Here is a 266149-nt window from a genome sequence, read left to right on the forward strand (position 1 = left end):
CTAAAAGTCTGACAAACAATATTTATTTTGGTATTGCTTTGAGTTAACAGACTATGAAGCTGCCATGGAGCAATAAAATGGTGCTCTTGCAGTTTCTTTTGTTTTGCAAACAGTTTTCACACCTTCCTTCATCTCATACAATGTTCAAGCAATTCTTATGTTTAAATGAAGATACTGTCAAACACTGTGTAAATGAACTTATTCTAATGTTACTCCTATGGAATGCAGTTAATCCACAATACATTATATTTGTTTCATATCACAAAAATTTGCAGTCAAACATTTATTCTAATCTCTGTTGAGACTTTTCTAATATATCCTAATTTTTCCTAATGAGAAATACAATGTTATTTGGAGACCTTCAAGAAACGTGTGTAAAAAATTTGTCTAAATGTGTTGCACTAGTATTCATTAAATGGCAAATGATAGATTGGTTTTTAACTACAGTCACAAATTACTTTAAATTTAGAACAAGTAAGTCAGGCATGGGGCTTTTTACAGCCAAAAAAAATGAACACACACATATATGTACCTGCTTATTATCTGCTTTTCTGAACTCAAATATGGAATTAATTTCTGTTAGAAAAATTTGTAATATTTTATCAGGAAGTGAGATTATAAATCTAAAAGCTCTAAATATTTATAGTCTATTTTCCCAAATCTCTTGCCTATATTTTTTGTCTATTACTCCTAAGACACAAAGAGCTTATTCTACATTGTTTTCTTCTCGCTTCCCTTATTATAGAGAACATCCAGAAAAACTTACCTTGAGGGATATTATCCCAAAGCAGCTGGATGGAAGACAAATGAACATCAGCAAAGCCAGTACTAACTTATTTATACCCACTTGGATATAGACCTCACCCATGTGATCCCTTCCTTTATCAAACCCACTTCAACATTTATTAATTAATTCTTCCATGAGATTCCTTGGAGCCTTTATGCCCAGTGTATCTGTAATATGGCTCCAGCCATGTAAAGGATCTATACTGAGGAGTCTGTTCTGCAGGTGCCTTCACCATATCATAACTTTCCCTAATACTCTTGGCTGTAATTAAATAACAGTCATCCCATTGTTATTAATCACTCCCAAAATCTCTTGGGCATGTGAATGTGGCTTTAATGGCTTAGCAAGAGGTAATGTTTGGTGATGAAAGATGAGTGAGAGTTTACACAGCCTTAAACAGTGGCATTCCTCAGGGCTAGGAAGTCTTTAATCTATCCATGGTGGCTCTGATCCAAGGCTGAGTGAAATGCAGGAGAAGGTTGGTTCGGTGAGCTTTGAGCAGGCTGATTTCATCAGGGAGGTGTGCTTTGTGCCAGGGCCAGGCACAGCTACCCTTTGAGGAGTCCATCAACAGAGACAAACTGTCCACTGAATTGCAGAATGGAGAAGTGAGAAGTCTGACAATTGGGAATTGTAAAAATACTTACATGAGCAAAGGCCCTTTGAGTCTGTGACCTACAAGGTTTTCAGGAAGGCTTTCATGGTCACCTGTAAGATCTTCAGGGAGAAGCTGTTGATACCTGAGCTGGATGTGCCTGGGGAGATGGTTGGAAATGGGCTGGTGGGGCCCCAAGGGTGGTGGCCAGTGGCACAAAGTCTATTTGGAAGCCAGGGCCAGGTGGTACATTCCAGCAGCCAGTGCTGGACCCAGCCCTGCTTAGCATCTCCACGAATGAAGGACCTGGATGCTGGGGCAGAATGGACCCTCAGAGGGCTGGCAGGTGACACTGAACTGGGATGAGTGATTGGGATTTCAAAGGGTCATGCTGCCATCCAGAAGGACCTCGACAGGAACTCCATGAAGTTCAACAAGAAGTGCCAAGTGCTGCACCTGGAGAGGTGCAGCCTCATGCACCAATATGTGCTGGTGGCCACCTATCTGGGAAGCAGGTTGCTAGGAAAGGACCTGGGGTCCTGCTGGACACAGGGTTGAACAGGAGTGAGAGGTGTGCCCTTGCAGCAGAGAAGGCTCAGCATGTCCTGCACTGGGCAAAGTGCTGCCTGCAGGTTGAAGGAGGGGGTCCTGCCCCTCTGCTCTGCACTGCTGAGGCACACCTGCAGGGCTGTGTCCAGTTCTGGGCTCCCCAGTACAGGACAGACATGGAAAAACTTGGGACAGTTCAGAGAAGGGGCACAGAGATGATGAAGGGACTAGAACATCTCTCATGAGGAGGGGACAAGAGAGCTGTGACTCTTCACTAGAGGAGTCTTGGGGGGATCACATCCATCCAGCAAACACCCGAGGGAGGGTGCAAAGGGGACAGAGCCAGTCTCTGTCCAGTGGTGCTCAGTGACACGGCAAGAGGCAGTGGGCACAGACTGAGGGCTGCTGCAACAAGGTGAGACCTCCCACAGCATGGCAGTGCCATGGCTATGTTACAGCACCTCTTCTTGAACTTCAGTAATTTCTCATTGGCCCATTTCTCCAGCAGTTGAGGTCCTTCTGTTCCGCAGCACATCGTATATTCCCAGCACATGCTCACTGTATCAACATTCCTGTTTACTCCATTGGCCTAAATTTCAATATCTACTGAAATTGGTACCATCCAATCTATCCTGCTCCTTGACATGGCAGAAGTTCTTCTCTCACACTATTGAGCACAACAGTGAAATGTATTTTGGAAGAGAACCACTGCATCCCACCTCTCCCTGGAGTCAGCATTGCTCATATTGCCACTTTCCTCCTTGGCTTTGCCTTTGAGCATCTTTCTCCAGTGAAACATCAATGTGCAGCAGCTATAGTGCAAAAAACTTCTTATTTAAAAAGAGTATTAATGGCTTGATGATGTACTCTGGGCAGATGGTAGCATAATGTTGCTGCAGCATAGAAAAATATGGGACATGCAATTGATTTGGCTATTCTTTCATTTTTTTAGAACTGGTTTTTAGTTCACCAGACTTGCATATCAAGGAAATGAAAGCTGGGTTGGAAGAGCCCTGAGAAACCTGACCTGGTGAGGTTGGAAGTAGATAATCTTTAAGATCCCTTCCAACCCATTCTGTAATTCCATGTTTCTATGAATCCTGGTGAGCTCACACAAATACATCTCAAAGTACAAAAGATCCTGTCACTCCTTGGGTTGACACTGCACAACAGGAATTGCTAAAGTAATGGAAGATTTGATTTTGAAGATAATCTGCATGTGTTTAACACCAGAGAGTCCTGCTTGTCTTCAGTATTTCAGGTTGCTTTTAAATGACTTTGCATTTGTTAATTTTGATTACTAAGTCTCAAATGTCAATAAAATAAATAGAAACTATTTGCATTTATTAACCAGCCAGATATGTAAATATCCTTTTTAAAACAAGATTTTTTAAAGACTTTCAATGTTTTTATTGCAGTTACATCACTTGTATAAAATATCTGTTTTTTAGACATTATTTTTACAATGACTTGGAGGAGGAGACATTTCTAGGTTAACATCGGGTTAATAGCTGGTCTGATTTCAAATATTTAAAAATAACATGTTGCTTTCTGATTTTTACACTGAGAAATCAAAAAGAAAACTAAAACTGCCACCAGTCTTCCAACTTGCAGCAAAATTTCTCAGTGCTCTAAACTGATGTACAGATGTTTTTAAGGCATTTTTGCTTTAATGCTGGAAAAACACAAGAAAATATTAGTTAGAAGAGGTTCTACAAGAAAATATTAAAACATGCATGAAGGTAAAATAATTTGTTTAATCCTTTAAAAATCATTATCAGATAAAATAGCTATCTGATGAAAGACAGCAAATATTCTGTGGATATGCAAAAATCTTTGTTATATCTTCATAACAAGGTATGTAGAGATATAGAGATATAAAGTGAAAATGTACTTACTGTGGGAGTAAGCAACTCTTTTGGCTCTTTCACAGACATAACTTGCATTTTTCACAAACCAGGAATAGTATTCAACACAGTATCTGAAGATGGAGTTACAGATAGGAGATGCAGTTAAGGATAAGAGGCTTGTTATCTTTCATAAGGAGAGGGACTTTGCACAAGGGCATGGAGTGATAAGACGAGGAGGAATGGCTTCAGGCTGAAAGAGGGCAGGTTCAGACCAAATATTAGGCAGAAATTCTTTACTGTGAGCGTGGTGAGACAGTGGCACAGGTTGCCCAGAGAAGCTGTGGATGCCCCATCCCTGGAAGTGTTCAAGGTCAGGTTGGATTGGGCTTGGAACAACCTGGTCCAGTGGAAGGTGTCCCTGACCATGGCAGCAGAGTTGAAATAAATGGTCTTTAGATCTCTTCCACCTCAAACCAATCTATGATTCTATCATAAGCACAGTATATCATGCTGCTATTCCTAAATATGGACATAAAAAGCTAGATTCCAGCCTCAATGATGTCATCAGATGTTTGGAAAGATGCAGCTGGGCTTTTTTCCCTTAGCTGGAATACTGAAGCCAGATCAGGTACTGATCAGTGCACTGGGACACATCTGGGTCTCAGCCAGTGGCCACAGGCCCTCCAAAATAATCATTGGTGATAAAAACTTGCCCTTTGGGAACAAAAAGCCCAGAGGAGTATTTTAAGCAGACAAGGAAAAAACAGTACCAGGTTTTACCTCATGGCTTCCTTTCTGGAATATCTTCTCTGACCAACACAGAGGCACAGCTGAAAGAACCTGCAGAGCTCCATCACACAGGGGTTGATCTTCTGCACTACGAGGGTGACAGGAGGGGAGGTGACACGGGGCTCTCTGAGCATCGCCTGGGGGCACCCTGGGGACAAAACACAACTCTGAGCCAGCCCAAAGGATTGTACCACCACATTTCTTCCTCTGCCTGGGCTGGCTATGACCTCCAAAGCAACGGCCTCCCTACTCCAACAAATAAGGGATGGCCCTGAAAATGCCATTCCAGGGAGGGAGGGAGGGATGGAGGGAGGGGGGAAGGAAGTGGCGGAAGGAAGGAAGGAAGTGGCGGAAGGAAGTGGCGGAAGGAAGGAAGTGGCGGAAGGAAGGAAGTGGCGGAAGGAAGGAAGTGGCGGAAGGAAGTGGCGGAAGGAAGGAAGTGGCGGAAGGAAGGAAGTGGCGGAAGGAAGTGGCGGAAGGAAGTGGCGGAAGGAAGTGGCGGAAGGAAGAAGAAAGGAGAAAGGAAGGAGAAGAAAGGAAGAAAGAAGAAAGAAGAAAGGAAGAAAGAAGAAAAGAAAGAAGAAAGGAAGAAAGGAAGAAAGGAAGAAAGGAAGAAAGAAAGAAAGAAAGAAAGAAAGAAAGAAAGAACGAAAGAAGAAAGAAAGAAGAAAGAAAGAAAGAAAGAAAGAAGAAGAAAGAAAGAAGAAGAAAGAAAGAAAGAAAGAAAGAAAGAAGAAGAAGAAGAAAGAAGAAAGTAGTGAGGGCAGCAGCCATAGTGTGATTGTCAACTATTTTTTTCTATTTTTGTGTAGGTAGCAGCAGGCTTTGGCCATGTGTGGATAAACTACCTTACCTGCTGAGTATAATCCCCTTAGACAGTGTAATTGCATTTCCAGGTTCACATGTCACACACTTTATAGCTCTGGGCAATGCCATGTTATGTGATAGCAGAGGTTATGAAGGTTAAATTTGGACTAATGAAGTTCTGTTGAAATAAGCTTGAGTCATCTAGTGCTGACAAGAAATTTAATATAAAATGGCATTCTTGGGCAGGAGGAAAATCAAGGCTCTACCAACCTGAAAGAGAAACTATTTTCATTGCTAGGAAACTATTTCTCTCCTGGCAGTGCTTGACCAAGATAGCAGGAGAATGTGAGGAGTAGGGCACGGACACTGGCAGCTCCCAAACTCACAGGCTGCTCTGAAAACCAGCTGTGTCAAAGGCACTGCACAAACACCAGGTGAAATTAGCCAGAGATGGGCAAGAGGGAGAGCCATTTCTCTTACTCCAATGCCATTAGGCTTTGTCCACTTAATAGCATTTGACACACCTTGATATTCTCCTACATGGAGTAAATCAGAAATTAATGATTCCTTGCTTAAGTGAACACACTTCTTGTTAATAACAAATATCAGAGCGTGGGACAATGAGGTTTTAATATAAGTTGTCTCTGAAAAGTAATGTTAAAATTGATGAGAAATAATAAAGTTGATAAATAATTAAAACTTGCTGAAGGTCACCCTCCTATGAATTTCAGCCTCCACAGAAGTGGGTCCTCCTGTCCTGCTAACCAGGTATTAAATGCTTTACTCAAGCATTTTGCCAGCAGAAATTCAGCTTTATCTAGCTGCAAATTGAACATTGGCAATTTCAATTTGAAGTCATCTGTGTGGGAAAGAGAAGTCAAACAAAAATGCTGGAAGCTAAGGAAATCAATTTGGTTTTCATTTTTTGGCAATAACTTTAAATTAACACTGTTTGCATAATACTGTATTTGTTTAAGGACGAAATAATTTTTCAATTAATTTTCTATTTAATTTTTTTGATTGCCTAGTATATTCAATCATATCATTGAAATTTAAATTTTCACCCATTCATAGTAATACCTCTTCTGTAATAAATTTCTACTGTGAAATGTATTTTTTTGCATTCAGTACATAAGTTCATAAAGATAAGTAAAAGTAGGAATTTATTTCAGAACTTTCTCTTCTAAAAATTCTCTTTCTTAAGTAATTGAATTGGTCAAGAGACCAGAAAAGGCAAGGACCACAGGTCCTGTGCAGAGATTTCCTCCTGTGTGTTTCAAATTGCCACATTATTGTCAGGGGCAGTGAAGTCTCCAACTGTTGCAATAAACAGACAGCTCTTTTATTAATTCAATATCACATCCTGTGACACTGAGATTAAATTTTGCTGCCAGTGAAGACCAACGTTATGGTTATTGTGAATGATTCAGACTCAAAATAGACCCTCCCTGCACACTGTAACGTGCACATTTACATGTTTTATTAGGTGGCACCCACTTCTGGGATTTAAGGAATGAATTATTGGAATCATGAGTCACCCCTTGGAACAATGTGGATGCCCTTTCTCACTTAGGGATCCCACTGCTGGATTTATTCCCCCAAATGTGTGATTGCTAGAACCAGGCAGGCAGCCTGTGCCTCCATGGCTCCTCACAGAGAGCCATCTGGGGACTCCAATTCACCCATCTCATTCAAATCCAGGTTTCCCAGCCTTTTCAAAGCATCCTAGGTTCTCCAGAGTCAATGGTGTGGCACAACAGAGGAGGATTCTGGTATGTGGAGCTCTTTAAACAGAAGTAAGATGAGAGAAAATGAAATCTGGTTTCAGAATTGAATAGCATTATAAGAGCTAAAAAGATGACAATGAAAACAAAAGTCATTTGCCAGCATTTTACTTCCTTAGACTCTTCTGGTTTTATCTAAAATATCAAGCCTAAAGGATATTGAAGAGCCCTGGAGTTCAGGCTGATATGTTATCTTTGCACTACCCAGCATCCATGCGGTCACAGAAACACAAGCAGATGAGAACTGAGCTTCCATGAAAATCTAGCTGATGATGATCCTGTTTAGCTGAGGAAGTAGTTTGCAGTATTGTAATATCAGAACAATTCTGGGAGTTTCATGTGGCATCAGCTGGTTTCATCATTTTATTTATGATGGGATTTAAAGTGTGCAATTTTATTTTGGAATGACTTTTAAGAATGAATTCTCTGATAACCAATCAATGCTAAAATTGCCACACAGAGAACACATGTTAATTCTAACACCACAATATAATATTTGTTTTGAATTTGCAGCTGTGTACAATTCACAAGCAAATGGGAAAAGCAGTCCCTTGGACATTTGGGGTGGTTTACACACATAAACCATCACAAGGTAATTAACATGTATGTTTTTTTCTGCATGGGAATGTTTCTATCTTGCATGACTTGCAAACACCCTGCTATTTCTGTGCATGAGGTGCATTTACTTACTGGTAGCTGAGTAAAGTTTCAGTGTCACACCAGGTCTGTAGGAAGGTGGCAGAGACAATACTGTGGAAGGCAAATCTGAGGGGAGGGAAAAGAATAGAACTTGCTTTGGCACCTTAAAACAAAAGGGCAGGTTGATTGAAGGAGCAGCAGGAAAGAATTAAAAAAACCAACCCTGAACTCAGAGTTCATTAGTAACACTTAGATAGACAGTGATGTATAAACACATCATCAGCCATCTATTTCTATATATTACTTTCTATTTCATAAATGGGCCAACTGACCCACTTGGTTGCTATCCCAGATCAGTCTCACCTGGCTCTGTTTGCATCAGTTTGCTGGCTTCTGTCGGCACCCAAAACATGGACGTGTCAGCTGTGGGAACAGAGAGACACACCCTTCCTTTTATTCATTATTCATCTGTCTAATGAGAAGAATTGCTAGGTGTGAGACAGCTCAACAGCCAGAGTCCCTCACCCAGTACTGCAGTGACATAAAAAAAGGCCAGGATGAAACAGGAAGGACAAAAGCTGTCCTTGGCTAGGACTTCAATAGCTGTGGACTAGGGAGAAGGGCAGGGTTTCAAAGAGGAATCAGGAAGGCAAAAGAAGCATTTCTATATTGCTTTTTCATAGGTCTGCTCACCAAATTTGGAGCTAAATGTAAGGAAAGATCCAAGTGGCAGAGGTGTTTGTGGGAAGGAAGATCAGGATTTTCCCCTAAAGATAAGAAACTACAGGATGGAATTTATAGCTGATTTTGGCATTTCTACAACAATCAACTCCCTGGCAACCCAGAGTGGGTGTCCCTGAAGGGCTCTCCAGCCTCCACCCAGAGACACTTGGCCAAAGCCCACAGCAGTGGGGTAGGGCAGGTTCCAGGGCTCCTGGCCATACTCACTGGGGCTGGGCTGCAGGGCTGCTGATGGGGCCAAGCTCCCCCCAGGGCTCAGGGGGGGTCTGGCCATGCCCTGGGGCCTGGGAGCATCCACGTGGGGTGATGGAAACCACGAGCCCTTGGCTCCAGCCGTCCTTGGCCACAGCGGGAACTTCGTGGTGGGGATTCCCCCTCCTTTCTGAGCCAGAGGGATCCTGGTAGCTGGAGAAGCAAAAGAGGCAGAGAAAGGGCACCAGCAATGCAGCACACTGGGGGAGAATAATATCCAAAATACATCCAGAAAATGCCATCTACCCCTTGAGTGCTTCTCTGGCACTTGAGCGGGCACTTCTCCACTTCATTTTAAATATGGACACACAGGGAGCTCAAATAATGTTTGAAATTTTAACTGAGAACATTTTAATGTGTGAGCTTTCATAAACAAAGAAAGAAACTGAAATGTTCCTGCAGGGTTTTGGTTTTTCCTTGACATAATCTGTGCCTAATTTCCTGTACTGCTTCACTCCAGCACAAAGAGAGAAAGGTCTTGTCTGTCTGCAAGGTGAGCAGGCAGGTACTGGAGGGCAGATGCTGCAGTTTGAGAAGAGACACTCATGGCTATGTGAGATAACAAAGGTGGGCATGTGCTTTAGGAAATTAAAAAAAATTATAAAGGACAGCAGACTGCCTAGAGGAAATGCAGGGATTTTGTAGGAGAGAGCTGCAGCTGCAATGACAAGGAGGTGTGAAGTCAAGGTTGGAATTTCTATTGATTTCTACTACAAGCCAGCAGGTGCCAAGCCTTGCTTTTTAGCTTCCAAAATGGGGCAGAGCAGCACTTTTCTATCTTGTAGCCCTGTAGCAAAGTTAAATGTACTAAAGTTTATGAAATGATCAAGTACAACTGAATGCCATATAAATAAATAGAGAATAATACAGAAAAAAAACCCCATAGAAAATAAGAGGAAATAGTTTAAATAATCTTATTTTTTGGTTTGAAACCGAAAACCAGTTTTTCTTTTCTTCCCTGCCTCTTTAGAAAACTTATTTTTTCTAGTAAAATGGCTTTTCACAAGAGTTTCTCCATCTTCCAGCTCTTCAATGCATTTCTGGCATCATTTGCTGATTCAGAGACATTTTATGCTACACTTTATTGGGAGTTAACATCACAGTTAACTGTGCAGCAAGCATACATAATCACTTGTCAAGACATTAATGAAAGGGAACACAAATTTAGGTCTGACAATATTTGCTCACATTTAAATGTCCACACATATTCTGCTGATGAATCCAGGGTCTTGTTTGGGTCTTCCTGCAACTTCACAAAACTTGAGAAAATTGAATCTAGGTCTTGGAGGTATGAGAAAACAAGGTTAGAGCACTCACTATCCACTGTATATTGTGTGAGAAAAAGGAAAGAAATCAGATTCTGCTAGCATAGTAGCAGCTGTTGTTACTAATTAAAAGGGGTTTTGGCCAAGTGTCATCTTTTTCTTTGGTTTTTAAAGGAGAACTACCCCAAAGCTTTCAGCACACACAACTTGCCACTGATTTCAGTCTGCCTGCATTAATCTGTCTTTGAAAATGGAAGATAGTGATGGGCAACAGAGAAAGGTGAGCACCTGAAGTGCAGCTCAAACTGCAAAGCAGTTTTGGGTGGAGGAGTCACACAGGGCAATGACTGAAGGTATTCACCTCCACTCTGAATGTAACTCATGCAAAAGTAGGAGGTCATTTGTGCTGAGAGCTATGGAAGGCACCCAGTGAGATTTAAGAGCACTAGAGACCCTCCCCAGCCCAATGCTGAATTCTCTAAAAGCTCTCATCCCAGCAGGTTTTGTTTGTTCCTCCACCAGAAGACCTTGTAACAAATCATGTAAAGATTTGAAAAATTTACTTACATTTATGATAGAATTATAGTATTAAATTTTCAACAATATAAAATATAATTCTAACTATAATTAAATACATCATAGTATGCAAATATATAAGCAATAACAAAAAATAAAATAATATTTCTAGTAGTGGAAGTGAGGATGGAGTGCTCATTGCAGGAGCAATCTGGACATGATTTTCACTCTGGCTCCTGTTTCCTTTTATTCCCCAGGATGTACTCACCCAAGTCAGATGATGTGTTACTGGAAAATGTGTAATTAAGAACAGGAGACTTATCTAGTATTTCCAAAAAATCAGATAGATCTTTCCCTGCAAACAGAAATGCTTACAAATATCAAGAAAGGCTTGTTTCCAGTATAAATCATCACTGAGGAAAACTAGGGCAATATTTTTGGGTGGAATAATTTGAACTTTTACCTGTCTGCCCTGCCATCACACAGATGTAGATACAATCAGAGTCATTGCTCTGAGGCACTGAAAAGCAAAAAACATAAAAGAGATCATTGGTACCAGTTTTCCTTACATGGAATTATCTTAAACAGTTGAAAACACAAACAGAAAATGGCATGTGGCTCTGGCAGCTGACCAAGTATGTTCCTTCTGATCTGTTTTTTGACAAAAATCTCAAACCAGCATCAAATCCAAATGTTAGTATCTTCAGGGAAAAACTTTCTATCTAATTAAAATTCTAAATTACAAGTATTTTTATATGGAAAAAAATCTTCAGCTAAAATAGCCCATACTTATTCTCTGTGAATCAGAATTGATCAAAATATCAGTAAGTAATAATAATTCTCAGACCCACCAATCTTTAGTAGTTAATTATGAAACATTCAAACAACACAACATAGAAACATGTACATCTCTATTTTGCACACATACATAATATATATGGATCTTGTTCCATGTGTTGCAAGAAAAATGCTGTTGAGTAGGAGCCATAGGCTTTTATCCACATTTTTATGGTTGTTTTCATGCCAGGAGTAAATGATAAGACAATGATGAATGTTCAAAGGAAATGCAAACCTGAGAGAATAGAAGTGGATTTGAAAATTTCTGTGAGATAACTGGTGGAGTTTCCAATGATATCAACAAGTAGAGCTGTAAAATCTAGAAAACAAATAGAGAAAGTTTATTATTGAAAACACATATTCTATCATGTATTTAAAAATTCACTCTTATATGTGATGATATTTTAGATATATGCTCATACATGACAAAATTTAAAGTATTTTAAAGGTTAAAATATTTTGCTAGAGTGGACTGAAGAAACCACAAGAATAATTTCAGAAGTATATTTCAAAGATGATATCCAAAATGACATTTGTGTGTCTAAAAGCAACTTAAATGGAATTTGTCAGTTCAAGAGAACTTTTTAAAGCAATGCTCTACTTAGTGTGTTTAAAAGTAGAGGAGATGTAAAGCCTGCAGGCCTTCCCTGCTGTAATTGCCTGTCTGCTGTGCAGGACCTTCCAGCTGGATTCTTTCCTCTGGGGTCTGTTTCAGACATACTGTTGATTCAGATGTCAGCCCAAGAAATGCCTGGTGGTGTTCTAGGGGTACTTCCTAGCAGTAACAGGTCACTGTTCTCACTCATGGGATGGACCTGAGCCCTGAGTTTTTACTGCTTTGGAGAATGCTCCAACCCCCAAGATATTCTGGAACTGCAGCACAAAGATTAAAGTTTCTCTGTTATTCTCCAAGGCAAACTGGGTAATTATCCATAAAGGCTTGTGAGATGTGGGGGTCCAGAGAAAGCCACTGTGGCTTGTGCAGGGCCACCACGTGTGGCATGGAGAGTGTGGAGTCTGGTCTGTAGCTGCTGGTCAATTCTTGATGCCCTACATTAACCAGCTAAAGAATCCAAACCCTCAGATACATCCTGAAATGTTAAATTCAGTGAAATTGGGGTGTGAATGAGGATTTCAGGTGAAGGGTTTGCCCAACAGTATTTTGTAATCCATTCAAGAGTTCTATGACGATGTTAGTGCTTGCTTTTCACTTCTCTTGGGCTCACTGAGGGTACTGAAAGTTTCTCTGTTGGTGCAGAGACGCCCTTGTTCATCCCCTCTGGGTTATCTCAGGAGAGGAAAAGTGGCCCAGGTGAGGTATCACATATTGCTGGCTGTCTCTCCTGTGCTGCAATTTGTATTCCCAGGAGGAAAGGGAGGCCTTTTGCCAGTGAAACAACAGCAGTCACTTGACTGGTGCCTCCATCCCAGACTGCCTGGCAGCCACCTGAGGCTGAGGTCGTGACTTAGAGCAGCCACTTGTGAGTTATGGCTGTTGGCCTCAGTGTGGTGGTGGAAATCATAAGGATGAACTCTGCAGAATTCACACTACAGCCTTCAGCTCCAAAGGAAATAATTCATCTTCAGCACATGCAATTGCCAACCTCTTTTGTGTACCCACCTGTCAAGTCATTTGTCACATTACTCAAACAGTAGCAGTAGTGCATAGGGAACTTGCCAGGGTCAATATTTTTTGCATTAGAGACTGGAGGGAGAGACAGAGAAAAAAAAATCAGTGTGTTGTGGCACAGGCTGTGGGAGAGAAACTGCTCCAGAGCTGAGCAAAGCCAACACTCACTGTTGTAAATGGTGACTGACACTTTGTGGAAGGCAAACGAGCTGTAAGAGGTGATGCTCAGCAAAGAGAAGAGTTTCTTGGTACCTGCAGAAACACAGGTCCATGCTATCAGTGCTGGGAACAAATAGTGAGAACAGCATGTTTTAACTCTGCTCATTTAGTACCTAGAGGATTCCCAAGGTGCCAGTATGATACAGCTGCCTCACACTCAGTCCATCCTCATTTCCACTGAAGGCAGGATTATTTGTATTGCTTCTTCCTTTTTATTTTGTTTTTCTTCTAATTGAAATGTACACTGGATTAGAAAGTGCTTTTGAAAGGTGTCCCACAAGTAATTAGATTGTGTCTATATATAAACCCACACTAATTTCCGAGTTCTCTGGGGTAGACAGCCATCTGCATGATAAATGCACAGAGGTAACATGCTCCTAGAAGCAACTCTGGAGGCTGACAGCACATGTTTACAGTTTCTCCTGCCAGCACTTGCAGTGCCTTTTCTCCTGCTCTGCTGGGCTGGCAGCTGTGACCTGCCCAGCTGTGTCCCATTACCTCTGAGGGCAGTGCTCAGCATCCCGTTCACCAGCTCTGTCAGGTTAATAGCAGCCAGGTCCAGGGACTTTGCAGGCAGCTCTGAAAGAAAAGGGTGCATGAAGGCACAAGGGAACAGCTGTGCATCCACTGCTCACATGTGCTAGAAATCTGCCAGAACAGGAAAACCAAAAGGAGCCCAGTATGTACATTGGGGGGGGTACCAAAAAACACTGATGGGAAAGTAAAATTCCACCATGGAGATGAGTCTTGGAAAGAGCAAGATGCAGCAAGAGTGGAGTGGTGGGCCAAAATTCAGGCCTGCCAGCTGTGCCCTTGGCCATGCCCTTGAGCAGCTGCAGGACCCTGCCAGCCCTGGCACGCTGGTGCCCTCTCCTGCTGGGCAATGGGCGTTTGCTGCCAGCAGAGCAGCAGATCTTGCCATGCAGGTCACAAAAGGCAGAGAAAGTGCCTAGGAAATGTTCCACCTTCCCCAACCCTGCATGAAAATATAGATTTTGTTTTTCAGCTACTTTGATGGCTATACTGCTTGCTACAAAAGGAAATTTTTGCTGTAGCTAAATCATTCTTTTTATCTTAACATGTTTTATTTCTGTTGTTGCTGCTTATTTGTTTTTCCCAAGTCTTTTCAAGGGTTTTTTTTGCTTTCCTCCCACAAAGTCATGCAGAAGCAGGGCAGTGCAGTGTCACTGTGAGGGAGGAAGGTGTGTGTGAGCATGACAGAGGGAGGAAGAACAGAGCACGACAGAAAAAGAAGCACAGAAAGCTGAGATGAGAGCAAAATTGAATTTGGGGAGAAATGCAATTTTCCAATGACATCAGTACTATTTATAACGAGCTTGAAGCCAAGCTCCACCTCAGGGCTGAAAGCAGCACTTGTCCACAGCATAGAAGAGAGAAAAGGAAAAACAAAAGGGAATGAAGAGCTGGGAAGGAGAGAAAGGAAAAAGAGAAGAGTAGATTCAGGGAAGAACAGTTGTTTACCTTGCCAGGGACTGGACTGGGTGGGGTGGCCTTACAGCAGGGGTGGGCTGGGGCTCCCAGGCTCTGCAGGAGCAGGACCCATCTGCTGCCACCTCCATGCCCAGCACAGCACCTCCCACTCCCATTACACCCTGAATCTGGGGCTCCTGATGTGCTGCCTGTTACCTGCAGTAGCCAGCACTGCCAATTGCTTCTCTTTCTTATTTTCTCTTCTTTGGCACGAAGCTGAAAAGCGAAGAAAGAGACTGAGAAACAGTTTTCCCTGTTGAATTTGCCCATCAATAATCAAAATAAAAATATAATAGTAAATATTTGTAGAGATCTTCATTAGGTTTGCACCAAGAATTTGCTGCAAGGTAAAGAGTAAAATAAGGCCAAATCCAAACAAATCTTCCCTTCTCTGTGCATCTTTGTAAATCAAGGCAATCATGCAGTTGAGGACTGTCCTCAAGAGCTGTGTTGCAGGAGGAATGGGCTGAAAATGGGCTCAGGAGATTGGACTGGGTTTCTGGGACTCACTTGATAACTAGCTGAGGTGCACAGCAGTAAATGAGAGATCGCAGGACAAGTTGAAGAGATGTGTTTGAGATTTAGGTTTCCTGTCCCACCAGAAGAGAGCTGAGTGCCTCCTAAGAGTAATCCAAAAGGCTCTCCAAAGGAGTCAGTGCTAGAACATGCTAATCTGCCATGTTCCTATGAAGCTTCAGCTTCTCAGCCCATCCAAGTTCCCCTTTGTGTGTGTTTATAATGGAGAAATACCCAGCAGGCAGTGTATAATCCAAGGCTTATAAATTGTGATGAATTAACTGTATTTACAACCCTCAGTTAGTCAGAGTCAAATCTGGATTGACAATCTAGGTGGTAGGAGCTCTTCTATAACCCTTCTCTCTCTTTCCTTATAAACCTTCCTGTTTCCAGATTCTCAGCATGGGATCCAGGAGCAGGCATCACCTGGTCTGCTCTGCTGAGTGACACCAGCCCTGGAGCTCCAGCTCTTCGGTGTTGGCTGCACAGCGGGAAAGAACCAAGCCTGCCACAGATGTGGGAATGGGGCTGTGGGAGCAGCTGGGAAGGAGGCACTGGGGCATTCCCTGGGGAGCACCAGACCATTGTCCTTACCTGTGCTGAAAACCAGAAAGAGACACAGAAATCCCAGGCTCATCTTCACTGCCACATGCCAGCAGAGCCCCTGCATTATGGATGCTGACTTCCAGCAGGTTTGGCTGGTCTAGGAGAGAGAAATGCTCTTTTGGTGGTGGTAAAATGGTTAGCATTGAGCAATTTTGTCCAGCCCTTGTCCCACAATGATTTGACCACAGGAGAAATATTTGATTTCTGTGATACAGAGAAAGATTGGGTTGGAAATGGCAAAGGAGCAGAATCCCACAATCAGTATTTCCTCTGTGCCTCTGGGTGCTGTTTGCACATGCCTCTTGATTTTTGAGTCCTACCTAGCTGGCTTTTCTGGGGGATTGGTAAGATTGTCAGCACAACCCTCTTCTCTGGCAGGATGAGCTGTGCCTAAAAGGCACCTGACATATCAATGCCTAAAGCCATTCTGTTAAAAACAAAATTTTCTTATGTTTAGTTTCAGACCAGAAATGTCAACTGAAGATCTCTTCCACAGAAATGCTGCTATTCTGATCATCCCTGGTTTTGTATTTCTGTAGTTGTGTCCTGTGCTGCTTTGCCTACCTGCTTGGTGAGGATTAACAGTGTTCTGCCTTTCAGACCATGAGCTGCTTTCCAGGTTTCAAAGATTTAATTAGAGGGTTAGGGAGGGAAAAAAAAAAAGGTTTCTTTTCATGCTTCCCCCGTGTTTGCAATATCAGAACATGTCAAATAACTGTACTTGTCAGAAAATGAAGGATGATATGAAAATCAGAAAAAAAAAAGCCCAAAATTTTTTAATATCCTCTTGGAGCAGCTAACCTTGCAAGTATGAAGAAAAACATTATCTTGAAGGTAATACTGTTTGATTAGAAAAATATCATCATCATATTTAAAATATTTTTCATCTTAAAGTCACTAGAGAATTGACACATTCAAAAAATGGCTTATTTGTATTTAGTGGCTCTAAAGAGACTCTTCCTTGGGATGGTGGAACAATACTAAATATTTCTGTGTTGGAAATGTCTGTGTTTGCTGGTCTGATGAGTCAAACATGTGTAAATGCCAGCTCTGCTAATTCAAGCAAAGCTCTGAGAGCTTTCAAGCAGTTCATCCTACCTATTCAGCCCATCTGAACAATCCTTTTTACTCAGACCCAAGCCTGGAGTCATCCACAGTTTCTGCACAGCATGTGCAGAAGAAAAGAACTGAGGCAGAAAGTGTTGGCCAGATGTCATTCCCAGACTTCATACTCCATCACCTTTCTATGGAGGAATTATGCATGGACAGAGTCCAGTATCCCATGGACAAGTCTAGCACCAAAAATCCTAAACCTGGCTTTTCTTACAACAATATTTGGAATCTGGCAAACTGCTAAACTACAGACCATGAAAATGTTGCTGTCATGAAAATCCCAGGGCCTGACTCCCTGGCAAGGCTATCCCTGCTGCCACTCTCTGGTGTTGGAAGCTTCCTGGGATTTGTAACAGCTTTTTTTTTATGGATCTGTGGACTCTGTAATTAGGGGAGAGCAGTAGGTTAGTTCAAGCCTGCTCACAAGCTGATGTGGTGGAAGCAGTGGAGGTGTAGTCTGCATGGAGAGAGCTATAAAACCCACCCACGTCTCTGGATTCTGATAATTTTTTGTTGTCTTTGGTTTGGCTCAATGAACTAGAGAGGAGTTAGTGAGAGATGGTCCTCTGTGGAGCTGAGTATGAGGAAATGGTGCTTTGCAAAGCAGCAGGGAGGTGGCTGCTGGGGAGAGCAGGCTTTGGCAGATGGAGAGTTGGGTGATCATGTAAGGGAGGTTTGTAACTGCATGTGATTTGGAGCAGCAGTCTGTGGTGGCTGGTGCATCTAGATAACAAGTCTCCCCTTAAAGGGGAACTATTGGATTGTGTCTTTATTCAAGGTGAGAAGTGGGGTGATTTGCTGCTTATAATAGAACAATTTTGTACTCAGAGAAGTGTCACCCTAACTCTGCAAAATCTGCATTAGAATGAGTTGTTCTTTGTGATGATGGTTCAGTGTTTGTGGGCCACAGCCCCTGTGAGCAGGACCCCATGCCCTGTTCCATGCACACAGGAGTGAGCAGGCTGCAGAGCCAGTGCTGTCCCTGAGCACACCAGCCCAAGGGACATCAGCAGGAAACACAGACAACAGAAATGCTGCCCCTGAGCTGTGGCAAGGCTGGCCAGCCTGAGGGTCTCTGCAACCCTGACTGGTGAATGACCCCACACCTCTGCCCTTCACAAGGATTTTGGCTGCATGGCAAGTGAAAGACCCAGAGCTAGGAGGTGGGAGAAGAGGGCATGCCCTGCCCCATTTTCAGTCTGTCCTACAGATCAAGGCCAGTGTTCATCCACCATGAGGAAACTTGATTCCAGGACCTGCTTTGAGGAATATGGGCTCTCCTGGGCCACCAGTGAATCACACTGGCACTGAAATCCTTGGTAAGAGCATTTCACAGACTGATGTGAAAGCACAACTGTTTTACAAAGGTTCATAAGTAAAAGGGTAGATAGCAGATAATTTCCTATCAGAGATCCAACTTAGTGCTGATTTATTTAAACTGGCCAGAGTTGTTCATGGCAGCAGGACAGGGGAAAATCATTTGACAGAGGACTTGGTGTAGCAAGTAAGAGCAGGGTCTAGAGAGACCACATTTCTAAAAGACAGAGAAGAGGCAAGAGGATTGACACATGAAGGGATCATCTGTTTTAGGAGAGAGAGAGCAAAGCTGTAAAAATACAAACAGAATAGAGCAAGACAAATTGTGCTTGGAAGCATCCCTCACACACTGGGTGAAGCTTTCTTGCTCACCTGAATTCTCAGCTCCCTGCTGTCCCCCCACTGAGCTGCTCCTCTGTGCCAGTCAACACACACAATTTTCTGATTTCCAGCAGGAATTTAGAGAAGGCATTAACCTTGCCATATCACACTAGAGACTCAGCCAAGAAAAACATCTAATGATAGGGACAGCAGGCAAACAAAACCTGGAAGTATGGATCACAGTAAGACAAATCCTGTTCTAGCAAAGAAATATTGAGTATTTTTGCTACAAAATTATGGACAATCCTCCATTCATGAGAGTGCTTGTTCTACTTGAATGCCATTTTTAGCACGGGCATGTTCTCTGACCAGCACAAAATGCTTAAAACGAAATTGCAGATAAATGTTAATACTAAGGATATCACTCCAAAAGGGACTACCCTTGCTCCTTTTTTGGTAGAGACTTGATTTAAATTTGAAGCATTAGCTTTTAGTTGCTTCCCAAAATCTTTTTCCAGCATTAACTCTCTGAAATTTATGCTATCCAACCAAATTTCAAAACCATGTGTGACAGCTATTCCTAGAACTGTTGCCTGAAATAGCTTATCTCTCAGCAATGTGGCTATCAGGAATATTAACTCTTGCAATACACGTCACATTTACGTTACTCTGGTTATTCAATATCCAATTTTTATTTATCAGGGACAAGCCTTTATGACTTTGCAACTGTATCTCTCTTGAAGTGACTCCACTGCCATGACTGAAATACATGTCCAGGTTGCAAATATGAAACCCTCATTGTCCTCCAGACCAAAATCACATTTCCATTCCAGACTATACTGAGATTCACAGGCACTGGAGGCACAGGTGCCTCACAGCCCCAGTCAGGCAGACAGATCCCATAAACTGACTCAGGGAAAGTTTTCCTTCCAAACATTTGTCTGATAAAGACTGAGGATCAAGCCTTTGGTTACAAATTTTCCTTCACCTCTGCTGGATATAACAATCCTCCTTTGTTTATTTTAAGCTGAATGATATTAGAAGAATCTATTTTATTTAGAACTGTTGATCCAGAGTTCCCTGAACTGCTAAATTGGAGATTTTAATCCAGTTCAAATTACTTTTATACACTCATGAAGACCTCTTATTAAATCCCTCTCTGTTACTCTGGGTTAACAGCAATCTTAAACCAATGTGTTTATTAGCTATGCTTCAGTAGAACTCCTTTTAATGTGTCAGGTAACCATGAAGTTTGAATAGTTTTCATTTTTCCTGTACCAATGTACTGCACTCCAATACCAAGCAGTTTCCTCACGTCTTCACACTTAACAGAGCAGAACAGAAATCAAGAGAACAAAGAAATAAAAGAGGAAAGTCCTTGAGTACAAATTTCCTTACCTTCATTCAGTTGCAACATCTAAAGGTCATGTCTCATTTTAAACACACCATCATCCACCAAGTCTAAAGAAATATTTCAAGTTAATGTGAAAATATGTTCATGTTACAACTGCACGCTTCATTACATTGATACAATTACTTTTTAAGTTCAGATTTATATGTGTGAGAATGCAATAAAATGCAATAAATATACATTTAATTAAAAATCATTTATTTTGCTACATTTCCACTGAGCATTAATAGCACAGCTGAAATGATTTCCTCCAAGTACAAGCAAAACCACCAATATCTGGAATAGTTAATATCAACTTACCTGATTTCTCATGGCGAAAATTATTATCTTCAGAGCCTATATAACACTGGAAGTTATTGCCAGTTGTTAATAAACAGTTTGTGAAAAACTTTGAGTAGACAGGCTTGATAATCTTTCCTTAAAATCCTGTGAAAATTGTTATCCTAATCCCTGAAGGACTAACCAGAGGTAACACAATCATAAGCACACAAAGTGCCTGTTGAATCCTGCATGGAAAGGCTCTGTGGCAGGTCAGGTGGGGATTGGAAGCTCCTTTTGGCAGTAGAATTGAATTGTGGAGGATTTTTTTCCCTTTTAAAGGAACAGCTCTGCTTACTGCAATTAGACCCATGCCACCTTTGATGGTGAGAAGTAGGCAAGGGTGAGCCCCTCTGGTAAAGCTTTAGCCACTCTTCAGGTCAAACAAGGGACATTGTCAAAGGGCAGAGATGGCACCTGAGGAATATCTTAAGTGTGGAATCACAAAAGGAATAAAATGTGAGTTACAACAGGAAAAATTGCCTGGAGTCCTGGTTAGGTGATGAGGAAGGGAGAGGTCTGGTCAGAGCAATGGCACAAGGCAATTTCAGTGCTGCTGAGTGATGTTCAGTAGTGACCAAGGGAAGATCACTGCTGGAAACAGTCAGCAAAATTCTGCTACTATTTACTCCAGTGGGCTGGAAATAATTCCTCTGAAATCAGTGAATTTAGATGCAGCAATGGTTAAAAGCCAACCATCAATTCAGTAATTTTATCACAATCCACCAAATGTTTCAACTTGTGAAACCACTCAAAATGTGGTAGCAATTAATAAAGGAACTCTAAGTGGGTTCACAGTCAGCTTATGAAACAAAAAGTGCTTTAGCAACTGTGTGTGGTTGAGCTGTGTCTCTGCCTGTCCAACAATCCTGCCTTTACCAAGAACTTCAGATGCTGCAAGGCAACTGCAGCCACATTTAACAGAGCTGGAGCTGGTCTATAAGATGCCCACCCATTTGTGCACATGCATGCACAATTTTTCCTTGTTTTCATTCACTCTGGTTTTCACAAAAAAACATTATGTGGTGGGGTGTCACTACATCTAGTATTATTTAATTCTATATGGAATTTACTGCTGTGAAAAAAGGAAAATTTTTGAGACTTGTGACTGAGTGCTGCAGCTGGAGGAATATGGAAGCACCTTTTCTTTGACAAGACTTACTTTTACTGACTTAATTACCAGTTGCTCAATAGCACATCAAGGAGGCTGGGATGAAAGTCCTCTCTGTAACAGCTGACAAAACCAGGTATAGCCAGGAAAATGTGTGTGCTGGGATCAGTTCCAGCCCTTTGATGTTGCCTGTGAGGATAATTAGACTTTCAGCAGGTTTTGCCTCATGCTGTGTTTTACCCTGGGACTCTGTAATTTTAACTTTCCTCAGCTGCTGAGCAATGCTCAGGTGACCTGGGAGGGGGCTTTTGTTCAGCCCCAACTTTGACTCTTGGGGACAATGCTGTGTTCTCACTCAGAACATCCCTGTGGGCAAGTAGCTTTCTCAGGAGTATAGTCTTTACATGCCTCCTTTGTCCAGCATCCCTTTGTGTGGCAGCACTGTGTCCATAACCAGCATCCCAAAATCCAGAACAGGAAAAAAAGACATTTTTAGCGTCTCTTAGAAACACAGTATAGACACAATTCATATAAATTACCTACTGAATGCATCCATTTGCTGAAGGTTGCACGGGGTAAGGCCCTGCTAATGCAATTTAAACAGAAATTCAAGGAATTGCCTGTGGTTTATCTGTAAGACACAGTCTGATCTGATGTTCTGTGGTTTATCTGTAAGAGACAGTCTGGTCTGATGTTCTGGTAGGGAGGGAGAAAATGAACTCTGGCTGTTGGAGCTCCATCTCTCTGGGGGCTGAGAGCACAGAGTGAAAGCAATGCACTATTTCTTCCTTCTGGCTTTTTCTTAGGCCTTTAGACTTGGTTAAAAGCACACATTTCTCTGTAGAAATTGCAATATTAAGTGTAAGTGACTGCAAGAGCTGCAGCCATACGTTCCTGTGACCTCAGCCAGTGACATGAACAAGTGTCCCCTCCCACCTGCTCTGTCCTGGTGTGGCAGTGTCCTCAGGTCTGGCTGCCCTCCAGCCTGGCTGGGCTATGAACCATCTCTGCCCTAAAGATGAGCAGTGGCACCTGGAGCACTGTAGCACCTAAAGCACCTCACAAAACTGCCTGATTTACCTGGCTGGAAAACACAAATCCAGCTGTGCCCCTCTCTCACCAGATGCTGCTATGCAAGAGAGAAGGAAATGCTGGTGTCAAATAGAGTGCAAAGAAACAAACTTAACCCAAGTTTACTCCAGAGCACTGAAGTTTTATTTTCAGTTACACTTCATTTTACTGTGGCAAATATTTCCATGAAAGCATCTTTGAGTGGCTGTTAAATAAATTTTGTTTAGAAAAGTATTGATTGAGTAAATATCATTTGTTCTGAAAAAACTGATTGCAGTTCAACACTTCTCTGTTAGTCCTCTACCATTACAATTTTAAGATATTTACTTCATTTTATTAAGAAATGTACTATCTCTAGAAAGTTTTAACTTCAGTTTTACCAATATCCTTCTATTTTGCCAATAGATTTCACCAATATCCTTCTGTTATATTTACCAATAATATTTACAGATTTTACCAATATCCTTCTATTATATTTACTTTTGGCACAAGTTGTATTAGGGACAACTCTCTAAATGTATTACTGTTTCTTTGTCAATCTTTTTTTAGAAGAATAACATTTCATCTCCTAAAAGAAAAATTATATAAAGAAACTCAGAATTACTACATGTGGGAAAGACCTCTAAGGTCATTGAGTCCAACCATTAACCCAGCACTGCCAAGTCCACCACTAAACCCCATCCCCAAGTGCCACATCTACACATTTTTTACAAACCTCTAGGGATGGTTATTCCCTGGACCCTTCCTGGACAGCCTGTTCCAGTGCTTGACATCCCTTCAATGGAAGAAATTGTTCCTAATATCCAATCTAAACCTCCCCAGGCACAACTGGAGGCCGTTTCCTCTTGTCCTGTCTCTTGTTACCTGGGAGAGGAGACCGACCCCCACCTGGCTGCAGCCTCCTGTCAGGCAGTTGTGGAGAGGGATAAGGTTCTCTCTGAGCCTCCTTTTCTCCAGGCTGAGCACCCCCAGCTCCCTCAGCTGCTCCTCTCTCTGGACTTGTGCTCCAGCCCCTTCACCAGCTCTGTTGTTCTCTGAACACACTCCAGCCCCTCAGTGCCTTTCCTGTGTCCCAGAACTGGACACAGGATCTGAGGTGTGGCCTCACCAGTGCCCAGCCCAGGGGGACAATCCCTGCCCTGGCCCTGCTGGCTCCATTGTTGCTGATCCAGGCCAGCTGCCATTGGCTTTCTTGGTCCCCTGGGCTCACTCTGGGCTCACTCTGGCTCATGTTCAGCTGCTGTCAGCCTGCACCCCAGGGCCTTTCCCACTGGGAGCTTTCCAGTCACTCAGCCCCCTGGAGCACTGCAGGGGGGTGTTTTGACTCAAGTGCAGAACCAAGCACTTTGCTTTGTAGAACCCCAAATATATAGTTATATATATATATAAATGAATTTGTTCCCATTCATAGAATTTCTTTCCCATTTTAGAACATGTATTTAGAACTGAAAATACTTTCTGTCCTTTATGTAACTTTTTCTTTGATTTTTATTATCAATGTTTTGCTAAGATTGGTACTAACACCACAAAACTTCCTGAACAGAATGTGCATTAAACTCTACAAACTATTTTCAATAAGAGTGTTTTGTGTATTTACTAAAGTTGGAAACACTCTCTTTTGAAGTGTCTGATATTGTCAAACTTTTTTTGAATTCAAGTATGCTCTTGAGGGAGTAAAAGAAGAGAAAATAAAAAAAAGGGGTCATGGAGATCATGAAAATGTGTAGTGGTGAGAGGCATGGAGTCCTAGTGGTTTTCTTATCTGTGTGAGAGTTACAATACATGAGATTTTTACACAATACTCTGCACTGCTCCTTGAGGGTTTCCAAAGAAGTTGCTGGTGATCAAGCACTTGGCATTTCTAAACATAAAACCTCATAAAACCTTGATTAGAAACCAAGAAATTTCAACAGTCCAGAACTTACAAAAATGTTTAATGACTTATCCAATGATTTTATTTCTGATAGGATGTGTGTCAGAGAAGTAACTGACCCCATCAAATCTGCCAAAACATTCATAGCACATATTGCACCTTTTTTCATGATCTCTGCTCTGTGTTCTGCTGTCCATCTGCACCTGACACAAAGAAGCAGAAGTAAAGCTGTGGTGCTGTCCCAAACCCACGGGGCTGACAGCCATTATCTTAGAGGACAATTTCTTTAAATAATAGCAGCTCCCCTGCTGCTCTCTGCCATGGGACTTGGCTTTCCTCATTCCATCCCTTCTCTGTGTTCCAAGAGGATGCTCTCTGTTAGTCAAGCCACTGTTTTACCCCAGCAAGTCTTAAAAATCAAAGCATCCTGCAAATAAACAGAAGGGTACACTGAGAAAATTCCACTCCTGAAGCTGTTTCTTGATGGACACTGTTTCAATTTTTACCCTTTCTAAACTGCTGACCCTAAGTCTTATTCTGCTTAGGTGGGGGACAATTGTATAGGATCCCCAAAGTCCCATATAGAGGTAAGCACAGGCTGCACCCCTGGATACAAGCAGGCCTGAGAAAAGGTATCACACCTTCTTCCCTTTTTGGAGTCCATTTCTTAAAGGATAAGACCTAATGGATTACTGAAATCCAGTGATTTGTCAGGTTCTGGTATTGGGGTGACAGCCAAGGGGAAATTGTAATGCAACACCTTTCAGTGCAGGTGAACCAAAGCTGAGTGGTTCACCTGTTGTGTCTGTGAAGTGCTCAGGGAGATGCCATTGCTGTGCCTGGCAGCTGCAGGGCTCAGCCCAAGCCCTTCAGCTCAGTCTGGGACATTCAGTGCTGAGGCAGTGATGAAAATGCAGGGTAGAGTTGTCTATAAAACTGGAGACACTTGAAAAAACCCTGAGCCTCAAAAGGTTCAGAATTCCACACTCTGGTGTATTAGTTTGGAAAAACAAAAACTGTCAATCTTTGGAAAAAATAGAACTTGGTTGTAAGAGCCTGACATTCACCCTATTTCTTTTTTTGTTATTACGTTTATTTAAATTGAATCATTTAAAACAAACAAATAGACTCAAAAGCACTAGAACTTAATGTTGCAGTACTAAAGGATCTTTTAATTATTCCCACTTTACAGTGGTTTAGAAGTGGGATAAGACATGGCATAAACGTTGGATATTTTTTTACCTACCACAAAAAGTTAAAAACCCTTATTTTAGGTTGTATTTCCAGTGTTCAGCAGAGCTCATTCCTTGGTGATAGCCATGAAACTGAAGCCACAGAGAATGCCTTAAAATGCCTCTCTGTGTCCAGCTATATTTTTGGGAAGAGTTGATGTTTCACGTGTTTCTCTTCATGTCTCATTCAGACACAGAACCACACAGAAATGCAGCAACAGAACCAGGGGCAGAATTCAAGCAAATTCCCTGCAGGGGATATTCTGATCTTGCTTGTACCATTACTGAGTTCTCTCTATATTTTGTTTGCAATTTCATTATATTTGAGCACGTTATGTTTCCAATATGAATGCATTTCCCCCCACTTTTCATTTTCCCCTTCACATATGCTCAAAGCCATATAAATTACATGGCCACTAAATCAAAAGATGTCACAAATAATAGGATCCCCTGTGTGTTGACAGGGCTGGCTGTGGAAGCCACATAAAACCTGCTTGTAGCTGAGTTTAGTCCTGCCTAGATGAAGTCAAAAGGATCTTTGCCAATGTCTCTGCTGGGGATGCATTTGACAATATATTCTTTGAATATGTGTGAAGATATCAAGATTTAAATGAAAATAAATCCATCCACATCATAATTGAAATTTCTATTTATTAATAAGTGGTGCAGTTTTTAAAGACAGAACATAAAAAAATCAGTTAAGAAGTATTGTTTGCATAATATATTGAAATAAACATATTAAATTTGTTCAAATATTGGACAGTGCCAGAATAGAAATTACACATACAGTTTAAAAATTACAATAAATAATATTATAAAGAGCACTAAAGGCCACTTGTATAAAAGTTGTGTTCCCTTGTCAGCCAGAATCTGAAAAGCATCTTTGTAGCATGGAGATTTCAGTGAGCAAGGCACAAATACTAGTAATAATAAGATGCCATAACTAGAAAACAAAATGCAGTTGGCTATGTAACCTTCAGTCTCCGTGTTCTTCATGATGGAAATAGGAGCCCATTTTCACTATTTTGCTTCAGTTAACTTCAGAGGGAAGCTACTCAAAGCTGAATTGGGAAAAATCAAATCTTACAGCCTAAAAATCCAGACGGAAAAGTGATACCCAGGGTCTTCATTCCCAGAGTGCCCAGCTAAAAACACTTGAAAATGCCCCTTTTTCCTCTGCACCTCTTAAAATAATCTTCAAATGGAGCACTCACATCCAGCTGTGCTCCTGAAAAAGTGACATCCCACCAAATTCATGAGGTGCTGTAGGAAATTTAGGTTTGCAGCCCTTAGACACCTAGAGCTTAGTTGTGGAGGCTGTGGGGTGCAAAGAATCCAGACCCAGCTCTTCCCTCACATGCTCTGCAGTAACCAGGATGGATTCAGTTCTTGCCTAACAGATGTGACACCTCTGCAGCAGCTGGGCTCCCAGCAGGGGTGAGGGTGCTCCTCACTCAGCATTTTCTGATTGCTTTAGGCTGTGATCTTGCAAACTGGTTGGACCCTGGTGCTCTCCTGAAGGCCACAAGGCCCCACCACCCCCGGGTTCAGGTGGGCTTTAGTTCGAAAGACTCATGGGCCACCATTTGAAGCAGAAAAAATTTAAACTATTTCCACTCTGGACCATAATAATGCAGCAATGTTACAGATAAAAACAGAGCAAATATAGCCAAAGGACAATTTAGGGAATTTTTAATCAATCTCTCCATGGGTTGAATTCCCTTTTATTTCGATAGGAGCCAGAGTGATAAATTCAGGGCAAGGAAAAGCCAAGGTAAGGACAACAGTCATTACCTGACTAGATTTTTTTTTTAAGTGCCAACTCTCTAAGTAGAGCATAAAGCACATTTATCATACCTTCCTACTTCAACAAAGCATTCACTTTTGTCTTAATCAAATAGTCCCAGTTTGCATCTAAAATGAGGAAGCTTAATTGATAGTAATGCTGCAAAGAGAGGCACACAATGTAAACACAGATTCACCTTTTTGAAAACTTCCAGACATCTGGCATTTGTTAGGGACTGAAAATCACTCTCAAAATGTAACCAAGAAAAAGGTCTCCAGATCACTGCTGTCCTTCACAAGGAAATCTATAAATAATGGCAGATTAGAACCCAGCCCTGCTCCCAGTGCATCACTGTGAGAAGGTTTCTAACTTACTTGAAGGAGAGCAGAGAAAAGCTCCACAGATCAAATTACAAAAAATATTTCAAGGCCTGAAATGAGATGAGAGTCATCAAAGTCATTATTATTTTTTAATGTTAAGTACATGCAAACAAAGTGCTTGTGTCAGTCAAGATGCTAGAAAGGTCTGACCCAAAGAGAATTGATAACTCTTTAACTGAAACATCATGCAGAAGAAGGCATAAATCTAATTAATTCCTATTAATTAGAGACTATTCCTATTAAAGACAATTATTGACCCAGATGCTTTTCTCAAATGAAATTGTGAATAGAGATTCCTTGTGCGTGGAAACAGGTCTTGACATTTTTAATGTTACTGGGATCATAGATGGTTTATTTTGCTTTGTCCAGTACCTATGGCTGGCACATCAACCACAGTTCCAGGGTGGATGCACTCTCTGCACTCAGCCTGGTTGGAGTCTGATGAACTTGTGTGCAAATCCCAGATCTGGGATAGTCTCCAGATCTCACCTTGCTGGTGACACCTTGACACCTATCTGTTGTCATCACAGACAGCAGAACTGATGGATGCCCTGTTTTTAACCCCAATGATGTAAATGGCAGAGAGCTGCTAAGAACAGCACCCTTATGAACAGAGCAGTGACAGGTTTCAGTGCTAAGAAAGAAAAATAAATGTTGAAATAAGCTAATCAGATCTGTCTGTCTCATTTCTTGGATCTCCTTCACAGGACCCACAGATGTCTACTGCAGAGGATCTTGCTGAGTTTATCACCAGTGCTTTTTAAGAGGAGGCAGAGATCTTATCATTAAACATCATTAAATATTTCATTATGTGGCAGAAAATAGCTGACCTGACACCTTAAAGATGCATATTGCAATTGGTGAGTGCAGGCCAGAGAAAACACTAACTTCAAGACAGTTCATCTGCTAAGTATGCAGAGTGCAGGGCAGCCCAAATCCTTTCTCTGGGGCTGTACCCTGTGTGCAGGTGAAGATTCATCCAAGTCTCTGCCCTTGCTTGGATTTTCTCTTGGAAAGAACATAACTTTATAAGGAGGCTATTTATGGATTTTCAACCAAGTTTAATACTGTGAAAAGATTCTTTTTATATGTCCTGTCATGGAAAGGAACAGAAACCTGAACTGAAGAATTTCAGTGGGAATTGGACAGGGAACTGCATGGCATAGCCACTGTCAAAGACAGTCACAACAAACAAATTGATCAGACTGCACCTGCTTTTTGGCTGCCTTGATTTTTGATTGTTTAGCTCTAGGAAGGATTTAAAGAAAGGTGAAATTCAGATTAAATCAGTAGGAACAACAGGCCCTTTATATACAAGAAAACTGAAGAAGGCTTGTCTAGCACATATTTGCATACACTTCAGAAGTGTAGCAATGTTAATTTTTTTTTTCATTCTTTTCCATTCTTTTGTCTTGTGAGGGTTAAATCTCACAAGTTGCCACATACATCTATTATTATTTCAGAAAGCCTGCAACAGGTACAATGAAGGTATTTCCAAGAATCCCAAGGGCCAAAGAATTCTCAATAAGCCAAATTATAATGAATTACACTTTGGTAATTTAGTTTTATTCTTTGCAAATTTAGCCACAAAACTGTGCCAAACACAGATTATCTTTCAGGTCAATGCTATTTTGTCAATTAAGTAATTACCAAAATTGTGCCTCATACCATCATAGTTACTGGCTTCAGAACAGCTCCGTGGACTCAGCCCAGTTTTCAAAGGCTGTAACTGGTCTGCAGTATTTAATCCAGTAACAACAGCAATTTGTTCTTCCTGAAGATCCATCCCAGAAAGATGAAACATGATTTAGCTGAAGAATCAGATGAAGTAAGAAGATCCTAATCCTTTAGATGTCTCTTCCAATAGAGAACAAACAATGAAGATGAGGGCAATGCCCACATCTGAGAAAGAACAGGATTCCTGGACGGAACTTCTGCAATGAGATGTCAGCAATGCTGAGGAATTAAACCAAAAGTTTACTATGGTCAGAAAACCCCAACAAAATATTGTCCATTTCCATCCAGGGCTGTGCAATTCCCAGTAAGCACTGGGAAACCCAGTAACATGTTCTTGGCTCAGACTGGATGTGCCAAAGATGTTCAGTTGTGCAGCTGCAGTGTAATACAAGCAGTCTCTACAGAAAGTCCCTTTTGTAACACCTTATTTGGGCCAAATCCTTGCATCTTTGTTGGTCAGTGCCCTGGCCACTGGGGAAATCATTGTGTGGAGTGATAGGGATTGTTCTGGACATGAAGTGAGGATGAGCCATGGCAGAGAGGCTGCACCTTGGATCAGTGGGGGACAGGTGAGACAATTAACACTGATTGTGTGGTCTCTGATCATCTGACATCTAAGCAAGCCACCTTCTCCTCTCTTTGAAGTTGGTAGACATTTGGTCATTGTAGATAACTGAGTTAAAGGTGAGATTAATCTCATACTGAATTTGATGTGTGCCTTTGTTGCTGTACCCTGTGCTCACTGACTGTACTCCTTCATTTCCCACCAGCTGTAAAGAGTGTACAGCCACCAAGCTGGACATCACATGGATGCTATTTCATGGACACATTGACTGACACCAGGTAAGACCTGTATAGGATATTTGGATATGCTAGTTTCACTAGCTTTATAGGTACTACATTCCCACTGTAGTGGTGAGATCTTTGATTCATTTCCTTCCAGTGATCCAGTGATTTTTCTGGTCTCCTTCTCAATAATTTCCAGCTTCCATTAAAAAATATTTAGCTGAGTCCTAGGGAGCATATTTATCTCTCTGTTGCTCAGGGACACATGACAAAAATGGTGATTATTTATTCATACATCAACCCTAAATATAGCACACATTCATGGATTTGGAGCACTCCATTTCCAAGAGAAAAGGTAAACAGAGAGAAACAGATCCTGGCAGCATCTCACACTGTAGAACTTACAGGGAAGAGAATAGCAATTTACTGCACATCTGAGGAGCTCAAAGCACTTGACAAATATTAGAGAATTGAGCCTTTCAACCTGTGAGCATGTGTGGAAGTGTAACACCAATAAGATTGGGAAACTGAGGCTGAGTTACATTATGCTTCTTACTTAGCAGCACCTAAGTCAATAGAAGAGTCGAGTGTATAAACCTGGAGCTGTCTATGCTGAACAACCTTATTTTTGTAACAAAGAAAATTTGGCCCCATAAGTAGCAAATAGACTTAGCAAAAGATTTTTTTAAAAAAAGCATTATAATCCTACTTTGAGCAATTTTATAAATACTAGTGAAGATTTTCAAAGTATTTTGAGGGATTTCTATTTACATTTTACAATAAATAAATACCTATGATCAATCCCAGGAAGTGGCTTGGATGACATAAAATTCTACCCGTTATTTCATTTCAACATTGTATTTCAGGGGTAATTATGTAAGAGATCACATGAGAAACATTTAGTTCACAAAAACATTTCAATAAGGTCATAGTTCAACTCAGCTTTTCCCCTGCTTTTGGTTGATTAGAGATTGATTTGCTTGGTTGATCGGCTTGGTTGATTAGAGATTGATTTACTTATAATGGAAAAAGATTTAGACGTTATGTTTCCACAAAGGGATATTGTTCCTGAAAATCTTTTTATTTTGCTGCTCTGTTTACAAAATGTAGCAAGGACCACTGTATCTTGTCTGTTATCAATTCACCATTGTTATATTGAAGAGTACCAGACAGATATGTATCATGGAAGAAATCAGCTGTACCATTTATATAGGGCAAAGTCATGCAAACCATGCTCAAAACTAAGCTCCTTAGTTTTGATAGCATGAAAAAAACTGCATCAGTAAATTGTATGAAATGGTGCAGAATGACTACCACTAATATCACATGCATCTTATGCAGCCATTGGTGTTTTGAACTAGTAAGCTTTGGGTGTAGAGTAAGTGAGATATACAAAGTATGCTTACATTACAAGGAGAAGTCAGCCAGTGACTGCCCCCACACGCACTTTTAAACTGGCTTGTTTGACGGGGTCCATATTGAGTCTGAAATCCCATCTCCCGTAGAGGACAAAGGCATGGAGCCACTGGGTGTGAAGGGGTCTGTGTCTGTGTCTGTCTCCCCCTCTGCTAGGTAGCGTTTCTCCCTCATCCACGCCGAGCCCCCGCTGGGGCCGAAGGGGAAGTCGTCTCTCTCCTGGGAGATGCTGAAGCCGCTCGGGGAGCGCTCGAGCTCCTCGTGGTTGACGGAGAGAAGGGACAACGGGGTGTCGCTGTCTCTCGTTAGGCTCCTTCTCTGCCTCGGGGACACCTTGTCTGAGTAAGGGCTTTGAAGGTCCCCGTGGGAGTGGTAGCTAACCTGGGAGTCCATTAATGTAAATATAGGCAGAACTGTTGGCCTCTCTGCATATGAAGTTGAGGAAGGTGTGGCTTGCAGTTTGCCAGAGTTTTGCCCACCTATTGATAAAGGTTGTGAGTGAGGCATGTGACCCCGTGCTGAGAAACCATAGGGGCTGACCTTGTTGACTGGAACCTGCTGGAAGTTGTAAGGAGTTTCACGAGAACACTGCTCAGTGTATTTATATATTATTGTTTTTAATTCAGAATATTTGTTTTCTTCTCTCTTCTGCCTTGCAGGAGAAGCCGTTTCTTTCAATGGACTTATCTCAGCAACTTGTATCTGCAGCTGTTCCATATGATGCATATGCATATCAACAAGAAAATCCAGTTTCTTCCCCATGTCATTTACCTGAAAAATACCAATGTCATGATATTGCCTCAAGTCAGTTGTTTAAAAAGAGTCCATGATTCCATGGTGTGCTACCATGTTTATTGGTCATGGAGGTTCATAGGATAACTGTGACCTTCCCTCTGGGTCATGGAAGCTGGGCTGAAATGGATAACAGCTGATCCTCTAACTGCCTCAGAATAAGAAGACCCATCCCTATGAACTGTGCCAAAAAAATTATTAGTCTTGCTGGATATTTAACAGCACAGTATCCAACAGGACTCTATAATGTTATGACAAAGTTTTGATACCACTGGTAAATAGCTATTGCCAAAATACAGTGTATAAATTGCCTTTGAATACAGAGGCAATTCTCTATTCTCTAACTGATAATTACAGAATCATCTGGGTTGGAAAAGACCTCTGAGATCATTGAGTCCAACCTATGACCTAATGCCACCTAATAGCCCCACAACATCAGGACTAAATATCAGGACTAGTTTCCTTTCTCTTTTGGATAGGGCCCAAGAGTGGACAATCATTCTGAGTCCAGACCCTAGAGGAAAAGGCCTTGCTCACACCAAACAACAGGTCTGATGAGTACTGAAGCTAGAGGAATGAAAATGTCCCACTTCAATATCATGGTTAGGATCTTATGCATACACAGTGACATTGGTTCAACAAGTTTCAAAATGCTTACTTCCCAGGTAAGCAAATTCTTTCATGAAAAACTAACAACATAGTTTTTGTGATGATTAAAAGAAAATCTCTGTGAGTCTTCACCACCAGCAGCACAATTCTGCCCGGGTCAGCCAGAGTCATGCAGAATTTATATCAGCTCATCATTTCTGAACAAGCACCTCAGACCCTGTCATTGTCATAAAATTACTTACCTGCCTCTCAACTTTAACAAATTTTCCCATCATACTTTGGTCTTCAGTATCAGCTGTAGATGCTTTGGCTACATATGGTTCATTTCTGCAAAGAATTAATAACTCTATTAGTGTTCAATATTTCTTTGCATCACAATAAGTAATTTATATCAGAAAACAGAATTGCCATCTTGTTGATTTATTCATATAGATCCTTGGAGCCCCTTTAGCTGTTTATACAAAGAGCACTAAAACTCTATTCTATGTGATGTCAATGCATTCCTAAAAAATATAATCTTGATTTTTAATTTTTTAGGGTTTTGTTTGTCAAGTTTAAAATAAAGACTAAAAAGCACCAGAAGTTCAAAAGAAAATTAAAATTAATCTCCAGCTTGTTGGAGTAATTTCAGGTTTGTGAAAATTATTGAGATAGTGCAGTTGGTGGGTCTACAGATGGCCATGTGTTTTTAAATCTAATTCTTTATAATTAGTGTCTTTGGAGACTGAATCTGAGTTTCAAGGATGAGTGTGGTTTTTTCTCAATTTCATTATATCAAATCGTAAGTGTCAGAGATTGGAAATGCTGAAAAGAGACAGTCTGGTCTGGAGATTTAAAGCTGATTCCAGAATAGGTTTTCATCTATGCAATTTCCTCTTGCCTGTCCATAAGATGGACCAAACTCATTACGTAAAAAGACAATCTCTAACTAAAGAGCTTGATTTACAACTTCATGGAATTTTTGATTCTCATGATCAAGTTAAACTTTTATCAAACAGTTTCCAAACTGATGTCAAAGGAATCAATATCTTCCCATAACCTATGCCTAAGTCTAGAAAAACAATTTCTGAGCACTTGCTCTTAAACATGATTTGGAACAAATATACTCTAAGACTTTTAACTTGGCCAGTTCTTCTCCTTCCTGACAAAATTCAAAATACAGCTGTGAATAAATGGTACGGGAGCAAAATCTAGTACAATTATTTATTTGTCAGATTTTCCACATTGGGTTACTGGTGATATGGGCTCATAGAGTTTTTGCAACCTGCTTTCCTCCCCAAATGATCACTGCCTCTTCCATATACTTAGGTCTCTTTCTTCACATTTGCGTGGTTTGGGATTTTTCCCTTTGTGGGATAGTTTATTTTCTGTAAGATTGCTTTTGTTCTGAGCAACCACGACAGCTTTAGGGACAGATTGTTGATGGTCTTGTGTGGTTCTTGATGGATATTTATTGACAGATTGATAGTTGTAAACAACAGAAGAAATGTCATTTATTATTGATTTTTTTCTATGTGGAATGCAGCAATACAATAATATGGTGCAACTTTCACACCCAGAAATCTGCTATTTCAATTTGTTTTGCATATCTCTCACCAAGCACTGATTTAAAAGCTGCAGCATTAAAAATCTCTGCTTGCCATTTGGTGGGCACTTCGGGAAGAGAACTAATTTACTTTCAAACTGTTAGTGGCTTTTTATTGAGCTTTTAAGTGGGTTTACAAGTTAAATGTTAGAAAATTAGCACATCAGCAATCACATGCATGCATTTAATTTAAAACCATATTTTCAAACTGTGGAGAAGCTGAGCTGGACAATTAAGAAGCCATTGTTCAGATTTTTCATCGCACATTGCTCTTCTGACTTTCTGGCTCAATGTTTATCCACATGTATCCCATAGCAACATATCCTCTCAGTATCATTACTTTAACAGTGGATGAAGAAAGATCATGCTTATTGGAATGAATTGACTTTTTATTTCTGTGCTGGGCTGTGCTAAATACTAGGTATGAAAGAATTCACCTGGGAGACTGTTGTGAAGGGTAAGAAAAAGCTCCTCCCTTCTGGGATTTCTTATGCTTGGGAGTAGATGGAGGTCCAGGTGTAAAAATCATATCTACTCTGAAAAAAAGAAAAGTGCAACTGTGTAAGTCCATCTCCAAATGCTAACACATGACAGAATATGCTGTGCAGCTCTGAAGCAAAGATTCAAAAAGGAAACACATGTTGATTTGGTAATATATTGATGTTCATGATATGTCTCCTCTCTTTTGGGTCACAATCAATGCACTGAATTGCAATTACCTGGTAATTTATTAGTAATTAAGTAATGCTTTAGCTCACTGTTTCCAAACTTCAACATTTGAAACACAACTTCTTTTCCTTCAAAGGAACCAAACAGCATGATTGTCAAAAAATATCCAATAGCAACTGCTCTTAAAAATGTCAGGAGACCCATCAGGTTTTGTGCAGGGTAATGAAAATCAGAACTTGGCAAAAGGTAGAATTGCTGACATTCCTAACAAACCAATAACATTCTGTCAGTTGTTGTTTCTAATTGTCAGCAATATTTTAGTCTTTACTAATTATTCTTTTGGCTTGAAAAACATAACTTTAAATTAAGTTGCATAAGGAAGTCTACTCGATTTTTTATTTGGCACAAAAGGAGAAAGATTGTTTGGAATGTTCCACCACATGTAATTATACTCTTTTGCTACGTCAAATATTCTTTCATTTGTCATTTCCAACTGCTCAGGTGCAAGTTAGTCTCTGTTTATTCAGCTCACCCCCCAAAATGGCCACATATCAATCAGCACTAGTCCACAGACCAGTTATCTGTATTATTGGACAATCCATGCAGATACCTTGCATGGCTTCACAGTGCCCCATAGAGTTTTGAAAATGGAACTTGGAAAAGCTCCAGGCAAGCCTCACAAAGCTAGCTAGATATTGGCTTGAATCCCCAGGCATTGCTGACAGACATGCTAAATACTTGAAAAAGAGATAGCCCAGTGCATGGAAAATCACTTTGAAATACAAAATTACAAAGTTCAGCAGAAAGATCAGAGCAGCCTTTCAAAGCCAAGGTAAGTCCAGACAAGGCCCAAACGTGCAGCAAGGGTTGCACTCCCTCAGCCCACTCTTGGGAGAAATGAAGGTGACTGTGTGGAATTTTGATGTTCAGAGTCACTGAGAGCCTCAGGCAATGTGCTATGCAGAGACTGAGCACACACATCTGCACACACATCTGGACACATGTGCACTCAGGCCCACATGGATTTCCAGACCCAAGATCTGATCTGGGCTCATGGATCAGGGGATGAGAAGCACAAATTTTTGTGGCTATGCCTCAAAATCACATGGCAATGAACCCCTTCTGGGAGGAGACAGCTGTGGATGCAGATTGCTCCTGAACAATCACAGAGGTCTGAAATTCCACCTTTTTTTGGGATAGGTCAATTACACCTGAGTGAAATCTTCTGTGTTGATGTATTTTGGCACTTTTATGTGATGTTTCACTTGGCACACATCATCAGAGAATCCAGCCCAAAGAAAAGTTCATGGAGAGCAGCTATTGCTTTTATTTATCGTCTGTAAAAAGGGGAGAGGAGAGAAATTTGATCCTGATCAAATGGTCAGGAAAATTCACAGGATTTTTAAACTGATATTCTTGTTCTATATGTGAGCTTGTGGTCTCTCCCTGCAGTTATCCCTGCTACCTCTCACCTGCCTTTTGTTTTTGGGAAATGGTTTTCTCATGGACCAGCTACACTGTGCAAAGGTTTGGCTTCTGGGTGGCCTTGTACACAAATAGGCTAATGTTTTCATTTTGCCAGCAAAGCTATACATTTCCCTCAAATACCAGAAGGTTCTTACCTTGCCTGAAGGTATTTTATTCTGGAAAGCATATCAAGATGCCCTGCTGAGTATTGCTCTATCACATCCTTTACATCATAAGGCCTCAAAGTCTCCTTGAATTTTTTTTTATAGAGACGAAACTGTAGTATTCTGCATAATAAACAGAAAAAAACCATTAATTTCTTACATAAATTCCATGATGAAAATTTCCAGATTTTTTAAAATATGGATGAAATGTGTTTGGGTGTTTGAGCATAAATTGAGCATGGTTATTTTTAAACAAGGCAATAAAATATAAACAAAGAATCTATAACATCATGCTATATTTGAAAATTTATAATAGTTGGCTTTGCATAACTAATAGTCTTAAAAATGGTTTAAAGCTTCAGAATCACAGTTGGAGCTTGAATTTGAACAACACAAGTCACAGGAGATTTTGAAGCTGTGAAGTTGAAGCTGCTTGTTCTATTCTTCAGTCTATTATAAAGCAAATTTATAGTATATGCATTGCTGAATCATTTTCATCTTGGTTTTAATTTTGCACCTGGGAAAGTTTTGGATAGAAAATGCTAATTAGATATAAATTTGGAAGTTAAGAAGTTAGCAGCAGTTCAGGTTGTGAAGAAGGGAAAACTATAGAACTGCCTGAACTGTCCTTGAAGACAACAGCATTATCACATTAATATTGTTGTTGTAATGATAATAATATGATTGCTCTTACTATTGCTATAAAATGAGCTAGTAATTAGTAACAGAATTCTTGTACCAAGGAACACTGCTGGACAGAGCACTTGAGAAATGTTTGGCACTCTTTTTTCATCCTTTTCTGTTTATGGATTACTTTAAATATATATATCTTGGTAGATTAAACGAATAGAAGAAATATGTTTAAACAATGAAAGCTTTATCTTCATCTGGTTTAGACTTGGGTTCTGAATGTTTGCTTTCTCAGTAGAGTCTCCAGGTACTTGTTGGTCTGAACTGGGATATTGCTGTCATCTCTTAAGATTTTAACTTTTATTTTATTTAAGGTTGGTGGATTTTTTAATGCTTTTTAAGTCTGTATAAACTTTAATTTAGCAAAGATAATTTTATTACAACTTTTTAAGGGCTACTGATTCTTTAACTCTGCTGCTTATAAATATTTCAAGGTTTCAAAATTATACCTGTGCCTATTTTTGCCAAATTAGATTTGGTAACAGCAAAACTACACATTCAAAGATGTTAAGGAAAAATAGGGATCACAAAGCTAGCAATTCTAATTTAAAATCTCCTTGATCATGACCCTGAAATCCATTAAGTGGCTTTGTCTGAAAGAATTACTCTCAATTAATGTTCGGGATCTGGGTACACTACACAAGAAAAAAAAGTCTTGGCTCCTGATTGAGTTTAAATGGAAATTGTATGAATCAATTAGATTTGGACAGGATGTGGGGAAGGAGTTTTTCAAAAGTAACAATAACATATTTGAAAGCAATCAGGAATCAGGGAAAGAGAGGGAAAGCTATGGAGGACAGGGATGAAGAAGATTCCAGTGGGAGGGAAGAAGTCATGGGTAACATGAACAAAGCCTGTGTCACTTGGCTTTCAGCAGACTTTAGAAAACTTGGAATTTTTAGAAACTGATTCTTCTGCACCCAATTCAAAAAGAGCCAGAAGGGTATACATCATGATTATATGCATATAAATATATGGTTATATTTTTATTATCATCTTCCCTGAAGTTTTTCTAAGATAAATCTGAGACACTCCAGGCTTGCAGTATTTCACCTGAAAGGTGGTAAATACCTGGCCCAAAAATTATCAACTTTTGGAAGAAACAGCAATTGCAATGAAAGCAGAGTATTTTTCCATGGGAGCATTTACATCTCCAAGGGAGGAGAGTAAAAAGTACTGCATTGAGGAGTAAAAGAGCATCAGTGAATGAATTCTATTGGCTTGATGTGCTGAACCCATGACCAAGGCTTACTGGGAGTTTTCTAACCCTAGGGAATATCTCTTGTGCTGTGAAAATAGAGGTGACATGTCACAAGCCTAAAACTGCTGAAATGGAGACCTCAGCATGTATTAAAATATGACAGCTGAAAAGTAGGCTGTACACTCATATAATTGTGAATAAAGAGTTGACTCAGCTCAGAGACTTTTGTTAAGCAAAAGTTACAGTTTCATATAAATACTAATCACTAAATTGAGAAAGATATATTTATATAGCATTTTAACAAGGAACAGTACAAAATATTATTTTACAATAAAAACACTGTGGAGTATCTTGCAAAATGACATAGTCAATGTTACTGAAAACTTTCTCCTTTCTGCATACTTTCAACAGACTGAATAGGGTCTGTCTCATGGTTTTGAAAACACTAGAATTATCTCATCTATTGCATCTAAAAAAAGCAATTTCAGAAACAGTGAATCAACATGTAGCAACATGGTAATGTTATTTCCTATCATCCTTCAAAAAGACATTTACCTGACAGCTCGGATGGCTGTCTTGAATGTGGGGATCATATCTTCCATAGGGAAATCACTACTGTCACCTCTGTCTTCTGCCATGGGTTCCCCTGTTCCTGCATCTGCAAAGGAGGTCAAAAAACCAGATGTGTGAACATCTCACCACACAATATTTAGAGGGATGTCTGGCTGAATAAAGCACTACATAAAGTAAGTGGAATTTAATAAAGAAATCTCTCTTACAGTTTCTTTCACTGGCCAGGTCTTGGAAGGGATTAATTTATTTTGGGACATCTGTAAGACACATTATTGAAGGATCTCCTCTCAGATTCCAGCATTTTTGAAACACTTGGAACTTGTTCCTTTCCAATAGATCTTTGCCCAAATTATTTTACATAAAGGCTAAAACAGGTTGTAGAAGCCACAGGCCAAGTTCTCCTCTCACTGGCACTGCCTGGAGCTCATAGACCTTCATGAAGGAGAAAATCAAGTTCCTGGTGTGGACACTCAGGCTACATCCATGGCAGCATGTCCAGTATGCACGGGTGCCAGCTGGCACAAGAAAGGGGAACCTATTATTTAAAGACCATTTTGATGTTATGGGCAAGAAGAGGAAAATGTGTGCTCAGGGAAGCTGAGAGGAAAATTGCCCTACAATGTTGCATGGAAACCCAACAGAAACCTCTGAGGGGCAGCAGGCCTGGGGAGAGAGGGGGAGGGAAGAAGACATCGACTCTATAAACGAGGTTTAATGAGATGGCAGTGAGGGTATATTGGAGATGCCTGGACAAAGGCTCTTGCAGGGCTGGATACAGTCCAGGAGGGAGCTGTCTTAGCTTAGCATCCTTGCTCATAAACCAAGCTGTGATGGTGTGTGCTTTTTGGGGGATACAGATTGACTGCCCAGTGTGCCCACTTTTTCCAGGCCAAATAGGCTGAATCCAGCACTGGCTTTATCCCATATCAATTGCTGGTTTTGAGAAGGGCTGGTATTTGATTTCAAGCACCATGTTGCCTGGACTCCAGGACTCCTCTTCTTGGGCTTCCCCAAACGTACTACACGAAACCAGGTACCAGACATGCTTGTCCCAGAAAGTCACAAACCTTCAACAGAATACGCAGAAGAGCAAAGTAAAATGAGAACAGGGGATGCACAGAAAGAAATCAACACAGATGGGCTACCTTCCGAGCTTTGCCAAAAGGCGTATGCTTTCATTCGGAATGCAGTGCGAAAACGCTCCTTATTATTCAAGACAACATTCTTAGGCTCTTTTGAAGGACTTTCTTCAATGGCATCTACATTCAGAGGGGTAAATAGCTTTCCTTTAGTATTGGTACCACGAACCCGATCCAAGAGACCCAGCTTTTGGCTACAAAATAAGCAAAAGTAATCATTTTCCTCCTTTGTACACGATTAACTTGTTTTCATGATGCTTTAAGTATATAATGGGCTAAATAATTGTTTTGTATACAAGGACACTGCTGGGGCTACCATAATTATCAATGTCTTTGCAAGCAACAGTTAAGGTCCACAGATAATTAACTGCTTTTTATGTGCATTTTTTGGTATCAATGTAGAAAATGTTACCAGAGGGTCATGCTATCCTCTCCATGCAAGGTGTCACAGTGCTTCAGCTCACGTAGCACACCTGAAGCTGTAGTTTTATTACTAAGACATGAAACAACACTACTGCCATGGACAGGGATGTCATTTACTAGACTGAGTTGCTCAGAGCCCTGTTCAGCTTGGCCTTAAAACACTTCCAAGGCTGGAACATCCACAATGTCTCTGGGCAACCTGTTCCAGCGGTTCCAGTGAGGAATTTCTTCCTAATTTCTAATCTAAACCTTCACTCTTTCAGTTTGAGGCCATTCCTCTTCTTCCTGTCACTACACACCTTTTTTAAAAACAGCTCTCCTGTTTTCTTGCAGTCTCCCTTTAGGTACTGGAAGGTGCCTTAAAGTCTCCTCAGAGCCATCTCTTATCCAAACATAGTAACCTCAACTCTCCTGTTTTATTACTCAGCTCTCAGGAATAAAATAAAGTCAGATGTGCTGCGAACCAGATATCACCAGCAAAACTCTGGCAAGGCTTTGCCAAGCACTGATTAGGGATGTGGTAGGGCAGGATACCCTGTTTTCTCTCCACCATGGCCTACAGGTGTTGTAGAGAAGTGACAAATTTTATTCCTCTGATGATTCCTTGCACTGTCTGTCCTCTTAGAGATTTAATGTCCAAATACATTTGTCCTTCAGTGACAACACAGAGATAGAATTTCATCTACCTGCCATTTTACCAACACCACTCACCCTCCTGACAGCCTGATGACTGCAATCATCTTAAAGGTAATCACTAATACCACTAAAACAGAAACAGGAATAGGAATTCGACAGGGAGTTTATCAGCTTATATATGTTCTGAACACTTTTTAGGTGATAGACGGTATAAATATTTGATTTGCAAGTTCACTTTGCTGCTCAAATATTTGTTAATTGCATATTTGTTAAAAACAAGCAAACAAAAAACCACCAAAAACCCAAACAAACAAACCAGGGCTAAGCCATGGGAAGGAAGCTTTTTAACACATTCCTGGGACAGCTCTAGGGAGAGGTGGATTGTGCACACATGAGCAAGCGGCAGTTTTTTGTAGGACACCAGATCAAGTAAGTTAAGTGTGGGGAGGGAAGAGGCTGTTATAGCTGGCAGGTTTCTGAGAGCCACAGATGAGAGCAGAGCTGAAGGATCAACAGCCATGGTTACCAGAAGAAGGAGTTAACAGGTGAGGTATCATTGCAGGATGCTCAGCTGCAGCCACTAAACCTGCTGGCAGGAGAGGCAAGCGTGGGGAGGGTCCTCTGTGCAAGGACATTGTGGCCAAAGACGGAGATGTGTGTGCAGACCTTGCAAGGGTGACAGAAAGACCCATTTCTATCTCAGAGCTCTGCCTGTTGCAGTATTCCACCACAATGGATGTTACCTGAGCATTGAGTATCACAGCTGTTGCAAGTTTTTATGCTGTTTTTGGTTTGTTTTTTTTTTGGGGGGGGGGGTTTACATGAATTACTGGGGTTCTTAGCACTACTGTCTGTTTCTCATGAATATATCTTTGACCCAGGGAGTAATGAAATATGGGATTCCCTATCAGAAAAGTTGCAAGCACTAAATCTTTGGGTGTAGGAAGTTTTTCCAACCCTTCTGAATTTTCTTTTTGATATGAAAATACTTGTGAATGTAATTTCTGCAGCCTAAGAAGTCCAGACCCTTGCTCTGTCACTGCATGGATGAAGTGCACCTGGGTATGTGAGTACCGAAGCGGCATGTTGAGGAGTTAGGTAAGGGGACACTGATTTAGTCCTGATATATCAGCATTTCCAGGAGATAAAAGCATGGATTTGAGTGAAGAATTAGAACAGTCTAAATGAATCATATCTATGTTACTCAGACTTTGCTCTAATTTAATTTCCTGAAGAATTCATGGCATGGGGGAAAGATGCACAAAGTACAGACATGTATGAAGTAAAAACTGGGGATTACTTCTTTCTTTGTAGACAAAGATGAGATGTTGCTTGTTGACATTTGTGACAAATTACATTTTGGAAAATCTCACATTTGAGCTTAAGAACTCTCTAAAAATTAAATATTATTTAAAAAGTAAGATGGCTTTAAAATATTTTAATGTAATTCAAAATATAAAATAGCTTTAAAAATTATTTCCATAGTTCTTGCTTTTGGGGTGGAATCTTGATCTGCTTTGCCCACCAAGGTTCTGTCAACACTGAAGCAATGGTGAGTGCAGAGCCCCAGCAAGTGACTTGTGTTCTACTAACTTAGGCAGGTCCTCCACCCTCTTTTCTGCACCACTTTCCCTTCTCTGTTTGACCACTTTTGAGAGCAGTACTGCTTTACAAGACAGATATTTCAATTCTCTGTGAAATTTGGATTTTTCAAGCACTCAGCTGCCATAGGGCAAATATATACAGGAGAAGAAAACTAATGAGCAAGTTTGAAAAGGGCATGAAATATAAAGGTGAGGAAGTAAAAGTCAACAGAATGGTTTGCATGTGGGATTTTTGGGCAGGTAAAGTAGGGAAAATAAATTCTCATGTCTCATTAATAAATCAAAGTCTGAAGGAGGAATTAATTTTGAGAAGTATGGTCAAGAAGAGTATAGAATCATGGCCCATCACTGATAATAATTTTAATCCAAAGAAATGCACCAAAAACTAGTTAAGTGATAACAGAGTCAGTGAGGCAATTTAAACTGATGGGCCTGAAGGTGTTAGAGAGAGTGAGCTTGTGAGAGAGAATTTCTTTAACATAAAGGAAAAAAAGCAATGAGGCATGGACACCCTGGTGGTGATCTGTGCAGACTGAAGGAGACTGTGGAATAAGGTAGAAGAAAGGAGATGAGGAGATCTGTTCCATGATAATACATAATGACAAAGTTTGCTTCTGGGCCTGAAAAAACTGTGCAACAGGCTTGTTGTGGAGATCAGCTTTCTCCAGGAGGGGGGATAGCAGGTCAATGACAATCCATGATTGATAGATGAATCTCAAATGAAAGGAAGAGTCAAGTGGTCACATACTACACACTGGCTTTGAGCAACGTACTAAATGTCACAAGATCTGAGTTAGTAACAGTACGGAGAAACTCTCAAAAGAAAAACATCTTTAAGGAACAGAACCCAAAAGGCAAAGAAGCAGAAAAATAGGTGAGGCAAAAGACTGCTGCTGTTTATAAAAAGCTGTTTAGTACTACATTAAGATAATTCAGTTGTCATTACATGTGGCTGCTAACTCCCTCTCCAAAAACTTGCTTAGTTCTTCAAAATACATATCCAGCTGCCCAGAGTTTGGCCCTTAAAGTTCCTGTGATAACTGCCTTGCATACCAGAAAAAAATGGAGGCATAAAGTGAGGTGAGGACCTGTAGGGATCAGACCAGAAGGAAAAGGGTCAGTAGATGATGCGAAGTATCCAAAATATTAATCTAGTGACAATTTTTAAGTATATAACAGCAATATAAGCAAGATATGCATAAATCTGTCATAGAGCTATGCAAGACTGGGACTGAACAAGATTTTATATCCTCCTCATAGATAAAATCAGAACAAAAAATTCCTCTGCATTCAGCACAAAACCCTACTTATTTGCAGCAACATTTTCCACTGCATATGTTGGCATGCTCATTTGTGGGGTGGGGTTTTTTGGTGTTTTTTTCAGTGTGGTGGGACTTAGGTAATACAAACTGAAAACATTCCCAGATTTTCTTTTCAGAGTTCTGCAGCTATCCTTGCTTATAAGAGTCAGTTTAGGAAGAAAATATTCTCCAAAGACTGTTGCTTGAGTATCTTAGGTTTATTAGCTAGAACTCATCTGATCTTTTTTAAGTTGTTAAAGAAGTTAAACTTCCTATCTAAGACTACTCTTTAGACCCATTTCTATAATCAGTGGGAAGTCAGCAACTCTAACCAGTGAGTGGGGAGAGTGTGGTTCAATTTAGGATGACTTTATGCTTGGGGAACTTGGCTCTTGTTATTGACTACAGAAAGATCTAGATGAGAAGTCATCCAAAAAAGCAGGTCTCTAGTCTAAGTTAAGGTTACCTGAGCTGAAGCCTTCCTCATTAATTGAATCCTGAAGGTTAACCCTTGAAGTAACATTCAGATTTATAACAGTATGTTTATGCAACAAATATAGACAATTGTGTTCTGTCTGGCAGCCAGAGCAGTAAAATCATCAGACAATAATTCATCAGCTTCACATCAAAATATTCAACCATGTGTTGTATACAAAAGAACCCCAAACAAAACCCAAGCTTCTTTCCAGATAACAACTGTCATCAGGAAAAAAAATGGACATTATTGTCATTTCCAAGGAATGAAATCTGGGTCTGCTGGGGTTTTAGTTTCCATTGATCTTTTTAAAAGTGCTGAGGAAACGTTTGTTCTCATGACATGATCTCCTCATTAAAGCAGCATGCGCATGGCTCAGTCCCGGGGCGTGAAGCATGCGCCGACCACACCATCCTTCGTGAGAGGGGCTAGGACAGTGGTTCCCACCCACAGGCTCATGCACTGCTGCTCCTCTTTCAGACTCCCCCTTCTGATGTTAGTTACTCTTCTTCCCATTCAGTGGAAGAAGCAGTGGTCCCACTTCATTTGGCTTCCTTATGTTCAATAAAATATCATTCTCAACTTCCAGCACAGTTCCAGAAACTGGGAAGATACAAATCCATCCCAAGCATGCTGACAAAAATACCGGGTAGTTTCTCTTACTAGCTTGGATAAATCACCATTTCTTGTCTTGCATGCTATTAAATCCTCTCTCTTGTGGGTTCCAAACCCTGTGTCTTTGAAATGGGACCCAGGATGAGAATTCCTTAACTTTGTGGTAGATACAGATCACCAGAAAGGGAGGAAGGTGAGAGCAGTGCAGTTTCTTTCTACCTCAAGAAAAATTCAGCTCTTAAATTTTTGTTCCCCAAGAGCAGTGGGAATTATTTTGGACCACCTGAGAGATTATTTTTGTGGCTTGATATACAAGATATGACTGGCTTCTGCAGCACATGTTTTACTCTTGCTCAGAATAAAGAGTGGGAACCACTGAACTAGATATATTTTCCAGAAACAGTCATGCAAAGAAATAATGCATTTACATCTCATCATGCAAACCAGATACTCTCCTCTCTATCCTTTTCCTAATATTGGAGTTTCATAAACAAATGGTATGTGTGTGAGGAGAAAAACAGTGAATTAGTTCTAAGAGTGAACCAAAGAGCCCTCTGCCATGGATTTACCACTTTCACCTACAAGGACAAATGATAATCAGGAGATTTTTTCCATATTTTTTTACAATTTAAAATCGCTAGATGTACTTAGTCTCAGGTAACTGGAAGCAGTAGGAAGTCTTGTTTACTCCAGCATTCTTTGTACCTTATCAGATGAACTTATATGGGTGAACTTAGCTTTGGAAAGTCAAACATTCTGAATGAGGTTTCCAGAAGTATTCCATATTCTGCTTTGAACACTTCCTAATAGAAATTAACACCAAACTAATGTTATGACAAACATGAATTCTGCAGTGAACCTGTTCAACTGATCTCAGACAGTCCATGACATTTCTTAAAAAAAAGAACATTTCATACTTCCAAGGTGGAATAAACTTTAGCCAATCAACTTTCCCGTTTATTGAGTAGCATTCTTTCCTTCAGAGAGGATCTCACAAAAATGTTCTGTCCCAAAATAGTTGACTACAGCTTCCTAGAAACTAAAGACTTCACTTTGCACCCTGAATCTTGAGGTCTAAATCTGCAAGTTTCTAATGTGTGAGGAGGAAACATCCCTTCTAAGTCAACAAATTTCCACACTCCTTGGTGGTGTACATCCTCTCCGGTATTTAAGGGTGGGCATGACTTGAAAGCCAGACTCACCAACCATCCAGATTATCTGCCCATAAACATGAGCACAAATTAAAACTTCAGCTCAACTTTGATGCCCTTCAGAAAAAGAAAGAGCTTTTACATACACTAAAGGCCTTTGCTTAGCCCCTTCTCTCATCCACACTTTCTAAAGGGATTGGAGATGGATAAAAATAAATGATGTCACATAAATCTATGGGAAGAATAATCCAAATCCAATTCACCGTGGAACCAGGATGGATATTTTTCACCAATGGGTGCAGCCATTGTAGGTAGAAACCATATGGATGCTGCCTCACTTTTTGCTTCAAAGTGAACATATAATGTATCAAGCACTAGAAAGCAAATCAAACGGCTAAATCAAAGTCTCTTGACTCTTTTGCATGGGCCAGTCATCAAATAAAAAAAATGGAGCACTTTACTTGCTGATCTCCAAAAGCTGAAGAGCTCCAGCTAGAAAAGCTGAATTGCAGGTTGATGGTTTCATGTTTGTGGAATGAAGTTGGAAGGAGAACAACCAGATAAAGTTGAATGACAGCAAGGTGTGGGATAGAGTAAAATACTTTACAATTCAGTCAAAATATTATTTCTAATGATGTGTCTTTTATATTCCTGAAGTGCCACAAGCTATGTCTACGTCTCTTTGCAGGAAGGTAAAATTCTTGCCCCACATCTTAGGTCACAGTTCAGCAAGATATTTAAGCATGTCGCTAACTTTAATCAGGTGGTCAAAAGATCCACTTGTTTTCCATTTGCTGAACCAGAACCTGCAAATACACATGCAAAGATGTTGTTCCACTGAACTCAAATTCAAAGTAACTTGCATGAATTTTGTTGGCAGGGTTGGGACACATAAGGAACAGTGTTTAGCTCTTACAGTATATTTTTCTCACTGTAAATTTCAAAATTCTTTGCAGACTAAGCTGGTTTAATTTCCATTCAATAGAAACAGAGAAAAAGGTCTGTTTCTAAGCAGATTCTTGGGAGAGCTAGGATAATATCCCATGTTTTCTGAACAGTAGAACAATTAAATATTTGCAAGGTCATGCAATTTTCTTTTTATACTTAATAACTTTTCAGTCCTATTGTCCCTTACTTCTGATGGTGGTTAGGTGAACTACTGTAGTAAAAACAGAAAGTGCAGGCAGAGAATGGCATGCAAGAAATATGAAAAGAATAAGGCTGAACTGTTACTTGAACATATACCTAAGTTTTCTTGTGAGGCTTGATCCAAAGAATGACTCCCTACTAATCATGACATTACTGTAAAGTGAAGAAAAGTTATTAAGATGAGACATTATTGATTACCCATGAAAAGCTCTATTAAAAGGAATGGGAGCCTTTCATTTGTAGTTAATGTAGTGTGCTGATCAGAGTGGCTTTTTTTCCCTTCCTGTTTTGGGCAGATGTATTAGGATGAATAATTTACAACAAAATTTTACACCTTGCAAAGTAGGGTTTTATTTTCATTTTGTTGTCAGCATTGGCAATACAAAAATGTACCACATTTCATTAATTCTTTCATACTCATGTAATAGGAAGGACAGGTACTCATTTTGCCACTTTAAAAAATCAAATCACCTTTCCATTATCTAGGAATGACCATGCTCTCCTGATGTCTAGTTCTAAAGCTGGACAATGAAGATCAGGAGTAAGACCCTAGAAGAAAGGGTCTTAATTCTTTACTAAAGTGCCTGTACATGCAAGTTTAAACTCTGGTCAAAGTCAGTGGAACAGCTGCTAGCAACAGCTCTGAAAAATCAGGCCCCAATATTAATTCCTGAAACATAGACATGAAAAGTTGCTCAGAATAAAAATATGTCTGGCAAGCAAATGCCTATCCTAAATGTAGGTCAGGTTCCCAAATGTTTGCTGAATGATTCACTGCATGCCTGCAGAAATGAGCATTAGTATCTCTTCCTCAAAAATCTTCATTCTGGAGAGCTGAACAAATGAAAAAGCTTTGCAATACAGGGAGAAAAGCAGTTACTGTCTGAGATTTCATGGGGCTGTGAGGTTTAGGCATAGATTAAGGAAAAAAAGAGCTAGTGGCACCTCTGGCATGAGGTCAGTAAATTCCCCACCAGTGAGCCACAGAAAGCATAGCTCAGTTCCTCTTGGGTTGGGGGACTATACATAGGGAAGATGCTGTTTTTAAGAGCAACATCATAACTCATAACCACATAAATCACAACCACTTCCCTTCACTGCTTACAGGACAGAGTCAAGCTGCAGTCCAATGTCCTCTTCATCATATCTCTTATCTTCACAGCTTTATTTTAAAGGGAGCTTCAGTAAAGCCTTAGATTGCTGACAAAATTTACTTGATTTTCCACTGTGAAAAGTCCTTCCCTACAGACTTGCCTTGGGATCCAACTTCTGAAATGGACTTTTCCACTCATTTGTTACCCCAAATGGTCTAAGAACAGGGTCCTGTATCTGTCTGTGACTTCGTCATCATGCCAGCTCCTGCTTCTCTCCTGATCCAGAAGAGATCGTAGAAGGATCTGTCACGGAGTTCCTAAAGAGCTTTCACTCTACTCACTAAAAACTCTGCCACTTAAAGCACTTCTAGTCCTCAAATTTTGACACAGCCAGGCCTCAGTTTTAGTTTATTAAAAGCTTCTTTGAAAATTTCGGACCAATTCTTCTCTCTCCTTTGTCAACCACGGATCAAGACAATGCAATTGATTGCTGCAGCAGTTTACAATTTATTTACTTTCTCTTTAAGTACTTAACTGATGGAAGAACCTGGAGACTGAGGACACTTATGGGCTGTTTTCCCCATTAGTACCACATTCCTTTATTGCTCATTTATTTCAATACCGTCAAAGCACAAACTTCAGTGGAATACAGGTAATAATTTCAATACTAAACCACTGCAGAGGAAAGAAGATTTTTTAAAATTATCTGTTTTTTAAATAAGAGTTTTATGAGAGATGGGATGTGGTACTGTCAAAACAACCAGATTTTATGGCTCAATCACATTTCTACTGAAGTCAGTGGATGTTCCCACAAGTACCATCACATGTCTGTTTACCTGGAGGGTTTCCAATCCCTTTAATTGAATGCCTCATTCCATAAACACATTTCTGCGAGCATGCAGGTGTACTGATGATTTTGCTGAGGATTATTATATATATAATAAAATAAAACCAAGTTATATCCAGCTAGAATGAGGGGCCTTGGGATTATAGTTTTAAAGATTTTGAGCTGTGAGTCATACTTTTTAATTTTTAATTCAGTGTGTTGACATCAAGTGATTTCTACTGCCTGAAAGATACAGTAACTCAGAACTGCTGCAGGTGCAGGAGCTTCTCTAGTGGGGCTGTGATCAACAGTGAACTGCAGCAGGCATTCTCTTACCTAATTTTAATCTGCTGCTGCATCTCAGCCAGAACATTTTTTACTCAAGTTAAGATTTCAGCTCCTAAACTCTTCCCTGCATAACTCAGCTGTTACCAAGACTGAAGATGGCTAAAATCTCCAAACATCTGCATTAATGCAACTGAGCTTGCTCATGACTGTTTAGCCTGAGGAGAGCCATGGCTGTAGAGTCCATAGGAGTTCACAACCTGGGTACCTCCCACACAGTCATCTTTGAGGAGGTGCAAGTGAGCTCATGATTTTGGTGGTAAGAGGAGGAAGATATCCTTTCCCAATAATTTGTCACTTGAGCACTTGCTTGTATTGTAAGAAAACTTGAGGTAGGTTTTTCTTCTCTGCTAAATGAAGCTTGAACCCCAAAAGTTTCTAGGCGAACAGCAAGTGTAATCTTTTTTTTTTTTTTTTTTGTCAACTTTATTTATTGAAGTTCTCATGTGTTACATGGAATATTTAAAAAACAAAAAGAAAAACATAATTTTTCGTCAAGTCAGGGACTAGAACTCCAGACCTGACCTCTGGCTCACAGTTTTCCAATGTAGCGACAATTTTGTTCCTTTTCTCTGTGTTGTAAATGGTGAAGCAAACTGAAGTAGTTTCAGCACTGTGGAGCTATTTATCCTTTAATTGTTATTGAATTTCATTGTGGGTGACCCACTGATAGTGGTTTAACATTAAGTTTTGAATTACATTTATCGTATATGCATTTGATTCTTCTACTTATCTGAAGAGGGTTATAAAGAAATCATGTCCATTTGAGGATTTGCAGGTTGGCTGACAGTGGCTGCTCTGCTGCAGTCTTCAGTATCTGACCAGTGCTGAGAATTCCTTCATTCCCTTTGCTTGTGAATACCCTAGTGTGATGGGGAGCTTTCCTGTTTTATTCAGCATGGGTGGCACCAGGCCCTCAAACCTAATGTAGCTTTTACAGTACTGTCAGAGAGACTGACTATCCTGCTGTTCCATCTTAGACACCCATCTCTTTATTTATTGTCAACAAATCTCTGCACATGGTGAACTGTCACTGACTCACGCCATAACATTGCTCTGTGCAAGACTGTGGAGCAATGACAGCAACCAGAGTCTTAAATTCCCCCCAGAACAGCCTGGATGTAAACTATGGCTTTGCAGCATGGATCAGGAGAAATCTAGACCATGATTAGTCATAACAAACAATAAAGCTGTTTACAGACAATCAGCAAGCAACACTGCCTTCGTACAATTAGCATTTTAGCTGTGTTGTTAAACTAGGGAAAAAAGCAAGCAGTTAGGAAATGGACTTGTTAATAATTTTTAATGATTACCTGTGGTGTTAGTAGCATGATTTAGTTAACAGCTCATGAATCCACATAGAACTATTTAGCTTGCATCCTCCAACAGCTGCATTAAAACATATATGTATAATAATGACAGCTACATACCTGGCAGTACCATCCAATTGCTCTTTCCTTTTTGAGAAGAGAGGACGCATTACAATAAGGCAAGGAGAAAAGAATCACATCATAAATTCAGCATATTTTTAAAACATAAATTGCTAATCTACTGCTAATACCTTATTCTTCTTTTGTTCTATGACCATAAATGACAGAAAAAACAGAATAAAAGCTACATTTTCAACTAGCTATAAAGCAAAAAAAGAAGTTACATAGATTCCTGAAACCAGTCTGTGCTGCTTAGATTGGCAATCCAGTCTTTGGTGAGAAGTGATCTCCCCTGCCCTCTCTCCCAGGATCTTATTTGCAAAATACCTATTAAATTTCAGGTTACATTTGAATTACAGAAGAACCTATGCAAAATGAGCAAACTTGAAGTCACAGTAATGAGTCCAGACTCCTTATGAATCTGAGAATTATTCACTGAAAAACCCTGCAGTCAAGAAATCCTGAAGAAATTACTCTGTAATGGAAAATGTGGGATAGACAGAGAGTGAAAGAGATAAAGAAAAGGAAATAAATGCACTGACCCTTATTAAAAACTTTTGGTGCTAGGTTGTTTTTTTGTTGTTGTTGTTTTAGTTTTTTTTTATTGAGATTACCTTTTTGAAGCAGTTGAAATTGATTCTAAAAAACCGTATTGTGACTAAAACAAAGAAAGGGTATTTGTAATTTGCCCTTTGTGAAAGCAGGAGTCTGGAACATTTCAAGTCAGTTTTGAGTGACAGCTGTAACTTCAGTATCAGGGCAGTCAGCACAACTACGCATAGAGACCTGAGTTGAACAGTAGTTTAAGGGAACTTCTTTTTCAGAATGAGGCACAACAGCAAGAGCAGGAGGAACGTTTCAAGCAGTGAATTGGAAATGTAATGCCCACTGTTGTCAGCTGATAATCTGTAGCTAAAAGTCTTGGCTTTATTCAGAGGACCACATATGGTTTTTAAAAAAAATATTCAAATCTTTTTTTTAAATGTTAAGACCTAAATGTGAGAAAGATTGGATAGGCAGAAAGAGTGAGGATCAATCTAATAGCCATAAACAGATAACTATCCATTTTATCTGAATGTCTTTATGTATGGAATACTTTCACTGAACTCAGAAGTGGTGACTGAAGTTAAACCACTACCTCAGAAAAGATTCCTCTTCTTCAGAAGAGTTTTCTGGAAAACATCTGTTGCCTACAAAAGCCTCACTGATATATATATATATATATAGAGAGAGAGAGAGAGAGAGAGACGGAGAGAGAGAGAGAGAGCCTGTGTTCCCTGTCCTGGATGATACTTCACAGAAAATTATGATGGAGAGGTGGACAGTGCACTTACCTAAAAAATGGAAATGATACAATTGATTCATAAAACCTCCAGGTAGCAACTAAATCAATCCTGTTGGGGTTAGTAGCATAGTATCTCCAGGCAGCCTAAATTGCAAGGGAGAAGAAATAATTAATGTTAGGTGAAGTCATTTCCCAGCTGACTGCAGCCAGACACTGTCAAAGAACATAACAATGCACCTGAGTCACTATCTGAAAATTAATTACTAATCAGCTATACTAATGAGTGCCACTATATGGAAAAGCTTTTGACACTGAATTTTGATCTTGGAGGGCTGTTAAAGGAGACAGAACATGGAGAGAACCATTATCAGAACATGACATTACATTAGACTAAAATGGTTTTATTGTTCTGTCTCGTATGTCTAAAACAGCTTCAAGCTCTGCTGGACTTGTCCAGTAATTCTGGAAGTACTTTAGATAGTTTGCCTCCAAATGTATCATCAGAAGAAATTTTGCTGAGCAATTTTCTACTCCAGCATTTAGTTCAAATTAAAATTATAAAAAAAAAAAAAAAAATCCCCAACCTAAAACCCACTAGCTACATAAGCTACCTGATCAGTGGAGATGCTTTAATTTAAAATTAAGTTCCATCAAATTCTATTCACAATTCATGCCTGCAGCCCCTCTGTTTGCTAAAGCATGTTTTTAATGAGAACAGCCATGAATTTTAATGCCATTCAGCCTATTTCTCCTGAGGACTAGTTCAATCCTGAGCACCAATGCTTCCATTTGTTATCACAGAAACTTTCTCTGTCCCTCTGTGAAAATGCTGTCATTTACTTAACTGCTATCAGGATGGGCTCCATACCTAGTAAGAATAAATTTCAAATTTGTCAGCAGACAGACTAATGATTTTAAGCTTAATATCCTGAATTCATAATAAAGGCCATCACTGATGTCCAAGTGAGGTAAGGGCTCTCTTCCCATTGAATTTTTGGATCATCCAGTGACATAACAGAGGATACAGGGTATGGTTTAGCTTTTAAACCCCACATATAGTATTTATGTTTATTAGCCTCGATTGAAATAGTCACTGTCTATTGTGTTACTTCTATTGCTGTTTTTACATCAACAACATAACTGTTTGCAAAGAAAAGCATTCTCAAGGGAACTGAAAAAAAATCTCTATTTTGTAAAGAATGTGTTTTCAACAGCTTGTTTCCTGTGATTTTGTGGCAGTGCTGCAGAAGCCAGTTGGTTTACAGAAGGTAGCAGATGAGATCCTTTCTTTGCAAGACACTGTTCTTCTAAGAGATAATCTGGGAGTTGGGAGATTCCTCAAAACTGCAAAGACTTCTGGATTATCCAGCTCAGTGTGAAAAACTGACAATCAAAAATCCTCACCTCCTGCAATGGGAAGTGAGAATTTGGGCAGGGGAGAAGTGGTGGCCCTTGCTAACATGATGCAGCAGCCTTCATGCACAGCACTTTTTCAAGGAAGAGGAAAGGGCTGCAAACCTGAATGAGCTCAGCTGCTGGCTTTCTTCTTTTCTCAAAATGTTTTTGACGATGCTGCTCCTGGACCTTCAGTGCCAGCCCTGACCCCAGAATGCCCTGAAAGCATAGAGTGATGCAATATTTTAGACATTTCTTACTTGGAACAAAAGGGATTAATGATGAGAGGATGCAGGTCTGTGGGTGGAGGTGGAGATGGCTACATGGAGTCTTTGTGCAGTTCCCGTGCCTTTCCTGCTGCTCCACTCATGAGACAGGAGGTTCTCATGATCCTCTCAAGGACCACAGGACACACCAAATCATTAAAGGTCGTCAACAGGCTTCTTTAATGTCTACTGCCTTTCCAAGCTGGTGGTGTCTGTCCAGCTGCTGTGCTACTTTCCATTTCCACTGAAACTCTGCTTGCATGATACAAGGGCTGTGCTAGACCATGCTTTGGATCTGAGGGTGCAGGACTTGTCATCCTCTGTGAAATTCTTTCCAAGTCTGGATCTAGAGGAAAAATATCCTAAAATCTGGGACTGGGGCAGTTTCTGTTGCTATTCAGCCCAGCTCAGTCAGATTTTGTCTCATTCTTATCTGAGTACATTGCAGACAAAGGAAATTAAGGGCTGGGTAAGATGGGTCAAATTCTAATTATTAAAATAATGGACCCCAAATCCTTTGAAAATATGTTTTGTGGGGGTTATGCTAATACAAGTAAATTACCACATGCCAGTGTACAGTCTCATGAACTGCCTTGTGGTTTCCCAGATTGTTCACTTGCTGGTTTAATTTTGTCCTGTGCAAACTAGCACTGTCAGACAATGCCCACAGAATGATTTGAGGAGTATTGGGGGGATACATTATTCCCAATAGGCTCTGTGCAAAGTTGGGAAGAAACAAGTTCCATTTACTGATACAGACCCACTCAAGAATCTGGAGTACTTCTTTAAAAGGGATTTGGTTCCACTGGTGGTTTTATTAACTTTACCTTCTTTTTGCAAATGCACAGAGCTGGGCTGTGTCTAACAGAGGAGGGAAGGTACTTACTGCAGGAAGAGCAAAGAAGGACACTCCAATGAGAGAGAAGGTGGCTGCAATCAGCCGTCCCTCCCATGTTTTAGGGGTTTTGTCTCCATATCCAATCGTAGCAAGGGTGATCTGTGGGCACAAGAACCAGGGTTTAATGTAAGAAGAACAAAGCCAACAGCTCTGTGTAAATGCCACCATGAAAGCTGTGTATGTAACTCACTTAGCCCTGAGGATGCTCATGCACAGCTTGGTGAAATAGGATCTTGAGGATGGGTCAACCAATGTCTTGGTGGCATCATAGTCCCAAGGCACTGCTTGGAGAATGGCTTTAGTCTCAAAGCCGCTGCCTCTTTCACATGCATTTGCTGCCAGTGAACTCCACACAAATCCCCTGCCCACCATCAGTACACAGTCAGGAATGGGATTTGCCACTTAACAGCTTGCAGATCCTTAACAACCTGTCAGAACTAGATCTACCTGAAGTCCTGGTCTTTTTAAAACAAAGATATCTTTGTGAAAACATCCTCCTTTCTGGCACAATTGTTAATTTCCAGCTGTGTACATTTTCTCACCACTGAGACTCCATTTAAATGTCATGGATATAAAAGGACATGGAAACATCCAGGTGTCCTAGGCAACATTTGGTATCTTTTGACTAATAATGGGAAAGGGGAGTATTTTATATTTATGAGTGAACTACATTGAATACAAGATATGCTGCTGAATTTAAGTCACAGCGTGACATAAACTTCCTTAACTATCAGTAACAAAACAACACAAATTCTGGAATGGCAGGAATATCTGTGATTGAATGAGGAGTGGTGCAAACAAATACTCCTCTCTTAATCAGAAGAGACGAGAGCAGACGTACCAAAAATCCCTCTTGTTCAGCATCCTACCACCAATGGCATTCCCTGATCTTTGGGGAATGCATGTAAGACATGAAAATTGTTATGTTAACCTTTTCAGAAATATTTTTTTACTTCCTCCATCTGAACCTAGAGACATCTTCAGTCACTGGCTCCATAAGAACTAAACCTGCTATGCATGTATTCCTCAGGTGCCCAAATGATTGGTGCTCTTTGACAGCCCAACAGACCCATCCACTGGGCAGCTCTGGCTCTGCCATTTTCTGAGCAACACAGCTCTCACTGCAGGACACTGCTCTCATGAGAGCTCAGTCTCCCATAGTGCAGTTACACCTAAAGAGATGCTCCTCTAAAAGAGGTTTCCCAGACACCAGGACCACAGATTGATTTCTGAAGGCAATTAAGCACATAAGGGCCTTTTTCTGAAAATCAACCTGAAAATCAACAGGGTTGTAGGTTCTGTCAATTGGTAATGCTCCTGCGTAATGTGCCTTTCCCCTAAGGATAGAAGCACTTGCACTGTAATCCCTAAAACTTTATGTCTTCTTGGATATGAAGTTTTTAAGAAGTGTATAAGGTAATTTTGGAGTCACTTACCAGCCCCCACCACAGTGCATCTGCATAGGTTTCAAACTCCTCTTTCATCTCCACCCCATTAGCATCTTTTTCAGGAACATCTTTTTCAACCAGATAAACAAGAAATGAGGATAAGATGAGTGTCAGGAACCCAATGTACCAAGCAGTGATGAGTTCCTGCAAAAGAAACATATGAACACAAAGGGGCTGAGAACAGCCTCAGTATTCACGGTGGCAGAGTAAACATCAGGAGGAGAGAGAAGCACAGAGGGTAACAGCAGAGCTGTAACCGGTGGCTTTGCTCACGTCCATGACCAGCCCAGCTCAACACTTAGTGGGAAATAATTCAGAGATATACAAGAATTGGCCCTTACACAGAATCTTAGGAGCAGCCTGGAAGAATCTGCAGCTGTGGCTCTGCATTAAGCTGGCTTAGGGGCTTAGCTGCACCCATGGCACAGGGGGATGCAGGGCTCTGACCCTGACCTTGACTCTTTCCTTTCCTTCTGTCCCTGGGCCTGGTCAGTCTTGGCATGCAAATCAACACCTTTGCCCTCTCCCTACCTCCAGAGAGGCAAGGCTGCAGGATGCACTTCCATCTCTTCAGCCATATCAAAGCTGATCCCATCATGAATGATGTTTTCAAAGGTAATTAATGCAATAAGAACAGACCTTGAAAATATTCAGAGTGCAAACAAACCCCAAACTTTGATGTTTTAGAGAGAATTACTAAAGTGGAGTGCCCCACAGAGTTGAGGCATGCAGCCACCCAAGTTAAAATCCCAGAATGCCAGAATATCTGAAACAAGGCAGAAACTTTTTTTAAGGTCTTCCGAGGTCAAAAAATCAATATTCCAATTAATTTTTATCATTCGTATTAGTTATCCATCCAATTCAATTCACTGTATTGAGATAAAAAAAAGAAAAAAAGCAGTCGCTGATAACTTTGAAATTGAATCTTGAGATAAGTGAAAAACTTTCTTAGCTAATTTAAATTGCTAGCAAAATTATTTTGTCATTGCCTCCAGTAAAGCAAAGTTCTCAGAACCCCCTCTCAGCCAGCTAAGGTCTAAAAGTACATGGTGAGGAACCAAACCAGTAATCTTTGAATGAAATCCCATACCATGAAGCCTTTAACAATTTCTAAACAATGTTTTTGTTACACAGACTTATTCCATGATCTGTTTCCAACATTTTTGACATAAGTGTTGATCTGCCACCTCTCTTGTAGCAAGTTTATATGAGGAAGAAGCAGAAGTTTGTAAGAAATGAAGCATGGTGGGCATCCCCATTAGTCCCTACACAGAAGTAAAGTCTAAATATGCTATGCCAGCTGGTATTTTAACTTTGAAAACCCTATAAGATGTCAGGAATGTCATTCATGGGTAAGAAAAAGCAGTATGTAATGGAGTATATGTAATTTTTCTACATCCTGTGCAGATGACAAATCTCATCTAGAGGATTTTTAAGCAGATAATTTTTAACTTGTAATAATGTTTTGTAAAAATGCAAGAACACAAGTACTCATCTGGTACAAGACAGGATGTGTCTGCCTACAGCATCAAGTTAGACCAAGCAAAGATGACTTCAGGAATTTTTGCCTGTCTGAGTTCCCACTGTGTCCATCTCTGTATTGTCTGACCTAAGCTTCCAAAGAGAAATTTTACCAGTAGCTCCCTTGGAAACCACATTTCTGTGCACATTTCTCAGCCTCTTTGCATCCCTTCAGAGGCCTGCTCCATCTGTTGATCAGACAAGTCTGAGAAGCCACTATAAACATGTTGCAACTTCCCAGGCTTTTCTGTCAAGGATTTCAGCATCCTTCACTACAAAAGGGATGTCCCTGCTTCCATTCACAGTAAAGGCAAAGTTCTCGTTGTAATGTGTGGGAATGAACATGGTCTCAATTCCCAGCACCACTACAGAGCACAGAAAGGTAAAACAAGGGGCAAAATTGTTCAGAAAATGGAAAAGGGAATAAAGCTGAAAGAACAAAACTGTAAACAGAACTGCTAAACATAACCCCAAGGCACTGCTGTACCTGTGCACCCCCTCTCTTCCCTTTTAATTTTCCTCCCCAAGCCCCATCTGAGCCCTGCAAGCTCCTCACTCACTTTGCTGTGTGCACAAATAGCTGATCCTAAAAGTTTCCAGGTGCCGCCGCGCCGGTCCATGCGCAGCATCCGGAGGATCTGAAGGAAGCGGAGGCTTCTGAGGGACGTTGCCAGAACATTGCCCTGGTTCCCAACAGCAACCACTGGCACGGAAGCAATCAGCACAAAGATATCTGCAAGGCAAAAAGGACAAAGCCTGCCAACAAAAGTGGCCCCATCACCTGCTTCTTAATCCCATCTGGCTGTGCTGCAAATTTCCCTAGGCGAGTTTCAGAGCTGCCTGAAAATGCCTTCTCTTGCCAATTAATCAGATATCTGCAGCTGCCACACATCAGTATCAGGCACAGAACCTCCTGGAAAGCCTTGGGATCTATTTACAGATCAATGCACTAGACCTGGGATACTGAGCTCACTTAGGAATGCATGGAGTGTCCTAATGCTGACAGAAAATCAGCCTTAACTTCATCTGTACCACTGGAACACCACAGTGAACAGGTCAGCAGATGAGAAATTCAGGTTTGATGGTACCATTGTATTCTTTTGGCTGAGTTTTCCCACTAAAATCTTCAAGTCAGAAGTCAGTACTTCTATTTTTTTTTTTAAATGCTCACTGGACCAATTTGCTGATAACTGAAGAGGTTTGAAATGTTTCCTTTCTTTTCCTTGTTTCTCCCTGCTTTTTGATCCTATATACACATACAAGAAGAAAGTGGTACCAAACAGCTTCAAACATTCTCTGTGCACTCAGTCTTTGAATTGTCTTTATATTCCCTTTCCAGCCAAAAAAGTGGATTTCAGATTTATTCACTTCCAATCATTCTCAAAACAAATGTGTACCAGTGGCAAATGAGAGATGATTTAAGTAAATACAGGATATCTTCTGCTTTTTACCCAGATATCAATGAAGATTCATACTCAGGAGTGAGATGATACTGAGAAGGAATGAGACAGAATCAGTCCCACTTGCTCACATCTGCTGCCTTCACAAACCTACTAGAAGTATAAGATGTATCTGTGCAACAGTAGCACCCAAAGGAGCATTACTAAATTGAGCATAGCACAGATTCACAAAGAAAATTTGTCACAATTTTGTCTACCAGATCCATGAGATAAACAAAAGGAGAGGCTTGTATTTGTGCAGCACCAGAGTGTTATTTGTGGCTCTCAGAGTGTTATGTGCTGTACAAATAAAGAAAAAAGCCCAGTGCTTGGCCTGAAGAGAATTGAAACAAGTGAGGGTATCCTAAAATCAGTGAATGAATGGGGATGACTGGTGTTCAGGGCAGAGTGAGCTCCTGAATGTTGGCTGGTTGGTTTGTGGATATAATGAGTAGTTGCAGGAGGGTATTCAAACATGAATAATGAGTAATTGTGTGGATAATTATAGGCAGTGCCTTCCAAGCCTGAAAGACAACATGGGTGAAATCACAAAGATACTTGTTTGCAAATACAGACCAAAAATAAAATTGTAAAACAAAACACAAATATGAAAGGGAGCTGGGGAAGATGGTATAGAGTCAGGTTTGAAACTGAAGGCAGAGAGAGTCTTCCTGAGGATGAGTTTAAGAAAAGTGCAATGGGGCTCAGGACAAGGAAAATGTATTTGAAGAGTAGAAGGATTCTTTTTTTTTTTTTTTTTTTTTTTTTTTAATTCACTGACTAGGTAGCCAAGTGTCTCTTAATTACAAGTTATTTCTGGCTATTTCAAATAATTACTTCAAGCACGACACAGGTCCTGGCATAAAGGGCAGATCTGATTTTGGTGTTCTTTACTGCCAATCACCAGTTTTTTGATATCCCCCAAACTGGCTTAAAAGGAAAAGGGACATTAATGAGCCAAACAGTAGTAGAGAGCATGTGCCTACCCAGCATGCACAAAGGCTTCCTGGCAAATTTGAGTCTCCCCCTCCATCCTTTGTAGCGACAGCAACAGCCAGCAGCCCAGATTCTTAAGGCAAACTCTGCTCCAAAGATGAAAATGGCAAATGTTTCCTGTATCAAGACACAAACAACATTGTTAGCCTCACAAATTCTGCAGTTATTCTGGACACAAGGATACAGCTGAAGGAAACAGACGAGGTCCAAGTGTTAGAGTATGTGTAAGAGAGAGGGAAAAAGTGGAGGATAATTGAGATTGATGACAGGGCAAGGCAAAGTGGGGACATAGTTTTCCAGCCTGCTAAGTACCATGCAGGAAGGATTTGCCCCTGCTGTTGGGTAAAAGTGAAGTGCTTACCCTGCCTTAATGGAAGGACAATTACTTCACAGAAATACCTTCTGCTCCACACAAAATGAGCAGATGTATGTGAGGGGTGACTGCAGAGTCCCCAGGACATTCTCTACCCACCCCCAGGGTCAGCTACCAGCAGCCCATGCAGCCATATCTGTCCAGACAGGGCAGGACACAGGACACTCATATGGTCATAAGTTTAAATATGTATGACAAATTTAAGGCATATATTGTTCCCTTAAATTTCTGGTGGATGAAAGAAGGGATTTTCCACCTTGTTCCAGAACCTTTCTAAGCATGGGGAGGGAACGGGGAGCAAAGACCTTCTCTGAGGGGCTCAGCAGGGTGGGGTGCCAAGAGCAGCCTGGGGCAGACAGTTACTTTTCCTCTCTGTGAATTGCTGGCAAGTGGGAAAAGGGGACTTTTCCTCATGCTCATTACCCACAGCTTCTAAAAGCTGATGAGAGCCATGTAAAAACAAGCACAGGAGAAGGAAAGATAGCCTCAGGCTTTTTCAAATGTGAAAGATGGGCCTAAGCGGGGTAACAGAGCCCAAAAGCGAGTTTCCCATTCTCTGAGGGATGAAGGTGTTTTCATACAGGCAGTTTTTGAGAAAGAACATGCAAGGGGAATTCACCTTTCATTCCTTTTGGCATTTAGCTCTTGCTCGAATCTATATGTCTCTGGAGGTACAAGGGAAAATGGAAATTGAGATCCTGGAACTAATTTTGGTGAGCAGTTTCTCTAGGGATACTTTAAACAAGGCCAGGTTAAGTGAGGCATTGTGCCCTGTATTTTATGATAGCTGTGGGAGAAAAGGAAGTTCATTTTTAGGGTCATTTTCATAAAATGTTGAATTTGCAATTTTATATTTAGTGATGGCTTTTTCTATTTTTTAATTCTTCTGCTAAATGGGAGGCCTTGCTGAAATAAAGTCTTGACCATGAACTTCAGCATTTATAGAGCAAGCAATCTGGAATGTATTTGCTGTGAATACATTTTCTCTCAAAGGCACTGCCTGCAGCAATTTCAGTTATGCTGCTATTGGACACAAGCATGAGTCCAGCTCTGATGACCTCCCTTGAAAGTAATACTAGGATTAATAGAATACTATAGAATGAATCAAAACTGTTGAAAGATTACTCCAAAAAATAGTTTTCAAGTTTGCTTAGGTCTGGCATGGTCAATAGGAAATTTCCTGATAATCTGATGGAAGGACTGTAGACAAATGCTGAAAAGCCATTATTTAAAAGCCTCAGGCTAGGGTCTTCCTTCTCATTTTCTTTTTGCTCAGGAACCTCACTTATTTTTTACTCAGTTGGTGTTGACAATGGACTGGGAACTCTTCAATGTGTAAGTGTACAATCACTGCCCCAGGACTCACTGCATGCACAGCTGGAAGCAAGTTTCCCCTCTGCTGATGGGGCTGATTTCAGTTCCAGGACATTACCAGGGCAAGGCAGCAGCCACAGTTTACTTACCAGCAAGAGGAGCCAGTCTCCAGAAACTGTTTCATATTCCTTGAAAGTTGTCAGGACTGCTAAGATCAAACACCCCAAGACAATCAGAAACCTGAAATGAAATAAAAAGCACAGCATTTTTAATGCTCACTGTATTTGCACTAGAGATATTGCTTACAAAATCATGAGTAGAGACCTCCAGGGGACGGCTGCTCCCTGTTGATGAGAATGAGGTGGGTTCTGATGAAGATCAGAAGCTTTCAACCAGGTTGGAGCAGGGGGAACTGGCAGTCATGGCAAGATCAGAGTCAGAATGTTCCTGGGACAGACATGCTTTAGTCAACCCACACTCTTCAGGAATGAGATGGGTGATAGTGCATTTTGGGAAGGGATTGCATGATATGGCAGAGGAGGAGGATATTGTTCAGGGGGTCTATTCCAAGCTGTGTGCTGCCCAGAATGGCACTGCAGTTACTGCCAATGGATCTCCCTGGCACATCCTGAGCCCTGGGAAACAGTAAATGCTTCACTACAAGGCAGCACTGGGACAAACCCTCCCTTGAAAACTGCATTGCATTTCTTTTTCTTTTTGCTTCTCTTTCTGTACTCATTTCTATGCAGATAAAAAGACAATAAGGTCTGAAAGAGTAACAAGAGAGGATAAATTTCTGCTCTCCAGTAAACAAAGTGTGTGATAAATCATTGCCACTGTGTTATTTTCTGTCTGTGAGGCTCCAGAACACAGAGATTTGACTAAAAATTTAACTCCCACTGCTGGCAAATCCAATTCAGTCTAATTGATCTGCTTTGCAAAATTATTCCCAGGTTCAAGCTATTCAAAATCTTTTATGGAAGTGATTACTGTGAAGCAAAGGGGCAAGCTCATATTCTGGTACTTCATGTACCCAGATCATGGGCATTTTAATGTGTTTCCAAAACTTGATCCACAGGAACAGAGGGGCAGGTGGCCATGGAAATATTTTGAGTTTAATGAATAAATTAGAAAGATGTCTTTGTAAAAGCTCTGGATTCACTGCTTTCATAGCTAGTGTACATCAAAGAAATGATAGGCATTAGGTACTGAAATCACCCAGGGAAAAAAGCTTGCGAAGAATCAAGCTGTGTTTATGTGTACTACCTGCTTTGAATTTCAATCTGGTTCCTGTAGTGTGATTTCATCTCTTGCTGAGAAAAACTCCAGTTTGTTTCACTGGGTGAAATGAGCAGAGACAGAGCCTGCAGAGGAGGCAGTGACAAGGGACTCAGCTCAGCAACATGAAAACCTTGGGTTTTCATTTCCTTCATGTCTGAGAAAACCTAGGGATAAAGAGGGGTATTCTGAGAATATGCAAATTATTTGCAGCTGGAGTGAAAGGACAGAGGTGAGCTCCAGATAGCTCCTGATGGTTTTAGGTGGAATTTCCTCCAAGTGAAGTCCACTAGCGCCCTACATGCAAGGAAAAGACAACAGTGAAACACTTCATAGCAAGCCCTGAAGGATTATTTTGCTGTGGCTTCTGTGAAATTCACTGTTCTTATGCCAGGAAAATTTCAGATCAGCCATTTTGAGCAAGGTTAGAACAGAAGTAAATGTGTTTGCTCATGCTAAATAATTTTGGATTTCTTTGGCAAGTTTCGCCTTTTCCCACTCCCCAGCCCTGCTCTAGAGCATGGGTTATGTAGTAGGTAGGAAACAGATCAAAATGTGTCTTTTGCCATCTACCTTACCTCTAACCACACTACTGCTTCTCAAGACATTTGGGAGTTCACTTAGCAATTTTGTGGTGCTCCTGCCATGCCCTTGAGCTTTGTCACACCATATCTTCTTGTCCCCTCCATGCAGTTATAAAGCCAGTGGCTCCCTGGCTTCCCAAGGCCCATGATCCAGCTCTCCAGAACCTCCAAGAGCAAACAGGTGAAAACTAAGCAAAGGCAACATGATCTCTCTGATTAACTACAAGCCACCTATGCTCTACCATACTAGAGCCTTTAGAGTGGTACCATCACCAACACCCCATTTAAAGCCTGGAACAGCTGCTGCTTGATGCTTTCCACTACAGCCACTTCTTTAAACCACGTGAAAATTCAGTCACCCATCAGCTCACAAGTATCATTTTAATGATTTAATGAAAGGTGAAACACACTAAGAGCAGTCCAAGGAAATTACATCATCGCATTACATCATAGGTACTTAAACTAAAGGCATGAAATTAAGATGTCATTTAAAAAAAAACACTGCTGTCAATTAAAGATGATGTAGATTTTTGTCCAAAAGTAAGACAGGAGATAAGTTAGCAGTGAAATCATCTTTTTTGCCTAAAAATGCCTGCGGTTTTACCACTAGAGGGTACCGGTGCTCCACAGAGCGAGGGGTTGCAGCTCCCTCCTTTTGAAACAGGCTCCAAACAGTTCAAAGATGCTCAGGTGCTCGCAGCCACGTATTTGATACAAGGAAAGGGGTCGTACAGTGCTGAAAGAGTTTGGTCAATAAAAACCCCAGATGTTGACACCAAGGGGCGGCTGCTCAGCGCTGTTGGGGGTGCGGCCTGTTCAATCCCTCCGTGTGGCCCCGAGCACGCTGCAAGTCCCAGCTCCACGGGAGAGCCCACCCGTCAGGACAAGAGGTCGTGCAGGACAAAACACCCACTAAAAGTGGGGTGAGAGGGTCACAAGAAGATCGCAAGTCGTTGTTAGTAATCCTGAGGGCAAATCTGAGAAGAGATCGTGGCCTGAACCCCCCCATTGCAGGAAGGGCATGAGAGAGCCCTCAGAGGCGCCATTGCCGAGTGGGAGCTGCGGTTCCCAAACCCACGGAGCCCTCAGAGCCTCACCCCGGGCTCCCTCCTGCAGGACTCGGGGTATGAAGGGATGGAAAGCCCGTGTTAGTGCCCATAACCCATCTTGGAAGGGTCTGCTTTCCTCCTGCTGAAGGGTAAACACCAACTGCAAACACCCACAAGGTAATCAGCTCACATCTCAGCAGTCCTCCTCAGGCTCTGCAATAATTATCACTGCAGCTCAGAGCACGCCATCAATTTTAATCTGCACTGATGCTGTGCAGCCCAGCCTCTTCTGGTCTGGAACTTGATGGTTTTGAAGCCTGCAAGTCTTCCTGTATCCTCTTTCTGTGGAAGTTGTCACTCAGATTCCACCCTTCTTGCATCAGTCCCCCTTGCTCAGCAATGCTAAGAAGGTTCATCTTCCCCTCGCTGCTGCTGCCGTAATTTGGGCACACCTATGCCCATATGGTGGCCGTGCAAACATAAAGACAGCTGGCAGCAGGACAATGCCTGAGTCTGCACTGCCTGATTTCGTTTTGTAGAGGCAGCAGCGTGGGCTGAATGGTTGAGTCTGGCTCTAAAATTGTAACAGGAAAATCACAGGGTAAGAAACTGCCGAAATCACAGAGGGTGAGCAGGAGGAAGACTGACACTGAACTGGGGAATCGAGGGACAGAAGGGGAGAAAATCTGAAATTTACTCACAGTTATAATGATTCATGGGACATAGAGCACTAAGGGTTGGAAGAAAGAAATGGGGTGAAAATCAAGGTTTAAAATGAAAACTCAGTCCTATTAAGTCAAAGCTTCCTATTAAACTGTGCTTCAGCAGGTGGCAGTCCAGACTTCAAGAATGTATATCACATATGCCAAATGAGGATCTGAATGTGCTCTTCAGCTTTTTAGCATCATCCTTGCCATTATTTTACATAATTTTTTGCAGTATATTACATGGTTCCTATTTGCAGCATTATGCCTTAAAAACCTGATTAGTTTGTTGTATGCATAATTTCCAGACCACCAATTGGCAGTGCTTGCTTGTTACTGTCACAAATCACATATTATTCAGGTCAATATATTTTCTTAGTTTTAGAAATTACATATTTAATACTCATATTTTCTAACTGCACTGTTTTGTTGTGTTAAAAAGAGTATTAAAAAAAAAAAAAGTATTCAAAAAAAATTATTTCCCAGAAAAGAAGAAGTAATTTACAACTATGCATGATCATGAATCTAATGTTTCTTGTATGGATAGCACAGACTGTTTTGTTTGGTAAATTTTTACGTATTTTGCTATTTCCCATTCTTTGAGTTTTTCTTCTATATCTGTTTTCATTTGAAGCCAATAGAACACAGATCTAGCTGAGAACCTTTATGTGTTTTATATATACATCTGCTCATCACATTTCAATTCACCATTCCTTCCTTCAAAACTGTAGAAGCAGATCCTGTAGGAATTTGCCTGTAATCTATTCCAAAACAGTTTTCCTATGAAGTTCTTTTGAGCAGTAGATCTGCCATAGGCAGGCCAAACTACATTTGCATTTGGTATCATTTTGACAACTTTTTGTGCGTTGGGACAAAATGTTGAGCCTCAGTGAGGTTTAGGTAATAGAGAGGAATGTGTGTTTCCAGTGTACAGCTCAGGTTGATTTAAAGCAAACAGCTCAAGCTGGTCAGGAGCACCTGGAGAGGATATTTCTTCTCTATAACTGTAAGGAGAGACTGGTGATGATCTCCTATGGAGAGGTTTGCTTTGTAAATCAGCTGAATGCCACCCCTTATGCTTACCCTTGATTTGGATATAATTATAAACACCACCTCTTCATAATGTTTATGTATTTTTGCTACTGAAATTAGCCAGCCAGCCACAGCATTTCTGGTTTGTCTGAAATCCCTTGCTGTAAATTTAGGTATCACATCTACATGTGGTCAGGGATCCTGGTTACAAAATTATAAGCCAGGCTTTGGGTAAGAAAGGCTCCAGCCTCTAACTGACCAGTTACTAGTAAGAAATCACCCCAGTCCAACAGTGCACAGATTTCTTTTTGCTCTCTCATCTTCAATACCACTTCTTGCAAGACATTGGGACTTTTCTGTTTCCAAATATTCTTATGAATCTTAGATTTTTCGGCTTTGCTTCATTTGGTATTTTATTTTCTTCCCTTAAAGCTTGTGCATTGGTTTCATTATGCTCTGCCACCTGGTAAATGCTAATGGAATTCTCTAAGACTGTGATATGTAAGGAAAATCTGACAGCGTTCTGCTAAATTTTTGGTTCAGGGTATCCAAAGCAATATGGTTCTAAACCATGATTCCCACACAGTTTCCCAAATTTCATATTGGAAAAACCTTATTTTCTTCAGCTATTGGCTTTTACCCATAAGGATTAAAAATGCATCTTTTCTCACATTTCTTTCAGTTGCTCTATATTCCTACCCACCATCTTTTTCTCTTCTTCAGAACTTCATTTTTCACAGAACATCTGCAGTATCTTGCACTGATCGCTTTATGGTTGCTAATGAGAAACTGGAGTCAGGGTTTTTAACACTAAAAAAAATTACATTACCAAATATTTGAGAACAGCTCTTCAGAGAGAAGGGAATGCATGCCTGATTTCCACAGACTCTGGAATACTCACTGTTTAATATTTAGATTCTTGAATCTCTGCACTTCCAAGCAATAGGCCAGAGATTAGTACTGAGATAAGGGTGACAGAAAAAATCCAAACATTTTGCAAATCTACAAAAGGGCCAGGAATGCCTGGAAAAGCACTGAGAAACTTAGTGGAAGTCCTGGAAGAGAAGAGAAAAAGCAACAATTCCTGCAGAAGGGACATTCTAAGCTTCCTCCTTCCTTGCATCCACAGATTTCCCTGAGTGCACACCCACAGCTCCGTGCAGAAATCCCTGTCCAAGTGCCATTGTACAGCAAGGACAGGGCAGAAATGCCATGCTCAGTAAGCTGTATTGCAGTCTTGCTCTGCTGTGATAGCAGAGGCAGAAAAAAGTCCTTCACATGATGCTGAAGGAAACCCTAGGAAGTAAGGAAAGATCCCCAAAGAGCCCTAGTCTAGCTGGCATACAAGCTGACCTGGCAGGTGCTGAGGTGGTGGCCCAGAATGACACTTGTCCATTGGTGACAGAAGTGACAGGTATTGTCCCTGGCACAGCAGGAAGCTGAGGCAGAAAAGCCCAAACTCTTACTCATGCCTGGTTTTTGATGACCTTGAACTCTCTTTGGCAGGAATGCCTCTGAATGGGCTTCACTGCTGTGTCCATGAGTCTGGAAAGATTTTAAAATCAAGACCTGGGAGGGGAAAGCTGTGCTTCACAGCAGGGCATTTAGAGTGCAAAAGAACAGCTTTTATATCAGATGGTTCCTCTTTCCTCTCCTCCATGTACTACCCAAAACAGGTTAAAGCTACCTTGCCTTGCTTTTTTTCAGGCTCAGTCCTAAAAACCTTTTTCTTCTGAGCCCTGTTGACCACCACTGCCATCAGTCTGCATTTTCTGTCAGAAGAATGGCCTGACACATTTCCTAGGATTGCTGGTATGACACTGCAGAACAGCCCAGAGCACTGCATTTCCCTGCCTGTTTTTTTTCAGCTTAGAAGACAAGAGTCATATACTGAGATCCTATTTCCCTCCTGGGAAAAGTGACAAAAGTGCTCCAAAATTGTAAGTTACTGGGAGAAACCAAATCATCTTCTCCCATGGGTGACTGAGTGGGGGACAGATGGCAGAAGCAAAGGAGAGGCAATGACAGCATTACCTACCAAAGGGTTACAAGTCTCCTATCCCCTGCAGCTTGAATAAGGATGCAAAAGCTTCTGACTTGTAACTAAATATCCCGAATTGCTTCATTAGTGGCTTTAAATTCTATTTTTACATCAAGTGAAGGATATCAGACTGAACTATTGTGTGGGGCTTTTATCTGCCATGCCCAGAATGCCTATCCATGGGCTTATCTCTGGCTGGCAGCAAGCTGCTAATTGAGTTGAGACACTCAGACTAGGAACAAGGTGAGCCATCAGTGCAGCAGAGCAGGGAGAGCACAGAGCCAAACCACATCACCCAGCAGCCCCAGCTGCAAAAACCACAAATCAAATGAATTCTGACAGGGCATTCTCCAAAAGATATTAAAAAAATTTGTGTGGAGCCATTTGAAGGTAAACCTTAAGATTCCTACATTGGTTTCTGCTAAATTTTGCAAAATGAAAGTGGACCTTTGAAAGCCAGCCTGTGACTGAGTAGTTAAGGTCCCAGACTGCAGTAAACTCTGTAAAGAAGTGAATTTAGATGACAGAAAGAGCCTAAGGTTAGACTAGCAATCATCCATATCAATATCTTAACATCTTAAACATGGAGAAAAACATGCTTAAACATCTGCAGAAAAATTTCTAGGAAGGTACCTTTTCAAATGTCACCCAAGCCTGCTCTATCCAGAGGGACAAAAGATCTAGGAGTCTACTTCCAAACATGACAAAATCTCAGGGGTGCACAAGATTTAGGATGTCTCACAGGGAATAGACTGATCTCCCCCACAAACCCTTCCTTGTTTCTTTAGAAAGGAGAAGAATGAATTATACCTGCTGAATAAAGTTTCAGAAATCTCAAAAAAATGCAAATGAGAGTAACTTCTAAACACAGTTGTGACTTCTGCCTTGATTGAACACAGTGTTGTGATATTTTCTACCTTCCCATTTGAAATCAATAAAGATCAGAAGACTGTAGCAGACAGAGAAAACAAACAGAAAAACCCAGTCAAAGAGCCCACCCACCCTTTCTTCCACCTCACCAAATTGCCTTTTCTTGCAGGCACACACATCGAATATATTGGGTCCTCCAAAGCTGGCACAGCTGAAAGTCAATTTCTAATAAGAAAGCAGCAGTGTCCAGAAAAAGCCTCTGTAGCCTCCAATACAGAGGTACTAGGTAGGAAATTGATAACAATAATTTGGTGGTCAGACAGATTCTTACAATTAACTGAAAAGAGAATCTTTGCTCTTTATGCAAGACTTCAACCCATTTGGGAGTATTGACAGTTGGGTTTTTTTCTATTCTTGACCATACAAAACCCCATACTTTCAAAAATGCCAGTGATTCCAACCCAATGAAGCACTTCAGCCATGTGGGACTGACAACTGAAAAAAAAAAAAAAAAAATCAGCTGGGACTGTATCTCCTTTGCCTGTGCCTTCTTAAACTCATGACACAGTCACCCTTACATGAGGACATGAGCACTTTCTGCAAGGATCTCAGCTCTCACTTGGAGTGGGACTTTCAGAAGAAAAGCTGCATCGTCCTATTTCCAATAGAATTTTTAGCCTGGTCAAAGATTTGCAGCTGTGCAAGGCAGAGGTGCACGGCCTGCACCCCAGAACTTTGCCATTACACTCCAGGTCCAGGTAACAGCTCAGTGAGTTTTCTGTTATGGGCAGTGACATGTCCTGATAATGCAGCTCCTGTGGAGCCAGACATATGGCTCAGTTCTCTCAGATTAGGTAGGATCTCTGGATTTTCTGGCATTTACTCAACAGTGAGCTCTATCATTTTGCACCTGAGGGGGTCACAGTTGTGCTTGTGACACAGGGCACTTGAGTCAGGGCTTTTTCAGCTAAAATCATGAAGTATGGCAGCTAGAATGGAAGATAGATCTTTTCCCCATAGTGTTTAATCACTGCCTGACCTGGAGAAAATCAGACAAAGGTTTCAGATATTTACTTTGAACCATCCAGTTGTTGGGTTTTTTAAATCCAGGAAGATTTTCTGAATTTTTTCTATAAGTGAAGAGTTCAGAGTCATTACTTCAACTTTGGTTATTTGACAACACTGCACAACAGCATTTCTTAACAATCTGGTCTATAGACTATGAGCCATTCACAGATCCAGTGGTGCTGCAAAACAAACTCACATCAGTCAGTCAGGGAAGGATTTCTTACTGTGCAAAATGCAAAGAGGATGAGCTGCCCTCACTTTATCTACAGAGAGAGAAGAAGAGAAGAAAGGATCTGTGCTGAAAGATGCAAGGGCTAAACTTCATGTCACAGGAGCTGTGGATAAAAAGAGCAGTGGTGACATAGAGGAATGCTTTTTCTTGAAATTCACAAATTGACACAGGCAAAATACTGTGTTAATAGACCAAATTTCACTGGAAATTAAACCATATTTTTAATCCAGTTTGATTTTATGCTGTTTCTATGAAACTTTTCTTACACCAGACTCTTCACCTCTCCTTTGTGCTCCATAGCAGGTTGTAGTTTGGCACTCATGATCAGTCAGATGACAAGGATTCACAGCTCTGGCTCATTTCCAGAATAATACCCCAGAAAATGGCATTATCTGGAAGCCAGGGGAAGGCAGCTGAATGCAGAATAATCTTAAGTCTCTCCCTAGAACAGAACAGGGAATGTCTCAGAAGGTCTAGATTATCTCAGATAAAATAGCCATTTTTAAGCAAATTAAGCATTTTTAAGCAAGTGTAGGAGCATTATCTCAGTCTGATCCCAAGGGATGGGCTTTTAGTAATGATGGACACCACGATGCAACTCCACTCTCATGCTGCTCCTCCATGGCAAAACTGCTGTTCCTCCCCTAGGTTCTGTTGGGTAATTCCAGCCCTATGGAGGCTCACAGTGCACCTGGTGCACATGACCCAAGCCCCAGATTTTTTGTGTTTTTGAAGGATATGACTCCATTATACCAACCAAGAGTAATGTTAGAGTCCTGGCCCTGAGCACAATGTCACATGAATGAAAAAGACCTGAGCATCCTCCCAATCACACCTGAGCATCCTCCCAAACACACCTTCCCCAGATGGCAGGATGCTTGATGCCAGGCCCTTTCTCTCAGTACAGAAATGAAACCACTCCCTGTAACTCAGCCTCACACCAATCAAACCAGTGCCACAGGTCTTCTGTCTTTGAATACCTGCCTTTCAAAATATATTTGAGGGCTTCTCTTCTCTGATACTTCTGTAAGACCACTGGGAAAATTTTAATATCTTTTTTTTGGGAAGATAAAACAGGGACAAAAAGTCGCTTTTGACCCTAAAATGTCAGCTGCTGCCTTGATGGTTTAATACCTGACAAGATATGTGGTCTGGATAGAAATGTGAGGGAGATGATCACTTGTTTAAAGGCAAATCCCTTTATAATAGTGGTTTTTTCAACACCTTGCCTTTAAACTGATGAGAATATGTCAATAACTTTTAAATGTTTCAGCAAAGGTGCTTACAGAGGCTGTGTTAGGTGGAATTTCTGTAAGACCTGCATCTCCTTAGGAAAGAGCATTGAAGGGTCTGCAGCTGCAGACCCATGGTGCTGATGAAGCATGGAGGCCAACAGAGCTGAAGTGTGAGGTGCAGAGGAGTTATCTGTGCTCCTTTCCCATCTCCAGTTCACATTCATTAGCAAATGATGACTTGTGTTAGCATGGCAAATGAATCGCAGCCTCCCTGGAGGTGAACTTTGGATAAGCTCTTTGGAGGTCATTGTCCCATCAGGACTCTGGCTGACACAATGGTGTCATTAGCACACAGGATTTGTACCTATGTAAATCTGATGATGTTTTAAAGTATTTCTGCTGGTTTGCATTACCATAAACAATTAATCAGCATTCAAAATTCAGAAGGATCATCTGTAAGCATGTACCATTTCATTTGATGCCTGAAGTTGAAGACTTTGGAGGAGGTTATCAGTCTTTTACAGACCTGTCCAATTTTTATTCCTGAAATGTTTCACCAGCATCTGCAACAATGCTTCTCAACACAATGTATGATGGCCCTTTTGCTCAACTGACTTGTTAATGCCTCAGATTGCATTGACCCTGTTTAATCTGACAGATCCAAACAATGACAATTTTATCAAACCCTCAGGGAAAAATGGCATATGGAAGGAGAGATTTTTGTTTTTATTTGAAGAAAGAAATCTAGTGAGTTGAATAAGTTGAAAATGGCAGAGATTTCAGCATATGTAAAGTACATTTAGAAAAATGGAAAAAAATGCAGTAATGAGAAGTCCTGCATGCATAATACAATCTAGCAAAACAGTTAAGCCTGTGCTAAGAAACTCTGTTAGGACTGCCATGTTTGTGTCCTGAAAACCTGTGAATCTTGTGTGTATCCTAGATGGAACTGTTGTCTGTGACAGAGGAATACTGGGCACAGTGAGACTCAGTCTTGACATAACTTTCTAATTCTTGACATCCATAGGAACAGGAAATCCTATTCTTAATTCAAGATTTGCCACATTCTTCTGTTGTGGTATTATTGCAGAGGGTGACTGGAATTTCAGGATAATAATGAATCAATAAGGGTAGAGAGCTAAATCAATTTTCAGGTATAGCATGACTGATCTGACCAGCCAGAGAGCCAGTAAAGCTCAGCTTTGTGAGCTCAGTGAGCTGAACAACCCTTTGAGCTCCATAGGCAGTATCAGGTACATTAGTGGGACAGAAGACACTTAAATCATCTGTACAGACACAGATGTTTGGGTGCTAGAACTGAATATCCAAATCATGCCTTGAATCTCATCTCTTGCATGTGAACAGGAGCAGAAAGTCTGGAGCAGCAAGTAACAATACTGGTGTTCTGCTTCCAGCTTGCAGTGCCTCTGCCAGTTCTGAGTACTGGGGTGATGGGGAAGGTTTGCATCAGACACGCAGAGCTTTTCTCTCTATCTGTAAAATTAAGACTGTTGCAGAGGGAGACATTTCAGGCCTAGGTTTTATTGACCTCCCAGACAACCATGAAGCTATCTAAAAGGTGTGAAAAGTCAGGTTTTTCTCCCTTTATGTCCCACCAGGACATGTCCAGGGATAGGGAGGTACACTTGCCACGTGGCTACAGAGAACATTAGGAGGTGAACATGAGGCTGTAACTCTTTCCTGGGTGAAAGACCTAGTAGGTCAAACAATCCCTCCAGTACCTCAATTCTTTGATTAAACAGGGATCTTGGCCTTGGCCAAGCATTGGCTATCTACAGCAATGGCTATACATTTCTATTTGCTATAAAGTGGCTCCAAGTCGTTGTCAACACTGATTAATTATTTATCTCATAGGCTGTAACAGTTTCAGGGGTGTTTTCTGAGTAATCTTGATCAAGATGCTCATGACTGATTGTACATTGATTGTTCTATTCCTTATCAGCATCAGTAGTCCCAAAAAGCTTCAGGATTCTGGTCTATATTCAAAGTAATTCATACTCTTTTTAAGCAGGAAATTAAGGAGCCAGTCCCAGGCAGTTCTGGGGAGCCAAAATTAATAATGAGTTGCTCTTACAAATACCTCCCCATACCATTTTTACTCTCAAGTACAGATGACTTGTTTTTCCACAGACAAGACAACTATAAAAGTAAGAATTTCCAAAGAAAGAAAGCTTAGCTTCTCCTGTGAAGGAGAGTTATAGGTAGGGAAAAAAAAGAAAAAACAAAAAAAAACCCCAAGTACTGTAATGCCAGTAGAATTATAGGATCTGATAACTACAAGTTTTCAAGTCATTTGAATTCTGAGGATGCTGTGGTAAGTCTAATGATAAATCTAATTACTCACAAGAACAAAATTCAAAAGAGTTTCATGGTGAATGCTTCACATTAAATTACTGACACTATTTTGGTCACTGTGGCTTTTAAAAAAAAAAGCACATGGTTGTACTCAGCTTGCTTGTAAAGTCATTAGATACATCTCAAGGTGCCTGCTTTAGGTGTACACCAGACAGATGTAATGTGGCTGTGGATGCTGTTCATCTAACACAAGTGATTCAACATTCCCACAATAGAAAGCATGTAATTAAGGTCTGCACACACCATTACTGGAGTTATAGGGCAGACTAAGAAATATTTCACCCTCCAGACTCTTGAGGGAACTTGTGCTCCTTCTTCCAGCAAGGATCATTATGTTCTTTCCTTCACAGGACAGAAGAATACAAAGTGTGGGAAACATTTCAAACACAAATATTGTTTTGCCAGGAATTTTGAGTCACTGTCTTTATGCAAGAAATATCACACTGTGCCCAAACACAGGAGCAGCTTTTCCCTTGAGCCTGCACAGTAGAAATTAATATTGCAGTTGTTATTTTGTGCATTATGTTGCATCTTTCAACCTTGCTCCATTGCTTAAACTCACGTCCATTTTATTCTTTCTGTAATTGTTTAACATGTGGAAGTTCTTTATGTCAGAGGATGCAGTCATATAGAAATGTTTTATCACCTCCTGGAAGTAGTTCTGGGTTTTCTGTTTTATTTATTTATCTATTTATTTATTAATTTCTTTTAATCTGTTTATTTATTTCCATAACAGGTTTTTTATTAGTGCCCTAATTTACAGAGCAGGGAATAAATGGCACATGTCTGTCTCCATCCTTTATTACAGCATTAACCTTTCCATTATCTGCTCAAAAGCCGGGTTTAAATTGCAGCCATTAGATCCAGCAATGACTTCATGGGCTAATTGAGCAGCAATCCCAATCAGTCAGTTGATGGCCCACAGATCCAAACTTCATGAGTTAGATGATAAAAGGAGAAACAACAGCTAAAACCAGATTGAATTCAGGGTTTATTGGCTCCTCTCCACTTACTTTTATGGTACAGCAAGTTAGCTAGATTGGAGTCACACAATGCTCCTAATTGATAAGGTAGCAGTGCATCACATCAGACATTTTTTGCATGCATGAATTTCCATAATTACCTCCATTCAGCTGGGAACAAATAAAGTATAGATTTATTTTCTAGGATTCACACATAAAAATCCACATTTATTTCACAGGTATACATGAAACATATCACTATGCTTTTGGGAGCTACCAGCTCCTGTTTTAGAGTCAGCATGCATTGGTGTGGTTTGTAAGCTTCTGCCTGCCCTCAGGTTCTCCTCTCCCCTTCATCCACTCCACCTGCAAGATGACAAGTTCTTCTCTGTCACTGTTTAGTGCCCAATGAGAGCTGAGAAAACGTGAAATGTTAAACTGGAAAGATTCAGATAACTCCACCCTCCCCTCATCCTTTGGGCTGGATCTCATCACATTGGCAATACTGGGTTTAGGGGGAGTTCAGGCCGTGTGAATCTATTGCCCAGTCTTCACTAAGCTGTCACATTCACATTGACATCCCTCTGGTTACTCTGCAGTGGGATTTCAATCCCAGTGAGTAAAAAATAAATTTACTGTGGTCCCTGAGAAGAAGTTTGTGTACACACACCCTTAAAACCTTACCTTAAAGGTGGAGAACCAGACCTGGTAAAACAGCAAGCCATACTATTACAGATACTTGTTAGTACTGCTAAATTAGACAGTGTTTTAGTATGAGAGTGTCAGAATTAATGAGTGTGTCAAGGGCATTAAGACAAATGTAGCTGAAGAGGAATGGGTTAATTTTTCATACTCAGAAGCAATTAATGAATATGAGGGCAGAAAATCCTGTGTTTTCACAGTTAATCTGTTCCCATCATCATTGTAGCCTGGTTAAAGAAGGCTCAGGTACTTCTACATCCCACTGAAACCTGTTCCATATTTGTATTTTTGTTTCTTAGAAGCAGTACATATACAAGGACCACCATTTAAGGAAAGTAATGACAGGTTGAGCAGAAGTGCAATAAAATCCAGGAAGTCTTTGATGCACAGGATGAAATACCTCTTACATCTTACTTCCACAGTCTGACTTAAGCCAACACCAGATTTGGCATCAGGGAGGGATAGCTCTTCATTTCACTCTGGCACTGAGCATTGGCTTAGGCCTGGATATTGTCTTTTCTTTGCCTAGAACATAAGCCATAGTCTATTTCTTAGGCTAATCTGGGAGTTATTTTATTGTAGCAGGAAATAATTAGTGTCTCGCTCTTGAAACACTGGGCCTTCAGTACAGGCCTTTTTCTTTTTTCAGTGTTTCAGGCTCATTGTAGAGGTAACTGTCATTGTTGTGGTGAGTGCAGTGCATAAGAAGATTGTCTCTGATATCACCTGCAATAAATACTTAATTTTATGTAACTGCATATGACTGAAGCTTTTGGTCCTTGTAGCCTTTGCAATGAACCAGAGGACCCATCTTCATATCCTGGAGCCTGACTAGGAAGGGTCAGAGGTGCAGAAGGGGCTGTAACTCTTGCACTTGCAGTGAAAGACCATTGAAATAATTCAGAAAGATCAGAAATCATAGAATATGATGAGTTGGAAAGGATCCTTTAACATCATCAAATCCATATCCTGGCCTTGCACAGGGCACCACAAGAAATATGCCTCAGAGAATTGTCCAAGTGCTTCTTGAACTCTTTCAGGCTTGGTGCTGTGATCACTTCCCTCAGGAGCCTGTTCCAGTGCCCAATCACCCTCTGGGTGAAGAATCCTTCCCTATTATCCAGCCTAAACCTCTCCTGACACAGCTTCAGGCCATTCCCTCGGGTCCTGTCCCTGGTCACCAGAGAGAAGTGGTCACTGTCTGCCCCTCCTTTTCCTCTCTTGAGGAAGCTGTAACTGCAATGGGGTCTTCCCTCAGTCTCCTCTTCTCCAGGCTGAACAATCCAAATGACCTCAGCTACATCTTTTTTGGCTTCACCTCAAGACTCTTCACCACCTCATGGTCTCATCTGGATGCTCTCTAATAGTTTATTGTGTTTTGTTTGTTTTTTTTTTTTTTTACTGTGGTGACCAAAACAGTACACAGGACTCGAGCTGAGGCTGCCCCAGTGCAGAGCAGAGCAGGACAATCCCCTCCCTTGCCTGTCTGGCCATGCTGTGCTTGCTGTCCCCAAGATGTCTCTCCTGGCTGCCAGGGCACTGCTGGCTCATGTTCAACTTTCTGTCAACCAGGACCCCTGGGTCCCTTCCCAGAGCTCTGCTCTCCAGCCTCTCATTCCCCACACAGCCAGGGATGCCTTGTCCCATGTGCAGAATCCAGAATCTGCCCTTGCTAGACTTCATTTGGTTGATGATTGCCCATGTCTCTGATTTGTTGAGGTCTCTCTGCCCTCAAGGGAGTCAACAGCTCCTTCCAATTTTGTATCACCACTAGACTTACTCAGTATAACATCAGATCCAAGATGCACATCTGTCTCCTTATTCTTTCTTACAATTTTACTGACCAGCTCTTCTCCCCAGTTCCTGTAACCGACGTAAGAAACTGATGTGTGAGCACAGGATGTAAGTGAAAAGTACTAAATAAAGGAAGCAGACATCAGTAACTTCATTTTCCTCCTGTCAGGTTTAAAATAATTTTTGATGAATAGGGAGAACATCTTTTCATGTGAGCTAAAAATATTACAGGAAATTAAATAGGGTTGTGAAGATGTTAAATCTGGAATGTGTATTCAATCATTATAACATCAGTTTTAGCTCTGATTTGAGCTCAAAACCTCAAACCAAACTTAACTTTGGAGCCCTCACAACATCTCTGGAGTGTGTTCTGGCTGCTATATTTATAGACAGTGTTACATGAATGTTCTGTCTTTATGTGCAGCTATTCAGGAGATATGGAGGCAGTGGGTAGCACTCCGGAACACATCTGCTTGATGTACCAGCATTATGGAGTCAGGAGGGTTTAATTTAGCAGCTTTGACTGCACACATTGTTCACAGGGCTTAAATGAGAGCAACCAGAAATTATTTAATTGTTTTTAAACATGAATACCAAGTTACTTTCAGCAAAGTTTGTATGTGGGAGTGAACATGTGCGTGTGTATTCTGAATTTATTTTCTGGGAACTAAACATCCTACAGACATTGGTTTGCTATTTCAAGGAGAGATGAAATCTAAACTACCTTGATCCTCACCCCTATCCTAAAGAGATTTTCCCAGAATGCTTTGGGAAAATCTGACAAATCAAATCATTAATTGATTTTTTGAAATGTTTTTACTCTTTCACCAAAAAAAAAAAAAAAAAAGAAGCAAAAGAGAGGCAGAATGAACACCTGTGCTTTGGGGAGTGAAGCCTAGAAAGAAACAAGAGTATGAAAAAAAATTAAAGCTTGATCTTACGCTTTTAGAAATTACTGGCAAAACTCTTGGTGACTTTAATAGTGAAAATACCAGAGCTCAAAGCATGAGCCCAAGAAAGGAAGAAAAGAACAGGGCAATGATGCAAGACAGTAGGCACAGAAAAATGGTGACAGCCAGAGAGCAAAGCCCAAAGCCAAACTCTTTCATGTGAAAATCTCCACACTTCAATGACCTAAGCACTTCTGATGTCTGGAAATTTCCCTGTTTGGGGAAGATGACCCTAAACCTACAATCACTGTGCACTGAACTCAAGATATACAAAGTTGCTGTTTATTCTTCTTTGAACTTTTCTCTTTTTATTTTTTCAGCTTATCAGCTGTCAGCTCAGGAATTTTTATCCCACCAATTCTGAGTACCTATATCTCTGGTGGCTGGGGGAAGTCTTAAAGAGGGATCTTACAACTGTAAAAAAACCCTTTTCATTGTAATGACTTGGAATAGGCAATAAATTGAGATGCCTTTAGCTAATGCTGTAGTTTTATGTGTTTTCCAAGAGAACAGAGCAATTAAAGGCTCAGGGAAGGGAAGCAGACAGGATTTAGCTAAGGTTTTATTGGAAGAATTAGTTTTGAATTTTACAGTGTGAGTTCTGAAGGCCTGGGGCTTTAATCCTGCAAAGACTTTACTGTGCAATCTGTGCTGGATGTTGCACCATGATACATCATTCCCTGTTTGCAGCACAAATTCTTTTCTGATTGAGATTTCTGAAAACTTTGAAATAATAAAGCATATGATTCAGTTCCCATTGATCAGCTGAACTACACCAAGCTGCAGAGCTTGTGAGCATGTAATCTTTTGGGGGAGTTAAATTTTAACAGACTGCTGGGGATATTTTTGGTTTGTCATGTGCAATCTGGCTGTAATCTCATTGGTACCCACTGAGAAGTCAGAAAGGATGATGTCTGTGCTAGAACTGCTGGTGAAAGGTTATTCTTAATTTTGATCTGGCAAGCGAGTTATCAGCCATCATGAATGACAAGATTCCTTCTCCCACTCAGCCAGTGATGAGCAGACTTTAAAATATACTGTCTTAAGAAGGCATAATTACAAAACCATTTCAAAGTCAAGGTTAAAAACCTGAGATGCTTCATTGCCCCTTTGCAGGAGAATATGAAATAGCATTGTAGGCTCTTCTCCCTGCCTCCATTAACTAATTCTCTAAAAACAATCAGCACTTGTTGTTCTAGGAGGCAACTGACAGTTAAAGACTAGAAAGAATATATTAACTTAAAGTGGAGAGGGAGAAGTGTTAGAAAAATAAGAGATTTCAGGTTATTTTTTGCAAAATGAAGCTCTGGATCCAATTGTCTGGCAACACAGTGGAGGTTTTACCATAAAGTAACAAGGAAGGAGGGAGGGCATTACCTGCTGAAAAGAGCTACTTATAAGTGGATGAAGCTTTATGTTAATTTAAAATGTAGTGATTCAATAAACAATGGGGATCATTTCATAGGTTCGGGGGACAGCATCCCACCCCAAACTAAAGGAGTAAAGTTTTCCATCAGTATCAGTGCTGATTTGAAATTGTGCCTGTTTTCAAAGCTAAGGAAAAAATAAACAACAAAATTATTTCTTAAGTAAAACCTTCCCTTCACCCTCAAGGAAATGTTAAAGAGAGGATCATTTGATCTAATCACATAATGTGAGCAAATCTCTGAATAACAGCTGCAGCATGAAGAGGGCATCAGTGTTAACTCTCCATCATGGGCACCAAGGTCTGATGATTAGCCCTCCTGAAAAGCACTTTGTTGCAAAACCCAGTTGCTAAGGGGACCTGAAAACTATTTAAAGCCAGAAAGTGGCAGGCATCCTTATGCAAGCTCAGTGTTATGCTGTCTCTGCAATCCTCTTTAATGCAAATATTTGTGGTGAGACCTTTCAAGCTGAGTAAGATCTCTACAGCCTTGCAGGTAGTGATGGAACGAAGGAGGAACAGGACAGAAGAGTGGGGTACAGCCAGCAGATAGTTCTACATTCCAAGTGAGCCCCTGGCTTCTACAGGGCCTGGTGCCAAAATGAAACAACTGCATTAATTCAACGTGTCCACGTTCCAGACGTCTAAACCCTACTGCTGATGAAGACATGCCTAAACTCTGTGCTGTATGCCCTGCTGCTTTCCACAGGCTGACAGCAGGTTACTTCACCTGCTTGATGTTTGCTTGCTGATGACAAGGAAGAGACCTCAAGCAGGAAGGACTGAAATTGTCACACAAATACATTATATTTACAGTTACACTTCTCTATCTTATGAGTATGAGATATTGTCCACACAATTGCATATAAAATAATTCAAATAAGCTGGTTGACTCTAATCACATTTCTTGATTTTTTTTTTTTTTTGCTTTCTGTTATCAGGCTGATGTCTGACTGCCAGCATACTTAAGGCACTGTGCCTCAGTAATTTATTCTAGCAGACAGAGAGCTGAGGGGTAACTTTGTGTACAGCCTCTCAGTGCAGTCTGGCAGTGGTCTTGTGATTCCATAATTCTGAAACACTCCACAGAGGCAGGATCCAAAGCAGGGGAGATAACATTTCTATGACAAATTTTCTATTTGAGCTGTGGTAACAGTAGCCAATAAATTAACTCTTCAGTCCTCACAATTCTCCTGGGTGATGTCAGACCACACCTAGAGCTGCTTTCCCCTGAGTTCCATAGGTAACCACAGCATGCAGTACAAATCCAGAGTTTGGCTGAAGGAGACCTCAGGAAGTACAAATTCACAAAGGTTACAGGTCCAATATTTTCTGGAAATTTCAAGGACCCTTGTACTAATGAAACTTTGATTAAGGGAGGCTTGTTGAGACAGTGCTGAACTGTGAGGCTGGTACTAAAAATCCATTAAGAAAATAAATGCCTGTTCACTGTTATTAAGAAACAATGTCCTGGTAATTTCCTTTGCAGGACATATTATTGAATCTGGAGCAGGTTTACAATCTTGGAATATTAATTACCTTGCACTAATGCTATCAATACCAAACACACACTGGTGGGCTTTCACAGAGCAACTGGTCTCTTTATGCAACCTAAACTGAAGCCATCCATTGCTTCCCCATGTTTCCACCTTAGTGTCTGATTTCAGCCAAAGTCTGACAGCCAAAACCAGGAATTGAGTAGGAGATGAATGTTATTTGGTGACAGCCATGGTGGATTTTCTAACGATGCTGATAATAGCTCATTAATCACAAATGAAACCCTGCCATAAAGCAGCCACTGGCTCACAGTGCTAGAAGGAAGTGTATGCACAAAGAAATGTCCCCTCTCCCCCTCTGCTCCCTCCCCAGATGTCTCCTGGCCCAAATGGTGTTCACCAACACAGCCCATTTTGATGACCACAGCTCCTTTCCCACTTCCAGGAGCACTCATCCTCCCAAGAAATGGAGTAAAAATCATCTCTGGGACATGTAACATGGCATGTCAGACAAAGCAGAAGGGTCTCCTCGGGCAAAGCTCACTTCTCCATCACTGCAGACTCCCAAGCTGTGAGTGTGTAAAGGGTGACACTGGCAACAATATCACAGGGAATTTCATCACAACAAAAGCTGAGTTACTTTTGGTTATGTAGGACCACATCTCAGACAGCCACCCTTGGGTGCCATTGCATTCTGAGACTGACCTTTCTGAGCCCCACTGAAGTGATTTGGGTTCTATGAATAAGAGGCAAAACAACTTCATCACAGTGGCTGCTGTGACCTTGCTGAAGGAATGAGATCAGTTTCTCCCTCTTTGAGAGCTGTGACTTGCTCCGCCTCCTCTTCCCCATGACAGTCTGGGACCCACTCGTGTCCCCTTGTCCCCATGAGCTCCAGTCCACAGCCACAGCTTTAACACAGAAAGGCAGGATGAATGTTGCAAGGTCATAGCCTACATTTTAAATCTTGTTCCTCTGGAGGTTTCTCTTCCTTGGCAATTCCTCATTACTTGCTGAGTGTTTCTGTAGCAGTCTCCTAGCCTGAATCTGTTGGTTTCTCTAAATCCCTTAGCCTTGGCTTTGTCCAGAAGCTGCAGAGCATAAAACATTACATCCCATCACAGCCACAACTCAGAAGTGATGACAACTCTAGAGAGCATCTTAGCCTGTAAACCTATATCTGACATTTAGGATTCATTTTATGTTATCTTTACACTGCAGACCAAGCAGCAATTTTAATACATGAGTAAACACACAGATTCAACACACCAAAGGAGAAAACATTCTCCTGGGATGTACACAAAAGACGGTTTAATGGGGTTTTTTGCCTCTAAGGATTTTCAGTGCCAAAAGACCTTGAAATTTATCTTGTAACTGCCCACTGCTTTTTTTTTTTAATCTCTTGCTTGCTCCATCCCACCCTGAGGACACTCTGTACACTACAAAGAGATACAGAGTTTTTCCTAGCAAAAAAAACCAAAACAAAACATTTTTCTGGGAAAAAAAAAAAAATCAACCCAATGAGATATCTGTCCAGCAACTCCTTTCTCATCTTAGCAAAACACTGCTACCACTTTCAAAGCATCTAAATGAATCCTCCCTAGTCTTCTTTAAATATTTATCCATTTATCTTTCATTTTAATATACAGCCTTCTGACTCTGAGAGATTAAACACTTAAAAGGATGAAGTCTTGCCTCACCTACCAGTTCTCTTGGGATAATCACCACTCTAATCCTACTGGGAAAAATATACCACTGTGGTTTCAGGTGGACTGATTAAGACCCTTGAATGTGCAACTTCTCTCCCTCCTCAGGTTGCAGCATTTTATTGACTTTTGGTGGTTAGCTGAAGAGGCTGAATATCTGTGTATCTCACTGAAAGCTAAATCCAAGAATATATAGTGAGTGAAGGTCTAATACATTAATAAATAATAGCTGTGCAGAGGAAGGTAGCAATTCAACACCTTCTGCAAGTGCTCACAAGGGTAAAAGCAGTGCCACCAGGCAGCCCAGAGTGAGCCACTCAGTCTGAAAGGCTGGAGAGCCAAGGGCATGGTGCAGGCACAAAGAAATGACCAGTGTTACCCAATGACAGAAACTCACCCTTAGCTAATGGAATTTTATGGCTGAAACAGGTGTTTTAAAGGCATTTTTGTTGTGCTGTGTATCTATCAAGGAGGCTCCAGAATTGTGTTAATGGTAAGATAGCATGAGCCAAGTAAATGTCAAAGTGAAATACTTGGAAGTTGTCACTTGCAGTGGTGGATTGGCTCCAAGAGAGGATACAGCTGGACCTGCCTTGGCTCCTGCAGACAGTGCCTGGTGCTCTGTGAGTTTGGCAAAACCAAGAGTCCCCAAACTAGACAGCCAAAAATAGAATTTCAACTATCCTCCAAACCCATTCCTAGCACTGTAAAAACCAAAGGCTTTGAAATTATGAAGTTCCTTTCCAGTCTCAGCACAATTTTCTGTCTCGGCCATCTGTTGCTCTCCTGCTTATCCCAGGGAGCTGTGCCAGCTGCCTGTGAGCACAGCTCCCCACTGAAGGGCTGCAGCCCAGGGAATGGCCTGTGCTGGGGCAGGGAGAAGGGAGAGGCAGGAGGAGCAGCCCAGAGGGGCTATGGGACCAACCACAGCCCCATCCTCAAGGTGGGGGGGGAAGTGCTTTCAGTTCATATTTTCCTTTAGGAATCTTGGGGCAGCCATCACTGGTAAATCAATTTATATGTTCTGGATGTCTTTTCTTTGTTACTTAATCCAAAGTTTAAAAAGATAAAAAATAAAAAAAAAAAGAAAAAGTATTATTTGGACACCCATTCCAGATGATTTGTTTTTGTTATTTTTAGTATTTTAGTGGAGTAAACTCTAATGACCTTGACTGTAATAACCAGTGGCTATCTGAGTGTCTGGAAGGCCAGTTAGAGCCACAGTCAGAGCCACAGTCAGAGTCACAGTCAGAGTCACAGTCAGAGCCAGGGGCAGCCCTGGTTGTGTGGACAGGCTGGGGAATGAGAGGCTGGAGAGCAGAGCTGTGGGAAGGGACAGCTGAACATGAGCCAGCAGTGCCCTGGCAGCCAGGAGGGCCAGCCCTGTCCTAGGGGACATCAGGGACAGCATGGCCAGCTGGGCAAGGGAGGGGATTGTCCTGCTCTGCACTGGGGAAGCCTCACCTTGAGTATTGGGCACCATAATTGGAGATATTGAGCTATTAGAGAGTACCCAAAGGGGAGCTATGAAGATGGGGAAGGAGGGACCACATGAAAGACATGGAGGGGAAACTGTATGAGGAGCAGCTGAGATCACTTGGATTGTTCAGCCTGGAGGGAGAGGAGACTGAGGGGAGACCTCATAGCAGTTACAGCTTCCCCATGAGCGGAAGAAGAGGGGCAGACACTGATCTGTTCTGTCAGGTGACAACTGACAGGACCCTAGGGAATAGCCTGAATCTGTGTCAGTGCAGGTTTAGGTTGGATATCAGGAAAAGGCTCTTCTCCCAGAGTGTGGCTGGGGACTGGAATAGGTTCTTCAGGAAAGTGGTCACAGCACCAAGCCTGACAGAGCTCAAGAAGCGTTTGGACAATGCTCTCAGGCACATGGTGTGACACTCTTGGGGTGTCCTCTGCAGGGCAGAAGCTGGATTCTGAGATGCTGATGGGTCCCTTCCAACTCAGCATATTCAATGATTCTGTGATTTTATCTGATTCTTGAAGAATAATTAGTGTTGTTCACATGCTACTGACCACTGTCAGAAGTGTTTCTGTGTTCTTCACCTTAAAAAAATATTATTTCAGTGTTTTCACTGTAACCCAATTACAGCCCATGTCAGAGCAGAACAACAGCAAATATGATTTTGGCTTCAAGCCTGTCAGCATCCTTCAGTGCTTAGTGATTTTATTTCCCCTAAGTCAGCAGTATTTAAATTTGCCTGTACATAATTCCTTGTAGTTTATTCATATCTCAACAGCTGGATAGTGGCATTGTGCCCTCCATTGTATCAGTGTAGGCTGAGCAACACAGAGCCACTGTGCCTCAGAGGCCATCTACTGATTTATAGCTCACTCAGGCAGAATTTATTTTGGGATGACACAGAGTGGAAGATCCATTGCCAGTGGCCATCTGACAGGAGCAGGAAAGCAGCCACTGCCTAGTGCCCATGTGGGACAGGAAAAACTCCGCTTATACTGAGAACAAAACTGGTAGAGGAAGGTTATTTCAATGTAGCCAAAATTCAGACCAGAGGTCTAAACAATTGCTTAAGCCAAAGCAATCAGTGTCTCATTGTTTAACAGGTATCAGCTGGGTATGGTAAGTGGCCATGCACCCATAGCCCTCTGCAGCTGTGAAATGAAATATTCCAGCTTAGAGCAGGAACTTCTGAACCATGGCACCATCAGGGATTTCAGCCATAGCTTTGGCTTTGGTAATAGCTTTGCCTAGGCTGGAAATGATGGTAATGATATTTATTGTTCTCTGGGTTAGACAGTGTCTTTAATGTCATTCTACAGGGTAATAGCTCAGTAGATTAATCTAAATTTTTAACATGTATGTATAAAAAACTTCACTGTAGCCACCAAAGGAAAACCGTCCAGTGTCATTTCTGGTTCTTAATTCTACTACAGATACACTTCCTCAGCCTCCATCTACCCATCTGTGAAATGGAAATTTGATGATGTAACTACATTTCAGACCAGTGAAATGATTGCAATTTCAGCAACTTGAAATCAGGAACATAAGAATATTATTGTTGTTGTTAGCAATGCAAGATTAAAAAAAAACACAACAAAACAAATGATAAATTCCCTACACCTTTTCCTAACTGGGGGACTGTGGCAACAGAAATTAAGAAGTTGCTGGAAAAATGAGTCCTGCCTATTCCCCTTCTATACTGAACTCATATACTATTTAAAATCATTCTCTGCATTCATCAGCCCAGAGGAATCCTCTTCACAGCACCTGTGGGAGCTCTCTGGGGTATTCCCAGCATCTAAGCATATGGGCTGAGAGTGTGTTTGTGCTCCAGCTCCTGAGGGCACATGCACAGAGATCAGGTGAGACTCAGCACCAGCTGCAGCAAACACTGTTCAGGCAACTCCCCAATTTCCTCTTCTTGTGTATATTCAGCAGCAGCAGCAGAACAGTAACCCCTGGGTCCCACTTCCCAGCTCCCATTCTGACTCACTGCCTGACCCCAGACAAGCCTGTTAACCTCCCTTTGCCATTTTATGCCTGAGTGTTAAAAGGATGTAGCAGTGACCCTGCGCTTCTGGGTGCTGCAAAGCTTTGGCAATTCATACTTCTCAACTGCTTTGGGATCCTTGGACAAAATGAACTCAAGAATCAATATCAATATTTCTGCGAAAGCCAAACCTATAACAGAATTCATGCAAGTTGAATGCAGGTGCATGCACTTTGCTGGACAGCATTGGGCCACATGGTTTATTTCTCTTCTCTTTTTAGAGGAGCATGATTGCAGCAGCATCCTTGAGTGGTTGTGTCATTTAATGAGGACTATACTTGGCACTGGTTGCATTTTTCACAAAAAGAAACTATTACCTTGATATTTATGGTACCCCAAATATTGCCCAAATTGTTGCACATAACATTTCGCAGAGGTACCTGGACAGCTTGACAACCCAATATATAATATATATAATATATATAATTCCTGCAATATATAATTCCTTGGCTTCTTTCCCATCCTTTAAGTCTTTCTTTCTTTGATCTGAAACATCATTTGTCAGATTTTTATTGTGTTAAGAAAAGTCCTATTTTCACAAGACTTTGTACAGTGTTCAGTCCTGCTTAATGACTGCAAGGTATGGACAATTACCTAGAGGGCTAATTACATACATTATGATTCCAGCTTTATAGAGCAAATTTCTGCAAGACTGCAAGAGAACCATGTCTTCTTGAGTGCCTCTTTTGATAACAGAAGCCAACAGGAATGCATCAGAGATTTCTTTCAATAAATCAGTCAGTAAAGAGAGATCTGTAAGAGTTGCTTGCCTGAGTCAGAGGGCAGACAGAGAGCTATGCTCCTGTTGGCTTCAGGGAGCACTGTGTGCTTCAGAGAATTGTCTCTCTGCTCTCCACCATGGGTGCAGTGCTGCAGCTGCTAGGTACAAAGACCAGGCTATCTGCCTCTGTAGCTTTCCTTTATGCCCAGCCAACCTTCCTTAAACAGAGTAGGAGCAAAGAAGGTGGCAAACATCAAAAATAGGTTTTTGAAGGCAGGAAAAAAAACCTGTGAACCCACCAGACTGCGAGATGTCTCCATGTGCTTTTAACAGTCTGCTCACGTTCTCCAATTGCTCTGGTGATTTGTACTTAATCACAGCCATTCTCCTTTTCTTCCCATTCCGCTCCCCTCTCTGGCCCGGGGATGAAGTCACAGGCTAAGCCTGTGATGATGACAGCCAATGACATAGTTACAGGCAGTATTTTGGTCTGGCTGTAATGATGGCAGATCTGCATTTTCACTGCAGGACCAAACAGGAGAAACTGAGCAGGGTACAGGAGGGAAAACCTTTACATATTTCAAGGCAACCAGCTCCTTTATATCATGTTAGATGATAAATGTTGTAAATACCAAAAAAATAGAGGGGAACACTAGGGAGAAAGACATTTCTGAGTGTGGGGTATAATGTGCTTTAGGGATTTATGGGAAGCTAGAGCACATTCTCCCATTCCTCCAGGCACTCTTTTTCAATCTAATTAAGCATAAAAAAAGTGCATGCAACTTCAGGATGACGTAATGCATCTGCCTAACTGAGAACTGCATTGTGAGAGAGCATTCAGTGCAATGTTATGGATAGTTGATGAACCATTTCCACCATTAATATTCACTAAGGATTCCTAGAATTAACTGTAATTACTGAGGGAAAGTGCCTAGATATGGCTCAGCACAGCTCAAAGAAAACATCTGTTCAGTGCTCTGTGCTGGGCAACCACAAGGATGGTGGTAGGCTGCATTAGGAAAGGACAAGGCAACAAAATATGAAAAGAGGCAATTGAAAGAGAGCTGAAAGAATGAATGGCTTCAAAATAAAACCCAGTTATAAATTCTATTGCTGACCCCTAGAGAGAGGAAACCTGCGGAGTATTCACCCAGAGTTACCTGACTCTGTGTGATTCTAGAGGATCTTGTAAAGCAAGACCAATCTCTATTTTTATCCCAGTAAATTTCCCAGAATTTATGGTCATAAGGAGAAAATGTATCCTGTGAACAAACTGATATGTCACCAAATTTTCTGTTTTACAAATCAGACCCCTAAAAGCAAACACCCCACACAAAGAAGGAGTGTGAGGGATTGCAGAATGTTCTTTCACTTATTGCAAGGAGCCACGCAACACTTCTTGATTCATTAACAGATTAGGTCACAAGAGGGCAAATAAAAGCTTGTTGTTTGTCTCCTGAAAGCTTCTAAAATTCTTGCTGATTTTCTCTAATGTTTCAAAATCTGACGGCTCAAATGAATTAATTTTTCAAGTGAGGAGAGGCTGAAGAGATCTTAAAAGCACATATTCAACTAAGTTGTATGTTCTGTCATTGTTATCTTTCTAGCATTAAGTTGTCCCACTGTATTAATGAGCACTTGCTTTAAAATTATGATTCTGCTACACCCATGACAAGAGATCTTTGATGTTGTCAGCAGTATTAAAATATGCAGGGAAGGACACTGGTGAACTGCCCATTATCTAGTCTGCTGCTTATTCTGGCCCTCCTTTTCTAGGATGGAAGGCAAGTCTGGTGGTTCTGGCTGAATAATCACATCTTTTTAGGATTTCTGGTGGCTTGAATGTGTAACAGGTCTAACAGTCTTGGGGGGCCTCACCTACACAGTCTGTGACATCTACCAATGTCCAAGGCATTCTAGAGTGACATGGTCTAGCCCTGTCTTCCTGCTTCTAAACTGATTAGGAAATTTCTTAACTTTGATGGTACTGGGATTTTCCAATCTGACAGGTTATGGGGTTAAGAGACCAGTGAGCAGTGAGGCAAGTTACAGAAAAACAAAACAACTGAGGGAAAATAATCCTTTGGGTCATTGCATCCCTCCTGCCATAGGATGTCACATAATCCTGTGCAAAAGCAGGTCAGGCTGCATCTCCATTGCTGTGATCATCTCTCCTCTGGTGCTTCCCATGCAAGAGTGTCACATAACCTTACTCCTCAACTAGTCTAACCCTCTTGTTTTCAGCCTAAAATAATCATGAGCACTATATTCACATTTGGTTCTGCCAGCACTGTCCTGTCTGCTAACAATTGTGTTTGCCTCCCCAGTGATCACACACTGATGTATTGACAGACAACATGTATTTCTGCAGCCTCCACTTTGCTGAAGTTAAACAAGCTGACTCAGTGTGTCTCTCCTCATAAGAAAATAATCTCTCAATTTTGTCATTATCCCGTGGTCCACCTCTGCACCTGATCTAGTTTGAACTTCTCTGCTCCCAATATTGCCAGATTCTTACACAGATATGGACTGTAGCTTTCTCAGTCTCTACCTTTCTGGAAATTTTTCAATGAAGTTTGGCTTCCTTTCCAAGTGTCTGGAGGCCTCTGGAAAGCAAAGCTGATTTTCTGACCTGCCTTTTGTTCAATTTCTACAAGTTCTCCATGGACCTCAAATAAAAAAAAAAAAAATCACATGTTTGCAGTGACCCTCTTCAGGACAAAAACTTCTGATGTCTCTTACAAGTGCATTTACTCTTTCCTCGTCACATTACATTTTCTGTTTTCCTCTGTCTTTTAAAAGAAAGAAACTCTTACAGCTCTGTCTGCTCCCGAGGCCGGGGTGCCAGCTGGTTTCTGCACAGACCATTTGGCCATTTCTCACCTTTGGACTACAGATAACAAGCTGCCTTCCTCTACCACTTTGATAGATTTACTGAAAACACTCCTATGACAATCAATATGCCAGTTTTCCAGGATTCTGGGACAAAGATATTCTCCTAAATGTCTCTCTTAGAGTTCTTTGAATTTTGTTTCCATATTGGATCTGATAACTTCCTCTATCATGTATTTATTTTGTATTTTGTTTTGGCTTTTTGTGGCTCTGTGCTCACTCATTAAGTAAGAAATTGGAATTTGATGCAAAGAGATACTTGCAGAGAAATGGGAGCAGAACCTGGTGTTCTCAGCCAATAATAATATGTGAAAAGAGAATTTTCTTGTAGTACCTCAAAGCTGATGGGTTATTTCAAAACTTGTTAGGAAGCATAATTGCCATCTTGTCTCTGTTCCAAATTGGAACAGATCATCAGTAATAATCCAGTGATGAAGAGAGCCACAGAACTGTGGCCTTTAGAGTGCATTAGAAATTAATTTTAATTTAACTTTTCCTCAGGGACAGTTCTGATTCCCTTGGATCTAAAATGGGGTTGAGAATCAGGACTTGTGGTCCCTGTTTCAGTTTCTGATAGTGAATCAAGCATTCTCTGAAAACTTAGTGAGGCCAAAGTATCAATTTAGAAGCAAAATAAATTATCTAAGGTGTTCAAATTATTAAATGCATTTTGGTTATAAAGGACAAGACAGATTTATTTCCTGCTTGCTTCTTTTATACTGGGAGTACTATGCTGGATATTCCTTCACAGACTTTAGTGAAAAATGAAATGTGATTCTTTCTTAAAATGATGCTCTGAAAAAAACCAAAATTCACAGAATTCTTCCATGGATGCAGAAGGACATTGTGAGCCTTCTTGTCATTATAGGAGTTGATTATACTAGTGGTCTGAAGGATCCTTTCTTCACTCAAAAATAAGGAATTAAAGTATGAGAACATGTGAGTTTTCATTTGAAGAGTGAACCAGAAATGTAATATACTGCTCCATTTTGAGACATTCTGTTCTGTGAAACCTCTTTAGTAGTGTTCAAAAAGAGCAAGAACCTAAAAACTGATTTTCTCCCCAGTACATAAAGGAGAACAGCTCTGTTCTAGTTTAAGAATGAAATGTCTCTGTTTAACCAGAATGTTTTATACTTGTTGACTTTATATGAAATGCAGTGTACACACCTTCCACAGGCAGGAGCATTTCACTGGGAGGTTCTCCCTTTTTGCCTTCTGTGCTGGTTTCACCTGGGGTGGAGTTAGTTTTCCTCACAGTGGCTGGTGTGGTGTTTTGCATTTGTGCTGAACAGGGGGTTGATAATTCAGAGATGTTTTTGTTATTACTGAGCAGGGCTCACACAGACCCAAGACCTTTTCTACTCTTCCTACTGCCATTCTGGTGAGGAAGTTGGGGGTGCAGGGGAGGTTGGGAGGAGACACAGCAGGACAGGTGGCCCCAAATGACCAGACCGTGTGACATCATGCTCAGTGCATAAAGTGGGGGGAAGGAGGAGGCTGGGGGGACATATGGAGTGATGACATTTGTCTTCCCAAATTACCATGACATGTGATGGGGCCCTGCTCTCCTGGAGATGGCACAATACCTGCCTGCCCGTGGGAAGGAGAGAATTCATTCCTTGGGTTTTTCTGTTTGTGTGCTTGGCTTTTGCTTTCCCTTTTAAACTGTCTTTATCAAACCCACGAGTTTTCCAGCTTTTACCATCCTGACTCTCTCCCCAGTCAGAGAGAGGGGCTGTGTGGGGCTGGGTTGTTGGCTGGGGTTAAACCACAACAACTTCTCAGTCTCCTTCCCACCTCTTTCCTTAATGGGAACAGACTTCTGTGCAGACTTGAGGATCAAACCACACCTCTGAACCTGCCCACAGTATTCTCAGTTGCTGCTGTGATTTATCCAATTGATAATATCTGCTTTAATTTTGAGAAGGAAAGCTGAAAGGTGTTACATTGCTCAGGATAGCTTGAATGTCTTTTCTAGTGTGGGTCATTTTGACAGAAGCAGGGCAGGAGTTTATCACACATCTTTTCCACCAGCCCTGCAAGTGTGGATTTCAAGGCCAAGGAGGGAGGTAGGAATTCAGTTGAGGAGGGGAAAAAGCCATTAGCCTCCCTATCTGACACATCTCCTTAAAATGCACATTGTCTGCAATTTGAGAAGCCAAAAACTTTTTCCCCTACCATTTTTCAGGTAAGCTGCATGAGCCACCTGAGTACACAACAGTCTGGAAAAGAGCTATCATAGAAATGTCCTGCTAGCTCAAACTACTGGTCCATCCAGGTGTTCTTTTTCCAGAACAGAGTAGGAGCTGTGTAGGAGCAATACAAACAGTGGTTTTCAGTCTGCTCTCTGCATTCTTCCAACACACACAACTGCTGTGTTAGCAGTGTTGGATCTCTCCACTCTGAGGAGCAAAACACAATCTGAGCATGAAAACTGGAGGGCTGATCAAACTGAGATTGGGCAGAAAAAAAAGTGGCACATCCAAATGTTTTCTGAGAAAAAGGTCAATAGATATTAGGGGTGATGTTGTAATATGAATGGAGATAGGAGGTGACCTACAGCAGAGACCCATTTTTGAGCCATGGTCCTGATGAAGTCTGGTGAAGAAACAAGGGTTCACAATCCCAGCTGCTATAGGCACAACAGGGAAGAATGGTTTGGGCTGCATAAGCTGTGGCATAGACACTGCATGTTTTTCCTGGCCTTCAAGTTTCCCCTGAAACAGGAACAAGATGCAAACAGCCTGTGGTGGTGGAGGTGGCTCTCTACTTTTCCTCTGGAGGGAGGCCAAGCTTTGCACATGTTTCAATTCAGACAAAATGCCATCAGATAAAGCTGTCAAGTGTTTGGGAGTTGGCATCCACGACGGGAGAGATTGTCTAGGATGTTGTACAGAAGCTAAAACAGGAAAATTGAGCAGTTGCACAATGTTCAAGCATGGTCACAGCACATCTCCCCTGTGTCGTGACAGCACTAAACCAGGAAAACGGGCAGTGAGGAGGAGCCCATGAAAGTCACTCAGCACTATTTACCTGTTCACAGTAGTAACACAGCTGCTATGAGAGTTGTGAATATGAAAATGATCAATCTTTGAAATAATAATCCCAAACAAAATACAAACATCAAGGCAGGGTTAACTCTGAGACTTAACACAGGCTGTGCTCACGTGTGTACAGCTATGTGGAGGCAAGGTGCCTGCATTTCCGCTTATCATTACTGGAGATCTAGGGCTTGGTTTGTTTGACCAGACAGGGTGCTGTAATGGGAGATTTTCTCAGTGTCCTACTTAGCATCACATACTGATACTTTGGGTCATCTCAAATGTCACCAGTTGTTTACATATTGACAATAAATCAAAATAAAATTAGCCCCCCTCCCCCAAAGTCCTGTGTGCCCCTGCTCCACTCCAGTCCTCCCCCAAATGAAAGAACAACAAAACCAAAAAGATCTTGATCAGTGCATTCCCTCATTCACAAAAAGAGGACACCATTTTGACATCTTGCACCCATTTTTTATGTCAAGTTCAGGCAAACTCAGTCTTCTGAAGTTTGGGAAATTGTGTGTTTAGTAGTTGCTCACACAACCTTAAGTGATGGATGCCTTGAAAGTACAGATGGTCTCCTTCTGCCTAAGGTCTGCACAAACACAAGATATAATTGTATGTATCTGAGGTGTATGTGCTGTTAATCAAGTTCTGGAGATGAAATTCCTCTATTCTTGCTTTCTCATGCAGCATTTGACCTCTAATTTCTGTTTTTAAAGGATACTCCAGACTCAAGTTTCTTTTCAAGAAAGCTTAAAAATACTGTCTACCCAGAAGTGCCAGTTTTCTTTTTGTAAACAATAATTTAATTACATTAATTCTTGAGCAGGCCATAGCATGCCATTCCAAACCCCCCTGATGGTATTGTCCTGATATAAATACATCTGCAGCTCATTTGCTCAAATCTGACTGTTTACAATCCCAGCAGGAGCTGGAAAATAATGAGTTTGATCACACAGTAAGGTAAGGAGGCTAGCCTAGCTCACAGAGAGACTTTCTAAGTACAATGCTTCCATTAACCCCCTAATGGCATCCTCAATTGAATGTTTTTAAGCCAGAGCATAAATATAACAGCAGCAGGCCTGGGCTTGCTGGAAATAGGCTTGGCTCCCAATATTCAGTTAACTTCCCATGTGATGCAAGTTAGGATTCTGTTTCCTGCCCGTGGGGTCCTAAGACCTGCAAAGAGAAGAGTTAACACTCAGAGCTCATCAGAGTCAGTGAAATGCCTGAGCTTGTTAGCTGAGCTGGCTTTGGAGAGAAACAGGTGCCTCCACAGGAAGAGTCAGCGGATCTGAGATGTTCCTCACAGGGTGAAATGAATTGCTGTATTGCAGCAATTTTAATTTGGAAGCCTCAAATTAATTCAAACTCACAACAGCCCCCTGGTGTGCAGCTGAGAAGTGGTTTCTTTGAAAACAGAAACAGAGGAAAAAGAAAGTTAAGCTGCTTGTCTTGGACATCTCATGAGTCACCAGCAGCCAGCAGCAGATTTGACAAGTTTTGGCTCCTCGGTGCAGGGATATGAGCATTCTTTGGGTATAAATCCTCCCCTTTGGAAACATAAAGGTCCTGGCAGGCAATTAAATGACTGCCTGCAGATTGGTGAGGCTCCCATGATGGACTGAGCTCTCTCTGTCTGGTCAGTGGGGATCTGGGTGGGGAGGGTGTACCAAGTCTTCAGCTCTGCAGCTGGAAACAGTGCTGGGATTGCACAGAAAGAGGCTGATTTTCCATCACATGAAGGGTTTTTCTGATGCCCTGACAGGATAAAAAATGGTTAACACAGAGTGGAGGTGGCCCTGTGTAATGTTCCCTGGTACTGCAGTGTCAGAGGTTTGGCTTCAATACCCCCTTCTGCAACTGCTCCCCAGTGACAAATTTAGGCTCTGCCCAACACGGATATTGAGGATATAGAAAAGAGCCAAAGGTGATCACTCTGTACAACTACCGAGACTGTGCTTCAGAAAACACAGTATTGATTTCCTTGCACACATTTCCACTGCTGCAGGCAACTGTGCACCCACAACCCCTGTGAAACCCAGCTCATGGCTGGGGGAATCTCTGTAAAGAAATTACCTGGTTGCTGGATGGGGCTGAGTGAGGCTGCATGCAGGGCAAGGGCAAAGAAGGGAAACCCTACTTTAAGGTTGTCCCAAAACACTAATCACAGAGCTATTCTTTTGGATTGTCAGTCAAGGGACAATTTATTCTGGATAATCTAAACTGAACCTTGTAGATCTCAATAGCTTGGAGAAGCTATTCTTCTGACAAATTGCAGCAGTATAACATAATATTCAGCATTTTTCTAAAGCCCTAGCTCCTTGAGTTATATGATTACACAAGAATCTCTGCTTTGGGCAAAATAAAGGAAAAAAAATGATCTGTTGATGTGACAGCTATACAGAAAAGGCTGAGAGAATCAGACACGAAGGCTCCAACTTCAGAAAGCTGGTAACTTTGCTTGGGTTTAGATTTTAAATCCAAAAGGATTTAGAATCTGTAGCCCTAAAGCCAGCCAGCATTTAACCCACTCCTAGGGGTAGGGGCAGGAAGGATGCAGACAATGATTCTGTCATCCCCTGGGGTGGCAAACATCTGCAGTGAAATGATCTGGGGTTTGTTTTGGGGTGTTTTTTTTCCTTTTTGGGGAGGTAGTGCTCCTTTAAACCTGTCTATGCAAAGAGCCTGAGACCTCTTCTCAAGAGCAAATGCTATTAAATTGCAGTGCCTTAGACAAACAGTTGGGACACTGGTGGCCTGTCTCAAGAAGTGCTGGACAGTTTTGCATACAAAGATTCCCCTGACTAAAGCTTGTGTGCTTTAATTATATGATGCTTCTGTTATTATTTTCAATTACTTGAATTGCAAATAATATTTATTCTGCATCCTTGTGCCTTTACGTGATGAAGAATTTGTCACTTCCAGACCTGGCATATTCGTGCAGTTTTTTTGTTTTGTAAACAAATCACTTGTTTGTAAAGCTCTTAAAAAATTCTATCTAAATATTTTTGCTAAGTTATTTATGGCTGCACAAGATACAGCTGTGTGAAATGTGGCTTCTGATGCCATCTGTGCCCTATGAAATCCATGTCCACCAGTCATTTATTTTGAGCTCCACTTGAATCCAAGCTCCTACATAAGCAAAAGCATGGTGTTTCAGAGCTTTAATATTTGAGTTCAGATTCATTAATGAACTTCTGTAAATTTACTGCAGGGAAGGAACTAGGATTTTTCTTTTTTACTGGCTATATAAAATGACAGGAAAGTCTTAAAAAGGTTCAAAAGTTTAATTCCACTAACTGTCTACAGCTCAGGCACTATGTTATTCCTTTGATCTAAAATTGTATTAACACTGAACAGATTTCCTCTGAAGTTTACCTACACTATATATTTGACCATAATGACCTTCCAAACCTCCTGATGTTTTTTCTTGTAATAACTCCTTTTTTTCTGGTAGCTTCCAACTATTTTACTTTTTGAAGGTCCAATTTTATTTTCAGTGGCATAGCTATCGTACAGGGATTTAGTACCTCAATTTGCTTTTCCTAGCTCCTTTTCATACTTTCCCCTTCTTACAAGTAACCCTGAGTTACTTGTAAGAAGTAGGAAGAAGGGGAAAGGTCTGCAAACCCCAGGCTGGATACTGCAGTTCTCCATTCAAAATAAAACAATTTTTCTTTCTGCACAGGCTGTTGAGGGACTCCCAAGGAGGGAAGGACATGGGGAATGAGAAATGGGAAGAAAGGGACAAAGAGGAGAAGGGAAAGGGAGGAAGAAGTGAGGGAAGGGAAGGGAAGGGAAGGGAAGGGAAGGGAAGGGAAGGGAAGGGAAAGGGAAGGGAAAGGGAAAGGGAAAGGGAAAGGGAAGGAAGGGAAGGGAAGGGAAAGGGAAGGGAAAGGGAAAGGGAAAGGAAAGGGAAAGGGAAAGGGAAGGGAAAGGGGAAGGGGAAGGGGAAGGGAAGGGGAAGGGGAAGGGGAAGGGAAGGGAAGGGGAAGGGGAAGGGGAAGGGAAGGGGAAGGGGAAGGGGAAGGGGAAGGTGGAAGGAAGGGAAGGGAAGGGAAGGGAAGGGAAGGGAAGGGAAGGGAAGGGAAGGGAAGGGAAGGGAAGGGAAGGGAAGGGAAGGATCCCAGAATAATATATTTCATGAGGTAGTGGGACACTATACTGCCAAATAATGTTCTTTTAATTAGACCTTTAATGATTAAGCCTGAAGAAATTTTACAGTAATTTAATTCCACAGTATTTCTGAGGTTCATTTACTTCATTTCAGGTAGATCCTCAAATTAATTTTCTCTGGGTAAATTCTTACTGTGCTTTTCTAATCTCCTACCCCACCCTTGTGAGTTTGGCTCTGCTTTGAATCAATTCTGAATTGCCTTTACTAAAAATAAACCCAAACAAATTAAAAAGGAGAAAATCAAAAAGGCAGAAGAATAGGCCTGCAGCACAGGTTTCTGCAAGGTAGACATTCTTTATTATGTAAAAATCACTTTCCCAGCTGGGAGGAGAGGCAGGAAAGTACAGGGGTATATTGAGAGAGCTTTCCTTGCCATGAGTCTCACTGCAGTTCAAGGAGAGAAAGCAACAGAGACTATCACCAGAGTGTTCCATTGTGTTAGAACTGCACAAAGGTGCCAACACATGGAGCCTCACACTGTCACCCAGGAAAACCAGAGCTATAAACATTTTCTGGTCATGCCAGTTAATTAGGAGCTATTTCAAAAGCAAACTCACTCATGCCACATGGATCTCAGGAGCAGTGGAGTGGTGCCTTTTGTCTTCTGAACAGATTGTCTCATTTCATTAAATAAAATTATTTTGGAAACATCCCTGGCTTAAAACCCTGTCATTAAAACAACTCACCTTGGGTGGCTTGGCTGGGCAACTACAGCTGAGACAATAATGTAGTGTTTTGCTAGAAATACTCCAAGAATTAGGCTGCAGTCATTTTCCTGTCCCAGTCAAAGGTCTGTACTGTTAATGTGTAAGGAATTCCCTTGTATGACACATAATGAAGGGCAGTGAAGGCAATACTACCCAAATTCAAGCCCCAGGCAGAAATGAAGGTTGAGGCTACACTGGCAAAGTTTAAGCAAGGATGCTCAAAGGGACTTCTGAGAATAACTCTGATTCTTTGCCTATACGGTGGGTATGTAGGTACACTGGGAACACAGGATGGATGAGATCAGCTGGGCCTGTACTCAGTCTCTGCAGGTAATTCTGAAAACATTTCATCTGGAAGAGCCCACAAAACCTCAGCTGAAGTCATCTTTGCAGACTACAGCCATGTAAATGCACAAAGGATCAAGAATGACCAGAACTACACAATGGAGGGGAAGAGAACAGGAGAAGTTGAGGAGATCATTCCTTCAATTGCAAAAGCACTCAAGGGAAAATACCCTCTCTTTTCAAGATGTGGATTACACTCTAAGCTACAGAAACAACAAAAGAGAAAAACAAACAACACCCCAGGTTTTAATAATCCAAAATGGAAAACCAAAATCCTCTAAACCATATATCTGATAGTCATTTTTAACCCATGTTGAATGAATAAAACTCTGAAAAAGACACCTAGCACCTGTAGGAGCAGCAGTGTGGTTCTGGCCATCATCTCATCTCTTGCCATAGCCAATCTACAGTTTCACATAAAGGCGACAATTAATTTTTTCTATGAAGGCAAATGACATGCCAGGTTTGGGAGACCAAGGGTGGAGCATTTGTCACAGGCAAATAGCCAGAGTGTGGGTATGGAACACAATAAATGTCATAAATAAAATAAAAGCTGGTTGAGACTCAGGTGTCCCAGGACTATTCATAGCACTGGGCTGCATCCTGACCACAATTTGTATAAATGGATACTGGTGATGGCAGGGCCTTTGCCAGTACAAGATGCAGACTGTGCCCACACTGGGAAATGGGAAGGGCAAAAGAAAGAGGAATAAACTTCCTAGTTTCCTGCAAATTCTCAATGTATATAAAAAGATGCAAGATGGAGGATAACCCCAATCCTTACTCTCTTATGAAATAATACAGCCTTGTTTTCACTAACAAATCTGCTTAGTGGCAATTAGTCTGATTTGACCTTGGTAAGAAAGCTGTTCATTACCACAGAACTCGTGCATTCAAGCAGAGAAAATAGATTTTTAAAACCTCTTCAGCTGAAGTGTTTTGCTGTACCAAGAGACACAGAGCAAGGATACTGCCATCCATCAGAACACCAGACAATATTGAGCAATTTTCACTATTAAAACTTTGTGTTCTCTCCTGCAGAAATTCAGGAACTCTGAGGTGGAAAAAAGTCAATGCTAGTGACCTCCCAACCCTGGAAAAGTGAACTCCAGAAGCCTGGGAAAAAGAGTGTCAGTCATCCTCAGAGTGAAACACGAGGCAGTCAAGTTCAATAAAGTGCAGTGAACAGAAACAGATTCTCAAAGAAACTTCTGTATTTCAAAACATTCTTGAGCACAAAACACCCAGGAATATGCAGACAGTGCTCCAGTATCAGGAAGATGGAGAAAACTCATGTCCATACAGTAGAGGAGTGAAAGGGGGTGAAGTTTTAGGAAGTATTTAGGAATGCTAATTTTGTGATTATAGAATAAAGAAGAAATTCAGCTGCTGTAGGTTCAGCTGTTGTTTTTACCAAAGATCTCATGCATCTTTGGCCATTTACATGGCCTGCTACTGAAACACTGGCTCAACTTACCTGCTTTTCCCCAGGCATACTCAGCAGTTTGGGTATGTGCCTGAGTTAACTTCAAGGATATGCTTAGGATGGTACAAGAATTTAAGATCTCTGCTAATTAGGAATAAGCTGAGATATGCAATTAAGGGCTTTCCTGAATCATCCTTAACATGTTCAAATTACCTTGCCAGAAAAGAGTTTTAACAACATTTTTCACTCTCATGAGGAAAAGGCACATCTGATGGGTAAGGATTTGAGGTACAGTGGTGCTGGGTCATACAAGTAAACTGGCCCTAATCTGGTAGGTTGCCTCAAAATGAATAGTTTTCCTAGGCTTTTCTAACAGTGAATGAAGAGATAAGAAATGCTTTGTGGGGTATATTCTGCCCATTTGCTGGGGAACTTGCCCACTTTTTGCTCACTCTTGCAGATTCCAGAGGTATCTTTATATGTCCTCTGACTAATATAAGGAGCTCAAAGCAAAATAGTTCTTGCCATACTCACTTTCTATGCTTTAATTTAGTGAGAATAAATTCTGGCTGAACAGGCAAGGAGATAAACAAATTTATTCACTATCTCACATTTTGTCAGATATGATTTGCTTGTGATTAGCAGACTTTCTATTGCTTCTTTTGTTGAACTATTCTGGTGTAATCAACAGTCAGTTTAAATTCTTTATTTCTCAGTGGTGCTTGATTACTCCCTAATTTACCCCCTCTCCCGCCTACCAAATCACTCCCTTTCTTCAGGCTTTCCATCCCTATGTGTATTTCCATACCTATGCATATTTTTATAGCTTTCTCCTCATTCACCCAGAATTTCACAAGTGAGTATAACAGGAACTCTTTTTCCAACCAACTTCCATAATATGAAAAAGCAATTCCAGCACAAGTAGTTTACTCCAAAGACAAAGCCCCACTGAAATAATCTAGGAAAGAATGCATCTGTGGGATGAACATGGAATCTGGCACAGGAACAATCTCTCCCTTTTGAGGGAGATGTGACTGGGATGGAGGGACAAAACCAAAAGGTGAAAACTTCTACTTGAGAGAAAGATTTGCAAGGTCTGTGGAGAGCATTTGAGAAGAAAGGGAGCTGGCAGAAAGAATAATTGTCACCTGTAAACCATGAGCAAAGAAACTTCTGTCATATCTGGTGATCCAGGGTCCAACAACAGGAACAGTTCTACATTAGGCTTACCTGGTGTGTATGCAGCAAATACAAGTCCCAAGGATATATCTTTTTGTTGTTTCACAGGATCACAGAATCAGTCAGGTTGGAAGGGACCACAGTGGGTCATCTGCTCCAAACTCCCTGCTCAGAGCACATGGCACAGGATTGTGTCCAGACAGTTCTGGAATATCTCCAGTGAGGGGAACTCCACACCCTCTCTGGACAATCTGTTGCAGTGCATGGTCATCCACACAGTAAACATATTATTACTCATATTCAAGTGGAATTTTCTGTGCATCAGTTTCTGCCCATTCCTTCTTGTTCAATTGCTTGGCACCAACAAGGGCAGCTAAAGAGCTGTTACTGGCTAATAATCCTGTAAATTAGGGCTACAGCTATCCTCTTTGAAACTAATTAGAGTATTCTTAGTGGTCAGAGCACAAAGGTCAAAGAGTAATTCCCAAAAGAGTAATTTCTTGCCTGCATAACCCTAATAATTAATTTGGTGGAGATATGTGGATGGTGTTATGACAGAGAGAATGACAGCAAACAACATCTGCCCATCAGCAGAGATGTCCAATACCAGGAATATACTGGTACCAACCTGCTTCACAGCCAGTGACCATCTCCATCACTTGAAGCTTGCTAAGGACAAGTCAAAAACAATTTCTGTGATGCTAAGCTTTCCCTCAGGCATAACACTGTCAAGGCAACATCTCTGCATCCCTTCTGGGCTCATCTTATACCTGTTTTTGGGACAGGAGGATGCAATCTGGAGCTGACAGCCAGCTCTTTTCACAAGCCTATAAAAATCTCAGTAAAGCAACTGCAATGATTTCTGTAAAAGAAATGTTTTGAAACTGAAGTAGACAATGCCCAGATGCAGAGAGCCTACATAAATCTGTCAAAAGCCCCTACAGTACTAATTTTGTGAACATTCATTTCACTTCCTATCACATAGGTGCTTGATCTTTCTCTCTGCTTCTAATTGAATCAACTTTTGTAGCAATCACATAGAAAGGAAAAAAATGCAAACTCATGGCTTGAGGAGAAGGGGAAGCATCTCTGCTTTGTTGCATTTCTCAGCTATCACCAGTGATCAAGATAATTCACCAGGGAAATGAAAACTATTTGAAAACTTGGAGTGGGGAGAAGTGATAAAGCACCAAGCGGGACATCAACTACATTAAGAGATGGAACAGAGAAAGCTCTGTCAAATAAGCCTCCCTAGAAAGGGACTATATATAACTGATTTGATAAAGAATTATTTGGCCTTGTGAAATATTTCTTCTGGACTGAAATTGGATAACTGAACACTCTGTTGGAAAATATCACCATACTAAATAAGAAAAAAATGCTGATAGTCTCCTCTCTGTCTCACAGCTCTCCAAACATCTGAACAGCTCATATTCAGTAATGCTTTTTGACTCCTCTGCTAAGGTAGTTATATAGGCCTTATTTCACTGAGGAGAAACCAAACCATAAAGTGGATTAAGTGAGCTACCTGAGAGTGCACAGAACTTTGCCTGACAGGTTCATTTGATAGATATCCAGCAAAACCTGAACTGAGAATTAATCCCAGATGTCTTGAATCCAATTTGTCAGATTAAATTTTATCAAAACTTCTATTGGGACTTCAGGACTGAGGGATAGTCACATTCCATATATCTATCTGTAAGGCAGATGCAAGTCCAGGGCAATGCCTTGGCAATAGAAAAATGAGTGCTGTCATCAGTGGTTGAACATAGATCTGACCAACCTGGCCCTCTCTAAATTCTTTTCAGAAAATGTTGTTAATCACTAAAGGTATATAAGCTACTCTCTGTGGCATAAAAGACCTCTGCTTATTTAAGTGAAAACTGCTTTGGGTATGACTAGAACAACTGGATAAAACATTAGAGCAACAAAATCAGCCATAACTCTCAGGAAAACTCAGGCAGAACAATTGGTCCTTGTTATATGACACCAGTATTTGCACTCAGGTGCTGACCTGTGACAGCTACTCTCAGAGGAAGAAATCCCAGTCTTCATCATGAGCAGTTAAATCCATGAGGAAAATCCCTCCTTGTGGCCCTGGGAGTCTCCTGGTGCAGCCTGGCTCTTACCCCAGGTGAGAGGTGTTAGAGCTATGCAAACCTTTGCCAGGGCACAGCAACCTGCAATCCTGCTTATCCACAAAGAGTAGCCAGGGCTCACTACCCAGGCTTGGGATAATATTCCATCCCTAAATCCCACAGTTTAGTGCAGTAAACAGGTAGATCATCTAGCCTGGAGCAAAAACAGCCTTAGCAACTGCCTAGCAACACTACTGCAGAGCAAGGCAGGAGCTGCAGGTTATCTGGATGCAGTAACTCCCAAGGAAGAGCCAGCCCCAGCCAGAGCTCAGCAGCTCTAGAGCACAAACTGAGTCTCAGCCTTGTCTCTTTCTGCCCTAGAAAGGTAGGAACTTCCTGTCAATAAAGCAATGAACACTCAAAATATGTTAAATCCTTTCCTTAAAGATCTGTTTGTCTCAGTCTTCAGCCTCAGCAGGCTGATAAACTTGCCAGGTAGACAAATTATCAGCAACTCAAAGGTTACTGCTCACTCCCAAGACTGAGACTTTTTTTAATCTTCAGAACATATCATCATGATTTTGAGTTTTTTTTTCCCTTTTACAGAAATGACTGATGGATTATGGAACTGTTATAGCCATCTCAAATTCCTCACTGAAACATTGCATAGTTGTAACTTCCCCCCCTTGCAGTTTATAGCTTCCATAGTTGTTTTATTAACACTGCTGCAAAAGAGAAATATGACTTGAGCAGTATATTGGTGCCCATTAGTATTGCAGACTCAATGCTATGCATCACATTGCAAGGCCTGTGGAACCACAGCCAAAATGGTTACAGAGTGAATGAGGCTATTACCTCCAGGGACTGTGAGCAATTTAAATTCAAATGCTGCTCCACCTTAAAAAAACAGTCTTTCTTGCAGCTTTGGAGCTTGCAAGCCTTAAGTTAGCACTTTCCAAGTGGAAAGCCATTCATATGAAAAGCAGCTGAAACAAGAAGCAAACTTAGAAATTTAAGAGAAATGTTCACTTTGGCTGTCCAGTTGTGAGGTCCTTTTGTGTAATTGAAATTCTTTGTGACATTGGAATGGAATGGAATGGAATGGAATGGAATGGAATGGAATGGAATGGAATGGAATGGAATGGAATGGAGTAGAATAGAATGGTTCAGTTGAAAGAGGACTTACAATAACCATCTAGTCCAACTGCCTGGCCACTTCAGGGCTGACCAAAAGTTAAAGCATGTTATTACCTCTACAGTCCAAATGTCTCTTAAGCAGTGACAGGCTTGGGGTATTTACCATACCTGAAGGAAGTTTGTTCCACTGTTTGACCACCTTCTCGGTAAAGAAATGCTTTCCAATATCAACACTAGGCTTCTGTTGATGCAGCTTTGGATGATTTCCACATGTTCTATCACTGAGCCCCAGAGAGAAGCCCTCAGCACCTCCCATTCCCTGCAGAGAACCACGAGGTCACCCCTCAGCCTCCGCTTCTCCAAACCAGACAAGCCCAGAGCACCTCAGCAGCTTTCCACAGGATGACTTCCAGCCCTCTCAGTGGCTCTTTTACCCTCCTTGGGACACATTCAAGCACCTTCACATCTTCCTTGACTGGTGAGACCCGGCCCTGCACACAGGGCTCCAAGGCTGAGCACTTTGAGAGAATCACCCCTGCTGCCTGTCTGGTCGTGCTGGGTTTGATGCAGCCCAGGATGGGGTTTGCCCTCTGCCTGCCATATTTTTGGAAAACTGACTGCAGTTATAAATAAATCCATGAGGTAATGACTAATAGTTCATCTTCTCTTACTCAACATTGGCTTTGAAATTTTAGTTTTAGAATTAAATTGGAGGGATGCCAGTTTGACAGTAAGGTCAATTGAATTATAAATACCAGACTGCAATATTTCACCTTTTGATTACTACCTATTGAAATACATGGATGCAATTTCATACCACCTCTGCCTTCCCTTCTTTGCCTATTTTTTTTATTTTCCATAAGAAATATATATTGAAAGAACATGATTCTAATTCTAAGTTAGCTCATGCTAATAGGTTTTTAAGGCACAAGTCTGTTGTCATTCAAATGGTAAATTCCAGAAACACTTGCCAAGAATCAGAATCATAACATCTGTCTTAGAAAGCTCTTCATAGGAACAGCTGGGATTTTACATCATCATGGTAAAGGACTCCATTAGCTTCTCTAAGAGCCTTGATTTCCACTTGGGTGATTGCTGGAGCATGGGTAGATTTTTGCAACTATCACTGTGCGGTTTTTTTGTGTGTTTGTTTGTGTGCTCATTTCCAGACTAAATCCCCCTCAAACCCCATAGAACAACAAACTTACATTGACACTTTGGTTTAACTGCTCAGTGCAGTTTAGCAGTGAAAAACAACTCCGAGCAGATCCTATATCCCTGGTAAAATCCACTGTAATCGACTTCCAGTCTCTTTCTCAACAGATGCAGGATCTGAGCAGGGTCTGCATGGAAGGCACAGTGTCCATCAGGATACTTAGTCCAGTTCCCACAGTGACATATAACCACATAACAGAAATGAAACACAAAAACCCTGCCCTTTTTGTCAAATTGAAACATAACTCCCACAGCCAGTACAGAACTTGTTTTTGCATGGCAGTATCCAGACCTTATTTAATTTACCAGCTTAATCTCCATTAAGCATATTTTTCAGTTTCAATTGCTTTCTGTATAAATTATTTCTTCCAAACCCCACCATATGCAAAGGCACACAAGACTTTTCACTGTACATCCGAGTACTGGAATGAATCTGTCAAACATTTCTGGTTTAATCTAAACCACATTACATTGGAACATAAGCTGTCAAAAGCTGAAAGTGGTGAAACTTATTTAATAGAGTTGAATGCAAAATGTTTTTCCTGCTTTATAGAAAATGAAGAATATAGCATTGATATTTGCAATTTTTGGATCATCCCTTACTCATTTCACATTTGAACCTGACATGCTTTTCACTTTCTTAAAACTGTACAGATTCTAATACTCACTATTTCTGATCCCCACCAGGATCTCTCTGCTTTGCTTTGTCTTGATAACCCCATTCTGATAAAAGAGACGAGGCAATATCCATCTACTCCTAACTAGAATAATTCCTTGTCTGAGTCTGCCTTTAATAGAGCAAAGCAATGGAAGATTTAATAATTGCTGGCAGCAGAGTTTGAAATTTCTACAATCACCAAGCTTTCCTTACAGAATCCCTCAATTAAAATACATTTCTTGCAGATTTTTTGTATATGTTTAATTCTTGGGTTGCTTTTCCTAAATACCAAAATACCAGGTAGTTTTCAGCAGAGTCTGGAAGCATTGATAAGGATTAACAAAGCTTAGCCCATATTATGGGTGTGAAAAGGGCTGTGGATCTAGCAATGTGAGAGGAGGAAGATAAAGTGTTTATCTAAAAATCACAACTGTAAATGCTGCAATCTCAGTCTTATAAAAACTGCTATATCAAGTTATTCTTTCAGAAGCACAGGTAGTTCACTGATGGCATTTCCCTTTAACATCTAAATCAGAAATGATAATAATTCTTTATGCTGTTTAAGGACTCTGCACTGCTGTCTTTTTTCACCTGTTCTTATAGAAAGGAGACAAGTTATAGCACAACCTAAGACCTCCAAATCTGTCTCTTCTGTTAGGCCCAGCATGAGCTCAGTCTTAAATCAAGGAAGTTACTAAAACAGCTGAAAAAACGAAAATGAGCACCTTCAGCACTCATGGCAGAGAAGCAGACAGGACTGTGGCAGTCCCATAAGTTTGCATGGATGAAAGAGGCTGCCCCACCTCTCACTTGGGAAATCACAGTCTGTAGTCATTGGATGAGCACAGTCTAAGAGAGGAGGAGCAGAACTCACTGTTAACACACACTTGTTTACTGTCTTGCTCCACTGGGGCAGGGACTCAGTGGGAAAAGGAATTAAATCCTTGAGTGTGTCAGATCTCAGTCCTGCTCCTGGCTTGCACTGACAAAATCCAGTGTAAACATAGACAGGATTTAACTTCAAAGCTGCACCTTATAAAAGTGCATCTGTCATGTTACAAGAGAAAACAAACAGCATGGTGGGTGAAGGAAAAGCCAAAGAAAACAATATATGTGAGACAAAAAATATGGAATGAAGCTCAGGAAAACGAGGATCTGCCAGGCTGTGAATCAGACTCATATTTAACCAGTGCACTCAGAACAGGTAGTTAGTCTGGACCAGATAAAATATGGTAAGGAATAAATCAGTGAAGAGCATAGAAATGGCTAAAGAACAGACAATTCTGAGGTCAGCAAGCTGTTGATTTATGTCCCTATGAACTGGCAGAGCTACCAGACACACTGACTCCAGATCTTGCTGCTTCCAGAGCTGCAGAGGCAGCAAAAGTCATCACAGGCTTCTCTGCATAATGGAAAGGAAATATCGTTTTGTAAGTCATAGGTGATTATTGATACTTTTAGCTTAAAAGGGTTCCATTTTAAGTTGTTCTTATTAAAATTAAAACAAATTCCTTCTAAAATAACCTAGAATTTTTTTCCAGTTTATTTTATAATATGAGTGCATTTTTCAAGGCACAGTAAATTAACATGCTGATGCATTAGTTTTGCACCTGAAACTGGAATCTCTCTGTTCTTCATTCTAGCTCTAGAATACATAGCAAAAATGCCATATGACTATAATTTTAATTCTCCCATAAAGATATATATTTGTATCTTTTACTAATACATTATTCAATGTTGATAAATAAATATTTTAAAATATTGCCCTATTTTAAAATGTATATTGCAATATTAAGGGACAACATTGGACTCATAATGACACAAACTACAGGAAAAAATTTCTTAATAATAAAAACTGTGAGTTACTTTAGTAAATAAATACTTGAATGTGGGTTCAGAAGATCAGATGGCCTCACAGAATATAAGGAAGTTTATTCAACAAACAGTCAATTTCTTTGGATCCTTTTTATCAAAGAACTTTCATTGATAAACTTTCTCTGAATGGAGGTTTCCAAAGGCTCTGGGATAAATTAATTACATCCTTTTGTCTTAATCTAAAAGTCACTTGAATACATGGTAAGAGTTCCATTTATTCTAGGGTGGTTGGAGCCTGACCCTATGCCATTTAAAAATTGGATTTTCTGCAGAGTGCTTCAAACATGCTGATACTCTGAGCCAACCACAGCCCTAGGTGGTGGCAAGGCACGTTGCCAATGCAAAGAGGTTGTCCTGATTTTCTCACTGGGCCGATAAAATCCAGGCAAATATTGTTCCTGCTGTGATGGTTAGAAAGGATTTCCCTGTGATCTGCTTTTCAGGCTGTGAAATTCTGGAGTCATGGCTTTATGTTTTTGTTCTTTACCTTTGATTGTGTCATTCTCATGTGGTTTGTCCCCACTGCAAGACTGAGACAGGAACAAAGTCATGTCCTGCTCTATTTCAGGCTCAGGCCATGTACTGCCATGAATAATGTTCACCTGTTTGGGAATTGAAAGTGATTTTTAGAATTTGGCAATAAAACAAAAACTATTTTTTATTCCCAGAACCTCTGTGCTCACTAGGAAATAGCCAATAAAAATTGGGCATCCTACAGCATTAAAGTCACTGAGGGAAATAACACAGAACAATGGCTTGGGAAGCCTTTAACTTCACCCCTAGTTACAACAATCTCACTGATATTTTTTTCTAGCCTGTCCTGTTGCTTCTGCCTTGACACCTCAAAATTAGACTCTCCCCTCTGTCAGTGGTCAGCCTGCTGCTCTTGCTGTCTTTGGCAAATAGGACACATGTTTTCTTTTGAAACCCAATCTGCCTCCCAGCTGTGCAGTGCAATGTACACTACACCTGGCTCTGCCTGTGCAGCTCCTCAGATCCTTCCTTGCTAAAAGACCCCTACACCACTTCCAGCCCCCTCACTCCACTGCTGAGCAAGTCTATACCAAGACACATACCTCACTTTCAATGCTCTGACCTCACACCACTTTTCTTCCCTTTTGTGCAGCATTAAGAGCATTAAGTTTGATCAATACTTCCACTCTTCCCTGTCTGCTGTGGGGGTTCCCTAAAAACATCAAGTTAGTTTGGCTTTTCTGGATGTCTGTTTGGCCTGACCTACTTATGGTACTTGTATTGGCTGCCTTTAATCACTCCATCTTACACAAATTAGTAATAACACTAAAGGCCAGTAGCAGTCACTGGTGCTTCCAATTTCTGGTGCTTCCATTCCCTGGCATTTAAAATAAAACCTCCTAGACTTTCTATACTGCAGAGGGATGCCTCCAGACCCAAATTAGCACAGACATGTCTACAAAGAGTCACAGAACCTCTAAGATTAGAAAAGACCTCCAAGATTGTTCAGTCCAACCTTCGACCAGCACCACCCGCCCAGTGAACCACATTGCAAAGTGCCATGAGCACTTCCAGGGATGGTGAGTCTACCACTGACCTGGGCAGCCTGTTACAATGCTTAACCAGTCTTACAGTGAAGAACTTCTTTCCAATATCCAGCCTGAACCTCCCCTAGGGCAATTTGAGGCCATTCCCCTTTATCCTACTCCCGGTTGCCTGAGAGAAGGGACTGACCCTCATCTTACCACAAACTCCTCAGGAAAACAAGACTCAAAGGCAAAGCTCACACAGCTCAGTCCAAGTGCTTGGATACCACACAGGGCCACTGGCAGCAGAACAGAAATGATTTTAAATCAGAAAGAATCATAGGTTTTTGTCCTTTCCCACAGGGACTTGTAATCAGTGTGTAGAATGATGCAGTGTAATGTTCCCCAGCAGAGGAAAGGAAATAAAGAGGAATATTGTTACTGTAAAGTTTATTTCAACCATCAAGGTGAATAGTTATTGCAGACATAGCACTGGGGAAGCAAAGATTCCCTCTCCTGTAGCTTGCCTTTCTGTCTGGCCTTGCAGCAGTATTTCTTGTACTCTGCATATAAAAGATGATCTAGGCCCATTAAAGAATTAATGTTCAATTCTCCTAAACAGGATAATTCTGGTCATTTCAATGTCAAGGCTTAATTTTTTTTGGTAGTGATTTGATCTGGAACATCCAGATAATGTTTATCTACTGCAAATGGAAATTTTTTTTTTGAAAGAATAAGAAAGTTTTCAGCAGGCATATATGTGAGAGGCCAATCAGCTTAAGTAGGTATTTCTGTATGTGTATTTAAATGTTCCTGTCCTTGTTTTGGCTGTTCTATCTGTCAGGTGTGGGGACAGAAAGCTTTCTGCCTGAAGAAGAAATATATGTGAAAAAAGAGATCTGTGACATCTGGAAAATCCTTTGGCAGTGAACGTGAGTAGGCCTAAAAAAGGTCAGGTTTAGATCTATTTATAAAGATAAAATTGGCTGAAATCAGCCCCATTGGCTTCACTTCAAGCTCTTCAGGCAAATTTCTCTTAGCATGAAGCCCCTTAGAGAGCCCTGGAATTTTGCTCAGTGACTTTTTTGATGTCTCTATTTTCAGACCCTAAATGTTGTGATCTGTTTGGGCTGGTCCATCAGGCAATCACTGCAGGGCACTGCTGTGATTTTTGTTGTGTTGAAAAGCTGCTGTTTCAGTTGGAAAACAGCATGTCTTCCACCAGCCTAGTAAGAAGCAGGGTGCAAATATCCCAGGTAATTCAAAGGCAGCTCAGGTATTTCCAGTGCTATTCTGTGGTCTCCTCCATCACTTAGTGTGGACTTTCCCTTAGTGCTCCTGTGTTTAGTAAAGCCCATGCTGGGCACAGTGGAAAAATAAGAAACCTTATGTCCCTAGAGGTACTGGCATGGTGAAAGCTCATTTCTGATGCTAGAATTCCTAGAGAGCTTTCAAAAGCTTGAAGAATGTTTCATTTTTAGGGACTCAGATTCTAAATCATGTCTGCTGCTGCAAAAGTGATACATGTTTAAGCTCTACAGTGTTCATGCATTTTTAAATATTTCTATTTAATTATTTGCTTGCTTCCCTCGACCAATTTCTTTTCTCTTAATAAGAACAAAATGAAGTTAAAGTGTATGCATTATTAAATTTAATAGGAAGTTACAATTGAATTACAAAATAGTAGATATTTCTCTTATTTATTATGATGTACTGGTCTCTCTCACTCACAATGGCTCTTCTTTTTCTGCTTCTAAGAAAGATGTGGGGGGAATGGCCTAATAAGCTGCCTTTTACAGCTGAGATTTTCAGAGCAAACCTCAGATGTCTGAATGCCCTCATCCCATTCAGTTTAATGAAGACTGAGAATCAAATCCCTTAAGTGACAACGAAAACTTCAGAAGGGAGGGAGGCTATTCCAGCAGCCAGGCCCTTGTGTGCTGAGGCTGCCTGGTCCATGGGGAATTCCCTCTGTGACTCCAGACCTCCCCTTTCAAAGTGGACAATGCACTTGGTCACCTCCTGTGGGGACAGAAGGGCTGAGTGAGGATGAAGACATTACAGACAGTGAATTTTTGGACTGCACAGAGGCAGGGGTGTGTACCTAACACACAAAACCACCATATTGCAGAACTATTGCATTGACACTGCAGTCCTGGCATTTCACAAATGCCAACGTGATGGAACCTGCATTGTTTGATACAAGAAACCATCAACCTCCCCGAACAAGGGAGATGGAAACAATGATTCAGGTAGAAACAATGATAAGCAAAAGCTGTTTGGGGTAAGAGTTCATCCTCTCCAAATGACTGAAATAAAAAAAAAGTAAAATTTTGGCCATGAAAACTTTAGGCTACAGAATAGCTAACAATGATATGGCAGCAGCTCTCACAGTCTTACAAAAGGGGTGATGCAGACAAACACATGGGGCATGCCTATGATTTGGAGAGCAAAAAGTGCAGAATCAAATTATTTTAGATTAAAAAAACAAGGTCTCTTTCAGTCCCATTGTGCTGAAACTCCTTCTTTCAGAGTAAAGGACATTTTATAACCATAGTTACGTCTCTTATGTAACTGCAATGTGATTGAGAGATGTGAAGGGGTGTAAATGTGCATTGGTTTCCAAGGCAGAGTAGAACAAACTGAGGGCCATAATAAAGAAAGAAAGAAAAAAGAAGGAGAAAATGTTGATAATCAGAAAAATGCAAAAGGGGCTCTAAAGCTGGGCAGAAAGTTTTGTCTGGAAATAATACAAAAGCATTTCAACATGAAGCAGTGGCACAGATCACTAACATAGGTGGACTGGATTTCCCTCTGCAGAAAGATCATCTCTTTCTCCCTCTGCAGTAGGTTTCAGAGGATTCTTTCAGGTCTTTAAATTCACTAGTGTGTATATGAGGAAAAATACAGTAATGATAGAGTGACTCTTCTTTATCTTCTCTAAAGAATACAGAGATTCTAAGTGTTGCCAGATTAATGGAGGTAGCATTAAATTAACAGTGTCTCATAAATTAGAAAATTAAAAAATAGAAAAGATTAAAAATGCAACTGCTATGAATTTGGAATTAAACTGTCTTTCCACTAAACTTGAGAAAAAGAGGAGAAGATAAAAAAGAGGAGGGGAGGGGAGTAAGATATAAGTGGCAAAGATCAAACTTTGATACAGCAGTGCACAATTCTGACTTTGTGTGCCTGAAAACCCTGAGATTTGGATCACACAGTGTTCTGTAGCATCCTGGATTCACCTGACACAGATATGCTACTCTTCCTGAAAGCCCTGACTGTGGTTCCTGCTTCTCAGAGAAACCTCACAACCTTCAACAAGTATTAGCCTTGTCATAAAACTCTGCTTCTCTGAATTTATTTCCAGGATTAAGGACTGTAAACCAACTGAAGTAGGGAATGTTTGGCTCATGGTCAGCAATAAATATAGATATTTTCCCATGTAGGTTATTCAGCTGGATCTGCTCCAGGTCAGTAGTGGCCAAAGGTAAATGTTGTTTCATTACAAAAATCTAAAGTGTATCCCAATAAAACTTTAAAAGAGCAATAACTATTTCACCTAATTTCTTAGGTTAAGTCTAAAATGTCTTGAAAATGCCATGACACTGAGGTTATCCTAAAGACCAACCCTCATTTTCACAGGGTGATGATGGGTTCAGCTAATTGCACTAAGAGAAGGAACTGGTGATATGGATACAAGTTTCATCCATCTGGGCCTGTACAGAGTCACTCTGGCTCCTGCAGGACTCATCAGCTCTCAGCTGCAGCTCTGCAGGATTTGGATTATTCCTTGTAGAGCCACTGGTCACTCCAGCCCCCTGCAGCCCCAAAGAATGGTGAATGGGGATGTGTACCACTGCACAAATGCACAGAGCCTGCTCCTTTACAATGCCATGCTGCTGTCCCAGAGGAAGACACTCTGGGAAGGCAGAGCAGGAGCACTGCTGCTCAGCATCTGCCCTGCTCTGTGCAAAGCCAGCCTGGACCAAGCACTGGAGATTCTCCTGCTCTCCCTCACCTGCCGGTGCCTGCAGCAGACCCTGCAAGGGGCATGGCTGTCCTTGGGCAGGCTGAGGGACCTGGCAAGGGACTGTCATTGGCAACGTTGATGGAGAACAGCCCAGGGATGTGACCAGGGAAGGGGCACTTGGCCACATGACAGCAACACAGTCATCACAAACCCACGGTCAATGGACAAACCACCATCACCATCACTCTTAGCAACAGTTTTCTCCCTAGCTGGCCCACAGAAGTTCTTTTATGATAAAAGGGCATCCAGTTTTCACCAACAGTCATTGATGATCATATTTCCAAAAGTGGAAAGCTTCCCATCCTAAGAGGTGAACAGCATGGGACAAGCAAGGGAGTCTATGTGGTTCAGTGACTCCTTTAATCCACAGCCCCTGGCTGCTGACGAGGCAGGCTATCACAGCTCCTTTAGAGCTCTTCAGTGTGCTTGTGCCAGTTCCTTATCCATGGATCATTGATATGATGGAGCATAATGGCAGCCTCAGAGCCCCTTATATTTTCAGTTGTCAGATTGAATACAGGGAGATGTTCAGAGGCAGAAATTCACATACTGTAGTGCTCCTTTTGTGTGTTCATGGGGCCTTTATAATCCTTCATAACACAAAGTTACAAAATACACTACTCCAGATTCTTCTAATTGCAAAGGCCAAATTACCAAGTATAATGGAGCAAAACTATTTCATTTTTGTCTTGTTTCTGAGCTAAATGCTACAATTACAAGACCATCAGAGATTCAGAATACTATTTTTGTTCCTTAGTATCTCATTAAAAAATACATTTTTTAAAGGCTGCTTACCATTGCTATGCACCATTAGAACTTTCCTGACAGATCTCACTTCCAAGCACATTATTGTTTAGAGATGAAGAGTTACAAAATAGAATCCAGAAGGGCATTTGTACAGCATCCTGTCCAAGATGCAGCTTAAAAGGGCAGTAGCCAGAGCAATAATTAAATCATGTTTACTTCCACATTAAGCATTCCAGCAGTAAATATCAGAGCTCTACACTGCTCTCCACATGTGCAATAGAGGAAAGGGTAAAAGTTGTCAGCTCTGTGATGAAATGAGTGGCAAGATGAAATTTGATTTACCTGGCAGGTAACAACAAGAAATTCTAAGTGGGGATTTATTGTCAAAGCATTGATGGGCTTGTCTTGTTTCTGGCTAAAAGAAAAAAAAACACCCTTCCCACTATTCCTCCACTGGAAAAAGTTCAGAAGGGGAAAGATGTAGCTTTTTCCTCAGCAGACAGAAATTGAAATGGAGAACTTTTATAGAGGTCAAGATGACTGCACAAGCTCCATGAAATGAACTCAGCCACCACCATTGTCTGATTCACTGTAGCTTATTTCTCTTGTGTCTGAGCTTGTCCCTTAAGATGACAGCCTTGATGACAACATCTTGAGAGCCACTCCAAAGTAATTTAAAGCAAGATATAATTACTGTGGGGCTGAAAGCTCCCAGTTTACAAGCAATAGCAGCTGTATGAGTTCTGGCTCATCTAACAAGGATGATAGCTCTGCAAGCTCCTCCAGCCTCTTTTGCAAGCTTACCCACTGGATCACAACACAATTCACTTGGGCTCTACAGGATCTGGGCCCGGCTGTGTCTGAGGAACTGCAGCATTCCTCCAAGGACAAGGAGCTGCAGTCAGTGCCACCAAAACAAGCAGTGAAAGGAACAGGATGGGTACTGGCAGGACGTGCAGGGAGCAGTTAGAAGGCATAGCACAGACTAAGGAAAACCTGGTGTCAGAACAACCAGCTCTAATGGGGAGCTTGCTCAGTCCCCGAGGGGATTATCAGGTTCCAGAGAGCTTTGCCAGACATTCACAAGGGCTCAGGCCAACATCCAGATCCAAAAATCCTTCTTTATGTGCATCCCCAAAACTGCCAGCTATGCCATGTGCTTAACAGCAGCACTTTGGATCCAGCTCAGTGTGTGCACCACACACAATCCATTAGAAAGCAACCACCTTTAGCCACCACATCCTTAATAAGACTTCAGTTCCCTGCTGGAGTTTGGAGCTCTTCTCTGGATTCTTCTCTTTGTGGTAATAGGAGAAGCATGAGTTACTGGAGATGTGCTTTGAAGTGATGCGGATAAATAATGATTACTTTTGTGGCCCTTACCTAATTAACTTTGAAAATTATTTTGTTATTACTTGACTCAATCTAGTCTCTCCCTCAAAACTCTTATCCAATATATACTTAACAAACCTTCCTCCATGCATGCACATTACTCAAATTAGTTTTAATAAGTACTCAATATTGTTAAGAGGTGACTATTGATTAATAAGCAAACAAATGGCTTTTCTCCAGAATTTAGATCCAGAATTACATAACTTTGGAAAAGAAGAAGATTTAATGATCAAGTAAATTATTAGAACAGGAAAACTAATCACCACAAAAGTCAACTAAATTGTTAAACACTTCAAAAAACTCAACATGAAGTCTTGTTCCCATGTCTGTTTCTGTACTCTGACTAAGCTGATTTTCATGTTTTGCTGATGTTCATCCATGGTGTCTCTGATCTATGAAGCAGAACAGCTCCAAGCTCAGGAACCCAGAGATGCTGCACTTGCTAAATCTGATTCCCTGTACAGTCACTGGCCAGAACAATGGGGGTCCAACCACTGCCTTCAGCAGGAACAAATCCACCCTGGTTGGGTTTGTCTTACACAAAAAGGAAACTCAAACTCTACAGTCAGGCTCACCACGTAAGAAATCCAACTCTGTAAATACAGTTACATGTCTCTGATCTTATAAGATAAAAACAGTAAGGGATTTTTTTAATCTATTTGGTTATTTTGATACAGAGAATTGCTGTCCAAGGCAGGTGCCTCACAACCACAGAGCTCAGTGTGGTCTGGGCCGTGCCTGCATGGATGGAAGGGATTGTGTAAAATGATCTTATGCAAAAACATGCCTGTGCCTATGACACTGTTTCCCTTCACTGACAAAACAACACAGTTCCCACCTGTGCCCTGTGATTCAAAGAAGAAACTCCCTATTATGCTGGTGAGACCTCACACTGATGGGGAAGATGTCAGGGTAAAATAACAGTGAAGCTCTCTGATGCTCTTCAATGAGCTATAATTACCACATTGTCTAGAAAAGTCGATCAATTAACAGAGATGCATGCATGGGGGATTATTGTGGTAAAGAACACTCTCCTTCTAATGACTTTCTTACTGAAATTTTTTACTCAGAGGGGATTTTAAACATATTAAATGCTGGGCAAAGACAGCACTGCAGGTAAGGTTCAACTGCATTACTGAATTTTGATGGAAAAATTTATATTACTGAAACATTTAGAAATAAGTCAAGCAGAGATAATAAATGCTTAATAAATGGTTGTCAATAAATGATTGGTCAGTGGGTATGACAGTCAATAATCTAAGAGGTCCACAGGTTTGCTAATGTGATGGGATTGTACCATGTATAAAATATGGCCACTTCTGTTACCAATATGCTTTTAATACCTCTTTATTTTTATTTAACATTTTCCAATTATTTATAAAGATGGATAGAATATTAATTTTAAAAAAGAAAGAAATATTGAATCCTATTGGATTAACTGTAAAGGTATAATATTTTTGAACTCTTGCCATTCACTTCTAGCCACAGCAGACAAAGTCTAGAGGCCAGAGTCAGAGCAGTGAGGTACTGGTCTGGGCTGTCAGAGGAAGGGCAGCCAAAGCAGACTCTGGTTATTAATTCTCTGATGAACTTTTCAGTTTGCCTTTGCCTGTTTACATCTGTGGCCCCTCAAGGGTAGCCCAAGACATATTTCTACTTGCCTCTGCAGCATTATGGTCCTCTCTACAGCCCACTTTCTCCTCCCTGCACATTCCATCTTCCTTCCTTGCAAGCCAAGTCCCAGCCACCCTCCAGTGTTGCAAGGATGGATTCACAATCAATCCCCACCAAAGCCATACATCCAGGGCCACCACACTCCTTCATGGCTGGGAAGCACCATTCCATGGCCATTGTCAGCCTTTATTTAGCTATAAAAGTGATTCACTCTCTCTGCTATGCTGCTGACCTTTTCAGAATTACACCCACAGCTCACCCTGAAGCCAATAAACTCTTGATGCAAAGGGAAATAAACCTGCCTTAGCCCATTGCAGGCCTTTCTAATTATTTCTGAAATGTCTTTGCTCTTAAAGCAGATTTGGGGGGGAGTCACTGTGCAAGGCAGAAGTGCATTGCAGAAGCTTCTCCCCACATCTGTGAGAGCTACAGACTGTTCTGGAACAGGCTGACAATGTCAGGTTTATTCCTGAGGTCAGGTAAATGCAGGTGCCTTCTCTCTGCATAATATGTTCAAAATTCCTACTGCCCCACTGCTGGGAAATTCAGACACAGCAAACTCAGACACGAGATCCCCCAGCTCTGTCACACCTGAGCTACCTCAGATCTCCAGCACGGGGTCAGAACCCAACCAATGGAGTCAACAGGGGCCAAGCACAGGAGGCCAAGGCCAAGGCACATTGCATCCTGAACTCTGCTGATGTCACAGCCCAGCTCTTTCCCTGGATGCAGTGGGGAGCAGGGACATTTGCTCAGGTGTGGGTGTTGCAGATCACCACCTTGCCAAGCGAATGTCACTCCTGTTTATTAGCAATGAAAGAGAAATGAGACTTCCCACTGAAATTTCAGCCTGCTTAGAAAGGTTCGGCTGACTTCTGAGGTTTATTCACCCACTGCTGAATAAAGTGCTGCCATTTCATGAGCTCTACACCAGGCAATGGTTTCATAAGTGTCTTATACATGCAGAGCCCTGTAAACACTGAAGCAAAGATTTTTAACTTTTTTGTTGTTGTTGTTGTTGGTTTTTTTTAACAGGCCCACTTGTAACAAAAGCTAATTCATAACAGCAAAGTAATCTTAGGAAGATTCAACTTTTAACAGAATATACTGATTAACAAGAGTCAGTCAAAAAAATCATGTAGCTGCTAACCCTTTTTTTTAGTTTCCCACCAAGAGAGGTGATTATTCCTCCCCTCTAGTCACTGATGTAGCTGCATAACCTGCCTGGGGTGACTCCAGATTTACCCAGTGAACACAGGGACAGACCTGCAAGACTGGGACAGACGTAAATTCTGTTTAGCTCCTGTCTGAATGACTAACTATGCCACTTCTAAAACACATCATCTGGGTTTTTTTGACTCTTTCAGGTCACAGGCAGGACCTGACAGTTTCCAAACTTTTCTGACAAATTGAGGCATGTTACCTATCTTCCTTCATTAAAGACTCTGTATTATTTTCTTGGAATGAAAAATTGCACAAATGACTGATCATAAATCAAGAAATGCAATAATTTCATGTTCTAGTGCATGATTCCCCTTATGTGGTGCTCAAGAAATGCATTGCCTGGTGTTATCTGCTGTGTACAGGAAAGCCACAAATGAAAGCTGAGGCCGAGAGAAAAAACATAAATACAGACCTGCCTGCAGTGCCTGTCATGCTCAGGGGCAGGGGACAGGGATGAGTCCTACAGCAATCCAGGCTTCAATAACCCTCTGCATGGATGTCAGAGGCAGTTTTCTACCCACAGAAGAAAAGTCCCTCTCTGAGGTGAGGGGTTTCCCTTCTCCTGGGTTATTGTTGAGAAGATCTGGGCAGATATTCACTGCTTCTGACTCCATCTCGCTGCTGTGGAGGAAATCTCCATTCCCAGGGCAGTCTGATGTCCTCAGTTCCTCCTCAAGGACTTGATTTCCCTTAGGATCCCACTTGGGATGACTTGGGATTCCACTCCATCTGTCTTGAGATCCAAAAAGCCTGAGTGGCATTCCCACTGGTGTTTGTCATCCTGGTGTAGGTGGCCACTGCAGGACTCAGTCACCCTGCAGAGGGAAAGGCTCAAAGCAGCACTGGAGAAAGGGAACAGATCTGGGCCAGGGCTCAACCTAGGAAGCTTTAAGCACCCATCTACACAATGTGAAATAAGCATCTTGTCACTTCAGGCTCTCTGATCAGCCCATACCATCCATTTGTTGGTTTTGGCTCCAAGGGCACCTGTCATGCTCTGGCAAAGACCACAAAGAAAACATAGATGGACTCCCAGGTAGCTCTACAGTGCTTCAGCTGGGGTGATTTAGGCTTAAGACACACACAGGAGCTCCTAAACACCTGTCCAAGTTCAGTTCCTGACCCATGAGAACCTTACCCACCCTGTGTTTTTTAAACAAGAGCTGAATGTGGCCCAGGCAAGGACCCCTGAAAGGCAATGCAAGCAGCTGGCAATCAATTCACCAAAGCTTTATTACTGAAAAGCTCTATTACTGGCCTGAGCTCAAGATTATGGGTGTATTATTCTTGCCAGTCAGAGACTGTCTGTTCAACACAGTCAAAACTGAAGATAAAGCAGATCTAGGAAAATTATTAAGTTGGTTTTTTTTTTCACTTATTTGGTTTTTCAGCCTTTCTGTCTCTTCCCATTAGGAAGTGAGTAAGAGCCAGATCCATGAACATAGCCTCTAATGAAACTGCAGGAGTGACAAGAGACAGCAAGATAATTAAATTCCATGGCTTGCTTGAACTAGAACCTGTTCCTCGGGACATTAATTTGGCCAATACCCAAACTTGTGCTAGTTTAGGTACATTAAATTAATTGTTGCTAAAAGCCTGGCTGGGAGTGGGTGCCTGGCTCATGAGGCCAGCCATCCCTGGCAATGCCCAGCAGGGCCAACACGGGGTGAGACAGCAAAAACTTCAGCACAGACTGGTTCCCTGCACAGCCTCCTTCACCCTGTGCTGCCCCCACGGAGGCTTTCCCCAGGCAAGGCAGAGTGCAGGCAACACCTGCAGTTATATGCCCTCAGCTCTCTTGGAAAGGACTGATTTGACAGTCACAAGAAACCAAAGGGTGAATAACCACAGGAAAAACCAGCCTCTGGGGCACTACAGAGCTGCCCTTCATGGAGCATCCTGCTTACAAATAAACCAACATAAAACAGAAAATGAAATTTAAAGGAAAACAAATTAACATTCCTTAAAGCTTTAAGCTCTTTTCAGAATTATCTACTGAATTTCCTGCATGCAGGCAAATCCTTGGGCTGCCTGTGATATTGTGCCACTTTAGCGGGCTCTCACGTTCTACTGATGAACATCCATCAATTCTGCCATCCCCATGCTACAGCACTGTGGAATCAGAGTGAAATGAGGCTGGAGGGGGCACAGAGCTGGCAGTCCCAGGCTGGAATCTGTTCTGCATAGACAGCTATCAGATGCTTTCCATCCTGGAAGAGACATTTCCTTGCTTCCCACATTTTTTTTGCTTATTTAGCCAGATTCACTGCTAAACAACATTCTTCTAATTTCCAAATTAGGCCTTCTCTTTGAGATATTTCCTCATTGCATCAAGTCCCACACGGAATGAACATGGAGAACAGATGATTTTTGCAGCAATCTGTTGTATATTGACCCCTGTTTCTTGACACCTGTCAGTCTTCCCCAGACTGAGCAACCCCAGTCCTGTCCACCTTCCAATGCACACCATTAGCAGTGTCTCCAGCTGACACACAGCTCTTCCCTGGGCTTTCCCCAGCTAGCCCAAATTCTGTTTCCATGTGATGCTCACAAAACCTCAGACTGAGGTCTTACTCATAGGATGATTATTGTCCTCCTGTGTCTGCTTTTGCTGTAGGAGCATGAGTTTGGTTACCCAGTCAAGGCCAGCTTCTCACCCACTGCAATTTCCAGAACTTCTCCTGCAGATCTGTTTTCTCCCACTTTTATTTGTATAATTGAGACTCTCTGCCTAAGGGCTATGTCTGAAACATTTTCTGCACTGCAATTTCTCCGTTTTCTTAAAAAGTTCTCAGATAACTTCTATTGACTGACTCCCACCCATGAGCATGTTTAATCAGACCCCACCTGGTGGTACCTGCAAACTGCCTAAGTAGGTTTCCTATTCCATCCTCTAGGGTTTTGGTGAAAATAATAATAGACAGGCCAGTGCAGACTTCAATTCATAATAAACCATTTTTGTAGGTTTCTCCAGGCTGTTATGCAGAGATGTTCAAGCAGTTTTCCTCAAATCAGTTGTCTCTAGGTCTTGCATTATATTTTGTTATACAAGTATCTTGAGAGAGGTGCCATGCCATATATTGAAAATGAAAACTTTTCTTTCCCTCCAGGTTCATCCAAGGTTCTCTTGTTAAACCCTGCCCTCCCTAGATCCTACTTGAAACGCTGTCTTTAGTTTCCTGTTCTGCCAGACTGATTTCCCAACACCCTCTTTCCTTTCCTTCTGTTGTTTGTTTTTGATGTGGGCTGTTAAGTCTTTTGAGTGCATCTTTGGGTTGGTGTTACTGTCTCACCTAGTCAACAAGAAAGTCCTTATTCCTTGACTTGAAACTTCCAAAAGAGGAATTATGTTCCCAATTAAGGTGCTTTCACTAAAATCAAATGAGAATCCAGCACAAAAATGTGTTGATTGAGGGAACTTTTGTTCTTTTTTTATATTATAGGTGGGATAAAGCAGTATAAATACCTGTCTAAATGCTGGCTATTTTAAACTCTTTTTGCAGCAAAGACCTTTAGTCAATACAGCTGATGGGGCCTGAGGAGTGACCCAGCCATGCAGACACCAGCTGCCCACTCCAGGGTGAGCTGCATTACTCTCTGGGCTGCATCAGCTTCACTGACTGCACTTCCAGGGACAGCAGTAGGGTCCTGAGGCACAATGGGCTCATGTCAGTAGTCCATGTGGGCCTTTATCCAATGTCATTTGGGATGATCCAGAACATCTTTCCTTTGCTTCTCCTTGGGATGTCTCACAGAGCAGTAAGCTACTGCATCATTTCTCTACATGCTGCTCTGTATAGGTAAAAGCTCTCCAGTCTTCCTTTAGTCTGAAGGACCTGAGGTGGGCCAGCTGAACCACGAAGAAGAAATGCTATTTCTGGCAGCCCTTCTCTAGCATATATATCACATTTCTACACCGACTCAGGAATAGAAAGCCAGGCAGAGCTGAGGCAGAGATGAACATGGGATCTCTTCCCTGTTAGCACCTGTCCCTGTTAAAATGGCTGCAACAAAGTTAGAGAAAAGCCCTGGTTTACAGCCAGGTCCCAAACTCCTTGTTTAGAAGTTTACCCAGCTGCTTCCTTCTTTGATGCATTCTTTAAGATATCACCCTGCGGTGTACCGGTCTTGCTCCACTACACGGTGAGGACAACTGCACAGAGAAACCTTCTGTACGTGCCATGCATCAGCAAAAATTATCAAATTCAATAGGAAGGAGTTTCTGAGAAAAATATCAATCATAGAGACGCTTCTCTCCCATTATAAGGCAAGCTGCACTCACTGAAGGCCACCAGCCTTGGGAGCATAAGGGTAACTAATGACACTGTGTAGGAATTTGAGAAGTCCTGGGTTTCAGCCCCATTCTGCTGATCAGTTCACCTAAATGATTTGCCAGAAGCTCAAAAAGAAAGGGAAGCCCATAAAAAAAACAGCTTCCAGAAGTACATGTGGTGTTGGAGTTTATGACTACGTCTCCTGCCAGGATGGCTCTTCACCTGTCACCTGGCTTGCTGTGACCTTCTGCTTGTGAGATTTGACCTATATTTTATGCCAAAAGCCAGGTTCTGTGCTTTTAACAGGAGAGTCAGCAATGGTATCTAAAGACCCCTGATACCAGGAAGAAGGTATGTGTCCATTAATCTCATTACTTTGGGCATTAGCTGTGTGAAAGAAGGATTGGCTTCAACAAACAAATAGAATGCCCCACAGTCTCTGAGGACAGTGTGTGCTAAATAAGCTTCTTCAAATTTTCAAATTTCTTGGAATGAAGGCCCAGATTCCTAAAGTAATTTCACTGCCTGAATCCCATTGAAATTCATGGGAGACCAGAGCAATGGTGCTTTGTGAATCTTGGCCAATTTGCCTGAACTCCAGTCCAGCAGCCAAGGATTGGAGGTAGTGGCAAACTTCCCAAAAAGATCAGTGGAATAGGCTTCAAGAGACTGTCACTAATCTATAATATCTTAATGTTAAGGTAACTCCTCAGCTGAATTTAATTGTTCCAGGGTTGTAGAAATCAGTGGATCTTGTACATCTGAAATTAGCAGGGTCTCATCCCATTTCTCTCATTATTTTGTGAGTTGCCTCTCATGTTCTTTTAACAGGAGTCTGCTGGCAGAGACCACAGCAGTGGTCTGTTGGACTGTTCCTGGAAAGAGTGAGATGGGTGGAGTAATCTTTGTGCATTTTCCTCATCACAACACATTCCCATGAAAATAGAAATGGGAATGCTCTAGGTGATCTTTAAGGTCCCTTCCAACAGAAGCAGAAGGACAGAAAGATAGAGAGGTCTGAGATACCCTCATGTTTGCTGAAGTCTACAAGACATTAGACATTATTCCCACATACATTTTGTAAAAGTGGATCAGTAAGTAAGAAGCTAAAAATTCAGCTAAACATGGTGCCAAGTTGTAGCATGCCTCCCCATCAGTCTCCCTGCAGAAGATTAGGTAATCAGCTTTTAAATATTTTATTTGCTGTGAATTTCAAGCATTTCCTCAGCGTGCTGAAATGTGCCAAGAATTGTGGCTTTTGATATTTAAGCCAAAACCCAATAATCTGTTGACCTGTCAAATATGATATTCCTAGTGTTTAATAATAATTTTTAAAATCCTGTAAAAGTCAGTTCAGAAAATATTCCTGTTAAACAGACACTGGTGACTGCTTTAAATCCTTCACTTAATGCCTGTGTGGAAGAGAGTAAGAGATAAGACCAAAGCCAACACATCCTTTGAGCACTGTGATCAAAGTACATAAAAGATACTTCAATAGAAGAGTTTTGCTGTCAAAATGCAGCTTCTACCCTAAAGCTCTCACAGTGCACACTGGAGAAACTACTGAAGCACTTGTTTCTTTCAAACAGCAGCCTCTTGTGAAGAAACACACCCCAAAACCCACAAACAATAGCAGAAATGTCACCAGCTGGCATCAGGGGGCTGTGGATCAGATTGCTTATGGCCTGATTTGACCCTTCATTTAAAATTTTTATAAGGAAGCAATGTGTCACTAGTCCCATCAATAAGACCAGATCCATCCTGGCTCTGTGGTGTGCCTACACTCACTTTAGAGCAGGCAGATTGTGTCACCAATCAATGGTGTTGAGCTGTACCAGAACTCCCAGGCATTGACTGCATTTTCAGACCTGAGCTGCAGGACAGATGAACTTCAAAAACCTCTTAATTGCTGTTCCCATCACTGAGTGAATCTGTGGTTATATGCTCAATGTGATGGTGACAAATCTTCACATCTCCCCAACTAAACTGGGTTTCTTTTTTTTGGTTTGTTGTTGTTTTGTTGTTGTTGTTTTGGTTTTGTTTGGTTTTTTGTTTGTATTTAAGATCTAAATACATTGGAGCTGAACTCAGGACTAAAGAAATTGGGTCTTTTAAAAGCCTACACTGATAGGCAGCAGAATAATAATTTCAGTTTGCTGGGTCCTCTAGATAGGATGATAGACCTTAGGCATCAGTCCCCATCATTGCTGAAGTCATGAACACAACCATATGATCCTACTGAAGAGGTAATCAGGAAGGCAAAATGATAATATACAATATGAGCTTGATTAATAGAGGGACGTTGGCCAAATTTTGTATTTCAAACTCAGTTAAACAAATTTAAATGACCTGTTTATTTGGAAGCAGATGGCATCTTAAATTATTTCCACTTTGATTAATCAAGGTGGCAATTAGTAAAACTGGTGTCATGTTGAATTAGCAGGGGTTTAGAATGAGTTACATTTGTGCTGGGAAAGGGCTTGTGATTTGTGTGTTTTGAATAAATAGGAAAAGAAGAAGTTCCTGAGGGATCCATTGAGGCCTAAAATTTAAAGCCTATGTCCTAGAAAAGCAAATCAAGTCCTAAGCCAAGAACATGGACCAGTGTGCTACTGTCTTCACCAAATGCAGTAAAGCTTGGACAGAAAAACATCCTAAAACTGTACAGATTTAGAAATGTGGTTATTTCTGAGATCTGTAATGCCCACATGTGTGCCCAGAACAGCCTGAATTGAGGAAGGAAGGCAAGTCAAGAAAGATGCTTGAAGTGTGTTCTTCTTTGGTTTGGTTTCCTTATCTTCATGGTGCGCAGCTCGGTTCTGGCTGGACACAGCTTCTCCCCAGGCTGGTTCAGACTCTCTGTGCAGATGGTGTGTGACATCTCAGCTCCCCAGAGAGGAGCCTGCCCTTGGCTCAGACAGACAACCCTGTGTTGTCCAACGAGAAACCTGGCTCAGAGCACAGGGCTGACAGACACAAAGCACCTTCCCCTAAAAGAAGGGCTCTAAAGCAGGACCATTTGCTTTCCTTGAGCACAGCAGAGCTCCTGATATCAAGATGGAAAACAAAAAGACAGTATAAGGAAGCAGTAAGACTAATGCTCCTTGTAATGTCTAGCTGAGGGGAGAATAATGTTGTTTATCTCTGAGAGCAGCACACCAAAAAGAAAACGCCCTGTGAGCAGTGCAGCAAAGCCTGCTTCAGAGCAGCACCCCACAAACAGCAAACCCCAGCTGGGCTCCACTGAGGAACTTGCTTACCTTGACAGTCGGTGGAAACACAAAGTTTTAAGCTTCTTGCCTTCTCTCATGCTGTTTGGAAATCCCTTGAAGAGGGATTCAAGCATAGTCCAGCCCTCAATCACTGCAACATTTTTGACACCTCTTACATCTGCCCTGCCCACTGGTAGAGCAAGACTTCTGAAGCACTCTGACAAGTTTCCAGTGCAGAGTACCATGCCCTCTAGCTCCCATCCTCATCCAGCCCTTTCTGTGGCACTGGCTGAGCCTCCTGGCTCCTCAGTTTGGGCACTGAGCTCAAAGCCACCTCACCATCTCTTAACTCTAGCAGGAGGTGGTAAAGCTGCTCTGAAATAAGACATGGCCCATAAGAATGGATGAAAAAACAACAATTCCTTGCTGTTCAAGGGAATAAAACCAACAATGTCGTGGGGTTTGGAAGTCATCTTCTGTCTGCCAGTCACAGAGCAAAGTCCCTCAGTGACCAAGGAGGCACTAATTGATGTTTTCAGCTCAGCAGAAGCTACTTAGCAGTTACTCTTTGTGCTCTGTGCTTGGGTTGCTCCTCCAGTTTGTCTTTTTGATAGTCTCTCAGGATTTTTATCAGTAGAAGTTCAGAGATGCTGCTGCCATTAGACATCTGTTTTCTCCAGTTTCTGAGGATCCACTAGCTACATCTACATGAGTCTACAAAAGGACCAGGACTCATCAGCTGCCCCTCGTGTAAGGACTTAAAGAGCACACTTGACTGTCTCAAACACCACCAAAGCCACAGAAGGAGCTTGCCATTAAGATCAGCCCCCACAGCAGGAACTTGAGATAACCACAGAAGGGAGAAATTTCTGACAGTGAGGCACAAATTTCAGGCCTGGGGAAGCCAAGAACTGGTGAGTGCTTCCTTGTTAACACATCCAGATGGAAATTCCCACTGTGGTAAAATGTGGGAAAGTGTTGTGGTGTGTGTCCAGTTCCCAATTGAGTTATCTTCCCTGTTTTGTATTGTTTTGTGATGATTCCCCTGGTTACAACCCTATACCCAGTTCGATGGTTCAGTCCTGGTTCCCCCTTTCCCTCGAATGGTGTCCTCCCTGTCTGGGCTCGCTGCCAAGCCCTTGTCTCCACCCCCGTTCCCCTGGCAACTGCCCCTTTCCCCTCCTCCAGAGTCCCGTTCATCTCCTGAAACCCCCCCATCCTTCCAGAAACTTCTCCCTTCCACAGGTGGTGATTGGGCAGGTGCCCTGAGCCCCTCCTTCGTTCATGTACCACTTGTTGCCACCCCTGTCAGTCATGTTGAATTCCCCTCCTCAGTTTCTCCCGATTGGTTCTTGTACACCCCTTTATATACTGCTTCTCCCCCTTTTGTGTTGTTTTTTCCCGCCCCGACGCAGTGGCGTCTTTTCCCGCCTGGACGCGGTGGAGAAATGATACATTAAAACCACTGGGCTACACCGGGCGTGTCAAGACCCTCTTTTCTCTCGGCTTCTCCGCCTTGCCGCTTCTTTTCGATACTGTTGCTGCTGTCCTGCCGAGGAAGGCGCAGCCCGGACGTCCCTGACGGATCTGGGTAGTGCCCCGTTAGCTGCTAGCTGCTGCTGTGCTCCGAGCTAGCCACGGCCGCCTCCCCCGCTGCTCGGACGGGAGGGGAGTGCTTTCGACACGTCACCCCAAGTTATGGGAACAGCTTCTGCAACCACCCCAGCAACACCCACAACTTGAACTGTATAAAGGTGGTAGCCTCAGAAGAATGACTCTGGGGCCCCCAACACTAAGAAGACCAGGGCGAAGAAGGACCAGTGGGATACTGCTGGATCCATGGATGGTGACAATATTCTGCTTGATCTCCTCTTCTCTCTTCTCTTATCTCTATCTCTTTCTTTACCTCCCATTCATAGTTAAATAAAATCCATATTATTGTCTTTAGCATACGGTCTTCTTTGTACCTTAACTGGGGCAGAGGCATCTCTTGCTAGTGGGACCTTGGCATGGCCTTTGCATGGTTACAGCCCTGCATTACAGGCTGCTCAGAGAGGGTCTGGAGTGGCTCCCTCACTGGAGATATTCCAGAACTGTCTGGACATGATCCTGTGCCGTGTGCTCTGGGTTGGACCCAGCGACCCACTGTGGTTCCTTCCAACCACACCCATTCTGGGATTCTGGGATTCTAAGCCCCATATGGTCACTTCTCTCTCCCCCTGCCACAGGCTGGCCTCATCCTTACTCTTTACTGGGAATCCTGTTTGTCTGTACTGCTCCTGAAGGTGTGGTCTTTGAGGAACCTGCCCTGGTCACAGCCATGCCAAGGAGCAAGGTAATGCTGCACAGTCTGGACAGTTCTTGCACCCATGCTATACCCCTGCTTAGTTTATTAGTTCAGATATTATTACTTATTCCAGCTTAAGCTATTGAGGGTAAGTTTCTCCAGTCTTAATGTCTAGGATAAGATTTAAACACATTTCTACTTACCATAAGCTTTCAATTTGTCTACATATTTTTGTATTTCCTGCATCATAGATAAGTCTGCATGTGGATATAATCACAAAAACACCCATGGGATGTGCAAGTGAATATAGCAGAGAACTCTGAAATGCTCTCTTATATTTCCATTTCAGAACAAATGTCCAGCAACATTATTTTTTAAATTTTTTAAGTTTTTCAAATGCTGACACATCAGTATTTGAAAACTTCATTCTGTGTATCAGTAAAGTAGAGAAAGTTATTTCTCCACTGCTCTGTGATAAAACTTGCCAGAACAGTAGAATATTTTTCTATTTTTCTGCATATTCAAGATTCTCTGGCCTTCTGCACACTTGCAATACTGTAAGTGAAAATATGAGCATTATCACAAAGTGTTTGAGGTGTGCTAAAAAATTTGTGTGCAAGAGAGAGAGAGATGTCCTGTTCTCTGAAGGAACATTTCTCAGATCCACAGCTTCTTACTGAAAATCTCCCTTGCTGTAAATGGTGCTGATGCACTGAGTGCATCCAAAATAACAACTATTTCATTGGAGGTCACTGTCAGGCACACAAATACAGAGAAGCTTTGGCCTGGCTGATGTTGCCAAGCAGGTTCTCCATGTAACAGGTAATAAGAGACCAGCCATACTGGCAGAGCATGTGTGCAAATAGTGAACAAGAGTTTTATATTGTACTTGGATTTCATAAAGGCAAAGGGAACATCACATGGCCACAAACAGCTAATGAGATGAGGGACTTCAAAAATTCAAGACTATTCAAGACTTCAAAAGAGCAGTGAGAATGGCAGAGTCAATACGATAGGTTTAAGTCAATTTGATAAAGGCTTATTCATGTCAGAGGATCAGGTTCCCAGCACACACTTGCAAAAAAATGCTGAAGACAACCATCATGTAAAACATGTAATAAAAAGATGAGAGTAAGCAATAGAAAAGAGATTCTTTCTAGATTAACCAGGGGAAATGCTCCATCCTTAGCTCTGATGTCAGATCAGGTTTTCACTCCCATGTTGAGTTGCAGGAGAGCAGTCAGACAGTGACTGCTGTCCCACACTCCTCCTCAAGAACCACCATAATTCACTGCTCAGGAACAGCCCAGCATGCTGCACCTTGGATTTATGTACTAGGTAAAAGGTAAAAACCACACCATGAAATCACTTGACATTTAGACATATTTGTGCCCCTTCCTGGGTTTGTGTTTTATGGTTGTTGATTTGATCTTCCCAAAGGACATCAGCCAGAGGGGCTGTGGGTGTTTGTGGTGTCACAAACCACTTACATCTGACCCACTCAGACCCTGATGAAAAGTGCAGTGAAGTCAGTGACAGACTTTTCTTTCTTTCCTGTGGCACCAGGTCAGGTTTTTGAAACTCAGACTTGCCATGGGAGAGAAGAGCCTGTACAGGTGGCTACCCCAGAATGAAAACCACATTGCTTTTACCTTTCTGATTTTACAGGTAGTTGAACAAGCCTTTTCCATCTAAAATGGTGCTTTCACCTCAGAAACTGGGAGACAGAGGCACTCTTGTATACAGTCTGACTAGGACAAGCCAGCCTGGGGCAATGATGCATTAGTCACAGGCATTAACATCTCCATCAGTTCAAAAAGCAGAGGGATGGCTCAGGAAGTCTGAAATCTTGTAATGTCAAAGTCAGCAGCAGATTTCACATTGTGAATCATTCTTTTTTATTCATGTGCTTGGATTCTGACTGCAGCTTGTTTCCTTGTGAAATCTGGTGATGGAAGGACAATCTCAGGTTTGGGAAGATTGAAGATGGAAGTGCCAAGGCACATCAGCATTACTCTTTAATTCCAGTAGTGCATTCATAACAGACTATAATCACCAGATTACTAAAATTTACAGGACTGATAGTTTGGTTCAGAGCAATGCTGGCCCTCAAGAGAATGAGGAGGGAGAGAATGAGGGGGAGGGGGAAAGCAGTGCAAATATTTCATAGTCAAATATTGCCAGATTTTGAAATTTCTTCTTTGGAAAAACAGCATCCCTCTTTTTTTTTCTCCCGCAGGTAATAGCTAGAAAGAGCCTTTGACCTCAAATGCCTTTAGGGAAGAAAAAATAAGACAAGATAAGAATCATCTCTGTTGCTCTTATTTGAGTAGTAAGCAGTTTCCTTGGACAGAGTAACAACAGGATGCACATAGGAGAGAGAAAAGAACAGCAAGGATAAAACCTGCCATTTCTGATTTTGGTGCTAACTCTTGTAAACATGCTCACTGTAGGAGACAGACAGACACAACATACTTTCAGGCCACCTGGAGACCTGGCAAACTTATGTCATTGTGGTGCTCTTTAGAACATTGCTATTTAGCTGCCTTTTTGGTGATGAGTTCACAGCCAAATGTTCTCTGAACATGATCCATTTTTAAGCACATGGCAAGAAAAATGGGAAAGAGAAGAAGTAAGTGTAGAAAGGGAAAGAAAAGATAATATAGAGGCTGTACAACCTTGAGCCATTCAAGCTTTAGCAAAAGCCAATTGACAAAGAAGGAAAAAAAGCTAAACGCATTTCTTCACATCCAATTTGCCCAGTCATCTCTCAAAGTGAATATATGAAAGTTCAGCAACATCAATGATTTTTGGAGTTCAGCAGACAGAAGGAATGACTCTGATCCTTTCCACCTCTTCTTCAGTTATCACTCATATAGTATCAAACAAATTAGCTCTAAAAGCCTTGTTAGGTGAGGCACTGGAACGGGTTGCCCAGGAATGCTGTGAATGTCCCATCCCAAGAAGAGTTCAAGGCCAGGTTGGATGGGGCCCTGGGCAACCTGATCTCATGGGTGGCATCCCTGCCCATGGTGGTGGTGGTGGGGGGGGGGTAGATCTATATGATCTTAAAGGCTCCTTTCAACCCAAAGTATTCTATGATTCCATGATTCTGTGAGAAAATGTTCTAGTTCCCATTGACTCATTTTCTTCTTTGTTATTTAGGCCTATTTTCCAATACATCAATTTAATCTGCTCATTTCCAGCTCTACACTTCTTTACAAAACAGGGTCTCAGCACTGTTCTTGACTGGCATCCATAGACCCTCTATTTGGATATAGATGATCTGTCTTTAACTCTTGCTGACATTTGCTCAATCTCTGCTATCAATCTGAATCAGCCTTTAATTACTTTGGGTGATGCTAAGTCTAGACCTCTACAGAAGCATTCAGTTCTATTTTCCTCCATGGTCTAGGAAACCATTTGAACCCTGTGGCATCATTTTCTATCTGAAAACGTGGAATATATACAGAAATCCTACCTAATCTAGGAATTATGTTAGGGAGCAGAAAAGAGATAGCAAGAGCACACTGAAATCTCTTCAGAAGTATCTGTTCCCATCAGGAGCAGACGGTTTACAATCTGGCTCTAGTCTTGAGGATCAACTTGAGTCAGACTTGTTGATATCTAATTTAAGACACCATGGTGCTATCTCTGAAATAATCCACAGGCAAAACCTGTTTGACCCAGTGAGCTTTGGATTCCTCCTTGTTTCTTGCTGTTCTGAGATGATCCTCATAGGGAACAGTTTGCATACCTTAATAATGAGTGAAGACTCTTAGATCCAGATAATAGCTCAAACCCAAGCTGAGGTCAGGAATTGACTTTTCCAATTTTTTTTGTTGTTGTTGTTGTTGTTTAATTAATCTCACAGGAACCTGCCTTTCCCAAGAATCCTCAGATCCAAGGTTAGTGAGTTGATCTGGATCTTCTGAGACATGAAAAAAACTTGGTTTTGGTTTGGAAGCTGCTCCAACAAGTTAGGCACCAAGTGACCCCAACCACGAGGCATCAAGATCTCCATCTCCAGCATGGCTGGTCTCTCCTGCCAGTTGATCAATAAACTCATGACCAGTATTAAAAGGATGGAGGGACCCACAGCCAGGCCCAGGATGGCTGAAACTCCTTCCTGCCTTAAGGCAAAGAGCTGGTGAGCCAAAGGCTGCACTGGGCTCAAGTTGAGGTCATGGGCTCATACTTCCATCATCAATACTGCTTCACTATGGAAGCATTTCACCAACGTTAAGGAGAAATACTATGTTTCTTATTAATTTAGTAATATTTTAAGAAAATAATTAAAAATTCAAGGAAGGGGTTCACTATTCTTATTTTGGGATATAATTTTTAGCATATAATTTTCATTTATGTTCTGTCACTGCATATTTTTTCGAAATATTTCTTTTTTAAATAGCCAAATTATTTCATATGTGTTATAATTAGTGTGTCTCTGTTAAGAAAGGAACTTTCTTTACGTTTCATGTATGCAGTGAGAAACAAGTAGATAACAATAGCAAAGGTTATTGAAGATGGAAGTGCCAAGGCACATCACTATTACTATTTAATTCTATTCATGCACTGGTAGGAGAGACTATATACCTCAGATTACTAAAATTTCCCTGAGTCTCAAAAAAAAGAGTTTCTATCTGTTTCTTTTCTTCCTTTGTAAGGATGGAGTCTTGCTCTAGAAGCTGTTTCAATATATTATGTTAGGTACTAGTTCTCAATTTGTGCTGTGGTTACAAACTGGCGTGCAACTGGTATAGCTCCCTCTAAAACATTATGTCTAGGAGGGGTCACTGGTGTTCAAGAGAAAGCAGTCCATGCTAAGTGAGTCACAGACCAAATGCAAGAAGAGAATGGAGGCTCATCTAAGAAGAGAGTACTAGGTAAAAATCTGGCCAGTTTTGCTAAATTAGGGTTTTTTAATTAATCAGGAAAGTAAATAGTAGAGAGCAAGATGAAGTGTTCAAGCCACAAACCAACACTGATAAAAGCTAGAGGGAATAATAGCATATAGACAAAGGTTATTAAATATCAGGTACTTCCATAACTAGCATTAATTTTGGACTTGGGGGAGTGAAATATTTAAAATATTTTCAGACTGAGCTTGATGTCTTCAAGTAAGTGGCTGTATGAAATGATAGCACTGGAACTGGCCTCTGTAACTCTTTTTCGCCCCTCCAATCCATAAATGTAATCCTTATTCTGAGAATGTCTGAATGAGATGGACAAGGAGATGTATGAAAGAGGCAGACATAAGGAGAATCCGTCAATAAATATGCTCAATTTGCAAGTGAAATGATCCTCACACACATGCACCAAATGCCAGCCTTTCAGATGTAATTGGAGATCTGAAAGTCAAATTGTGACCTTTCTGCCTAGTTCCCCTTCACCAGGAATAAAGATATTTGTGATCAGAATTTAGCTGTTTTGAAGGGTATTTTTGGTAGTAATGCATGAGGCTGAATATCATTGCTTCTGTTATTGAGAGACAAGTTCACTCTGTGAAACTCAGACTCAAAATGTGGCAGACAAGAAATGTGCCTGAATCACACAGAAAAGCCAGATCTAATGACTCACAAAATACTATATTCACCCAGATCCCTGGGTTCTTCTTTTATTTCTACAGCCACTTATTGTGTGATTTGTGTTCAAATCCACTACAAGGTAGCTCAGAAAAGCAATATGGGTCAAATCAAAGGCTCAGATGAATTCTCACTCTGTGACTGATTCAAGGCAGAGGCACCTAGCAAAGAGCAGGGGATGGAAAACAGTCTGGTTAACTCTGTCCTGTGATGTGAATTCACTGCCAAACACTCTGACACATCCTTGCTGCTGAAATGTCTACGATGATGCCCCCCTGTGTTACCTACACAGCAGCTTTAGTAACAACAAAAATTGTCCTAGATGACCTAATATGTGTTTTTCAAATGCAGACTGTATGAACCTCAGTTGAAACTACTAATCAGAGACAGAGAAAAAAAATTACTGAAATAGAAGGAGGGCAGAATGGGTCACAAGAAGTAAATTAAAACAATGATCTCAGTGATGCCTATAATGTGTTCTAGTAATAAATTAATCAACTGCATGATAAAAATCTCTAGAGAATCCTGTTAACATAAACCAGGCAAAATCTGACTTTGAATGTCTTTTGTAGAGCAGCTTCCCAGGTTAGTATGTAGGTCAAATGACACACTGGAGCTCAGCGTTCACAAGAATGGCAAAATGAATCATACAGCAACTCCAGGCTCTCATAGTCAATAATCCATTAATGTGAGAAGCTGTGTTTGATTCATAGCTACAGACATCTGGGGGCATGATTCTGCTGCCACTGGAAGCATGGCACATAGCTCACAGAAGGTTAAAGGAAAATACAGCAGCTGACACCTCTGTGAGATAATGTCTGCAAGGAAGGTGGAAAGCTGTAGCTCTTCCTGAAATTGTCAATCACAGACAAAAAAAAAATTTTAAAAGGGAAAAAAAGTTTCTGGCACTTTCTAAAGACAGAATTCTTAGAGCCATCAAATATCTGGCCTCTCAGTATGGTTTGACAATAACTTCACTCCCAGAACAAAACATGGACCATTTCTCAAAATCAATAAACCTTAGGGTTTGGAGGAGATGTAGGTAAAGATGGACAGGTTGGTTATCATTAACAGGAGGGTGAAATAAATTGTACCAACTCATTCCACTTATTTCAACTAAAGAAAAAAAAATCACCAAAGAAAACAACAGTCAAGTAAACCCAACAACAAAAATAACCTAAACAAAGGTTTATTCTCATGATAAATATTATGAAATTATGTCACCTATTATTGTTTCTTACTTTTCAGGGAGTTGTAGGGAATTTTTATTTTCAAGTTTTAGAAGGATAGTGTAGGGTAGATACACTATGACTTTTATAGTTGTGGGAAACAGACATTGGAATTTAAGTAGCTAAATTGTCCTATGTTCATTCTATCTCAATCCTGTATTCAGGGGAATCTGTTTTTCAGTGTGGTCCAAATTGATATGTCTAGGGACCCAGTCAAGAAAATGACCTTCAGAAAGTTTGGAGGTTTATGAAAGTCTTCAGTCAAATTCCTTACATATTTCCAATTCATTCTACAGAAAATAGGATGGCAAAGGTCTTTATAGGGTCATCTTGTGTACACTCATGCAGCAAAATCCACTCTTATCCAAACTTCTTCCAATTACAGCATTCCAGAGTAAAATGTATAATTTAGATGTTTCATGCTAGGCTACTTTACCTTTCCAAAGCAATCCTCCTAAGGTCCTCACCTTCAGTTGAACTTTAAAATAGAAAATCAACACATTTACTGAATTTAAAAAGCCTTACTGAAATGCTTTTAGATGTTGAATTCTCCCCATTTCAGAACAGAGGACATGAACTTCCTGTAAGTTTAGACAAACTGTAAAAACTCTAAACAGCAAACTTGGAAAGGACCTGTGAGAAACCAAAACAGCATTATTGACACTACTCAGAACTTAAGCAGAATAGGGAATTGTGCATCAAGCTTTTGTACATGAATTCTTTTATCACTATCTTTACTTTCTCACTGAAGAGAGACAGATATTTGTGGAAGAATTCTCATTTAGACTTTGCAGATGAGACAAAAAACTATACAGGCAACAAAGCAATGAGTGTGCTTTCATAGGATTTGCAAATAAATGGTATTTTCAACATGAAATAGGCACCAATCCACACAAAATAAAAAGCTTCAATATTTCTTCAAAGTCCAGGAAATAAAAAAGTAATAAAGGAAAAAAAACCACAAAAAACCAAGCCACTTTTAAATGAGTCTCCATCTTTCAAAGCAAATTTCATAGCCTCCCTTGTCTGCATTGCTGTTTGGAGTGACACCAGTGACCATATTTCCTTCCAAACAAGGTGGCTGTTGCTGGGTCACACACCCCCCACAGTAAGAGTGCCCTATTTTCTGATTACAAAATCTGCTGCTATTCACCTCTCCTAGAGCAGCCAAAAATCTACTGTTCAGTAGTCCTGCTCCCTGCTGTGTCTGCCCTACTTTGTCATATCAGGGTATGCTGTTACCGTTCTAATCTACCAGGATTCAGAGGAATCATGTCAGCACCTTCCATTTCTAACCACAATGCCACTATCATCTCTGGAATCTGACTGAGATTCCCTTAACAGCTCTTGGATCATACTTGAATCCTTCCCATATCAAAGGTTTTCTTTCAGTACCAGGTCCTGATCCTTTGTTATTTAAAGGGATTCTTTTTTCTCTCTGCATTTCCAGATCCCTGAATGAAATTAAACTTCCTAGGCAAAATTAGATAACCAGTAGCCTTAAAAACAAGGGGTAATGAATACTATATTTGTGATCTAAAAATGAAAAAATTATGTGTTTGTGTTCTCAGGTCTTGATGTTTGCATGCACTATGACAACTGTTCTGTCTCTCAATGGGATAATGGCAATCCAGACTTTCTCACTTCTGAGTGATCAACACTTTTCTTGATAAGAAACTTCAGATCAATTGTGAGATGGCATTTTTCTTATTTCACAAGAAGATCTCTAACTGGGAATGTCTGTATCTGAGCAAGTCACCAAAAGCTTCCTTGTAGTCAACATACACCTAACCAGGGTGTTCAATGGAATTTAGGATGAGATCCAGTAAATTATTCTTATTATTCATACAAACTATGAGTTATAGGAATAATCTCTATACAGGCTGAGATGATCTCAAGAAGACCTCAGATGACTGTCACACTCTATCTGCCTTGGCTATAACAAAAGCCTCAATTAAATCTTCAAATCAGATCATAAATACCTAAAGATTTTGTCAGGCAAGTTTACCCTGGATATCTAAGAGTCTCCTTGTACTGAGCCATTAATTGCAGCTTATGGAGAAAGGCATCTCCAGAGGAGAATATGTTCAACTGTGCTGGACACCTGTCCTGAGATCACAGCCCTCTAAAAGCGCTGGCCTTTCTCCATGCTTATTCCATGGGCCTAAGTGAGCTGTGCACATTAGGGACCTACCCAGGAACAGGGCTAAGGATGGGGGAGGTGAGATCTGAACCGATGTTCTGTGACTTTAACAGTCAGAGACACCAAATGGGGTAAAATAAGGCTTTTAACAAACATTTGTGCACAGTGAATCAGCCATAGTGTGGTTCATCAATAAATACCAAGTTTTTTTAATTATCATTCCCCTTTTCTTTGTAATTCTGGTGGTCACCCTATTTTCAAATGATCAATGAACTGAGCAGTTTCTAGTGTCAGAACTATGAGTCCATGTCTGCCTTTTTAACAGAATGAGAGGGGCATGATAGCTAGAAAATCTGGAAATAGCCTTGTTTGGCTCATCTCTTTGCAGAAAAAGACTTCACATCCCTCTCTCCTTGCCCAGTATATATGCAAGCCTCTCTTCTTAACATTGCTGCCTGCTCTGGCAGTTCTGTCTGTCTGCCATTCTGCTCTGAATTTAAAACAGGAGACAGCCATGGCAAATCATAACAAGCTCAGTCCTCCGAAAGGCAGGAGAATTAGTACACAGCCAAGACTGCATTTCTGAGACCTGCGTTTTCACAGGTCAAGAACTAAAAAGATTATGCAATGCTATCCTGTTATTTTGTATGAAGAAGCAAAACAGGAATGTCAGGCTTTGTTTTAGCTTTTATCATATTTAGTTCCAAAATCCATATTCTGTTATTGCTGCTTTTCTAACCTGAATGACAGTAAGTGACTGTGATGTCTCACATCTAGTAGATGAACAATACTTCCATTCTATAAGGTTTGCACAAGAAACTTCATAGAATCACAGCAGGTTTTGGGTTGGAAGGGACCTTAAAAATCATCCAGTTCCAAATCCCTGCCATGGGCAGGGATGCCTTCCACTAGACCAGGTGGATGAAAGCCCCATCCAGCTTGGCCTTGAGAGCTGCCAGGGATGTGGCAAAAGATTCTGTTATGGAAACTGAGGATGTCAAACAACATGGAAGAAATAAGGGCCCTGCTTGGCATGGTGTTGAAAGGTGCTGGATGTGGTTTCCTGATTCTCTGTTCCAAGCTCAGATCAGAGCAGGCAGCTCTGCACACCCACGGAGACAGCCAGCGAGCAAAACAACACTGTGGCAGCTTCTCCCTGCCATGGCCTGACAGCACAGCAACAAGAGCACCAGCTAGCCTGGCACAGCAGCTTTTGGGGAGCTTGGCATGCTGCTCTGGAGAGCAGACTGTGAGGGAGCATCTGTCCCTGAAAGCAGGCGAGAAGAAACCAGAATGAGGATAATACAGACACGCTCTTGGACAGAACAGAATCCTACTGATGCAAGCACAGGCATGAACAAAGGGTCATTCTGCTCCATCCCCTGTAATCCAATCAGCTAATATCCCTTTTTAATTAGCTACAATCAAGTTAGCATAATGAGTGCCTTGTCTGTTTACAAGCTTCATCTGTCCTCTTCCATTCTTGCATCCAAATCTGCAGTGCAGTTGCGGCTGGGGTTTGATGATATTTGCTAAACAGCTTGACCGAGGGCTGCCCCAAACTTCCCATTAACCTCAGGGGCACTGGAATGCATCCTTCTTAACTATTAGCAATTAATAAAGACTATCCTGCTACACTCAGTCCTAGTCAATGTTTTGCCCTCCAAAAAAATCCCCCACTTTTCTGGAGGAATATTTTTGGATTGTCTGATCTAATGCATCAGGATTAAGAGAGCCTTGCACAGCCCTTGTACCTGTGCTCAAGTAGAAGTATGAAGGACATTCAAGGAACATTGAGGGGACTGGCAAGAAGAGAAGCTGTCCTTGAAACCTAATGTGTCACCTATGTTTATTTGTACATAAAAGGCATTAAAATATACAAGACATTTACAAGACTTAAAAGACATTTGTAGCAATAGTCCAGGACAAAGTCTGCTTTGTAAGAATTTGCTATGGTTTCTTACGTTAATGCAACAAAATAATTCTTTCATTTCACAGCTCATGATTCTCTGTCAGATTATTTCATAGACTGCTTTTTTTTTTTACTGCTCAGTGGCTTTTAATTGGTGTACATTGTAGGAAAGGAAATATCAATTCAAGGATGACTTAGAAATGCAAAATAACTAGGTTATTATCCTATTTTACAGTAAGCCTTCTTTTAATAGCCACTCATTTCTGCTGTTCAAGCAGACTCTGTGAAAAGGGATTTTGTCCTTCAGCCAGAATAAAAGACATCTTGATGCTAAAAATAAAAGAAATGGGAATCACTTTCCGGAGCTGGAATCCTCCCCTGCAAGAAGCCTCTGACAGCACTGAGGCTGGCAGAGGAGCATTGTGCTGGAACAAAGGCAACAACAGCCCTAAGACATCTTCCCTGCACAGCAGGAGAAAAAAATTGATAAGGGTCTTTGAAAACATCCACTGATGCTGTGTCTACCCTCAGACTCACTAAAATGAGGCAAACCTTTCCATCAGCTCCACCACGCTTAGCCAAAGATTTTACAACGACTGCCTGTAAGCTATCACACTCCAATTACAGCAGGGCAAATGGGGCCAAAATAATGTTCTGGGGGTTGAAAAGTGAAGTTAATTAAAACAGCAAACTGCCAGAATTTGTCCTTTGCTTTTCACTTTCCCTGTTCTCTCTTTTGTTTTATTTTTTCCCCCTGTTTTCCTGAGCAGATTGTATCTGCTGCTGAAATAAATCAGAATAACTCCTGGCTTCAACAGCACTGTATTGGTGGGCAGTATCTCAAGATCTGGCACATAAAAAATTTAACATTCCTGTTGTAAGAAATATTTACCTAAAGAGAGTCTGCACCTGCCCAAAGAAAATTAATAAAATGAGAAAATCCTCCCAGTAAAGTATCTTTTCAAAGCTCTTTAAAATCCAGCTAAAAAAGCTGCTTTATGTCACTGCTCAGCCACCAAGTGCACAGCAGCTAATTAAAATGCACAGCTCCAGCTAGGAATCTTATTCTGACTCCTGGCTATAACTGGCAGGCTTCAGCCTGCCTAGATGAAGGTTGATGGGAACATGCAATGCCAGACAGCTCAATCTTCTCTGCCTTGCTCCTTTCCCTGCACTCATCAGGAGCCAGCCTGCAAGGGGGGGCTGAAACCTTTTCACATAGGGCACAGCCCTCCTGATCCTTGGCACTTGTTAGGACAAGCCAACCTAGTTCAGACTAGGGAAAACCACTTTAATCAGAAAAGAAAGCAAGAGGGGGATTCTTTACAAGGGCATGTAGTGACAGGACAAGGGGCAGTAGTTTCAAATCCAAAGAGAATAGATTTAGACTAGATGTTAGGAAGAAATTTTTCCCTGTGAGTGTGGTGAGGCACTAGAACAGGTTGCCCAGGGAAGCTGTGGATGCCCCATCCTTGGAAGTGTTCAAGGCCAAGCTGGATGAGACTTTGATCAGTCTGGTCCAGTGGAAGGTGTTCCTACCATGGCAGGGAGGCTGGAATTGGGTGATCTTTAAAAGTCCCTTCCAACCCAAACCATTCTGTGAATCTGTGATTGATGTTTGCAGGGGAAAGAACTGGGAAAGAACCTGACTGAGGAGCAGGTTCCTGTCTGTGTTGGCTGGCACTGCAGCATGAATGGAAAAGGAGAAAACTCCCTCTATCAAACCAATGGCATGAAACTTTAAAAGGTGAACCTACTTCTAGCCAGGCATCTCTGGAAGCCAGTATGACCCACCTGCAATGCTGGGTCTAAACTCAGCAGCTGAAAAAGATTGCTGCCCAGCAAGGGCTCCCTCCCATTATGTGATTGATGATGGGCAAAGAACATCACCAGTCTCAGAGGTCTCTTGTACAGGGACACATCACTTGTAGCATGTCTGATCTTTGGTTTCTCTGTGATCTGCTCTGGGGCAAACAGGGCTGGAAACAGCCAGAAGCACACAAGTGTCTCTCTCTGAGATGTCCTTCACTTCTGCTGTGGCTGTGCTGCATGTGCAGGAATGCACATTCCTGCTGGTTCCCTGAAGTGCAGCTGAAAGGCAGGGTCACTGCTGTGCTTCACAAGCACCCACTGCACAACAACAAGTGCTCAGCTGCCAGTGCAGAGTTTAATGAAAGAACCTCTGTAACATAATTGCACAGCAAGGACAATACATCCCTTCCTGTCTTCCAGGATTAACTGTAAAACAAAGGCCAGCTGTAACTCATAACTAATGCAGAATTACTTACAAATATCCCATTGTCAATCCTGAACTCTGCAATTACAAGATGCTCATTAATATCTGGGAAGTGCCTATCTGGGAAGTTTCCTCACAGTAGCAGTAACTTACAGGCTATGGACTGCTTTATGTCAGCTTGAGGTGGGTATGTCCACTTGATTCTTAAATCAAACTTGGTATTGGCACCACTTGGTATTTTGGGGTTTTGTAAGGGATTTTGATGGTTTGTTGACTTTTTTTTTTTTAACGTGGCTGTTGTAGAGACATCAGCTCAGATAAAATGTTGCCAAAGTAAATCTAAAATCATGGGGCAGCTCAGACAGAAATAGAGAAATACATCAAGACACTCTGAGTGACACTGAATGAAGGAAGACAGAAATGAACTCAGAGAAAAGAATTATCTGCATCCACAAGAAAAACCAATCTACATTTTAGTGAGGTCTGTCTGCCCTGGTTTCTCTCTAAGGAACTCTGAAGTTCCCTAATCCCTTTTTTGGCAACTCTTCCATATGCTGGTATGCTGTTAGCACACAGCAGGGACACAGATTTCCATGATGCAATTTGCTTGTTTTTCCTTAGTCCTTCACTCTGTTTAACTTTGCCTATATGCTTCCCATGGAAATCTCAGCTTCGTTGACAGAATTATTAACAGTGGTGAGGGCTGATGGGGAATCTCAAGCAGAGTAAACACAAACACATCCTGCTATAGCACAGTGTTTGTTATTGCATGTGTCATGGTAAAACTTTATGAAAAGAAAAAGAAATGTTCCACTTCTTATAAAGCCAGTCTCATGGGACACAAAGTATTCCATCAAAAAGTTCTAAGGGAATATGGTAAATGAGCTTTTTGGCCCTAATGAACTGATTTTTATTACCACTTATGTCCAGAAATATATGTGACACAATAGCAAGATTTACAGTCAAAGCATTAAGCAGTCAAGAAAATACCAAAAATGGAACAAGCATGTAACTTTCCATTCATTTTTATTAATTCTTTAAGGGTACTCTGAAAGTCTTTAATGACTTAATCACAGATGAGTTTTTCCACTGGGCCCCCTCCCCATTTATTGCACATAAGACCAGGTATGTATTCAAAACTCCAACTCAATGTCCCTGTTCAATGGCAGCTCTACACCATTTCTGTCATGACTTCTTCAAACTCTGCACAGTTTGAATTCATTGTTGGCTTTTTTCTGAGCACTTCATGATTGTCCTTATGCACTTCAAGAGGGACCTGTTTTCATTAGACTTCAAGAATATTATTATCCCCATTTTAAATACAAGGGACCGGGCTTGAGGGAGATATTGTGAAGTACACCATCAGCTTTGAGAGCCCAGCGTGTTATGCCCATGAATTGATCCTTCTGGAACATTCTGGTAGCACCTCTGTCCACAGACACTCATGGACAGTGCTGGTTGAAGAGGAGAACAGTTTATTGGGATCTTGGCCCAGGACAGCACATGTGAGGGGTCAAATCTCTCAAACAGATGGAGTTTCTTGTTGCCACTGGTGGTGGGAATCTGTTGGGAATATCCTTGCAGTGACATCTTCATCTGGATTGGGTAAGGCTCTTCTGCTCAGTTCCTAGATTCCAGCTGGCCTTTGATTCTATGGGAACACCCCAGCAAACATAACTTATCACTGCTTATATATCATAACCTTGTATAAGACATTTCCAAAATAAATACACTAAAAGGACTGGCCCATAAAATCGATTCTGCACTTGCAAGAATAATTTCTGTTTACTGTTTACAAGTGCCCTATCTAAGCACAATCTGATCACTTCCAGGAATCTCCTGCCTTGTCATTCCACCCAGGATCGTTGAATCATAGCCAATTAGAACTAAAAAACTAGATTTTCATACATTTAACTCATCAGTAACTTCAGGTCCATAAATCTTGTTACCAGTTCCCACATATTTCAGCTGCCAAGCCCCAGGTGTTACATACCTCATGAAAGAAGACCACTGTGGTCAAATTACAATCTGCCACTCTTAAATAAAAATATGATTCAGGGCCATTTGAAAATCAGGCTTGTGCAGGTGGCCCTCTGGTTAACCAGGAAATCTTGTTTAAAATAATTTAATTGTTTGACAACTTTCCCTAACACCCAGCCCTCCCAGGGGTGAGAGAGAGCTTCTTCCCCTCTTCCTCCACACGGTGTTGGTAACAAAATGAGAGGGCTTGGGAAAACTAACAATTGTCACTCTGCTTTTGAGTATTTGCAAACAAATAGCAGTGTCAAAGATCAGGAACCCAGGGGCCTCTGCTTTGGCACTGACTCAGTAGCATGGGGAACAGGCTGGATGCAAATCATAACAGCACAGCAGAAGAAGCAGAGGAAGGATGACGTTAAACATAATTAGAACCTGTGGGAGAATTCATCTCCTCAGTCTCCAGGAGGGCCACAGAAATTAAGATCTCAGATCTCTGACAGATCCAGGCAATTTTTCAGAGATGAAACACCCCAAGAGGAGCTAAGAACCACAGCTGGCACCCGCCTTTCAAGGCAGGAAAGCCTCTTTCTGTGATCTGCTTCTTAGAAAACTTCTCAGGGTGACATGTAACAAAGTACCCTCATTCTGTGGGCTTAATCTTCTTCACATTTGCAGCTGACAAGGGCAAAGCTCCTCACAAACTCACTCAGGAGAAAAGAATATTTAGCACTTGAATAGCTACTTACTTACCCTATGCATAATCAAGTCTGGATCACTACAAAGTGTTTGTTTAAGCACACAGAACCTTGGGCTCAGTTCCCTGCTTTTGCACAGCCTTCCCTGCATGACATCGAGAAGTCTCATAGGCACAAAACTTTCAAGTTAGTTAAGAATCTCACAGTTTTGATGATTGCTTTTCCCTGGATCCCATTTCATCCAGGCATCTTTGAAGATCACGGCTTTACCCACTCTGCTTCAGCTTTCCCCCTCAAAGATGAAGGCAGTGTTCCCTGATCTGAAGGCAGGTTAGGGAAGATTAATGCACCATGACTGGTAGCATGCTTGGTGACCTAACAGGCAGCCAGGAGTCCTGCATATTATTTTTAACAAGCATTTTATTTTACAGGTATGAACTACTGCCCAGGATGGCTGGGTAAAGGAAAAAAAAAATTAACAATGATAAATTCCTGGAAAAACAAGGGGGTGGTGTAGTTCATGGAAAGGTCCTACTGTCCTCCACAGTCTGTTCTTCCCAAGCTCACAGCAGGGATCTAGGGAATGTTCTAGCACAGCTGCCCCGTGGTGAAAAGACTTTAGCGTTGGTGGGTGCTCTGCAGGCAGATGGACCCCATGGGACATGTAAAAGAGGGCAGAATGTGTCACTACAGACTCTCATGCACTGAGATGGATTCTCCTGGACTGACTGGGATTTATGAGAATTCATTAGGACATTTATGGTTGGCATTAGCCAGATACACGCACAGCTGTGTGCTCCTTTCCTTATTATTCAGTTTGCCATGGGTGAAAAGGAAATTCTCAGCTTTGAAGAGGCTGTCACCAAGTGAAGACAGACTGTGGCTGAAAGGTGTAGCCCTTCAGAGACAGTGTCTGAGATGGAGGGATGCTGTGATGGAGCACAAACCTCCAGCATGAACCCAGGCCTGATGTCTTCAGGCTGCAAGAGAGGGAGTGCAAGCTGAGCTGTCCACTTAGAGATGTTTGCACTGCATCAAATGTTTTTTTTTTTAATGGAGGTTACAGTGGCATTTATCATTTTTCCATGTTAAACCTTTCTCCTCCAGGTCTAGGTTGTCCTCATGTTTTCATGATAGGAGCTGTTGTGAGCTGAAGGAATGGACTGGTCCATGGCATGGGGTCCTGCCCTCTAGCATGGAGTCAGGTACTACTTTAATTAACAGCAATGGTCGCTGTGACTGCCAAAAGAAGAGAAGGCCAGCTCAGAGCACCATTAAACATAAAAAAGCACTAGACCTCAGGAAATGGGACCACAAGTACATAATACTTTATGGACAGTTGCTGCTCAGCAGACAGCTCCCCTGACCAGAGGAGATTAATTTAATGTATGTATATGACACTCCCCTTTTAAAGCATCACTCATATGAGCACAGTGCTCTTTATTCTTTTGACTTTGTGCCAGAGGGAGAGGACAGCCAAGTTGCCCAGCTTTAAGAAAAATAGACCTTCAAACACACTATCACCAGATTTCTGCACTAACATATTTTGTAGCAGGGCTGCTAAACTCTAAACCCATGGGCCAATTTGTGTTTTAATTCATACAGCAAATTGCCTTGTGACAAACTCAGTATTAACTCATTTATCATCTCTTTTTTCTGCTCAGCTCACCAGCCACAGCTTTATGTGCTGCCTAAATGCTGAACTATAGATAGCTTGAGAGGCAGAATTTGAAATGAAAAATGAATGCACCTTACAAACTTAGCACCTTGAGCAGGGATCTTGTCAAGCTTTACAAACTAAGCAGAATTGGGTTAGACCTGCACTGAAAGGAGAGCTATGAAGAGGAGGGGCAAGAGACAGCAGAAGGTGACATTCAGCTTTGCTTTCACCAGGACAGCAGGGACAAGGTTCCCTTGTGTAGCCCTGGTGGGTGTTGAAGAAAAGCCATCAGCTGGAGCATGTAAATGTTACTAACTTTGGTTTGAAGGTATTAGAGGAGAGATTTGCATTGATGCCTTGTATGATTGCAGGGTGAGGTTTTTTCACCAGATCAGGCACTCACTTTGCATCCTCCTCTTGCAGCATTTGCAGTCAGATTTGTACCTTCTGACAAGGGAGGCAGAAGTGCTCTCATCTATGGCAAAGCCCAGTGCTGTCCATCTGAGGCATCTTAGAACCACAGAATTCTTTGGGTTGGAAGGGACATTTAAATCCCCAGTGTACAAAGTCCAAAGCCCCTTGCAAAGTGCAGGGACACCTTCTACCAGAGAGCCTGCTCAGAGCCCCATCCAACCTGACCTTGAATGTTTTCAGGAACGGGGCAACCTCTTCCAGGGTTTCATCATCCTCACTGTAAAAAACATCTTCCTTTTATCTAAGCTAAGTCCAGCTTCCTTCAGTTCAAACCCATTACTCCTTGGCCTACTGCAGCAGGCCCTGTTTAAAAGGTTTGTTCCCATCTCTTCAGTTGTGTGCCTGTTTCTAATCAAATAAAGGAAAAATGCAGCTGCTGCAAAGCTGAGACACCAAGAACCTGCTAGGCTTAAAAAGTAAATGTGTTAGAGGCAAGGAAAAAGCAAAAAGAAAGAAAAATAAGTATAAAAATGCTGTGATGCTTACCCAAGCATATACAAGACTGAAAAGAAAAACATACTATTGCTTGGACAATTTTCTTTTTTAACCTATTCATCTTTTTAATATTTAGATTTTTACATTGAAATCAGCGTCTTTGCTGTCATTATCACATTCCCACATCTTAGTCTGACTCCCTCTGCCCTTTTCTCCTGTTGCATTTCAACCTTCTTCCAAGGTTGAAATGCAACAGAGATGGGAGAGAAAACCTTAAAGACAGAAATTCCCAGGAGAATCCTGATTGCTGGTGTCCAGAAAGAGGAAGGAGAACTGAACGAGTTTCTCTGTGATGGGAATTCCCCTGCTGAAATTGTATTGCACAATTCCAAAATTCCCAGACCTGTCATGCCCAGCCATCACCAGGCTGCAGGTGCCAAAAGCCAGAGGCAGAAGCTCAGATCACAAACTCTGACAACCAGACTCCTGCTCTCCTGGGAGAATGACCCCAAGGCTTTACTTGGTCATGGCTCTTTGGGTCCTCTCCAGCAACCAGCTCAGCCTCGGAGGGTGCTCTTCAATTTCTTTTGAGTTTTGTCACTGTTAGAAATTAAACTTCACCCTCTAGGGATTTTTCACTCCTTGTGTGACGAACCTTCATGCCTATTAATGCTATGCCATGAAAGCAGGCTTTCCCATCATTTCCTGCTCTTCTTTATGATTAATTTCCTCTGCTAATCAGCAGAAAAACAACAAAACATCTTTAAAAGGAAAGAGCTCTGAAGGGCTAAAACCTCAAAAGTCCCCAGCTTTCACTTGAAGCTCTATGCCATCCCCAAAGTCTGGCTTCTATTTCCACAAAATCCAAGAGGTGTTGAAATCCCCTGTTGCAGCCTATACCCAGCTGACCTCCTTGGCATGCAAACTCTTATACAACAAGAAAATGCCAGTGTGCACAAAATTAAAAAGGATGGATGGGCTCAGTAATAGATATGACTTCAACTCTTACCAGCTTCCTCAGCAAATCAAGTTATGTCACTGAGGAAGCTTTTCAGCATTTGCCACTAACAGGAACAGCAAAGTCCTCAGAGAGTTGATCTGGCATAACAGCTGACACAAAACACATGGGACAATTCATCACAGTAAAAACTGCACACAGGTAAATTGCTTTCTCAAATGGCTTGGGACAGTCCTCAGAAAAACACAGAACTCAAGGGAGAAAAAAATGCTGAGATACAGACTTTGAATTATTGTCTCTCCCAGCTCAGAAATGTATAATGGAGCAAACAAGGGAATCCCTCAGTGCACCTCACCCCAGTGAGAGCATCTATGAAAGTTTGCAAATGCTGAGCTTTTTGGCTGAAGAGTGAACCTCAGCAAAAAGGAGGACATACATTTTTGCAGGTGCAGTGAGTTGAATGGGACAGAGAGGTGGGAGGGGTGCTGTGGGAAGCTGCAAGAACAAATTTCTGGGTGGCAAAGGCAGGTGGGAGCCTGAGGTAGGGGAAGAGGCAATCCCAGCTGCCTGCTTGAGTAGTTTTTTCCACAGCAGCAAATCCATCCATTTTACTCCACAGTTGCTGAGAAGCACTGCATGGTGGGGAGAACCCAGACAGTGCTGTGAACTTCTTTAGAACACAACAGTGCTGTTAAAATACCACATATTTTATCTTGACAAAACTGCTCCCCTGTGTAAGAGTTGCTGACACCATCATGGGAGGCACAGAAAAGTATCTGATGGCACAATGAGCCCAGAGAGAGAAAGAGAAAGGATGAAGTAATCACTTTGTAAGCTGTTAAATGCAGCCTTTGCAGAGTATAGGGTTTTCCGGGGTGAATACATGTCATTTTACAGGTTTTTTTCCTCCCAGACATTAGAAAATACATAAATATATTAAAAAGATTTAATCATTTTGACTTGACAAAACATGGTTTTCAACTAATCCAAATTTTCTTCAGGTATGCTTTGTCCCTATTATTTGACTTGGCAGATAATTACAAACCAAGCCCTCTTGCCCACAGATTTGCATCTTAGTGGTGAACTTCTGAAGAGCTCTTTGCCATTTTTTATTATTATCTTTCAAAGCAAGCTAAAAAATCAGACACTTGTCCATTGAATACAGTATATATCTAAAATCTGATTCCACTTTGGTCATCTTGGCCTTTTTTTATTATCATTATTTTTGTCAGGAGTGTGGTATTTCACAGTGTTAAGCCTGTCATTTTCTTCTGGACAAAAATCAGATTGTCTTATAACTTTGGTTATCTCCTTAGCACACAAGATATACTGAGATATTAGATGTTTATATTTTTTTAAAAGAAAAGCAATTTGTTTTGGACAGGGAGCAATTTGGTTTGGGTTTATCTAAGAAATACCTACAAGAATTATGTGGAGTGACAGATTTGGCTTATGGGATATGGCTTGAGGTATAGAGAAAAGGGATGGGAAATTTGTGCTGTGGTGAGTCCAGTTAATATCCCAATTCAGAGAATTGTAGATTCTTTTAGGATGGCAAAGACCTCTAAGGTCACTGAGTCCAACCACCAACCTACACTCCCAGCATCCCACCCTGTCTCCAAGGGTGAGCATTGCTGTCCTCCACACATCTGTCAGCACTTCCAGGGGCTGTAATCACACCACTTCCACTTGGACAGCCTGTTCCAATGTCTGACCAGTCTTTCAGTGAAGAAATTTTTCCTGTTATCAAATCCAAATATCCACTGGGACAATTTGAGGCCTTTTCCTGTCCCTTGTTACCTGGGAGAAGAGAGTGACCCCCAGCTGGCTGCACCCTCCTGTCAGGGAGTTGTAGGAGAGTGACAATGCCTCCCTGAGCCTCCTTTATTCACATGCATTAAAAACCAGCTACATCGAAAGCTCTGCTCGGGGCCACCCCTTTGTTTGGCTATTGTTTGCATGTCCAGGTGCATCTTGGCAGAGGAGCTTTCCTGGCTGTGTGTTGAGAACAGGCAAACTTGACATGTTTTCTGTGAGCAGCTTTGTTCAAACTCCCGTCCATCACTGCCGATGAAACAAAACAGAGCAAAATCCCCAACAGATTCAGGGAGGCACCAGGTGACTTATCCAAAACAATTACTGAACATGGTATGGAAAAAAATCTGTGAGAAAGTCTGGTCTGAGCCATGCCTGGATTGTACCAGGTCACTTCTGCTGTCAGTGAACAGAGGCGGTGAATGAAAGCTGCTGGTAGCACAAGGTCAGAGACTCACTAAGCAACAGTGTGTCCTGCAAGTGTCAGGCATTTTGTACACCTGCAAGTGTCAGGCATTTTGTACACCTCAGAGGAGACCTGCAGAGCACTTTGCAAAGCACAGATGAAGCCCCATCATATTCAGAAAGGCAATCAGTGGAATTCATGGAGGAAAAAGCTGTTGAGATATGAAGTTTCTTGGCAGGGGTCACACATTCACCAGTCAGTGATTCTCTGCTATATCCTGACTGGTTTCCTGAACCCTTTGGAAGCAGAAACTGTGAAGATTCATGCTCTTACCCTGCCATGTTTCCCCTCCCATGAAGCTTTTCCATACAAACTTTGGGAGGCACACATGGCAGGCTCTTGCATTCACTGCACATCCATCACAAGTCTGCCTTTGTAGACCAACAGGATCCATTGGGAAGGGACTCCCAAGGATCATCAAGTCCAGCTCTTACAGAGATCAATCCCATAACCATGGCATTATTCACACCATGCTCTAACAACTGCTAATCTAACAGGAGCTATTTAATTTAATCTCTCAATCAATACATCAGAAATACAAAACACCAGTTGACTAACCAACACAGGAAGCATTTACAGCAGCACTAGGTTCTAAATATGAATATTAAACAACCAGACTCTTCCTTGAATCAGAATTTTGACCCCAGTCCCTCAAAAGAGGAAATATGGAGTTTGTCCCCTCGTTTACTGGAACTGAAGTGTCCTGTTTAATAATTAATAAATCAGGATGGATTTAACTAAATTTCTCTCAGTTTTGTTTTAAAACCAACGGATAATAATTTTGACCCTATATTACACACTGTACTGTCAGATTATTACTCACAGCTATTGTTTACCATGGCATTGCAGATGACCCTTCAGTGGAACACAAAACACAGACTCTGCTTGTACAAGTCTCTCCTGGGGCAGGGGCTGGGGGCAGCCAAAAGCACAAACGTGGCCAGCCAGCACAGCGTGCACTGAGCTGCACTGATCCACTCCCCACGCCTCCCAGGGCTGTGCCTCAAGCCTGGTGGTGTGGATAGCCCAAGACCACCTGGAAATTTTGTGACACAAAATGGAACAGGCAGCAGGGCTTCCCTGGCTGACAGCAGTCTGGTCTTGGGATCATCCTTCATCATTTCAAAGGAAACCTGGAAAAAGGCAGCACTGGCAACTCCAGTGAATATAAAACATTACAGAGAGGTCACCAAGAGCCCCATTATTCATAGTTCTCCCCTAGCTCCTACCTCTTCCTTGTAAATCTTCAATTCTGTACCCAGATGCATCCTTGACAGTCTGAATTCAAACTGGGACCAATGCAACAGATAAAAGAATACAGATCTCTAAGCATATTTGTTCAAACTAATTCATTCCCTTTCATGTCCTTGACATTAAGATAGGGTGGAAGAAAATTTGTCATTTGATGATACATTACTTTTCCCCATCTCCATCCATCTTTCCCAATGCTTATTCAATAGCTACATGACTTGAATTCATCACATCAAGTGTACACTAAAATTGAATTAAAACAATTTGAGTCAGAAAGCATACAGATGCTCATACGTTTTCCATAGCTAAGGACATCCTGTTAGAAGTGCACAGCTGCAAATTTTGAAACATTTAAAAAGAAAATTGCTTTACATGGGGGAAGGAGAGAGAGGAAAGATGCCTGATTTTAAACAATTCATGTTCTACATAATGCTGTTTGGTATGTTTTTTAAGTTTTCGAAAGGAGAATACTGAGTAGGAAGTAGGAAAATTCCATTAGTGTCTCCAGAAAGAGTTTTTAAAATGCTCTATAAAGCATTTTAGCATTGAAAAGCATTCTTCTAGACATATTATGCAGGGACAAATTAGACACATTCTTAGTCCACTGAGAATTTAAAATAGAATTAAAGAACACATGTTTACAGAGGCTTTAAGAAAGAGATTTCTAATCAAATTAAGGTAACAAAAAAAACCCCAAAACCAGCACTAGGATCAGATTATGAGCGTGTGCAAACTGGTGGTGAGACCCCAACCATGAATTTCTGACCAATTTCAGCTGCCATTTTTACAGGTATTTGAGTGAGAGAGGGACAGATAACTTTGATCCACTGTTTCTGTAATGGCATGAGAAGCTGGCCAAAGGCAGAACTCAGAATACACTAAGCAGAAGGATACCAGGGAGATGGACCTGACAGGAAACAAATTTGCAATCAAGTCCTCCTCCCTGTAACTCCATGGCTCTGTAACAGAGGGACAGCAGCAGTAATCATGATGCAGGATTGCCTCAATGGGCTTCTCTCCTTTGGGGGAAATGGGGATCCCACTTTTTTTGCATGTTCAAGCCTTTTCCTACCAGTACTGTGTCTGTGAGCAAGGGTGTCATTTACTTCTATCATTTCCAAGATGCTGACACATTATAATCATCTAAGATAGCTTCTAATTCATTTGGTATTGCACACATATATAAATAGCAGAGTATCAAAGGATTCTTCTTGCATAATTTCTGATTTGTGCTACACAGAGTCACTGTCAGGAGAATGCAGGTGAAAGTTTTAGCTTTGCCAGAAACAATGGCTCTTTTGCCCTTGTTTTCAGAGGCAGCACAAGAGAAAAGGTGAAAAACTTAATTTCAGCTCTCTGCAGGAAAACTGCTGTGGAGTTATGCTGTCTTTCATGATATTTGTCAGTGTGTTTCCTTTTCATAGGCTGCAAGTGAAGAAAAAGGTTGAGAAACTGAACAGGCTGGGAACCTGTGGGAGTGCCCAGCCCTTTGATCCTTTTTACTCTTCCAGCCATCCAAACAACTGGCTGAATACTGGTTCACTTCCAGGAGTAAGCGGGTATTCAACCAGCTGAGCCTTTTGTCCACATCTTTGTTCTTTCCAGCCAAACAGTAGCAGGGAGAGATCTGTTCTTTTCACTCATCCATGGCAACAGAAAGATAAAAGTACACCACTGTAAGCAGCTTTTCCTTCCTACAACCACAAACTGGGGCACAGTGATCTTCTCTAAGGAAATGACATCATCATATGTGTGCTTTAAAAAGAACTTTTCTCACAGATCCAACTGATTTTTGTGAGTACTTATCTGTAAGGAGGGGATGATGGTGCCTCTGAAGAGTCTGTGGAACCCAGCTGGACCAGATGGTTGTGCCTGTTCCAGCTGGCAGAGTCCCCTTGGACCCAGAGTTCCCTGGCCTTGGAGGAGACAAAAGAGAGAGTGCCCCACTGACAGAGGTGTGGCAGCAACGCTGGAAGTCACAAGGCCTTTGGAAATGGACTGGACCATCCACACCACAACCTCCTCTTCTGGAAAATGCATCACAGGGTGTTCAGTGAGTGTGTATCTCCAGGACAAGGGTGTCTGGCACCACAAGACAAGAACAAATGCAAGACTCAGCAGTCTTGTACAGCTGACACATATTAAATCATCAGCCTGACCTGCAAATACCCCCAGGATTAATCCCTAATGGCATTTTTATCCTAGTTCTAACTTGCCTTGGTATCAATTAATTTGGGACACATAACAAGATCACAGCAGGAGATGAAATGGTTGAATCTTCACATGCCCCAATTCTTAACTATTGAATTTTCTAATTAAAAGATGCATAAATAAAGAAGACATCCAAGAGCTTCTAAGTTCTTTTAATTAGAACATACAAAGCAAGCCACACAAGAGCATCCAGAGAAATGACAGCAATGCTAACCAAATGCAGATTCATTAAACAGTTGCTTACAGCAACTCTCCCTCTATTCATATAGATTAGGATAAAAATGTCTGTAAGTGAGAATTATGGCAATAACTATCTTAAACTGAATTATCTGAAAGCTGGCACCTAATCCCTTATGTGTGTTCCTTCATAAAGAAGGGTTTGCTGTCCATAGTGTAGAGAAGAATCTCTTGGATAAAAGGAGGCAGAATATGTCACCTGAAATGTCCTGGGTTATCTCAGTGGCCTTGAGACAGCCCAGAGCAGATTCCAGTATCTTAGTTTGCCTTTAGACCCCATCTCATTTTTTCCTGCTTTATCTAGGATATCCCAGGACTTCCCATACTACACACCTGTGTTTGGGCAACTGAATCATTTCCAATCATCAAACAGCACTGCATGCTTAGGCAGTGCTGATAACTCCAGAATTTTATGGAGTCAATATTGGATCCAGACCAAAGATATTGATTACTGCTGACTTTCCAAGGTAAACCCAATTACATATACATTCCAATTAGTGACAAAGGGAAATCTATAACATCCCCAACAAACATGGTTCACTCCAAGATAGTGTTATACCTCTCAAACACTTGTAGCCTCCATTTGAGCAACTACTTCATTTACTTGCCTGGAAATGAAACAACTGATATGAAAAAGCTCTGTGATGTCATAAGTTGTCTCACATAAGAGACAGTGAAAGGCTGAACAACTTCCAGCTGCCTTTTCCAACAAAATAGATGGAATAACATAAAACAAGCAAGTGAAAAAAGATTAAGAACAAGTGAGATCATTCATTACATGCCATGCTTATAAGTGACTGTAGAGAGAATCAATTATATAATGGGAGAAAAAACAGATGGGCTTTACAAAAAAAAAAAAAATCTGGAAATTACTGAGCCAAAAGTCTTAGAAAACAGGGAAAAGATCCTGGGGAAAGATCAGGATATAGTTATCCTTAATCTCTTTCTTTGCATCCATTTCAAGTAAGGATTGGGAAGAGCATCCTGAGCTTGTAAATATTGTCTGATAATGAAGACTCTTAGATTAGCAAAGTGCAAGTGTAAGAAATGCAGCAAGTGTTCTTTGGAAACTAAGAAATACTGGTTTCCTTTTCCTGATTTCCTTTCTCAATTATTACTGTACACAATCTACATCACAGGCTGTGAATCAGCAGGATTGCAAAAGACCAAAGTCTTCCTAGTGTAAGGAAACACCATCCAAATCAAAATTTTTCCCTTTGACAGATGTCTCAGTTGTAGGCAAATGTCTTGATATTTTTGTGACCTCAGAGGTGAGATTCTACACATTTTCTCATGTCACAGATGGCAGTAGAAGGATTGTGGGACAGGGCTGTAGCAGGGAATGAACCTTGACCAGTGGGACTCCTCTGAAATGTCTTCTGCAGTCAGCCTGCTGCAGGGCTGTCCACAGAGCAGGGAGAGCGTGGCACTGTGCTCCCAAAGCATAAAACAGGGATGGGGAAAAGAACTGGAGTCTCCTGCCCATCACCTGGGATTAGGCTGGTCCATGGCTCTTTTTAGTCAAGTCCCTTTCTTTTCCAGGAGGACAAACAAATCCTGATCCAACAAAAGGGAAAGGATTAGGAACTGGTTACATCATGGAGACATGTTGTTAGGTATTTCATAGTCTCTGGGACACATAGAAAACCACAGGAATTTTGAATTTCTAGGTTTCCCTGAAATAAGCAGTTCTTGCAATAATCCAACCTCCTCATCCAGGGTTTATGAATAGTTTAATTTATATGCCTGTGCTGCCAGCCTGCTTATCCAATGCACCTTCCATTTCTACCCTTTCATGTATACCCTCAGATCTGCATGATCCCTCTGCTAGTGCTCAACTGGTCAAACCTTTGACACACCTAAAGGAAAACTGATTCCCACAAGTCAAAGTGAAAAAGCCAACTGCTCTACCTATCCTCAGAGCTGGAGCTGGACTCTAATCCCCACAGGAAAGGGCTACAGAGAGCAATGTTTAAGCTGCAGGAGTCAATCACCCAATTTGTGGTTATGCAGCACCCAACACAATGGGCATTCCCATTTCCATTCATTCCTATGTGCAGCACTGTAACAGAAATAAATAAATATATATATATAATAATAATAAATAATAAATAAATAATAATAATTATAATAATAATAATAATAATAAAAATAAATTAATAATAATATTACAGGACTGAGCTTCCTGTTCCCTGCCACTGCATAATAAATTCTCATTAATAAATTAAGGAAATCCAAGTGTGTGCATGTTCTGTAATTAGTCATCTCTCTGCCATGTGGCATAGCCAGTCCTTACACTCTCCCCAGTGATGGAGATGTTAGCAGGGGAGCCTACAAATGAATTCCCCTTTAGAGGCAGACTCTGTACATTTCATTTTTTAAATTATCCTCATTTTTAAATGTATTAAATAACAGTACATTTCACATCTGGTCCTCCTATAATTTTATCTAATTGCTCCCCACACCGTCAAAAGGGAAACCTTTCACTTTAATTCCATATTAGAGCTTATTTTTGGAGAGCCATACAGCTATTAATTAATTGAGCTATTTCCTCTCAGAGACAAAGCAGTCCAGCATTCACTGAGTTAAGTGCAGGGCAGCTGCTGCCACTGTCTGTGACACATTTAGTTTCTCAGAAATCTATATTCTCCAAATTCCCCTGAGTAAGTCTAGAGCCTCTCTACCAGCATTAGCTCAATGATGGAAAATAGGATTTTTGGTACAAAAAAAGTCATGTTTGGTCTCTGATCTCTACTCTTGTAGCTCCTTCAGCTAAGCTTAGCATCACTGCCAGTGAGATATATGCCTATTTATCAGTAAAGAAATAGAGAGAGTCTAACAATGTTGGAAAATCTGGTATCCTATAGAATACCTGGCAATGCAAAGCATGATTATGTATGCAAGCAACTCCTAAAAATACCGCAGCTTTTAACAGAGGGTTCATTACCTAGACAGATGAAGTAGGTTTTTCCCAAGACAACCAACATCTAGAATAAAAGAAAGAAATTAATTCTGCTTATTTTGACTAAAGAGAGGGGAGGGAAGAGGGAAGTGAAGAGCAGCCAGGAAAAGAGACACTAGATAAACAGAATGAAACAGCCCCTGGTGAGAAAATTGTCTTATTAGGTGTTATAGGCTCATTGGTGCCTGTATGATGTCTGCATCTGAAAATCCTGCCAATAAGTCTGCAGTACTCAGAGTTTTGTACATTATTGACTGATATCCTGACAGATGACATCAACCAGCTGTGTCCCCATGAGGCCACTCTGCCCAGGTGTGCTTCTCACAGCCTCTCCATGAGAACTGGCTGAATTGGTGTCAGTCAGAAGCTCCTGACTTGGAGGAGAAATGGCAAAAGCCCAAAGAAGCACCAAAGGCTGATGTGAGAGGGCCCAGCGTGGCCAAAAATGTTCTTAGCAAGAGGAGGAGTTGCCCTGCATGCTGCCACAAGGTCATGAGTCATTTCCTAGGAAAAACCAGACACTGCTGCAGCCAAAAATCATCTCTGTCTTTAAATCTGTGCAATCCTTCCCAGTGGCTTCCCTAGGCTTTGGACTTGGCTTTGGGCTTGGCCAATGCAATGTATTGATTGCCCTTGAAGAATTAATACCTGCTCTGCTACCAGGAATGAGCAGCTGGTCTTCCACAAGGAGGGATTGCCAGCAAACAAAAGGATTTTCCAGCATGTCCCACAAAAATGACTTTTGGCAGGAAAATGAGAATCTTTCACAATGGGACCATTTTTAAGGGATGCCTGTACCAATTTCAACAGAAACAAAACGTTTGATTAAAATGCAAAAGGCAGAGAGAGACAGCACAAAGAGATTGGATTATAAACCCCCTCCAGCAACCAGGCTCTCCCTGGTCTCTCCAGCTTCTTGTGGGAATTGCTCCACTTTGCATTCCTATCCCCTGCCGACCTGGAGAAGAGAGGCAGAGACAGGCTGTGCATTGGCTACCACGGCCTCTTTCACTCCCCATCAACCCCAGGTGCTGTCACACCACCTGTGACATGATTCCACAGTTCTCACATGTAGATTAGGGTCATTTGCACTCTCCTTTTATGGTTCTTTTTCACATAAGAAAGTAAAGCTTTGAGTCAGATCCATGATTTGAAGCAGACAGAGCAGGAAGAATTTCAGGTCCTGCCTCTCATCATTGTCCCATCACCTGAGAAAACTCCCTTTCTAAAAAGGTCCTTTAATTGTGATAAGAGACAGGGAAGTCTGGCCTCCCACACACTTTTCCAAGTGGGAAATCACTTCTGTAATAGCTTTAGTTTCTTCTAGAATTATGTTAGCAATTAGATTTCAGTCTAGTCTGACTTCAGAATCACAATGTCCTTTCCAACCTTTTATAATTTTGCATGAACATAACCACTTGTTTTACTCTAGTAATAGCCACAATTTCTCTTTATTAAACAAATTACATGAAATTTAAACAGTTTCTTGATTTATTTTCTCCTCATGACAGCAAAACATCTCAAAGAACAAGAATTTTCTTTTAAAAACTTCTACTGTTGACCAATGATATTACAGGTTTTTTATCTGGGAAGGACTGCTCATCAAGATGCATTGGTATAAAAAGGGCTCTGTGCTATGGCTCCTCCTCTGAGCAGCTCAGATCTCTGGTGTATGGACAACACAGGGAATCTCTTCAGTAAATTTAAGGTATCCTAGAAAAGCTGAATTTACTGGACATTCAATGCACATTGTTTGCATTATACATGCACAGGAGAAAAAATGATTGGTTAACTTTGTCCTTCAGAGTATTCTGGAGTGAGGCTGAGAGAAGAGACAGAAATTAACACTGTCAGTGGTGGTAATCAGCTCCTCACTTCCCTTTTCTCATGCTGCCAGATATAAAATTATCACATGGCAGGGATGGGACCAAAAAAGCTGCCTGAATGTAGAGAACCAGTCTTTGAATACAGTCTTTTGCTGCTGCACAACTTTTTCACACGGGACACTTCCTTGCCCTTCAGCCAGGTTGTCTGCTGTCCATTGCAGCAGTGCTGGTCCAAGCAAACCAGAGAACAGCCCCATCATACCAGGGCTCACAGACACTTCCCTAAAACCTTCCTAATCTCCCCTTCAGTAATTCCAGCCCATTATAGATAATTATACCACCTTACACCATCCTCTGTAATTCCCCTTCCTTCTTGCTGTTTACACTTCTCAGGGATGCCTGGGCTGCCCACAGCAAGAACTTCACTCTGGCTCATTAACATTTAAAACCTCCAGCAAAATGTTTACAAGGTTACCTTTCTTTTAAGCCAACTTAAAGTATGAGTTTTTCTGTGTGGTTGGATATTGTGACATTGACAGGAAAATGGAAGACTACAATAAAAGGGACAGAAAGAGATTCCAGCATTGCTGAAATGAAGCAAAGGTTTTCTGTATTTTTATCTCTGAATTAGCTGGAGTGATTGTTATCCTAAAACTGACTTTACCCAGAATCAAATAAAAGGCCATCTGTGCATTCTGGTCTGTGTTAAAGTTTTGCTGTGGTCAAGTTATATTCAGTATGAAGAATCAAGTATAAATTGTGACATACACTGATCATTTTATAAAAAGAGACAAGATATTCTGGCTGCTCTGTTCCTCCTACTTCTCTGTGTGTTTCCTAATCTGGTGCAGTCATAAACTCCTCTTGTTTTAGTTATGCAGTTTGCTAGCAAGGATATTCTGGAACAAAAGAAAAGCCCCACTGAGCACTCCACAGGAGGCACCCAAATTCTCTGTTTCAAGCTCTCCCATCAAAAATTAAAAAGAATTCTGAAACCAGAAGCTTTTTTCCATACAGATACTGTCCTGCTTTCCATAAATCCTTGAATGTCTTGTGCCACACAGGTGTTCAGCTGTAACATGAGAGTGCAATGAGACACCTGCACAGAGCAGACCTGTGCCAGCAGCTACAGCTGGCAGATGCCCACAGCTCATCAGATGCTGCTTGCTGGGGCAGTAGTAAAGGGAAGGAGAAAGTTTCCACATTTGCCAAGGAAATCAAACTGAGTGAAGCAAATAAACTGGGTCAGCCAAGAAAAGAAGCAAGCTCATGAAAGTCAGCCATGGTCCACAGGATGCTGAGGATCTCTGTTATCTGTTCAGTCAGCCACAGCCAAAACCCCAAAACCCTTCCAGCCTGGACACCACTGCTCTGCAGCTGGGTTGCATGATCTGCTGGCCTGGCAGTGGTAAAAAGGAGTCTTATTTTTGGAGACCACTTTGACTCTATTTTGCTGCATTTGCAGCAGGCTTCTGTAAAAACAGGGTCTTTCTTAAAATGTGGAAAAGAGGGATTATTTTTCTAATTCCAATTAACACTGTGCAAGGTGTGTAGAGGAATAAAAATAAATGATACCAAGGACTCCATTAATTTACCCACAAATGGGTGTCAAGTGCCACTGGAGATATCCAAGGGAGATCACATAATCTAGAGAGCTGCAGGACTGGCTGACTGAAGGACAGGATCAGGGTCTTCCAAAAGGGGGAAACTGGGGGTAGCCACAATGCCCTAAAGCATCTCACATGGTCCATATGGCTGAAACTGATGCTGAGGGAGGAGATCACCTCATCTATCTATAAATGTCTGTATCTGAGCAAATTGCCTTGGCTTTTTTTTTTAAGACTGTGAAGAGAAGCAGGTGCATGTAGATCACAGCTTTCACAGCTTCTCTGCCCTATTTTAGGGTGAGAGAAATATTCCCTAAAGGACCTGTTTCTCTTCATTGATTAGATGGGAAGCTCAGATGTGGGGTAGCCTAGCTAAAACTGGAATTTCTCAACTGCAAGAACATAATGTCATCTGAGCAGTATTTTCTGGGGATGGCTGTAAAGGTGAAGGCTCCTTTCTACATTCCCCTTCTAGCTGAAGAAAGGCTTGTGGAGACACAAGTTCAAGGTGTCACACTTGTCAGAGTAGATTTCTGCCTTTGCAGAGATGAATCCTGCCTTTGCTTTCACTCAGATGAATATTGCCTAAGGCTTGGGCTAAGCCTGGAGCAAGAAAAAAGTAGCAAGAGGAATAAAGGTTTGCAAGGGAAAATGAGAAGTGCTGCTGCAGTGTCTGAGGTCCAGCATTATAAATTAAAGGAGAGTGTTCACACTCTGTGGTTCTAAGGGGGATGTGATCTCACCCACATTTTAGGGTGGGAAATCCACAGGAAGCTCATGGGAAGGAAAAAAGGACAGGATAAAAAGAGAGGAAACTCACATGCAAAGTGAAGTTTGGCTGCTCCTGAATATCTGTGTTCTGACCCTTCCAAAAGCTGGGGTCAAAGTTCAGAGTAAATCAGCTTTTCTAATGAATCATTTAGTACTTACAAAATAGTAAAACATCCCACAGCATTAGCTTAGCTAATGATTTTTTTCATGTATGGATATATCATGCAATATTTATCACAGCCCCACAAGTTGCTGGGTCATCACTTTTATGATGAACCTCCAGAGTCTCTCATCTCACATGGGTATAAATCAGGAATACTGTGAAAAAGAGGGTCATAATCTATTCCTCCCCTGTGTGGGAGGGTTACAATGTTATTAAAATATTAAGTGTGTAATATTTCACAGTTGGGAACTTGGAAAATTAGTCTTGAGTCTTCTTCATCAAGAATTTAGTGAAGAGATGAGGAAGTTTCCACTTCATTTCACTCTCTAAGAAAAGGAATGAATTTCCTTTCATTAGGGCTCCTAGTCTGGAGTGCTCCTGCATTCTCACTATGGAGATTTAGTTGGAGAAGTTTAAACTGAAACTCAATAATTAACTGCACACACTCTCCTGGTGCATTTCAGGGTTTACTAGAGAGGAGAATCATAACACTCCTACCTGGGCAGAAGAGATCAATGTAAAGATACACATGTGAGGCTCACATCAACCTTTCTAGTTGAGGAATTGCATGGAAAACTTGCAATTGTACCATGCCTCAGTTTCCCTAACTGTTGTATGAGAAAACACAGAAAAAAAATTGTGATTTAGGGTTCACTGCATAACTCCTCAAGGTTTTCTGTCACCTGGATATACAGGTGTTTTTTTTTTTTCTCCCTGCAAATATAACTTTCTGAGATACTTAAAATTCAAACTTTCTCTATTTTCCAACATTTCTATATCTCAGAAGAGTGATCCTGAAACTATTAGCCTTGATACAGTTCAGGGAGTCAGGCAAGAATCTCTACAATTAGATCATTTCCCAGAGCAGTGTTAATTCAGTCCAGTTCAGAGAATGATGCAGATTTACCCACTCACCATTCCAAAAAAGTAGCCTGGGAGCATGTGTCAAAACTTTGCCCTGGCCTCCTAGCTATACACAAGATGAACTGTGTTGTAAAAGGATTTCCTGTGACCTCTTCCCTAATAAATCAATTTTATGATCAGTTTGCCTGCCAAACTCAGATCAGCAGGAGAAGAAGGTGTTCAGAGCTAGAGGGAGTCACTTGGTCAAGGCTGTTACCAGCTCTCAGGTCCAAGGGAAGAGTGATGCTCCTTCCTTCCACCCTGGCTGAGGCACGCTGGCTCTCTGCCCTGATTCCTCCAGAACAGCTGTCAGAGGAGGGGACAAGGCTGTCATTTCCTGGAGCTGCTGCCTGGACAGGCAGGACCTGCTGTGCATCACCTCCCCCATCTGTGTCTGGCTGAGCCTGCAGGGTGGGAGAGCCCAGGTGCCCCCAGTGCTGCCAGAACCAGGCTGAGATTCCCAATGGAAGCATCTGCAGCAGAGCTGTCTGCTGGGAGCCACGTGCAGGAACCCAGGGCAGCTGGAAGGGGTTCACTCACCCACTCTGGGATCTGCCAGCCCCACAGAAATGCTCCTGGGCATTTCACCCACCTTTAGGGGTTTGGATTTGTGCAGACACATTTCAGACCAGGGTCTCTGCTCAGTATGAGAGTGTAGACACCAAGAGCACTTTGGGCTCACTTAAAGTACACTGCAGACATCCAAATGTCTACTTCTGAAGCTGAATCATAGCCCTGGGGCTTGATTCATATGCCTAAATATAGGCTGCTAGTGCCATCTAGATGCTCTGAAGTGTCTGAGGACCTCTGAGCATGCCACATCCTCCTGGACAGGCAGCTGGAGCCTGGGCTGGATATCCCAAGGCAGCTCTGATGGCTCAGAGAGATGAATGATGCCCCCAGCAGGTTTGGTCAGTGGAGTCAACACTAAAGCAGTTGCAGAGCTATTCCTAAGTTTTCTGTTTGAGGGATTTGAGCCCTTTCATGTTTCAGGCACTGTGAATTTAGTTACATATATTCACGTATAAAGAAAGCAGATGAGCCCCACTTCATTTATTTTCCACAGAAGTTGAAAGCACTAGTCTGTGCAAGACAGGTTGGTAAAAATGAACTATTTCCTTTGGGTGTAAAAAAAATAAAAATCTTCAGTTGAAATCAAAAAGGTTCCCAAAAAAAAAAGTTAAACTAATAACATCCCTCTACCTTCATCATGTCTCTTTTCTTTGTCTCACCCTTTCTTTTTCAGTGATGAAAAGGAACAGGAAACAGATGCTGGGATCACAGGAGAAAGCACAGAGCTGCTGATAAAATGAAGGGGGGGAACTGTGGGAAGAAAATGCTTCTCTAAACCCTTCAGATCAATCACAACAACAAAAGTTTCCTTCCAGAGACCACTGAATTCACAGCAGTGACTTCAACTGTCTGCTTGATTTGTGAAAGTATTTTCAATAAACTTTTAGCTACTTTAAGGCTCAGCTAAAACAACATTCATACAAACTGATCTCTACCAACCACATAAATGTGATTTCCAGGGTCAAAGGCAGCTCTACCTTTTGCTACAAAATTCCTTTTGGTTACAACTATTATTTATGGACATTGCAGCAAACCAGACAGGGACTGTCCATTAATTAGGCACTTCCCAAAGAATGAGTTTCACAGTCATGGCAGCACAGATGCCATTTGTAAGCTGTCAGCCACTGGTCCACAAAGCACTCGTGACTTTATAGTCAATGATCTGTATCAGGCTACTTTCTCCAGCTTAGCACCAAGACTTGTCTGCCTCCCTTTGGTATCTCCAAGGGAAAAACATGTCCCTGAATATATCACAGATCCATCAATAGGTGAAGCTCACTCAAAGTACTTAATAATAATAGCAAGGAAAATTATTTCCAGCCATTGTTGAAGCTTTCCACCAACTGGCAAGTACCAAAGCAGTATCAAGCCACTGTGTATGTATCCAAAGGCAGGATCTTCATATTTCTGTTGCAGACTTCATTTTCTTTTAATTTGTCACAGGTAAGCTTCCATACTCCAATGTTTATGTTCTGCAAATGCCCATTGCATTGGGGATTGCATGTCTGCTCTCTGATCTGAGGGAACATGGATGTGAAGGAGGTTCAGGACCTGCCACCACATCCTGTCATCTCTGATAACAGAACCTGGAGTCTCAAATCTTGTTCTCTGTTTCCAGGCTCTCTACAAAGGCATCTGATCAGAGGTCACTGTGCATTTAATCAGTCACTTACAGGGGGAAGATACCTCAGTATCCACTGAAAGGGGCAATGTGTATGAGTCATAGAGTAAAATGAATGTGGGAGTGCCAGCAAGAGGCAAAACCAACTCTGATGCTACATCCCATCAGCAACAAGCACAAGCCAAGAAAGAAATATATAAATGAAGTTGTTGGCTATTTGTTAGTTCAGAAAATGCCACATCCCTTTGCAAAGGTTTCTCCTCAGAGCCATTAGTTTTCCCTTTGCAACAAAATGAATGATGAGGCAGACTGAGAAACATTGTGTTCCATTCAAGAACAAGTGGTTAGAATTTGCAATAAGGCTAGGTGAAGGGGAGAAATGAACATCTCTCCTCTGACAGGAGGGCTACTGCTGAGTTAAGGAGTGGAGAACAGAGCCTATAGCTTCTTCTTGGGGTCTAGCAAGGCCTTGGTCCAGAGAGAAAAACAAAACTGGCACCATAACAATCAAAATTATTTAATTTAGATCTAGACAGGAAACAAAGCAATGCATTTGCAGAAGCATTTTTTACCTAATTCATGCTGAAGTTTCCAGAATCTGTGTCCACTTCTTTCCCCAAGCTCCATAGTCTTGATACCGCAAATAAGAATTGCCTTGCTGATCTGACTGCACTCAGTATTGATTCCTAAAAGTTTAATTCTTCTGATGTGTTTTTAAAAACTGGTATTTAGTCAGGCCTAAATTGCATCTTGTAACCACTTTTTTCAGGAATTAATTAATTCACAGGTTGTTAGTATTTACTGCTCATTATTTGGGAATTATTTACTTAATGGACAGTCCCTGGTTACAACATAAAGAGCTTCTGTAGCAAACAATGGGACTGCCCTTGACACTGAAAATCACACCCATGATTTCTGATTTGTCTCAAACATGCAAAGAGTTTGGGACTCAGATCTCATGCTCCTCCTTCTGATTTCTCAGTATCACATAACACAGCCAAAACATATCTTTGAAACATTTTGGTTAAAAATAAAAAAGAGAAAGAAAAAGGAAAAAAAGATCCCCCCCCCCAAAAAAAAAAACAAAAACAAAAAAACCCACCAAGATAAAAATCACTACTCAGAGAAGTTACTTTCATATTATGAGAAAAACCCAAAGTTTTCAAATAAAGGCACTTTTAAACAAAGGCAATGAATCTAAAGGAAAACACTGTGTCTGGACCTCTGCATAATGAATAATGGATTTGTTCTTTTTTCAAAAATCCTCTGTCCTGCAATGACTTTAATTTTCAGTAAGAGAGCTGAGTTTTTATTATACTGAATTTAAAAAGCTATAAAATCAGATATTCCCTGATGTACTTCTATGTGTTATCTCAAATCAGGGTATAGCTGGCCATGAATATAGCAATGTGACAAAAGCTGCACTGTATTATGACATATTAATCCCTCTGTGAGAAAATAAATATTGTGCTACTGTTAAAATGGATCTTATTCATGGAAATAAAAACTACCAATAAAGCATTCTCATGCATACAACTTAAGAACTCCTTGAATTTACTAATGAAAAAGAATAGAATACCATAATGCTTTAATTTCATCAGACCTTTTTTTAAACTACAGAGGGTAAAAGTTCTGCAAATCTGCTGCCTCAGAAGCAATATTTGTCTCTGGCCTCAGTGTACATGTACTTGCCTCATGAAATTTGTGCTAGCCAGGAGGAGAAGAGCACAGGGTTGGCAGGAATTCCTTGAGACAGCACAGCACAAGAAGTCCACAGATGATTGTGTCCTGCTTACTGTTTTCTGCCACCTACATCTGCTCATGAGAACTACCTGCTTCTTCCAAGGAGACTGAGGTGCAGCTGCTGGGAAGTTTTCTGCCAAAATTTCATTTTGATGTCAAACTGGATTTCAATCTAACAAGGAGCCATTTCTTCCCAATTTCTGTCACTTTAGGTCTGAAAAATTTTCAGGTTTGGAGGAAAAAAAAAGTTACTTTTTCTTGGTAGAAGTCACTATCCTGCTTGTTTCCATACAGTAGACTGAGCCACACAGGAGATTCTGGTGACATTGTCATCTTGTCTGCACCACAATTACTCTCATGAGTCCCCACATCCTGACTGGGACCCAAGAGGTAAAAGATAAGTTATACCAAACAAACCAATAAAGACTCAATGACAGAACCAGGTTTTTTACTTCCTGTTCTTTTCCAGATCACTTTTGTCCTAATAATCTTCCAGATGATTCCCTAATAAGCATAGCAGTGCTTATGTGTGGGCATTTGAAGATTCTGCTGTCTAAACTGACATTATAACATAATCCCATGGCTGGAACACTAATACTCTTAATTAGCTGCTAAAAAGTGACTCTTATCTGTAGCAAGCCCATGGGCATGATTTAAGGTCAGGCTCTCTCTAACAAGACCACCATCCACAGTTGCACAGACTGAAAACTTGCTTTTAATATTGTATTTCCTAAAAGTCTATAACCCTAATAATTCTAATAAATATGATTTGTGCCCAGATCATCAATTTATTTTTCTACAGGATGCTTCTCCTGCTTTTATGCTGTTCTGGTTTTATTTGTTGAAGTTACTTTGGAGCAAAGGTCCAACATAAATAAATAACATGAAATGCAGTGTTCCTCTCTTATTAGATTTTTGGGCCTCTGGAACTCAAAAAATAAAATTATGTTATTATTAAATTTCTTATCTTTCTAATGGTTTATTAAGCCAAGCAAAGGAATATGTTGGAACAAACTTCTCTAGATGTTTAAACATGTTCTGCAACAAAGGAAAACCAATCATCCAGCAAAAAAACCATAAAGACTTAAAATCACCTAAATGGAACTGCCTACCTCTGTAATCTAGAACAGCTGCCAGGGAAAGGTCCTGCTTAACTTTAATTCTTGTTTTTTCCTCACCTCCCTGCTTTGACTGTTGGTCACGTGTGGCTTGTGAGATTCCCTGGGACAGAGGCTGTGGTGTATATTTTACACTGTTTCCACACTGACCAGTGGATAAGGTCTTTATCCTTGAGAAAGGTCACTGGGCACTGCTGCAATGAATCCAAGCAGCACTGCCAAGCATCCTAAAGTCATCTTCCTCTCTGTCATAGGCTGCTCTTTCTGTCTCCAATTTGAAAATAAGAACAGAGGGTAATATAATAAAACTGCCTGTATGACACATCTTTCATGCCTTACAAGGAGTGATGGAAGCTGAGTCCAAATTTCCATATTTTTTCATGTTGGCCTTGTTCCCCTATTGGGGATGGCAAGCTATCTTGCTGGTACACCAGAATTTATCCACATGACCACCCTTCCCCAGAAGGGTTTTCTCAGGTTTCTCTCTCAGCTGATTTGGAAAAGAACTCGACAGGTGAATGTCAGGGATCAAACTCCTTTTGGAAAGTTACCCACAATGGATTTCACAAAATCACAGAATGGGCTGGGCTGGAAAGGACTTTAAAGACCATCTAGTTCCAAGCCCCTGCCTTCCACTAAGCCAGGCTGCACAAATGTCCATCCAACCTGGCCTTAATCACTTTCAGGGATGGGGCACTTGAGTTGCTGCAGAATGAAATGAATGTGTTTCTGTGGTTGCAGCATTTGCACCCACTTCACCTGCACTAAAATGGAGACTTCAGCACAGTGATCTCCTCTTAGACCCCAAGAAAGGTCACTGCAGACAAAACAAAACTGTTTTATGCTGCCACGACCTTGCCCAGGGCTCTTAAATGGTCCAGAAAAGCAGTAGTGTTTCATACTCCTGATGGAAGCAGAGTCAGACCTCTCCAATGTCCACCACAAGTCCAGGAATGCAGAAACTGATTTTATGGGGTGCTCTGAACAGATGGGCATTATGAAGAGTCAGAGGGAGTCAAGTGTGCAGCTCCCTCCACAGTAAATGCACTTTATTATTTATTCTTAGCCTTGTAGAGGTTTCTGTGCAAGAAAAATGGGAGGCAGGTACTGCTTTTGCATATGAGCATCAACTTCAGAAGCCACAGATAAATACACACAGGTGAGACTAAGAAATATCTGTATTCATCTTTTTAAGAGAATTAAATGCAACAAACAAAGGCCTAATGTTTACAGCTAAATGCTCTTCCATATACTTAAGGCAAAATTCCAATTTCATTGAAAGCTGTGGAGAAATTAATTTTATGAGTAGTCAGGATTTCACTCCTATTTCTTTTCTCCAATGTCTTCACACAAACATAGAAATTTAATCCAAATGGTCTTTATTTGAGGTAAAGGCACCTCAGCTTTGACATTCTGGAAAGGCTTCACTATCCAATTTTGTACACACATCCTGAGAAAAAGTTTGTTTGAACATTCCATTATTTTTTTCCATTTAACTGTGGCAAATTAACAAAAAACATAATAGTAAATTAAAGTACCACACTCTTTAAAGCACATGAGTTTAGATATATGCCTACACATCAAATCACACTGCAATCTGGAGCTCAAAATATTATTTCTTATGTTTCATAGGGCAGGACCAAAGAACCACCAAGAATGGTGGTCCTGGTGCCATACAAAGCAGCAAGTGGTCTCTGCCCTGCAAAAAACCCAGAGAAATATTTTCATATTCCCTTTCCTGAATCCAGAAAATAAAAACTGAAGTAAATACACCGAATCTTAGTAAAGAAAATAAAATCCTGTTGAAGGGGGGTAACTCCTGCACAGACCTTTTCCATGACTCCCTAAATTTGCCTGAACCTCTGCTGCTTTAGCAAGATGCTGCAATTTAGAAAGTTATTCAATAATTGCACATTCACAAACCTTCATCTGCCTCCCCTGTGCTCATGCATTATGATGAAGCCTTTAATTATAAGTGAACATATATTATTATTTTTACAGTTTTCACAACTCAATGCACAGAGAGAACGAGGGATGCTGGGCAAACCTCTGAATATATTTCCTCCTTTCAGCACCCTGTATCTGCACTGAGTATAACCTTGCTGGATACTTCAATTCCTGCTGGGAAATAAGACCATTGGTTTCCTCACTCTCAGCTTGGCAAACCCCTGCACACTTCACAGACACACACAAATTCCTTGTCATAAATCTGCTGTGACATCAGAGCAATCCTGGATTTATTTTATTGAGGGAGGAACCGAGGCCGGGAGGACTGGATCAAAAGAACAATTTAATTTTTGACATCTCAGAATAAGGACACCATATTTCATTTTTCCATTCTCAAGGTTTTTATCAGTCCACAGCACAGCTCTCTCTGGCTTTAGCTGCAGCTAGAAGTGATGAACACTTCTGACTTGCACAAGTGCTGTCCCATGTCCTCCCACATAAACACCCACTCCTCCTCCTCCTCCTACTCCCTGGGGCATCAAGGAGGAAAGTAAGGCAACTCTCCTCTTCCAGCCTCCTGACATTCCTTGAGAAGAAATTTTCTCTAGGGAAGACCAGCCAAGACCCTCCACCTTAAGCAGAATCAGAGCTGAAGAATCTGGGAAGAAGTCAGCTGCCAAATTTTAATGAGTTTCTTGTAATAAACCAGAATTTTCCAAACTTCATAATTTCTTCACATATGGAAACTTCTGCAGGAACACCAAATTAATTATCCCAGACATCCAGGTAATACTTCTTACCAGTGCTAAACCCAGTCATAAAAATGTGATAAGTTTCACTGTAGCATCCGTTTTTTAGCATGAACAAAAAATATGTCCTGATTTCATTTTCTGAAATAGCTTGTTGTTTTTTTGTTGAAAATTTTAAAAAGGCTAGTATGAGATTTTCAGATGAGGACAATGGTCAAAATTTTGCCAGTCCTGTCTAATTATTGTAAATGACAGACATCAGCACCAGTCCTGCCTATATCTGACGCAGAAGGATCTGCTACTTACTGTCACCAAGGGATACAAAAGTGCAGCAATTTTTAAATGTTTTTCTTTAAAACAACAGATTCCTCTATTCATTGAGTCTCTTGTTTCTCCTACTACCTGCCAAGAGGCAGGAGAACAGCCGAGATGTGAAATTTCAAGGCACCAGAAACTTAAGGAGGATTTTGCACCGAGGCTGAGTGAGCCCCGAGCTCCCACTGCCGGCTCTGCCTCGCAGCATCCCAGCTCCTGTGCACTGCTGCCTCATGCTGCTCCTGCTGATGCAATCACCCCAAAATACAGTGTGGGACTTCCTCTTCAGGCAGTCAGGACTCAGCTCATTAACTAAAAGCTGTAGTATCACCTCCAGCTGCCACTTCAGTCAAAGGTGAGTCTCTCCTAAGTCTTGCAGGGAAAGGCAAGTGGGATTAGAAGGACAGGTTCTCAAGGACTGGTTCTCTCACCTTAAAACCTTTAGAAAAGGGAGCTGCAAAAGGGTCAACAGTACCATACAAGAAAAAATGTTATCTGCTTGTGGGTTTTGAAAAGTCAGCTAACCCATGGAAGTTACCTGCTCTTTAGGGTTAGAAAAGACCTGTAAGATCAAGTCCCACCATTAGCCAGCACTGCCAATTCCACCATTAAACCATGTTCCTACAGTGCCACATCTACATGTCTTTGGAACCCTTCCAGGCATGGTGATTTCACTCCTTCCCTGGGTAGCCTGTTCCCATGTTTGGCCACCTTTTCAGTGAAAAGTTTAGATAAACTTGTGTGTGGCTGTTGGCAAGTTGCTGCATGTTCGTAAGGTGCTGAGCAAAGGCAGCATTCAGAGGACTATGGCATGAAGCAGTGTGGGTTTGTCAGTGCTTTCCCAGCTAGCTGTGACACCGCTCTGCTCACCCTGAGGCAAACAGGAGCTGAGTAACAGCAGCACTGCACCAAACGTGAGCTGAGCAGCTGCTGAGATGGGAGCATGAGCAAGGGCTGCTGCACAGCCAGCTCAGGCTGAGCAAACAACTCCCACCTTCCTGCAGTGGGCCAGGGCTTCCTCTGTGGGCTCCCACAGAGCTCCTTCCATCAGCTCATCTGAAGCACTCATGAAAGAAAAGCTCAATCTCCACCAACACCGGGGCAGCCAAGACACACTCAGGGCAAGCTGGCAGGGCACTGGCAGAGCTGAGCTGCTCCTTCAGCTGAAGTCAAGAGCACTGAACTGTCATGTAGAGCTGCAGTGCTTGGCTGGCAATATTTTTACCATGTGCTTTTTTTTTAATGAGCCTGAGGACCTCTGGGTTTGCATTAAGGGCTACTCTGTATGAGTGCTTAAACATCAACACTCAATTGAACAGAATATCTTAGTAAGAATGAACCTGTGCTAAATTTGTGCAGTACCCAGTCTTCAAAGAATGTCCTTCATCTCTCATGATTTAAAAGCCATTCTCATGTGCATCCCTTTGCACCACAACTCTCTGAATGTTAATGTTTTAATGCCTCTCCACTTGTGCATCCATTTTTCACATGGGGAGGCAGATGGCATGCTCTAGCAAAGGATGGGAGAATATTCAGGGAAAGAACATTCCCTAGATATTAAGGGATAAATAATGCAGTGGAGGGAGACTTGTTTAAAATAGAGTTGTTGGGGTTTATTTGATGTCAATGTGCCTCCAATGTACTCTAGCTGATATCAGCAAGAACCTTCTGGTTGCTGTTACCATCTATATTTTTATTAGACTAGGACATTTTCACAGGGAGTGAAGAGTGTACGGTACCCAGACAGAAAGGGGAAGAAGGTGCCAGCACAGCATCCCAGATTTACTCCTGCATTTTGTAAACTGAGGTTTTTATCTCCACCATCTCAGAGATAACAGTTAGATCTAAGAGTCAGTTATTGGGAAGAGGTGGGAAGAAAAGTCTAATCTGCTGATTTATTAAAATATGTTAATGCCTGATAGTGCAAATCTTGAACAGGATGTGTGTGGGGGCAGTTGTTTGCATCTGCTCAGTGCCCTATTCGTGACTGAATGGAGCAGGAAGGTGGGCACTGGAGGGGGAGGGTGGGGATTGCTTTCATCCAGCTGACATACAGAATGCTTACACTGACAAAAAATCCAATGTTCTTGTTCAGTTGGTCACTTTCAGTACATTTATATTGTCAGACAGCTTGGTATCACACTTTATGCCCTGGTGATCACTACCTGGAACAGCAGTGTGGATGTGACCCTTAAGTTTGGCCAACTTTGGTTTCTGAGGGCTGTTAAGGATTGGCTTCTCCCTCATCCTGTCTGTGGGCTCCTTCTCCTCTCAAAAACCAGTGTTTAATACAATTCTCTCAGCTGCAGTAAGTTGGGGGTGCCAAAAGAAGATATTAGATGCTGTATATTAGAGATTGACAGAGGTAATCAATATGACAGTGTACGTGGGCAAAAACTCAGGCATCAATGCAATCACTCCACCCTACACATCTCTGAGGTTCTCTCAAACTACATGGACTTAATATAGCATCAGTGAACTTGCTCACACTGGGAAAGTCTCCCTCCTACCAGAAAAAAAACCCCAGTGTTTCAGTTATTTTCTGTGAATTGTTTTTTTCAGCCAAAGATCAGATTTTAGAGTGTCTGGCCACAGCCTGAAGCCCAGCAACAGTGATGTATCAGCTGGCAACTGCTCCTCAGCTGGGCTCTGGTTCTCTTTGGGAATCTCAGCTGGGGAATTCTGGGATTCTGCACAATCTGCTTTTAAGGTCTTAAGAGGAAATTTGAGACACAACCCTTTGCTTTGGGAACACTGACACAAGCAAAATAAAACTGATATGGTAGCATTTTATGTTTCCTTCAAATGTGCTTCCTCAATTCATCCAAAGAAATTTAAATTCAAGAACATCAGTTTCAGCTAAAAGTCATTTGCAAATCAGCATCTGAAATGCTTAGTGGTGAGTCAATAATATTTTTTAGTTTGGTCTAAGAATTTGATACTTCTTGTTTTGATGCTTCCCATTCAAAATGTTCTTGAGAACTTTCAAAAAATTAACAACAGCATGACCAAACAAACTCCCAAACCACAACTGAAAAAAAACAAACAAGAACGTAATTTTAACTCTAAGTTCCAGTTATAGATAAATACAGAAAAACATTGGAACTTGTCATAGTGACCAAGTTTTGGGTTGTTTTTTGTCTCAGCTCAGCTACTGATATCACTTGGTATAAAACAAACGAGCATAATACAGGGGTTTTAGCTCAGGAAAATGAACTTCATTAATGAGCCCAGAAAAAGAATTAGCCATGGCAGAGAAGTAGGTGAAGGAGAATTTAACAATCTCAGAACATACAATTTGTTATTTTTGAATTATTTTCTTTTTCTCAGAACAGTACTGCTGACACTCAGTTGTGTTTCAGGGTGCATTTGCCTCCTCTGCCAACAAGAGTCACCTAGAAAAGACTCAGCTGTCAGTCTCTGACTAGAAGCTTTCAAGCAGTGGGTGGGAAGTGGGGCAGATGTTGCAGTAAATCTATTTTATTCCTGCACAAACCACTTCTCTGCAACCATCTTGCAGAAAGCTGCTGTTTTCACCTACAGCTGAGAAAGGTTCAAACCAGATTTTATTTCCAGAATGACCTTCAACATTAAATTTTCCATGAAACATTCCTTGGGCTGCATGAAAATTGCTCATTTCAGAAATATCTCCACTAGGTCTATCAGTTTTACAAAATTCAACAGAGAGTATTCAGGGTCATGCTGTAAGTGTCCAAATATATGTTAAAAATGGAAAAATGTCTCTTGTGACTTGAAATTGCAATTAAAGGGTCTGATCCTGCAGCACAGGCACTTTCTTACCCATGCCAAAGAGATGACTTTAGCACCTTCCATCCCATTTTATAATTTCTGATGGCAATGAAAACATAAGGGGATGAACCTTGCTCTGAGATTAATCTTCACTGCGCTGCTTTTGTCACAGCTTCTTGAAAAGCCAGAGCAGCCTGATGGCTCAAACACTGGTGGAGAACCTCCACACATTTTGATATCTCCTGACTTTTGGAAATCTTGGGACTTTTTTCCACTTGGAACCTGACTCCTCAAAGCCTGAGAGGTTCCTTTGAGCCCTTATGATGGTCCTGACACAATTTACTGTGCTGGGATCCCATTTCAAGTGGCAGGAATTTTCTTGGATCCAGATCCTGGAAAGCATCCTCAGGAGATGCTTTTCAGTGGCCCTCTTGAAATAACAATCTTGTTTATGATAATTGAATCTATTTGAATATTTGCATAATATCTGAGAAAGGCTGAAAAGCAGGCAACATGTGTTCTCCTGTCATGGACCCTGAAAAATTTTGGGGCTGGAGAAGAAAAGTCAGAGTATTGAAATGCCCTTTTCAACTCCAGGTTTTTGGTGACTACCTGGTAGTGGGAAAAGTGCAGGATGCAGAGGTTCAGGGACATCATACCACAACCAAAATGATCCAGTGAAGCCAAATTTATTATCCCTATAAAGACTATATTTCTAATAATTCTCTACTGTCCAGGCATCTCTAGCTAATACATGAGTGGCCAGGCCTAGCTGTTCACATGTCTAAGATAGGATGCTGGTTGGATCATCTGATTTTTCACATGTCTGGCTGTAGTTTTCTGTCCCAGCCATGAACTGTCTTTTTCCTTACTTTCCCAAGCTCACTGGCAAACTTGCTGAGTCCAGATGACTCTTGTACCTTTTTCAAGGATATACCAACCCCATTTTCTGAATATGTCCATTATTGTTTGTGAACGTGTCCATCGTCCATTATCCCAAGCAGGCTGGATTGTGCATCAGATAAATATGGGCATTGTCCTGCAAAAACTCCTCAATCTGCAACAAATCCTCAACAACTACCCACAGCTTTAAGTGGTTGAAGTGGACACACTAGAGTCCAAAACTCATGTGATTCATTCAGGAAAACATACAAAGTAGGAAAAGGGAGGTTTCTGTATCCACATATATTCTCTTGAGGGCACCACAACCAAAAATGCTCTATTGGTCTGATTAAACATTCTGGGAGAAACAGTATTTTGTCTTAGACACACGGAGTTTTTAAGCCTTGAGGTAACTTCAAGGTTGTGCAGGTTCCTCCCCACAGACCTTGCTTAAAGCACCACCTTCCATCTGACATTGTGCCTGTTATTGTGGAAGAAACATATTTCAAAGCAACTTTAAAACCAGCAGACAATCTACCAGTATCACATCCACTAAGTTTTTTTCAACACAAGATATCATCTCTGTGTCTTTTTTTCATAGCAGTTGCCTCAGTTTCTAACCACTCTCTCACTTCTGTTTTTTCTGCCACGGCAATCAACTCCCAGCAATGTCTTCCCCATGTAGTTTTCCACAAACTACTCTTAAATAAATTTAGGAGCTTAACAAAAATCCTTCCCTAAGGAAGGATAAATTAAATCTTTCCATCTTCTGAGGTGTGTTTCTCAAAAAGACATTCTGAAAACCTCAAATATGTCCTTTAGGACTTTACCAATACCTTCCTTATTTTTTCAACAAGCTCTTTTAAAGTTGGATGCAGTACAGTGTCCTCCTGAGTATTCTCTTACTCCTACAGTCAGGATCCTATTCTCCTTGTTATCTATTGATTGGCTAAGAATTCCCACCAAATGACTCTGAAAGCAATTCACTGGAGGAAGTATTTCACTGCATTCTGCAGGTGTAATTACCACCATTGTATGACTGGGAGGGAAAGAGTTCTTTAACGAATTCAACACTATTTATCATATTATAGTCACAAATTAATATTAAATAAGACAGTACTGCATCTAGAATTCATTATTCTCCTTTTGCTCTAAGCTTTAAGCCTTCTAACACAAAATAGAAATGGGTTTGGAAAGTAAACTAGCAGATATTCAAGGCAGTGTTAATTGGGCTCCCTGCCTCCCTGTCACAGCCAGACAAAATGCTGTTTACAGCCAGATGCTAAAAATTAATTGTGTCTGTGGCTGAATGGAAACCAGGAAGGAGCTTCAAGTGCCAACAGGAGAGCTGAGATACAGAGGTTATCCCGTGCATACGTCATATGGCAACAGCCTGGGAAATCTTGTGCATTTCCCACAAATAATCTAATTAAAATGAGAAGAGGGAAAGATATTTGTCAAAATATGTGCTGGAATTATGCAAATAAATGAGAGAAAACAAACCTCTATGCTTGCACTCAGGGAAGAAAAACAAAAATCTGCCTATTTATAGCCAACTCCCCTGGCCTCGGATGCTCTGCAAAGACCAGTGCTGGCACAGCTCTCTTCACACTTTGCACCCAGTTTACCCAATGTAATATCCCTAATTTTGATGGTGTCCCTCCAACTGCAGAGGAAAATCCCAGCCCTGGAAGTGTTCAAGGCCAGGATAAACAGGGTGCTGAGCAACCTGGTCTGAATTTGGGTATGGGAATTTGGGTAGGGAAGGAAGTGGCCGAGCAGGTAAAGGCACCTCAAACAGCAAAGCAGTGAAATCCTGGTGTAGGACAAGGAATGGGACAAATTTGGATAGAAAGTCTTGTCCTTTGTAGAGTAAGTGTAAGATGCTCTGCTGTAAATACAATTTCATTGTGGGTGACATTAGCAACTGTACCTAAACAAGGACACCTTAACAAACCAAAGGTCTTTATTTTGGAAGAAAAATCCCACTACCAAAAAGCTTCACTGTGAAAAAGGAGACAGCATCTAGTAATCTTAGTTAGCACTTGCATGGCACTTAAAACTCATGAAAAAATAAAGCAGCCCTGCTTGCATGTTTCTCTGTGTGTTTTCTCCCAAACCAGACCTACAATATCTTTTTACCACTGCAGCCAGCAATGTACAATTCAAAACCTCTGCTTAGATTCTCACACAGCTCTTCTGAAGTGTGAGCTGCACTGAAAAGATGGATGAGCACTGAACAAGGTCCCTTTGCAAGTGGTCAGAGCCCTGAGCCTGCCAGTGTTCAAAAAGCATTTGGACAACACCCTTAGATACTTGGTTTAACTTTTATGTTCACCTGTGTGGAGTCAGGAGTGAGTTTGGATGACTTTTCTGAGCCTCTTCCCACCCACAGTATTCCATAGTGGAAGGTGTCCCTGTCTGTGGCAGAAGGGCTGGAACCAGGTGATCTTTAAGGTCACTTCCAACACAAACTGTTCTGGGATTCTATTAAACCCTCCAGGGCTGTGAAAGTACTTGCTCAGGTGTCTGATCTGCAGGTAGGAAATGCTCATTATCAGGCAAAGAGCTTTCACTGGAGCACTACAGGATGGAGAAGTTTTAAGCAACCCCTTCATCCTGCCCTTCATAGAGCAGGACAAATTAGCTGTGATTTAGTGACAAGGTACCCCCCCCCTTCCCCACTTCTCCCCTCCTCATCCTGCCCCAGGCTGCAGCCATTTGCTCAGCTGAGCAGTCTGTTATAAAACTGTTGACCAGGAAAACAGAAGAAAGTCAGCTGTCCAAGTGATTGCATAAAGGAATGATTAATGACAATATTTGAGCTATTTTGGTGCAAATGAGGTTATTGGGAAGGACACATTGAAATTAACTTTCTTCACTTACTTACTCCATCTTCAGGAATTGATTATAGCTCTGGAAAGGAGATAAAAGCTGTGAAAACTTATAGATGATCTTAAAAGAGTGGCCACAAGCCCAAGCCACATGCTATGACTGGAGTACTATGATAGGGTAAAAAATCAAGGTATTCAAAAGGCAAAGCTGGGAAGATTGCTGGCATATCTCCTGAGTACTGCAGGGGATGTGCTCAGGGGCATATTTCTCTGGGCTAAAAAGGCAATCTGGGAACTGTCACTGCCAGCAGGAGCTTAACTGAGAGTAGCAGAGGTAGCAACAGCAAGGGGTGCCCAAGTGTGGAGCTCAGGCAAGAGCTGCAGCCCTGAAACTGAGCCCAGAAGGGATTGTGAGGGGTGTGTGCACCAGCAGGGCACTGCCAGGCTGGGACAGACCTCTTCTGTGCCTCAGGTCTGAGGGTCAAGCAGAAGATGAAACCCTTCTGTCCCGCAGACCTTTGGAGGTCAAACACAGCACAGGGCTCACACAACTGCTCCCTCCTCTCCAAACAATGCCTGCACCTCCCAGCCCTGCAGTGCATGGGTGAGACCTCCCTTGTGTCCCCAGACACCACAGAAGAAGCAGAAGTGCTTTGCAAATCTGCCAGCTGTCCCAGGCAGGGAAAAGGCCTCAAGAGAAACGTGGGGGAGGCAGGAGAGAAGCATGGCACATGGCAAAGGGTCCAGGAGGTGTCTCCAAGGTGGAGCACTTCCCCCCTTCAGCAACACCACCCAGTGACCTCTGAGCGCTGCCAACACCTCTCCCCAGCATCTGTCTAGATATGGGTCCCACCCAGGCACCACTGCAGGACCATCCCCTAAAGAACATTCATCAAAGGCCAGAGCCCCAAAGTGCACAGAGGAGAGGAAAACTCAGACTCATTGTGCAGGGCCTGACAGGGAAGTGGGACACCAAGAGGACAGAGATCCAGGGCCCCAGCAATGGCCACCAATGAGCACTGATATTATCAATGCACAGCAGGACAGAGACTATTTGTGAATGCAGGAATGACTCAGCCAGGGCCACAGCAGAGACTCTGCAGCTGATATATCCTTCCTTTGCATAGCACATAAAAGCTAAGAAAATAAGTCTACAGACCTAGCAACAAAGGCAGAATTCAATGCAGACTCTGACTGCAAGAGCAGAAAGCATCCAGGGGAAATTTTGTCTTTTGATGGATGCACAAAAAAAAAAAAAAAAAAAAAAATACAGCCTTTTTTAAAACCATGTTCAGAGAGATTTAAAGGATTTGAAAGAGGAGAGTAGATAGAACACATACCTAGGATTGACCAACTGAAAAATCAGTATGCCTGACCTACACTTCAGCTGCTTGGCCAAGAGACTACAAGGGATTATTTTACCCTGAAAAGGGAATTATCTGTATCAATAGTGATTTTAAAGTCACATTGAAGCAAATCTCAAAAGCATGAAACTGCACCTTCTGTGGACAAAGGAGTAACAGGAGGTGTTACTTCAGGATAAAAACACTACTGAGATGGAAAATTGTCCATATTGGCAGATGAGCCAAGAAAATAGGGGGTCCTAGAAGAAGCACTCACACTGTCACTATCAAAAATAGCATCAGAACCTGAAATCTTCCATGAAGATCTAATCCCATCTAATCCCTGCCCAAAGGTCTAACTCAAGCCAGTCCCATCTGAAGTATGTGTTTAATCCCAGGATGCACAATTGAGTTCTAATGTCCAAAAGCATATATTTAACTAACAAATTCATGTGTGACTGTTTGTGCTATCTGGATTCCACGGCTCTTTTAAGAAGTCACCCAAGATCAACAAGACTTACAGACACCTTCATTTCCTTTATGGACTGGATCTAGGCATGGTATATGCATTTAAGAGTTTTGCTAATCTAAATCTTTAATCTCCTTGTAATTTCCTACCCACCTCAGGACTGGAGACAATACTGTTTTCCTTCCCCCATTTGTTTGCCCTGTTAGTTGTAGTTTCTTTGGCTGTAAAGCCTTTAGTTGTGAGGACAGAAAATACCCTGAAGCAAGAATTGTATCTTCTTATCTGTTTTAATAATGCACCACAAAAGATTGGTAATTACCTAATAAAAAAATCAAGATCAAACAAACAAAAGTATTCTCTAACAAAATTAAACCATTCTCAAATGTACACTCTCTGTTCCTCAAATCATCAAAACAAAATGGTTTTGAAAATAACATATTCAATCTTCCCAGCAACTATTTCATCTTTTGTTCTCAACAGCAAGAGAAGCATATGTATTTTGTGATTGAATAGGAAAGAAGCTCTAAGATACCAGCCATAAAGTGTTTATCTTCCCAATAAATTAGAATCCTCAAATCGACTCCTCTTTTTCTCTGTGAACAGGCAGGAAATGTATCTCACCAGAATGTGCTGCCCCTGTAAGAAGCAACAGCTCTCAAAAAGCCATGAGAACAGCACATGAACCCTGCAGCACACCTGTTGGCAATGCTGACTCATGGTGCACTGTACACAGCATTTAATACACAACATTCAAAGTACCAAAGTGAGCACTGAATAAAACTGAAAATCTAACTAAAAGCTGAACTCAGATGCTCTTCTCAAATTGTACACAGAATAATATCCCCTAGAAGAATTTCTGTATCTTAGTCCCAGCATGGGAATTCAATCTTCTTGCCTTTCAGCATTAACCTCTGAATTAACTTTGATTCATGTCCAGAAGGTCCTGATTCTACTTCAGGGAGCCATCAGCTCAGGTAATCCTCTTTGGGACAGACACTGAGCCATTTTAACAGTCCCAGTGAGGTGTGGAAACAATGTGGGTCCAAGCACTCCTCCTGTGCTTGTCCATATGTGCCCCTTTTCCCTTGCCTCATACCCCTTTTTCTGCCTGAGCTATTTTCACTCAGGATCTCTGCTTTGAAGGCACCTGTCTATGGGATAAAGCTTTTATCCCTGGAATGAGGAGTAGGCCTGGTTCTTCCTCTGATATCTTGCTAGTCTGAAAAAGCTCCTGAAATCTACTGCCCTTTTCAGCCCAGGAGCACTGGGAGAGCTAAACCCTGAGTCCTTGCACTAGTGGAGACATGGTCTTAAAGTTTCCTACCTAGGACTAACTTTGACATAGATTTCATTGTTTCCCAATGAAAATACACGATTTCCTGACACTCAATGTCAAACTGAGTCAGGCATCAGAGTCATCATTGCTCTACTTAATGCCTCCCACCCAGGATGTTAATTACTCAAGCTATGGAAGAACCCAGGCAAAAGAGAAGAAAACTGGGGCAGAGAGACTGAGATGTGCAGAGGCTGTTGTTCTTTTCCCAAAACCTGCAGGTGAGGCATCTATAATTCTTCTCCCCAGTTTCCAACTGCAGCCTGCACAAACAGCCCAAACCCACTGTACCAGCAATTCAGACACCTCATTTCAATTTCTAGGAGTAACCTACAACAGCCGGTGTCCCCAGAGGTGGTGCCTGCCAGGATACAAAGCCTAAAAAATCCACTTCCACTCCTACCTGCATCACATGAGCTTCAAAGGATCCAAAGAAAATCATTTTCTCTTTCTGTTAACACATTATTCTCCTTGTAAAAGCACTTCCAGAAATCTTTCAAAGGAGGGTTATACAAGAGCTAGAAATTATTATTATTATTATTATCATCATTATTTATTACTAGTACTACTCTAGTTCCTCCAGACAGGCTTCATAGCAGTGCAAAATACAGCACTGAGCAGTCAAAAAGAGGGTTTGCACCAAGAAATATCTTTAAAACAAGCTTAGTGATGAATCACTTAATCATTTTGCTTTTCCACTGCATGATTGCACGTAGTATAAAAATATTAATTAATTCCCAGACCAGCAGGAGGGGAGGAACTGCCAGTTCAGCTCAACCTTAGGTCTCCTCAGTTACAGCATCTCATCTCCCACAGGAGAGTTCAGAGAAAGGTATCAGGAATCTCACAGCTACCCAGAAGAGAGGAATTCAACCTAAAGGAAATTCTCGTTCTAACCTCACGTTCTTAGGAAGCTAAATCTAAAATGATAAGGTTTGTTCATCACCCAAGGCAGACAGGCAGCACCTTGTCATTCTGACAGCTAAAGGAGAACAGGAGGCTTAATTATTTGCCTAAGGTGTTAGGGCTGTGTTTGCATTGAGGAAACTCCCTACAATGTGACCACATCAGTGAAAAATCTATAATGCAGTCATCTGCATTGGCTCGAGGCAGGGCTTAAACTGCTGCAAACCCCACCAGAGTCTATTTGCAGATTAAAGACATTGTCTGTGCATGCAAACTGCCTTAGGGGTGGCACGGGCAACAGCTCCCAGTACCAACCAGTCCTGCACTCGACTAGCCAGAAACTCAGCAAAACCCAGGTCTGAGAGTGTGACATTTTGATTCAGCTGATGCTCCTGTTGTGATACAGCCTACAGGAAAAGCAAACCCCTGCTATGGGAAGAGCATTCCGTTTCCCACTGCTGCTGCTCCTCCTGCTGTGCAGCATTGCAGCAGTGAGCAACAGGCGGGGCTGTGCACAGGGAAACCCCTCTGCTCTCATCACAGGTTCACGACTGCCCATGACAAGCAGATGTATCTTTAGCTTTGGCTCAGAGATGTTTGTGAAGCTGTCTAAATAATTCATCTTTAAGAGCTCGTGCCAGCATTTCCAAGGGCATGCTCCATTGAGAGCTGACAGCCAGAAGTCCCCACAGTGCATCGAGCTCGTATGGAAAACGTGTGTGGAGACACAGGCAGCTCACCATGCTGCACTGCAAACAGCAGGCATGATGAATAAATCCAAATGCCTGACACAGACCTGTGTCTCACTCTGCTCCTGGTGTCTGCAGTGCTGCTGCTGGGCTGTTATTTGCACAACAAACCCAGCCCTGAGCTGCTCAAAGCGCAGGAATCGATCCTGCTCTTTGGCAGGCTCTGCAGTTATGCACAGTAATGAAAGCTAAAAGGGGCTTCCCTGGAAGAGAGAGAGCTATTCTATCACCATTAGGAACCCACTGATTATATGATAATAATTCCTTCACCAAGTCTGTAAATGCATGACAACACAAGAAGGCACTAAACTGCATGTAAAGATCTGAAATGACAGAGAATCTTCCACACTCTTACTGAGCCCCAGAAAATTCCTCAGCACATTCCACAGCATGCTACAAAGCCATCACCAGCACATGCCAGAAAGAAAAACAGTTTATTGGACAACAATTTTTTTCAAAGTGAAAAAAAAAAATCAGTGAAGATGTTGAATTAATTGATGAAGACATTGCCTCCAGGCTGACCAAAACCTGGACGAGGTTCACAGGAGAATAAAGTCCACCAGTAAACTCAGGGGTTTGATTTTGAAACATTTAGCTGCAGCTCCATTTTGTTCTGTGCAGGTTTTGCCTGCCTCATCCCAGGCAGTCCATTTTCATGCACACATTGCCTGCATGGCTACGTGGCAGGGAAACCCCCATCTGCTCCCCTTGGATTTACACTCAGCCGTGACAAATGACTTCAGCTTCAACTTTCTGCTAGGAGATGCCTATAGAAAATGAGGTCAAAAAGGCTCATTTTAAATAATTCATAGTGAAAAATTCTCCCTGTCTTTTTTAAGCCTGTGCAGCCAAGAGGAACCACCAGCTCTCTGGAGCCAGAAGAGCTGATCCATGTGTTTGCTCTGCTGCCTGTGGCTCTGCTCTGTCGGAGGGACGGCACCACAGCAGGGGTGTGGGAGTGAGGAGATCTGGATTACTCTGTTCCAAGCACCGTCTCCATGTGGCAGCCTGGGAGAATGAGAAACATCCATTTGGAGATCAGAAGGGACAGGGTTGGTGCTGGAAAATCTCCACTGTGAAATCCCCAATCCACATGACACGAGAGGCCAGGCTGATTGATCATAATGGGGGGAGTGCAGGCAAATCTGGGGGGGACTGTTAGGACTGTCTGCCCTGATTTTGTGGTGTAACACAGAAATTGACACACAAATTATCTGCAATCCAGTCAGTTATTTTTGTTTAAGTGAAAGACAAAGAGATATTTGCAGTGAAAAAGCAAAAAACCTCCACTTTTACTGCAACATGGTAAAAGACAGAGGAAAACCTCATAAAAGGATGTTCTGGGCTGGGAAATACTGAGGCCATAAAATCAAGTGTCTATAATCTACAGCTAAGATGCAGTTCATGCTGTCATGTATTTATCTGGTTTCTTGGCTATTTCTGTAGGCTCATTCTGCTTCCAGCTGTGCTTCTCTCTCCAGAGGGACTGATTGACTCTCATTTTTCCTCAGGCTCCACACTCTCCCTTACAAGCATCTTACGTGACACAACAACCTAATTTCAGTTTATTTGTCCAAGCAAATGGTATGTCTGCAGTTTGGTGCTCAACAGCTCTAAACTGGGCAATTGTTTTGGTATCAGCTAGTAAGTTACTGGTGTCCATTGGGAATAGACAAAGTCTTGTTCCAAAGTGCCAGCAGCTGCCAGGGTCTCATTACCTTTAGAAACTCTCCACATCTTTGTGTAAGTCTCTTATAATTAGGCTGTTGACTGCCATAACTAATCTGCTTTTAATGATTTTTAGTACATTTATGTGCTTTCATTTCTGCCTATATCAGCTTACTTTAAGTACCAAGACAGGTAATTCCTAAATAATAAAAAATAGTTGGTTTCTATTAAACAGAGAGATTTCATTATTTTGGGAACCACCTCTTGATCACTTTTTGTTTAGGACAGCATTTTGGAGCCCCAGACCTTGAAACACATAGATTACAATGTTGTGCTTAATTTTAAACCCACAGAGAAGTTTGAAGAGGTCTGCTCATGCATCTTGAGAGAAATCTTCTGGAAAGGAACATTATGTGCAGAGCAACTGCTTAAAAGGGCAGGCAATGGTAGGACAAGGGGGAATGGCCTCAAACTGAAAGAAAGTCAATTTATATTACAGATATTAGGAAGGAATTCTTCACTGTGAGGGTGGTGAGGCACAGGGTGCCCAGAGCAGCTGTGGCTGCCCCATCTCTGGAAGTGTACCAAGTTGGGAAGGGCTTGGAACAACCTGTTCTAGTGGAAGGTGTCCCTGCCCATGGCAGGGAGCATAGAACCAGGTGATTTTAAGGTCCTTTCCAGCCTAAACCATTCTGTGATTCCATGATTTGATGCTCCTAAACAGTTAAAACTGAAAGAAGGCAATGCACACCTTGAGAGTTTTACAGAGCTGGCATTCAGACACAAATGGCAACAAGCACGTAGACTTCTGGGGCATACAGGGGGCTGTAGCCTTCTTTTTAATGAATTCAAAATAAACATTTCCTGTGGAAGGTTGTTTTGCAAATGACTTACAAGATAAGAAAAGTAGAAGCAGAAAAGTTATTCCAACCATAAATATTAGAAGAAAAAAATGTGGAATCTCAATTTTGTCCAGCATTCCAAAACACTCCCTTTACATGGTGTTGAGTGAGATCAGTACAATCCACAACAGGAGCTCAACAGGCAAAGGCATTACCAGTCCTGCACTGAACATCATTAGTTGTGGTGGGCATGGACATTAGGAACAGTCTCATAACTGCTTACACTTTGGGAGTTGGAGTCTGGTCCTGGAGGGCAGAGAACATTCCCAGTGCCATTCATTTTGGTAGCAGCTGAAGAAACTGAACACCCTCTTGGAGGAACGAGACTGTGCATGAGATTGGGCTTTTGCATGAAATTCAGAGTGAAGGAAGGAGGGAGGTAAAATACCATTATGATGATGGCCACCCAGTAGGCTTTATTTACTCTCCTGAAAGTAGGTAAATACCAGTCTGCAGTCAGCTAAATGCATTGCCTGCTCAAGCAGTTTTAGAAGCATGAAATTTACTCAGCTGTACCCATAACCTAATAGGCCAATTATCTACAAGAACATGCTGTCTATGCCAGGATTAAGAGCTAAACATAGGTTTTCTTAAAAATGCATCAAGAAATTAAAAAGCCACATGGTCATTATTGCTAATAGCATGAAGGCAAAGCCTAGAGACATGAGGTAGGAACAGAAGTATGCCAGAAACTGTATAAAGAGGACAGGACAGTATACAGCAGAAAAAGCTGAGAATATCAGAAAAGGCATAAAAAAAGGGGGAAGGAACAGCAGGTAGCAGGAGAGCTGCAAGGAGAGATGCAAGTATCATCCAAAGTTCATGCATTGTGTGTGTCTAGGTTTTTGTATGGGATGGGTTAAACAGAGAGTGTGGAAGCTACTGGGAAGGATGACAGAGAGGTATTACTGAGTTAGAAAAGACTAGGGAAAAGGAAATCAGATTGCTGGGAAATAGGAAAATTGAGCAAACTGTTAGTGGAACAGTCAGGAGCTGAGATAAGGGCAGTCCATGTTCCAGCACAGAAAGCCTTGTGGAACACACACAGCCATGCAGGGATCAGAAGACCACACTGGAAATTTCTCACCAGCCCACAGACCAGGTGTCCTGGGAGCCTGAGGAGGGTCTGCACAGATTCACTTCTGCTCAGATCCCCCAGGCTCTCTCACACTCCCAGGTGCTTCATTCCTGCTGCCTTTTTTGAGCTCTCCAAGTGTCTGAGCCTGGTAACACTTCTGCTTACTTAGCAGTTGCTTCTCCTCCCTCAGCTGTCACATTCCTTTTGTGCCTTCCCAAGGGTGCTTTCCTCAGCTTTCCTTATGTCCTTTCTGTTTTCTTTAGAGTCTTAAATCTCCCTGGCACAGCCTCTCTCCTCATCAGGGAGAGGTGGGAAGTTCATCACAAGTTACATGTTGCCTTCTGCTCCTGGCAGAGCTGCAGGATAAGCTGTGTGTCTGCTTGTGCCTGTGATGAAAATCACCTCTCATCACCTGCATCTCCAACCCCAAATGGACATCTAAGAAGAAAAATTATCAACCTGCCTTAAATAACTTGTTAAAATGTGTAAGAGCTGCACCCTGAGGAGGTCACTTTTTGTCTTCAGCTTTGCCAGTGCTGCTCTGCAGCAGCAACCTCAAGCTAGATTTGCTGCCTGTCCACACATTGCACAAACTGCTGGGTGATCCCTGGTGCTCCTGGAGGATGAAATGTAAGTTCACCCTCCTGAAATGATCCACAGGAGCAGAGTTTCCTGGCTGAGGCACAAGCCTGGTGCTCAGCTCCTGCTCCAGCAGAGTCATCTGTCCCACCCATCTTTACAGCATCATCCCTTGACCGATTTTTGGCAGAGACAGAGGCTCCCTAAATTGCTCAGAGATTTCTCTGCCAGAGGGTTGCTAGGATTTGTGCACAGGCTAAAATGAGGGTTGGCTTAGGCTGCCTACAGGAACAGCACCACAAGGTGCAGGCAGTGAGAGCTTGGGTACAGCACACTGACTGAGCCACTGTGTCTCTGCTCTGCCACCAGCTAAACGAGCCTGGATTTTCTACTGATCTTCCCCCCTTTGTCTTAACTGGGACTGAGCTGGGGAGACTTTGGCTCAAGAGTATGTGTAGCTAGGTGCAACACCTGCTTCTGTCTAAGGGGTTTTTCTTCCCACCATGTTATAGGATTTGCTCCAGAGCCTTTTTCATCAGGGACTAGCTTCCCAGACAACTCCTGGCCCATGTCATCTTTCAGCTGCCATTTGGGGACAAATATCCATCTCAAATGACCTTCAGGGAATACAAACAAGGATGACAAATTGTCATTTTAAGGGAGTCTTAAGATATAAAACACTGGGCAAATCACTGGGAATTACTCATTATGATCATCATGTGTTGTATGAATGCAGTTATTTATTCATTTGCATATGCATTAATCCACATTATGTATGGAGAAGTGGTACTTGCAGAAACGAATTGAGCATGCAATACAATGGCTAAATTGTTTAAATAACATGAATTTTTGTCATTTATTTCCCTGTGTGAAAGACTGGGCTGTTAATAATTAGTTTCCTACCTCCAAAAGAGCACATGTTAATTAATTAATACTTGGAAAGTACTTTGAAGTTGCAAAGCACCACAAGAAACTCATCCATTATTATGTATAGTAAATGTAATTTTAAATTAAATTTTTTGCTTATTTGAAATTATTTCCCTCCCTAAATCCCCTAGAATCCCTTATCCCTAATATTCATTGGCACCTACAAATAAATATGTGTGTTTCAACATTCATATGGAGTTTCAGGAGCAGAATTGCTTTTCCACCCCTGGTGTGCCAAGGACAAGACAGAGTGGCATGAACAAACACACAAATACAGTTGTGTGAGCTGTGTACCACAGACAGGGCAAAGCAGTGCTGCACAGGAGCAGAGACTCCAGGGTCAAATTGTGCCAGTGTGGAAGAGGAGACCTGGGTGTGACTGCAAGCCCTGGGGTAAACTTCTGCGTGGCCCTGGGGTAAATTTCTGTGTGGCCCTGGACATGTGTCCTGACCTGCAGGTTGGGATTCACCAGACAACTCCCTAAGCCACAGCCCCCAACACAGAGGGGTTGCAGAGCACAGCAGCTGGGGTGCCTGGGCTGTCAGCAGAGCTGATGCTTCAGCAGCATCACCCAGCCCAGCACCACCTGCACCTGATGAGTCTCTCTCCTGACACTGTGAACTTCTCCTGAAGTTCTCCTGAAGCTGCCAACAAGAAACCAAGACTGGAGCTCCACCTCTCCTATTTTCCCCAAAGCCTCAAGATGCTTCAGAAAACAGGTCTGAAGCTTAATCTTATGTCAAGTGGCAGCTTTTACCTTTGGACTTCAGGTCCCAAAAGCTTTTGGTGTTTAATCCTTCAGTGGTTTGCTGCTGCCTCTCAAGGAAGTGTATAATCTTCAAATGAATGAATATTCACCTAACATGGGAGAAATTGCACCAAATGTGAAGAGTCACACAGGCTACCAAGGGTGAAATAGCTCAGCAGGCCCTCCAGTGCCTGCAGTAACTCCAATTTCCTGCTGAAAGAACACCCAGCAAAGAAAATAAGAACCACCACAATGCTGCTGTGATACCTGAAAGAGGTATTTGATGTTTAGGAGGCTGAAAAAAAAAAGAGTTTCAGATTAAAAGTTTATGGGCTTCATCTTCTCAGGATTTCCCAGAAATCTGAGAAGAGCTAAAGAGCCATGTGCTGCCATGAGAAATAGACACCTCCAATCTATTGAAACCTGGGGTAAAGTCTTCCAGCCTGCTGAGCCTCACCTGGGGGCATGGATGAAGGTTGTTAACCCACTGAATCCAGAAGCAGCCACTGCCCCTCACTTCAGCGCTCTGATATTTCCCAGGTGGAGCACAGTGACAGGGGAGGAGTAAACTCTCCTAAAAATGCCATCAACTTCCTGAGGAAAACAAACAAAATACTTTGGATCATAATTTCACTGATGCAGGAGAACTGGATACTACCTGTTTTCAGTTTCTCCATCTCACTGGAGAATTAAGAAACCTGATCTGTGGGCTTTATATTCATTACAGATGACCTCACTCAAGATCCCCTTTTTGAACAAGTGCAAGCAACTATTAAACTTTCCCCAACATTTTAAAAATAACAGATGATTTCTTGGAAGAGCAGAATTTCCACCTAGCATAGTGTAACTTAATAGTAGACCTTATTTTGATGGAGAAAGAAAAATCAATCATGCCCTAAAAATGAGTGGTTGCTTAGGTACTGAAGATTATGGGGACAATCTGTTTACATTTATTGTGTGCAAACAGAAAACACAAGTGACCAACAGTGTAAGAATTTTTGAAAGGGCTCATTTGGGACAAACTAGTCAGATTGGCAACATTACTGTCAGAAACAAAAATTTAAAGGAAGAAATCCTAAAAGAAGACTGTAGTGGGAACTGTTTTAAAATTTCATGGTGGAGACTCCAAAAGCCAGAAATCCCCAGACATGTCAGTGCTCTAAGAGGAAAAAAAAAATCATCTTCTTAAATATTGAAAGGGGATATGGAAATAGCAGTAAGGCATTAATTTTTATATATTTATAGAGTCAGGAAGAAAATGGAAAGGAAATTACAATTATAATTTACAAAACATTTGACTAATAAAAAGGAAATGAAGGGAACAACTAAATGACCAATACAGATAGAAATAATTGCAGCAATTTTTTTCAACATGAGCTATTGCTACAGGTACCCAGAAAAACTGTTCTTAGGAAAGTAGAAAAGAGTAAAAATGTTCAGAGGATAGATATTTTTGTCTGTATATCAAACTGAGCAGGAATTTTATACTGAGGGTGGAACAGAAAGGTTGCCATCTGTGATGGAAAGGGGATGTGAGGTAGCATTTGCTAAAATTAAACATTTTTTAAAAACAACAGACACATATCTTGCACCAAGTGCCTTTAAGGGATGAGAAACTCCTGATAAAGTTAATTTCAACAAAACTTGGGAAACAAAATTTCAAATGACTGCAGCATTTGAATCAGCATCATTTGAATACTCAAAATTATAGAAGGGATGAACTAGAGAATTACAAACTAACCAAGCTAAGTCTGATCCTGGGTAAATAACATAAAACTGAATTCTAGACTATATTAACCAAAAACTGAGGGAAATTTGGTTTGGCTCTTTTGTCACTGACAGATTGCTTTTATCAGGGAAGCCTGAAGTGATGCACAGGGCATCAGGCAGAAAGCAAGGAGAATAAGTCACTATTACAAAATACATCAGCTACCACAGCTAAAAAGTCAACCATTAACCCAAAAAAGGTGAGTCAGATGAAAATTTTTCATGGATTATGGTCATGACATGAATTCTAGCTGTGGTAATAAAAAGGGGATGATCAAACAAAAGTGAGTAGAGAGACAAATGTGAGAAGAAATGGATTCCAAATAGAAATGGAGGAAAATTGTCCAGCAGAAAAGGTAATGAAACAGGGGTAGATGGTCTAAAGCATTATTCACTCAACATGAATTCTGACTTTTAGGAAGAGATTGGACAAATACCTTCCACAAATGACTGAGATATGTTGGTGTGCTTTGGTTTCTAGTTTAGCAGTGGACAAAAGCAGCTAAAGTCCCACCCAATCTTACATTTTGAGATTACACTGAATTGGGGGTATCCATCTATATATCTACTCCTGGTGTTCAGAAGAGCATGAAAAGAATGGGAGGAGTTCAAGAAAGTGCTTTAAAAATGTAAAACTCAGAGGTTTCAAACAGCCTTCTTCACAAAGCTCTGCCTCCTCCCTTACAAAGTAGAAAAATTACCCTCCAAGCTAGTTTAATAAAAATGGACTCCAGAGGAGAGAAAAGGCTACTTCTGATGTGTTTTTTCCCAGCCCTGTGTCCCTACAGTGGCTTTTTAATGTTCCCAAACTCCACATGACATCTAGTGAAGCTTATTAATAACACAGGATAATCATCCACTGGATTTTATTGAAATTTTAGTAGCTATTAAAAAAAATTAAAATATCCTGGATGCCTATTAGTTACTTGGGGTTTTTTCCTCCTCCTTCTCCATTAAATCATTGGCCCCAAACTTAACACAAAGGGGCCAGTCAATCACAACCATTTTTATCTGCTGTCTTTGTCACCATTTATCTGCACAGCTTTAAAAACAAAAGCTGTTTGAGACAGCGTCAGATGCTTCCCCTTTGTGCACTGCTCCCATCACCTGTCTCACTGCTCTTGTTAAAGCTTTGATGGGAGGCTTCAGCATTCCTGCAAAATGATTTATGCATTTTCCCCACCTCTGCAACTACCTTGTGACAAGAACCAGAAATCACAGAGTAGATTTCTGCAATTAATGCATTTCCACCATCTGAAACCAGTGCTGTAAAACCAGTGCCCAGCCTTGTCACAAACATCCAGTGACATTGTCTCTACTGACACAGCAGCTCTTGCAACCTGGATTGCTCTGACCATGAATCAAGAGTGAAGCTCAGTCACACCTGAGCCCATGTCTGCAGTTAATTTAGCAGTTTATGGTAAAGGAAGACTATAAATGTGACATCTGTGCAAAGATAATCAGTTTGACTGATCCCTTCCTAATGCTGGGGCTTAGCTTCACTGAACAATCCCATGCATTGAATCATTCATACGTGAACTTAAATCAAAATTTAAAAGTTAATTTGTCCCATTAAGGTTATCATTTAGAGGAAATACTGATCTGTTAGGAAGGATATAGAAAAGTGGAAATCGAGGATAGATCTACCTAAGGAGATGTTAAAAGAAATTGATTAAGGAAAGAGCAAAACGTCACCAGAATTATACCTGGAGCATCTTCAAACAGTCTGGAGAAATTCATAAGGGAAATTATGGGAATTCATAAGGAGCCCAAATGGAACTGCTAATCAGAGAGGCAAAGTCACTGACACTGCCTCAGGGGATCAGTGGTGATGCCTGTTTTTGTAAAGCAGCTGAGCCAAGACTGTGGGCTTTGCTGCTGATGCAGGGGAGGTGTCAGGGAGGCATTGGCCACCAAGGGACTCTCTAGTGCCACTGGCTCTGTTTCCCAGTACTCAGGGAACAGAGCTAGACAGATCTCAGGAGCTTCCAGCAGCTGGGCTTCAACACATGCCAGAGCCTCCTGCATAATAACAAAGATTAGCCTTGACATTTCCAATATGCTAAAATATAAAATAAGAAAAAAAGCAATATGTATATTTTTAGGCGCTCTTCTTGTCTGTATTATTTTTCCTGTAATAAATCATACGGGTACAAAAAAACCCCAAGTTTAAATATTTTCAAGAAACCTTTAAGAGAAGTACATCCAGTATCAAGGTCCCTCATGTTTATATATATTAGAAAATATTATAAAACAAGGTGGCAAAAAATGGTTAAGAAATTCCCAAAAAGGATCCCAAGGCTGCTTTTAGGGTATTTTTCCTCTTAGATACACAAACGTTATCTTTCTAAGCCGTTAAGATAGAAGATGACTATTCCCTTTAATTATGCTGGGAAAGTGAGGAATGGGGGAAGCAGAAGAGCTGTTTGAACTGAAAACCAGCATTGGCAAAAGACAGAAATGAATATACACAGGCTGTGCATAAATATAGATATGGATTTGAAAGGTTTTGAGCCACTAAAATAGCAAAAGCCTTGAACAGGCTTCAAATAGCAGCCGTGGGAGCAGAGCAGCGGGATCCGTGTACCCGGCAGGGATGTGCAGATGTGCCCAGGCTCTCTGAGCACTGCTCACTCTTGGGAACTGCCTGGCTACAGAAACATGGGCCTCAGTTTGGGGTAATTTCCTGAGTATTCCAGCCTTTTTGCTTCCTTCTCAGCCTCCCTCATGGTCCCTATGGAGCTCCATTCTCAGCTGCTACTGACACCTGAGCTCATCATGCAAAACTAGTGCCAGTCCAGTAGTGCACTGCAGTCCTGTTCTGAGCCCAGTATGGACAGACTCTAATTAGCCTTCACAAAGACTTTATCCACTTAAGGAAAAGACCACACTATGTTCTTTACTCAGACAGAAGAGAACAGAGCTCAGTCCCTGCAAAGATTTCCTTCCTGTCCTGGATTCTTCTATAGGTGCTTGTTTCTTTTCAGAGAAAAGATTGAAATCTTCTTCCTCCAAATCCTTCTGTCACTAGCTTGCCAAGGGGGTCTGAGAGCTATAAAGCGTCTCCTGATGCCCAGGCAGAGATGCCTGAGCGTATGAGGGAAGGATCAATTTTACCCCATGGATGTGCAATGAGCAGCCCACTGCAGCCCCACTGACCAGGTGCACTTGTAATAGCCACAAGCAAATGGGATATTGTCTCACACAATACCTCCTGAAAAGACTTGTCACTTTTCCCACTTCATTCTATCAGCTATTTCTTCTTTTGCCCTCTTAATCTCACCCACACCATTATATTTTTTTTAGACTGTGGATCTGTTATGTTTCTAAAAACTGCTTTTCTGCTCTTCTGGAAGGATACAATAGCAGCAGACTTTCATGGGCAGAATCAGAACCAAGCCCTCAGGAGAAATGAGAAGTTTATGATTTCTATATTATCAAAGTTTTCTTTAAAAAAAGCAAATTTGAGAGAGCTGAAAGTATTCAGTTCCCAGTATTTTGAAAAGCTTATACATACACTTACACCTCTCTGACTGCCTAGTAATGTAAACTTTCCAAAGGCAAAAGGAATAAATAAAGAAGATTAACATATATGTAAAAAGCTGCCATAATTGTCACAAAAGGCCCTTTGTGGTTAAGACTGCAGAAACACTGAAAGTATCTTGGGATTTGTACTCAAACTGGGAGTCACCACCACTCAGAGACCTTTTTTAAGAGACAGCCAGGTCACCTGTAACTCAAAATTTAATGAACAAATTTATTCAAATTGCTTTTATAGTGGTTTTGCCTAATAATACAATAGAGACAATATAGGTCTAAAGGGTTTTTTGTTGGTTGGTTTGGGCTTTTTTCCTAAGTAGGAGCAGATGCAAAAGAAAGATTTCTTTGTAAATGGCTTTGCAGTTCTTAACTCCTAAGAAGGTGCTAGCAACAACATCTATGAAAGTTATTTTTGAAGGATCCCTGTGCTTTCTCCAAACACTAAGATACAGGCAATATTAGAAAAAAAAATCTTAAAGATTGTGCTTTTTTGCTTTAACAAAGGCTGTTTTATAACCTGAAGGAAAATGACTATTTGACTGATTTTTACATAATCTGCTTATTTTCAATACCTACCTTTTCAGCTTCCCTGGCTATAAATAGCCCTCACTCACATGATACAGCAAACCCACAGATTCCTCACATTTCTACACACTGTAGACACCCCAAGAAGTCTGCAGGAGGGGTCTGTAAATCTTCCCTGAGCTGGCCAAACTTCATGAAGAGCATGGACACAAACAAGGATCCACAGTGGAACCACGTGTTCCAAAGGGACGTGATCTCACAATCTCACAGGCACAGGGCTGACTACACCAGGCCTCCTCTCTGCTGCTTATCACCTGCTGTGAAGAGATGTTTCACAAAACCATAATTAACATTTAAACCAGCAGTTAAAGACCTCCTTTAAAAAGATGCCCAAACCTGTTTTTCATAAAAATGTTTTTATTGCTTTAAAGGTTTTATTAAAATGCCAACAGACCAATTACACTTGATTGTTTCCAGCATCTACTTGCCTTGGTAACCACTCAGCTCACAACAGTGAAAGATGTTTGCTCCATTACAGGCTCTCCTCTCTTCTGGAACTACATTTTTTATTCACTACTGTTCCCCAGGTAGTCCAGAAAATTTGGAATATCAATCTCTTTTGCTAACAATATAGTACCTTACAATGAATTTAGGAGCTCATATATCCAAGGATTTGTGCTGTCTAAAAGGACAAGGAAAGCTCCCTCCCAAACAAAACCCCTCATGTCCAAATCTGATTGTATCCAGGAAAAAAATCAATTTATAGAAAATGCTCTGTTTGAAAATGCACTGACAACTTAAAGCAGAAAATAAAAATTCTGGGTAGAATATTCTTTGCACTGGAGACCCCGATTACCTAAAGTGGAAAGAGGCAGCAAATCCCAACCTCTGCTGTAACCAGCCATTCAGTTCTTCCTGCCATGGCAACAATGCCATTAAATTCACTGTCCTTTCACACAGCAGAGGCTCATAAGGAAGCTCTTCCCTGGTTTATTGGAGGCCCAGGGCTGCAGGCACAGAGACTCAGGGACAGACTCCAAGGATGTGGCACCTCTGAGGGGGACCAGGTCCCCGCTTTGGCTCAGCCACTGCATCTCCCTCCCCTGTACAGGGGTGGTGCCTGGGAGGTGACTGTAGTGCAGAAAAAGGAACAGCTACGACGTGGAAACTCTTCTCCCTTTGAGCTGTGAGGGGCTGAGCCTGTGCCTTGCAGGTTTGGGTTTACAGGAGTGCCCCTGTTGCTACCAGTGCCAGTGCCTGTACAAGTGCATTGCATACCAGGAGATAAGTTTGATAGTTACTGTCTTTTGAAAGATATCAGCATTGTACTATAATCCTGGAAAATCCTATCAACAGCATGTTCAGAGTAATGGAAAATTATGGCTGCTTTAATGACATTGTCTTATAACACCAAAATGGAGAGAAAACCTGAGACTTGTTTATAATATGTGTATTATCTGGCCACATGGTTCAACACCAGTAGAGTCATTTGTGAAATCACTGGTGACATTTAAAATGGTCACACTTCCAAGTTAATGTTGGATGTAGACACTGAGCAGCTTCTTCTGGTACCTCTTCAGTTCTCCAGCTCAGAACTGTAGCATACAAGCTGTCTGTACCTTGGAAATCTTTTGGGGTTTTTTGAAGGAAGCTGTTTGGGTTTTTAATAGCTGACTACTATGAGAAACAACGGAAATCCGAAAGACATTTTGTCCATCTCATTTTTAATGTTTTGCAATTGTTGTCTCCAGAATAAGCTCATTCCTCCACAACCAGCAATTTTCTAGCCAGAGATTTCAATAAATCAGTGAGCAGTGATGTGCCATAGCAGCATTTCTAAAATTAGTTGCACACTCATAATTCTGATTTCCCACCTCTGCTCTTCCCTGGAGTATTCAGGCTGCAGAGCCAAAGGACACAAAACTGAATGATAAAGACAGGCATGATGTCTTACTGCTTTGCCAGAAACATATTTTTGGCATTTATGTACTACAGGCCTCTCTTCAGCCAGTTTATCTTTTAGTTCAGTTCATCTTCACCAGAACATTCAGCCAGGTTTCAGCTCAGCTTATGCTACACTGAAGTCACACTGTTTCTCTGAGAGCCTCCAGCACGCCATTCAGAGCTGCTCGTTCATTTTTTCTTTGCTGTTCTCAGGGATAACCTCCAATGTATTTACAGATGAGAAAAGGTTCCTTCTGGAGATCCTTCTGCAGCTGAACTGAGTGAGCTAATGGGGCTCATAGTTGTTTTTTGCTTTTTCCTGAGACACCACAAACACCTTCCAGCAGAAAGTGCCCTTTTGTTTGCTATTGAAGGAAGCCCTTTGGACCCCACAAGTTTCATCCAGGATCTATCTCCTGGTATTTCCAGCTGAGGCTGAGGAGCTGACATGGAGCAGAGGAGCTCCACTAGGAGCACCCACAATGTTTTTTAAATCACAGCACATTGTCCTTAGGAAAGCTTTACCACCGAGGGCTGGGCTTCAGCCCTGGTGCCAGAGCACAGCCCAAGCACCACAAGATCCCCTTGACTTAGCCCTGAGTCATGGCTCCTGCTGTGCCTTCCCTTGCCTCCTGCTGGGAATAGCAGCTCCGCACAGATCTGTGCCAGCCCTTATTGATCGTGTGTCAGATCTTTATTGCACTCACCCCAAATCTATTAGTTGCTCTGGCATAAGCTGGAAGAGGCAAAGATGCATGAAGCTGCCTTGCTGACTTTTCTAATAGCTTTTCTTCAAATAAGCTGTTCCTGTAGTATATACAGCATTATTAACAGTTTATGCTGAGGGCAAACTGTGAGTATTGCTAATGCTTCTTGTTTCGCCCCTCTTCTTCTGGATCCACCTGTAAATACCCCTATTACACTAAAATTGTAAGGTCTTTGAGCAAAGACCAGGCTTTTATCTGCATTTGCAGTGAGATCACAGACCACAACTAGGTTCTTGCTACTGTTGCCACACAAATATTTTGTCTTGCTTCCCATGAACAGGCCTTCCATTTTCCTTGCTTGCTCTGCCTTCCCTAATAACAGAAAAATTAGCAAAGTTCATCCATTGATCCTCCAAGCTGCAGTTACCACTGTCACCTCACTGTAACAAGTTTTGAGCATCGAATGTCAAAATCTCATTTCCCTTTCCAGCCCTTCTCTCCTCACAGCTGCTTTCCTCCCCAGTTAAACCAGACACTGTGCAGCAAAACCCACTTGTTGAGACAATACAGTCTGGGAGAGATGGATGGGCCAGCAGCTCAATGGATGTGTCAATCCTGCCCCCACTCCCTGCTTGCAGCAGCACCACATACGGGATCCAGAGACACGAAAACAGGCTTTGCTTTCCAGAGTTGCGAGAAACAAAGCCAACCTCAGCCTGTCTGCATAAATCAACAATAAAAACAACATGCATGAGCACTTGCCAGCTGAAGGATCACAACACACCTTGAGGTTTGTGCATCAGACTTAGCCCATATATCTCCAAAATGCAGCAGCAACTGCCACGAAAGGTTATAGCTCAACAGCTCAGGGTGGCCCAGAAAACAAAGAAAACCCCAGTGTTATATGATTCTGTGTTTTTGATTGCCTCCCTAAATCCTCTGCATTTCCATCAGAGATGGGTCACTGCAGGAAGGGCAGAGATGAGACAGTCCACAGGTAGGAGCAGAGGATGCATAGCGGCTGCATTTTTAAACCCTCCAGTCTCTCAGTGTTATTAGGCCAAGGAAAGTGAGATAGAACCACAGATTTGAGGTTAAGTGAATCAAATAAATCTGCCTAATCTACCAGGAGCTTGCATATGAATCTGAGTGAGATGTGTCTGAAAAACATGGTTTGAGATAAATAGATGGGATCTCCAGAAACACAAACCCAACCAGCCCCAGCAAAGAGGAGTATTAATCAAAAATATCCCAGCCCATCACAAGCTGTGCCTGAGCAGCTAGCTGCATGTGAGTGCAGCTGGTGGACTGACCATGTGCGACACACCAGCCATAGAACAATACATGTTCTTGAATTAATGCTATCAAATTTTTACTGCTGTCTCTTCAGCACTATGAGCAGAACAGTTCCCAGGTCCCAAAGTCAGTAGCTCCATCCATGGTGAGCTGAATTGATACAAAAGAAGCTGAATTAGCCCTGAAACATGACAGCCTTCAGCTGGTTTGTCTTTTCCACCTGGGAGTGAAAACAGCAGGATTAACAATAGTTTGTGTGTTCACAACTTGCACTCTCACTGAGCCCCACCTCAGGAACAGTGACAAAGCAGAGGGGCCTTCAGAAAGTCATTTAATCTGTGGCATAAGGGAAGGCACTGCCAGTGAGGATGCCAGCCTTGCAGATGTATTTTGAACACCATTTAAAGGCCAGTTAGAGGGGACAGTCTCTCAAGTGATCCCAGACCTTTAACTCCCAATGTCTTCCCAAAACAACCATGAAGGGCTTAATCCCCAGTTATCAAAGAACATTTATTAATATTGAACCATTGCTGGTTCTGGAGTGAAACAACTCTCTTTTCCACCAGAGATACCATCTTCTCCTATTCACTGGCCCACTTTTTCCAGGCTGTCCTTTTCACTCTCTGTCCCTTGAGCAAGGAAGGAGCAGTCTGTGGGAGCCAGAAAATCCAGCACTATGCTCCTTCCAGTCTTCCCTTGCAGGACATCTTTCTCTATGCCATGCATGAAAAACACTAATAATAAAACTGAAGCCCTGAGACTAATAATTATTACAGTAAGCACAACTGCTTTCTTGTTAAATTATACTTTCCCCAACTGATAATCACAGTCATTTTCTGTGTCTTGTTATGGACAAATTTGGCCCCAGCTTGGGACAAGGATCCTCTTTGCTCTGTCTGGGCAGTGCAGAGCACGAGGGATGGCTGGGCAGGGTGAGCAGCATCTCTCTGAGGAGGGCAGCGGAGATTTTTATGGAAGCACTGTGGTGGGACCTAGAAGTACTGGAAGAAGCCTGGGATACTCTAGGAGTACAAGGATGCACAGCCCAAAGGGCTTTCATCTCTGCTTGTCCCTGAAGGTGCTTCTATAATATATATAAATACAATACAAATAATTTCTGACTTAGTAAAAAAAGCACTTACTACATCCAAACAGGAATAGGGGCTGCAGTGACTGTGTGGTACTGCACTATTTCAAACACACATTCATAGGTATGTCAGACATAACCTTTGCCATCACACTCTCCTCCTATTCATTTAGACTTATCACATGACTGCACACTGCTAATAATATCCTTATTGCCACTAAAAATTATTTGGGAGCTTAAAAAGGGTGCCATGACATGAACATTAATCTCAGACTAAAACCCTAATTTTATGGTAGATTTGCTGAGTCACAGAGAGGCCAGTGACTTTCCTCTGCCTCATCTTAAGATAAGAAAATATTAAAAAAATCCAACAAACAACGACCAATCTGCAGGGAATATAATGTAAATTTTATAAAAGCAATAACAGAGAATTACAAAAGATCTTGCACCTTGATAACCCTGTTACAGGGTAGGGCATTTTATGAAATACACAAGTAAAGAAACTGAAACTTATTGAAGAGAAGTGTTGTCAGGCCATGAGAACAGAGAACAGCTGAAATCATCACCTCATTATGTGCTTCTCTCAGTCCTGTGAAATCTCAGGTTTGAGAATGAAGTTTAGTTTTGAGAATGAAATAGAGGAGCCACCATCCTGAAAATGTTCAAAAATACATGGATGTAGCACCTCATGATATGGTTTAGTGGGCATGGTGGTATTCAGTCAGTGAATGATGACCTTGAAGGTCTTTTCCAACCCTAATGACTGATTCCAATCTATTCCTCTTTGATCTTAGATTTAACATGCCTAGAACATGCAGCTTCTTTGGTGTCTGTCTTTATTCTTCACACTTTTTTCAGGCTTGGAACTGACCCATGAGCATGTAGGGGAGAGAGGGAGAGTCACTGCTCCAGGACAGCCCAAATTGCCACAAAGCACATTCTCCTAGGATCAGCTCTGAGGGCTCAGCTCTGCACTGGAATAACAAACAAAGCTTCAGTCTCCTCTTCTTTGGGTGTCAGGACAGAGCTCACAGCCCTGTGCTGCCAAGAGCAGATGACAACCATGACATGTGCAAAGACAATGGAGCCACCCTGAAAATGAAATCACAGCCCTGGCTCATTGCAGAGCAGGAGCAGTTCAAGCAGCAAACAGCTGGATTTCTCCACTGGGCAAGGCTCCTCACTGCTCACCAGGTCTTGGGCTTGTTCTCAGCACACCCAGAGCACACAGAGTCTCCCTGCAGACCAACAGCAACATCAGGTTGCACATTGTAGACACTTTGGGATTAGACAAAAATGGGGAACTTGCCTGAAACAGCCCCCAAAGCACCAGGTGGGCAATTGAGTCATTTTCTCTATACAAGAAAAACTTTCATTAAGTGCTTCTAACATGTTGACCTACAAGAGTAGACTTATTTCCCCTCCTCCTTCTCTTTTACATGTCACACAATGAGGTTATTCCTCTTGCCTCTCTTTTTGGCCAGTTTGTTTCCAACATCTCCCTTGCCTCCTTGTGCAGCTCAGCTGCTTTTTTGTCACCATCACTGGAACTGCTTTCAAAGCTGCTGGATTCTTCCCTGAGCTATTGCTGTCTTCTGTCTTACCTCACTCTGAAAAACATGGGCTTTATTGCTTATTTTTCCCTCTGCCTTTTTTTTTTTTTTTTTTTTTTTTTTAACCAAGTGGGCTGAAAATCATTATTTTTTCCCTCTGGACAAGGCAGATATCAGACAGGTCCATCTGTTCTCTTTAGAGGATCAGTGGCAAAGAGGCTGCATAGGCACCTAAAACTTACATCCCACTCTTCAAGAGAGCTGACAGCTGAAGAAATCACCATCTTGCAATTGCTTTTTAAAATAACTGAAGAGATACAGGTAGGTGTTTGTCTTCTGAATACAATAACATTGACTTAGAGCCCTTTCCAATAAGAAAAAAGGAAAAAAAAACCAAAACCACTACGTTTGGCAATCATTATTTGGCCATCAATGTAGGGACTACATTGACCAGAAAGACCAGCGACAATTTCTGAGCCCAGTCCTGCAAATCTGTTAAATGAGATTTACCTTCTGAATGGACATGGAACCAGGGGACATCAGCAGAGGTCACCATAAGGTGAGCCTAAAGGGCATCACAAGAAGATTTAGGAACAAGACTGAATCAGAATTCAGCACTGCAGAAAGTTGGTGCTCTCGGTTCATGCATTTACATGCTTTGAGAAGGGGGTTTCAGACTTTAGACTGCATGGGATTTTAGCATTTGGCAAAGTCATCTCAAGGCCAAAAAGGCTGGCTTGTTTTATCCTGGTGTCCAGAGTACTTCACAGTTATGATCTCCACAAAGCCTTCAAAAACGTGATTAGGATGAGATTCACCTCAGGGTTTGTAATGTAGATTTCTACATCTAAGCCACGTGTTGAAGCTCCTCTTACAGTCAAGGGATCCCTATTTATTTGGCACAATCTCTGGTAATCAGGGTGTGGTAAATCACTGTCTCCTTTACTTCAGGATGAGCTCAAGATCTGCAATGCCCCTGTAGCTGTGGTTTATATCAGTATCTGAGGAGACTGAAATGACACATTTAGACATTTACAGGGAGGACATCTACACTTCATCTTAGGCATCCCACCACAATTGCTGTAACTGCTACTACTTCTGTTATGTTACATTATGATCTTAACAATACAATTAAGATACAAGTAAATCTTTTCCTGAGTTAATTCATTGCTCATTTGCTTATCTCTTGCTAAGTTAAAAAAAAAAAAAGAAACCTAAAACAAAACCAAGAAAACAACAACTCCCAAACCCATCATATTCCTGGCTATACCTTGCAGTCCTGCTTAATCACCAGTCAAGAATATACAAAATCATTGATGTAGCTCATATTTTGCAGCTAAGATACAGTCTACAGCTGTCTTCTAGAAAATTCTTCAAGTTTGGTTTAAAAATGACAAGTGGAAAATTGATAAGTTCTTGTGCTAATTCTTTCAGCAGATATCTGATCTGCTATTAGGCCTTCTGATAGCCTGAATCTATCTTGCATCACTTTCCAATCATGCAATATCATCATTTATGCAATTAAAAAGCCCTTTAGTAAAACAGACACTCCGTCTTCATAGCCTGGAACAAACACGGATGGAAATCTCAGATTAAGGCTAATAAACACATTATCTACTTCAAGTTGCTGGGAAATTAACTCATGGTAGAGTAAGTGAAAACAAGCATTGCCAATGAAGACAGATTTCCATCTGCTCAAAATCTCTTTTCTTCGCCTAATGATGTTTTCTTTAGAGTTACTGTTTCCAGAAAACTATAAGGTATTATTCTATAACAGCAGATTTTCCCAATGGTGTCTAAAAAAAATGTTGCTTTGGAGGTGATTATGTCCTTCTTTGGTCTCTGGGAGCAATGTTCTTTCTCATCCCATTTGCCGGGGAACGTGGTGACTCAGGCATTCAGCCCTGGCTCCATGCTCAATTGGTACAGAAAGTTGCTGTCTATTTATTGTGACACCAAGAGTTCCCATCCTTAATTTCTTGGTTATCAACACCAGCAGCAAATGGAGCTGCAAACCAGGACATGGTATTATCATCCTGACTCTGGGAGCAACAGCTGCAGCTGTGATATCAGGTCATGGATTATGCTGAGCTCCTAAGCCACTTCCTCCTACCACTGAGACCAGGGACAGACATTAGTCCCACCTGTATCCTTTCTGGGAAGATAAATGGGTGTCCACCTCCACTTCTTATTCCCTCTTTCTTGAGAGAGCAGCTGAGTCACCAGAAGGAAGATGTTCTCTCCACAGGTCATCAATAAATCACTTTTTCCAAACACCATCACCACCCCTGGGCAAAGAGTGATCAGGAACTGTGACTCACAGGTGTGTGGGCCTGAGTCCCAACAGCTCTGTGAGCTTCTCCTACAAGGATTTGTTTGTGTAGGGACTCAAAAAGTCACAGGTGACCCACTGGAAGGACCTTACCCCTAGATGCCATATTCCCATCACAAGAAGATTCAGAGATAATTCTTGCACCTAAACTGCCTTGCTCCATGTGGATAAAGAAATTCTTGATGAGTCCTGACTCTGGGGGAATAGAGGCACAGTTTTAATCCTGACATAGGTGAACCCAATGTTAGAATCCAAAAAGCTAAAAAAAGAGGGCTAGAAAAGATAAAAAAAATAAATACAGCTATGTATGAGTAAGAGACAACTTGACATGTCATCTCCATCACCCTGCTATCAGCGCTTAGGTCGAGGGATTTTAAGTCAAATTCAACTCTGCTGTCCCAGTCATGTAGTGTAGGAAAGGCAGAGCTGGAGGATCCAGTGATCTGGTGCTGTTTTTAGTAGTGAGGTGATGAATGTCACAAAGGAAGAGGGATTGAGTGAGGGACAGGGAGAAAGAGATGGGAAAGTGAGAAGGAGTTGTAGAGTTGAGACTGAATGATTCTTCTGAATGATGAAAAAATGGTGGAAATAGCAAATTACAACATCTGTTAAAAAAAAAAAAAAGTCATTGGGAAAGACTTCCTATCTTCAATGAACTCTACTGGTTAATGAAAACTATACCTAGCATTTCCCAGTGTCAGTACCCCAAACACAGACAATACTGGTTTGGGTTAGCCTAAAGACACACAACTTCCTTTGAAGCTAAATATGAATACTGATTGCTCTGCAGTGGGCTGACCTGCCCAGCATCTCTGTCTAGATGTTACACCTCACTTCTGTCCACGCACACTGAGGATTAAATGGAGTGGGGAGGAAGAAAACTCTCCATGACTCTGGGCCCAGAAGTCTGCACATTATGTGAAACACATTAATGAATGTATTCTGGAAAGAGCAACCAAATTTATTGTTCACCGCAATATAAAAGAGTTCAAATCTTGGAGATGCACAGAACTCAACTGGATACAGCCCCAAGCAACCTGATTTGAGTATGAAGTTAACCTTGCTCTGTGGACTGGACTGGAGACCTCTAAAACCTTCCATTTTAAATGGTTTTATGGTTGCAGTCACCAGCTCCCTCCTACAGCCCCAATATCAGGCATGACCTACACCAAGAAATGTGCATAAAGACAGCCCTTTGCTTGCACAACTTCCCCAGTTTATCTGCACTGGATTTGTCACTCAAATAACTGGATTTATGAGGGAGGAGAAAATTCTCTCTCATCTTTGAGGAGCAAGGAGGGAAGGAAGGCCTCCATGTTTGAATAAACCAGCTCCCAGCATGAAAGAAACAGGCTATGAGCACCACGGTGTGAATACTGGCAGCTCTGGGATAGGTTGGTTCTCACTTGGTATTCTGCCAGGGAATCTCCATCTCTACTATTTACCTCACTTCTCAAGCTGTCTTACACTACTGGGAGGACAAGTGTGTTGTGTGCAAGACCTTGATCCTGGCCTCTGATACTAGCAGAATATCCATAAAGATAAAAAGATTTTGTATTGGGTCCAGAACAAGCTTGTGGCGCAGCAGCCAAATCCAATTGTTCCTCTGGCTGTAATAGATTTATTCTACATTTGCACTGACATGACTAAAAGCAGTTGCTGGCTCAGTATTCCTGCAAAAACAAGCAAAACACAAGCTAGCAGCTGTTCAAGGAATCACCACCACCCAAATACCCTTCTTTATGTCAGGGCATTTGCATGCATTCAGACTTCATACAGTTTTCCAATGATTTTCAACATTAGGTTCAATTATGCTGGTGTCCTGCTTCAGCTGGTGTATGAAAGTGAGCATGTCCTTGAAAATACTGAGTGGTGCTCACACATCTGCAAAGTCTCCAATTTTATACAGAAAACTGTAGCACTTAAAAAACTGAATGGGCCCACAAACGACCCTCATGATCCCCCTCATTCACACCAGGTCATTCAAATTGACCTTCTACACTTGCTACAGGCTTTAAAAGGACAATGTTCAAGCCACCCTCAAAAAGTTTTCTGATCCTAAAAGGCACCTAGAAAACAGTGATGCCTGTTCTTTGATTCTGGGAGGCAATTTTGGGTGATGTAGTCAAGAGGACCAATGCAAATGGACAGAAATTCAGGAACAGGAAGAAGGAGGACTGAAGCCCAGTACAACAGGTACTGGCCTTAAATATGACCTCAAGATCAACTGCAATTACCATCAGAAATCAAAAGCAAATTTATGTGAGATCTCAGGGAGATAAAGCCCAAGGCAAAACAGAGAACAAAAGGAAGGTGGAAAGTTAAACTCAAGAATCCCAACTAGAGAAAGACCTTAAAACTACTGAAATGTTATTTTTTTTGGCATAATGTCAGGGATGGCTGTAGGCTGGTCATGGACTGGTATACTAAGTAGCAACATATATAAAGCTCTTGAGAAAAGAGAATTAGAACTGATATAATATAGATATAATTAAAATTCATATAATAAAAGTCTATGTAATACTAAGAATCATATTCCTCTTGCCTTTAGAGGTACAACTCATTTGTCTGAACATGGCTTCTACTGCAGACATTTACCAAAGATCAGCTCATGCCATAGACAAGGGCAAGCTGTTCAGTGGAGCTGAAGCTGTGATTTATCTCCATGTAAAGCAGACCCTCACATCTGGTTGGATGAATTCCACCCTAAAATCCACTGATTGCACTGACTAAATCTCCACTGACTATAAAGAGAGGCTAAATCCCTACTGGACACACAGAACTCTACATCAACATATTTACATTTAGCTGTCCTAATGTGGCTCTGATCCTTGCCCCTCAGGTCAGGCAGAAAGTCTCCCATTCCTCAGGTGTTTTCAGTGCAAATACCTAAATTCAAATTAGTTCCGTGAGGTCTCCTCTGTAGTCAGGGAAGAGTTTCAGGCACTGCAAGCGGTGATTAAACTCACCCATTTTAAAATGGTCTTTACAAGGAGATTAATTGCACTCCAGAAATTTCCATTTCCTGTTTTTCTTCAGCAGCTATAAAAGAATTCCAGACAGCTACCTCAGATAATGTGCTAGATGGATGGATCCCACTCTGGAAAGACTGACCCTCAAGCCCTGAGGAAGAGCAAGGAAATGCAGTCTGTGGAAGTAATTTAACACTGAAGAGAGCAGTGTATTTGACACTGTACTCTGTGATAGCACCAAATTCTGAGAGCAGGAACGGTCAGGAGCCAGGCTCTGCCAGATCCCATCTCTGCACCCAGGACCTGACATGGTAATGAAGCAACATCTACAATAATGAGAGAGACACAATCAGGAGAAATAGCCAAATATCAGCATCCACACAGCTAGGAATATCTTCATATTTTACACCAGAAGTTCATTAATGAATGATCAGTGGGCTCTTCCTCCTGGATTTCTATCACTAAAATGTATTTTTTTGTTAATATGCCAAGATGTGGGGGTGAAGTGTTGAAACCTCCATGGAAGTGTTTGATCAGCACAAGCAGCATTGAAACAGAAGAGGCAAAAGCCATGGCAAAGTCCCATGAACAGGAAGGAGAAAAGATGCAGAATGTAAAATATGCTCTTGCACACACACCTAGGGTGAAACCTGTATTATATCAGTGGAAGAAGATTTCTTGGGCCTTTGTCTAAGTGAAAGGTCTTATCCCAGGGGTAATGGTTTGAAACTAAAAGCATCAACTAAGACTAAATATAAAGAAGAATTTTTTTACAATGAGGGTGATAAAACAACAGCACAGGTTGCCCAGAGGATGCCCAGGTGGGTGCCCCATCCTCAGAAGAATTCAAGGCCAGGTTGGATGGGGCTTTGAGCAACCTGCTGAAACTGAAGGTGCACCTGCCCACAGCAGCAGGGTTGGACTAGACCTTTAAAAGTCTCTTCCTTTCTTAAATTATTCAAAAATTCTATCCCAAAAGTGGCTTTTTGCATGGACCCAGGAGGAAAACCTCAAAATGGTGAGATCTCACATATAAGAATTATGTCAGTTTTATTAACCCAAAGATGCTCATCCCAGCTCTCTGTCCCTGAGGCATGCTGGCATGACCAGTGTCCACACCACTGACCTCACCTGCCTCCAGAGCAGGGAACCCCTTCAGACTCCTCCTGGGAGTGATGCCAGGTCTGTGGCAGCACCTGATCTGTGCTCAGTCGCTCAGTCACCTCAGAACAAATCCACCACCCAGCAGTGTCCTGCTATCAGCCTGAGTGTTTCACTGCTTGGGAACACCTCTGGCATAACTCTGACAATTAGCCAAGACATGGCTAATGACTGCTCTGGGCATGAGTAAAGCTGCTGCCATAGCTGCAGAGTGAGGCTGGTCCTGGGCTGCATCTCATGCCAGGGCACAGAAGGTGTCTGGGGTGTGATCAGGAGCCTCAGCTGTGTGCACTGAGATTCTCCCAGCACATCTCACAGGAGCAACAGTGTTGGCAAAGGTAGAGAGCAAATTCCAGTTTGTGTAATTACCTTCCTAAATTAATTCCCCTGCAATTTCAATCAGCTGCTCTTGATTCCCTCCTCAGGGTCTAATCCCTCCTCATAAACTCTGAGCCTGCAAGAAGAGGCATGAGGGGAGCAAGGATAAGCAGAGGTGATGCTGCACTGCTGAGAACTGGTGGGCAGCTCCCCACCAGGAGCTTTGAGGATTTCACTGTCAGTCCCTCAGCACCTGCACTTGCTTCTCCTCCATGCCCACTGAAAGCAGAAAAAATTACATTCTGAATTTACAGTCAGTGGGGAATGTCCTGTAAAGAGTCTTGTGGTTTAAGAGTAACATCTCTGTCATTGACCTAAAGTTAGGTATAGCCTATCTCTAATGGCTCCTATAAAACATAGAAGAGCTAGGACCTGGATGGTTTGGGATATTTAAGCTTTCACCTTTGCTTTATCTCTACTCCAGTGGTGGATGGCACCCAGAAAAATTATTTATTTTTTTGTTTGATATATACACAGTGCCAAAAGCATGAAAAATCTGAGATGGAGAGATAACAACTAAAAGCACATTACAGAAATAAACAGATAAGCATAGCCTGAAACTCAACTTTGAACAAAAAGACATGAGGAAATTTTTACAGTTTCAACACAGGCGCAATATCTCATAAAATCTTTGGCTTAGTGTTAATTCAGATGGCTGGGATAAACTATATGACATTAAAAACTGGAGCCAAAGCTATAAATAAAACCCTATACAATTACATTGTATCAACCAGGAAGCAGGGAAGTTATTATTTAATAAAATGCTGAATGGTATTTGTTAGTTCTGGCCTTACTGTTTCCTTAATGATTCAGAAAAAGAACTAAATTGAATGTTAGCAAAATTGTGAGGAACCAATCTAGAAGGTGATCAAAACACTAGTGAGGACTCAATAAAGTAAATATAAAAGCACTTGAGATTTTTTAAAAAGTACCACAGGAGAGGCAACATGACAATCACAAACTAACCCAGGTTGCCAAAGGAGTGCAAAGCGCATTCATGCAGCTCTCAGCCACAGCTCTGGAAACACAGGGACAAGTGAGATCCAAGTATCCGTGAAATTAAATAACGTGTGGAAAGTCACAGAAAGTTAAAGAAAACAGCAACCCAGAGAGGATGAAGATTCCTCCTCTGTCACTGCCATACAATGGATCTCTGCAGCTCCACCACCATGCAACTGAGAAAAATTATAGCATGAAAGACTTTGGCAAGATTAATCATGAAGGAGAGGGGAGAGAGAGAGCAAAAGCCATCTCAAGAGACACCAGATGTGCCTCATGTCAGGGTCTCAGCATCTCTTCTGAGAGAGATTTAGTGGAGTTAGAGATATTACACCTTCACTTCTGCATGGTTTGCACCAGTAAGGAGGACTGGTGGTATCCTGGTGACTACAACCAGAGGTGGTTATTAAGCTGTGGGAAGGCTGCAGGTGGGTGATGGATCCTGTGAAGAACTTGAGCTTAGGAGGATCCCACCAGGCCTGAGTAGAACAATGAGCTGGTTGTACAGAGGAGGATGATGGTACCTCATCTGCATTCCACCAAATCCCAGACACAATCTTCTGCTTTGGATTACCTCAGTGCCACCTTGGATAGGTTCCTCCTGACTTAGAGGGACCTTCCATTTGCTCCAAGTTAAACACACATTTATGCAATTTGCTCACTTAAGACAGGGGAAGTCAATTTGAAGATTTCCAGACTGGAAGTTCTCCAAAAGTGCCTTTTTCCAAGTAGGTTACCAAAACCTAAATATCCCAGGGCATGTCCCTCTCTCCACAGAAAATGCTAAGTTTCCCAGCTACCATCCTAAGACAAACGACAGCATACACTTAACAGCTCTTGTGGAGCTTACTCCCTGCAAAGCTATTAATATTTAAGTTATCCCATTTAATACAGTATCTGCCAGAAGCAATAGCAGGCTCATTCCTTCTGTAAAGTTTCATGCACAAGAGAGTATGGTATTTTCAAACACAAAAAGGGAATATAATGTTATTAAACACAAGAATAAACATCATCATTTACTGATACCATGCAAGGCTGATCATGGTAGTACCCACCTGGCTGTGTCCAAGGTCACCAGTTGTTTATGTTTGTAAGCAACATATAAATTATCTTAATACTCATTTGATCATTTTGATCAGAAAGTTTCTTCCAGCTATTAAATCAAATTCTTCAAGTTCAGACCTTGTTCAGAATATGCAGTTCAGAATATCCATGCCATTGTCTGACTTTCCACATGCATCTCAATGACAGTCAAGAGGTATAGAATTATGTTCTACATACATGCACAGGTTTGCATGTTGGGTAAGCTAGAAATAAAAATGATTCAATCAAGTGATATTTGAAGATAAGGACTATCAAAAAAAAAAAAGTGCTGGTTGAATGGATTCTGAGGTGACCTTTGGGAAAAGTAGGAATGGCTGGGCACCTTCATGTTCACCTGCACACAAAAGCACCCAGTGATAGATGAATGGCATTATATGTATTATTTTTTTAATCCAGCTGTTAAGATGGATTAGTCTTAAGTTAGTCTTCAGTTACTATTTATTTCCATTAAATTTGTTTTGAGTGTTCCTACATTTTACAGCAAAATGAGCAAAGCAAGTGTAGAAAGCCACTCCCTGCTCATTTTTGTACCATTTCCCTCATCTCTTTTTCAGATGAAAACAAGAAGTGAAGCTCAGGTGTCCTCTGCACCCAGCAGCTGTCCCAGCAGTGCACAGACCCTGCTGTGCCCTACCATGACCCATTGTTGGCAGCAAGGAACAAACAGAGCCTGTGAAGAGGCTGGGATGGCTTTTATGAAGAGTGATACCTCTGACCAGAGTCCAGGCTGGAGATACTGAGATAAATGTAGTCCTGGGCTTTCCCACTGACAGTGTCTCCAGAACCGCTGGGGTGGCACTGAGCTGCTGCTGCTCCTCACACCAAGTCTCTCAAAAGAGAGGAAAAATGTGATTTGCTGGCTGCTGCAGTGGCTTTGCTATATCATTGCTTGTCAGACTGATTAAATTTGGGACTGTTCAGTTTTATAGACCTAACACTGTGACTTCTATTTGAGGGGCTATTCCTCAGCTGAGCTGGCAGCACTGAAAGCCCAGCTGCAGAGTGTTTGCTGGCATTGGCAGCGCTGCTTCCCCCCAACACGCTGGGCACCAGGGATTCCACGGCCCATCCAGATGAGGCTGGTCTGAGCTGGGGAGTGAACTTGCAGCAGGGTGCTCAGGGGCCTGGGGGACACTGAGGCACACCCTGTGCACCGTGCAGCCCTGTGCCTGCAGCTCCCATGAGCCAGAGCAGCACGGAAACTTGGCAGCGCAGTCATGGCAACATTGAATACAAGGCAAACCAATCCAACCTGGGGGCACCCACTGTAGAGTGGGTCTTGCTCTGAGCACTGATGCCCAAGCACAAAGATTTGAGGCTGCAGGTGAACACTTATGACCACCAAAGGGCCTGGCCCATAATTTCAAAGGAAGTTTGGATGGTTAAAGACGCATTGGCCACCTGTGAGCTGCTGAAGGGAATCCAGAGCTTCAGCTGAGGATCTCCAGCCACTCATTACCCAGGCACTGGTTTCCCCAGGCTGTGCTACCCCTTCTCATTCCCCCAGCAAATCCCAGCTTCCTTCTGTCCTGGCAGCTGATGCCAGCAGCTGAGCTACAGCCACATCCCCCCAGGGCACTCACACTCCCAGGGCAGCTCCTCAAGCCTCAGTGGAGCTGCAAGAGCAGAGGTGTGTGGTAAGGTCTCCAATGACTAAGACTTCATTAGTTTTTACAAAGTATACTGCAGAATATTTATCCATGCATTATGATGAATTAGCATAAATAATTAAAGCAGAACTCATACTGGCACACACATAAGCAAAGGGCACTTGCTAATGGACCAGGCTGGCTCTGCTGCTCTAGGGACTCACTTAAATACAAGTCCTTGCTAAAAAAGCCAAGAAAGGATTCATAGTTATTCCTCTTTTTACCGCAAACCTTCTCCCATCTCCCTCCAGATGGCTCACAGAGTCTGGGGGGTGAGCACATCTTATGGAGCATTTCCTGAAGGGTGATGGAAAGCCTCCAGACCTTCACCCTGTTCCCCAAATCCCATGACACTCTTTTCTGCAAACAGCCCACCTACAATCAGTCATGCAAGAGGTGCTCGCCGGTGCTTCCCAGAAATGCTGATTTGATAGATCTCATGACTCTGCCTCCTCTTCTTATTCCAGGTATGAAGCAGTACTGAGAGAATGCATGGCAAACAGAGAAGGGCTCTCTAATGTTCCCCATGGCTTGTTCACATCAGCAGGTACATTGCGGGGATCTACACCAGCAGAGTGCAGGTGATATTGCACACTTCTCCAAAAAGGAATATCTAATCTAATCAAACCTTTACCTAGTCTTTTTTTCCACGAAAGTAAAGGCTGTAGTTGTCTCAGAAGATGATATGAAAATGAGAATATCTCCTAGTTACCTCTCCTTCATTCCCTCTTTAAGTCAGGTTAAAAATTTTCCACAGATTGCAATTCCAAAAAATCTGTATTATGTTACCTTTCTGTACTCTGTCCTTTATCCACCAAATATTTTGTGCTTACAACTAAAAACAACACTGGAAAAATAAAAGTTTTACTTGTTTCAATTTTTCATTCTACTCATTAATACTTCTGTGCATAAATAAAGCATTTGGATGGTTTGTGGAGGCGGACAGGTCTTGAGTCTGTCTCCCTGGCCACAGCACACATCCCACAAGGCACAACTGCAGGAGTTTCCTACAAAATATTGCACTGCCTAGCACAAAGGAAAATACAGAATATCATGGGAACATCAGCGTACCTACAGTGACATGACCTCAGAAAAGAACAGGGATAGGCTGTAGCCTGACCTGCAACCCCCAAGAGACATTTCAAAATGAAATATCTCAAATACATGTCAAAATCTCAGGTAATTTTGTTTTATTTTGCTTTATACTGAAAATTTCAGATAGAGTTTAGCTTAACAGACATGAAATTTTTAATGGGGAAAAACATTTTTTTCTTACCAAGTAGGACCACTAAGACATTGCCATATTTCCAAGAACACCATGAACCCTTGTGACCCAGCAAAGGGGAACATTATGAGTGACAGATAAATCTTTTGTCTAGTAGAGAGCAAATGTTTTCAGGTGAAGGAAACAGAACTGGCTTCTTTAGGGACCAAATCCCCAAAGATGGCTTGAATAAATTCACTTGTGCAGAGCAAAGAAGAAGGAAGAATAGCAAGAAAAGTATCTCACAACTCTTCCTCTGAATTACTGCCAGTGAAAGCTGAATGCTAAAATTGCCCTCAGGAATTAGCCCCTTTCTCAACTGCACCTCTGTCCCTAGGGATTGGCAGGGCCTGATCCCATTTATGAGCTCTCCTTGGATGACTAGCTCAGACAGAATCATTCCAGAGCACCCGATGCCAACCAAAGCCAGCGCTGGAGCCTCCCTTAGGTGCCCATTACAGCAGTGAGATCCACACAGGATCCTGGAGCCTCCCTTAGGTGCACATTACAGCAGTGAGATCCACACAGGATCCTGGAGCCTCCCTTAGGTGCACATTACAGCAGTGAGATCCACACAGGATCCTGGAGCCTCCCTTAGGTGCACATTACAGCAGTGAGATCCACACAGGATCCTGGAGCCTCCCTTAGGTGCACATTACAGCAGTGAGATCCAAACAGGATCCTGACCCCTCTGCAGCCGTTTGTGCACCTCTGTATGATTTAACGAGATCCCATCTGTGCCACTCTTTCAAAAGTTGTGGCATCCAAATTTTCCACAAAGAACTTGTCAAAGCCCCCTCCTGCCCCTCACACAACACACTCAGCATGTATGGAAAAGTTGCAACCCTCTTGCATCAGCAGCTACCTGTCTCCCAGACCCTGGGATACACACAATATTGGAGTGCTTTGCATCTTCTCTTCATTAAACACCTCTGAATACTTGGATCTATAAGGAATTCATCACATCCAGCCATCCTCAAATCCCTTTTGGCCTCAGCTGTTTATTCTCTAGTTATTTGTATTTGACAGCAACAATCTTAATTTTGGGTGCATGGCACTTACTGCAGTTACTCAGATGAGACAAATTGTAATATGCCATTAAGATAACATAAATGGGACTTTCCTTGAAAATTGAAACAAGATCAAATTTATAGATTTTATGGGAAGACTGGCAATCTCTCACCTTCCCAAGGAAAAGTGTAAACTGTTCTAGTGTGAAAAGAAGCACTGGGAGACTGCTGGAATGGAACTACACCATGTCAGCAACACCTCCAAACGAGAGACTATTTTAAAGAAGGAAAAAAGGTTAAAAGACATTTGAAGGCAAGAATAAAGACTTTGGGTAGCAACTTAGATGCTGCTTCCCCAGAGATCCTGCTCTCGAGCAGGTCTTCCTTCTCCAGTGGCAGGAACAAGCTCTGAAGCCTGTCAGCCACATCTCAGCACACTCTTCCATCTCAGCACACTCTTCCACTCTCAGCAGATTCCTTTTGTAGGGTTGGATCCTACACTGAGTAAGACCCCACAGCTTCATCTGAGTTCAGAGGGAGCTGAGACTGAACAGAAACTCAGTGAGGCCAACTTGGACAGCAAGGTCCTCTGCATGTCCTGGGGAGGGATGGAGTCTCCATGCTGGGCTGACAGACTTGGGTGTTTTACTTCCTTTAAGGATAAGGACTTCTAGAAGTGTTTTGTTTCATTTTCATTAATATTGAATTTGGCACTGATGGTTTTCACAAGACTGTTACTGACTTTTGTGAGTCAGACTGACATTTCAGTTTTGCAGGAGTGAGTAGTCATCAAAGAGAAGTTGACCACACAGTGTCAGGTCCACTCCTAAGAAGAATCAAACCTTACAAATTCATTATTTTTTTCCCATTCTGTGATCCATATTGCATAAGTACCTAAGGTCAACCACACATCTAGAGAGTTATCTAAAATGAATGCTGTAACTTGGAAATACTTATACCACTGCAAATAATTGTCAATTATTTTATTCAATTCAATTCAATTCAATTCAACTCAATTCAATGAATTCAATATTCAATTATAGTATTGTCAATTGTCTGAATCTCTCAGCTCACCTGAGCCTCTCCAGACACATCCACTGTCCTACTGCTTATATCCAGACATGAGCCTGCACACAGATTTGACCCAGCTGCCACAGAGGGGTACAAACTGGAATGCTTTGCTGTGTGCTAAAGCCTCACTGATGTGTGTGGGCTGGATGAAAGGGATGCCCCACTGTCCCGCTGTCACTCTCCCCAGCAGGATTATGCAATACTGAACACAACAGCAAGCTCCAGACCTAAGAGCCTTCCCAGCAAAACACACTTCAAGTGCTGTCACTCCCTGCTTGCTAGCACGAGTTTTCCTATGGCAAATAGAAGTGAAAGAACCAAAAAAGTGTCACAGCATCCAGTTTCAGATTTTAAGCTGGAAAACAGGACTTGAGTCCCAAGATATACTTGATGAATAAAGACTGAAAAGAGGGGAGCAGCAGTGAATGAGTGGTCCACAAGCAGCACTCTAATAGTGATAGTTGCCTTTTAACTCTTGCTCAGGGCTAAAACACTGTGATCATAATAAAAATGTGCCTGAAGGTAAAATCACAGCCCTACACTCAAGTTGTTTATTTGCAGGTGCAAGGACCATGCCAATGATCAGTACTTCCTGAGATCCAGGCTCACAACTCATGCAGCCTAGAGAGCTTTGTTTGTCTTTGGCAAATAAACCAATTTCAAAAATCACTGCTTAAATCATCTGTCACATAGAGCTCTGCACACCTTGTAGTGCCAATGAAAAACAGTACCACAGTGATCACTGACAAACCCCTGGGTTTTCAAACACATTCACAACCCTAAAACACACATTTATTTTATTATTACTCTGCCAACTCCATTCTGTGATGTTGACAGAATGATCTTTTTGATATTCTTTATGACAACTTAAGGCAACAGAATTTGCAGGAATGCAAACCAGTTGTCATTCTCTTGACTTGTCACCTATGGGCCATAAAACGAGTTTATTTCCTCTCGGTTCACTTGTGGTCAGTGTAACTTTCTGGTTGACAGCGCTGCAGTGCTCGGGTTTCATGCACTGCGGGGCGATGCTTATCGGACCGAAACCCGATGGTTTTCATTTGACGCTTTTAGCTACGGAAGGGATCGGTTCACTCGCGGTCTGCAACAGCGAGTTGAACCTGACGCTCCAGGTTGAGCTGAACTGGCCGCGTTCCCCTGAAGCACTTCGAGCCTTAAAACCGCTCAGAGCTTGGTTTTTCTGGCATCCCTCCTCCAGTGCCTCAGACACACAGGCTAGGGAATGCCACTCCAAGGCAACGTGGAGGTACAGGCAAGACAGAAACACAGAGTTAAAAGCAGCTGCTCCTTTCGGAAAACCCGACGACATAAGAGAAATAAAGCCGCTCAGCAGCACACCCCGTATCAGACCCCTGCTCCACGCACAGCTGGCCCCCGGAGCGCCTCACCCCGAGAATGATAAAGCAAAACGGTGGCCCCGGGCGCAGCCCCCCGGGGCAGCCCCGGCCGCGCCCCCGGGAGCCCCGCTCCGCGCCCCGCGTACTCACACGAAGGCGTGATAGAGCAGCGCCCAGCCGCGGGGTCGTTCCAGGGCGTCGTAGATCAAAGTTTGGATGCGGCGGTACCTGGCGTGGTTCCGCTTCACCGGGCGGCTCAGGGGGGTCTTCGCCAGCAGCCCCAGTCCCGGCGGGCTCCGCTTGCCGCCCTCCTCCTTCCCGCCGCCCTCCAGCAGCAGCGTCCCGTCGCGGTCGCCGCCGGTGCCCAGGGCCAGCGAGCCCTGCTCGGGGTCGCCGCCGGCCGCTGCTCGCCGCCCCGCCGCCGCCGCCGCCCCGCCGGCCGCGCTACCGCCCGCCGCGCCGCGCCGTGCCTTCAGCCCCATGGTCGCCGGCGGGCCCCGGAGGCGAGCTGCAGATCGGCGGCGACAGCCCCGGGAGCCCCAGGGCCATGATCCGAGCTCCCCGTCCCTCCCCCAAAACTGACTTCTCTATATATTTATATATATATATTCATCTGTGAATGTATGTGTGTGTATATATATATATATATATATATACATACATACATATACATACATACATATATATATATATCTGGAGGGAGGGGGTAAGAAGCGGTGGGCAGGGGGAGGCGGTCACATCCCCGTCAGGTCACCGCCGCCGGCGGGCAGCGGGCGGGCAGGAGCGCGGCGCGCACCTGGGCCGGCGCGAGGGAGGGGAATCATCGCGGAGTTTATTTACCAGCCCGATGCCCGAGCCCCTTCTTCCCCCCCACCCCGCCCCCTCTTCCTCCTCCTCCTCCTCCTCCTCCCAGCTCCTGCCTCCCCCCAGCCCTCACGTTAGGGAGTGGCCCATTGTATGCAGCCAGCAAATAGCCGGGCGCCCGCCCCCCGCTCCCCCAGCCCCGGCTGTCGAGTCATCCGCGGTGCGGGGGGACACCGGCACCGGCCCCCCGCCACGGCGCTGCCCTCCCTCCCTTGTCCCCCCACCCCCCGGGTGCCACCCCCCAGCAGCCGCCGCCGAGGCCGCCGGCGCCGAGCGGGGAGATCCCGGCAGCCGGCGGAAGGGGAGACCCCGCTCGGCTCCCGGGGATCCCCCTGCAGCATCACAGCCCCCCTCCCCCGCTGCGGCTGGAGGGAGGGAGAGGAGGGGAGGGCATTCCCGGCCCCCGGCGGGGGGCTGCTTCCACCGCCGAAGCAGGAAGAAGCGGAGGATAGGGATGAGGGATGCCGGGAGAGGCGGCGAGTGGGCGGCTGGAGGCGCTGGCGGCCGCTGCGGATCGCTCCGAGCCGAGCCGGAGCCTCCGCCCGCGGACCGGGCTGGGAGCAGCACGGCCGGCCAGCCCCAGCCCCGCCGGGCAACGCCTTTGTGCGCGGGTCTGTCGCGGAGATGCTGCTCCTGTGCCCTCCCGGGAGGCTCCTGCAGGGAGCGGCGCCGGTCCCAGCCCAGCTGAGACCCGAGAGTCCGCCCCGACCCTGCGACCCAAGAGCTCCCCTCGCTCCGCTTTGCCGTGACAACCGCACCCCGGTCCACCTTCGGACCTAAAACCTGACGGGATGTGATCAACAGCCGCCGACCCTTTTCCTTCCCGTTTTTAGGCTGTAAGGAAGAAGGGAAGAGACAAGCTTTTGTGTGCCTTACACCTTTGGTGCCCTCGGTTTTCTTCCACAGCGCGCTAGAAACATCCCCTCTGAGCGCTGCTGTCGTGTAAAAACCTGCCTTCAGGGCTGGGCGTTCGCATAGCTACACCTTGGGACGATAAAAGGGGTCTAGAAAAAAAAATAAAATGCAATAAAATTAAATAAATTATAAAATAAAATTGACTATAAAATGATATATAACATGATAAATAAAATAAATTCTAAAAATTGAAAATTTGAAAACAACAATAAAATAAAATAAAATAAAATAAAATAAAATAAAATAAAATAAAATAAAATAAAATAAAATAAAATAAAATAAAATAAAATAAAATAAAATATGCAAAGCCTTACAGGTTGCTGGTGGTTTTCATGGGAGGTTCTCCTCCTCCAGATGGGGGAGTTCTCCTGGTATCTCCTAAAGAGATGCCAAAACATCCAAGAGCTCTTCCAGGCTCAGAAGCAGATTTGCCACCTACTCTATCTGCTCCTGTTCCATTCCTGAGGGATTTATGATCTGAGCAGTCCTTCCCCTGTTTCACACACCAGGAAGGACAATAGATGTAAGGGGAGCTGCTGGAGGTGGTTTCTGGACCCAGCTCAGGCCATGCTACTTTGGGCCAGACAATCTCAGGTGACTCAAAAGCCACACTTCTGTCATTGCAGAGCTGGGTGGAAGAAAGGCTGTTTTCCGTCCCATATTTCACTCTCTGAGGGTGTAAATTGATTAAATTCTATGCCAAAGAAGAAAAAAAAACACTTCTTCCTTCAGCTCTGCAAGCTCCAGCATTAATGTGTCTCAGTCACCATCTGATTTTGAACCTTTTCAACCCCAGGGATTTGTCTAGAAGCCGATGAGGGCAGAGTGGTATCTCATGCAATACCTCCAGTGTCAGCAGCCAGGGTTGGGATGCTGAGCTCTCCTGGCATTATCAGCAGGAAGGAGCTAGCCTGGGCACAGCACACATTCTGCTGTCTGCTCAGCTAACATCTATCAGCATCATTTGAATGTCATTTATAGCTGTATTCCCAAGGAGGGCTGTGGGAGGCTAGGAAGTTTTGATAACTAGGCCATTTATCTCTCTCCAGCTCCTGTTCTACCTCAGTACAATAGCGATTACACTTCCCAATGCCACAGGGGAGCCATAAGCATTAGCGAGGATGTATGGGGCACTGAGAATGAGCACTTGCTTCAGATAACACCCTATGCCTTAACCTTCATCCCCGTGCTACATTAGGAAGAGGTGGGAGGAGAAGGGGAGAGGAAAGACAATTTATAGCTAAGCAATTCATCACAGCTTTGAACCACAACAGTAATGTTCAAACCAAAATGGGGATGGTAAATAATTTTCATAGGGGGGAGGCAGTAAATTATTTTCACTTGCAAAGGGTTGCACCAATGTCAGATAGCAATAGGTGATTGATAGGAAGGCACACCAGCTTGTTTGGCTTTTATAACACTTACACCAGAGACACAACACTTTTCAATATCAATTACATGTAGGGGTTTTTCAGTTGCAGGCTTCTGAGACATTTTCAAGCCTCAAATCACGCCCATACAAGCCACCACTTGAGACCCAACAGGAAAGAGTTTCCATCGCCTCTCTAAAATTAAAATCCCACAGCTTAGTGTCAGGAATTCTCCTCCTCCATATTCCATCTGGGATAACTGCTGCGCAGATGTAGCCGTACTGGCTGAGCACTGTAAAGCAAGGGAGGTTGGCTAAAGTCTTCTAAATCAATCCAAAGACACACAACAGTTTCAAGGGGATCTGAATCAGCCCCCAGCAGTGGTTCTATGTAGCCGCTGGCTACGAGGCGACCTGGTTCTGGAGTACGGCACGGTGACCCAAATACAGAGTCACTCGGTCCATGTGCTGCTGACACCAGTGTGGTGGATAGCAAATGGCGTTTATTCAAAGGTTTCAGGGGTATTTATGGCCTAGGTAGTTTGTGTCACTTCCTCTGCCCTTGTCCTGGGTGCAGCCAAGGTCAGACTGGAGGTGAGGAGGGGTCTTTTCCTGTCTACGCGTAACAGCCCGAGATCTTCTGGCCGCAATCCCTAACTCTCCCACATTTCTACAGTACCCCATTGATGGCACCACTGCTGGGGACCACATTCCTATTGCACACCTGCTGGCAAAGCTCCCGCTGATGTTGGAGGGAGTTTGGCCAGATGGAGGGCTCAGGGCTGTGATTTGGCTTAATGAGCAATTACACTCCATTACTGTTATTTATGAAGTGTTGCTGGCAGCACCCAACGTGCTCAGGTTTGATATCCACCTCCTTGGCTGACACTGGAGATGTCTGTAATCCAAAGCAAGTGCTTCTGCCGAGCTGGAGCTGGCAGCCAGGAGGCTGTAACAGGCTCTGACAGGAACGTGCAGAGGGACTGCTGATAAGCATCTCCCAGAAGGTTATGCTGGCCCCCATCAAACAGAAAACTGGCTCGCCCAAAGAGGTTATAGCCTAAAATCAGAGGAAAACAGGATTGTATCTGTTGATCAAGATAATAAGGCTTTATCTTGGATTTTTCATAGGTCATCTGGATTCTTGTGAATGGCAAACACAGGAGTGCTTGGTAAAGATCACATTAACACACAGAGTGTATTCTGGTAGAGCCACATAAACACTCAGCTGGACCATCTAGAAGGAAAGTGCAAGTGGAAAATCAGTTACTGTGCAAAAGACTTCAGGAGAAAAATGGACAAACACCTGCTCATGAGCGCCAGTGTCATAGGAACAGAGATTTGTTAACTTGAAAAATGGTCAGGCTATCTAGGAACCAGGAACAGAATGCAACACTGTCTATACTGTGAGTGAATCTGTCATTAAAATGTCATGTCCTTCTCTAGTAGGGCATGCTTTTAGAAAGGTGAAGAGCAGAACCATGGGGATCATTTCCTGGGATGAGAGATTTGAAGCTTGAGGACCTCTTGACTCAGTAGTCCTGTATATGGAGCTAGACCCAGTGCATGGAGGGTGAAGTTGTATAACCATAGAAGTAAGTGGGATCTCAGTTTCAGTGTAAGCACTGATGTTGAATTTTATTGCCCTTTTCTATCCTTTTTCTGGCTCCTTTGTCTTATCAAGCAAAATTTTTGCAGTACTTCAAGGCTTCTAGTTTCTCATTTAGGGTGACAAGAACTAATCCCATTTTTAGCTGTCTCTAACACCAGCTTCCACTCAACCTTTGATGTAAGCTCCATCAAGCATCCTCGTGCTCTTTCCTTGGAAGCTCCAAAAGCTTTAAGGAGGACTCAATTCCAATGCAAACCTACCTTGCTTTTAATCGTTTTGTTAAAACTCACTGCTTGGATGCCCACAAAATCTACCACTGTGACTGAGCATGGTCTGGAAGTCCCTACTGATGAATGCCAAATGAGACACTGCAAGTACAGCCCTGAGAGCCCAGATGATTCAGGCAGCAGGAGCAGCTTGGCTTTAAGAGACCTGAAGACCCATGGGGACTGGTTTGGGGGATTGCTAGCTCAGACACAGGCTGTGCTCTCTCAGCTGCATTGTTCAAGAACCCAGCCTGAATCTTGTCCTGTGACTTCTGTGTTCAGCAACATTTCCTCTCCCCTCTTTGTGCATCCACATCCCCCTTCCTTACAGCTACATGTCAGGTTTTTTTAAGGGTTTGTTTCTTAAGGATTAGCATTGAAGGAATCTAAGATGGGGCTTAAACCAACAAAAAGTGTAGCCCAAAAAGAGCAACTGGTTGCAACAAGAATAAACTAGCCGAGCATGAAGCACTCTTGGACTCCGTCTTAAGTCAGAGTTGCAGGTTTGATCTTTAGTTTTAAAAGCTATAGCTTAGTTTAACTTGAAGCTATGTTCTGTGATCAGCAGGTGGTCAAACTGATAAAAATGTCACAATGGCATCCAGATCATTGCATGAGCTTTGTGAAACCAGGTCAGGCACACAACAATCATTTTGGGGAGACTGAGATCAGTGTCTGATCCTAAATCTGGTGGTGGAAGAGTGGTTGAGATGTCCATGAAATCTCAAAGCCGTGCAGAAAAATAAAATGTTGTTCTAACAGGCAGCTCTTCCTTCCCCAGACTGCAGATGAACCTAATGAAAAGTAGCTGCTGCTCCAAGCTGTTTTCTGTGCAGTGGAAGCCAGAGCCTATATTAGCTGTATGTTCAGAATCAAAATAACTGTAGGGCTGGTGCTGCTGGTCCCAAAGTGGATAAAATTTATTAAAAGAAAAAAGAACAACAAACAAAATAAAACAGCAGCTCTAAAACACCTTCACAGTGCTCACTTGAGGGAAAGACTTGCCAGAACAGGTCCCCTGGTCCAAGAGCTAGCACAAAAAGTGTTCCCTGGTTTGCAGCTGCAGCATCTTTGGCCTAGCAGAAAACATCCCTGTGTGCCAGTGGGGAAATGAGGCCACAGAAACCCCCCATGCCCACCTTGCTCTGCCTGAGCATAGAGCTCCCTGGCATTCCCATCCTCAGAGCACAGAAGCATCCACAGGAATGGGAGACCAGCTGCCAGCTGCCATTGGCCTTGCTGCCTGCCAGCTTCATGGAAAACATAAAGTGGAAAATAAATCTCCACCACTGCAAATTACTGCATGGGCAAAAGAAAATCAATACATTGTAACTTCACACTGCCTTAATGCCATTAAAAGATCGTTGAGAACCAATCAAAAAAGCATCCATAATTCACTCATACTCCCCTTACTGAATCCCTGTCACACTCACAATGTATGTGTGCATCCATAATCTTGTCCCATCATTTTGCACAGTCCTTGTTTTTGAGACAAAAAGAGGGATTTCAGCCAGCAAGGTTCTTACATTGCATCAGTACCTTCAAACCTTGGGTTTCCAGCTATGCTCAGCTCTGACCATCCCAGTCCTTGACTTTCTTGAAAAAACTACTCATCCAAAACTTTTTCATTTCTCAACCCAGTGAGCTTAACTCTTTCATATGGTTGAATCTACCTTATCATGATTCATTTTCAGGCACGGCCCTTTAGCACACAAGGGAGGGTAGTGCTAAATCATTAGAAGTCAAAGGGCTGTCTGAAAAAATTCTTTAGGGAAGGAAAGCAAGCAGATAAAGATGGGTCATCATGAGTTTTTCACTTTTTCTCACTCAGTCTCATGCTTCATGACTTTTTCTCAGCCTCTTGGAATTTCTCACTTCCCCTTCTGACTATGAGTGAATGAAAGTAAGGTGAGAGTCTCCCTTCCAGGTGCTGGGACATCACACAATCAACCCGAAATCCAGACATTTGAACTCCTATCATTACAGATGGCAACTCTGAGGAATATGTATTGAAATCATTACTGACTCCAATGATTTCTCCATTTCATTTCAGATAATTTTTAAGGTTCCATATTTTGCCTAAGATAGTATTGTGTCTTCCTGTCAAAGTGGGTCTCTCAATTGGATATTTTCCCTTATCATCAAAATAATCAGTTGGAACGTCATCAGTGGAAATCTGATTGTGCTATGGAGTCAACATCAGTCACTATAGAGTTACTAGGAGGTGCAGCCTGTGACTGCTTTTACAGAGTGCCCCCATCAAATTCCTTCTTTGCCTTCAGGACTGTAGAAGTTACTCTTGCAAAAATGTGTCTTGCAAGAAATTTACCCACTGGTTTCCTTTATGCTGCCTGTTTTCATACAAAGAAGCAGCCAGGCTCAGCAAACCAATACCTCTTAGGTATTTTCTAGAAATATTTATCCAATGCTTCCAATTTTCTGCAGAATAAGAATGGCCATGTGGCACAATTGGAAGTAGAAAAGAGGAAGGAGTGATGACTACATATAGTAGAAACCTCTGAATATCAGTTTTAAATTGATGCAGCTATAAATGGATGCACTGCAAATTCCTCAGTCCCTTTTAGTGGAGCAAGACAGAAGAGGCCTTTGCTTTGAGTGTCTTGTGTGCCAGAATTGTGTTTTTCCATGACTTGGGCTCCATCACTGATGGTGAAATATGAGGATGATGGAATAACTGGTACAACTTCACCACCAGCTGTGGGTGGGGCTGTGAGTGGTTGTGTAAAGCATCACACACTGAAATAGTGATGTTGCCTGGCAAGCCCTCATGGTACAATCTGCTTTACAACACTCAACAGGCCTATTCCAGTAGAATCCTAATAAACTCAGTGAAAGGAGTCTTCATATGGGGTTCGGCTGTTTGTCTCTGTCCCCACACACGCTTAGGATGATTCTGGCAGGCTGTGTCTCAAAAGATGAGTCTGGACTCCAGGATTTTTCAGTCTTCAGAATTGTTTATTATATCTTATCTATAAAGTCCCTTCTCTGCCCGACTGGGATCTGACCAGCACGGCAGCCAAAGGCACTCTGACCACCCCCAAGGCGGTCGCATCTTTTATAACAAAAACTACGTATATCGTATTTACTTTTTATCCCCAATACCTATCACCCTCGTCACCGGATACACTCTCACCCCAGACCAATCCCCAAGTGCCAACACCACACCAGAAGATGGACAACAAGAAGAAGAAAGAAGAGTCTTGTGACCTGCCTTGTTTCCTCCATCTTGTCTCCATAACCCCCCTGTACCAAAACCCCAAAATCTGTAATTTACCCTATAACTATGTTTTTCCCTTCACCATTCACACCCGGGTAATTCCCACAGGTTCCATCTCCTCATACATCGGTGGCACATCCCTAGATGGATCAAAATCAAGCCACCAAGTGCTTTTGGCGACATTCCAAGGCTCCCGAGCCCCCCAAGGGTTCTCTCGGTAGCTCTGGACATCAGGAGTGATGTGCTGAGTTCCCACATCTTCAGATATTCACAAAATCACAGAATCAAAGACTGATTGAGGTTAGAAAGGACACTGGAGGTCACCCAGTCCACCCCTCCTCCTCCTGCAAGGCCACCAAAACCTCAGGATCTTGTCCAGATGGCTTTTGAGTCTCTCCAAGGCTGGAGAATCCCCAGTTAAATATTACCTCATTTCTTGCTTCTGAACACCCAGTTTCACAAAAGATTGATTGAAGTACCTGACACATATTTTAATTTTAAGGAATTTAGCCCAGAACTACACTATGATTTACAGCTGTCAGTCCTTCTCACATGGAACCCAGCTCTGGTTTGTACAGGAATCCCATCCCCATTTCAAGTTCAGCCCTTGGGAGGAGAACATCCCATGGGCTGGCAATGATTCTAAGGGCAACTTTCTTTACACTGCCTTTGGTAACTGCAAAATTTCACTCGAGTCATTCCAAAGGTGCCACTTATCACTTCCCCCAACAGAGTAAGAAATTGCCCTGTCTTAGGACAACTTCTGTCTTCAAAAATATAAAACTGAAAATCTATTTGCAGCCTTCTTTTCTTTGCCCACTCATTTCCAAGATGACACTTCCCTCTCCCATGGGAAGCAGTCTCTGACAAGCAGCTCCTCCAGGGCTTTCTGAACACTGCAGCTCTGAAGGAGCAGCAAATTCCCAAGTCCACACCACACATATCCTAGCTTTTAGGTGGCTTATCTCAAGATGGACATCTTCCTGCACAAGCAGGCACAGCTCTCCAGCCCATGCAGTTTCTCCATGCTGAAAGCAGCAGTGAGCTGCACAGCACCAGGAGCTCCCAACATTTTTTTCCTCTTGGTTTGCAGCTGAACAGGCCCACTCTAATACACAGGTTCCTTCTGAATGATGCTGTCAAATTTACAGCTTCTGCAGAAGCAGCACATTCTCAAAAGGTGTCTCTTTCATATTTTGCACCTTCTGAGTGCTAGTGTTCAGAAGGAGAAGGGTTCATAATCAATTGCAGAAAACTGTATTTTATTGCACAAAGATGAATGTTGATCAGCCTGCACAACACCAAAGTTGACTTCAGGCAAAAAAATATGGTGTGGCTGTAACCTTGTTGCAGCTCCCAGGAATCTTATAATTCCTGCAGCTCAGTGAACAAGGGATGCACTGTGAATCTGCCAAATTAAATATTTTCCCACTTTTCTGGAGAACAAATGTCCATACCTCCCACCCTGAACGATGTGGGACCCTGCACTATCAGAGCAGTATTTTTCTACTACCATCATCTTTCCTGTTGCTCCAAAGGTCTGGTTAAGAATTAGCCACAAAAACAAGGCTCTGCTTTGGAATAACTCTCTGCCTACCCATCAAATCAACCTTGCCGGACCATTGCAAATGTGGGTCTGGGTTAGTCCAGGGTACCTGACAGCATGGATGTGCTCCTTTAATCATATTATTGCTTAGCTTGATTTCATAGTGAAAAAACCAAAGAAACTGAACAGAGACTGTGTCTAGAAGACAGAGTGGGGAGGAGTAGGAATTGCTCTCATCTGTTCAGGAGGAGACCTGAATTGGAAATTAATTTGTAGGTGTAGCACTGAAAAGCTCTTGCTTTCTTTTCCTGCTATTACCTCTTCCCTGTGTGGCTGTGATCAATATTACTCCAGGTACCATTCAGGGAGCAGTTTTTTTATCTCAGTTTCTGAGGATTTGCTCCTGTGCTTCACTTTCTTCCAAGGCCAGTGCATACAGTTCACTAGAGCATTAGGGCTTTATTGCTTTGGGACTGCACCTTCTGGTACTGTGCAGGGCCTGGCATGATGAATGGGATCCCTCTGCACCTCAAGAGCAGGCATGTAACATTATTAATAAGCAGGTGAGCAAGAAGGGGTACGGCAGTGCAGTTCTGAGGTGTGTGGACTGAGGCACCAACAGTGAGAGCACATCTGTTAGTCCCATCTCCACCAGATGGTTCCTTTCTGTGCCCAAAGTTGCTGTCATTTATTTCATCAGTAATTTAGTTCAGGGCTAGCTGAGGAATGGACACATCCTAGGTAAGGGAATAGTGGTCTGACACCTGAAAACTTTGACAGGAACGTAAACCCATGGAAATTCTTCAGCAATGAGTTAAAGAAACTCAGAGTTTTCTTTTGAATGGAACGCCCTAATTGAAAAAAGAGATTTTTTTTTATTATTAATATGTGCTAAGCTAAGCTCTTTCTTTTTATTATTATTCTTTCTTGGAAACAAAATTTTGGAGAAGTTTTTTTGCTCAGGAAACAAGCTTTTTGCTCACTAAAAACAGTTTGAAAGCTGATTCTCTTTCAATTTAACAAAATAAAAACAACAAAATGGAGAAGTTTGGCAAGAAGTTGCTAAAAAGCTGAGCAAACAATTATTCAAGGTTTCAGCATTGAGCAGTTTCTCATGCTCAGAGCTTCGGGAAGGTTTAAACCAGGGCAGTACTTTCTCCATGGGGTGGACAGTGAGGAACGTGTGGGCAGCCAGGGCAGCAGCAGGGAGCAGCTGGGACTGAACAGGCTGTTTCCAGTCAGTCAATGTCTGTTTGCTGATCTGTAGCCTTGTAAACTGGGAAGATTTGGTACATTTTTCACTGAGGTTCAGTAACAAGGCCACATATCTGTCTGAATCTTCAGGCAGCCTGAGCTCACACTCAGTGTTGCAAAGTTTCACCTTTTCAAAGAAGGTGTCATAATGTCCTGGGCTCCCAGGATAAACATAATTTCTATTCTATCACTTTTTGATGAAAAGACAAAATATTTCTTCCATGCATGGCTGAATGCTCATCTTGCTGTCCCATCCCATTTTCATAGCAGCAAATGCTGGGCTGTGACCACAGCTGGAGCTTGGATGGGGCTCTGAGCAGCCTGGGCTGGTGGGAGGTGTCCCTGCCCATGGCAGCAGGTTGGAACTGAATGATTTCAAGGTCCTTTCCAGCACAAACCATTCTGTAATTCTGTGATTCTGTGATTGTTTTTCGGGACGCTGAAATCAAACTGAGTAGCACTCAATCTTAATTACAGCTTGATCTTCTTTGTTGGGTAGATCATTTGTGATAGCCAGGTACACTGGGATCTTGAAGTCTTTGGTAGATGTTTCTGGCAAGCAATGAGAACAAAAGCATTGTGGGATGAATGCTTTCAAACTCTTGAATTCATGATGGGATTTTAAGCTGAGCTGAAGGAATTTTTTTTTTGTCAAACTCCAAACATATTATTAGGAAAATGATAACAAAGGAAAAATCGAGTGAAGGGTTTTTTACCTATTTTGCAGAAGCTTAGACAGAGTCAAAAACTTTCTTTTGAAGATTGGTTTGAGCTGTGTGTTTTACCAGTTGAAAGCTCTCTTTTAGGAGTTCAAACCAGTAGTAATAAAATTAGAAAAGTGGCCAAAGCCAAAATGCAGCATTTTGAATACCTGAAACAGATTGCTCCCATGGTTCTTTCTGAACCTTGGGGTTGCTTGCAGTACTGCTGAAGTTACAGGAGGTCCTTTAATGCAACTGAATTTGCAATGACTGTTTTCATGGCATTTCTCTGAATTCAGCAACCTGACAGCAGCTGGAACCCAATTTTTATTCCTTTTATTTATTAAGAGAGTGCAGCATCTTTTTTTCTCCATATGTTTGTGTGTAGTGTGTGTAGCTGTACCATTAATAGCCTCAGACGCCCCAAACTCCACTCAGCAAAGACTGATGATGGCTGAGGGGTGTTGCTCAAGCAGAAGTTCAGGGTGCTGTGCCTTCCTCCCTAGGGCACAAGCAATATAGATTGGCTACAGAGAAATCACATTTAACTCTGCTGCAGCCATAGATTTTGGTTACCTAAGCTGGCTGTTGCCCTATATAAGGTAAAACAACATCATTTTTCTGTTTGCAGAACATATAAGACAAGTTCACATCCTGGGGGTTCTGATGGTCACTCTTTTCTGCCATGGGGACTTCCCATTCCTGGTATTTGTTCCTAGTGGGGGCACTTTCCTTAAGCAGTGTTCAGGCACCTTTCTGTAGCTTCAGAAGAATACTGAAACCCACTTTTGCAATTTCATGGGGGAAAAAGCAGGTTCAAAGAAAATGTTTTACTTTCTCTTAATGCCACAATGTCAGGTCTTAGAAATTATTTTCCCTTGCGTGTCAGAGGTTTTGGGCAGTGCAAGGCCCAGACCTCATCCCAAGACTTTGCTACTGCTTGCAGAAGCTTCCAGTTCAGCAGCTCCTTGAAGTTTGAATCCCATCAATTCAAGTGATTTAAATGCCTTTAAATGTCTTCCTGGGTACTTTCTTGTTCCTTTGAGTCCTGGTAGGACTTGTGGATTCAGCACAGAAGCCCAGCAAGTGAATAAGAAGAAGAGCTCAGAGGAAGAGATGCAGATGAGGATCCATTTGGCCAGATCACTATCAACTTCCAGGCTGAATTACAACTGAGCTGCTCCTATCTTGGCTCAATCAGTCTGCCCTTAGAAGAATGATGTATCAAAGAAAGTCTAAATATATCCAGGCTTGGAGGAAGGGCTCCCAGCAATTCATCATGGAGGTCAGAGACAAAGCAGTTTAAAGGTATTCTCAGCACAGCTCCTTCACCTGTAGCTGACCTTTCTGCTCAAAAAGAAAATTAATACTTTCAGACTCTCAAGAACTTGTTCTTTGGAAGCATCACTAAAAAGGAAAGTGGCTGTACCACAAGATATTTTTGTCCTCACCAGGAAGCTACAAGAGCATTAATTTAAATGCATTAACACAATGTTGCAGTTTGTGGATGTTGGAGGGAAGCCCATGTTCCTCCCCGCTCCCTCAGCTGCCTTTCAGCATTTCTGTCTGTGACAGGGCAGGGCTGGCCCAGAGCTGGGACTTGGTGCCACTGGACACTGAGAGATGTCCCACTGGGAAGGGTGGGAAGTGTGGGAAGATGAATTGGGTATTTCCAGGTCTCACTGCAACAGCTCACAGCACAACAGAGAGCAAGTCTTTTGGCTCCCAGTTTCTAAAATTTGCCCTTAGATCACCCAGGCACACTGTATTAATCAGCAGAAGCTCTGCACTAACAGAACTGATGGAAAGCTGAAGGCAAGGATGACTTGGCCAAACCAAAAAGCCTATTTCAGATTTTCTGAATACCTCTCTATTTCCCCAACAGATTTCCAGCAAGCTTGGAAAGAGCAAAACTTTGCAATTAGTTGGAAAATTTCAGTGGGGATTTCAGTGCCTAAACTGTGATTGGGGTGTTTGAAAGCCCCAGTGCTCACTCTTTCATGCCTTAATTTCTCTACCTTCAAGTGGAAATGATCTGGCAATAATTAGTATCTGGAAAGCATTTCAGATGATTATACAGTGCATTCCCTAGAGCCAGTTACCTACAATCAATGGGATATAATGGCCTCATATTATCACAATAATTAAATACTTCCAGCTCTCCACTTAACTAATGTTTACAGCGCACCAGTGAGATAGAGGAAATCTCAACTTTACCTGGTTGACGGAGAACACATGAACACATGTAAAGGAAAAAAACCTACAGTATTCAAGAACTTGTATATAAAAAATCCCCATGTGTTTCTGAGCAAGTAAATGTGGCGTCGTGTGTTTTTAAAATATTAATGTTGGTTCTGTTGTAAAAGATAAGTTATCTTCTGTTTAGTTCAAGAAATGGTTCGATCCTCAGTCCCCCCCCCGTGTAATCACCTCAAAATGGTTTCTCCCCAAGTTGTTTACCACCTGTTTTTCCCGCCAGTGGCTTGCCCCTCAAAGGGATTGATCCTTTGTTCCTCCCCTTTTGCCCTTATAAGTCTCTCTCCACCCGTATGGTGCTGCCCACTCCCCCTGCCTGGCGTTGTAACCACTCCCCTTTATTTCGAGAATTTTCTGTGTCAATTATCCCTAACCTGATACGTGATCGCCTCGGGGCCTTCTTCTCTTCCCTCTGTAACCCTCATATGTTCAACTGTGTTTCACATTCCTTCCCTGATATTTATGTATTGGTTTCTTTATGTCTCCTCTCATCACACCCGCTCCCTTTAGAAGTTCCTCGCCAGACCCCTTTTCTATGGCGCGTGTCTCTGGTGCCCTCTGGGAATAATTTCCTTGGCACCCACACAAGTGTTCTCTCTCTCCTTCCTTTGCTTCGGGATTTCGCAGCACGCTCTGGTCTGTGTCACCCACGCCGCAGACAGCGCCCCTACCCAGGAGTTCCCGGAGGAGAGCCTGGGAGTGGCCGTTCTTGTGGCCGCTCTTGTCACAAAGGGAGCAGCTAGCTGGCGCCTCTCCGCTCCGGTGACCGCTGAGTGAGCTACAGTTAAATCCTAAGCGCTGTTAGGCAGCCTAGATCACTTAGCTTTTGGACTGCAGGAGTCCACCCTGAAGCTCGAAGAACTGCAGCCTTGCAGGGCAGGTCTTATCCTTAACTCTTGGTAATAAAAGATATACAGGCTGTGATTGGAGCAGCTGTACTGCTGCAGTCCTCTCCCAGACATTTACTATCTGTGGTTCTAAATACAGATCTTCAATAAATTATTGCTGGGGCAGAAGGAGTCATACTTGTTCTCTGAAGCATTTGTCTGTAAGGCCAAAGCAAATTATTGGTATTACTCTTGTGCTAGCTGTTATGAACAAAAAAAAGGTTACCTTTTTTTTTCCTAAGAAAAGGAGCAGCAGAGGAGTTTTTGAGTTGATCTGAGAGTTGACCGTTAGCCTAGAGTTCTTTGTTAGTGAAATGTTGTAACCGCCAGTTAAGTATCCTTAAGTATCGTCATTTGACTCTCAATTGTAGAAGATTCTTGTTTATTTCAGCACCACCCTGGCCTGCTGCCAGGAGGATGACAACCCCCGCCCTCGGATGGTGAGAGGAGAGGGGGATATTTGCATCTCAGGAGACATGCAAATTTCCCCCAAACCCAGACTACCTTAGGACAGGACCTTTACCAAATCTTGGAAAATACCCCAAAAGAGACGAGCCGAAACAGAATTAAAAGGTCAGAGTAGTGTCTGGGCAGCAGGGCCGAAGTCCGAAGCCGGCAGAGACACTTGAAAACCTCGGTCACTCCTCGCCCTAATTACAAACGATGTCAGTCAGACCCAGGACCCGCTGAACTGATAGTCCAACCGAAGAAACCCTGGGTATGCCCCACTCCCTTGTGAGGATAGGACTCCTGTTCCTACCCCCTTGGGGACAGAGCTGCAAATCCTTCTCGTCTGATTCTGCTAAAACCCCCATCTTCAAGCTGATCACTTTAATAAAGGCATTAAAAGGAGGAGAATTTCCTGCCCTGTTTATTTCACTAACCAGCTTGTCTTTAACCCATATATGGTTTTGGAGAGTATTTTTACTTCTATCACATTTACATGGTATTCACATGTAAAAGTCTGTTTGGATTGAAAATAGGTGATAGAGGCATTTTTTACACAAAGGTGTCTAGGATTTTATGAAAAAGACCAAACAAAATCTTCTAGGAATTTATGTCTGAAGGCTGGGTTCTGTTCTGTTTCTCCTTTCCTTCCTCCAACCTGGAAAATATAAATCTCGTGCAGTCAGGTCTAGGTTTATATACATATATTCCTTTTACTATGAGCAAAGTCATAGGCTAGAACCTTAATCACAAATGCTGGCTCACCAAAACCCGAACTTTTCACAACCTACTCCTGTGTTTTGTATACATGAAAGAAAATAGGGACTAAAAAAATGTATCTGAATAATACAAGACGTTTTGTGCATAAGATGGTGCAAAGTGCACCTCCAGTGTTATTACCAGGAGCCAAGTGGGACTGTGTAATTTCAAACTGATTCTGAGTTGTCTGGTGTATCCCCTAGAGAATTTATTGCAGCATAAGTTACAGCAGACCATCCTCATGTATGAAAAACATACTCCATTTGATGCATCTTTAGAGTACTGAATAATACTGAATAATAGAAGATACTGTGTATAATCTTAATTTTTTATGATGCAGCACCACAAAACAAGTCAAATGGAAATTTTCTTTTCTAAAAAAAAAAAAAGGAAAACAAGCTTAAACGTGTAAAACTCTAGAAATACAGAAAGTGTGACTCTAGAAGAAAGACTCCACACAGTGGAAAACTTTGTTTTGACTTCTGTGCTAGATCAGGCAGCTCATATCCTTATTTTCTCAGAGTCTTTGAAATATGGCATCTGATGTCATATCTTAAATTCCAAATGAAAAAAGTTCTTCATGAAGAAGGCTCTTTAAGCAGCTTATGAAAAAAAAATGAAAGGAACTTCTGCTGCCCATTTCTTTACACCTCCTGTTGTCACTCTCATATATAAAATTGCTCTTAAGCATTCACTGAGAAAATGCAGTTCAGCCTCAAATAGAAATATAAATTCATAGAATGGTTCAGGTTGGAAGGGACCTTGAAGACCATCCAGCTCTAATGCCCCTGCTGTGGGCAGGGACACCTTGCACTAGACCAGGTTTCTCAAGGCCATCTAATAATTCCACCATTCCTGATGGACTTTTCCATCAGATGCCTGAGAAAAGTTTGACTGGAACCTATATAAATTCAATGTGGTGTGGAGCTCACTTCAGCAATGCATGGTAGAGATCCTTGGCCTTTTGTTCAATACCCTTGACCCAACTTTCTATCCCATATGCCTTCAAATCCAAAGCTCCTGCTGCTCATTAATCTCTACTTTTGGTTCAGGGGTTTAACTTTGCTTTATATGAGAAACCACAATAGGAGAGAACTTCTGGTTTTTAAAAAGGTTTTTAAAACAAAGGGAAAAGATTTAGAGACCTCCCTTTTAACAACATCTACTGTGTCTGTGCACTTTGTGTGATTTGAGAAGCATTAGTGTTTTGTTTTGTTTCAGTCTTGTAATTAGAAGGATTGTGCTTCATTTATCCCACTGTAGCTCCCACTGTGACACAGTCCTGGTTATCCTTGTAAAAGCAGTATTTTATAGCAGCATCCAGTTCTGCCAAATGAGTAAAAAAGCACTGGATGTTTCTCCATTTCTTATTTCAAAACAGTATTTAAATGGAAAGGAAACACCACCTCCCCCCTTCTCCCCCCCCCGCCCCAAGCCATTTCTTTTTATGAAGTCATGAAGTCCTTGTATTTGGGAATTATGTAAGGAAGCATTTCAGACAAGGGAGTTTATTTCCATAGAACTGAATACTTGAACCATTGAGGGGAAAGACATATTTTGGGGGCTTGCGTTTTTTCCCTTTTTCTTTACATGATAGCTTTTATGAAAAGGGAATAAACTATTTCACATTAATCAACTGATATTAATGTGACAGGGAGGAGGGGGTTTGGTCATTTTTTTCCCCCCAAAAGGCCTGAAGAGATGTTCTACAGAAGTATGTTTGTAGATGCATACTGGCAGTTTTCAGTCTAAGTCTCCAAGGTTGTATCTATGAGCTGTATCCAAAGAGCTCCACTGCCTCCTTTTCTTCAACTCATCTGCCAGTATTCTGCTCTTCCTTTAACAATCAGAGCCTCTCCTTGAACAAAACATATGCTCTTAGCTAATAAGACGATGTTGTTAGTGATACATATAATCTTGTGTTCCTGTGTGCATATGTTAACTGCAGTATTCATTTGGAATATTCTGATATTCAGAAGGGAAAAGGGCTTTCCTATATTTATGATAATTAGCATAACATAGTCTACCCAGAATTCATCATATTCTGCTAAGCTCTGCCAGAGAAAATGTATTAATAGCTGAACTGTTGCGATCCTTTATTAATATCAGCACTGCAAGCTCTGTACCAATTTTAAGGCTTATCAAGAAGACAGGATTCTTGTACTTATTCCTTGAGTCTTTCCTAGTAAACAGAGATAATGAAAAAATTGCTCCAGGGGAAGAAGCTTGGGAGGAAAGTCAAGTGGTTTTTACTCCATATTAGGTTGTTATGTCCTGTAGCTGTTGGATCAATGACAACAAACTCTTCCAAGGATCTTCAGTTCAGGGGAACATTTCGTGTTTCCTAATCCCAGATAATACCTGCCCTTAAATCCTTGCCATGAAGGCCTGGGGAGGCCCCTCTGATAGGAGCACTTCCAAAGCAGGTATGTCTGTTTTTTTGGAAAACTCTGGTGTAGCAGGATGTTCTGCCTAAGTGGGGGTAAATCAACTCAAACTTTGCCCAATTTACAAAAGTTACCAGTGGAGGGAGAAGTGGGGTCACACTGCTTTTGGTATTGGAGAGTGGTGAGATCAGCCTGCGCCATCAACCCCTGAGTGAAACATTCAGGGGATATTTTTATAAATATCAGAGGATATTTTTTAGCTGAAACTGGCACTGGTGATGGTGTGGCCCTTGCAGCTCACCCAGAAACATCTGACTGACAAGTCAGTCACTTCATACTACAAAAGTCCAGTCCCACTTTTTAATGGCGGAAACTTCTAACATACTCCTAGGAGTGTGTGGAGATTCCTCCCTGGAATGGGGATGCCCCTCAAGGTCACTCCTCTAGGCTGAGCAAAAGAGAATTGCCCAAAGTCATTGATATGGATAAGTAGCAGCAATCTCTAGTTAATAATTATTAAGCTTTAGAATTGTTAATTTGATAAATAATGCACTATATTAGTAGTTATAACTATCTATGTGTAGTAAGTAATACTGATTAAAGTCTCTTAGTCTAATCATTATCATTATCATATCAATTAAAATAAATCATTTATTTTATTCATATATTTGGCTTAACATCCTTAATCCTGTAGGACAAAGTCATATTGAAGGATCAATTACACCTATATAATCCTTTAGATAGAAGTCATTGACCAAGTCTGGGGCTAGAAGATGATCCAGCCCCACTCAGACTCCTTTCTGAGGAGTTTAGAGAGCAAGGGCATCCTTTCTGCTTCTTGTGACTAAATGGAAGGTTCTCCCTGATCAACCTTGCCCAGAGCTTCCATTCAGCCCACAACATTTGGTGTGACACTCTTATCCTCTCACAAGGATTCACTTCAACCTTCTCTTCCTTCTGACTTCAGCCTTAGTCTTTCCTCTCTCTTCCCACATTTTCAGCACTTTTTTTTTTATACCCTTCACTTGTTTCTTTCAAGGTGTCCCCTTGTCTTTCTAGCTGATCATCTCTGAACTGCATGTCTGGACCTCGGGCAGAATTTTTGCAGAGAAAGGAAAGCAGAATTTTAACACACCCTGTGTGGGCAGTGTATTGTCTAATACAATATACTCTGTTTGTCTGGGGGATGTCTTCAGTTGGCAATTTTTATTAAAGGAACTGTTTTGCCTGCATACTAAAAGGACTCATTCTTCTTGAACTCCTGGGTACAAACTGACACAAATACGATTAATTCAAACCTCCAATAATTACCACTGTTTAAAAAAATCACCAAGCTGAATAGGGAAAACATGAAAATAATTAAGAGAAAAAGAAAGGCGAAGGAAATGCATTATAATTTGAATAACAACAGATGCATGGCTATAAACAATTTCAAAAGAGCAGGACATGTTGGTTCCTTTCTAGCATCTCTGTATTTGCAAAAGAAATCATTGAGTCAAGGCCTACCGGTGAGAACCAAACCAAGGAGACAGCCTCACTAAGTTTTACCAATTGGCTGCATTGACCAAGAATATGAAAAAATAGTAACCATCACATATCTCCATCTGGCACAGCTTTTACAAGTCAGTCCTGGCACAAAAGCAGCTGTTCTAGCAAGGCAAACCTTTACATCTGCAGGAAAACACTACAGGGGACACACATTTCTGTTTTCAAGTCCTGAGGTAAGGACTGTCTCCCCATGTGCCAAGTATTTGTTTGCCTTTGTTTTCTTCTACTCTTCCCTAAAGGGGATTTTGAGATCCCATGACGTCTGAATTTCACTAAATCATAATTTTCCCCACTCTATTAATGTTTTATTGGAGAGTATTTGTTTTCTGAGCTGCTGTCTCTTCATCTTTGCCTCATTGCTCTGTTTCATCAATATAGTTCATCTTTTAAGTTGTTTTTTGTTGTTGTTGATGAGGGTTATTCATTAAGGTTTGATAAGAATTTGAAAGCTGCTAACCCTGACCACTTATCTTTAATGGAAAAAAAAAACCCAAAAAACCCAAATAGCCTATTTGTAGGAGAAACCTTGTCAAACAGTCTCATTGGGATCACAGAGCTGTGGTGAGATAGTGAAGATGGCTGGAGTCCTACAGTGGAAGGATAAAGAATTTTCAGGAAGGACAGATTGGAAAGTCAACCAAATTGCCCTGTGTGAGCTGCAGAAAGGCATGAAGCTCTGCCTAGGGATGGATGATAAGCCAGCTGAGAGGTCAAGAGCAGTGGTCAGACAAACATGGCTGATATGGCTAAAGGCCACTGGAGCTGAAAAAGCAGTAGCTTCAGCTACTGGAAAAAAGCTGGAAAAGCTTCCAGAAGCCTCACGTTCACTGACTCTGGTCTCCAGCAGGGGCTTGAATCATTCTGATTTCTTCTGAAGGGGGAACACAGGGGGAACAACAGAAGGTTGTCACAAACAACCCACTGCTAGGCTCAAAGTTCTGTGGTCATGTCTTGGTTTGAAATACAGGTGTCTGCTTAAGGAAGGCAGGAGCCTCCCTTGAAATGGAAAATGTAAGCCCCCTCCCTCTGAATTACTATAATTTTGAAATTAAAAGGCTGTCAGGCAAATATATGGGAATAGGAATATCAGTTCTTTACTAGGAAAACTTACAAAAAAACCCCAAACAAATGCAATAGTACAAACAAAAAAAGACAGGGTGAGAATATGCCCCGACACCCTATGGGTCAGGGAGGTGGCAGCAGTCCCATTAAATGGTGGCTGCAGCCCTCCTTCAGTGGCAGGTGTGGTTCTGTTGGAAAAGAGATCCTGTAGAAGGGTGGAATTTTCCTCCAAAAGTCCAGTGATGGTGTACATGGGCCTGGTCTTCCTCTGGGAATCCAGTGGAAAAAAAGCTGCTTCTCTAGGAATGCAGTGGGAAAGGCTGACTGTGTTGTTCCAAATCTCAGATTATATCCAGGTAGGAATGCTTGGCTCCTCCCTCTGGGTGGAGCATGTCCCAATGGGATGATGTAATTTTATCAGTCCTGCAGTGACACTCAATGGCCATTAAGAGACGAGATCTCCTGGAGGGAAGATTGATTGTAGAAGAAATGAAGAAAACTGCCCAATTAAGAGAAGATAACTGCCCCACCTTTAACAGACAGGAATAGAATACACACCTCCGTTTCAGCAGCAGCCTGGCCAGAGGTCAGTCTCCAGGAGTGTAACATGGTGTTGATGCTGGTACAATGTTGTTGTTTAATTTGTTGTTCAGTTTGCTGCTGAACTGACAGAGATGTGCCTGCGTACCCTCCAGAAGTTTCCAAGTGACACAAAACAGGAAGAGGTGATGGATATGTGAAAGGGTCATACTGCCATTCAGAGGGACCTCACAGTATGAAAAAACAGATTGACAGGAATCTCATGAAATTCAGTACATAGAAGTAGAAAGCCCTGTATCTGCAGAGGAACAGCCCCCTGCATCAGGACAGACAGGGTGCCAACCAGCTGGAAAACAGCTTGGCACAACAGGACCATGGGGCCCATGGTGGATAGCAAGTGACCATGACACAGAAATTTGTCATTGCAGCAAAGAGGGCCGGTGGCTCCTGGGCTGTGAGAGATGGAGTAGTGCCAGCAGGCTGGCTGGGGGAGCTGATCCTTCCTCTCTGCTCCCCACTGGTGACACACATCTGCAGGTTGTGTCCAGGGCTGGGCTCCCCAGTAGAAAAGAGACATGGCCACACTGGAGCAAGTCCATTGGAAGGCTGTGAGAATGATAAGAAGCATCTGTTGTACAAAGAGAAGCTGAGAGAGCTCAGGATATTAACCCAACAGAAGAAAAGGATCAGGAGGATCTTATCTTCATGTATAAATACCAGTTTTGAGGGAGCAAAGGTGATAGAAATTCCTCTCGTTGGCATTCTGTGACAATAAAGGATTTAATAGTCATAATTTGAAATACAGGAAATTCCACTTAAAATCAGAAAATTCCTTTGTATTGCCAGGGTATTTGAAAATGGAATGTGTTCCCCGGAGAGGCTTAGGGATGTGTAGTGTCCATCCTTGGAGGTAATAAAGATTCAACAGCACATAGCCCTTGGCAACCTGCTGTAGGTGACCCTGTCTTGAGCAGGGCATTGGACTAGATGAGCTCCAGATGTGCCTTCAAAGCTCAGCTGCTGTGTGATTTTGTGAAATAGACTCAGCCCAACTGCCCAGTGCTGGGATACAAAAAAGCATTCACAAATATTCTTTGGTTGAAAGTCAATCACTGTATAGCTTACATTCTGAAGATGTATAAAACAAGGAGTGACAGGAGGGCTTTCCTTGCTTCTTCAGTGGAACAAATTCTTTGGAGTAACACTTCAAGGTCACTGCCTCCATCCAAGCTAAGACCTGGGGGCTTGTTCTACAGGTCTGACGTGCTAAAATCTCTAGCACACACAATAGTGCTACTTTATTCTTAAACATGAGACTGTTCATGAGTTTTACTGGCGTGGTAGGGAAGACTAGAGAAGTCGATAGCTGACCTAGGAATTAGAGCCAGCCTCTGAGTTTAGGGTCAGACCTCCACCTATGAGACCGGAACAATGTTTCTAACACTGGGATATGCTCTAGTGATTAGACTGTTGCCAGTTGGCCAAAATAAAAATTTCTCCATTTCGGGTATCTTCAGGTGCTCTTCTTCAGACTTGAGCAGGATCTGCCCTCTTTCAGAGCAGCAGGAGGATGTTCTGAGTTTACAGTCATTATTAGACAAGGATAAATTTTTGGGGTGACTGAATACTTACTGATCATTTGGTGTCTCAACAGAGTAGCTCTTTAGCAGTCAGCACAGAAGATACACAAATCGAATCAAGGTGGCAAATATACCCATGGACACTGACGTGTTCCATCAGCAGTTCTTGTGGGACAACTTTCTCTGGCATCCAGGACCTACTTTTTGGAAGACTCTCCATATTTTTTTGCATCCTAATGGTACAGTTGAGGAAGAACAATATTCTCTATAATTTAATTTTCTTCTATTTCAGCCTAATGATTTCCTGATTGGCCCCAGCAGGGGTTCAAACTTAAACTTCCTAACATCTTATATATAGGAGCAAGAAACCAATAATGCATTTTGATGATGGCTGCAGTGGTGCTCAGCTGTGCCTCTTGATGCAGCAACAAAGAGGAGGTGCTGTGTGGAGTCATCTTGAGATGTTAAAGGAGGGGGAGTAGAAATGAGAACCAAGATGAGAGTCCCTTGGCTGAGAAAAGGCAAAGGTGTTGTCAGCACATTAATAGTAGATGAAAATTACTCTGAACATCTCAAAACATCTCAGAACAGCTGGAAATGGCTTTGTGCATGCTCATACCCGTGTAAGACCATAAGTGGAAGGTCTAGAAAAGACATGCTGGAGGTTGCAGGTCTCTGAGGTCTCAGCAGGGAACAGACCTGCAGGCCTCCAGAACAACCAGAACTGAGAAGAAGAATTCACCATGAAAGCTATGGTCATTGAGTGGAGTCTTGGTTCAAATGATGTAGCATTTGATCCCTGGACAGAAAACTTCAGCCAGTGCTCACTGGAAGTTACAAGAGTCAGGCCATCTACTGCAATGCAAGAGAGACAGAGGCCATTTCAGAGTTCAGTTAATTAATGGGGAAGTAAAAAGTACTGTATTGTGAGAGCCAGCCCCTTAGTATGCAGAGAGAGGTATAAAAGCAATCTTTGGTGCACACTAGCTCAATCTATGAGTCACTGTGCCAAATCCATCCCTGGTTTTAAAGGCTGAAGAAAACAAAAAGAAATTTCTTCTTTTCATTCTCTAGAAACAATCTTTGAGCTCAAATACTTATATCAGAAAGAAACTCAAAGAGGCTGAACACTGTGTTATTCCAGCAGGTTAGTTAATTAAAATTCTCCTCAGGGTGTCCTAGGGTCTGGCTCCTAATAGTCGCTGTATCTGAGCTCTCCTTGAGGGTCAACCATCCCTTCTCCTTTCTGTTGTACAAGTACTTTTCCATCAGGGTTTGTGGAGCAAAGAGGACACTCAGTGGCTGGTTAGGTTATCACAGGTATGTGTTCCAGCAGTTTTCCAAAGGAACTACTCCTGTGAGCTGCTGGCAGAGGCTGCTCATGGAAGCATGCAGTGCCATGCTGGGTACAGCACCAGCTCCAGATTTCCAGAGAAGGGCAGAACTCCCCACTCCAGTCACAGGCATAGTAAGGCAGTGATCTGTTTTTTTTCTATTATATTTTTGACAAATGCATTTCTTAGCAGAATTTCTTGTCATTTATGGGAGATGGGAGGAGAAAGATTTGAGAATGTCTCAATGGGATTTTTCCTCTTTGTAGAAAATATGATTACCTGCTTTTAGTATTCACAGACACAACTTTCTATAAACCCAGGGGCCTTTTGAGCATTTTAGGAACTTGATGGAGACAGATCAGGGCCAAAGTGATGCAGCAAGGCAAAGGTAATGTTTGTGGGTTGAAAGGATCCCAGCAAGCATTTCCCCTAAAAGTAAGGAGCAAAACTGAGTTTCAAGGGGTTTAGCCTGTGTCCCAGGCCCCCTCTCACTGTCATGGCTGATGCAGCACACTGGTGTGAGAGTGGAAAATATCTAACAACTACTTTGCAAGCAAAAGACTTTGATTAAAAGCCCCCAGCCATACAGTGTGTACTACACACAGTGCACGTTCATTGTTACCTCTGCAGTGCCTGCTTGTTTGCCTCAGCACCTTCCTTCCACAGGGTCCCCTTCCCAGACAGGGAGCAAAGCACAGACTCTTGCATTAGGGAATGTTGTCACACAGCTTTCCCTCCATCCCTGTGACTCCCAGAGAAAAGCTGCAAGCAGCCTGGAGGTTTGACCACAACTGGTTGTATTCACTGCTGAGTTACCCAGACAAAATGAGCAGTGCCCATTTCTCAAAAAATAGGTTATGTATGGGTTCCAGAATGAATGTGTCCATGGGCTTCTTTCATTATCAACATAAATACAGGGAAGTCGGGAACTGAATTTCCAATGCTCCCTACAGGTTCCTGGCATTGGGGAATAAAGAATCTTAGCAGAAGAGCAGAGGAAAAATGCACCACTGCTGCCTATGGTTATCTGGCTTAAAGAAAGGAAAAATTGGAAAGTTCGAGGTTTGTCTGGCAACATTTGCTGCAATTAAGCTGCTGTATCAATAAAGGAGGAAGGGTGGGTGGAGAGAAGGAGTGCAGTTTCTTCATTTGGATAGTGACTGGCACTGGGAAGTGATTGGCAAAGTCTTTTTTGACATCCTCAGGCAGACAAAGACAGCAAGGGGATTTCCCACTGATATCAAGTAGAAATTTTCAGAGATCAAAGGCAGAATAAAGCACTCCTGTAGTGAGTAAACTCTGAAAAAAATCTTCATTACTTCTAGCATACTGCACTGGCTATAGTCCACAACATTCTTTGCAGCACATCATCCTGCTTTATCCTCCTTTAGCATCTGACTTGGATTTCCTTACCTCTTCCTTTTTTTGCCTCTCTTACAGTCTCACTGGCTGCCCCACCTGGCAGCATAGTCAGTAGCAGAGCTTTTATTAGCAGCATCTTCTGGATTTGGCAATTATTAGTCAGCTCCAGGCCTTAGAAAAGAAATAGGTCTGATTACATTTATACTCCTTGAATGCTCTTTAGCACAGGGACCATGTTTTCACCCTGGATCTGTGAGGCACAAGTGATAACGAGTCACACTGAAACTACCACGGTGGAGAAAATAGTGCAGCTGTTGCTAACAAGGGTCTGAGTGAGTGGCAGGTACAGACATCATTCAGAGGAGGGGTTTTAGGCTGCCTGCAGAAGAAAGAGCTAATGCTGCAACAATGTATTTGGGTAATTTTGTCAGCAGATGTGTTGGTGACTTAAAATACAGAGAGATTTATATATTTATATGCTTATAAATGTATATAAGCTTATGTATACTTGATCTTCCATACTGTGCAGAATAACTGTCAAACACACAGGTACAGTGAACCCCTCAATCTGGACAAATCCTGTGGCCAGGCTTAGGGTTTGATTTGTCTTATCCCTGAGTTTCATTGTTTTTACTGCTCAACCTTGTATCAAAACAGATCTGACACATTCTTCTCATCCCTTCAAAGCAGACTGCAGTAAGGTGATGCTTCTGGACTGTATTCCTTTACATCCATCTGGGACAGCTCCTCAAACGAAAGGCTTTGTGCAAATAATCATCTCCCAGGTAAACTAATATGGAACCAAATACTGACATGTTTTCTTAAATCATATTTTTGTTAAACTTCCTAAAAGCAGTTCAGGTGTGTGATACTACAGAAGTCCAAACAAACGAATTGTTAAAATGTTTTATTGTTATCCTATCCTATCCATTGTTAAACAGCTGCCTGGGACATCACTGGAGAGTTTTCTTCATAGATAAGGACTGAACAGGCTAGTTTAGGATTTGCCTTGTTATTTCTCATTGTTTGCCTTTGAGTCAGCAATTTCAAACTAGTCCCACTGTGATTGCTTTGTCCTTCAAAACTCACTTCTCCCTGCCAAAATCTTCTTAGCATTATGTTACAAGTTGTCTCCAACTTGCCTAAAATTTCTGGAGTTTAACTGGATGTGGTTCAGTTTGAGAATTAATGCAATACTAGAGCATAATCAATGAGCAAGAAAAAGCAACATTATCCTTTCTCAGTGTGTTGCCTGCTGCAAAAGTCAAACTAGACCAATCTCAGTCCACAGTTATACATATTCCTTTCAGTACACCCATAAGAACTCAATTAGGGCTGGCACCAAAGACCAGAAACTTTCTGAAAGTCTTTTGAACATGGTTAGTGAACATAAAAGTCCTTCAGACTTCATCTGAAGGACTTTTGTCCTTCAAATTTGTGAACAGGACTTATGTAGGCTTCATAAGAATTTGGCTTGCATGCTACCATTCAAAAAGACTCTTTGTCCTTACACTTGAACAAACTAGAACAAAAATGCCTAAAGAATAGTTGAACAAAAGTAAAATCAATATGTCAGACAGAGGGACACAAATTTATATTTGAGAGTGCAGATAGGCTCACGAGCCCAGAAGTGTGAAAGTGGAAGGAGGAGCACATTACAGTGAGTAATTACAGAGAGTAACAATTGCAAGCAGTAAAGTCAGGAGCTGCTGCTTCACAACTGTTTGCCATGAAATCTGGAGTAGGTGAAACCCAGGTCTGTCCAGAATTAGACTGACTTCTTTAAAAACTGTACTTTCCCTACTGCTTTTCAGGCCCATACCTAATTCACTGTTTGTGGTTTCCTTCTGCCTCCCTCATTGTTTTTGCTTTCCCAGTGTCTTTCTCCTATTAAGTGTTTCACCTGATTTCTTCCTTCCCACCTCTGTGCTCTCACATGAATCCCATTTAATTTCCTGCTCTTATTTTAAACTTCTAAGAAGTCTTTACCCATCAAAGGGGCTGTGTTTTGTGCCTCTTGTAGCTCACCATCTGTCATTACTGGGATTCACAAGGCCCTAAATGCCTCAGTGTTCTCCAGCTTTCTCTGTACCTCATCAGCACTTGCAATTACAGGCACTGCATTTCCCAAGCTGAGTGCAACAAGAGTTAAATATCCAAACTGAAACACTTTGTCTTATATTCTTTCTGCATCCTAAAAAAGACACTTCTAAAGTAGGACAGTTCTTCTCAGTCTGGATCTGTATCTTTGGCAGGGTTGGCTATTAAAATATCACTGACCTCTCTGTACTGGCTGTCAAGTACTTGGGACCTCTACAGAATCTTCCTTAATACTGTGGTTTGGGAAATTTGTTTCCCACATAATGACTGAACACTAGCAATGATAGTAAACCACTCTACTCCTTGGTTTCACCTTCTTTAGCAGAACAAACCTTTTATTCATCCTCCTGCTACCCTTTTTCAAAAAGGCCTAGTGCTAGGCAGAAGAAAATTGCAGGTGGGTGCATGTAGCTGAATTTAGCTGCTGGAGTGGAACTACCTTCCACAAACATTTGTACAGCCCTAAGGAAAAATAATATCTCAAATTCAAATTTAATTCAGGTTTAATTCTAACAGAAGCTTTTAGAAATATATTAGCTAGATCAAGATGTCCAAAGAAGAGCAGCGTTTCCTAGAAGGATCAGCTGGGAAGTAGTTGGAAAGCGTGAGTGAGCCTTTTAGGAGCCATGGCACATAGGCAAGGTGGCTGTGGAAGAGATAAGCAATGTTTTCTGCTTGGTGAGGGCAGAACAAATGGTGCTGCTTTAGTCTACAGCATGAAAACAATGGGGCAATAGATGATGCTTGCACATTAGGCAAACAGCTGAGCAAAGTCTGGGGAGATAGCTGTTCTGATCTTGAGGAACTGAAACAGTCCTTATGTGTGCTCAGTGTTCTGATTCCTCTGGCTCTAGGGCATCTCCCAGCAGTTCTGGGAACTGGTGCCAGGCTCATCCAGTGCTGGGTGGGTGGGCACAGGAAGGTCTTGACAGCAGCACCCCACTGGGATGCAGCTTAAAAGCCCCACCAGCTGTGAAAGGCCACAGGCTGTCTTTATGGCTCTTCACAAGGTAATAGCTGTTCCACAAGGGAAGTGGAAGAGGGCTTCCTGGTAAAGCCAGTCACAGCTTTACCAAGGCTGATTCTGCTGGCATAGTCTCTCAGAGTCATCAGTGCTACTGGTTTAATTGCATTTGCATACTGTGCTATTTCCGAACACCCTGCGCAACAGCCCTAATTTTGCTATCAACAAGATGTGACGTCTGTGACTTCACTGACAGCCTAAGTTGCTGAAAATCTAAGTTTTAACTCACAAGTGACTCATAGTCCTGGCCTGTGATCATGACCCTCAGTACTGGTTCCATTTCCTTTTCATATCAGATCTGTCTGTTGTTTTTTAGATTAAATAATCCAAGAGTGCTCCTGTGGAAGGGCTCGAAGGCTCTCAGAGAATTGTAACGTGACTGACCCAGCCTCCACCCATAGACCAAACTCTCCCTATTTAAATGGAAGTGATTTCCTCTCATGCTCTGCCCATGGAAGGGTCATCCCTCACAGACTGCAGAGGAGCAGTGGGAGCTGGTCTGTGCTGTCAGCCAGGGAAGTTCATGGTGGTCTTCAAGAAGAATCGCTAGTAAGAAGTAGGAAAGCAGGGCAAAGGATGAAATTCAGATTATTGGGAATCTTAAATCACTTCCCTCTAAAAGAAAAGCAAGTAACTCAATGTGTAGAGAGGTAAGGGGTCAATCATGCTGTTGTTAATACCATATCACAGGGCACAGCAGGGACAATAATTTGTAGTTGACCTAAAATTTTTATAGTGGAGGGAATTCAGCCATGGTTTAAAAGCCTGTAATGATGAGGACTTTACTTGATTTATCATGATGTTGGTTAATTGCCCTCTCAGTTAAACATTAGCTTCATTTTTCCATCCCTGGCAATGTGGCTCCCTGGTTTTATAGTTTATAGTTCCTGGATCTTGGTATACCTTTATCCCCTGGATAGGAGGGCCTGTGGTTCCCTGTCAGCTCTTTGAGGACCTGCCTGTGGACTGCCAGGAGTGTTCCAACAATGCCTGTGGGCTCCCACATGGAGCAGGGGCTGGGGCTCTCACTGGGGTGTGGTTTCCAGAGCCAAGCCAGCTCTCACTAAAGCCCAGTTCTAAGACTCATGATTCTAACACAGGCACTTCTCTTTCTGACTTTGATCCGTGGCCTTTTATCTATGATTTGCAAACATGGTACAAACCACTAGTTACTCAGCAAGTCTTCATAAATCTCATGATTTTCAGTAACTGTTTTAGAGCAAATTTAGGGGCTTTTTAAATTAAGTTTTGCCCTCTCTTCCTTTTCATTACTGTTTATTTTTAGAATAAGAAATATGCTTAACATCATTTGATAGCTGAACATTGAACAAGTAGTTCTATTAATAGACTGAAGTGTTCCTGTTGCTGAGGAAGATTAGTACAACTCTGCTGAATGAAAAGCACAATAAAAAGAAAACATTAGCATAAATGAAAATGTTTTGATTGTTTGCTGTAGTTGTCCTTGGTAATGAAATACAAGGTGAAGCTGCAGAAATTATATGAACTTGAAAATTTTTATACATTTGAATAATCTGTGGGGGGGGGGGAGGTATTCTAAATGAGGGGTTGGTTTCTTGGTGTTTTCCCCATGGCAGTGTTCCTGCAGATCATGACATCCTTATTAATGCAGAAGATGTTAGCTTAAATAAAGTACACACCTCCTTAATTTCAAGCATAGCAGGTATGACTCTTCCTTTCAGTCTAGCTGAATCCAGAACTTCATGCAACATTTCTGTGTTACAGACTGAAACCTAAACCAGCAAAGGTAGCAACTGTCAACAGAGATCTGTGTAACCTCTGAGCACTCTGGTGACCAGTGAGAGGAGCCAAGGGAATGGCTGGAGCTGTGTCAGGGAGGTTTAGGTTGGATGTCAGGAAAAGGTTCTGCTCCCTGAGGTGGCTGGGCACTGGAACAGGCTCCCCAGGGAAGTGGTCACAGCACCAAGCCTGACAGAGCTCAAGAAATGTTTGGACAACACACTTTAGCACATGGTGGGGTTCTTGAGATGTCCTGTGCAGGGTCAGGAGTTGGATTCAGTGATCTTTGAGGGTCCTTTCCAGCTCATGATTTTCTGTGATTCTTTGGCTCTGATTCCTTGCTTCTGATTCTAACCACCAAGAGCACAGTCAATAATTGTTTACTGATATGAGTGTTTTGTTTTGCTTTAAAATGAGCAGTAACATACTTGGCTTACATACTTTCATTATATTTTATGCAAATATTTTAAAGATGCTGGAGTATCTTTTCCAACTAACTCCTGGTGAGAATGATGTGGGTGATAAATATTAACCTGCAAGGTAATTAAAATTCTTAAATAGTCCTGGTGATTATAAGTCCTGTCATTTTTTATTTCACTGGCACTTGGGTTACAGTCTCCTGGATGATTCTGATCTCCCATAAAAGTTTTGTTTGGATGGTTAAAATGTTCTCCTTATATTTTTATATTTGCTCCTTATATCTGCTCAGACTCAAAAATCACACACTTCTAAACTGATCTGGGATTGGCCTTACTGAAGCTGATTTTCTCCATGGCCTTAGGTAAACCAATATTATCTCTATTCTATGTCAAACTGGGTTTCACAAACACATACCCAAAGTCACAAGTGTTTCAAAATCAGCTTTCATTTAATAAACCTTTGAAGAGAAGTATTTGAGAACTAAAAGGCACAAAGTACAAGATATCTTGCAGATAGAGAGAAATGTCCAACAAAATGCTGTCACCATGTGACAGGTCAGTATTTGTTTAGCTTTAAATATCTTTCCTTCTCTATGAATGTCAAAATACTTATTATATTGCTATATATGTGCATAAAAGTCAGGTGTAGTAAGATAAGCACTGGAATTACAAATACAGGCTTTAAATGAGCACGTGATTGGGCTTCCATTTGCTCTAAGTAATGCAGACCAAGAGTTGCACTGTAGCTCCAACATACTGAACTTGTTTTCTATTCTTTCTAAAATTCTTCCTGCCAGGCCAAGGTGCATCAAAATTACAAGGGAACTCAGTTCTGCTGCTGCTGACAGCACTTTCTTGTTAATCTTGCTTTACAATGCATGATGCTATTTGCTTGATTGCCATGTTCACCCTTGCCTTCATAGAAATTTTCTGCCGTGGAATAATTTTTATATGAGGGAGGAAAATAACCCTTTTCATCTACTCAGATGCAAAAATCATGAATGCAGGCAGCACCAGAGCTAATCTATACACTGGACTAAATCCCTTGGGTTGTGTCTACATCCCCACAGTCTGACACCAAGGGCAGCTGCCTGCTCCTGTAGGAACAAACACTTTTCCCTGTGAAATGGAACAGCTGCATCCTTAATCCCACAGCGAATAACCCCAGCTCCTGTTAGCTCCTCAGCTGTGTCTGGGGACTGTGTGGGAGCATGTGGGTTGGTCCCAGGCAGAAAATGCACCAGGAATAATTTCCAGAAACTGTGGATAATCAACAACACTGTTAACTTAATGGTACAGATGGAGCCTGAGAGTTCTCTTCCAGTAAAACAGGAGAAATAGGTGCTTTGTCATAAACACCAAAAGCAGATTGTTCACATCTTTAGCTGCCTATTTCTCTTGCTAAAGAGACTTTAAAAGTATGAGGAGTGACTAGGAGAGAGGCAGACATCTACATGGTAGAAATCCAAAGGTAGATGGGATGAATCTGAACTCACAGCTACACTTGCAACATGATGTCCCATATTAAAGTCAGTGGAACTTAATTAATAGCTTAGTTTTACACATGCACTTCAAATGTCCTTCCTGTCCATCAATGACTTCTAAAATCAAGGCCAGTTCTTTTAATCCTGTTTTCACTGAAGCTAAGGGCAAACTCTCATTTCTTCATTGAACCCTGGATTTCCTTCTTAAGGTTCAAGTCTCCAAATGAGAGATGCTCATTTTAATTGGATTACTCACTAGTGTCTCTGCTGATAGGCAGCAGAGACTGAGAAAAACAATTATAACTCTGATATTCTGGACAGCTCTGCTACTCTAGCTCTCCCCAGCATCTGAAGAATTGGCAGTTCTTAGAAGAGAGTCCATACTAAATTAGGAAGTGTTCCTTTCTGCTCTATATTAACAGCTTGCAAGCAGCAGGAGACCAAAGAGTTTTGCTCTATGAATTATTTTTTTTAAATGCAGAGAATTAGTTCTTTTCTTGTTCTCTATTTTTATTGCAACACTTTTGCCAAGACTCCATATGCCAAGATGTAATTAGCTTTCAGAGAAGACATTTGCAGATCTGGCACAGACCACGGATAGTTTAACAGCTTCTTTTCTGTTTCTTCTGAATATTAAGCAGGAGCATATAATTGCTTGTGACTTCATTCAATGCATCTCTGGATTTTAAATAATTTTTCAGAATTAAATAAATATTAAAAAAAAAAAAGATTAGCACAAATAGTATTCAAAGAAGATATTTTAGGCACATACAAAATCAGGAATTCCTACAATTATGTGGTTCATTTCAGTGCAAATCCAGCCCTGTCTTTTCATTATACATATATTCATTCTCTCTCTTTCTATATAAAGATGCCAGGTGTGTGCACTAGAGAAGAGCTGATTTTCTGAGGGCCACCCTGTCTTTTTGTATTCCTTGTCTCTGGAGTGCTTAATATACCATTCATTTCTCTTTCTATTTTATGGCTTTTAATTTGCTCAGCAATTTGTTCTTAACCAGACATCTGGAGCTAGCACAATATTTTCAATCAGCTTGAAGACCATTGGAAGCATTGAAAAATTTTACTGATTTCACTGCTTTTCACATCACCCAGAACCTGTGCCTGCTCTCTATGGTACAAGCCATAACTGCACTGCCCCCCAGCTCTTCCAGGCTGGCTGATCCTTGCTGGTTTACTGCCCACCATCATCTGAGCCAAGTACAAAGGATACCAAACCTCACAGCCATGGTGATACTCCCCACATTGCACTGGATCAAGCATACAGGAATGAGGTAAATCAGCCTCACTCCTAGACAGGCTGAGGATAAATGAATGTCTGACCCACAGGTGGAAGGTGCTGGAAGGTGCATTGCCAGTGATGGGTTGACTGAGGATCTCCTCCTATGTCTTACTTGCAAAGAGGCCCTCTGACTGCAACAGCTCTGCAACAGTGAATAGCTTCTGCAAGGATGTCTGCATCTTTTTGATGAATTTTCCACAGCACATCTTCACCTCTGTTTGCTGGACCACGTTTGGCTCTGTGGGCCTGTGTTCTCAAAAGTGACAGGTATTTTGAAGGGCTTTTCCCCACACTTCTTGTCTGGCTCTTCCACACATTCATCTTCTGGCTCCTGTGCAAAAGCAGCTGCCAGTGGGACTTGCAAGAGCTGCTCTCAATGGCAGTGAACTTCCTTTACTGTTTCCCATCAGAAAAAAAAATACTGAAAGTTATTTTACTTCTGTAAGACTGTCAGAAGCTGGACTCAGTGATCCTGGTGTGTCCCTTCCAGCTCAGGATATTCTGTGATTCTGTGATGACTGCCAGTGGTGGCAGTGCACATATTAGACAGTACATTGTTAGAAGATGCTGTGGCATGGGGACACAGCAGGGACAAACTGGTAAAGGAACCAGTGTCCAACCTTGTGTAGGACATGCATAGGCATGAGGCTGCTCTGTGCATGGCACTTCTGCAGGAGAGTTCTTAGGATGTGCTGCAGTTTATGCAAAGACCTGATGAAGTTTCATCTAAGTGAAGTTTGGCTGAGGTAGAAAAAGACACTTGAAAAATCACAGACTCATAGAATTGCTTGGGTTGGAAGGCCCTTAAGGATCATCCAGTTCCAAATCCTCTTCATGGCAGGGCTGCCATCCACTCAAGATGCTCAGCACTCCACCCAATCTGTCCTTGAACACATTCAGTGACAGGGCATCCACAATTCTCTGGGCAGCCTATTCTGCTGCTGAATTAATAAGTTCTCAATTAAAATGGAGTGTTTGCACATACCCAACTTAAAGACTGCTTAGGATTTTAAACCAAAAAGGGTGACTTGACCTGAATACATGGAAGACCTAAAAAAAATACAATTTCTTTCATAAAATACCTAACTGAAATGTTTTGCTGCTTGACTGCACCTTGGTAATGCACCCAGAGGGAAAAAGAAGGGATCTTGGTTTGCTCAGCAATGTAATATGTAGAGCTATCAAACAAAAAAGATGTCAGTGTTCGCTGAGCTGGTAAAAGAGACTAATCCACTGCAAGGCTAGAAAAAAAATGTGTCTTGGGTCTTACATAATCTGGGCAGCTCAGTTTTCAAAGGGATGTATTTTTGCATGTCAGAAAGTCAAGCTCTGATTAATAAGGCATTTAACATAAATGACATGGTTTTGACAAAGGAAAAGTGACAAACAAGCAGAATGTGATGCCTCTCCTGCCCTCTGGCTCCCTCCAAAGACTTTTTCAAATCCCATACTAATTAGATGCATGTGCAAACAGTGGATGTGTCATGCCTTTAACAAGCAAAGGCTTGTTTTCTATGAGCTAATTGCACCAAAAATTTATTCAGATTCTCCTGTCCTATCCATAGGAAGGGATGTTAAGGGTGGCTGAGTACCACATGCCGTGGATCACCTGCCTTCAGCCTTCTGGTATCCCTCACCAGCTGATTCACTAGCTCTTCACTGCCTGAAGAGCTCAAGATGAGGCAGCCACTGTCAGATTCCATCCACTACTACCAGCCCAAAGTCATCAAACAAGTGCCTGCAATGCTGCAGGCTTTCTTCACCTCTCCTGTATGGACACTCCAAACCAGAAGGCTGGCTGTCATCACTGGAATGAGGCTGTGGATATTGCAGTGGGAAGCTTCTGGAAAGCCATGGGTGTTTGATCTAAAGGGCATCCTACTCATTAAATCCAGCATAAACCAGCTGAAGACTGCCAGCACACCCAGCTCTCCACACGTCCCCTCCTCCTATGTACCTTCACCCTTTCTGTGCATCCTCGTCCTGTGCATGTCTGAAGAGTGTGGGAAATGTGGTTTTTCTCAGACTGCCATAGTATGGTCAGTACAGGCCTCTCTATTATCACCACTGCAGGAGAAATTTTATTGCCTTAAAACTCAAATATTCCCACTTCAAAGCAGGAAGCAGACAGAGTGAGGACCAGGACCATGTAACTACACCAATCCTGTGAGGATTATAGAATCAATAAGAAAGAAGCAGGCATAAGTGACCTCAGGAAGCTGCAGGGTATACATCAATCTAAACAAAAAAGTAAAATAACATAAATAGGGGCAATAAAGACAAAACTTTTAGCAAGGCCATTGTTTGAATCAGAATACAACACCAGGAACCAGACTAGAGCAGCAGTAATGCTGAACGTTGACCCCCATACTGCTGTCAGCTCTGCATGGGTGCCTTTCTGTGCAACATGTGGAGCTCTGCACTGTGGGAAATGGATTTGTAGAGAGTTGTCAGGGCCTGGCAGAAGGCCCCCACAGTGTGCATCTGTATGCAAACTTTGAGATACGAAATGCTGTGGAATAGGACAAATATTGTTGAGAGAGAAATGGAGCTAGAAAAAAAGTATCAAAGGATTACCTTGCAAATAAGACTGGATGCTTTGGAGAAATAGAACTATGAAAGATGCATTGTAGTGGGACCCACAGGGGGTAGTGTTAGATGATTGGCTTTAAGACATCTACAGCATGGTGTGGCAAAAAGCTGATAGGCCAAGAAACACTTAGAGTGTAATGTAATTAGGAAATAGTTGGCTTCTGATTGTGATGGTGTGAATTATAACATCTGCATTGTCTCACCTTTCTCATGAGACTGAAAATGGAATAAAAGTTTTTAGAACACCTCTCAGTTGCCCCATCTCTGGGTCAGGAAAAGGGCATTGTCCAACAATACTCAGCCTGAAGGATGCCTACAGGGTGGTGGTGAAAGAACCAGGACCTCCAGCAGCACTACTGGTTGGGTAGACATGGCAGGAGAAAGTGAAGGAAAAAGAAGGAGAAAGAAAGATCAACAGTCCTTTCCTTCCTAGGCCACTGAGGGTTAAATTATCCACTTGATGGGCAATGTGAGGTTGAAGGCAGCAGAACTGACACAGCAGAGACCCACAGCAACACCAGGCATTAGGGTGTTACATGTTTGAAGCATGGTGGAGGAGAATGCATTTGTCACCAAGTCGTGGATGGCATGGACATGTGAACTGGAGGAGGGGCACCAGCTGGCATTGCTTCTGTTGGATTCTGCAGCTCCTGAGATATGGCTGCAAACATGGGCTGAGAGGCAGGGCCCCATCAGTCTCCTAGAAGGGTTGGATACTCTTCCTCAGGATGAACTTTGTTTATCTAAACTGTCACAGAGTAGAGCTGCTGTCCTCTGTGTAAGCAAATTTGTAAAATAGAATGAAGAGTCTCTTTTGCACCCAGAGGACATCAAGAAAGCTGGTGAAAGGGCTGTGAGGCACATCCTGTGAGGAGAGGCTGAGGGCTCTGGGCTTGTCTGGTTTGGAGAAGAGAAGGCTGAGGGGAAACCTCATTGCTCTCCAGCAGCTTCTGGAGGGGGGAAGGTGAGGGGGAGTGATAAGTTCTTCTCCCTGGGATCCAAGTGACAGGATGCATGGGAAGGGTTCAAGTTGTGAAAAGGTCAGAAAGGATGTTGGGAAGATGGATTTCTTTACTGAGAGAATGGTCAAAGACTTGGACAGGCTTCCTAGAGAGGTGATCCATATCTTTGGCCTGTCACTGTTTAAGAGGCATTTGGACAATGCCCTTCACAACATGCTTAACATTTTTGTGAGCCCTGAATTCATTGGGCTGTTGGACTAGGTGGTTGTAGGCTTCTTCCAACTGAACCAGTCTGCTCTGTTCTGTTCTATTCATTTCTGTTCTACTCTATCCTATTCTATTCTTCTCATCCCACTTGTGTGGGGTTTGACTTATACAACCTTAGGGGTGCATCAATGGATTTATATGCACAGGTTCTGCCAAAATTCACGAGACCTTGTTTCCAAGGATTCAACATCTCTGCATGGAGTGCAGCTAAATTTCTCTGTCTGTCTGGTGTTGAAATGCCAGAACAAAGAAGGAGACCAATAAGAACGAATCAAGTTCACAAGGATTTAGTGCAAGAATTTTTCATCTCCTGTATTCAGACACAGCTCTTTCTCCTGACTTGATGTTCTCAGGTTCACTGATGTATATGCCATTTAAAAAGCTATTTTTGAATTCCCAAGTCATGCTTCATTCCAAAATTCTTTACAATGGAATTCATAGTGAGTTTCTTGACTAAGGTCTAAACAACTCCTGCATTTTTTATTGTCTGCCATATTTCTATACCACACTATCAGAATAATCAAGGTTAAACTGCCAAGGTCTAAATTTTCTGACAGAGTGCAGTAATAGATTTAGTGGAGACACTGTAATTGCTTCACCCTGAAATGCCAATGAATATGTTGCATATTGTAAAGCTTCTCACTGCCCTCTTACCACTTCCCAGAAAGATATATTATATGCAGATGCTAATCTATTAATTGTCATGCAGTCAAAGGCATGCAAATGATGTAAAAGTGGATCTACTTAAGAGTATTGACATGCAGATTTTAAGTTCTTTCAAGTCTAAAGGGAACAAGAACATTCAGCTCTTTCCAGGTCCAGTTTAAAATAAGAGTTTATTCGCTTTAAAAATAAATTTTAAAATAATTTGAATATGGGCTCCTAAAAGTAAAAGTAAAAAATGTGTACCTGTAGTTACTGGAGAACTTCTCTGCTGGAGTGACCTTTCAATTGAAGATGACATTTTTGAAAAGCATTGTACAGCCAGATTGCAGTGGGAATGAGGAAGTCCCAATAATTTACTCTCAGGAGGTGGCACAGACAAAAATGCTGGAAGGGTTTTTTGCACTTTGTGCCTTTGGCATCTCGGCATGTTCTCCTTTCTCCTCAACTCCAGTCCAGAAGAAGGAAAGACATTCTCTCCTCTGCTTTATCTGCAAGTGGTAGTGTCTTTTTTCATCTCATCTGCCTTCTGGGAAATAAATCTTGTGCATTTACTTCATCTGACTTGATAAATGCTGCATGGGAAGTAAGAAAGTATTTTGTGTTTTTTGAAGACATGTTCTTGAAATTCTTGCTTTTGTGTTTTGTGACCAGTCCCTGTCCAGCACAAATCAGAAATTCTTCTGCATTCTACTTTCTGATTATATATTTCCACAGATTCAAACCAAGTTTTTAAGCAGGAACTGGTGAGTTCAAGTTTAAACTTCTCCAAGGAAATGATGAAAGGTTTGGGTCTGGTCTCTTATTGAAAAAGTGGAAAATCATTGCCCTCCAAAGGCATCTCAGATTGGATACTAAATACAGAGGCAATTGAAATGTCCAGTCATTTGAAAGTTTTACTGTCAATATTTCAACTCAAATAGAAATACTTTTACTGAGCCTATGGAAAAGGATGTTCTAGTTGATATAAGGCATTCTTTTTTTCAGAAAGCTTCTGACAAGGTTGAAAGATTAGGAAAAGGAATTAAGCTGTCATGGCATAAAGAGGAAGGTCAGCTGAAGGATAAAGAATTTCTTAAAGACAGGCAACAGAGTAAAAATAAAGAGTTTTCACAATGGAGGATTATCTGTGGATTCCTAGAGAGACCTGGGCTCAAAGTTGAGCAGCTCAACACCTTCTCAAACAGTCCAGAAAAAGAGATGAACAATGGGATGATAGTATTTGCTAAAATAAATGTTGAGATGATAAAATGGCTTGCAGGAATCATATCCCAGACTGCCTGAGAAGAGCACAAAAATGTCTGAAAATCCCAAGGAGTTGGGTGACTGAAGGAAACAATAGCTCAATATCTCTTAATACAAAGGGGAAGATAACTCTACCTAAACCAGCTTGATCTGTCAGTACATAGAGGCAGGTTCTTGTCTCGCTATTGAAACTCAGGAAATGAAATCTGAGCTCCCTGCAGGCAGTTTTATAAATATGTGGGCACAGTGCTTGGCAGTATTCAAAAGATAAGAGACCATTAGGAATGTGTAGGAAAGTGAGAGATAACATGGTGCTGTGTAAAACCACAGGGCAAAAACTTAGATTTTGCCCCACTCTGTCCTGGATGTAAAAGAAGTAGAAAAGGTTCTGAGGAAAACAACAGGATGAATCAAAGGAACTGGGAATCCCCAGGGATATGCTGATAGGCTTGAAAGAAACTAAGGCAAATATTTACAGGATGCATAATTAAAGCACAAAGCTTGTAGCCACAGGATAAAGGATGGAGGTTTATAAGCATAGTTAGTGTGAAATAACAGCAACACAGATTCCCAGAGGAGTATTCCATCAAAGATAATTACATGTCAGCCCCCTAGGTCAGACTTTCCTCTAGCTGCTGACTGTCTGAGACTGCATCAGGGAAGGATCACTCTTTTCAAAATTTCTTATACAGAACATGGTCAAGTTTTCCCAGCAGAGGATGCAAAACTGAATTTTGCCTCTCCAGGAATGAGGGAAAGGGGCTGAACTAGGTTGGAGTGTGCTAGAGAACCTGCCTGCCTCAAGGTTAGCAGGTGTGATGGGGCAGTCACACACAGCCCTCCAGAGCAGTGGGAGATTGTTACTTACTGTATTTGCTGGCCTAGAAATGTCCTGCTTGAACTGAGGCACATTTTGGGCTAATTGGGCTTCTGGCTTGGCTTCATCTGGTCTTTCTTGCAGCTACTGCTGTGGGCAATGGCATGAGAAATTTATTGGTGAACTTGTGCCTCCTGCCCTCAAGTGATAGGCTTCTGAATAATATCCTCATCTCTGCCAGTGCTGCGTCGAGTGACTGAGGTTTATCATTTTATCTGAAATTCTTCATATGATCACCCAGAAGATGAGCATATCTTTTCCCAGTTTTGACTCATAGTTCACCAATAATTTCAGCATCAATTAACCTGAAGTTGGGAAGCTTTCAGGGCTCCTCAGGAAGTGAGTAGAGACTACATGAAACAGTAGAGCTCAGATCTTCTGGGAAACTGCAGGGTATGATGTGTGAGGTCCTGAAGTAAGGCACCTGTGGATCTGAGTGCTGGGAATTTCTTATGGCAAAGGCATTTTTCCTTAAGTGACTCATCCTGACAATAAACCATGCTAGATGCAGAATTTAAGAGTTAGTTTGTAAATCAAGCTGTTCCCTCAAATTCCTTTAGCATAAGGAAATGGTGGGAGCTCCTATGAACTCTAACCAAAAACTCAAAATCAGCATGAAAGATGCAAACCAGCACCACATTCTCATGGCCTGGAAATAGACTGGTGGAATCTGGTCTAGTTCAAGACTGGATGGCAGTTCTGAAGTAGGTCTCCATTTGTTGTTCCCCTCTTTGCAATGTCAGGGAACACATTTTTAGAACCACCTGAGCAGACCCACTGTGTCATCCCCAGAATGGGCACGGAGGTACAAAAGCAGAGAGAACATTGTGCAGGACAAGAAATGGGGAGAACATTCTCACTTGTATTCACACACACTGATCCTTCCTCAGACAAACTGAACAATACCTGGGGTCCTCTTTCCCAATCTGAGTAAAGATCCAGGCCAAAGAACACTAGATAAAGTCTTTACAGCCAAATGGAACCTGGAACCTCAGTCTGTCTGACCAAACTCTGCATCTTTCTTTTCGAGATCTCAGTGATAAATTCAAGATCTGCTATTTCAAGAGCTATCAGTTGCTGGAACTAATTTCACAGCTCATGTAATAGGCAGACTTCTCTGTCTCTAGCCACATGTGGTAATTTTCTTTAATCCTGTGGTTCAGATATATCCAGTAATGAAATCTCTCCTGCTTGAGTCCTGAGCTGATTTAAATGGTCATTTTTGCCACTTGTCCTTGAATCTTCTATGCTGAATCCTGAATACAAGGGGAAAGAAAAAAGAACTTCTTTGTCTATCAAAAGAACATGAACTAGATTTGAAGTTTTCAATGATGAGATAACAGGTTTGAGCTGACCCAGAGAAATTCATTTGTCTGGGTAACTGTGACTTCCATGCCACACATTTCTCTTCTACTTATGAGCAAATATTAGACTGAGTAATCCCTTTGAAACAGGCATTAAAAAGCTTCCTTCAGTCATTAGACCCTTTCATTGCCTCATTAATTCTAGCAGTATAATCTGGTTTTGATTAAGCAGGTTGTTAAGCATCCAGTGTCAAACACTGATAAAGAGGGAGAATTTGCTTTACAGATCACAGACATGTAATTATGTATCTCAACACAGCTGATAAAGTGTGAGAAATTACCTGCAGCCCCACAGAAACCCCCCCAGCACATCAGCACCAAGTAATCTGTGACACCTTCACAACAATAGGTACATAACAACAGGAGCCTTTGATACTTCACTACCACTTGGAAAATGTTCAGACTGAAACCCAAGTTTTGTAGGATAGAGACTGAAAAAGTTTAATTGATTTATACTCTAGAGCTATACTGCAGGCACACTTGGAAAAGTTTTGACAGTGACTTACTTTCACACATGGATTCCCAGATTGAGCTAAAGTGTAGGCATAAATTTAAAAAGGCAAGCATTTTTATTTAGCATATTGAAAAATAATTTTAGTGAGATGAATATAGCTTTTACTACAGACATAAGGAAGGGTGACACTTTAAAGCATTTAAATAGCTGAAACTGTAACTAGATACTGAGCAGAAGTACACATAAAGAAGTTCTGGACATGGTGCAGGATATCAGCATCTTTAAATATTCAGAAATACAGTACAGAGTCTTAGGTTCATGGAAATTTAAAAAAATGAGTGAAAAAAAATGGACTTGATTCCCTTAGAGGATTTCCACTGCAGAATGGAGTTTGGTGCAGGAAAAGCAGACAGCTTGGATTTCTTCTGTAGCTGATGTCATGTTTCACTTCAGCTACACTTCATAGGTGCCGGATAAATCTCCATGGATGCTTTCTCTTTGAAAATTTTTATACTGATGATGCACTTTCATTTTAAATATGGAAGCATATTGGAACTTGATTATCAATCTCAGTGAAATCCTTAATTAAAAAGTCAGATGGCTGCCTGCCTTGTTGCAAAACTAGAGGAGCCAACACTAATTTATGTACACTGTCAAACAGGCATAATTATGCTGCTGGTAGACTTGCAGATGGTTAGCAGTAAGAGCACAAAAACAAGGGTCAAAACATAACCACAGGTCACATCTTTCTAGCCAAATGTTCACCAGTCAACTCTTCTATGCCCATATTTCCTATGAAGTTTCTGAAGAGGAAGGTGTTTATTGTTTAGAGCTGTGGAGTTTTTAAGTGCTTCTGTTCATATGATACATGCTGTAACTTCTGAGATCTTTTTTTGCCCAGACATTCAGGCTGCTCTGGACTGGGAGTTGTATTTCCAGGAACAGAAGTATAACCCCCAGTGTGAACCGGGTTATTATTATTTCCCTATGCTACAAAAGCTGTTGCCAAATATCAGAAAAGTGCCTCATAAATTGAGACACCTCCATATAGTGACCTATATGGGAAAACTGACACTTTGTGCAGCTCTGAACTCATCCAAGAGCAAACTATTATGCTAAGACCTAGAGAAAGCAGAGGGCTGGTTCTGTCCTATCCTATCTCCTTAAGGGAAAAGTCAGGCTTTTGACTCCTGATCCCTGGCCAGTTCCCACCACATCAGGGCTTCTCTGTGAGGAGCTGTAGAGTTTCTTTAAATGGATCTGTGGCTCACATTTCTGTGCTCTGTGTAAGGGAGTGGCTGCTGTTGTCTCTAGGAAGGGTTTGTAAGGCAGAAGAAACTATGCCCAGTCTGTCTAACATGATTTCCTTGCTTCCCTGCTCTTTCTAATGTGTTTGTTTTATAATTAGCTCAGGTAATCCATGGTGATTCTGAAACCAACACAGTGCTCTCACAGTGTTTTGACTGTGACATGTTTGATGCAGGAATTTGTACAAAACTTTCCTCAGAGAGATCCCACCTAATTATTAGATCGTTTCAGTGCACAACTGTGCAACCAAGAGCAGCACTTCTGGCACTAATAATATCTTTTATCATTTCTGCTTTTTAAAAAGTAAAACATGAACTGTCACTCTGAGTAAGCGGTGTTTTCTAAATTATGTCATATCTTTTGTCCCTGTTAATTCATATGCTGTTTTCTTAGATTTCAGCTTCATTGAGCTTTCACTGTGCCTGGGTGTACCAGAGGTAGAAGGGGAAAATTTGTTCTGTCATTATTGCTTAGGTGCTGCAAATGAGAACAATAAGCTTCAGCATGCTACAGATTACTGTTCAACAGAAGAAATACATTTAATCACAAATAATTTGCAATTAAACTGTGAATAGGTGGTGGCCAGTGACAGGACCAAAGACAGTGGGCACAGGCTGAACACAGGAGATCCCTCCGAACATCAGGAAACACTTTTTTTACTGTGAGGGTTGAGAAAATAGGGCAAAAGATCTTTCTCCTTTTTAACGACTTTATTAAAAATCAGCTCAGGTGGGAAGAGTCGACAGGTCGCACTCACTCCACCGCTGTTTCCAAGAGTGGAACGGAGGAGGAGGAAAAACGCAGCTTTGACCGCCGGTCTGCAGGCAGAGCTGGGGGTTCCGTCCTCAGGAGAGCAGCAGCAGATTTCCAGTCTACTGATTTGACATTCAGGGTCCTCTTTCAGGCTGATGTCTTGGGTTGTGGTGAAAGGTAAAAAGGGGCAGTGGATTCTGTTCCTCACATCTAGACATCACTTTGATCTCTTAATTTCGTGTTGGTTCATTGTTTTTAGGGGTTTTGTTAGGTTTTGGTGAAATATTTTCTCATTTGCATGTTAGTCCCATCGTCCCCTCTCCTTCACCGTCTGGGGCTGGCGGGGTGGGGTGCCATCCTCCAAGCAGCAGCAGGCTGGTACAAACAAAAGGGGAATTCTCAACAATAGGGAGGTAACGACCGACTATTAACAGGTGATTACAACATGAAACTGTCAACAAGGAACAGTTAGAACTCCCCCCTGGCAGCGACTGCCTCAACCTGTGAAATCTGCAACCTTTAAAAAAAATGGGTAACCTTTTTTTTACTCATAACAAGGGTGAGCAGGTGCCTGCACAGGTCACCCAGGGAGGCTGTGAATTCTCCCTCCCTGCAGATTTTCTAATGCCATCTCTATATGGTCCTGGACAACTGTGTTATGAGTAAAAAAAAAGGGTTACCCATTTTTTAAAAAAAGGTTGTAGAATTACAAGTTTAAGCATTTCTGGCAGAGAAGATTTCTTTGTTAGCTTCATGTTGTAATCACCTGTTAAGAGTCGGTCGTTAACTCGCCATTGTTGAGAATTCCCCTCTTTGTACCACCCTGCCTGCAGCCCGGAGGATGCCATCCCCGGACGGTGAAAGGAGGGGACCTGGAGTTGACATGCAAATAACCTCGGAGTCAAGATGCAACGGGGTAAACCCCCACCAAACTCAGCAAATAAACCCCCAAAAACAACAAGCCAACCCAGTATTAAGAGATCAAAGTGATGTCTGGACGTGAGGTACAAAGTCCAGAGCCTGCAGAGACGGTGAGACCCTTTTTTTGCCCCTCACCATAACCTAAAAAAGATGTTGGCTGGACAGAATGTCCAGCCAGGTCGTGGGGAATCTCCAGGTGCTCTCGTGAGGACAGAACCCCCAGCTCTGCCCACAGGCTGGTGGACAAAGCTGCACTTTCCTCCTTGGCCACGCCACTCCTAGGAGCAGCAGAGGCATGACTGCAGACCCATCGGGCCTTCCCAGCTGAGCTGATCACCTTTAATAAAGGCACTAAAAAGGAGAAAGAATCTCCTGCCCTATTTATTTCAGCTGGCTCCAGTTTAAACAGGGAAGTTGGACCAGATGACCATGACGGGCCGCTTCCAGCCCTGAACATTCTGTGGGGCTGGGATTTAGTTTGGGTGAAGTCACTCAGTCCAGCACTGACAGCAAGCACCTGGTCTTTAGCAACTGCTCAGAAACAGACTGATGCTCAGGCCCCCTACGTCTTTCATATTCATTAACCAGTAAGAAATGCACTTGCTACTCACCAGTTCCACTTAATGGGAATTATCATGTGAAACATGCAGTGGGAAAGCATAATTTGCATGTCCAGTACTGTTACTCATATATAATATACTCTTATTGAGGATATTCAGAAATCTATTCAAGACTCAAAGACTTTTTGGTAGTTTTGAACCAATTTTGCTATTTTATTGCACTATAGTGCAATTAGTTTGCTATTGTTCTGCACTACAGCTGTAATTGGACTGGATAGCTTTACCCTGTCATAGTGTACCAGATTCCCTTCTCCTTTTGCTTTTTTTGACCAAGATGAATCAATTTAGTGCTGGAGAGAACTGGACACTTCCTGTTTTGTGCACCAACAAAACTCTCATTTTGATGGCAAATCTAAAACTTACATCCTTTCTCAATTTTAGAACAAGAGGAAGATTTTGTGGCAAATCCAAGAGGATTCCTGAATTGTTACACTTCTTTCCTCTCAGTACTGCTAGAATTTGTCATTAACCCCATCCATCTCCTGTCTACTGGATGATGAGTAAATCCATCAACTGCATGCTGCTAAAATTCCTCCAGTCATCTAGTTAGAGGTGAAATATCACAACACACACTCGGTGCTTTCTGAAAATTTAATCTACTTAACCTAATTACATAGTAAGAGATAATGCTGTATGTACAACTGCTGAGTCTGCAGTGGCAGGATGCAGCAAGTGGCATATCAAAAAGCAGCACTGTTTGGCCTCCTCTGAGTATGAGAATTGTGCTCCAGATGCACAATGGCTTTGATCAGCTGCCATGTCCTTAACTGGGGGGAACAATGCTGGAGTTTCCTTCCTCAGTCTTCCTTTCTCTGGTGGGGGCTCTGACTATCTTTCATTCCTTTTGTTTTCTTCTAATTTTCACTATACAGGGGATATTTTATCTGTGTTGTGTGATCTTTTATCTGGCTGTATGTCCTTTGTCCTCTTTTGTCTTCTTTTCTCAAAATTGCATTAGAGTAATCAGAAACTTTGTAAGGTCTGTTTATGCTCTTGTGGTGTCATCTTGTGCTCATGCCCTTTGTCCCTCTGTGATCAACCTCTCCTTGTGCTCTCCATGGCCCATACCTGATTGAGAGGTTCACTGAAGATGATTCTCAGAACATACTCCATTTTCAGGCTGGATCCCAAGATTATGTTACCACATGAAACAACTATTTCTTTAGTAGATCCAAGAATGTTTTGGTACCTGATATTAATTTTCCTGTGAGGTGTAATTGTAGCTCAGTATATTTTTTTTCCCCCCAAATCAGAGCAAAATCTATCCACAATGAAACTAGATGAAAAAGAGAACTGAGTTGGAATTGGGAAAGATACAATAATATTATCATTTGGTTTGACATTAGAGATTAATTTTATAGCTCTCTTTATGAAAAAATAAAATAACCATACCTGACCAGGCTGCATGGATGCCTCTGTTTTCCAGAATTGTGTGAAACTCTTAACAGGTTCATCCATATTAGCTGAAGGTTTGAAAGGTTGATTGTCCCTACAAGATTTTTAGAAATAAGCAATGAAGAAAAAGAGGAAATCCTGTAAAAGGTTCACTTCTTGGAAACATCAGGAAATCCTCACAGCAATCAATGAAATTACAGGAAATGAAAAAATTTTTGGACCTGCTGCCAAAATTTACTGATTTTTGTCTTCAAAAAAGTGGCGGAGCCTTTCCTCTTCATCTATCCCATGGTCAGCAAAATTCATACTTCTGAAACAAAAGGAAGTAGGCTTGAAAGGAATAAAAACATAAATTGTCCATCTGATTGCTAAAAATTACTTTATCTGTTGCCTGTTTTCCTGTTTGGGCTGCAGAGTTTCATGAAACAGCACCAACTTTTAGGACTCCTAGGCTCTCCCTGGGGCTGCAAGGGGGTTTCTGTTCCGCAGGGATTTATTTCTGTAGGGCTGCCGGGGGGGACCCCTTCTCTGGGCCTGCAACTCCTCCTGCCCTCCCCTTCCTCCAGCTCCCCTTGGGGTCCCTCCTCACTCCCCCTCCTGTTCTGCTGTCACTTTTGGCCCTTGCTGGAACCTGTCTGTCCCCAAGATCCTGCAGCCCCACTGCCACCCCCAGGGCAGGGACACCCTGTGCCATCTCAAATACAGAACTTTGATGTGCAATCTAGAGAAGGATCCATGCTCACCCAATGGCCATAATACTACTCAGTGAGATCAAGAGATAAAATTTGTCTTTTCCATATTAGCTGGCAAATTCAGGCATTTCTAGTGAATTGGGACATATTGCAAAAGCAGTTGATGTTTTTATACTCCATTAACCAGAGCAGAGCTGATTAAATATATTCCAGGGCTCAGAGGCTTGTCTCATTGAAGAATTTATTCTGGAGTTGGAAAAACTGAGTCAGTGCAAAAGAAAAATCCAAGATGATGGTCCATTAGATAATGCCCAAATTCAACTTTGGTTTGTGTCTTTGAGATATATAAATTTTCTTTTCGGCTTTTAGTATGAAACTTCATTTTTTTACCCTATATCCATTTCAAATTGCAACCGAAGAAAATGCATCGGTTCAAGCCATCAGCCTAAGCTGATGGATATTTTCTGCTTCTCTTCAGTGCACTTTAAGATAGACTATTTATCTTTATCTTACATTAAACATCTGTGAAGAACTATAAAACTTTAGAGTGGCTAAAAATTCCCAGAATTCATTTGGAATATTTTCATTCAAACTGCTGAGGTTTTTGCACAATGTTTTTCACAATTAGGGACACAGCACTTTCAAAGGCTGTGTTATCAATGTGACTCTGTGCTGAGGATACTGTGGGCACTATGTGAGCTGAAACAGTGTTCAGTTATAACTGCAACTTATTAATCTGCTATCTTAAGGATGAAAACAAGTTTTAAACAAAAAATATTGTTTGATTCTTCCTGACCTTGCTTGCTCTTGACTAAAAGCAAAAGCTGATCTGAATCTGAAGCATTTTGTCTTCCAAATGAAGTCTTCCATTACAAACAATTAAAAATACATAAGCAAGATAATGTAGGTCACTCAATTTTTTTTCTTGACGTTTCTTTTTATTCTCTCCCAAAATCTTCAAGGAGTGGGATTGTTAGGAAAGCTCCAGAATCCAGGAGCTGTGCATTATTCTGGAGATTCAGTTATGAAGGGTAGATTACAACAATATCTCTCACTCCAACCATACCCTTTTCTTCTACTGTTGTCTGTCATGAAAAT

General features: G+C 42.0%; 2 protein-coding genes across 2 annotated transcripts; both read right to left on the reverse strand.

Annotated features, from left to right (window-relative positions):
* Nucleotides 1–3562: 3562 nt before the first annotated feature.
* HHLA1 (HERV-H LTR-associating 1) lies at nucleotides 3563–15937 on the reverse strand. Its single transcript, XM_050970858.1, has 15 exons — nucleotides 15862–15937; nucleotides 14908–14967; nucleotides 13759–13839; nucleotides 13210–13293; nucleotides 13033–13116; nucleotides 11647–11730; nucleotides 11032–11094; nucleotides 10843–10923; nucleotides 9982–10074; nucleotides 8749–8946; nucleotides 8164–8223; nucleotides 7852–7926; nucleotides 4562–4718; nucleotides 3830–3912; nucleotides 3563–3606 (listed from the first exon to the last, which is right to left on the reverse strand). Exons 1-15 carry the CDS (start codon nucleotides 15935–15937, stop codon nucleotides 3563–3565), a joined length of 1323 nt encoding a protein of 440 aa, XP_050826815.1.
* Nucleotides 15938–27876: 11939 nt separating this feature from the next.
* KCNQ3 (potassium voltage-gated channel subfamily Q member 3) lies at nucleotides 27877–217408 on the reverse strand. The gene is made up of 15 exons (XM_030231362.2): nucleotides 217077–217408; nucleotides 62768–62858; nucleotides 60922–61048; nucleotides 59057–59229; nucleotides 56964–57119; nucleotides 55516–55626; nucleotides 54487–54582; nucleotides 53018–53112; nucleotides 51684–51710; nucleotides 40641–40828; nucleotides 39478–39580; nucleotides 37023–37154; nucleotides 35169–35267; nucleotides 33389–33473; nucleotides 27877–32516 (listed from the first exon to the last, which is right to left on the reverse strand). The coding sequence occupies exons 1-15, from the start codon at nucleotides 217406–217408 to the stop codon at nucleotides 31779–31781; spliced, it is 2553 nt and encodes an 850-aa protein (XP_030087222.1). The 3' UTR covers nucleotides 27877–31778.
* Between the last annotated feature and the right edge of the window lie 48741 nt (nucleotides 217409–266149).

This window comes from Serinus canaria, chromosome 2 (genome assembly GCF_022539315.1).
Source record: "Serinus canaria isolate serCan28SL12 chromosome 2, serCan2020, whole genome shotgun sequence".
Lineage (NCBI taxonomy): Eukaryota > Metazoa > Chordata > Aves > Passeriformes > Fringillidae > Serinus > Serinus canaria.

Coding starts and splice junctions, on each gene's coding strand:
- KCNQ3 (XM_030231362.2), bottom strand. CDS start 217,408: ATGGGGCTGAAGGCACGGCGCGGCGCGGCGGGCGGTAGCGCGGCCGGC. Junction 55,627..56,963: donor ATGCACTGTGGTGGGGGCTG/GTAAGTGACTCC, acceptor TTGTGCCCACAG/ATCACCCTTGCTACGATTGG. Junction 39,581..40,640: donor CTTTTGGCAAAGCTCGGAAG/GTAGCCCATCTG, acceptor CCTCCTTTGCAG/ATGCAGGAACAGGGGAACCC.
- HHLA1 (XM_050970858.1), bottom strand. CDS start 15,937: ATGCAGGGGCTCTGCTGGCATGTGGCAGTGAAGATGAGCCTGGGATTT. Junction 11,731..13,032: donor TGTGACAAATGACTTGACAG/GTGGGTACACAA, acceptor TTTGTTTTCTAG/ATTTTACAGCTCTACTTGTT. Junction 3,913..4,561: donor TCCAGAAAGGAAGCCATGAG/GTAAAACCTGGT, acceptor CTCCATCTTCAG/ATACTGTGTTGAATACTATT.